The 288,358-nt window shown below is 42.2% G+C and overlaps 11 protein-coding genes across 14 annotated transcripts; 3 read left to right on the forward strand and 8 right to left on the reverse strand.

Moving 5' to 3' along the window:
• The first annotated feature begins 3,964 nt into the window (after window positions 1–3,964).
• On the forward strand, window positions 3,965–58,916 carry LOC124286083. Its single transcript, XM_046722408.1, has 2 exons — window positions 3,965–4,785; window positions 56,888–58,916. Exons 1-2 carry the CDS (start codon window positions 4,476–4,478, stop codon window positions 56,977–56,979), a joined length of 402 nt encoding a protein of 133 aa, XP_046578364.1. The 5' UTR covers window positions 3,965–4,475; the 3' UTR covers window positions 56,980–58,916.
• A 1,493-nt stretch (window positions 58,917–60,409) lies between these two features.
• LOC124286092 lies at window positions 60,410–64,694 on the reverse strand. The gene is made up of 3 exons (XM_046722418.1): window positions 64,488–64,694; window positions 62,706–62,883; window positions 60,410–61,020 (listed from the first exon to the last, which is right to left on the reverse strand). Exons 1-3 carry the CDS (start codon window positions 64,642–64,644, stop codon window positions 60,567–60,569), a joined length of 789 nt encoding a protein of 262 aa, XP_046578374.1. The 5' UTR covers window positions 64,645–64,694; the 3' UTR covers window positions 60,410–60,566.
• A 19,477-nt stretch (window positions 64,695–84,171) lies between these two features.
• On the reverse strand, window positions 84,172–95,098 carry LOC124286090. Of its 2 annotated transcripts, none has more exons than XM_046722415.1 (9): window positions 94,995–95,098; window positions 94,191–94,276; window positions 92,147–92,394; window positions 87,797–87,950; window positions 87,229–87,383; window positions 86,192–86,287; window positions 85,910–86,051; window positions 84,809–85,012; window positions 84,172–84,591 (listed from the first exon to the last, which is right to left on the reverse strand). In XM_046722415.1, exons 2-9 carry the CDS (start codon window positions 94,264–94,266, stop codon window positions 84,536–84,538), a joined length of 1,131 nt encoding a protein of 376 aa, XP_046578371.1. In that variant the 5' UTR covers window positions 94,267–94,276; window positions 94,995–95,098; the 3' UTR covers window positions 84,172–84,535. The 2 variants fall into 2 exon arrangements, with proteins under 2 accessions (XP_046578371.1, XP_046578372.1); XM_046722416.1 differs by having other exon boundaries at window positions 94,191–94,287; window positions 94,995–95,092.
• A 15,851-nt stretch (window positions 95,099–110,949) lies between these two features.
• Window positions 110,950–138,038, forward strand: LOC124286080 (forkhead box protein E4-like). Its single transcript, XM_046722405.1, is given in 3 exon segments — window positions 110,950–111,182; window positions 111,185–112,247; window positions 137,915–138,038. Coding segments are annotated over 3 exon segments (1,347 nt in total). The 5' UTR covers window positions 110,950–111,022.
• Window positions 138,039–154,893: 16,855 nt separating this feature from the next.
• LOC124286087 (alkali-sensitive linkage protein 1-like) lies at window positions 154,894–158,291 on the reverse strand. The gene is made up of 3 exons (XM_046722411.1): window positions 158,095–158,291; window positions 157,064–157,191; window positions 154,894–155,513 (listed from the first exon to the last, which is right to left on the reverse strand). The coding sequence occupies exons 2-3, from the start codon at window positions 157,108–157,110 to the stop codon at window positions 154,970–154,972; spliced, it is 591 nt and encodes a 196-aa protein (XP_046578367.1). The 5' UTR covers window positions 157,111–157,191; window positions 158,095–158,291; the 3' UTR covers window positions 154,894–154,969.
• Window positions 158,292–160,310: 2,019 nt separating this feature from the next.
• On the reverse strand, window positions 160,311–166,311 carry LOC124286088. The gene is made up of 8 exons (XM_046722412.1): window positions 166,227–166,311; window positions 165,230–165,267; window positions 164,553–164,583; window positions 163,442–163,616; window positions 162,498–162,651; window positions 161,922–162,136; window positions 161,027–161,172; window positions 160,311–160,505 (listed from the first exon to the last, which is right to left on the reverse strand). The coding sequence occupies exons 1-8, from the start codon at window positions 166,232–166,234 to the stop codon at window positions 160,355–160,357; spliced, it is 918 nt and encodes a 305-aa protein (XP_046578368.1). The 5' UTR covers window positions 166,235–166,311; the 3' UTR covers window positions 160,311–160,354.
• A 6,339-nt stretch (window positions 166,312–172,650) lies between these two features.
• LOC124286086 lies at window positions 172,651–178,638 on the reverse strand. The gene is made up of 8 exons (XM_046722410.1): window positions 178,528–178,638; window positions 178,129–178,166; window positions 175,364–175,394; window positions 174,918–175,089; window positions 174,133–174,286; window positions 173,514–173,725; window positions 173,010–173,155; window positions 172,651–172,882 (listed from the first exon to the last, which is right to left on the reverse strand). Exons 1-8 carry the CDS (start codon window positions 178,533–178,535, stop codon window positions 172,732–172,734), a joined length of 912 nt encoding a protein of 303 aa, XP_046578366.1. The 5' UTR covers window positions 178,536–178,638; the 3' UTR covers window positions 172,651–172,731.
• Window positions 178,639–184,974: 6,336 nt separating this feature from the next.
• LOC124286084 lies at window positions 184,975–191,276 on the reverse strand. The gene is made up of 8 exons (XM_046722409.1): window positions 191,263–191,276; window positions 190,687–190,724; window positions 189,653–189,683; window positions 188,896–189,067; window positions 186,692–186,845; window positions 186,067–186,278; window positions 185,351–185,496; window positions 184,975–185,208 (listed from the first exon to the last, which is right to left on the reverse strand). The coding sequence occupies exons 1-8, from the start codon at window positions 191,268–191,270 to the stop codon at window positions 185,058–185,060; spliced, it is 912 nt and encodes a 303-aa protein (XP_046578365.1). The 5' UTR covers window positions 191,271–191,276; the 3' UTR covers window positions 184,975–185,057.
• A 3,724-nt stretch (window positions 191,277–195,000) lies between these two features.
• LOC124286081 (tRNA-dihydrouridine(20a/20b) synthase [NAD(P)+]-like) lies at window positions 195,001–211,042 on the reverse strand. Its single transcript, XM_046722406.1, has 11 exons — window positions 210,961–211,042; window positions 208,189–208,438; window positions 207,401–207,522; window positions 200,389–200,464; window positions 198,992–199,033; window positions 197,749–197,889; window positions 197,273–197,522; window positions 196,825–196,935; window positions 196,650–196,732; window positions 196,223–196,274; window positions 195,001–195,299 (listed from the first exon to the last, which is right to left on the reverse strand). The coding sequence occupies exons 2-11, from the start codon at window positions 208,344–208,346 to the stop codon at window positions 195,135–195,137; spliced, it is 1,200 nt and encodes a 399-aa protein (XP_046578362.1). The 5' UTR covers window positions 208,347–208,438; window positions 210,961–211,042; the 3' UTR covers window positions 195,001–195,134.
• A 159-nt stretch (window positions 211,043–211,201) lies between these two features.
• LOC124286073 (conserved oligomeric Golgi complex subunit 5-like) lies at window positions 211,202–238,812 on the forward strand. Of its 2 annotated transcripts, XM_046722394.1 has the most exons (22): window positions 211,202–211,249; window positions 213,631–213,770; window positions 214,420–214,477; window positions 214,883–214,937; window positions 216,086–216,155; window positions 216,751–216,871; window positions 217,253–217,383; window positions 217,593–217,755; window positions 218,207–218,316; window positions 218,939–219,016; window positions 219,352–219,439; window positions 220,345–220,546; window positions 220,838–220,999; window positions 221,250–221,349; window positions 221,794–221,904; window positions 222,578–222,640; window positions 230,286–230,389; window positions 235,500–235,628; window positions 235,856–236,041; window positions 236,302–236,428; window positions 237,497–237,576; window positions 237,930–238,812. In XM_046722394.1, exons 1-22 carry the CDS (start codon window positions 211,213–211,215, stop codon window positions 238,048–238,050), a joined length of 2,436 nt encoding a protein of 811 aa, XP_046578350.1. In that variant the 5' UTR covers window positions 211,202–211,212; the 3' UTR covers window positions 238,051–238,812. The 2 variants fall into 2 exon arrangements, with proteins under 2 accessions (XP_046578350.1, XP_046578351.1); XM_046722395.1 differs by lacking the exons at window positions 211,202–211,249; window positions 213,631–213,770; window positions 214,420–214,477; window positions 214,883–214,937 and adding an exon at window positions 215,588–215,602.
• On the reverse strand, window positions 237,875–256,784 carry LOC124286074 (4-hydroxybenzoate polyprenyltransferase, mitochondrial-like). Of its 2 annotated transcripts, none has more exons than XM_046722396.1 (8): window positions 256,695–256,784; window positions 255,237–255,793; window positions 254,128–254,294; window positions 253,587–253,708; window positions 251,233–251,318; window positions 243,717–243,850; window positions 240,804–240,992; window positions 237,875–239,474 (listed from the first exon to the last, which is right to left on the reverse strand). In XM_046722396.1, exons 2-8 carry the CDS (start codon window positions 255,781–255,783, stop codon window positions 239,310–239,312), a joined length of 1,410 nt encoding a protein of 469 aa, XP_046578352.1. In that variant the 5' UTR covers window positions 255,784–255,793; window positions 256,695–256,784; the 3' UTR covers window positions 237,875–239,309. The 2 variants fall into 2 exon arrangements, with proteins under 2 accessions (XP_046578352.1, XP_046578353.1); XM_046722397.1 differs by lacking the exon at window positions 243,717–243,850 and adding an exon at window positions 246,095–246,225.
• Window positions 256,785–288,358: the final 31,574 nt, after the last annotated feature.

Below are 288,358 nucleotides of genomic sequence, written 5' to 3' on the forward strand. Positions count from 1 at the left end.
TTCGGGTTTTTGGTCCATGGACGTGTTTGGATGCAGTATGTGCTATATATAAGAAGCTCACACTTGTCTTGTATTTGAAATATTGATTCTAATCCGTATTCGCTTTTCCCCGTTGCCGACGTTTCACATATATCTGCGATCTGTGTTTGTTTTTGATGCGTTAAATACATGCCACTTTGCTTTCCCGTTAAGATATACTTTTTGTGCGTTAGCAGCAAGTGATTAGGTATATCTGACTGACATGAGGTTTGACTGTATAACCCAAAAACTGAAAGTAATCCACTGTCCTACCTGAATCGAGGGGAGCTATGACTTAGTACCTATCAACGTTTGCCCCTACATGTGTACTCAATGCAGATAATCAGTTTGGACTTCCAATTGTCCATTGTCAACCGTTTTCAAATACGACTACTTCTTTTGATACTTCTTCAACAACTTCCTCGTCTACAACAACAGCAATAACTACTACTACAGCCACTACTACTACTACTACTACTACTACTACTACTACTACTACTACTACTACTACTACTACTACTACGACTACTACTACCACCACTACTACTACTACCACACCATCACCACCACCACTACTACTACTACTACTACTACTACAATAACTACTACTACCACCACCACCACCACCACTACTACTTCTACTACTTCTACTACTACTACTACTACTGCTACAACAACTACTACTACCACCACCACCACCACCACTACTTCTACTACTACTACGACTACTACTACTACAACTACTGATGCTACTGATGCCGCTATTACTACTACTACTGCCGTATTGACAAATTGTCATTGTACGCAGTATAGCCATTACAACAGTGATGTCATTGTACACAGTATAGATATCACAGCGGTGACGTCATTGTACGCAGTATAGATATTACAACAGTGATGTCATTGTACACAGTATGGATATCACAGCGGTGACGTCATTGTACGCAGTATAGATATTATAACAGTGATGTCATTGTACACACTATAGCTATTACAGTAGTGATGTCATTGTACACAGTATAGCTATTACAGCGGTGACGTCATTGTACGCAGTATAGCTATTACAACAGTGGTGTCATTGTACACAGTATAGCTATTACAGCAGTGATGTCATTGTACACAGTATAGCTATTACAGTACGTCATTGTACACCAGTATAGATATTACAACAGTGATGTCATTGTACACAGTATAGATATTACAGTGGTGACGTCATTGTACGCAGTATAGCTATTACAACAGTGATGTCATTGTACACAGTATAGCTATTACAGCGGTGACGTCATTGTACGCAGTATAGCAACAGTGATGTCATTGTACACAGTATAGCTATTACAGCGGTGACGTCATTGTACGTAGTATAGCTATTACAACAGTGATGTCATTGTACACAGTATAGCTATTACAGTGGTGACGTCATTGTACGCAGTATAGCTATTACAACAGTGATGTCATTGTACACAGTATAGCTATATCAGTGGTGACGTCATTGTACGCAGTACAGCTATTACAACAGTGATGTCATTGTACACACTACAGCTATTACAGTGGTGACGTCATTGTACGCAGTATAGATATTACAACAGTGATGTCATTGTACACAGTATAGCTATTACAGTGGTGATGTCATTGTACGCAGTATAGCCATTACAACAGTGATGTCATTGTACACACTATAGCTATTACAGTAGTGATGTCATTGTACACAGTATAGCTTTTACAGCGGTGACGTCATTGTACGCAGTATAGCTACTACAACAGTGATGTCATTGTACGCAGTATAGATATTACAGTAGTGATGTCATTGTACACAATATAGCTTTTACAGCGGTGACGTCATTGCACACAGTATAGATATCACAGCGGTGACGTCAATGTACGCAGTATAGATATTACAACAGTGATGTCATTGTACACAGTATAGCTATTACAGTAGTGACGTCATTGTACACAGTATAGCTATTACAGAGGTGACGTCATTGTACGCAGTATAGCTATTACAACAGTGACGTCATTGTACACAGTATAGGTATTACATTAGTGACGTCATTGTACACAGTATAGATATACAGTGGTGATGTCATTGTACACAGTATAGATATTACAGTAGTGACGTCATTGTACGCAGTATAGCTATTACAGTAGTGACGTCATTGTACACACTATAGATATTACAGTGGTGATGCCATTGTACACAGTATAGCTTTTACAGTGGTGATGTCATTGTACACAGTATAGCTATATCAATGGTGATGTCATTGTACACAGTACGCAGCTATAGCTGGTGATTACAACACGCAGTATGTCATTGTAACAGTGATGTCATTGTACACAGTATAGGTATAGCCCATTTCTGGTGTCCCCCGCCGTGATATTGCTGGAATATTGCTAAAAGCGGCGTAAAACTAAACTCAGTCAGTCGGTCAGAGTAAAGGTATAACAGTAGTGACGTCATTGTACACACTATAGATATTACAGTGGTGATGTCATTGTACACAGTATAGCTATTACAGTAGTGACGTCATTGTACACAGTATAGATATAACAGTAGTGACGTCATTGTACACACTATAGATATTACAGTGGTGATGTCATTGTACACAGTATAGCTATTACAGTGGTGATGTCATTGTACACAGTATAGCTATTTCAACAGTGACGTCATTGTACACAGTATAGCTATTACAGAGGTGACTTTATTGTACACAGTATAGCTATTACAACAGTGACGTCATTGTACACAGTATAGCTATCACAGCGGTGACATCATTGTACACAGTATAGCTATTACAACAGTGATGTCATTGTACACAGTATAGCTATTACAGTGTTGATGTCATTGTACAGTGTATAATTATTACAGTAGTGACGTCATTGTACAGTGTAAAGCTATTACAGTAGTGACGTCATTGTACACACTATAGCTATTACAGTAGTGACGTCATTGTACACAGTATAGGTATTACATTAGTGACGTCATTGTACACAGTATAGCTATACAGCGGTGACGTCATTGTACACAGTATAGCTATTACAGTAGTGACGTCATTGTACAGTGTATAGCTATTACAGTAGTGACGTCATTGTACAGTGTATAGCTATTACAGTAGTGGCGTCATTGGACACAGTATAGCTATTACTGTGGTGACGTCATTGTACGCAGTATAGCTATTACAACAGTGATGTCATTGTACACAGTATAGCTATTACTGTGGTGACGTCATTGTACGCAGTATAGCTATTACAACAGTGATGTCATTGTACGCAGTATAGCCATTACAACAGTGATGTCATTGTACAGTGTATAGCTATTACAGTAGTGATGTCATTGTACACAGTATAGCTTTTACAGCGGTGACGTCATTGTACGCAGTACAGCTACTACAACATTGATGTCATTGTACGCAGTACAGTCATTGTACAGTGTATAGCTATTACAGTAGTGACGTCATTGTACACAGTATAGCTATTACAGTAGTGACGTCATTGTACACAGTATAGCTATTACAACAGTGATATGATTGTACATAGTATAGCTTTGAACCCGTGAAGGTCTGGGTTAGAATTGATCTTCAGTTACCATGCTTGTCGTAAGAGGCGACTAACGGGATCGTGTGGTCATGCTCGCTGACTGACACATGTCATCGTATCCCAATTGCGCAGATCGATGCTCATGCTGTTGATCACTGGATTGTCTGGTCCAGACTCAATTATTTGCAGACCACCGCCATACAGCTGGAATATTGCTGAGTGCGGCGTAAAACTAAACTCACCCACTCACTCACTCACTCAGTATAGGTTTGACGATGGTGATTTTGCAGTAAGAGCACGACTACATATCGACGCAGCTTTCACAACACAAAACAAACCTCGGTCCACACACACATTAGCATAGGAACACATGCACGACTGCTCGGTCCTGGGCCGCAACAAAATGCGCCCCGAATGCTTCCCCGTATAAACCACCCTCGATCAGACGGTCAGGCTGGCATGTTGTAGTTCTCTACCGGTCCACAGCATAACATCGAGGTGAGATTTTCTTACTGTATCGGATCAAAGCCGTTAAGCACTAAATACACACAGTGTGTAAGATGGTGTGAGTCGACGTCACGTTGATACAAAAACGTCTTCTCTATCGCACAGGGACCCTTTATCAGCAAGGGATTTGTTTAAGTGATACAAAACAACACGTGCAGTTTGTTGTTTCATGTGGGAAGGCTGATTCACATCCGGAGATATTAAGTTCGGTTTTATCGGAACAACAAGTAAATCTGCAGCCATGAAGGTTTATAACTTGTGTTTTTTGTGTTGGAGTTGTGTCATTGTGTTTAGTGACCTTCAGCTCTTCGTTCAGCACAAATGAAACGGTGTCGAACTCTACCGTGGACTCAGAAGTCAAGTCGGACTATGATGATGTTGTTGTGGAGGCTGGTGACGCCGCGGGAGACACGGGGGACATGACCCCCGAGGAGGTGAATGAGTTGACTCCCGAGGACGAGGACATGGAGACGCTGAAGATCGAGGAGCTGGGAGGACTGATTGACGCCAAGGACATGGTGGACAATGAAGAGGAGACGATAGAGGACATGGAGGTGGAGGACATTCCAGAGGACAAGGAGGACCTGAGGTTCGAACCCATTCCAATGCCCACGGACTTTGACAGTTATGACCGTGACGGGGATGGATTTATCGTGATGAAGGAGCTGATTGAGGTGACGGGGGCGTTTGAGAATGTAGCAGAAGCATTCAAAGCCTGTGATACCAATGGTGAGTTTCTTAGTCGTCCTTCTGTCTGATTCTGTCTTACATGGTTTACTCATTTCGTTCTAGACATACTTTGACTTTGCGGGAGACTGTGTTCGACATATAACTGTTCACAGCAGTACAGATGGGTACCCGGTAGCATGAGATGGTAATGTGATTGTTAAACGTCCAGCACTTGACAAGGAGTCTTGGGTTTTATACTCCCCATGGAGCTGAGAATAAAGTCGAACGCGCACTGATCCATTGTACGGGGGCCATGGTAGGGCTTTGAGCATACAGCGAGTGTATGGAGGCATCGCAATATAATTATTGCAATAATGATGATGATGATGATGATGATGACGATGATTTGACATGGAATTCGCTAATGTGAATTAAAACAACCCCAAACAACATCATACTTATTTTTTTCCCAGCAATTCCACACCATATGCATGTTCAAAGCGAGACAATGTTACATGTGCATTTATAGTCCACTTAATGCTTACACTAAATTTCGAGTGCTAAATAATTGTGTGCAAGATAGCAGACATTGTTAAACACACAGCACACAGTGTTGAACACATGGCACACAGTGTTAAGCACATGGCACATAGTGTTGAACACATTGTGTACAGTGTCAAACACATAGTGTACAGTGTTAAACACATGACACACAGTGTTAAACACATAGCACACATTGTTAAACATATGACATACACTGTTAACACATGGCACACAGTGTTAAACATACAACAGACAGTGTTAAACCACACAACACTGTGTTAAACAAAAAGCGCGCATCACTCTGGTCTTTTATGTTTCAGTGACGGACAAGATGAGATTCTTAACTGGATACATGAAAGCTTCTGATAAGTTTTAAATATATTCTAAATATGCACATTGGCGAGACAAGTCCCTCTTTGTTTACTATTACAACGAGAACACAGTCGGGGTGATTTAGGAATGTGTTGTTGTCGTACAGTGTCAACATTGCGTGCACCCATATCGAGTCAAGGGATATAGTTGTTCCGTCAGCCCTTAGATAACAGAGGGTCCTAGGCAACTACTGAGAGAGGGCTGCAGATGAAAGAACTTAATACATAATGAGATGAACAAAACTAGCAAAACCCCGATCTATCCAGGTTTCGTAAGCGTTGTTTACATATACACGTAGTATTGATGCTTATTACCTTACAACTCGTGGTATCTTAATTACTAGAAATTATCTTAGTATCAGAAGTTTATTTGGGATAAAGATAGGCTTGCTCTGTTATGTACTCAATGTACTTTTGCAGTGTGTGGCAGTGTACTGTGGCATTGTGTGACGTCAATGTACTATGGCTGTGTGTGACGTTCAATTACTGTGGCAGTGTACTGTGGCATTGTGTGACGTCAATGTACTATGGCTGTGTGTGACGTTCAATTACTGTGGCAGTGTACTGTGGCATTGTGTGACGTCAATGTACTATGGCTGTGTGACGTCAATGTACTATTGCAGTGTGTGACGTTAGTTTCATGTGACAGTCTGTTACGTTAATGTAATGTGGCATTGTGTGACGTCAATGTACTGTGGCAGTGTGTGACGTTAAAGTACTGTGGCAATCTGTTACGTTAGTTTCATGTGACAGTCTGTTACGTTAATGTAATGTGGCAGTGTGTGACGTCAATGTACTATTGCAGTGTGTGACGTTAAAGTACTGTGGCAATCTGTTACGTTAGTTTCATGTGACAGTTTGTTACGTTAATGTAATGTGGCAATGTGTGACATCCATGTTATGTGGAAGTGTGTGACGTCAATGTACTATTGCAGTGTGTGACGTTAAAGTACGGTGGCAGTCTGTTACGTTAGTTATAGTGACAGTTTGTTACGTTAATGTAATGTGGCAATGTGTGACGTCAATGTACTATTGCAGTGTGTGACGTCAATGTACTGGGACAGTGTGTGATGTTGGCAATATATTATTTTACATACAGACATGGGGCGGTCTGTAACGGGGTAGAATCTGTTCGTTTTGTGTATAATACGGCCATTTTACTTTACATATACACGGGGACACTCTGCTGTTATACTCCATCAATGCACATACTTAACCGCCATGTAAGATAATACACACGCACAATGCGAACTTTATATATTCTGCTAAGATCAACGTCATAGGCGTTACAGAAGCACGGGAGATGACACTTTTAATATTTCTTCACACCATGTTGCCCAAGTGTAAACATTTCTCGCCACGCTCTATTGTTTCCCTCGCAGCGTAACAACATTCCCCGGCGTCTTTCTATGCATATCGTGTGTGTAGTTGCTGGAGGGACCTGTCACAGGCTCCTGGAATATAGAGACAGGTATTGCATATAGTCCTACCTGAGTGTGTAGTTGTTGAAGGGACCTGTCACAGGCTCCTGGAATAGGGAGACAGGTATTGCATATAGTCCTACCTGAGTGTGTAGTTGTTGAAGGGACCTGTCACAGGCTCCTGGAATAGGGAGACAGGTATTACATATAGTCCTACCTGAGTGTGTAGTTGTTGGAGGGACCTGTCACAGGCTCCTGGAATAGGGAGACAGGTATTACAGATAGTCCTACCTGAGTGTGTAGTTGTTGGAGGGACCTGTCACAGACTCCTGGAATAGGGAGACAGGTATTGCATATAGTCCTACCTGAGTGTGTAGTTGTTGAAGGGACCTGTCACAGGCTCCTGGAATAGGGAGACAGGTATTGCATATAGTCCTACCTGAGTGTGTAGTTGTTGAAGGGACCTGTCACAATAGACTCCTGGAATAGGGAGACAGGTATGGCATATAGTCCTACCTGAGTGTGTAGTTGTTGAAGGGACCTGTCACAGGCTCCTGGAATAGGGAGACAGGTATTGCATATAGTCCTATCTGAGTGTGTAGTTGTTGAAGGGACCTGTCACAGGCTCCTGGAATAGGGAGACAGGTATTGCATATAGTCCTACCTGAGTGTGTAGTTGTTGAAGGGACCTGTCACAGGCTCCTGGAATAGGGAGACAGGTATTGCATATAGTCCTACCTGAGTGTGTAGTTGTTGGAGGGACCTGTCACAGACTCCTGGAATAGGGAGACAGGTATTGCATATAGTCCTACCTGAGTGTGTAGTTGTTGAAGGGACCTGTCACAGGCTCCTGGAATAGGGAGACAGGTATTGCATATAGTCCTACCTGAGTGTGTAGTTGTTGAAGGGACCTGTCACAGGCTCCTGGAATAGGGAGACAGGTATTGCATATAGTCCTACCTGAGTGTGTAGTTGTTGAAGGGACCTGTCACAGACTCCTGGAATAGGGAGACAGGTATTGCATATAGTCCTACCTGAGTGTGTAGTTGTTGAAGGGACCTGTCACAGACTCCTGGAATAGGGAGACAGGTATTACAGATAGTCCTCCCTCTCTGTTTGTCTCTGTCAGCTGTATATGGACGGGGCACATGGAGTTTGGGCTATAGAAAGGGTTGTTTAGTCGTAGGCGAGCGCTTCAGCTCTTGGTTAGTGTTACGGTTTTTTGAGTGGACCTCAAGCCTCTACAACCAGGGGGAGCTTTATTTGATGCTTGGTACTTTCCGTCTTTTGCATAACATCATTACGATGGTGAGTCTGTCACGCCGAAGACCCGGGTTCGATTCCCCACATAGGCACAATGTGTGAAGCCCATTTCTGGTGTCCCCCGCCGTAGTGTTGCTGGAATATTGCTAAAAGCGGCGTAAAACCAACTCACTCCTCCTTATGATGGGAGTTATATGAAACACAGACAGTGTGCTGCGGGATCCCAGTAGCACAGTAGTAGCAAGGAGGGAGGTTATTTACTCATCCCATACCAGCACTCAAAGAAATAGAACAACCAAAACACAGCCATGTCCACTCCCTCTCTCCCGCCCTGAACACAGGGCGTCTGACACCCGGGTAACAGCTATGTCCACTCCCCTCCTCCCGCCCTGAACACAGGGTGTCTGACACCCGGGTAACAGCCATGTCCACTCCCCCTCTCCCGCCCTGAACACAGGGCGTCTTCCACCCGGGTAACAGCCATGTCCACTCCCCCTCTCCCGCCCTGAACACAGGGTGTCTGCCACCAGGTAACAGCCATGTCCACTCCCTCTCTCGCACTGAACACAGGGCGTCTGACACCCGGGTAACAGCCATGCCCGCTCCCCCTCTCCGCCCTGAACACAGGGTGTCTGCCACCAGGTAACTGCCATGCCCCACCAGGTAACAGCCATGTCTCCCCCTCTCCGCCCTGAACACAGGGTGTCTGCCACCCGGGTAACAGCCATGTCCGCTCCCCTCTCCAACCCTGAACACAGGGTGTCTGACACCCGGGTAACAGCCATGTCCACTCCCCTCTCCCGCCCTGAACACAGGGTGTCTGACACCCGGGTAACAGCCATGTCCACTCCCTCTCTCCCGCCCTGAACACAGGGTGTCTGACACCCGGGTAACAGCCATGTCCACTCCCCCTCTCCCGCCCTGAACACAGGGTGTCTGACACCCGGGTAACAGCCATGTCCACTCCCCCTCTCCCGCCCTGAACACAGGGTGTCTGCCACCAGGTAACTGCCATGTCCACTCCCCCTCTCCCGCCCTGAACACAGCGTGTCTGCCACCCGGGTAACTGTGTAGAGTATAGCGTCACAATCACGTACCGCCCGATGCCTGGTCCAATTATACAGGTAGTCCAGCAGATAGGCACACCGTCAGGTGAGGAGAAAGGGGATAGCTTAATGGCTTCCAGCATCTCACTCATATCACACGTCAGCCATTATAGTCATGAAAACCATTTCATTATTAAAGGTTCGCCTGTTTGGGCCCCAGGGTATATGTTTATACGGGGTTTCTCATGGTATTCTGTTGCCTTACTGTGGGGAGTTTACGCCTTGTGATATCCTATATTACGCTCAACTAGTTATTTTCTCTTCGAAGTGAAATAGCACATGTCTCGTCAGACAAGATAATTCTGTTAGCGGGACACATGAGCATAAGGATATATTTCAGAAAAGAAATAGCTCGAGGGCTTTTTGATGTTCGGGTCATAAAAACTTTATTCTTGCAGACATGTTAGGCCGTGAATTCGAAAGATCGAAAAACACCGCCAAGAATATCGGCCGTGAGGTGGTAGACTAACACTACGTCCTACAAATATAGTATTGGTTACAAATTTATGTTTACAAAATATATAAGCAAATGATAACGGTGTTAGCATCTACACCGAAACGTCGCATCTACAGCAATAAAGAAATTGTCTAGCCATAACGTGTGTTCCTCTTCATCATCTTCATCATACCAGCTTCTATAGGCCACTTGAGGAAGCAATATAGACTTGCCAGCTTATGCACGACTTGCAGACAGAGCTGTGCTAGAGTATCTAACTAGTGCCAGCCTAGGGATTGCGTTTGTTTGAATATATAACGTTCCTATCAGAACAGTGGACAGCAGTGAACCATTAATAAAAACACACGAAATATGATCTCATTCATTAGAAACTTTTCTTTACATTTACCGCGGTTAAATGTGTAGACTGACATAGTCATTTGAAATTGGTTTGAGTTCGGGTCTACGGGAACAATACATCTAATCTTGGTGTATGAATAGTGAGAGCTTGGCAATGTGAAACACGAGAGAAGCTACAAATGTTCTCTACATAACAATGGCATCTGACGCATGTGCAGTGGACCCTCGTTAACCCGAGCAAAACGTGCGGATACACGGGGTTCAATGTCATGTGATGCATGAAACGAAGTGACATAATGGAACTACAAAGAGGCTTGAATATACAACTTCCTTTCAAGAATAAGACATGTCTTTATGAACGGTTGAGAATATGTGAACCGGGTATGTATGTATAACAGGGGGTAGCCTCGGTCAGTGGGCGGTCGTAGGCATTCTAGCACGGGTCAAGATAACACCTCTGTACTCAAGTGTAGTTCTGGACTATTACAACGGTAATTACTGTCCCCTGTAATACAGACGATGTCCCTGTTTCACATTCGTAAAGCAAAGAAGTTCCACGTCCAAGACAAAACTAATTCTGACACGGGGACACATAGTTTAGCCTCCCTTTAAACTCACACACCAAAGAGATTCAACATTACATTTTTTTAGCCTTCTTTGATACAACCACATATAGTCGCGAACACTTATACCCAATTAGTAGACGTTGTATGTAGGTATTTGAGGCCTTGTGCTTATCAAGAAGAATCCAATTTCAAAGTAAACTCTCTGAATTGCTTCAATTTGAAGTTGCTCGTTCAAAGGCCACATAAACACGGTATATGGCCGACTTAACAGAAAACAAACAGCGATAGGAAACAGAGTATTAAGCAAACAAGGCGTATCCCCACTACAATGTGTGTTTCACGTTTGAGATTCTGATATGCACTCTGAACCCTCCTCTTGCATACTGGGCACCTAACATAATGTATTGGCCATTAGCATTATTTCTGTACTAGGCAACGTGCTGCGGATTAAATTAAACTTCAAACGTGTTTTATTAGTCGGCATCAAAGCATCATGTGGGTTTGTTCTTTCCTTACATATAACAATGCTGGCGCCTTATTGCTGAGTGATGTGGCCTCAGGGAGTATGTAAACCCATGTCCGGCAGCAATCAGGTGGTATGTAACGGATTGGATCACTACCCACAAGACTCCTAATCTTTATCGAGGAAATATGTTTTCTTGAATACAAAATAGAATACACCGAAATAAATATGGCTGTTGATTTATCGAATATTTTTGAAGCAAGAAATATCCTGTTGGGGAAATCCCTCTTGCTTCAAACCTGATATGGAGTTTTGATCAACGTGTATATCGACATTGTGCTGGAGGTTGTACTATTCAGATGTAAACTACATACGTTAGGAGTATGTGTAACAATTAAACACACGATTATATGAGTTACAGCGTGTTGTTTATTGCATAGAGCGACGTTTCGGTGTAGATTCTAAAGCGGCGGTCATATCTTATGGACACGCACGTAGTTGACCGTAGTGGGGGATCAACGCAGTAGAGCATAGTAGACCCGTATTTGACCTTAGTTCAACGTAGGTAGACGTATTTGACCTTAGTTCAACGTAGTTAGACGTATTTGACCTTAGTTCAACGTAGTTAGACGTATTTGACCTTAGTTCAACGTAGTAAGACGTATTTGACCTTAGTTCAACGTAGTTAGACGTATTTGACCTTAGTTCAACGTAGTTAGACGTATTTGACCTTAGTTCAACGTAGTTAGACGTATTTGACCTCAGTTCAACGTAGTTAGACGTATTTGACCTCAGTTCAACGTAGTTAGACGTATTTAACCGTAGTTCAACGTAGATCACCGTAGTTATGACGGTACTTTGAACTTCAGCAAACCAATGATTTGGCCGTCGTTAGACCAAAAAATTCAACATGTTCCAAATATCTGTACGGTTAGCCTGAATGCCAAGACCCTACTGTACCGTTGTGTTGACCGTAGTACACCGTGGTAACATGGCTCTACGATCAAACTACGGTTTACTTCGTTAATCATTACGGCCTAGTTGATCGTAAAGATGTGACCACGCCTTTACATCGTTTTCAAGCTTCAAACGGCTTTAGCTAGGAAACGATGTAAGCATCTACATCGAAACGTCTCTATGCAATAAACAACAACTTGTTATCCATAACGTCGTATGCTCATCAACGTATAGAATACCAATTAAACAATTATGTATAACAATATTATTAATTTCAATACACAGGATATATCAACAGTTGTAATGGAGAATACGTATTTGCGACCGGAAGTCAGAACGTGACATGTCGACACCTGTCTGTTAACGCTGCATATCTACAGTACTTCCTTCCGGACCTCCGGTACTGGAGGTCCAACCAAAACACCGTCGTCTCATTACAAGGACTGATAAGAAACTGTATGTTACACTTGACAAACAAATACACGATAAAATGGAAGTACAAATAGATAGGATTACTATAAATACACATGTATATGTACGTTCTCTCTAAACGGCTCCTGACTGGTTCCAAGACCGGAACAGATCGATGACAAGGTAGAACGGCGCTTTAATTTTTTCCAGGTAATGAAAGAGTTAGGACTAGATACATTTTGAGAAACGAACCTGGGTGTCTGGTATACTGTTCGAACTCTTTATCCACTAGGCTACCATACTGCCCCAATAGTTTCATCATGTCCGCCATGCTCTCATCCTCAATAACCGCCGCCATAAAGCTGGAATATTGCTGAGTGCGGCGAAAAACTAAACTCACTCACTCACTCATCCTTAATAGATATGGGAACATAGTTCGGGTTATTATCATACACATCTCGAACTGAACACACATAGTGGCGATACTTTATTTGATTGGTTTTATTTTACATTCCGTTAAAATGAGTACTTCCTTTCTGAACAACTGTCATTTAGTAATTGTAACAGGCTCTTTTGTAAGTAGGAACAACTGTACTGTACTGTACTGTACCTGGCCGGTCGCAGTAATCTGAAACGGGTAAATAAACAAATACGGGTGATGGAAATGACCAGCTGACCGGTCAAAGTGACCACCCCGAATATACCCATAGGATATGGAGATAATGTATACATCTACAGTCACAAAGTATCGTTTACAACACTTGAACGTTCGCATACAATCTTGGCGTGACAGAAGTAATACACATAATGGGGTGGGGTGGGATTTTTGTTAATTTCCGCAATATGGGGAGGATGACGATTTTGAGTATATACTTACTCTTTCACCAGGTGTTGCACTTGTTGATAGGCAGTGCTGTTTCATCTACAGTGTGTTATATAAAATAAATATATATATATATATAGACACACACACCCCCACCCCCCAACCACACACACACACACGCGCGCACGCACACACACACGCGCACGCGCGCGCACACACACACACACGCGCGCGCGCGCGCGCGCGCACACACTTTCTATATATAGTCTCTCCGTAGAACAGTATGGTTCACGACAATGATGACTGGCAGCTCAACTTAAATGGTTAATTACTCTGCAGAATACTTTAAGGGCAATTGACCCGGTGTTAGATAATGACAAAAATGTACCAAAAAAAGGTTACGGCGTATATCTACTCTTTATCGACAGCAAAGAAATTTTGGATGAAGGCAAAAAAGTTAATTAGCTGGGGCATCTTTACGACATAGTTACTGTTTGAGGTAAGGTCCATAAAAACTAACTTCTCCTGCACGAACTAAAAAATGAAAGTATCTTTTGCAACATTGTTAATTACAAGTGGTGGTGAAGTAATTTGTCTACCAGGTGCGCGCCTGTATTCTTAGTAAACCCTGAAATTACAGAGAGGAAATGAACAGATGACATGTACACTGAACGGTATATACAGCTTTTTAATTTCCCGTGAAACCGGTATTAGGTTTAAGCTGGTAGTTTGTAAGTCACCGCTGACAATGGTATGTTGTATGTATGAGTGTTCGGTAAAGCCTGTACCCGTTGTCTCATCAAATGTCGTCATGCTGGAGCATGTTTCACACGGTCCAGTTACTGCAACATAAGTAGCATGAAGCATTCAATTGGTCAGCTGAACCTCAGGTCAAGTGTAATCAACACAAACAGACCAAAGAAATGTGCCATGTCCAAAGCCATTCATTGTATATACCATGAACATGTTTAATTCGTTAAGTAAACCTTAAGCAGAAATAACAACAGAATTAGTTCTGGGGCTTTGGACGACTGGACTTGTTGCTTTGGAGACACCCGCGAGCATCTGCATGGTACTAAGAAACCAAGACACAGCATCTGGGAAACTGGATTCGAACCCACGACCCCTGATTTCGGTCACACCTAGCGATGCAACTCTCTAGTGTGGAGTGCGTCATCGTTGTCGACTGGATTACCCGGGTTGTGTGTGAGGTTACGGGTTGAAGGTCAGTGATATACATCATCTTTCAAAACACAGCATCTTTGTAACAACCTATTCAAAGTAAGCCAACCTGACACCAGAAGTGTTGTATGACACGTGCTGTGTCCCTCTAAGCCTGCAACTCGAGGTCAATGACTCGCTTGAAGATTTTTCCCAGCGTGTCTCCAATGCCGGAAGTCCTCGTAGCACTGACTTCCGGTCTGTGGGACATAGTGTGACTTGTCGCATGCATCCAACTAAAATAGTCACGACAAGTCGATAGCATCTGATCTGAAAACGCGTCATGTTAATTAGCCAAAGGAAGGATGTCAACTAAAGCGGAGTATTTTCGTCGGAGGAATTTATTTGTTTGCGTCCTTCTCCCGCGCAGATGTGACCTATGTGTAACCTGCTTGGGAAGGGAAGGATTTGTACTCTTCCACAACACTGCGACCAGACGTACACTGCGTAGAGTTGTGATCATATTTCTGCACTTTCTCATTTCTCAGCACCGTGAGGGAAGGTTCTATTCCATTCTGATCCCTATCATCTCTAACAGTGTGCACTCTCGTGTCCCTGTATCACCACTGCGGAAAACTTACAGTTAACTTTATCAAAGTGAATCTACAATTATAAAAGACATGTAGAGCTAGCTATATATATATATGTCATTAAAAAGAGAGATATTTATTGTGAAGGAAACGTTTGTGCAGATAATATGTTGTCAGGTTGACTTAAACTGTATGGCCTTATCTTGCGATGCTGCCCTACACAATCTTCTCTCTCTCAACTATCATCATGTGGATACGTCATGTGGAAACATGTTTTGGTGAACATCAGAAATGCATTTTTTGTGTTGTCTCGCTCCAAGTGATACTGCTTCCCTTACTACCACTATTAATTACCACCATAACAACTGTTATAGTCTGCAACTATTACTGCAACTACAACTACAGATACTACAACTACGACTGCTATAGGTTACTACCGACCTTTTCTAAACCACTGCAGCTACACTGATACAGAAAATATTATATACATATGTATTACTTATTTTTGTGTGATAAAAACTTGTTTATTCCTAGAAAAGCCCATAAAGTTGATAAACCTTTTTTCCCATCCTGTGTTTACATCAATGCACAGAAATAGCTTCCTTTATACATGTGTGTATTTTCCAGAACATTAGGTACAGTATCCACACGACTGCCTCCCTTCACCCTCTACCTGCATGTCACTGTGACCCACACGACTGCCTCCCTTCACCCTCTACCTGCATGTCACTGTGACCCACACGACTGCCTCCCTTCACCCTCTACCTGAATGTCACTGTGACCCATCATACTCCATTACTCACACCCGCCGCAGTGAGGTCCGTCTAATCACATCACAGCAAGCATCAAACACATACCGTGCAGGTATTCCACGCTTATCTCGTGTATTGCATGTTCTGTTGTGCTATCAGCTACCGGGTACTTCTCGTTAAGTGGGGAACACTTCCAGGTGAGGGGCAACACTTCAAGGTGAGATATGACGTCATCAATCAAAGTGACGGAATGGAAGACTGTAAACACCACAGATCCCCGTGAATGCAAGCACTTAAGATAATACCACTTGCAGCTGAGCCACGTTTACAGCTGGCAGTACACAAATATGTTGTGTAATAAATGGAAAACTATTACTATTATATGAGTGAGTGAGTGAGTTTTACGCCGCTTTTTGCAACACTCCAGCAATATCACGGCAGGGGACACCAGAAATCGGCTTCACACATTATACCAATGTTGGGAATTGAACCCGGGTCTTCCGCATGACAAGAGAACGCTTTATCCACTAGACTACCCCACCACCCATATGCTCAAGGAAAGTAGGGGACACTCGTATTTAACTTGAAATTTATAAAATCGTTAGCTATTAGTTTCTGATAATTAGCTGCATCATGCTAATTAACGAATTAGAAACATTAGAAGCATGACCGTGGATGTTATGACACCAACGACCTCGGAGCACGAAGGGGTTAGATGAGAAATGTCAATGGCGACGTTTTGGGATCAGTAGAGAGTAAGTCCGCCACTCTTTGTACAGCATTCCTGTCTGGCGAACAAGAGAAATGTGACCGTGTGTTTGACCGTTTGAACGAAGTAAAAGCAGTTTTTCACTCTTGATTTCCAATTTCCGATGACTCCAACAGATGGATATGTATATAACCCCAAGGAACGGTGCTTTTTATTCTGGCAACCAGAATTAAGTAGAATCTGAATACAAGCTTGATTTAGTATCGCTATCAACATAAAATGTTTTTATAAATGGCAAACTTGTTGAATAGTTATCTTAAAACAATACACCACAGCTTCATATATCAAGAGAAAATAAACTTTATATATTTCCCCCTAACTGTATTTCACATGTTTAAAATCGTTCCTTGCTTAAATATACCTCGAGTTATAAACAATGAGAAGAAGGTTTACTAAAAAATATCATTAAGCTGCCCAATTATAAACAATATAAAGTTTAATGCCAAATGGGTTTCTATTATATCATCAAACACTTTGATTCAGCACATGTAAAGAATAGGTGCTTAAGAGATTCACTCTCTTGCAAAATTTACAAAGATAGTTTTCATTCTTAGTGCTAGCTTATAAATAAAGGAGTTGGTTACATGTATTCGAGAGATCATGATTCCTAGTAATAGTATCACTTATCAAACCAAATACAAAGCGTTTGTCTTAACATTGGTTCTGTAATAGCATACCTAGTTTTATACCATGGCTATCAGGACGTTCACATAGTGAACGGTATACTTCTTTTGCATCATGAAAGTACAAACTCCAGCATAACATATAGAAGAGAGCAGTGACTTACGAATTCACGTCATTATTTGACGGCAATCCTAGGTCGTTGAATGGAACAATGTTTAAATAGGTATAATCAATACGAATATTGAACAGTATGTGTCTTTTTGTAATTCTATTTTTTACCTGAATAGAAAAGAAAGAAGTGTACCATTTGGATTACATCAAGTTTAGATTGTCCCCGCGGGCACCCTGATATGTATGTAAATCATCAACCTATACAGATCGTAGACGCCTGACACCCTGGGTAAAAACCAAGGGGCGCTCATAGACCCGGGGTCGTGAACGGTTCGAACCTTGGGCCTAAACACACGACCACTGATACATGTGGGTAGATCCTGGTACTATGGTTCAACATATAGGTCTAAACACACGACCACTGATACATGTGTGTAGATCCTGGTACTATGGTTCAACATATAGGTCTAAACACACGACCACTGATACATGTGGGTAGATCCTGGTACTATGGTTCAACATATAGGTCTAAACACACGACCACTGATACATGTGTGTAGATCCTGGTACTGTGGTTCAACATATAGGTCTAAACACACGACCACTGATACATGTGGGTAGATCCTGGTACTGTGGTTCAACATATAGGTCTAAACACACGACCACTGATACATGTGGGTAGATCCTGGTACTATGGTTCAACATATAGGTCTAAACACACGACCACTGATACATGTGGGTAGATCCTGGTACTGTGGTTCAACATATAGGTCTAAACACACGACCACTGATACATGTGGGTAGATCCTGGTACTGTGGTTCAACATATAGGTCTAAACACACGACCACTGATACATGTGGGTAGATCCTGGTACTATGGTTCAACATATAGGTCTAAACACACCACTGATACATGTGGTAGGTAGATCCTGGTACTATGGTTCAGATATAGGCCCTGACACACGACCACTGATACATGTGGGTAGATCCTGGTACTATGGTTCAACATATAGAACTAAACACGACGACCACTGATACATGTAGGTAGATCCTGGTACTGTGGTTCAACATATAGGCCTAGACACACGACCACTGATACATGTGTGTAGATCTTGGTACTGTGGTTCAACATATGAGTCTAAACACGACCACTGATACATGTGGGTAGATCCTGGTACTGTGGTTCAACATATAGGTCTAGACACACGACCACTGATACATGTGGGTAGATCCTGGTACTATGGTTCAACATATAGGTCTAACACACGACCACTGATACATGTGTGTAGATCCTGGTACTGTGGTTCAACATATAGGTCTAAACACACGACCACTGATACATGTGTGTAGATCCTGGTACTATGGTTCAACATATAGGTCTAAACACACGACCACTGATACATGTGGGTAGATCCTGGTACTGTGGTTCAACATATAGGTCTAAACACGACCACTGATACATGTGTGTAGATCCTGGTACTATGGTTCAACATATAGGTCTAGACACACGACCACTGATACATGTGTGGTAGATCCTGGTACTATGGTTCAACATATAGGTCTAAACACACGACCCTGATACATGTGGGTAGATCCTGGTACTGTGGTTCAACATATAGGTCTAAACACGACCACTGATACATGTGGGTAGATCCTGGTACTATGGTTCAACATATAGGGTCTAAACACACGACCACTGATACATGTAGGTAGATCCTGGTACTATGGTTCAACATATAGGCCTAACGCACGACCACTGATACATGTGGGTAGATCCTGGTACTATGGTTCAACATATAGGTCTAAACACACGACCACTGATACATGTGTGGTAGATCCTGGTACTGTGGTTCAACATATAGGTCCTAGACACACGACCACTGATACATGTGTGTAGATCCTGGTACTGTGGTTCAACATATAGGTCTAAACACACGACCACTGATACATGTGGGTAGATCCTGGTACTGTGGTTCAACATATAGGTCTAAACACACGACCACTGATACATGTGGGTAGATCCTGGTACTGTGGTTCAACATATAGGTCTAAACACACGACCACTGATACATGTGTGTAGATCCTGGTACTGTGGTTCAACATATAGGCCTAAACACACGACCACTGATACATGTGTGTAGATCCTGGTACTGTGGTTCAACATATAGGTCTAAACGCGACCACTGATACATGTGTGTAGATCCTGGTACTATGGTTCAACATATAGGTCTAAACACACGACCACTGATACATGTGGGTAGATCCTGGTACTGTGGTTCAACATATAGGTCTAAACACGACCACTGATACATGTGTGTAGATCCTGGTACTGTGGTTCAACATATAGGTCTAACACACGACCACTGATACATGTGGGTAGATCCTGGTACTATGGTTCAACATATAGGTCTAAACACGACCACTGATACATGTGGGTAGATCCTGGTACTATGGTTCAACATATAGGCCTAAACACACGACCACTGATACATGTGGGTAGATCCTGGTACTGTGGTTCAACATATAGGTCTAAACACACGACCACTGATACATGTGGTGTAGATCCTGGTACTGTGGTTCAACATATAGGTCTAAACACACGACCACTGATACATGTGTGTAGATCCTGGTACTGTGGTTCAACATATAGGTCTAAACACACGACCACTGATACATGTGGGTAGATCCTGGTACTGTGGTTCAACATATAGGTCTAAACACACGACCACTGATACATGTGGGTAGATCCTGGTACTGTGGTTCAACATATAGGTCTAAACACGACCCCTGATACATGTGGGTAGATCCTGGTACTGTGGTTCAACATATAGGTCTAGACACGACCCCTGGTACATGTGTGTAGATCCTGGTACTATGGTTCAACATATAGGTCTAAACACACGACCACTGATACATGTGGGTAGATCCTGGTACTATGGTTCAACATATAGGTCTAAACACACGACCACTGATACATGTGTGTAGATCCTGGTACTGTGGTTCAACATATAGGTCTAAACACGACCACTGATACATGTGTGTAGATCCTGGTACTGTGGTTCAACATATAGGTCTAAACACGACCCTGATACGTATGTGGGTAGATCCTGGTACTATGGTTCAACATATAGGTCTAAACACACGACCACTGATACATGTGGGTAGATCCTGGTACTATGGTTCAACATATAGGTCTAAACACACGACCACTGATACATGTGTGTAGATCCTGGTACTGTGGTTCAACATATAGGTCTAAACACACGACCACTGATACATGTGGGTAGATCCTGGTACTGTGGTTCAACATATAGGCCTAGACACACGACCACTGATACATGTGGGTAGATCCTGGTACTGTGGTTCAACATATAGGTCTAAACACGACCACTGATACATGTGGGTAGATCCTGGTACTGTGGTTCAACATATAGGTCTAAACACGACCACTGATACATGTGTGTAGATCCTGGTACTGTGGTTCAACATATAGGTCTAAACACACGACCACTGATACATGTGGGTAGATCCTGGTACTGTGGTTCAACATATAGGTCCTAGACACACGACCACTGATACATGTGGGTAGATCCTGGTACTGTGGTTCAACATATAGGTCTAAACACACGACCCTGATACATGTGGGTAGATCCTGGTACTGTGGTTCAACATATAGGTCTAGACACACGACCCCTGATACATGTGTGTAGATCCTGGTACTATGGTTCAACATATAGGTCTAAACACACGACCACTGATACATGTGGGTAGATCCTGGTACTATGGTTCAACATATAGGTCTAAACACACGACCACTGATACATGTGTGTAGATCCTGGTACAACATATAGGTCTAAACACGACCACTGATACATGTGTGTAGATCCTGGTACTATGGTTCAACATATAGGTCTAAACACACGACCCCTGATACATGTGGGTAGATCCTGGTACTATGGTTCAACATATAGGTCTAAACACACGACCACTGATACATGTGGGTAGATCCTGGTACTATGGTACAACATATAGGTCTAAACACACGACCACTGATACATGTGTGTAGATCCTGGTACTGTGGTTCAACATATAGGTCTAAACACACGACCACTGATACATGTGTGTAGATCCTGGTACTGTGGTTCAACATATAGGCCTAGACACACGACCACTGATACATGTGTGTAGATCCTGGTACTGTGGTTCAACATATAGGTCTAAACACACGACCACTGATACATGTGTGTAGATCCTGGTACTATGGTTCAACATATAGGTCTAGACACACGACCACTGATACATGTGGGTAGATCCTGGTACTGTGGTTCAACATATAGGTCTAAACACACGACCACTGATACATGTGGGTAGATCCTGGTACTGTGGTTCAACATATAGGCCTAGACACACGACCACTGATACATGTGGGTAGATCCTGGTACTGTGGTTCAACATATAGGTCTAAACACACGACCACTGATACATGTGGGTAGATCCTGGTACTGTGGTTCAACATATAGGTCTAAACACACGACCACTGATACATGTGGGTAGATCCTGGTACTATGGTTCAACATATAGGTCTAAACACACGACCACTGATACATGTGGGTAGATCCTGGTACTGTGGTTCAACATATAGGTCTAAACACACGACCACTGATACATGTGTGTAGATCCTGGTACTGTGGTTCAACATATAGGTCTAAACACACGACCACTGATACATGTGGGTAGATCCTGGTACTGTGGTTCAACATATAGGCCCAGACGACACGACCACTGATACATATGGGTAGATCCTGGTACTGTGGTTCAACATATAGGTCTAAACACACGACCCCTGATACATGTGGGTAGATCCTGGTACTGTGGTTCAACATATAGGTCTAGACACACGACCCCTGGTACATGTGTGTAGATCCTGGTACTATGGTTCAACATATAGGTCTAAACACACGACCACTGATACATGTGGGTAGATCCTGGTACTATGGTTCAACATATAGGTCTAAACACACGACCACTGATACATGTGTGTAGATCCTGGTACTGTGGTTCAACATATAGGTCTAAACACACGACCACTGATACATGTGTGTAGATCCTGGTACTGTGGTTCAACATATAGGTCTAAACACACGACCACTGATACATGTGGGTAGATCCTGGTACTATGGTTCAACATATAGGTCTAAACACACGACCACTGATACATGTGGGTAGATCCTGGTACTATGGTTCAACATATAGGTCTAAACACACGACCACTGATACATGTGTGTAGATCCTGGTACTGTGGTTCAACATATAGGTCTAAACACACGACCACTGATACATGTGGGTAGATCCTGGTACTGTGGTTCAACATATAGGCCTAGACACACGACCACTGATACATGTGGGTAGATCCTGGTAATGTGGTTCAACATATAGGTCTAAACACTAGACCACTGATACATGTGGGTAGATCCTGGTACTGTGGTTCAACATATAGGTCTAAACACACGACCACTGATACATGTGTGTAGATCCTGGTACTGTGGTTCAACATATAGGTCTAAACACACGACCACTGATACATGTGGGTAGATCCTGGTACTGTGGTTCAACATATAGGCCTAAACACACGACCACTGATACATGTGGTAGATCCTGGTACTGTGGTTCAACATATAGGTCTAAACACACGACCCTGATACATGTGGGTAGATCCTGGTACTGTGGTTCAACATATAGGTCTAGACACACGACCCCTGGTACATGTGTGTAGATCCTGGTACTATGGTTCAACATATAGGTCTAAACACGACCACTGATACATGTGGGTAGATCCTGGTACTATGGTTCAACATATAGGTCTAAACACACGACCACTGATACATGTGTGTAGATCCTGGTACTGTGGTTCAACATATAGGTCTAAACACACGACCACTGATACATGTGTGTAGATCCTGGTACTGTGGTTCAACATATAGGTCTAAACACACGACCACTGATACATGTGGGTAGATCCTGGTACTATGGTTCAACATATAGGTCTAAACACACGACCACTGATACATGTGGGTAGATCCTGGTACTATGGTTCAACATATAGGTCTAAACACACGACCACTGATACATGTGTGTAGATCCTGGTACTGTGGTTCAACATATAGGTCTAAACACACGACCACTGATACATGTGGGTAGATCCTGGTACTGTGGTTCAACATATAGGTCTGTACACACGACCACTGATACATGTGGGTAGATCCTGGTACTGTGGTTCAACATATAGGTCTAGACACACGACCACTGATACATGTGGGTAGATCCTGGTACTATGGTACAACATATAGGTCTAAACACACGACCACTGATACATGTGTGTAGATCCTGGTACTATGGTTCAACATATAGGTCTAAACACACGACCACTGATACATGTGGGTAGATCCTGGTACTATGGTTCAACATATAGGTCTAAACACACGACCACTGATACATGTGTGTAGATCCTGGTACTATGGTTCAACATATAGGTCTAAACACACGACCACTGATACATGTGGGTAGATCCTGGTACTGTGGTTCAACATATAGGTCTAAACACACGACCACTGATACATGTGGGTAGATCCTGGTACTGTGGTTCAACATATAGGTCTAAACACACGACCACTGATACATGTGGGTAGATCCTGGTACTATGGTTCAACATATAGGTCTAAACACACGACCACTGATACATGTGTGTAGATCCTGGTACTATGGTTCAACATATAGGTCTAAACACACGACCACTGATACATGTGGGTAGATCCTGGTACTATGGTTCAACATATAGGTCTAAACACACGACCACTGATACATGTGTGTAGATCCTGGTACTGTGGTTCAACATATAGGTCTAAACACACGACCACTGATACATGTGGGTAGATCCTGGTACTATGGTTCAACATATAGGTCTAAACACACGACCACTGATACATGTGGGTAGATCCTGGTACTGTGGTTCAACATATAGGTCTAAACACACGACCACTGATACATGTGTGTAGATCCTGGTACTATGGTTCAACATATAGGTCTAGACACACGGCCACTGATACATGTGTGTAGATCCTGGTACTATGGTTCAACATATAGGTCTAAACACACGACCACTGATACATATGGGTAGATCCTGGTACTGTGGTTCAACATATAGGTCTAAACACACGACCACTGATACATGTGGGTAGATCCTGGTACTATGGTTCAACATATAGGTCTAAACACACGACCACTGATACATGTGGGTAGATCCTGGTACTATGGTTCAACATATAGGTCTAAACACACGACCACTGATACATGTGGGTAGATCCTGCTACTGTGGTTCAACATATAGGTCTAAACACACGACCACTGATACATGTGGGTAGATCCTGGTACTGTGGTTCAACATATAGGTCTAAACACACGACCACTGATACATGTGTGTAGATCCTGGTACTATGGTTCAACATATAGGCCTAGACACACGACCACTGATACATGTGGGTAGATCCTGGTACTGTGGTTCAACATATAGGTCTAAACACGACCACTGATACATGTGGGTAGATCCTGGTACTATGGTTCAACATATAGGTCTAGACACACGACCACTGATACATGTGTGTAGATCCTGGTACTGTGGTTCAACATATAGGTCTAAACACACGACCACTGATACATGTGGGTAGATCCTGGTACTATGGTTCAACATATAGGTCTAAACACACGACCACTGATACATGTGGGTAGATCCTGGTACTATGGTTCAACATATAGGTCTAAACACACGACCACTGATACATGTGTAGATCCTGGTACTGTGGTTTAACATATAGGCCTAAACACACGACCACTGATACATGTGGGTAGATCCTGGTACTATGGTTCAACATATAGGTCTAAACACACGACCACTGATACATGTGTGTAGATCCTGGTACTGTGGTTCAACATATAGGTCTAAACACACGACCACTGATACATGTGTGTAGATCCTGGTACTATGGTTCAACATATAGGTCTAAACACACGACCACTGATACATGTGTGTAGATCCTGGTACTGTGGTTCAACATATAGGCCTAGACACACGACCACTGATACATGTGTGTAGATCCTGGTACTGTGGTTCAACATATAGGTCTAAACACACGACCACTGATACATGTGGGTAGATCTTGGTACTGTGGTTCAACATATAGGTCTAAACACACGACCACTGATACATGTGTGTAGATCCTGGTACTATGGTTCAACATATAGGTCTAAACACACGACCACTGATACATGTGTGTAGATCCTGGTACTGTGGTTCAACATATAGGTCTAAACACACGACCACTGATACATGTGTGTAGATCCTGGTACTATGGTTCAACATATAGGCCTAAACACACGACCACTGATACATGTGTGTAGATCCTGGTACTATGGTTCAACATATAGGTCTAAACACACGACCACTGATACATGTGTGTAGATCCTGGTACTATGGTTCAACATATAGGTCTAAACACACGACCACTGATACATGTGGGTAGATCCTGGTACCATGGTTCAACATATAGGCCTAAACACACGACCACTGATACATGTGTGTAGATCCTGGTACTGTGGTTCAACATATAGGTCTAGACACACGACCACTGATACATGTGTGTAGATCCTGGTACTGTGGTTCAACATATAGGTCTAAACACACGACCACTGATACATGTGGGTAGATCCTGGTACTATGGTTCAACATATAGGTCTAAACACACGACCACTGATACATGTGTGTAGATCCTGGTACTGTGGTTCAACATATAGGTCTAAACACACGACCACTGATACATGTGTGTAGATCCTGGTACTGTGGTTCAACATATAGGTCTAAACACACGACCACTGATACATGTGGGTAGATCCTGGTACTGTGGTTCAACATATAGGCCTAGACACACGACCACTGATACATGTGGGTAGATCCTGGTACTGTGGTTCAACATATAGGTCTAAACACACGACCCCTGATACATGTGGGTAGATCCTGGTACTGTGGTTCAACATATAGGTCTAGACACACGACCCCTGATACATGTGTGTAGATCCTGGTACTATGGTTCAACATATAGGTCTAAACACACGACCACTGATACATGTGGGTAGATCCTGGTACTATGGTTCAACATATAGGTCTAAACACACGACCACTGATACATGTGTGTAGATCCTGGTACTGTGGTTCAACATATAGGTCCTAAACACACGACCACTGATACATGTGTGTGTAGATCCTGGTACTGTGGTTCAACATATAGGTCTAAACACACGACCCTGATACATGTGGGTAGATCCTGGTACTATGGTTCAACATATAGGTCTAAACACACGACCACTGATACATGTGGGTAGATCCTGGTACTATGGTTCAACATATAGGTCTAAACACACGACCACTGATACATGTGTGTAGATCCTGGTACTGTGGTTCAACATATAGGTCTAAACACACGACCACTGATACATGTGGGTAGATCCTGGTACTGTGGTTCAACATATAGGTCTGTACACACGACCACTGATACATGGGTAGATGCTGGTACTGTGGTTCAACATATAGGTCTAAACACACGACCACTGATACATGTGGGTAGATCCTGGTACTATGGTTCAACATATAGGTCTAAACACACGACCACTGATACATGTGTGTAGATCCTGGTACTATGGTTCAACATATAGGTCTAAACACACGACCACTGATACATGTGGGTAGATCCTGGTACTATGGTTCAACATATAGGTCTAAACACGACCACTGATACATGTGTAGATCCTGGTACTGGTAACTGTGGTTCAACATATAGGTCTAAACACACGACCACTGATACATGTGGGTAGATCCTGGTACTGTGGTTCAACATATAGGTCTGTACACACGACCACTGATACATGTGGGTAGATCCTGGTACTGTGGTTCAACATATAGGTCTAGACACACGACCACTGATACATGTGGGTAGATCCTGGTACTATGGTTCAACATATAGGTCTAAACACACGACCACTGATACATGTGTGTAGATCCTGGTACTATGGTTCAACATATAGGTCTAAACACACGACCACTGATACATGTGGGTAGATCCTGGTACTATGGTTTCCAACATATAGGTTCTAAACACACGACCAACCACGATACATGTGTGTAGATCCTGGTACTGTGGTTCAACATATAGGTCTAAAACACACGACCACTGATACATGTGGGTAGATCCTGGTACTATGGTTCAACATATAGGTCTAAACACACGACCACTGATACATGTGGGTAGATCCTGGTACTGTGGTTCAACATATAGGTCTAAACACACGACCACTGATACATGTGTTGTAGATCCTGGTAATGTGGTTCAACATATAGATCTCCAGACACACGGCCACTGATACATGTGTGTAGATCCTGGTACTATGGTTCAACATATAGGTTCTAAACACGACCACTGATACATATGGGTAGATCCTGGTACTGTGGTTCAACATATAGGTCTAAACACACGACCACTGATACATGTGGGTAGATCCTGGTACTATGGTTCAACATATTGGTCTAGACACACGACCACTGATACATGTGGGTAAATCCTGGTACTATGGTTCAACATATAGGCCTAGACACACGACCACTGATACATGTGGGTAGATCGTGCTACTGTGGTTCAACAGATAGGTCTAAACACACGACCACTGATACATGTGGGTAGATCCTGGTACTGTGGTTCAACATATAGGTCTAGACACACGACCACTGATACATGTGTGTAGATCCTGGTACTGTGGTTCAACATATAGGCCTAGACACACGACCACTGATACATGTGGGTAGATCGTGCTACTGTGGTTCAACATATAGGTCTAAACACACGACCACTGATACATGTGGGTAGATCCTGGTACTGTGGTTCAACATATAGGTCTAGACACACGACCACTGATACATGTGTGTAGATCCTGGTACTGTGGTTTAACATATAGGTCTAAACACACGACCACTGATACATGTGGGTAGATCCTGGTACTATGGTTCAACATATAGGTCTAAACACACGACCCCTGATACATGTGGGTAGATCGTGGTACTATGTTTCAACATATAGGTCTAAACACACGACCACTGATACATGTGGGTAGATCCTGGTACTATGGTTTAACATATAGGCCTAGACACGACCACTGATACATGTGTAAATCCTGGTACTATGGTTCAACATATAGGCCTAGACACACGACCACTGATACATGTGTGTAGATCCTGGTACTATGGTTCAACATATAGGTCTAAACACACGACCACTGATACATGTGTAGATCCTGGTACTGTGGTTTAACATATAGGCCTAGACACGACCACTGATACATGTGGGTAGATCCTGGTACTATGGTTCAACATATAGGTCTAAACACACGACCACTGATACATGATACGTAGATCTTGGTACTGTGGTTCAACATATAGGTCTAAACACGACCACTGATACATGTGTGTAGATCCTGGTAATGTGGTTCAACATATAGGTCTAAACACGACCACTGATATATGTGTGTAGATCCTGGTACTGTGGTTCAACATATAGGCCTAGACACGACCACTGATACATGTGTGTAGATCTTGGTACTGTGGTTCAACATATAGGTCTAAACACACGACCACTGATACGCATGTGGGTGAGATCTTGGTACTGTGGTTCAACATATAGGTCTAAACACACGACCACTGATACATGTGTGTAGATCCTGGTAATGTGGTTCAACATATAGGTCTAAACACACGACCACTGATACATGTGTGTAGATCCTGGTACTGTGGTTCAACATATAGGCCTAGACACACGACCACTGATACATGTGTGTAGATCCTGGTACTATGGTTCAACATATAGGCCTAGACACACGACCACTGATACATGTGTGTAGATCCTGGTACTGTGGTTCAACATATAGGTCTAAACTTGCACGACCACTGATACATGTGTGTAGATCCTGGTACTATGGTTCAACATATAGGTCTAAACACACGACCACTGATACGTGTGGGTAGATCCTGGTACCATGGTTCAACATATAGGCCCTAACACACGACCACTGATACATGTGTAGATCCTGGTACTGTGGTTCAACATATAGAGTCTAGACGCACGACCACTGATACATATAGATCCTGGTACTGTGGTTCAACATATAGGTCTAAACACACACGACCACTGATACATGTGGGTAGATCCTGGTACTGTGGTTCAACATATAGGTCCAAACACACGACCACTGATACATGTGGGTAGATCCTGGTAATGTGGTTCAACATATAGGTCTAAACACACGACCACTGATACATGTGTGTAGATCCTGGTACTGTGGTTCAACATATACAGGTTCTAAACACGACCACTGATACATGTGTGTAGATCCTGGTACTGTGGTTTAACATATGGGTCTAAACACGACCACTGATACATGTGGGTAGATCCTGGTACTATGGTTCAACATATGGGTCTAGACACGACCACTGATACATGTGTTGTAGATCCTGGTACTGTGGTTCAACATATGGAGTCTAAACACGACCACTGATACATGTGTGTAGATCCTGGTACTATGGTTCAACATATAGGTCTAAACACACGACCACTGATACATGTGGGTAGATCCTGATACTATGGTTCAACATATAGGCCTAAACACACGACCACTGATGCATGTAGGTAGATCCTGGTACTGTGGTTCAACATATAGGTCTAAACACACGACCACTGATACATGTGGGTAGATCCTGGTAATGTGGTTCAACATATAGGTCTAGACACGCGACCACTGATACATGTGTGGCAGATCCTGGTACTGTGGTTCAACATATAGGTCTAAACACGCACGACCACCGATACATGTGGTAGATCCTGGTAATGTGGTTCAACATATGAGTCTAGACGCGACCACTGATACATGTGGGTAGATCCTGGTACTGTGGTTCAACATATAGGCCTAGACACGCGACCACTGATACATGTGGGTAGATCCTGGTAATGTGGTTCAACATATAGGTCTAGACACACGACCACTGATACATGTGTGTAGATCCTGGTACTGTGGTTCAACATATAGGTCTAAACACACGACCACTGATACATGTGTGTAGATCCTGGTACTGTGGTTCAACATATAGGTCTAAACACACGACCACTGATACATGTGTGTAGATCCTGGTACTGTGGTTCAACATATAGGTCTAGACACACGACCACTGATACATGTGTGTAGATCCTGGTACTGTGGTTCAACATATAGGTCTAAACACACGACCACTGATACATGTGTGTAGATCCTGGTACTGTGGTTCAACATATAGGTCTAAACACACGACCACTGATACATGTGTGTAGATCCTGGTACTGTGGTTCAACATATAGGTCTAAACACACGACCACTGATACATGTGGGTAGATCCTGGTAATGTGGTTCAACATATAGGTCTAAACACACGACCACTGATACATGTGTGTAGATCCTGGTACTGTGGTTCAACATATAGGTCTAGACACACGACCACTGATACATGTGTGTAGATCCTGGTACTGTGGTTCAACATATAGGTCTAAACACACGACCACTGATACATGTGGGTAGATCCTGGTAATGTGGTTCAACATATAGGTCTAAACACACGACCCCTGATACATGTGGGTAGATCGTGGTACTATGTTTCAACATATAGGTCTAAACACACGACCACTGATACATGTGGGTAGATCCTGGTACTATGGTTTAACATATAGGCCTAGACACACGACCACTGATACATGTGTGTAGATCCTGGTACTATGGTTCAACATATAGGCCTAGACACACGACCACTGATACATGTGGGTAGATCCTGGTACTATGGTTCAACATATAGGCCTAGACACACGACCACTGATACATGTGTGTAGATTTTGGTACTGTGGTTCAACATATAGGTCTAAACACACGACCACTGATACATGTGGGTAGATCCTGGTACTGTGGTTCAACATATAGGCCTAGACACACGACCACTGATACATGTGGGTAGATCCTGGTACTATGGTTCAACATATAGGTCTAAACACACGACCACTGATACATGTGTGTAGATCTTGGTACTGTGGTTCAACATATAGGTCTAAACGCACGACCACTGATACGTATTATTGTAGATCCTGGTACTATGGTTCAACATATAGGTCTAAACACGACCACTGATACATGTGGGTAGATCCTGGTACTATGGTTCAACATATAGGCCTAGACACCACACGACCACTGATACATGTGTGTAGATCTTGGTACTGTGGTTCAACATATAGGTCTAAACACACGACCACTGATACATATGGGTAGATCTTGGTACTGTGGTTCAACATATAGGTCTAAACACACGACCACTGATACATGTGTGTAGATCCTGGTAATGTGGTTCAACATATAGGTCTAAACACACGACCACTGATACATGTGTGTAGATCCTGGTACTGTGGTTCAACATATAGGCCTAAACACACGACCACTGATACATGTGTGTAGATCCTGGTACTGTGGTTCAACATATAGGTCTAGAACACGACCACTGATACATGTGTGTAGATCCTGGTACTGTGGTTCAACATATAGGTCTAAACACACGACCAATGATACATGTGGGTAGATCCTGGTACTGTGGTTCAACATATAGGTCTAAACACGACCACTGATACGTAATGGGTAGATCCTGGTACTATGGTTCAACATATAGGTCTAAACACAGGACCCTGATACATAATGGGTAGATCCTGGTACTATGGTTCAACATATGGGCCTAGACACACGACCACTGATACATGTGGGTAGATCCTGGTACTGTGGTTCAACATATAGGTCTAAACACGACCACTGATACATGTGTGTAGATCCTGGTACTATGGTTCAACATATAGGTCTAAACACGACGACCACTGATACGTAATGGGTAGATCCTGGTACTATGGTTCAACATATAGGCCTAAACACACGACCACTGATACATGTGGGTAGATCCTGGTACTGTGGCTCAACATATAGGTCTAAACACACGACCACTGATACATGTGGGTAGATCCTGGTACTGTGGTTCAACATATAGGTCCAAACACACGACCACTGATACATGTGTGTAGATCCTGGTACTATGGTTCAACATATAGGTCTAAACACACGACCACTGATACATGTAGGTAGATCCTGGTACTGTGGTTCAACATATAGGTCTAAACACACGACCACTGATACATGTGTGTAGATCCTGGTACTATGGTTCAACATATAGGTCTAAACACACGACCACTGATACATGTGGGTAGATCCTGGTACTGTGGTTCAACATATAGGCCTAAACACACGACCACTGATACATGTGGGTAGATCCTGGTACTATGGTTCAACATATAGGTCTAAACACACGACCACTGATACATGTGGGTAGATCCTGGTACTATGGTTCAACATATAGGTCTAAACACACGACCACTGATATATGTGGGTAGATCCTGGTACTGTGGTTCAACATATAGGTCTAAACACACGACCCCTGATACATGTGTGTAGATCCTGGTACTATGGTTCAACATATAGGTCTAAACACACGACCACTGATACATGTGGGTAGATCCTGGTACTGTGGTTCAACATATAGGCCTAGACACACGACCACTGATACATGTGGGTAGATCCTGGTACTATGGTTCAACATATAGGTCTAAACACACGACCACTGATACATGTGTGTAGATCTTGGTACTGTGGTTCAACATATAGGTCTAAACACACGACCACTGATACATGTGTGTAGATCCTGGTAATGTGGTTCAACATATAGGTCTAAACACACGACCACTGATACATGTGTGTAGATCCTGGTACTGTGGTTCAACATATAGGCCTAGACACACGACCACTGATACATGTGTGTAGATCTTGGTACTGTGGTTCAACATATAGGTCTAAACACACGACCACTGATACATGTGTGTAGATCCTGGTAATGTGGTTCAACATATAGGTCTAAACACGACCACTGATACATGTGTGTAGATCCTGGTACTGTGGTTCAACATATAGGCCTAGACGCGACCACTGATACATATGTGTGTAGATCCTGGTACTATGGTTCAACATATAGGCCTAGACACACGACCACTGATACATGTGGGTAGATCCTGGTACTATGGTTCAAGATATAGGTCTAAACACACGACCACTGATACATGTGTGTAGATCTTGGTACTGTGGTTCAACATATAGGTCTAAACACGACCACTGATACATGTGTGTAGATCCTGGTAATGTGGTTCAACATATAGGTCTAAACACGACCACTGATACATGTGTGTAGATCCTGGTACTGTGGTTCAACATATAGGCCTAGACACACGACCACTGATACATGTGTGTAGATCTTGGTACTGTGGTTCAACATATAGGTCTAAACACACGACTACTGATACATGTGTGTAGATCTTGGTACTGTGGTTCAACATATAGGTCTAAACACACGACCACTGATACATGTGGGTAGATCCTGGTAATGTGGTTCAACATATAGGTCTAAACACACGACCACTGATACATGTGTGTAGATCCTGGTACTGTGGTTCAACATATAGGCCTAGACACACGACCACTGATACATGTGTGTAGATCCTGGTACTATGGTTCAACATATAGGCCTAGACACACGACCACTGATACATGTGTGTAGATCCTGGTACTGTGGTTCAACATATAGGTCTAAACACACGACCACTGATACATGTGTGTAGATCCTGGTACTATGGTTCAACATATAGGTCTAAACACACGACCACTGATACATGTGGGTAGATCCTGGTACTGTGGTTCAACATATAGGTCTAAACACACGACCACTGATACATGCGTGTAGATCCTGGTACTGTGGTTCAACATATAGGTCTAAACACACGACCACTGATACATGTGGGTAGATCCTGGTACTGTGGTTCAACATATAGGTCTAAACACACGACCACTGATACATGTGGGTAGATCCTGGTACTATGGTTCAACATATAGGCCTAAACACACGACCACTGATACATGTGGGTAGATCCTGGTACTATGGTTCAACATATAGGCCTAAACACACGACCACTGATACATGTGGGTAGATCCTGGTACTATGGTTCAACAGATAGGTCTAGACACACGACCACTGATACATGTGGGTAGATCCTGGTACTGTGGTTCAACATATAGGTCTAGACACACGACCACTGATACATGTGTGTAGTTCTTGGTACTATGGTTCAATATATAGGCCTAAACACACGACCACTGATACATGTAGGTAGATCCTGGTACTGTGGTTCAACATATAGGTCTAAACACACGACCACTGATACATGTGTGTAGATCCTGGTACTATGGTTCAACATATAGGCCTAGACACACGACCACTGATACATGTGGGTAGATCCTGGTACTATGGTTCAACATATAGGTCTAAACACACGACCACTGATACATGTGTGTAGATCTTGGTACTGTGGTTCAACATATAGGTCTAAACGCGACCACTGATACATGTGTGTAGATCCTGGTACTGTGGTTCAACATATAGGCCTAGACACACGACCACTGATACATGTTGTGTAGATCTTGGTACTGTGGTTCAACATATAGGTCTAAACACGACCACTGATACGTGTGTAGATCCTGGTAATGTGGTTCAACATATAGGTCTAAACACACGACCACTGATACATGTGTGTAGATCCTGGTACTGTGGTTCAACATATAGGCCTAAACACACGACCACTGATACATGTGTGTAGATCCTGGTACTATGGTTCAACATATAGGCCTAGACACACGACCACTGATACATGTGGGTAGATCCTGGTACTGTGGTTTAACATATAGGTCTAAACACACGACCACTGATACATGTGTGTAGATCTTGGTACTGTGGTTCAACATATAGGTCTAAACACACGACCACTGATACATGTGTGTAGATCCTGGTACTATGGTTCAACATATAGGTCTAAACACACGACCACTGATACATGTGTGTAGATCCTGGTACTATGGTGGTTCAACATATAGGTCTAAACACACGACCACTGATACATGTGTGTAGATCTTGGTACTGTGGTTCAACATATAGGTCTAAACACACGACCACTGATACATGTGGGTAGATCTTGGTACTGTGGTTCAACATATAGGTCTAAACACACGACCACTGATACATGTGTGTAGATCCTGGTAATGTGGTTCAACATATAGGTCTAAACACACGACCACTGATACATGTATTGTAGATCCTGGTACTGTGGTTCAACATATAGGCCTAGACGACCACTGATACATGTGTGTAGATCCTGGTACTATGGTTCAACATATAGGCCTAGACACACGACCACTGATACATGTGTGTAGATCCTGGTACTGTGGTTCAACATATAGGTCTAAACACACGACCACTGATACATGTGTGTAGATCCTGGTACTATGGTTCAACATATAGGTCTAAACACGACCACTGATACATGTGGGTAGATCCTGGTACTGGGTTCAACATATAGGTCTAAACACACGACCACTGATACATGCGTGTAGATCCTGGTACTGTGGTTCAACATATAGGTCTAGACACACGACCACTGATACATGTGGGTAGATCCTGGTACTGTGGTTCAACATATAGGTCTAAACACACGACCACTGATACATGTGGGTAGATCCTGGTACTATGGTTCAACATATAGGCCTAGACACACGACCACTGATACATGTGGGTAGATCCTGGTACTATGGTTCAACATATAGGCCTAGACACACGACCACTGATACATGTGGGTAGATCCTGGTACTATGGTTCAACAGATAGGTCTAGACACACGACCACTGATACATGTGGGTAGATCCTGGTACTGTGGTTCAACATATGAGTCTAAACACGACCACTGATACATGTGTGTGTAGATCTTGGTACTATGGTTCAACATATAGGCCTAAACACACGACCACTGATACATGTAGGTAGATCCTGGTACTGTGGTTCAACATATAGGTCTAAAAACACGACCACTGATACATGTGGGTAGATCTTGGTACTGTGGTTCAACATATAGGTCTAAACACACGACCACTGATACATGTGTGTAGATCCTGGTACTGTGGTTCAACATATAGGCCTAGACACACGACCACTGATACATGTGTGTAGATCCTGGTACTATGGTTCAACATATAGGTCTAGACACACGACCACTGATACATGTGTGTAGATCCTGGTACTGTGGTTCAACATATAGGTCTAAACACACGACCACTGATACATGTGTGTAGATCCTGGTACTATGGTTCAACATATAGGCCTAAACACACGACCACTGATACATGTGGGTAGATCCTGGTACTATGGTTCAACATATAGGCCTAGACACACGACCACTGATACATGTGTGTAGATCCTGGTACTGTGGTTCAACATATAGGTCTAGACACACGACCACTGATACATGTGTGTAGATCCTGGTACTATGGTTCAACATATAGGTCTAAACACACGACCCCTGATACATGTGGGTAGATCCTGGTACTGTGGTTCAACATATAGGTCTAAACACACGACCACTGATACATGTGGGTAGATCCTGGTACTATGGTTCAACATATAGGCCTAGAACACACGACCACTGATACATGTGGGTAGATCCTGGTACTATGGTTCAACATATAGGCCTAAACACACGACCACTGATACATGTGTGTAGATCCTGGTACTGTGGTTCAACATATAGGTCTAAACACACGACCACTGATACATGTGGGTAGATCCTGGTACTATGGTTCAACATATAGGCCTAGACACACGACCACTGATACATGTGGGTAGATCCTGGTACTATGGTTCAACATATAGGCCTAAACACCCGACCACTGATACATGTGGGTAGATCCTGGTACTATGGTTCAACATATAGGTCTAGACACACGACCACTGATACATGTGGGTAGATCCTGGTACTGTGGTTCAACATATAGGCCTAGACACACGACCACTGATACATGTGGGTAGATCCTGGTACTATTGTTCAACATATAGGTCTAAACACACGACCACTGATACATGTGGGTAGATCCTGGTACTGTGGTTCAACATATAGGTCTAAACACACGACCACTGATACATGTGTGTAGATCCTGGTACTGTGGTTCAACATATAGGTCTAAACACACGACCACTGATACATGTGTGTAGATCCTGGTACTGTGGTTCAACATATGGGTCTAAACACACGACCACTGATACATGTGGGTAGATCCTGGTACTGTGGTTCAACATATAGGTCTAAACACGACCACTGATACATGTGGGTAGATCCTGGTACTATGGTTCAACATATAGGTCTAGACACGACGACCCTGATACATGTGGGTAGATCCTGGTACTATGGTTCAAAATATAGGCCCTAGACACACGACCACTGATACATGTGTGTAGATCCTGGTACTGTGGTTCAACATATAGGTCTAAACACACGACCACTGATACATGTGTGTAGATCCTGGTACTATGGTTCAACATATAGGTCTAAACACGACCACTGATACATGTGGGTAGATCCTGGTACTATGGTTCAACATATAGGCCTAAACACACGACCACTGATACATGTGGGTAGATCCTGGTACTGTGGTTCAACATATAGGTCTAAACACACGACCCCTGATACATGTGGGTAGATCCTGGTACTATGGTTCAACATATAGGTCTAAACACACGACCACTGATAAATGTAGGTAGATCCTGGTACTGTGGTTCAACATATAGGTCTAAACACACGACCCCTGATACATGTGGGTAGATCCTGGTACTATGGTTCAACATATAGGCCTAGACACACGACCCCTGATACATGTGGGTAGATCCTGGTACTATGGTTCAACATATAGGCCTAGACACACGACCACTGATACATGTGTGTAGATCCTGGTACTATGGTTCAACATATAGGTCTAAACACACGACCACTGATACATGTGGGTAGATCCTGGTACTATGGTTCAACATATAGGCCTAGACACACGACCACTGATACATGTGGGTAGATCCTGGTACTGTGGTTCAACATATAGGTCTAAACACACGACCACTGATACATGTGTGTAGATCCTGGTACTGTGGTTCAACATATAGGTCTAAACACGACCACTGATACATGTGTGTAGATCCTGGTACTGTGGTTCAACATATAGGTCTAAACACACGACCCTGATACATGTGTGTAGATCCTGGTACTGTGGTTCAACATATAGGTCTAAACACACGACCACTGATACATGTGTGTAGATCCTGGTACTGTGGTTCAACATATAAGTCTAAACACACGACCACTGATACATGTAGGTAGATCCTGGTACTGTGGTTCAACATATAAGTCTAAACACGACCACTGATACATGTGGGTAGATCCTGGTACTGTGGTTCAACATATAGGCCTAGACACACGACCACTGATACATGTGGGTAGATCCTGGTACTATGGTTCAACATATAGGTCTAAACACACGACCACTGATACATGTAGGTAGATCCTGGTACTGTGATTCAACATATAGGCCTAAACACACGACCACTGATACATGTGTGTAGATCCTGGTACTATGGTTTAACATATAGGTCTAAACACACGACCACTGATACATGTGTGTAGATCCTGGTACTGTGGTTCAACATATAGGCCTAGACACACGACCACTGATACATGTGTGTAGATCCTGGTACTGTGGTACAACATATAAGTCTAAACACACGACCACTGATACATGTGTGTAGATCCTGGTACTGTGGTACAACATATAGGTCTAAACACACGACCACTGATACATGCGTGTAGATCCTGGTACTGTGGTACAACATATAAGTCTAAACACGACCACTGTAGATCCTGGTACTGTGGTACAACATATAAGTCTAAACACACGACCCCTGATACATGCGTGTAGATCCTGGTACTGTGGTTCAACATATAAGTCTAAACACACGACCACTGATACATGTGTGTAGATCCTGGTACTGTGGTTCAACATATAGGTCTAAACACACGACCACTGATACATGTGGGTAGATCCTGGTACTGTGGTTCAACATATAGGTCTAAACACACGACCACTGATACATGTGTGTAGATCCTGGTACTGTGGTTCAACATATAGGCCTAGACACACGACCACTGATACATGTGGGTAGATCCTGGTACTATGGTTCAACATATAGGTCTAAACACACGACCACTGATACATGTGGGTAGATCCTGGTACTGTGGTTCAACATATAGGTCTAAACACACGACCACTGATACATGTGGTAGATCCTGGTACTATGGTTCAACATATAGGTCTAAACACACGACCACTGATACATGTGGGTAGATCCTGGTACTATGGTTCAACATATAGGCCTAAACACACGACCCCTGATACATGTGGGTAGATCCTGGTACTGTGGTTCAACATATAGGCCTAAACACACGACCACTGATACATGTGGGTAGATCCTGGTAATGTGGTTCAACATATAGGTAAAGCATTGGGTAAAAACCTTCCTGTTCAAGAAGCACTATGACATCTAAATGGGCTCCTGTTGTAAATATGTATATGTCAGTTTCATGAGCAACCACTTGGTGATTGAATATAGAGCGCTATACAAATGGACTTATTATTATGAATTCATAGTTTCCAGTGAATGACCATATACATGGTATGTTACCCGTGGCCTCAGAGTGTGCCGTTGATAAAGAACCTTGCTCAATATATATATATATATATAATCATGTCTTCAAAGTATACATATTAGCTTAAAACATAACTTCAAAGATTTTGCAATGACTAAAGTTACGCTTCACATCTCTGTAGTTTTGAGTTATGCAATTTACCAACATGAAAGACATTGCTCAAGCACTAGCATAATCACAGTGCTGTAATTCCTTTGAAATGGTTTCTTCACCATATCCATTTAAGAAGTATGGAATCTGGTTTTTATGGCATGCACCAATTGAAGCCCATTGTTTTCCGTAAAGGAATGTGTCGTAAGAATGTAGCCAAATTGTTGGATAATACGTAAAGTGATTATTTTCTGTTGGGCGATCTTTAACGCCTACAGTGGAGCAACAAAGATAAGTAGGTGGCAGATGAAAAAATATCATATACATTTTGTTTTAATGCTTTTACCGCAACGAAAAAATAAACAGAACCTGTCCCCGGCATGTGTTCTCCCCATGTAATTATCTGGAACATATCTTGCATAGAAGAGCTTGCATGTGTGAATATAACATTGGTGTACAGAACAGGCGTTCCTTTCTTCATCTTTGAGGCCATATTAAGAAACAGAATATGTTACTTCTGACTTTGACGTGTATAATAGCTCTCCTTGGTATAGCTATCAATGGAGTCAAGACATCCACCAATCGAGCATTGTGTTCAGAATGAATATCTGTCGTAACTCAGATGATTAAGAATTCATGTTGGGAGTTAATGGGCAGTAAAGACCATTACTAATCAGACAGATGTCTTTGGTGCCGAATAGGGTTATGTGAACTCCCATGTCGACCATAACTTACTAGAATTGTTCGAATTTATTTCCAGTGTTGAATACAAATGAAAGCCAGGTCCTTTGAGAGCTTTAGTTAAGCACTGAAGGGATTATTCATTTCGTTGTACAACTTGTTTCTTCTTATTCCGATTTGCTGGAACTATTCCTGTGTAATAAGTTGTTTTGTACTGGTCGTATACATTGTCGAGTATTGTGTAGCATGAAACAGCTCACAGACTATCTGGGGCAGTGGGGCATACGTGGCCTAGAGGTCCAGCCGCGGACCAAGCTTCGACCAGTGGGTACAGCCTCAACACCCTTGCGGGACCTTAATTAGACGTCATGTTTGTCGTATTAGCTTATATTGGACAGGATCTGAAGGTCGGAGTCCGTCACTTGGCCCACTACGTGTAACGTGGATCGAGACTGTTGGTTCAGTTTATGGTTTGCCTGGTCCAAAATCAACATATACAGGCAGCCTTGATGTATCCTACAGGCCGCCTTGATGTAGCCTACAGGCCACCTTGATGTATCCTACAGGCCGCCTTGATGTATCCTACAGACCGCCTTGATGTATCCTACAGACCGTCTTGATGTATCCTACATGCCGCCTTGATGTATCCTACAGGCCGCCTTGATGTATCCTACAGGCCACCTTGATGTATCCTACAGGCCATCTTTGTGTAGCCTACAGCCCGCCTTAATGACGCTGGAATATATCTGACTGTGAAGTTACATACCACTCACTGACTTATTCGTCATGATGTATGTGTTGCATACCGAGTATTTGATAACGACGTCGTCACAACGGCCTTGGCGTACCGGCGTGGAAGACACCGCGCAATGTCTCCGCATGACGTCACAACGGCCAAGGCATACCGGCGTGGAAGCCCCGCACCATGTCTCCGTATGACGTCCCAACGACCTTGGCGTTCAACGCTGAGGTTCCGACGCCAAAGAAATAACGCAGATATCATCTGGCATGATTTCTTATAGCAGCAAATGCCAGCCATCCACAAAACGTACATTCTCCATTGTATGAACTCGTCTCCACATCTAGGTCTGCAGACAGCTGTATGTCGTGTCGGACACAATATCTACACAGTGGGTTAAATACTCTGATACAGAGGTTCACACAGTCATGGCTGCTGTTGGAGAATGTGCTATATATTCACTGCAATAGAAGCAATGGTGAGAGGGGATTCGCGGGATTTGTAGAAGCATATTGTAACGGGTTGGGCCTGGGAAACGTGGTTGACAGGATGTTTGCTGTCCCATCCCAACCGTCAGTTTTGACGAGATATATGCTATTAGATAAAAGGGGTTTAAAAGAAAATCAACGGCAAAGTTTACTTCTCGTTGTTATTTTGGTTAAAATGGTAAATTGCGGATGAGCAAACTGCAAGACGTAAACATTGCTAATTTAACGGTTTGTCAGTTATGACATTTTAGAAATATTATTTCTGTAATTCCTAGATTTGAATTAAATCCAAAAGAATAATTACTGTGCGCAGTATTTAATTGATGCACGGTAATTAGTATATATAAACTCTAATAAACGTCTAAGCTATAGTAAAATTTCCTAAAATCTCTCTCGGCCTAAAACCTACAATTATAGTATGACCAGAAATTATTGAGAATTTTAGGAATATGTTTAATTGGATTTTTAGTATAAACAACCTTGACCAGCTATCAAGTGCTTCGTTTCATTCAAGAGAGACAACTCCGTTAATCCTTTTTCATTAGTTTGTGAAGAGTTATCCCCCCTTTGCTTACTTGCTAGCAGACGACATTTTCAGTGATCCTCAGTATGGATGATTTAGAGAAGAGGAAGTTGATTTCAGAGTATTATAACAAGGACATCAGATCAGCTAAAGTGATTTCAAGTAGAACAGGCATCCCTTTGTCCACTGTTTATCGTGTTTTGAAAAATATTGCAAATGGATATGGCGTTGAGCACCAGGAAGACGCAGGTAGGTCCAGAAAATTGACTGTCGGTGACAGGAGGCGGCTTGGTATTCTTGTTTCTAAAAACAAACGGAGGAGTTTAGAAAACTTAAGACTGGATATGATTGATAGAGGAACTGTGGCTGTCTGTAAGGAGACAATTAGAACTGAGCTGCATGCAATGGATTGGCAGAAAAGTCGAGGAATTCCATCACCGATCATGAAACCTGAACAAAAGGAGCGAAGGTTGAACTGGTGCTTACAGCATAGAAATTTTAACTGGGACAATGTGATTTTCTCAGATGAAAGTTCTGTGTGGCTGTTTCCTAATACACTGAAATTCTGGACCAAACAAACTGAAAAACCTTTGTATCAGCGCCCAAAGTACAGTCCGAAATTTAACGTGTGGGGTGGCATATCTGTGTTAGGGGCAACGCCCCTCTGTGTATTTGAAGGGAATATGAAAAGTGAGCTGTACACAGATATTCTCGAGGGACATTTACTTCCATCTGCTCACGTATTCTATGGACATTTTTGGACAACCAGCCAAAACATCGTTCAAAGCATTCACAGGCCTGGTTTCGGACCCAAAATATGACATTATTAGATTGGCCAAGCTATAGCCCTGACCCAAGTCCAATAGAGAATGTTTGGGGACTTATGAAGGAAAGTGTCAATAAGAAAAATCTGACAAATATTGTTGAAATGAAAGAAGAGGTGGTCCGATATTGGGACAGCATGGACCACGACTTTATAACTTGTTTGATCAGTAGTATGCCCCGCCGCATTGAAGCCTGCATTGCTGCCCCTGGTGACTTGACAAAATACTAACTGTTCACCTGTCTTTGAATCTGGAGTTCTGTTCTGCTAATATTCACATTTAATACGTGAGTAATGAGTAAAAAAAAATTAAAAATTGCAGTCTTTAAATTCTCAATAATTTCTGGTTGTACTGTAACTACGTTTAGCCTGTTATGTCATAAACTGATTTTGAACGAGATTATGATATGTGACGTCATTCTACTTACGGAAATACGCAATGGCAGCAGACGCAGGGAAGAAAGCAATTAAACGACCACAAACCATGTCCAGGAACATGTCTGCGTAGGTATTTTGGAATATTCATTTATATTTTAGTAGATGTAACGCATAAAACAATCTCGGAATCGACATCATATTTTCAGATGACGTAAGCGCCTGTCGATCGTGGGATAATTCAAACCGATCTTAGGCGAACTATATCGGTTAAATACGATAATATACTAAATTGATCTTATAACTACAGTAAACACAGTGTTTTCACACAAGACGTGCATGTAATAATAAACAATCATGTCTCGAACAGTAATATAAGCACGAAAACGATATCGGGAACGTGCGCAAAAAAACAAAGCTCTCGATCGTTTACGAATGAGGCTGACTATCACTCGTATAACAAAAATGGCGATGGATATCAAGATGACATTGGAACAACTCCAACGACAGATCTCAAACACGTGTTATTAATCAGTTTGGTACTTTGACAGAGACAGATAGAATCTATAAATGAGGTTTCTTCATCTGCGTTGGGCCTCTTCAAGAGTATCATTTTATGTTTAGGGAATAAGTAATGCTTATTTTAGCGACATCGGCTACGGTGACTGGAAGCATCAACGACAGATGCCATACTGTATAGGTTTACAGTTTCTACCATGCTAGCTTATACTTAAACACTTTCTGTAATAAACGATAGACAGACAGACTAAGTTGGTTTACACCACTTTCATAACATCAAGGGCGGGGACATATGTAAATGTGTACCCATATGAGGTATCGAACCCGGGCTTTTGGCATGAAGAACGAACACGTTGTCCACAATGCTACCCCCGCCTAATAGAAGACGGGTGACTCATACATGATCATGGGTCATCTTTCAACAGGACAACATTTACCTGAAAAGGTTTTCATCCCTCAAAGTTTTGCAACTATTTAATTCCTGAAAATCGCACAGTCGAATCCACTGTTTTAACTTCCACCCGCTACTGCTCCTCGGTGTGTACTAAGCCTGAGGTTATTGTTTTTTTCTTCTTTAGGTAAAAAACAAACCATACGCATCAAAGGCTTCAGTTTCAGTGAACTGGTTGCTACAGTTAATGTTTATGTTAAGAGCAGGAAGTGCTGAGTTCAATCGTTCCGACACGTGGCACCAAGAGGGTGCCCTCCCTCTGTTACATCACTTGTCGATGTCGCGTCACTGCACTCTTTAACTGCGGGATGTCATCATGCATTGTTCCTTGCTCTATCGAGCTTGTCTACAAGGGTGATCAGTTTCACTAACACACAGGTAAATGACTTTCACATAGACATACCTAGCTCCGGGCGACTAGTTTTACCTTCGTTTACATTCTTTCCCCCGTCTATCATAAATATTGCTAAAATAAACTCACTTTCTTTCCAAGAAAAATGGGAAAAAGTCAATGTAGCTTACGCTCAATTGTCTTTGATGCCAATAGGGTAATGTACAACAGATGAAAAGATGCAACATTTCCGTTCAATCATTCTCATCAAGTTTTTTTTCAGCAGTGGTAAAATAGGAAAATTGAGATCGTATTACAGAATGGAATTTTAAACAATTTCTTGTTTAGTACAAAAAAGTGAACTTCACTGGATATACTGAGCGGCAAAAGAAACGCACATCTTTATCTCTAACTGTCCTGCCTTTGGAAGCGTCAAACGTAAAACTAATAAATTAGTTATGTTTTTTACCAGAATACCTTGCCGTCTTTCCAATTAAACGTTTATCCAAGCATCTGATACTGACCAATCTCCCCTCCTTTATGTTGAACTTTCTGGAGGCAAGGAACCTAATTTGGGCTTTCCCAGAATTCCCTGCCCTGGTGGATTTCTTCATCATGTGATTGAAGCAGTTTGTGGTTCAGGATTCCTGGGCAAAACACAGTTATATGCTGATGGTTGATAGTGACGTTCAGACAGCCCAAAGATGTGCATACTTAATCGTAATGTAACTACCGACTGGTTCTCGACAAGCGCAATGGGTTTGCGCAAACTAGACAGGAAGTAAATCCGTTGATTGGATGTCAGTAGTTCTGGACAGATACTACTCCCCTGACACCCGTCCAGACCATGTTCCGAACACCGCTGCATCAGTGCAATACCCGACATACTACGACATACGAGGCGAGGTATAGCGCCTCCAGGGTCGTCATAACTCAAACACATCGTCATATATTGAGAAACTCCTACGCTGAAATAGTTTTAATTGGCGCTGACAATTTCCGAGGCAATATGGCTTCCACACTCGTACAGGAACAGCCTTCCAGAATGTTGCTAAATGCTTGAAAGGGTTGAGTTACTTCCTGGTGACTGGCCCTGGTCGATCGTTTGAAGCAAAGAACTTGAGTGTGGTGTGGGCTTAGAGCCATTATCTTACACATAGATTTGACTATTCGGTATATCTCGTGGAGAGGATGGTGTCTCAGTGTCGTAGGTAGATCCGGTCGGAGGGCTTCTGTATTTTGATTCAGTCGAGGTAATCAAAAAATGTTTACTAACATCTGATTGTAGAAATGAAAAGAACTTATTATCATTTCAATGTGTGTTTAGCTTTGTGCTGGGTTGCGAGAGTGTTTCCTTTCAGTTTGTCTCGTCCTGTGTCTCCATGGAGACAAAGACTTTGTTGATAGTTTCTCTGCTAACTATGTAAATGTCACTCTTCCATACCACCACGTGACACCAAGCTGGATTATCAGGGGAAACAGCTAATCTTCTGATATCGACGTTCTCTTTCATTATATCTTAGACGAACATCTAGTCTTTGAAGTGAATATATTCTGTATTAAAACATTTCTCTATTTTTCCTTATAAAATAGCCAAGTGACTTTCTTCTGCAGTAATCTAGACTTCCAACTATCCCAGATCTGCTAGGACTGTGTATATTTGTTATAAGGTCTGCAGGCTGGAAGAAGAGACGTACAGATGCTAGTATAAAGTCTGTGAACGTCATTTAGAAGTGATACACATAGAGGCATGAATTCATGTCAATCAATCTTTATTCAGTACTTAAAAGGTCACAGGCCTATATTTATATACACAACATTTATTCTGAGCAGCAGAAGAGCATATGTCAAATATTTACAGATTACAAATATAAAACAGACAGGTAAGAATTTATGGAAGACAACTTCTTTATCTTCATCATTATTTCCCTGCTAAAGGAGTAGGAGTATACTCAGACACGTCGCTTTCCTCAACATATAGAAGTTGACGACTTCTTTGAGTGGCATTTTAGAAGTTGGAAGTTATATAGAACAAGTATATATGGATGACAACTTCTTTATTTCTAGAGCACTACTTCTATAGAAGTTGACATCCATAAATCCTGTCCTTTTCAGATGCTAGTACCTTTATAAAGCAGGCGATGTGCAGTGGGCATATTTTACAGATTAATACACTTAGGGAGTAACATGTAGAACTGGAACAACAATTGTAGGAGTGGAAATCTTTTACAGGCAGTATTTCAATGTCCATTGTGACGAGAACGGGGCGACGTTTGGACAGGGATAGCGATGCACTGGTACAAGGGATGTTTCTCCATCATTACATGTTCAATATCGGAATGAACAGTAAGCTTTCTGATGTTCATTGTATTAGTTACAATCAGTGGAATCGACACCCTTTACGCGCTTATAGAGGCTTGGGACTAACAGTCTCTGATATGTTTATTAGACATTTGACGGTCCAGCTAACTCATCTTCGCTTCAGCAGATCCGTTGATAGAGAGAAAGAAAACACAACAATCTTATCCAGCTCACTGTAGTAACAGGATATTGTCAACAAAGCCCGCTATATCGGTGCCCATCTCGGACAATGGTCACTGTTTGCCCATCAGGTGTACAAACTGTATGTTGATCCATTTGTTTCCGCCCGTGTTCACATGGGTGATCCAGGTTAACTGGTATCCTGACATTCAGTCAAGGGAGAAACTGCGGGCTTCAGCGGCGCAGCTGGGTATGTAAAGTGACAGTTTATTTTTGTATACACCTCGTCCACAGAGCGGACATAAAAGGGTGGAATTAGATGTGTCGGAAACTGACACGCTTGCCTTGATCCGGGTAAATCAATATTGTGTTTATAATCCACCCCCAGTAGATATCTTCATGAAGAGAATGCAAACTGATGAATAAACAAATTGTTGAGACTTGACCAAAGATATGTCAACCGTTTAACCTGGGTCAGACGGTCAAGTGAATGTAGAGTATGTTTATTGTGTAGTTGGATGGTCATTATCACCGCTCCCACCACCCAAAAGTATCTGGTCGACGCCCACGTCGTTTTACAGCCCCACGTCGAGATTCCTTTTAACCAAGGGCAGGTAACTCTAACCTTCAGTCTTCAAAAAGGAAACACAAACTACCCATGACAAACGCCACCTCTTGTGTCCACTCAGCTTGTATACGTTGGACGAGTATAACTTCCTGTTGGACTTGTTGAATGTGTGTGCGTGTGCATGTGCGTGCGCGAGGGCGCGTGTGTGTGTGTGCATGTGTGAGTGTTTCTGTGCGTGTTTGAGTTGTGTGTGGAGGAGGAGAGGAGGCAAAAATGTGTTAGCTATGTTTATGTCTGTGTTACAACTCTGACACACAACCAGTATGGACGGTTCCAATGCTTCCATGCCAAACTGCCATGTTCCAACTACTTCTTGCAAGCCAAAGGGCACCACGCATTTATCACGTGTTGTAACATTCATCACGTGTCGTCACATTCATCACACGTGTAGTCACATCCGTCACGTGTTGTCACATTCATAACTCGTGTCGTCACATTCATCACACATGTCGTCACATTCATCACGTGTCGTCACATTCATCAAGTGTCGTCACATTCATCACACGTGTCGTCACATTCATCACGTGTCGTCACATTCATCACACGTGTAGTCACACCCGTCACGTGTTGTCACATTCATCACACGTGTAGTCACATCCGTCACGTGTTGTCACATTCATAACTCGTGTCGTCACATTCATCACACATGTCGTCACATTCATCACGTGTCGTCACATTCATCAAGTGTCGTCACATTCATCACACGTGTCGTCACATTCATCACGTGTCGTCACATTCATCACACGTGTAGTCACACCCGTCACGTGTCGTCACATTCATCACACGTGTAGTCACATCCGTCACGTGTTGTCACATTCATAACTCGTGTCGTCACATTCATCACACATGTCGTCACATTCATCACGTGTCGTCACATTCATCAAGTGTCGTCACATTCATCACACGTGTCGTCACATTCATCACGTGTCGTCACATTCATCACACGTGTAGTCACACCCGTCACGTGTTGTCACATTCATCACACGTGTAGTCACATCCGTCACGTGTTGTCACATTCATCACACGTGTCACATTTATCACGTGTCGTCACATTCATCACGTGTCGTCACATTCATCTCTATGGACTATTAAAATACATCAAGTAATCCGGAGTTTCGAGCTAAGTAAAGTACCGATATGTCTTTAAGGATTCTGCGGACGCCACAAACTTCACATTCAAATGATTCAATGTTTCGTTTTATCACACACTATAGATAGTAAAATACGCGGTTTGGGCAGAATGAAGGACAGTGGATGGAAACCACGCCCCTCTGTAACACAACAACGGGCTTCGCTGTTGAGTATCTGTCGTATATTCGAACAATGGATACCAAGTGGGCAAGAACACCTCTTAAACAGTTTGAATAAGTATAAAGACGATGCCATGATTATAATGTCTGACCCCCTGTATCGTGTATCCTACCCCATTACGATCCCCCTTCTTACTCGCGCCATCACAATCTGCGCAGTGGGTAAGTGTGGCGTGGATTTGACCTCACTGTAGTCAGTCGTGTCCCGGAATATTTTAAACCAGCCGGGAGCGAGGACACTGATAGCTCTATAGTCATTTTATCCAATTTAATCGCCCTCATCCTAAAGCGCCCCTGTCAACTTTTAACCACAGATAAATACCCCATTCAATGAAGCGTTCAGGACGCGGTAGGGCCTCCCGAGGGGGAGAAGCGTAGAATGTACCCACACCGTCCTGATTGTAGATAGTCCACATATTTGGGTGGACAACCAACCTTGTTTCTGTTTCCACAAAATGTTTTGTCATCAGATCGAATCACAGGAAGTAGTGAAATCTGTGTAGAACCTCTTGACATGGAATTCCTGTGTCATCTTATGAACGAGATAATTCTCTTGAAGTGCTAGACAATATTGCACATAAACGTAAAGAATAGACTTGGGTACAAGTTGATTGAAGTTATTGATTCGGAGGCTGACATCCAGCGATAATTGAGATGAACGTGTTTTGACATTGTGTTGGGGATGGCTTGTGTGTCATAATAATCACAGCGTCAGTGGCTTGTGTAACCTAGTTCAATCTGTAGTTAAACCTTGACATTGAGCTGAGCCTCTACGCCACCTAATAACAGTGAGAACACCGCGCGATTGATCGCGATACTCCGTGATGATACCAGGCGAGACGCTGTAGGACATGCTGCAGGAAATGTTGTAGGAGGCGTTGTAGGAAATGCCGCAGGACATTTTGTAGTAGACGTTGTAGGACATGCTGCAGGACATGTTGTAGGAGGCGTTGTAGGAAATGCCGCAGGACATTTTGTAGGAGACGTTGTAGGACATGCTGCAGGACATGTTGTAGGAGGCGTTGTAGGAGATGCTGCAGGACATGTTATAGGGAGACGCGTTGCGTGCTGCAGGAAGGATGTGTGTAGGAGGCGTTGTAGGAGATGCTGCAGGACATGTTATAGGAGGCGTTGTAGGAAATGCTGCAGGACATGTTGTAGGAGGCGTTGTAGGACATGCTGTACGATATGCTTTGACGAAACGTTGTATGAGACGCTGTACAAGCGTCTGTAGGAGACGTACAAGAAGCTATAGAAGTTTAAGACTGAAAATAAATCATATGAGCACACATTCAACACATTCAACCATTGTCAGTACACTCAACCACTGACTATTGGACATGTCAGTACACTCAACCATTGACTATTGTTCATGCCAGATCACTCAACCTCTGACTATTGGCCATGTCAGTACACTCAACCATTGACTATTGTTCATGTCAGTACACTCAACCATTGACTATTGGACATGTCAGTACACTCAACCATTGACTATTGTTCATGTCAGTACACTCAACCATTGACTATTGTTCATGCCAGATCACTCAACCTCTGACTATTGGCCATGTCAGTACACTCAACCATTGACTATCGGACATGTCAGTACACTCAACCATTGACTATTGGACATGTCAGTACACTCAACCATTGACTATTGTTCATGTTAGTACACACAACCACTGACTATTGGACATGTCAGTACACTCAACCTCTGATTATTGGACATGTCAGTACACTCAACCACTGATTATTGGACATGTCAGTACACTCAACCATTGACTATTGGACATGTCAGTACACTCAACCACTGACTATTGGACATGTCAGTACACTCAACCACTGACTATTGGACATGTCAGTACACTCAACCTCTGACTATTGGACATGTCAGTACACTCAACCACTGACTATTAGACATGTCAGTACACTCAACCACTGACTATTGGACATGTCAGTACACTCAACCACTGACTATTGGACATGTCAGTACACTCAACCACTGACTATTGGACATGTCAGTACACTCAACCACTGACTATTGGACATGTCAGTACACTCAACCTCTGACTATTGGACATGTCAGTACACTCAACCACTGACTATTGGACATGTAAGTACCCTCAACCATTGACTATTGGACATGTTAGTACACTCAACCTCTGATTATTGGACATGTCAGTACACTCAACCACTGATTATTGGACATGTCAGTACACTCAACCACTGACTATTGGACATGTCAGTACACTCAACCATTGACTATTGGACATGTCAGTACACTCAACCACTGACTATTGGACATGTCAGTACACTCAACCATTGACTATTGGACATGTCAGTACACTCAGCCATTGACTATTGTTCATGTTAGTACACTCAACCACTGACTATTGGACATGTCAGTACACTCAACCTCTGACTATTGGACATGTCAGTACACTCAACCACTGACTATTGGACATGTAAGTACCCTCAACCATTGATTATTGGACATGTCAGTACACTCAACCACTGACTATTGGACATGTCAGTACACTCAACCACTGACTATTGGACATGTCAGTACACTCAACCACTGACTATTGGACATGTCAGTACACTCAACCACTGACTATTGGACATGTCAGTACACTCAACCACTGACTGTTGGACATGTCAGTACACTCAACCACTGACTATTGGACATGTCAGTACACTCAACCATTGACTATTGGACATGTCAGTAACAAAACCACTGACTGTTGGACATGTCAGTACACTCAACCACTGACTATTGGACATGTCAGTACACTCAACCATTGACTATTGTTCATGTTAGTACACTCAACCACTGACTATTGGACATGTCAGTACACTCAACCAATGACTATTGTTCATGCCAGTACACTCAACCATTGACTATTGTTCATGTCAGTAACACTCAACCACTGACTATTGTTCATGCAAGTACACTAAACCCTTTACTATTGTTCATGCCAGTACACTCAACCATTGACTATTTTTCGTGTCAGTACACTCAACCTCTGACTATTGTTCATGTTAGTACACTCAACCACTAACTATTGGACATGTCAGTACACTCAACCATTGACTATTGTTCATGTTAGTACACTTAACCATTGACTATTGGAGATGTCAGTACACTCAACCATTGACTATTGTTCATGTCAGTACACTCAACCATTGACTATTTTTCGTGTCAGTACACTCAACCTTTGACTATTGTTCATGCCAGTACACTCAACCATTGACTATTGTTCGTGTCAGTACACTCAACCATTGACTGTTGTTCATGTTAGTACACTCAACCATTGACTATTTTTCGTGTCAGTACACTCAACCACTGACTATTGGACATGTCAGTACACTCAACCATTGACTATTTTTCGTGTCAGTACACTCAACCTCTGACTATTGTTCTTGTCAGTACACTGAACCATTTACTATTTTTCATGTCAGTACACTCAACCATTGACTATTGTTCATGTCAGTACACTCAACCATTGACTATTTTTCGTGTCAGTACACTCAACCACTGACTATTGTTCATGTTCGTACTCTCAACCTCTGACTATTTTTCGTGTCAGTACACTCAACCATTGACTATTGTTCATGTTAGTACACTCAACCATTGACTAGTTTTCGTGTCAGTACACTCAACCATTGACTATTGTTCATGTCAGTACACTCAACCATTGACTATTGTTCATGTCAGTACACTCAACCATTGACTATTGGACATGTCAGTACACTCAACCACTGACTATTGTTCATGTCAGTACACTCAACCATTGACTATTGTTCATGTCAGTACACTCAACCTCTGACTATTGTTCATGTCAGTACACTCAACCTCTGACTATTGTTCTTGTCAGTACACTCAACCATTGACTATTGTTCATGTCAGTACACTCAACCATTGACTATTGTTGATGTCAGTACACTCAACCTCTGACTATTGTTCATGTCAGTACACTCAACCACTGACTATTGTTCTTGTCAGTACACACAACCTCTGACTATTGTTCATGTCAGTACACTCAACCTCTGACTATTGTTCATGTCAGTACACTCAACCATTGACTATTGTTCATGTCAGTACACTGAACCACTGACTATTGTTCTTGTCAGTACACACAACCTCTGACTATTGTTCATGTCAGTACACTCAACCTCTGACTATTGTTCATGTCAGTACACTCAACCATTGACTATTGTTCATGTCAGTACACTCAACCTCTGACTATTGTTCATGTCAGTACACTCAACCTCTGACTATTGTTCTTGTCAGTACACACAACCATTGACTATTGTTCATGTCAGTACACTCAACCATTGACTATTGGACATGTCAGTACACTCAACCTCTGACTATTGGACATGTCAGTACACTCAACCTCTGACTATTGTTCATGTTAGTACACTCAACCATTGACTATTGTTCATGTCAGTACACTCAACCTCTGACTATTGTTCATGTCAGTACACTCAACCATTGACTATTGTTCATGTCAGTACACTCAACCATTGACTATTGTTCATGTCAGTACACACAACCATTGACTATTGTTCATGTCAGTACACTCAACCACTGACTATTGTTCATGTCAGTACACACAACCATTGACTAATGTTCATGTCAGTACACTCAACCTCTGACTATTGTTCATGTCAGTACACTCAACCTCTGACTATTGTTCTTGTCAGTACACACAACCATTGACTATTGTTCATGTCAGTACACACAACCATTGACTATTGGACATGTCAGTACACTCAACCTCTGACTATTGTTCATGTTAGTACACTCAACCATTGACTATTGTTCATGTCAGTACACTCAACCATTGACTATTGGTCATGTCAGTACACTCAAATATTGACTATTGTTCATGTTAGTACACTCAACCATTGACTATTGTTGATGTCAGTACACTCAGCCTCTGACAATTGTTCATGTCAGTACACTCAACCATTGACTATTTTTCGTGTCAGTACACTCAACCATTGACTATTGTTCATGTTAGTACACTCAACCACTGACCATATATACTCAACCACTGACTTCAAGTCAGGTTAACAAACAATCTAATCTTTCACAATAAGACAAAATGTCAACAATGGGAGAATGAAAGGGATGATCATGTATGTGCTGCAGTCACAAGACCTAAGAAAGCAATGCTCTTTAAAACCGATCTGACTCCAAGCGTTTTGACATCAAATAAATAATTGTTGTTTTGTGCGCCTATTTTGCTGTTGATGACATCAGGGATCAGCGGGAATGACATGATTCATTTGAAATGCCACCTTGTAAGAAACCTGCTTCAAAAACTGCCCAGCAACTCAAAACCTGATGGCAGGCGTACCTCCTGTAACGATCAAAGAGATTATTACTTCCCCATCAGAGGTGAAATGTTGTGTAATAGATAATGTTTACCAACTGCTAACAATCTGTGTAATTTGAAATCCATTCGCTTAAGCGATTCACACATTTGCCTTAAACAAATCACATTTCTTGTGGAAAACATCAATCAATTCTTTCAACGTGAGCTGCGTTTACACATACATAAACACTTTGTGCTTCTGTTTATGTATTTTCCTTGTAAAGTGATAGGTCTTGTGCTGGGACGCTGTGAGGTTAACACACGGGGAATTTACGTCATGCATGAAATGTGCATAAACACGTTGATGACATGTTTTTAAAGGCATGACTTACAAACACCTCTAGCGTGATGTTCAAATATGTATATAGCATAACATGCGCGGTTAATTAGAGGTTTACGAGTACAGAATACCTGGGTACACTGGCAGGTTCTTGAACTGCAGACAGAGTGCGTGAGTTCATGTATAAGTGTGTATGTGCGTGCGAGCATGCGTGAATGCGTGCGTGCGATCGTGACGGCATGTTGCAATGTGATCGTAAGGACAGACAACGCGTTACAACAGTAACCCGACAACGTTCACTATTCACTGTTTGTCTACAGTAACGACCAAGTGGTGACACTGCCCTATCTCCTACTGCAGGTTAGAGCAAGATCTATTTGTTTATAAAAGTAGTTATTAAGCAGTAGCGCCTCCCGCCGTGCAGGGAGGATGGCACGCTGTCTGCCAGGCCATCAATTGTAACGTAGCAATTCTCACTTTATTCTGCTCCTATAAGCATGGAGTATTTCGGTATTAGAACAGGAATACCGACAAACCATGGATCAGAATCGATCACCACAACGCATACTTGTTGTAGTACGGGGGATGCTGCAAATGTCAGCTAATGGTGACGGAAAGTCCGATGTCTTAGGAGATAACACCAGTTGGGGTACCAAAGATCGGTGTCCTGGCCTAAAGTCGATACTCATGGTGATTCTGAAGTTCAAACACACGATCATGCTGCGACGTATGTCATGAAAACGATCGCATCATAACGCTGAGTACGTTCCTCCCGAGAACGTATTGAGGCACAGTGAAGGACATAAAATAGTTTCCCTGTAGATACCTTAGGGGGAACGTCTTTGAGGGTCCAGGATATTGTTCCAGTCGAATAATATCTGACGATATGGCTTTATGTAATATAACTGTTCTCCTCTGAATGCAGGAGCCTAACAATCCTTTCACCTACAACACACAAGATTCCAGTCAAATATAAATTGAACGTATTTAGGAACCGATTTCAAATTTAATATCCTCCTCTTCCCGTCCCGAATATCCTGTGGTCGGTGTTTACACACACGACCCAAAGATTAATCTACTGGGAGTCCTTGTCTTCATGTACCTCCTCCTGGAACTCGCTGTGCATAGATTCACAACCACTTAACGTCGGTAGCCAACCAGCCAGGATGGTATAGCAAGACTATTGCTAAATGGGGCGGTGGGGTAGCCTAGTGGTTACAGCGTTCGCTCGTTACGCCGAAGGCCCGGGTTCGATTCCCCACATGGGCACAATGTGTGAAGCCCATTCTTGGTGTCCCCTCCGTGATATTGCTGGAGTATTGCTAAAAGCGGCGTAAAACCCAACTCACTCAGTCACTATTGCTAAATTTGGCGAACACACTACTCGCTCATTTTTATTTCATTTATCTACGTCAGTACAACACCGACATTGGTCCAGTGTCAACCTATACATGTTTGTTCCAGGTGATGAGCGAATAGACCGGGCAGAGTTCAGGGACGCGCCGTGGGACTTGTCAGGGAAACGACCGGAAGTTGTGATCGAAGACATCAACTGACCTTGACATTGTGTTCTTTTGTCAAAATAATGTCACGTGACGATCTCACTGAGCGACACTGTGTGATTGGCGGGGTTTGCGACGACATTGCACGTGCACACGTGCTCTGGAGAGTGTGTCATAAGTGTATTGTGGACTATTTAAAGATTCAGTTCTTTACGCTTCCTAACCTGTTTGATGCAGACATTTTGTAGAACAAAACCCGCAATAAGAACAGACACAGGTACGAAGCAAGTGTTGGATTGTGTAGGGACAGGTTTGACTATACAGGCCATACCTTGGATCTATATTAAACTGGACTCACTGTCGGACGTTCTGTGATAGCCTGTTTTCGTCTGTTCTCGCTCTGGGTATGAATAAGTCATGTGTTACTGAAAATAGATCGATTAAACACGACTGGTCTATTTTCAGTTGGTTTGCAATTATTGACTTTTATTCAAGAATCAAAATATTTGTCAATATCGGCGTCTTCTAACATGAGAAGTGTACACAAAATGAATTTTATCGAACAATTGGCAACTTAAGATGAGATACCAAACTAAATCAAAACGAACATTAGTGAACCAGTTTTCTCTTTCTATTTGAAACGCACCAGCGTGAGGAATAACGTCTCCCCAGTTGGATACTGTGAGCTGTCTCACAGCTCCTCCCAGCCTCACGACGCTGGCCACGAACCGATGGCGTCTGTTCTCTTTGTGTCTCTGACAGTATAACTGTCCAGGGCAAGGTAATTATTTTGGACCCCTCATTGGGCGACCTGTGTGCATTTCCTCCTTGTCATGTTATCCTGTTTCGTAAAACATATGCAGGCTGTACTTTTCCCTTTCTTTTACACTCTCATTACCATAGAATAGTAATTACATAAAAGGCGATTCTTGTTTCTATGACAAAGTTGCAGTCGGTGTTCTGAGACTGCATATTTGGCTAAATCTGTGAATCTTTAGTCTTAGTATGCGCAGTGAAACAGCGTTTTTCTGTATGACCCGCAATACATATGATTAAGGTTTCCAGTGTTAATTAATATTCAATATACCGTACATTATTGCGCTTATTGACACTCGTTAATTCGGACAATATCACTGGGGTACAATACCGTCCGGATTAACGGGGTTTCACTGTAAATGGTTACAGCCCTGTTCTCACAGACCTGCTTGTTTGAACAGAGGAACGTTGTTTATCGTGAATGGTCATTCATCAGTAAAACTGTCCGGATAAGCAGGTCCCAAAGTAAAGGATACTCTTAGTAAAGTAATATTTGTGTAAATAGATGTTCCAAACGGTTTACGTCAACAGAGCGTGGTTTCGTGATATTATGAATATGTAGATGCACTGTCATAAAATAACTTATTACCTGATGATGGTGTATCTATGTAACGTATTACCTAATGATGGTGTATCTATGTAACCATGTAACTATCTATGTATCTGTGTGTCGTGTACAGTTTTCACGAACTGTTTATAAACATGCTGATATAGAGGTAATTTAAGTTATATTTTTAACTAATCATAAGAATGTAATCGATAGATCGCTTGAAACATCATATATAAACTCACAGCGCAAGTTCAGCGGGTAAATACACGTAGCTGCTCAACAGCTGCCTGGCTGTTTCGACGTAGCTGTTTCGCGTCTTCAAAGAAGCATATTTTATACATTAATGTGCAAACAATGCGACACGTACAACCTTTTTCATTTTTTTACACATACATCCCCTTTAAATAGAATCTATACAGCAAATCCATTTATACGGCACCAATCTCGCATTATCTTAATGTTGATATAATTATTATATAATGCTGCTTGCAAGTGGTTCCCATGTTCGTTGGTAAGGCAGAACTTGTTACATCTCTTACTACATTGTGACATGGGCACCGGTGAAGCTAGTCCTTCTTGAAGGTGTGATCTGTAGTTAGTTAAGAAATAAACATGTTTGATTTGTTTTCTTTGTTTGTTGTTTAACGCAGCACTCAGTAATATTCCAGCTATATGACGTCTTTCTGTAAATAGTCGACCAGACAATCCAGTGATCAACAGCATGAGCATCGATCTACGTTATTGGGCTACGATGACATGTGTCAGCCAAGTCAGTGAACCTGACCACCCGATCCCGTTATTCGCCTCTTACGACACACATAGGTTGCTGAAGACCAATTCTAACACAAATCTTCAGGGTATGTTGATTTGTAGTTACGTTACTTGTATGCTATGTAGTCATGTTGTCATTGACGTCACAGGAGCGGAGATAGTCGGAATCCCCGGTATATCCCCCCACCCCCTCCCCCCACTACAGCCTCGGGTCAGGACTTTCCGAAACGATGCAGATACGTCAACAACGTCGTATTCGAGGAGATGCTGGAACCTACGGCAATGTGTACAGGCGTTGGTACATCACTGTTTTGTGTAGTGTTATATGTGTGAATAATTAAGTAAACATAGTCTTGTATAAAGCTGCGGAACATCCGAGCAAACCCGATCGTAGAACCCGTCAAAGACTGCAATGTTTAGCCTCTCCACCCCCACCCAACAACAAACCTATACAAACAACACAACAACAGAAAATAATAGCCTAAATCGTATAGGTTCGGCTTGAAAATATGAAGGTGTATCAGTACTAACACTCTGCTACAGATATATATTATTTATTTAAATCAGTTCCGTACATATCTACAAACACGCAACATTCGCTTCATACAGACTACCCACACATTTCAAATAAACAATTCCTATACAATTGTCCATGGACGGTGCCCTGGCTGGAACATTTTGGCAAGAAACTGGACGTCTGGACTCTTTTGAACCATGTATATATGTATATTTGTAAACACAGCATGTCATTGTCGCCAAGGTTGTTACAATAGCAACGACCCTGGTGGCTAAGTGCGTGAAACAAAATGGAAACATAAGTTATAAAAATATCAAATCCAGTACACAGACTGTCCAATGGTGTGCAAGTGGTACTGAGAGCGCTGCATGTCGGTGAGGCACACCTTTTCAAAGAGGTGAATGACTGCATTACTATTTGTGTTCCTGTAATGAACTGTGGTAGATTGTCAATGCCAGAAGAATGCTTTGTCTCAAGACTCCGCCATCCTGTGCGTTTGGCATGGTATTCCATCATCGTGAAAGACGGCCGTTTCACCAAGATATCCTATGGTGCTTCGACCGTCGTTTATCGATATTAAATAATTGTGCAGTCGTTGCACTATGCTCACTTTGCGAGACGCCCTCTGGAATGTTATACCGCATTGTCTATCCACAGCTCACATTCTCCTATGGACCACCATATGTCCCCAAAATACACAGGTCTTGACTCCATCGACCTGATACCACCCTATATGATTCTGGATCATTAAATCCGGGTACTACGTATAGATACATAACATGTGTGATCACCAGGTCTGATACAGATCTATGACAGGTTTCACATCTGGAATGTTATACCGCATTGTCTATCCACAGCTCACATTCTCCTATGGACCACCCTATGTCCCCAAAATACACAGGTCTTGACTCCATCGACCTGATACCACCGTATATGATTCTGGATCATTAAATCCGGGTACTACGTATAGATACATAACATGTGTGATCACGAGGTCTGATACAGATCTATGACAGGTTTCACATCAAGCGTCTCCTCGCCACTGTACACTGTAACAGTTGGGGTGTGGAACTCTACCTCCGCCTCCGTCACGACCTGACACACTCTCAGCTTCACGCGACTGTGTAAATGTTTTGGCAGATTTCGGACGCTTTGGCCCATGCTGTAGAAGAATGACTCAATGTCGTCCATCTCCTGAGGAGCTGCCAACATCGGCTGGTGGTACACCTTTGTCGGCCTCTCTTCCGTGGCTTCATCCGGGTCCTGGGAGGAACACGATGGTCGGATATTGGTCTGATTACTTGCTCTGCTTCTTTTCCGACTCTGACGGGTTGTCTCCCCTTCCTCCTCCTGCGCCAGACCCTCCTGGTCTAGGTCTTCCTTGATGTCGTTGGTGGTTATTTCGAACTCTGTGTCGTCGGTTATAGTGCTGTCAGCTTTCCTGAGCAGAAAATCATTATAAAATACCAGACACATCTCCTACACAGATCCGTCCAGACACATCTCTTACACAGATCCGTCCAGACATCCCTAGATCCGTCCAGACATCTCCTACACAGATCCGTCCAGACACATCTCCTACACAGATCCGTCCAGACACATCTCCTACACAGATCCGTCCAGACACATCTCCTCCGTCCAGACATCTCTTACACAGATCCGTCCAGACACATCCCCTACACAGATCCGTCCAGACACATCCCCTACACAGATCCGTCCAGACACATCTCCTACACAGATCCGTCCAGACATATCTCCTACACAGATCCGTCCAGACACATCTCCTACACAGATCCGTCCAGACACATCTCCTACACAGATCCGTCCAGACACATCTCCTACACAGATCCGTCCAGACACATCTCCTACACAGATCCGTCCAGACACATCTCCTACACAGATCCGTCCAGACACATCTCCTACACAGATCCGTCCAGACACATCTCCTACACAGATCCGTCCAGACACATCTCCTACACAGATCCGTCCAGACACATCTCCTACACAGATCCGTCCAGACACATCTCCTACACAGATCCGTCCATCTCCTACACAGATCCGTCCAGACATCTCCTACACAGATCCGTCCAGACACATCTCTCTCTCCTACACAGATCCGTCCAGACATCATCTCCTACACAGATCCGTCCAGACACATCCCTACACAGATCCGTCCAGACACATCTCCTGGGGCATCTCTCAGATCCGTCCAGACACATCTCCTACACAGATCCGTCCAGACACATCTCTTACACAGATCTCCTACACAGTCCGTCCAGACACATCCTCTACACAGACACATCTCTCCGTCCAGACACATCTCTTACACAGATCCGTCCAGACATCCTCTTTACACAGATCCGTCCAGACACATCCGTCTCTCCTACACAGATCCGTCCAGACACATCTCCTACACAGATCCTTCCAGACACATCTCCTACACAGATCCGTCCAGACACATCTCCTACACAGATCCGTCCAGACATATCTCCTACACAGATCCGTCCAGACACATCTCCTACACAGATCCGTACAGGAGCCTGCCTCCTACTCAATCAGATAGTTGCAATTTGAGATAACTGACAAGTATCAATTCTATGCGTGAGATCAAATTCCAGGCCCGTGACTGGCAACTCCATGTCAATGAGTAGCTTTCTATGCCTTGTGGCTGAGAAAAACAAATCTTATATATCCAACCAACTCTTAAATATATTTTACTGGCATCAATCACGATACGCACCATGCCAATACTCCTTAAACCGAAAACACTCTGAAATGCCTTCTTAATAAGTCTGCGGGCGAATATAACGTTAATTTCTGGAACAGCTCCCGAGAGGGAACTCGATACACGGATCGTACATGTCTGCGGGCGATGTACACATTGTACCGATGTAGGGAATCGAACCCGAGTTTTCGGCGTGACGAGACTTTAACAACATCGCAAATGTATGTGGACAGTTGCGTCCCATGGACGTATGTGGATCCGCCGGTAGCGGGTTCGAATCTCCTATATATGATCATTAGTTTTCAGGAACCGTTTTTCTACATACTACTCATTTCGCTGACAGGCAGTGCTATACTTTGAGACAACACACCCATTCAACTCACTGACACAGGTCTACTCACTCTGGTTCTCGGAGGTTGAGGTAGGGGACGAGAAACGCCATTTCGTCAGTGTAGCGCCATCTGTTGACGCGGGTCTGCCGCACGAACTTGGTGCCAACTCTCCTAAACTGGGGTTTCTTCCGACGACTCTTCACGAAGGTGTCTCGAAGATTCTTCCAGCGCGCTCGACAGGCATCGACTACAACATAAACATGACTACATTTGTTTGTTTTTTAGTTCGTTGGCACATCACTATTCCAACTACTGTTATGGAAGACGGCCTTTAAATATTTGACTCTACTAAACAGTGGTTGTAACGTTTGAACGACGATCGATGTCCTCCTTATTGGACATACATGAGGTGAGGTGAGGTGAAATTGGGTATAACGTCGCGCTTGAGAATATTTCGCTCATATGACGACGTGCATGCGTGTGTATGTGTAGGTGCGGATGCTTGTACTAGCTCAGACTGAAGCTGGTTCTATAGTGCTAGCCCACTGAGATACCAAGCCGCAATGAAGCATGAATACCCCACTCAGACACATTATACTGACTCCGAGCCGACCAGTCCTACCCATTAATGCCGATCGCCAGGCAGGGACCAACAAGTACCATATTTTAACGTCTTTTGGTATGACGCGGTCAGGGATCGAACCCGCGACCTTCCGCTCTCCGTTGGACATACATGAACCGCTATCAGGCTAGTCGCTGAAGATTATACATAGCTCGGAATCTCCAAGGAGAAATGATCAAATAGAAATGACCCCCACCGGACAGGGCAGCAACACGAGTTGTACAGTGGCAGGATTTGGAGAAGGTCGTATTTTAGGCCGGATAGGTATTTGTGAAGAAACAATAAGTTCACCAGGGGCGTAGCTACCATTATATATGAAAGTTGTACAAACCCTAAAAACTATCTAAATAAAGCTTTGCAACCTATCGGGCTTACACGAAGAAAATGGCTTGCTACGCGCCTGTTCACGGTGAATATTTCTCATAAATGCAAATCAGAATAGGTATTTCGGTATATGGTCTCTATGTATTTGAATACAGGTTTACACCAGAGACCACAGGCCGGTATATGGTCTCCATTTACACGATAATGACTGGTATCAGAGACCACATAAGAAGATCTAATTATTAAATGGCCTCTGTCGGTAATTAGAATACATGTAAACGGCTTAAAAGTATACAGCCACCAGTCAAGGAATCAAACTATACACAATTTATTCTACAAAACAATGAAGTTCAGTATCTCAACCAACGGATAACTCGCTGCACATGTCAGCATACGACCCGGCTGGAGGGGATTCCCCGCTGAGGACACGCAAACACAGGTCACGTGACTCCCGTTCTCGCAATCCCCGCTCGGCGGTGTACATTGTAACCATGAGTGACCTGCTCCTTTCACACTTCTGATCGATAGGCGTTGCTAAGTCTTTTCATAGCCCTGTGAAATTCACGGTATTTTTTGAGACATGTGACATTTCCGCATTTACTTTTGTGCTTTGATGTAAAATGCAGCTGAGCTCACAAAAAGGCAGGACTGTATGTATCTGTCTTCTACGGAGTTCAACGTGGCTTCGTAATACAAGCACTGTCCGCTCGCCCAGCGATCACACTCAGGAGTAGGCTTATCAACTTGGTTTAAACATAATCTTGATTTACGTGCACACTATTTATGACCCGCTGCTGTGATGTGTTTGACAGCACGCGGGACATAGCAATCTTACTACTGACCCAATCAAACTACCAGTATGTTGTTTGGGCGCCTGTGTCACTGTGACCTAGGTCGCGTCTCACCTTCCAAGTTCAGACTGGCCGCGATCTCCGTCCATAGTTTTTCCTTGGCTTCGATATCGTTATAGCCCCAGGAGTTTTTATCGTAGAAGACTGGATGGTCCATAATTGCTCGGATGAGAGCCACGTCGAGCTGCCGCGGGTTGCCCATGTTTTTCATAAACTGCTACAGCTCGCTCCGTGATCGCGTGCCTCGTGTAGTCCGCCTCGTCACCGCGCACGCGCCGCGGACTTATCATTGGCTGATGGAAAAATAGGTCACTGCGCGGAAGAATTTCAGCTCGAGGGTGACACTGCGGTTTGTGTGTCAGCTGTGGATGTTGTTTCTATGCACATAGGTATTGTTGATAAATATATTAATTATTCTTTTCGGTAAAGAGTTCGCCCGTAACCCCCGTTTGAAATGTATTCTAATTATTAGGATTATTTCGAGGGTCTAGGGTTAGGTTTGGGGTTAGATTCTAGGGTTAGGTTTAGGCTTAGGGTTTAGGGTTAGGTATAGGCTGTTTATAAAAAAACCTCCTCATAGGCGTATATTCTTAGGCATATGATTATTACAAATAGTATGGGGGTTACGGGCGAAAATCTTTCCTTATTTTCATTTAGACATACATATTTGTTGTCTCACCAAAGGCATGTATGAAACTAGACACTGCTCTCCACCTGTCACTCTTTCCCAGCGAATAATAACGGAACCCAGTTTCAGGGTTTTCCAGTTTGATTGAAAACGTTTGAATAGTAAATAGCTGACATTGGCATTTTTATGGTGACTAATTGCTTAAAATAGCAACAACAGCTATAACATGAGCTGACAAAGTGGAAAGTGATGTGATAAAGACAAAAAGGAAGTATGACCGACCCCACTGTCGTCAGCTGGCAAGGCATGCATGTATATAACAACATAACACCCATGTATACTGTTACCATGACTACAGTGATGACAAATATACTCACTTATGACTTCACGCAGTGTAGGCTACTTCTGCCACTGAACTGAAATATACACTTATAAACAAACACAAATAGTGCTTGATAACGCCGTTGGCAGCTACACCGAAACGTCGTATCTAACGCAATGAACAGGACGTCAGTCCAAAATGTGATCTTCTTCGTCATACCAGCTTCTAAATGCCACTGGCGTTGGATGTAGTTCCACAGTATTAAGTGAATAATGATGAACATATAAAAGGTTAAAAAATGAAGCTGATAAAAAGAGAGAATTTGAAAAGTTAAAAGAACAGAGAATTATACATTTTATAGAACAATATACAGAATGGTAAAAAGTGGAATTATTGTATTATTGTTTTTGTTGCTAGATTGTTTGGTATAATTTTGTATGAATAAGATATTTAGTGAGTGGTTTAATTAATTTGGGGTTTGTTAGAATGTGCTTGAGATCAGAAGAGTTAGCATTATTGGATATGGCAAGTGATATACCCTAACCCTAACCCTAACCCTAACCCTAACCCTACATTTGGTGTTTGAACATTGTGAGAACACATTTGGAGAACCCAGTGATTGAGTAAGCCAGTCAACATTCTGATCAGTATTTCTGTACAAACGTGAAAACCATCTCGTTAGTGTATGGGACAAGTTCATTATATCAGTGGGTAAGACTAGGTTGTAATCACAGTCACGCCTGATTGATTTGTCTGACAACTGGGACGTCTGACTTTTGGGACGTCTAACTTTTGGGAGTAAACCGCGTGGTCGCGCTGTCCTGCAGTTTGTGTCCGACAACAGATGGATAGTCCCGCTATCCTGCAGCTTCGTTGTGTCCGACAACAGATGGATAGTCCCGCTATCCTGCAGCTTGTGTCAGACAATAGATGGACAGTCCCGCTATCCTGCAGCTTGTGTTCGACAATAGATGGATAGTCCCGCTATCCTGCGGCTTGTGTCCGACAACAGATGGATAGTCCCGCTATCCTGCAGCTTGTGTTCGACAACAGATGGATAGTTCCGCTATCCTGCAGCTTGTGTTCGACAATAGATGGACAGTCCCGATATTCTTCTGTTGGAGTCCCACAGTAAAAATAATAAACATAGAGACAGACGGGCAGACAGACAGATATAGTTCACTAAAAGTGTCACGTGAACGACTACATGAATTATAATACACAACAAAGCAAGGAGATATTCATTCCCCCAGCCAATAACGCTGATGAGGCACTATGATCTCTTTAGTAACGTTATGTATACATTTCGGTTTACAATAAGATATAATAAATAGTTAAACTGTTGTCTTCTAAACATGTTGTTTACAACAGATCATAAAACTAACTGATCTGACGACATTAAAATATATAATAGTTGCACATTGCTATTATCGTAAGTAAAAACTTTTCTCTCCGTTCATATCTTCACTTCCCAAAGTTATTATACAAAATGTACGTCGTGAGGTTAGTCATGAGGTTAAACAGAAGTACAGAGCGTTGAATGTTGGTCAGTCAGAATTCAGGCAGTACGCGAGTCAGTTTATACATTGCAAGTTCTCAAAAGATAAACACCAATAAATACCGATATCGATTGGCATGAATATACAAATGTATATGACGACATATTCTTGCAGAAGGTATGGTAGTGAGTATTGTTTGACGTCACAACCAGCAATATTCCAGCTGCATGGCGTATACAATCAGCTCTAGACAAACCAGCAATATTCCTGTTGCATGGCGTATACAATCAGCTCTAGACAAACCAGCAATATTCCTGCTGCATGGCGTATACAATCAGCTCTAGACAAACCAGCAATATTCCTGCTGCATGGCGTATACAATCAGCTCTAGACAAACCAGCAATATTCCAGCTGCATGGCGTATACAATCAGCTCTAGACAAACCAGCAATATTCCTGCTGCATGGCGTATACAATCAGCTCTAGACAAACCAGCAATATTCCAGCTGCATGGCGTATACAATCAGCTCTAGACAAACCAGCAATATTCCTGCTGCATGGCGTATACAATCAGCTCTAGACAAACCAGCAATATTCCAGCTGCATGGCGTATACAATCAGCTCTAGACAAACCAGCAATATTCCTGCTGCATGGCGTATACAATCAGCTCTAGACAAACCAGCAATATTCCTGCTGCATGGCGTATACAATCAGCTCTAGACAAACCAGCAATATTCCTGCTGCATGGCGTATGCAATCAGCTGTAGACAAACCAGCAATGTTCCTGCTGCATGGCGTATACAATCAGCTGTAGACAAACCAGCAATATTCCAGCTGCATGGCGTATACAATCAGCTCTAGACAAACCAGCAATATACCAGCTGCATGGCGTATACAATCAGCTCTAGACAAACCAGCAATATTCCTGCTGCATGGCGTATACAATCAGCTCTAGACAAACCAGCAATATTCCTGCTGCATGACGTATACAATCAGCTCTAGACAAACCAGCAATATTCCTGCTGCATGACGTATACAATCAGCTTTAGACAAACCAGCAATATTCCTGCTGCATGGCGTATACAATCAGCTGTAGACAAACCAGCAATATTCCTGCTGCATGGCGTATACAATCAGCTTTAGACAGACCAGCAATATTCCTGCTGCATGGCGTATACAATCAGCTCTAGACAAACCAGCAATATTCCTGCTGCATGGCGTATACAATCAGCTCTAGACAAACCAGCAATATTCCTGCTGCCTGGCGTATACAATCAGCTCTAGACAAACCAGCAATATTCCTGCTGCATGGCGTATACAATCAGCTCTAGACAAACCAGCAATATTCCTGCTGCATGGCGTATACAATCAGCTCTAGACAAACCAGCAATATTCCTGCTGCATGGCGTATACAATCAGCTCTAGACAAACCAGCAATATTCCTGCTGCATGGCGTATACAATCAGCTCTAGACAAACCAGCAATATTCCTGCTGCATGGCGTATACAATCAGCTCTAGACAAACCAGCAATATTCCTGCTGCATGGCGTATACAATCAGCTCTAGACAAACCAGCAATATTCCTGCTGCATGGCGTATACAATCAGCTCTAGACAAACCAGCAATATTCCTGCTGCATGGCGTATACAATCAGCTGTAGACAAACCAGCAATATTCCTGCTGCATGGCGTATACAATCAGCTCTAGACAAACCAGCAATATTCCTGCTGCATGGCGTATACAATCAGCTCTAGACAAACCAGCAATAATATCCTGCTGCATGGCGTATACAATCAGCTCTAGACAAACCAGCAATATTCCTGCTGCATGGCGTATACAATCAGCTCTAGACAAACCAGCAATATTCCTGCTGCATGGCGTATACAATCAGCTCTAGACAAACCAGCAATATTCCTGCTGCATGGCGTATACAATCAGCTCTAGACAAACCAGCAATATTCCTGCTGCATGGCGTATACAATCAGCTCTAGACAAACCAGCAATATTCCTGCTGCATGGCGTATACAATCAGCTCTAGACAAACCAGCAATATTCCTGCTGCATGGCGTATACAATCAGCTCTAGACAAACCAGCAATATTCCTGCTGCATGGCGTATACAATCAGCTCTAGACAAACCAGCAATATTCCTGCTGCCTGGCGTATACAATCAGCTCTAAAATCATCTCTAGACAAACCAGTCCCCGATCCTCTTCAACGGTTCCATGGTACCCCAAAAATTTAATGAGATCGATCACTCCTGAATTAATTTAGAGAAAAGAGATATATAAACACCTGTCAGTTTCTTAAGTGATTGTTCAGGAAGAGCGAGTGAGTATGGTTTTACGCCGCTGTTAGCAATATTCCCGCAATATCACGGCGGGGGACACTAGAAGTGGGCTTCACACATTGTACCCATGTGGGGAATCGAACCCGGGTCTTCAGCGTGACAAGCGGACTCTTTAACCACTAGGCTACCGCACCGCCCGTCCATACTCCAGGGTAAGGTGATAACGGTAATGGCTGCCCTGGTTACCGTATGTTAACAGTAACACTTGCTCCATCAGCTATAACGTTGACATTGACATTCACTCCACTTGCTCCATCAGCTATAAAGTTGGACAACCTTGGCCAGTACACCGGGCGGGTGACTTGAGACATCGCAGAGTTACCCACGCCACATGCTCAAGTCCGTCACACGAGAAGGAGGCTTATCACCGCTCCAGACGTTCTGCCTAGTTGGTCATGAAACAGGCACCTTAGACCCAGAGGATAGATTTGTCAAACTAAATGATGCAGAAAAGCGGATGCACTCTCAACGCTTTGTAGTGTTAAAATACATTCTTTGAACTTAGATGTGTGTTATTTCACGCCGACACACGCCGCTGACAACACAGTAAATCGGTTTTTTTGTGGGCATTTGATAATGCAAACATAATTTACTCTATATTCCGCTAAACCTCAAAATTGTTTACAAATTTAAAGGGCTAGTTTACAGCATGGACTGATTCCTAAAACTGCCCAGCAGAAAACCATTATTAATTTATAATGGAACCAAACTATTTTGTTGGTGGATGTTTTTGTGCTTTCTGTAGTTGTGTTATAAGCTAGTCGTACAACATCGGCGAGAATGCCTTCACTCCACATGTCGACGGAGACGTTAGACAACAGAAAACACCACCGTATCGTGCTGTCGTCACATCCACCGTATTTATGATCTCAGTTGTTTGTAAATGGCCTCCTCCAGCAGTGAACGCTCTGGAGGTTAAAGTAGAGAAACAGACCATCAGATAACGTGTCTTCACAGGACAAAGCGCTATTCTGTTTTTCAGGTATGCTTCTTCTGACTCTAATCTGAAAACAGTTTGTGTTTTATCGCGAATACCACATTCCTTAGTCATTTTAACACTGGATCAGGTTTTGTATGGTGTATCAGCCCCGCCTTGGCTTGTGTACTTCCTGTTCATGTAGATAGCAGTCAATCATGTGAACACGTGTTGTTAGGTCTAAGCAGGTGGTGTGTTATTTAACGCCGCACTCAGCAATATTTTGGCTATATGGCGGCGGTCTGTTATTAATCGAGGCTTGACCAGACATTCCGGTGATCATTTACTCTCTCACGTACTCTCATTCATTCACCCACCCACCAAGTCACTCATACACTCATTCACTTGCTCACTCCCAAACTCACTCACTTATTCACCAGCGCAGTCAGTCACTCACTCGCTGACGCAGCCATTCACTCATACGTTCAATCTCTTAATCTCTCAAGCACCCACCCACTCTATCGATCACCCACCAACCACTCATCCTCGCTTTACACTCTCACCCACACTCACCTCACAACCAACCAACTCACTCATACACTCACTCACCCACCAACTCACTCATACACTCGCTCACCCACCAACTCACTCATACACTCGCTCACCCACCAACTCAAACACTCTTTCACCAACCAACTCACTCATACACTCGCACACCAAACAACTCATACACTCACTCACCAACCAACTCACTCATACACTCACTCACCCACAAACCAACTCACTCATACCTCGCTCACCCACCAGCTCACTCATACACTCGCTCACCCACCAACTCACTCATACACTCACTCACCCACCAACTCACTCATACACTCCCTGCTCACCAACCAACTCACTCATACACTCTCGCTCACCAACCAACTCACTCATACACTCACTCACACCAACCAACTACACTCATACACTACTCATACTCACTCACCAACCAACTCACTCATACACTCACTCACCCACCAACTCACTCATACACTCACTCACCAACCAACTCACTCATACACTCACTCACCCACCAACTCACTCATACACTCGCTTACCCACCAACTCACTCATACACTCACTCACCAACCAACTCACTCATACACTCACTCACACTCATTCACTTGCTCACTCCCAAACCCACTCACTTATTCACCAGCGAAGTCAGTCACTCACTCACTGACGCAGCCATTCACTCATACGTTCAATCTCTTAATCTCTCAAACACCCACTCCCCACTCAAGCACCCACCCACTCAAACACTATCACCCACCAACTCACCCACCAACTCACTCACTCATACACTCACTCTGCTCACCCACCAACTCACTCATACACTCTCACTCCACCAACCACTCATACTCTCTCTCACCAACCAACTCTACTCATCACCTGCTCACCCACCAACTACATACACTTCTTTTCACTTCAACCAACTCACTCCTACACTCGCTCACTTACCAACACTCATACACTCTGCTCACCCCACCAACTAACTTCGCTCACCAACCAACTCACACATACACTCTCACCACCAACTCACTCCCTCATACACTCGCTCACCCACCAACCAACTCATACACTCGCTCACCAACATCACCCACCTCCATACACTGCCACCAACTCAACCAACCAACTCTCACACTCGCTCACCCACCAACTCACTCATACACTCACTCACCCACCAACCAACTCGCTCACTCATACACTCTGCTCACACCTCACCAACTCACTCATACACTCTCTCTCACCAACCAACTCCACTCATACACTCTCACCACCACTCTCACTCATACCCTCGCTCTCCAACTTATACACTCACTCACCAACTTACCTACCAACTCACTCTACTCTCGCTCACTCACCTCACCAACCAACTCACTCATATACTCATCTCACTCACCCACTCAACTAACTCATACACTCGCTCACCAACCAACTCACTCATACACTCGCTCACCCACCAACTCACTCATACACTCTCGCTCACCCACCAACTCACTCCTTACACTCGCTCACCCACCAACTCAACTCATACACTCGCTCACCCACCAACTCACTCATACACTCGCTCACCCACCAACTCACTCACTCACCCACCACTCACTCATCACCCACCAACTCACTCATACACTCATACACTCACTCACCAACCAACTCACTCATACACTCTGCTCACCCACCAACTCACTCATACACTCGCTCACCAACCAACTCACTCATACACTCTCGCTCACCCACCAACTCACTCATACACTCGCTCACCCACCAACTCATATACACTCGCTCACCCACATACACTCATACTCCTCACTCACCACCAACTCACTCATACACTCGCTCACCCAACCAACTCACTCATACCTCATACACTCACTCACCAACCAACTCACTCATACACTCGCTCACCCACCAACTCACTCATACACTCGCTCACCCACCAACTCACTCATACACTCGCTCACCAACCAACTCACTCATACACTCACTCACCAACCAACTCATTCATACACTCACTCACCAACCAACTCACTCATACACTCACTCACCCACCAACTCACTCATACACTCACTCACCAACCAACTCACTCATACCTCGCTCACCCACCAACTCACTCATACACTCACTCACCAACCAACTCACTCATACACTCGCTCACCAACCAACTCACTCATACACTAGCTCACCCACCAACTAACTCATACACTCGCTCACCAACCAACTAACTCATACACTCTCGCTCACCAACCAACTCACTCATACACTCGCTCACCCACCAACTCACTCATACACTCGCTCACCCACCAACTAACTCATACACTCGCTCACCCACCAACTCACTCATACACTCACTCACCCACCAACTCACTCATACACTCACTCACCCACCAACTCACTCATACACTCGCTCACCCACCAACTCACTCATACACTCGCTCTCACCCACCAACTAACTCATACACTCGCTCACAAACCAACTCACTCATACACTCACTCACCACCTCACTCCTCATACACTCGCTCACCCACCAACTCACTCATACACTCGCTCACCCACCAACTCACTCATACACTCGCTCACCCACCAACTCACTCATACACTCGCTCACCAACCAGCTCACTCATACACTCGCTCACCCACCCACTCATACACTCGCTCACCAACCAACTCACTCATTCACTTGCTCACCAACCAACTAACTCATACACTCGCTCACCCACCAACTCACTCAAAACACTTCGCTCACCCACTCATACACCTATCATTTATCTCGCTTTCTGATACTGTTACAAGATAAAGTCAAACGCCGTTTTGTCGAAGTTTAAGGAACTTGAGGTAAATACTTCGAGTTATACAACGGTCGGCAAGGAATATGCAGATGTCAAGCTTTTACTTCGAGACATCTAAGTTAGAGACAAGAGATTTTCTAAAGATGATGTATAGCGGACAACGGGGTGTGTCAATAACGTTGTCGTCCTGGTGCATTTAGCAGCATCATGAACTTATCATTAGACTTCTTAATTATTTGGGTACAATGTGTGAAGCCCAGGCCTGGTGTCCCCGCCGTGATATTGTTGGAAAACTGTTAAAAGCGGCGTAAAACTAAACTCTCTTACTCACTCTTAATGCTTCCCGGTCCATATATTTACCATCAAAGGTAGAATCAGGTTATTTGTAATTACTGGTATATGTGTTTAGCTGTTAACTTAGTACTGAATCATTTAACTTGTATGTAGAGCATCGTGTTGAAGTGAGCTGGTTCGTTTAAACACAAAGCTTTTTGATCTTGAAACACGTAGTAATCACATTCAAAATATACAATTTACGGTAATGAGCGACATATTAGGGTTATTTTACGAACGCTTCCTCAAATACGACGCTGTCAGGTTGGACACGTCTTCCACTGGGAAGCTCATCATATTTCTCTCTAAGGTCAGCCATCTGATGCTGCAGGAGGTAAATATACCGTGGCGAGAACACGGAGGCAGAACCTCGGAACAGAGAGAGGTGATGCTGGTTAACTGACAGAGAGGGGTTATGCTGGTGACTGACAGAGAGAGGTTATGCTGGTTAACTGACAGAGAGAGGGTATGCTGGTTAACTGACAGAGAGAGGTTATGCTGGTTAACTGACAGAGAGAGGTTATACTGGTTAACTGACAGAGAGAGGTTCTGCTGGTTAACTGACAGAGAGAGGTTCTGCTGGTTAACTGACAGAGAGAGGGTATGCTGGTTAACTGACACAGAGAGGTTGTGCTGGTGAACTGACAGAGAGAGGGTATGCTGGTTAACTGACAGAGAGAGGTTGCTGCTGATTAACTGACAGAGAGAGGTTATTCTAGTTGACTGACAGAGAGGGTATGCTGGTTAACTGACAGAGAGAGGTTATTCTGGTTAACTGACAGAGAGGGTATGCTGGTTAACTGTCAGAGAGAGGTTATGCTGGTTAACTGACAGAGAGAGGTTATTCTGGTTAACTGACACAGATAGGGTATGCTGGTTAACTGACAGAGAGAGGTTATTCTGGTTAACTGACAGAGAGGGTATGCTGGTTAACTGACAGAGAGAGGTTATTCTGGTTAACTGACAGAGAGGGTATGCTGGTTAACTGTCAGATAGAGGTTATGCTGGTTAACTGACAGAGAGAGGTTATTCTGGTTAACTGACACAGATAGGGTATGCTGGTTAACTGACAGAGAGAGGTTATGCTGGTTAACTGACAGAGAGGGTATGCTGGTTAACTGACAGATATAGGGTATGCTGGTTAACGCAGACAGTAACATTCCAGCTAACGCCACAGTCAGCAATAAAGCAAATACCAGACAATTCATGAACAGTGGTCTGCAGGAACTGTAGCCTACTAGTTGTGATATCAAAACAAAACCACTAAATCAGAATCTAATATTTGTTTAAATTTACCTTTTATTACCTTTACAATATTTTACATTCCTAACTTTCTATTACACTAAACCTCTGTCAAGCAATCTAACACCAAAATGGTTACCACTAACGAACTATCTCAAGGCGTGCTGCCTTATCAACATATCGAAACCAACTAACTACAACTTCACTTCGAACCCCACATGTGGCGAAAACGCATGCTTTTTGCATGCTCGAGCTTTCCGCGAAGTAAGTTGTTGTCAGGTGTGTTTTCGCGAACTGTTCGTATGTACACAAACTGAAACCTAATAACCTGTCTTGTTAACAGTAGTGAATAAATCAGTACAATGAATGAACAATACATTTGTGTGGACAATCCTTTTGTCCAGACAGTGACCGAAACCATGGATAATAATCTATCGATGACAGGTTGGCACCCCGACGTCGGCTTGTACTACAAACAGGGGACACAGGAGATCTTTTAGTTCCATAATTCTGGGATAGGACCGACATCAGACTAAGGAGTCTCTGTGTTTCCCGGTCTATCCTATCTTTGTGATTGAACAACCTGACATTGGTCCCCAGCAAGGGCTCCCTGTTGGGATTCCGGGTTGGGGTAGGTCCCTAGCAACCTGTGCTGCCTGCCTGATGGCACTCCGGGAGAGAAAAAGCCCGTAACAATATATTAGTGAGTACACCTATGTGGATCCTTTGCCACACTCAATGACGTAATAACCAGCTGGCGTGGATCATTGGCCACAACATCGATCACTGGATTGTCAGGTCCAACAATCAAACAAACAGTCCATGATCCAGTGTCTTATTATGATCTATTATATTGGGTGCACTGGATAACTGATACTGTATCTGACCCGTGAAGATCCGGGTTAGAATTGATCTTCATGCTTGTTGTAAGAGGCGACTAACGGGATCGGGTGGTCAGGCTCGCTGGCTTGGTTGACACATGTCATTGTATCCCACTTGCGTAGATCGATGCTCCTGCTGTTGATCACTGGATTGTCTGGTCCAGATCCGATTATTTACAGACCGCCGCCATATAGCTGGAATATTGCTGAATTCGGCGTAAAACTAAACTCACTCACTCACTGAAACTGTATCTATCATTTTCGACTTAGAAGAAGCATATGATACAACGTGGAAACATGGTATCTTAAAAGACTTAAATGAATTTCGATTGAGGGGATGATTACCTCAATTCATATCTCAGTTTTTAAACAACAGACAATTTCAAGTACGTGTGGGTTCCACATTGTCTGATTATTTCCACCAAGATCGGGTGTCCCTCAAGGCAGCATCCTGTCTGTCACACTTTTTAGCATCAAAATTAACAGCCTCACTAGCGTTTTAAACAGTTGTATTGATGGGTCACTTTTCGTGGATGATTTCAATATTTCATGTCGTGGTAAGAACATGCATGCAATAGAAAGGCAGCTATAACTCTGCCTTAACAAAATCCAAAAATGGACCAATGAAAGTGGTTTAAGTTTTCAAAATCCAAAACGAATTGTATTCACTTTTGTCGTAAATACAAACCACACAAGGATCCAGACCTATATTTAGATGGTACTCCCATCAAGGTAGTAGAAGAGGCCAAATTCCTGGGACTCATATTCGACCGTCACTTGACATTCTTACCACACATAAAATATTTGAAAACAAAGTGCCTGAAGGCTCTCGATTTGCTCAAAGTCGTTTCAAACACAGAGTGGGAAGGGGATCAGACTACCCTCCTTCACTAATACAGGTGATTGGTTCGCTCAATACTAGATTACGGCTCCATTATCTATGGTGGTGCCTGCAAAAGCAATTTAGAAATAAATTAGATTCTATCCACCAACAAGGCCCTAGGCTCTGTGTGGGAGCTTTTAGGACCTCCCAGGTAGACAGTCTATATGCGGAGGCCAACGGACCTTCCCTTGAATAGCGCCGCGTTAAACTTCCACTGCAGTATATCACTAAATTACGTTCAAATGAGTCAAATCCAGCATACAATTGTGTTTTCAACCCTCTCCATGAAAACCTGTTTCCTAATCTGCCAAACCTGGTTCCACCACTTGGAATTAGAATTCAACCACATATATCTGCAGCTAAAATTGTTCTCAATATCATAGCACCTTACCGACTTCTGTCTTAGCCACCGTGGCAGATGGTGAACCACAAGTCGATCTTACCCTCACCAAACTAAAATAGTCCGAAACAAATCCTTTGGTGTTACGACAGGAATACAACCAGCTACGTTCTAAGTATAACCCATAGATCTATTTTCATAGACGGATCCAAGGATGATGGCCACGTTGCCAGTGCTACAGTCATTGGATCCAAGACTGTCTCCTCTAGAATTCCCGATAATAGTTATAATATAACACTTATCTTGGAATGCAAGTTCGAGACAGGCTCCAGAATGCCCAAATTCAAGACAAACTTCGGGCCGAGTACAAATATCGCTTAAAGAAAATCTGGAGTTCAGAGCTAAATGCTCGAAACAAGGTCAAAGCCACCAACACTTTTGCTGTGCCAGTCCTTTCCTATTCCTTTGGAGTAGTTGATTGGACAAAACAAGACATCCAGAGTCTTGACCGCCTTACCAGAAGGATCATGTCTGATAACAGAGCCCACCACCCTCGTTCCTCTCTCAACCGTTTATATATGCCAATCGACTTCAGAATAGCAATGCCACCGACTCCTTCGCCTGGATGAAGTCGGCTGGTCTTAAATGTGAAACTGAGGGCTTCCTTTTTGCTGCTTAGGACCAGTCACTTCTCACTCGTAATCGCCAAAATGTGATTCTTAAAGAAAATATCAATATGAAATGTCGACTATGTAATGAATTTACAGAGACTGTCCAACATCTTGTCAGTGGATGCCCTTCTTTGGCACAAACAGCATCTTAAACGATATGATGGCATGGCTTGTTGCTTTTACTACCGTCTCCGCCATGTCTGTGGCTTTGACTCCGAGGTCCACCCATGGTACGACCCTGAACATGTCCAGGGCGTCATGGATAATGATGCTTTCAAACTGCTGTGGAATAGGCCCATATACAGCCTCAGAAGAATTCCTGCCAACAAACCTGATCTCGTCCTTTTTGATAAAGCCAATGAATTTATTTATATCATTGAATTTTCTGTTCCTTTTGACAGCCATGTGATTGGCAAGATTCAGGGAAAGAATGATAAATATGCAGACCTCGCCTTTGAAATATCTCGCTTGCATCCCAAGTACACTGTCGTCAGGCTCCCCATTGTTCTCGGTGCCCTTGGTTTGGTACCTCCTGATCTCTTGGCGCAGGTCAGGAGAGTGCCCGGGGTCTCCACCGGGAGCACAGCCCTTCTGACACTCTGGGGAATGCAGAAGGCTGCAGTGTTGGGGAGTGTACATATTCTCCAGAAAGTTCTTGGTGGGTTCGACTAGGCAGTGTTTCCATGGAGAAGTCCCACTCGCTGTCTGGGCTGCTGTAGAGGGGGTAGGGGCCCTGCGCTGACTGTGCCAGGATACCCCGAACCCTCTCTGCTGCATTTTCATCTTAATCTGTAAACATAATAATAATAGACTATTTATATAGCGCATATATCCATGTCCGTGGTTCAACTGGTAGCCAATGGAGTGATTGAAGACCAGGACTGATATGTTCATACTTCCCTGTTCGTGTGACAATGCGCGCAGCGGTGTTGTGAACTCGCTGCAAACGCTGTAGTTGAGATTTGGTGGCAATAGACTGTTGCAGTAGTCTAATTTCGAGACAACAAGATATAGTGTAAGAGTAGCTGCTGAGTTTCTAGCGAGGTATCGCCTGATATTTCTAATATTCCTGAGGGACGTGAAGGAGGCCTGCACAATATGAGAGATGTTATCATCGAGTGACAGATCTGCATCTATGATGACACCAAGGTCTCTGACTTTCTTAGAGAAAAACTGATAGACGATCTATCAAACTGGAAAGAACTGACCTCACACTGACTCCTGTGCTTGGCTTTCCCAACAAGAACACACTCAGTTTTAGCACTGTAGAGTTTTATCGTATTGCTGAACATCCATTGCTTCACCTCATCACAACACTGATCTTTGAGAGCAGTAGAAGATTGCACTGGGTCTGGAGGGGAAAATGTGTACACCTGAGCAAACGTCAGCATATTGGTGGCGGCCGAGCAGGTGCTTATCGATGATGGATCCCAGTTCCTTGCCAAAAAGGGAGAAAAGAACTGGTCCGAGGACCGACCCTTGGGGTACCCCACATGTGAGTTGGATCTTGGGTGAATATTGACCATTTATGACAACAGACTGATACCTGTCAGTTACTTAGGAGCGGTTCCCACAATCTGAAAGTCACTCCTGAGTCTGTCAATAAGTCGCTGATGATCAAGGTATCGAACGCCGAGCTAAGGTCTAGCAGCATCAAGAGACCAACCTTGTTATCATCGACGCCCAGCCTTCAGTCATTCAAGACCATGATCAAGGCAGTCCCTGTGCTATGGTAGGAGCGATAGGCAGATTGGAAGTTGTCCAAGAGATTGCGCTTGCACAGGTGTTCGGATACCCTTTCAGCCACAGCCCTTTCGATCAACTTTGAGACGAACGGGGATGACGCATCCTTACCCAAAAGACTAGACATCAGTTTGTAGGTGAGGTGAGGTGAAAGTGGGTTTAACGTCGTACTTGAGAATATTTCGCTCATATGACGACGTGCAAGCGTGTGTATGTGTATGTGCGGCTGCTTGTACTAGCCCAGACTTAAGCTGGTTTTTAATAGTGCTAGCCCACTGAGATACCACGCCGCAGTGAAGCATGAATACCCAACTCAGACACATTATACTGACTCCGAGCCGACCAGTCCTTGTTGTACCCATTAATGCCGAGCGCCAGGCAGGAACCAACAAGTACCATATTTTATCGTTTTTTGGTATGACGCAGTCGGGAATCGAACCCGCGACCTTCCGCTCTCCAGGCGGACGCTCTAACCACTACACCACGGAGGCGGTCTCAGTTTGTAGAGTGCTCTTGGGTCAGATATGCATGCCTCGAATTTGCCGTTTAGAGATGCATGTTTAGCATATGCAATGACGGTGGTAACCTGGTTCCTGGCAGCGCAATATATCTGCCTGTGGATTTCAAGGCGAGACCGTCTCCAAGCTCTCTGCTCTCTACGGCGTTTAGCCTTGGCAGCCACGACGTCCGCGGTAACAGGCCAGGATGACACAGGACGTTGAGGGACTAGCTTCTTCTTCAGAGGGGCGTGTTTATCCAGCACCTCATGGAGGACAGCTTTGACCTATATTAAACAACAGAACCATTCCAAAAACTTCATAGTTTTTACAGATTCATTATCTTGCCTTCAAGCACTTCCAAATGTTACTTCAAGTCACCCTATCATCCTGGACATTCTAGAACTTTACAACAATCTTTCTACTGGCCAATGTGACATCGTCCTCTGCTGGTTGCCGGGTCACGTCGGCATAGCAGGTAACACCAAGGCCGATGCTGCAGCTAAAGCAGCTCTTGACAAGCCCTTATCTCCACTGCTAATCCCGTACAGTGACTTCAAACCCACTAACAAAAGTTATGCAAAAAAGGTGGGACACCCAAGTAGGAAGAAATAAACTTCATGAACTGAAGCCAACAATTGGTTATACCTACTTGTGTTGTCAGTCAAGAGGTGATGAGGTAATTTTACCACGATGTATTGGCCACAGTCGGCTTACTCATGACTATCTGCTGAAAACGGATGTAGATGGACCTCTTGCGATGAAGTGTTCACCATCAAGCATATACTGCTTGACTGTGTGGAGTTTTCGACTGCAAGGGACTCGCATTATGAAGCGATAAATCTCAAACACCTGTTTTCACGAGTCAGCGGCCATCTCATTGTTAGCTACCAGAGGGAAGTCGACCTGTACCATAAACTGTAGCTATGTACTGTGAATAACGAATTGCCTGCTTTTGAATTTGGTGCTACGACATTTTCTGTTTTTAAATAATAATGTAATGAATATATATGTTTTCAAAATAAAACGCATCTGTACTTTGTACTCAAAATGTGTATGAATTCAGACTTGATATGGTCGCTATATGGCTGGAATAATGCCGATGTGACGTAAAACCAAACTCAACTCAACTGAGGTTGATTTGGGTCGCCAGGTCCTTTCTGTACTAAACACGCCAGGAAGCATTACACAAGCTGTGTGTGCTGTAGGCGTCATAAATCGCCTGAGGAAAATAAAACAGATGACATCACCGAGTGGCCTCACATGTAGTGGAGTGGCGGTACGATTGAGACATTATATTGTCTGTGCCTCCAAGAACATAGCATCTGTGATTAATGACTACATAAACCAGATCCGCCTTCTTCACCTGAAATACACAACAGGTGCACGTATATTCCCCAAGCAATAAACAACGGTTACCATTTTGTCGGCGCGAAAATAGAACGAATTAACTCCAAAAGAAACACCACGAAAAAGTACAAACACCAAATTGTTGAAACTACTACAAAGGTAATAACGTTGTGAGTAGTATACACTAGTCGGGGTTAAAACATTTTGATCAACTTGTCGCAATTTCATCAACTTTTCGCGATTTGTACAACTTGTCGCGATTTCAGCGGAAAACGGAAGCTACAGAATGTTAAAAGCAGCTGACGCTGATGTGGGTGTGTCGGTGTGTCAGCTGATGTGGGTGAGTCAGCTGATGTGGGTATGTCAAATGATGTGGGTGTTTCAGCTGATGTGGGTGTGTCAGCTGATGTGGGTGTGTCAGCTGATGTCGGTCTGTGTGTCAGCTGATGTCGGTCGGTGTATCAGCTGAAGTCGGTGTGTCAGCTGATGTCGGTGTATCAGCTGATGTCGGTGTGTCAGCTGATGTCGGTGTATCAGCTGATGTCGGTGTATCAGCTGAAGTCGGTGTGTCAGCTGATGTCGGTGTATCAGCTGATGTCGGTGTATCAGCTGATGTCGGTGTGGTCGGTGTATCAGCTGATGTCGGTGTATCAGCTGAAGTCGGTGTGTCAGCTGATGTCGGTGTATCAGCTGATGTCGGTGTATCAGCTGATGTCGGTGTATCAGCTGATGTCGGTGTGTCAGCTGAAGTCGGTGTGTCAGCTGATGTCGGTGTGTCAGCTGATGTCGGTGTGTCAGCTGATGTCGGTGTGTCAGCTGATGTCGGTGTGTCAGCTGATGTCGGTGTATCAGCTGATGTCGGTGTGTCAGCTGATGTCGGTGTATCAGCTGATGTCGGTGTGTCAGCTGATGTCGGTGTATCAGCTGATGTCGGTGTGTCAGCTGATGTCGGTGTGTCGGTCAGCTGATGTCGGTGTATCAGCTGATGTCGGTGTGTCAGCTGATGTCGGTGTATCAGTATCAGGTCGGTGTATCAGCTGATGTCGGTGTGGGGAATGAATCCGCTGATGCATGATAAGAAGACATTGAGTGAGTGTTTCATCATCAGACACTCGCCCTGGCCAAGCTGCGCGGTCGTCTGTAAATAATCGAGTGTGGGCAAGACAATCCATTGATTGATATCCTGAGAATCAATTGGGATACGATGGCATACGTCAACCACGACAGCAATCGTTAGTGGTCTCGTATGACACGCATGGATTACTGAAGGGCAGTTCTAACCCGAGAGTTCACTAATAGTAGTGCTTAAACGTGCAGGTGCGTGAAGATAGACACATCAGCTGGCATGTAAGGTGTATCAGTAAGTACGTTACAAGAAAAGGAACTCACAGTCTGAAACAAGCAATAACATTTAAATAGGAAAGCAGCTTCTGTGAGAAGATGGATTCGGAACCTGTGGAAAGTCTTTACTTGTTTCTTTAAGCAATAGTATTACCGTAAAGGATGGGCGGGTATCAAAATGACATGGTTCCAATACAGTGATATAGACTTGGTATGTAATAGACATCGACTGCAGTTAGCAGCGTGCCTCCAGTATAACGTGCTAGAACAGGTCAAGGGAGACAACTCTTTGGGGCGAGGCAGTTGCATTACTTGCATGATCTGTAGCATCCGTTGCTTATATCTTTGCAGATATTTTGAGGTCACTTTTTGAATATTGTTGCCTTTCATCGAGGGCAACGGTGCAGAATTTATTTTTTAATTAAATTTTATGTTATTGCATTAGATCACCTAATCTAATGTTTCAAATAGTTCGCCAGGATGACATACAGATTAAGCTGCATTGTCGGGCTCTTACCCTTTTCCATTACTGATGCCCAGTGAATATGACTACAAAGGCGCAGGAATGGTTATAGTCTCATCAAGTTTCAACTCCAGTTATCCGAAACGTTTTCAAACTGAAACGTTAAAAAACTATTTCACATGGAATCTGTATTGTTCCTATCGTTGCCATAGAACAGCGAGGTCCTTGGGTAAATGGTCTTCAGCAGCTTGTCGTAATTGGGGTGTAACGGATTTTTTTACCCGGCTTTTAGCAATATTCCAGCAATATAGCTCCGGGGGACACCAGAAAACGGCTTCACACATTGTAACCATGTGGGGAATCGAACCCGGGTCTTTGCCGTGATGCGAGAACGCTTTAGCCACTAGATTACCCCACCGCCCCTGGGTGTAGCAGGATCAGGTGGTCAGGCGTGATGGGTGATACATGTCATCGTATCTTAATTGTGTAAATCAATGTTCATGATGTCTGTCACTGGATTGTCTGCCTCAGGCTCGGATATTAACAGAGAATTGTCATACAGTTGAAATATTGCCGACAGTTGAACAACAAATGAGGAAAGACTTAAATATAAACCAACGTGTTTTGCAGTGAGAAAAAAACTCTAATAATTTAATTCAGGTCCCAAATAGCTTTTAAAGTCTAAAAAGTGTCATAGTTGGCCGGTCGCTGTTGAGTACCTTAGGCCCGACAGAATCATGTGACCATCGGTTCGATTCCCACCTTGGTCGTGATCAAGGTTGTTGCATGGTTTGTCATCTCTATACCTGAACCACTAAAGTTTGAAAAGGGGAATGGCGTTTCCTGCTCATATGTAGATTACTATCACTAAATGCTGGGTATAAACTTACATAGGCTCCCAGGTTATTTACATAAGAACCTTGGTAGAAAATGAAGGAAAAGAAACTGATTATGTATGAGATTTTTATCACAGATAATGTACATACAACCACGTTCCGAACTCTCTGTTACACGAGCATGCATCTACACTGTAAGTATATAAACAATTCCCAGTTTCTTAACAAAACATGATACACTATGTACACGTAAATATGGCGGCTATGCGTATTCGCAGACACGAGGACATACGCACAACAGCCGTGACTCGCCAGGATGGGAGTCCTCGCTCGATGTCCTCCTACCATCAGAATGTCCTACAATAGAACTACATACTACAGTATGGCGCTGTGTGGAACTTTATAACTGTCCGGTGCTGATTGAGCCCATCACTACATGGAATGACGTCTTCGTCAACGAACAATCTGAGTCGTCATTCAAAATGGTGGCGGCTCTGATTCGCCGGTGGTCACTGCTATGGCAACAGGATATTCTGAAAATCATGATGTTAAAATTATTCACTAAGTTGCGATATAAACATGTCACAAAGACGGCTTCTGTATTTTCAGACATATACAAGGTGATAATTTTACGATCTATGTCAGTGAAATGCCTTCCGAGAAGGTAGAAAATAACCAAATGAAGATCCCTAATGGTAATTAGATTTGCTGGAAGTAGTACTTTCCAGAGTCTTGATAATGTAAACTCACCGTTGCCGTAGTGAGCAGGTATGGGGTCCTTCCCGAATACGTCGCCGAACACCTTGAGTCTGCCGTAGGGGTACCTGGTGGCGATGCTGATGAAGGCAGCCATGAGGGCGAAGACGGTGTCGAAGGTGGCGATGACGACGGTGAGGGACTTGGCCGCCCTCATCACACTCAGCTCTGTCTTCTGACTCTCCATGGACTCCCAGACTGACAGACAGAACAGTGAGTATAACGCCTTACTTGAACAGTATGTCGAGGTATAATTTGCAAACCTGAAAGTGTTAACGTTCACTTATGAAGAGCGGTCTGTGGAGGTGGAGTGACTCGCAGTGACACGCAGTGGCAGCCACTACAAACTGACCCGCTGTAAACTGTCCAGTGCAGTTGACGGAGCGACTGAGTGGAATATAGAGTTAGCGCCCCTGGTTGTTTACAAACATTCTTGACGTTGAAGTTTCGGGGCACAATCAACCTCTATGGTGTACCTTTATAAAAGCAACTCCTATTCGGGTGTTTTTGACCTGACTTCTGCCTTGACTTGAATTGAATTCTTAAAAGCTTACAAGACTGTTCTGGATTTCAAGGTCTCAGACAAACACGTTTCAAGACATTGGACAGTAAGAAGTACAAAGAACCTTCTTGACATTCACATGAGTGGGCTGACAGTTACACGATAGGGTATGTTACTAATGCTGCTACACAGCCCCGGCAGTTACCGATTCCACAGACCCGGAACGTGATAGTAAAACATTGGATAACAACATCTCATAGACAAGGAGTTCGATGTGAATGCTGTTATATATTACAAAAGAGCCGCCATATAGCTGGAATATTGTTGAGTGTCGCGTAAAACTAAACTTACTCACTCACTACAAATGACCTTGAGGACCACCCCATTGTTCACTGGACACAGTATATGTTGTACTATGTAATATGTCGGGTGGGCTGACAGCGAAAGGTAAATCAGTCATGCCAGATTGACCAGTTTAGTGATATGAGAAAATAGGATGGTCCTCAACTTCTCGAGACTTGTATATTGTGACAGCCCCTTTCGGGTCAACCGTGTTTCAAAGCTACATGACATGACATGACATGACGACTCACATGGCATCAGCTTGCTGGCAACTGTGAGTTCAAAGTTGGCCACGCTGTGAGACTCGTTCCCCCTCTCCAGCTTTATAACGAGGACCTTATTGCTGGAACACACCTCCTTGGTAGACTCCTTCTTCGTCTTGCAGTCGTAGATCTGAACAAAACACAGTCAGTGTCATTAGCATGTATGAACGTTCATATATATATATCTGAACCAAATATCTCCATATTGTCAGTCATACACCATCGAGATTGTACAGGGAGAAGGATTAGAAAGGTTCCAGGTATACTCACCACCTTGGCCGGCCAGTGGTTCTTGTCCAGCTTACTGAGTGCCAGGCCCATATGGCATCCATAGCGAGGTTTGAATTTCTTCACAGTCACACACACCTGGAAACATGACGGTATACACTGTCTCACATTTCCTGCAATATCCTCATACAATGTGTCCTATTGCGTGAAATATACACATGGAAGAAGTATCGCGACACCTACATTCATATCATAATTATGGTCGTTTGTAGAATTATTTAAAACTCCGTGTGCACCATACATTGATTTTATATTTTTTACGTGATACCATCAAAGGCGAGCATCACGTGCAATAAGTATGTAAGTATTTTAAGCAAAGGTGTATTTTCACGAATATAATCTGCTGAGAAAGCGCATGTAATTCTGGATCAGTTTCAGCCCAATTTCACAGTATTTTATGTAATGAGTTTAGCGGTATAATCTTCTAAAATATTCATTTCCTCGCTGATTTCGTTCAAATTTGAAATATATGTTAATCATTTCATATAAAAACAATGTACGATTGCAAAAGTTTACATTATTATTTTTTAAATTTATTGTCCAAACAGTGATTCGAACCCCTGTGGCCTGAAATACAACAGTTCACTGTCTCTTTTTACCTGAGCTTTAGTCTTCAGTTTTCTGTTCCTACATTGGTGCTTGACAAAAATAATGCAATACTCCTGTGAAGACGTAAATAATTTGTTGTCTTTCTGTAAATTGTCTGTGACGTGATGGCAGGAACCATTCATGAATACACAATGCCAGAGAAAGTGGTCAAAATGTAACATATGATATATTTGGGATTACACTTTCTTAGTAAAGTACAGATTCTAGTACTTTTGTTGGGTTGAGTCCCATCCGGGATTCGAACTCACACCCTCAGTGTCAGGCACCTAAACGCCAGTACACAAAGTGAGCCGCCTAACCCGCTCAGCCTCCGCAGCTTCCTCGGTTACAACGATTTACAGGGTGGGTTATTTACAGGAAACATTGTAGCACCACAACCAAATTTAATTTGGATATTGATTACAACTTACCTGGCCATATTCTGCCTTGGATTGTGTAGTGAAGGTCATCTCACAGTCCTGTGGTGGTTGGTCAAATATCTGTACTTTGTGAGATTTCACAATGGCGGTCTCCGTCTCTCGAAGAGTGTAGCCCATGTTGCAGTCGGTGGCGGAACCCATGTTGTCTGTGGTCAATCAACATGTATTATTGAACCCATCGAGGACTGGCTTTTCATAAGGACAGACATATCGGTTAACATAACGGAAGGAAAACCAAACTCTACACACTGGACTGTTACTGGACACCTACTCTGCTCAGAGGGTTGCTCAGGTAATCGGCTAACCTCGGCAAACTCGGCTCATATATTCCATGGAATATTTCGGTGAGAAATTGGATTACATATTGGAAAAGGACTGAACTTGACCATCACTTGTTTGGATGGTTTCATGGACCACATACGGAGGAATCGCCCACTTTGAGCGTTTTGTTGTGAAATCGTGTAATATCACTACAACGTTGCTACCTGCGGTATTAAGTGGGAAGCGGAAAGAGCCGAGTGACGCAAAATGTGTGCAGGGGAGTGTATTCCATACTCACACTCTCTCTCGATTTTGTCCAGCGTCTTGTTCCTGACGTCCAACCCGAACTGAAAGCTGTCTCTCTTCCTTTCCCTCCCCTTCATCGTTATCTCCATCGTCAGCAAGTTTTTGTGTGTACACCACTCCCCCGTCGACTCTCCTCGCCTGTAGCGCTGTATAAATACGTCTATATTATAGAGCAATGTCCTGAGTAGTGGGTATTTCAACAAATATTCACCAGTGTTCAACTTTGTTTTGATGAGGATATACTATTTATGATTCTATACAAATATGTTTACAAGACGTATAAAGCTTCTGCGCAAGGGTAATGCTATTCTAGTGTCTATGCTGAACTACATATCTATTTACAATATGCTGTTTTTTATTCATATAGGGGCGGAGGGGAAGCCTAATGGTTAATGCGTTCGCTTGTAACGCCGGTCCTGGGTTCGATTCCCCTCATGAGTACATTATGTGAAGCCCACAGCCGTTATTTTTCTGGAATATTGCTGAAAGCCGTATCAAACCAACAACTCACATATTTTCTTAAAAGAATATGATAATGTATGCATGTGCGATCAATAAAGGAACGTGCACACCCATGTTTGATGATAAATTTATATCCAGTGGTGATGTTTTTGAGACGGGTATCCCAGACAATATCAAATCATATGTGAGGTGCACGTGATGTCTCAACTGAGTGAGTGAGTGAGTTAACATTTAACGAGATCAACTTGTCAACCAAATAGCGACGAGACCAAGTTCACGCATATGCAAATGCCAAAATATATACAAAGTTACATATATTTACATACATTTGAAGTCACAAGGAACATGGTCGATGCGACTTCAAACCCAATTTTCAAGTGCATACTATATTTAGTTATTGTACTTAAACGTTTAATATCCGCTCCATATTTTACACGATAAGCTGAGAACTTGGTTACAATGTTAAACATATCGTTTAGCATGGTGTAATTGAAGTTTAGGTGTTTTCATATGTAAAATAACTTCAGAGTATCACGTGTACGGGTGTGGTGCTGAGAGACTAAGGAGAATGGTAAGGGTGTATATGGGATTCGAACACATGCAACTCTGCAGAGGGAGGGTGCGCTCTAAACAACTAGGCCCCAAATTCCCTTCCAGTGGAGGATGCGGTAGTATAATGCTTTAACCCTACCCTACCATACAGTGAGTGGGAATACAGCTGGAGACAACTCCCCGTATCAATGTAACCTTCCGCCGAGAGTCGATTACTGGTATTTACATTTATATTACAAGTCTAATTACAAGGCATTACTGCGCGACCTCAAGAATTAAGGAGATATCGATTATTGGAAACATCAACACTGGGGCAGAGATGAAATCTCCGTTGTACACCAGCCATGGAAGAATAATGTTTTATTCCGAGACAAAAACGAAGCAAGGCGATTGGGAGGACAAGTGTTCCATTTGCTATAGTCGCTAACTGAGTGAGTGAGTGAGTGACTGGTTGAGTGAATGAGTTTAAACTTTAATACAAATAATATTAAAGCCCAGCTTTGGCTTGTGAGTGATATACGGTGGATTTAACAAGCGATTCACGTCGGATGAGTACTCGAGTGTCATGTGATATAGAGAATTTGATATCAGATATACACACGAGTTGATGAAAGTTACAAATTTTGCGGAGGATTATCATCCTTTAATCAACAAGTGTTGATATCATTCTTCATCAGATGTTATTATCAGTCAAAGGTATTAGTAAAAGAATGAATTTATCTGAACACAAAACTGCCATTAGGCTTGAGCAGTGATCTCAGTGAGGTCATGGCATTGTGACGTCATCACATTATGACATCATATCATTCTGACGTCATCAACTTTGCGACGTCATAGCATTGTCAGCTGTGTTCTTAGTGATGTCAAAGCATTGTGAGGCCATTAACTAATGATGTAACAGCATTATGACAATTCAATTGTTGCATTATCTATACTAGCCACATAAAGAAACTGTGCATTGTCAAAATATTATCCCAGTTGATAAGTACGATAACAATGTCAAAGGTACATATAAACTTTAATGGAGGGATCATGAAACCATAACAAGTCGGGAGAATTTCAATTGAAAAGTCAATCACAATGACGTCAGGAGTCCACAAGCGGGACAGGGGTCAAACGACCATGTCACAAGCTCAATAACGGGTATGTCTGCAAGGTCAAGGACGCTATCTGGCGGATGAGGAAGACGGCGTAGACGTCAATCCACTCGTCCCAAACATGCTGTATCGGGGAGAGATCCGGTGAATTTGCAGGCCAAGGCAGTAAGTCAACCTTGTGGTGTTGCAAGAAATCCATAGCAATCCTTGCCGTATGAGGGCGGGCATTGTCCTGTTGGAATGTTGACCCATGGCCATGACGTTGCAGAAAAGGAATTGCCACAGGTCGAAGAATCTGATCCCTGTAGCCCACACCAGTTAAGTTGCCCTGAACAATCACCAAAGGAGTTCTTTGGCGTGCTGTTATTCCACCCCAAATCATCACGGAATCACCACCAAAGCGATTCCTCTCCAAGACACAGGCCTGTGCATAACGTACTCCTACGCGTCTATAGGCACGTTGACGTCCATCACTATGGGAAATGTTAATCATCTGTAAAAACAACATTTCTCCACCAAAACAAGGGTCTGCGGACATGATTTCGGCACCACATTCGGCAAGCTTGTCGATGACGTTGTGTCAGGATAGGCCGTATGGCGGGACGTCGTGGTCTGATTCCGTGATGACGTAAACGTTGTCGAACTGTGTTGGGATGGATACAGTGAAGTCCTGGGATGTTTCGGGCAGTCATCACTGCAGTCTGAAACCTGTGGCGCAGATGGGTAACCCTTATCCATCTGTCCTGTCTTGGCGTTGTTACACGTGGACGTCCAGAACGGGGCCGATCGATGACGTCATTTGTGTTATGGTAGCGTCTCACCAGTGCAGAAATGGTGTTCCGGTGGCAATGGAAATGTGCAGCCACTTGTCGTTGAGACATTCCCCCACGGACCGTCCCAATGGCCTCATGACGTTGTGCAGACGTGAGCCTTGGCATGCTATGCGTTTCAATAGCCGTTTAATTTTTTGAACGATCGCAAGGGAAGGGGTTGAGCTTTCCTAAGTGACAGTATTGTGTGGCATTCATTTGCTCTGTTTCTCTTTCCCGGAATGCACGTGCAACAACGTATTGCACGTCTCAAGGACGAACCCACTGACGTCTCGGAACGTGGCACGTACATGCATGTTGGATACATGTCACTAATCCCTGAGTTTAAATCCTTATGTGTCTACACATGTTTGATAAATTTAGATTTTAAATTTTTGTATGCACAGTTTCTTAATGTGCCTAGTATACAATGTAGATGATAAATGGTTTATGTAGAGTGAGTGAGTAGGTTTGGATCAACACCGTTTTGAACAGTATTGTAGGTTTTTGTTGGCGTAAATGCCTCCAACTTTATAATCAGGCTGAATTTTCTCTCAGGTGAAATTCCTCTCTATATATACACTTAGAATATTCAAAATGACTTTCGGCCAATGATACCTAGTCTCTTTGTATTTTGGCAATTTCAAATGACCAATAAACATAGCTGTAGCAAATTAGGAACCATGTGACTATGTGGGTAATCCGAAATAATTGTTCCGCTTTAATGCGGAAATAGAGTTTTCTATAAATCTCCAATTAAAACACATTCTGTGATGTTACAGATAAAAAAAAGTTAATAAACGGATACACTTTCAATTCAAAACAATTGTACACGTATGACGAAGACCTTTGATATGAAATGTCATATATATACTGCGCACACACACACACACACACACACACACGCACACACTTTTTTTCCCTGAAAGTTTATTAAATAACCCGTGAAACTCGTGGAAACGGAAGAAAATTAGCTGTGCACCCCATCTTTCTGAGGGTTGTATCCGCCCCTGTATACTGAAGATGAGAGTACCGTATTTGTGATTCCAGTACCGATCTCTATTATTAGCAACTCTCTAATAGAGGGAGGTATAGTCATCATGATGCTCTAGAAATCCGCTTCACACACGCACGCAAGTACGCACGAACACACCAAAAAAAATGTTTCACAACATATAGTTTCAGGTTGGTTTAAAGTCCTCAGTGAAACAGAACGCTACAACTTTGATGACTCACAAGCTCGTGTCTGGTACTCACAGACCAATAATCACAATGGGGTCGAATCTTAGAGTCGAACCAGTAACTGACGGACCCTCGTACGTTAACTACTGGACTAATACATGCTCCACACACAGAGGGCGATCACCGAAGGGTACCATTCAGTGGTAACCAGTCTTATCAGAATGCTAACAGCCAACTTACCTTGTCCGGTCGGTAGGTAGTAGTTTTAAAGTCGATGGTGACATAAGGCAGCAGGTCCAGCTCATACACATTGATACATATGCCCTTGTCTTGCGTGGTCTCGAATGACACCTCACACCGTCCCCCTTTCGCGTCCCACCACGCGCCGCGGGCGGATCGAGCCGACGTGTTACCCTCCACAATGAAGTTCTGGGTGTAGTCCACCCGGTAGAGTCTGTTGTCACAGTCGTGGGTCAGGTCCAGCGTCACTGAAAGAGTGTGTGAGTTGATGAGTGAGGGGCTGGATGAGTGAGTGAGTGAGTGAGTGAAAGAATGGGTGGGTGGATGAGTCGGAAACTGAGCGAGTGTTTTGAGGTTAACGTCGCGTTTAAAGTCCTTGTAACACCATTACGAAGCTGTTTGGTGTGGAAAGGAGAGGCACAAGAGAATGCGTTAGTTGGTTCCTTGATGTTCGGTTGGTGAATGAGGTAGTGAGCATCCACAGCTACGGTGCACACAAACACACAACTCATAATCCAGGCGATTAAGAGATGTTCGTGGGTAAAGTTTGGTGCAACATTGTCTCACATGAATAGAATCAAGTGTCAGTTTTGAAACATCCAACATATTTATTCAATGACGGCCATCCAATCCATAAATAACATTATAGGACAATCATGTGTTTAGACAAAGCTGAAGATAGAACCCGGACAAGAGATGCAACGAGCGAGCACCATGTTATGAAGCTGTACTACACCGGAGGAGTGAGGGAGAGTGGGACTACCATTGACAAGGCATAGAACACCTGTATGTATTGTTCTAGCGTTACACTACGGTAAAGCCCCCCTTTACACATGATGGCGACCGCTCTGCCTTCCCTCTGCGTTCTGACAATTTTCCGACGCCACTGAACGCTCAAAGGAGTCACGACGAACGCAGAAAGAAGGCAGAGCCAACTCCAAGAACGGCTCAGCACACCACTGTAGTGGCGACTGTATTGAACATGCTCAAAACAAACGCAGAGTGGTCGCCGTCATGGTTGACTGATCACAGGACGCAGAGGGAAGGCAAAGCGAAGGCAGAGCCATCGCCGAGGTCGCAGAGTGAAGGCACAACGGTCGGCGAAAAGACGCCAAAAAAACCTTCGTAAACTGCGGCGTTGCCCCTGCCTTCTCTCTGCCTTCATTGTGCGTCCGTCGAACATCCATTGGCGTTCGTTGAGCATTCACTCTGCCTTCATTCAGCGACTAGAGCAACCCTTTGAAAAACCACGGCGTTCGCTCTTCCTTTACTCTGCCTCCCCTCTGCCCTTTCCAGATTACATATAAATAGGTCTTGTACTGCCGGCTGGCTCCATTCTCAGATAATTGTAGAATGACCCTTCATCGTCTAGACGCAGTTCTTGACGCATTAGTTGTAGTCCCCGAATTGAAACCGTCTGTGTTGCATCAACTATGGGCGGAACCACAGGGTTCTCAATCTTCTTCTTCTACGTCTATTTATCCTTCTATTTAAGATGGCAATGGCTATCTGGCTATTGAAAAACAATTCTTATTGACCTTGCAAACGCAGTTCATTGTTCATGCTTACTGAAGTCGTTATACGATGATTTCACTTAACCTGCTCGTATGAAACTACTGATAAAATGTCGTAGCCAGGTACTTATATACCTAGAGTATGCAGGTTGCCGAAAAGTCGCCACATAGCGCAGAGAGAAGGCAGAGCGAACGCCAGTGAATGCACAAGGAAGGCACAACGGTCGGCGAGAAGGCAGAAGCAACGCTGAACGGACGCCGTTATTTGCATATGATGGTACAGAGAAGGCAGAGGGGAGTCAGGGGGAAGGCAGAGAGAACGCCTAGGACGCTCAACGAACGCCACTGAAATGTCAAAAATTGGAAGCTTAGGTCGTACAAGGAAGACACAAGGGACGCCGGAGCATTTAAACAGAATCATAGGTTTGGCGACCGTTGTGCGTCCTGGTAATTTTTAGAACGCAGAGAGAAGGCAGAGAGGTCGCCGTCCTGTGTAGAAGGGGCCTAACACACCTGTATGCGGTACTCACCTGAGTTGTTTGCAGCACATGTGACGTCACGCCAGGATATGACGGCTACAACCACACAGACTAGATGCTTGAACATGTTCCTTGGTCTGAAATAGAACTGAATTAGAGATACAATCAATCCTGCGGACAAATACAACACAAGCAACGGAGGGGACAATGTACAACTATCTGACAGACACAATACAACACAAGCAACGGAGGGGACAATGTACAACTATCTGACAGACATAATACATACACCGGAGACACAAGTAGAACACATACAGGCTAAGGAAATATAAGTGACAGACAGAAAGAGTGAATGAGTTTAGTTTTACGCCGCTTTCAGCAATATTCCAACAAAATTGATTATGGATTGCTTGGCACCTCGATTGTCGGAATATATAAACACGGATTAAGGTCCCGTTTAAATCAACATAAAAAAACTTCAACTTTTACTGAACCGAAAGGGTATCTCCATGGAGATTGTTAAATGCCCAATTGTTGATATCAGATCTTGAGAAAGGAAAAAGTCGGGCCATGTTAGAGTGAATGAGTGAGTGAGTTTTGTCTACTCAGGTTTGAAACAGTATTTCAGTTATAATTTATCAGTTTCACATATTGATGAAACCCACAGTAGTGATGGGCTGACAAATACAGGAAACAGGACCAGGGAAGATGTTGGACTCTACTTACTCGTGAACACATACCGACGATATATATATTCAAACTATCTCGGAGTTAAAGAGTTCGATCATCATATTCCCATTGTATATACAGAAGAGTACTCCAAGACGATGCTTGAGAGAGAAAAGATGAACTTACCGGTACTTCCCAGGGCGAGAGAAGAGTTTTGTCGGGAGGTACCTTTCAGCGTTGTATCATCCCCCGGCCGAGTGCTGTGAGTGTCGGTGCCCCCATCAGGAGGAACTGTCTTCTGAGGCTGCACACGGGGGGTTCGTCCCGGGAATTTATGCTGTCAAATCCAGTGTTTGCTGATCAATGATTCTTGTGCCAACCCTCCTCCGACTGTGACTCGGCGATCATGTACTGGTGGGTGATAGTATGAATGTCGATCTGTTTTGGGTCAGGAGGAAAACAATTAGCAGAAAGCCCGTTGTATAATGTGTAACGCCACAGTGAGATGTTTTGTTATTTGACTCAACTCTAACAAGTATAAATTGTGCGGCCATTGCATATTGCCATACATCAGAAAGACAAGACGCACTCCTAACCTTAGCAGACATTTTATCCAACAGATCCACAGTATCACCATCAGTTGAAGGTCAACATTTAATGAGTGAGTGAGTGAGTGAGTGTTATTTAGGACCGTCTTCAAGACTTTATTCCAGCTATATAACAGAGGTGAACCCCAGAACTAGGCTTCCTATATTGTACCCATGTTGGGAATCGAACAGTTGTGTCCAGTGTGGCGACCGCTTTAACCACCAGGCTTCCCCGCGGATAACAGTAAATATGTGAATGATAAATGTTAGATGAAGTGGATCAAGTTGATCAAGACCAACGGATCCCGATGTAGCCAAGGGGCGGAATTCTTAACAATGAATTGGTCATGTTAAATATGTTAATACGGGAAAGTAAACCTTCATTTCAAATACAGGGACCCGTTTTTAAAAAGAGGAAAAGCGTTCCCAGCATTCACAATGAAAGGATGTCGCAAGAGCTGATAAACCGCGTTTACAATGTTCCAACAATAACACGGCAGGGGACACCAGAATTGGGTAGAACACATTATACCCATGTGGGGAATCGAACCCGGATCTTCGGCGTGACCAGACGACTCTTTAACCACTAGACTACCCCACCGCCCCTGGGCATCCGAGTATAAATGGACGATTTAAAATTTTGGTGATCATATTTAGATTGAGCGGATCGTCATTAACATCACCTGGTGGGTCTGGCGCGACCATATAGTCACGTGTACAGTCAAATGTCTACAGCTGCGACATTGTTCCTTGAGACGTTCAGAAACTCACTAACTCACAAAGTCGAAAACACGACACGATACCTTGTAGGATGCGTGCACATTCCCTATCAGCACATTGGATAGCCTACAAAGCAATTGGCCCACGTTCACATAAATTCAGTGACACGGGAATTACGATAATGATTGCTAATAATAACATAGTCCATTATAGAAAACATCGCCATCATTAAATTTCAAGTGACTTATAATCAAACGTAGTGATGGGAGATCGCGGATACACAATTCCATTGATTACCACTTGATTGTTGGAGAATATACCCCAGGGAGGGCCTGTGTGGACCCTCACAACAGGGAACCTTCGATAAGATCACTGGCTACATGAGGAATTACAAATTCCCCTAATCGATACTGTTGAAGACCTTATTTGTATTCAGTAATTCATGGCGATGTTGAGGTTAGTGTCAGGTTAGCAGAGAGACAATCGGTGCAGGGGTCGTTACGCCATGTGGGATCTAAGCTCGCTGTCATAGGGGAGGATATATTCATATCAATATCTCCAGGAGACGGAATTTTGGAATACTGTAGATGATAATGAAGAATTTTTCGGTGCTACTATTACAACAACACTACTACTACTACCACTACTACTACTACTGCTGCTGCTGCCACTATTGATGATGATACATGTACCAATATTACCCCGGTCCATGGATCGGTGTGTACTTGGTGAAAACAACTAAGTCTACTATTAGAACAACAACAACAACAACAACAACAACAACAACAACAACAACAACTACTACTACTACTACTACTACTACTACTACTACTACTACTACTACTACTACTACTACTACTACTACTATTGATAATGTCAGTATTACCCGATCGGTGTGCACTTGGTTTCCATTCTCAGCTTCCTTGGGATCATACACCCAAAGCTGCCTGTGACGCACTACGAGATTAACACTGACGTTATAATTTCACTCCACTGGGTACACACACATTCACTGCGATATATATGCTCCAGCTACCTCAAACACTCCGGACACAAGTAGAAGCATATACTGTAAGATTAGTTAACAGGCTGCACTTCTATATATTTAACTCAGTGAGCTATTAAATCAACAACATCATATATAGCATCTGAATAGAAGCAAACGTTTGAGATGATGCTTTTTTTTAAACGTGCTTGATGTCGAGGATGGCTTACAACGGCCGCATATTTCTCGTCCGTAAAATCTTGAAACATTAACTGGAAGCGCTTGTAAAATATTCAGAGAATCTCTCGGTAGATGTCGAACCTGCTCTGTTCTGAGGTCCTGCGACACAAGTTCTGCCTGGTCCGGTGTTTAATCACAATATCAAAACTCTGATTCTAACTGTGAAATCAATAATAAATGAAAAGCTTGGAATTACCACGTCTCGACTCACGGAGAGTGCATAGTGTCATGGAGTCACCCAGTGTCGTTAGTATCATGGAATCACCGAGTGTCATTAGTGTCCTGTGTAACGTGTCGAATTCCAAGTTGAAGAGGGGCGGCGGGGTAGCCTAGTGGTTAAGGCGTTCCGCTTGTCACGCTGAAGACCCGGGTTCGATTCCCCACATGGGTACAATGTGTGAAGCCCATTTCTGGTGTTGCAAACCCTGATGTTGCTGGAATATTGCTGGAATATTGCTAAAAGCGGCGCAAAACAATACGTGCATCAGAAATCTGTCCGTTAAAGAATGCGGTGTAATGTCTACAGAAAACACAATACATGTTATGCATTTAACAACTGTCGAAACTTATCTACGCTTATAAATGCAATACAAATTGCTGCAGACGAATTGCAGTGGTACTACCGAATGCAATGACAATAAAATAGAAAACACAGTGATTATAGCAATAAAAAACCATTGATGACTATATTCATCCGGCTGCAAGAGTGGCCACGCTTTCAAAACAGGCCCAGGATGAGAATCCGGGGTAAATGCGATCTTCATCCAACTGTTGGTCTTGATGTAATGGGAGATGACAGAGAGGTCAGCGTATTACCTTTAGATGACTAGGATTTCTCAGGAGGCACAGTGGTATATGAATATACAATATCTCCTTGAGTATCTTACATAGACACCTGGAGGTGTGTTTACTGTTATAACACCTGCACAGTAACGGTACAACATACCTTGAAGGCCTCTGCCCCATGTGATTCACGTAAACTCACGGCAATCCACGACCTTAGGAAGAACGGCGAGACTGACAGACAGACTTTATTTTATTATCAACGTGTGTGTTATATATATTACAGTAAATTATACAGTGACAGGAATTATAAAATTTACAAAACCAGAATTACGAGAAACTGTGTCCATAAAGAATATCTACAAGGATTTTTGAATACACAGTTGGTACGAGTGAGGGGCGGAGGGGTAGCCTAGTGGTTAGAGCGTTCGCTCCTCACGCCGACGGCCCGGGTTCGATTCCCCACATGGGTACAATTTGTGAAGCCCATATCTGGTATCCCCCGCCGAGATATTGCTGGAATATTGCTAAAATCGGCGTAAAACCATACTCAGTCAGTCAGTCAGTGGTACGAGTGAACAAGGATACTAATAAGAGTTCGCCGCACTCAGCAATATTCCAGCTACTAGTATATGGCGGCGGTCTGTAAATATTCGAGTCTGGACCAGACAATTCAGTGATCAACAGCATGAGCATCGATCTGCGCAACTGGGAACCGATGACATTTGTCAACCAAGTCAGCGAGCCTGACCACCCGATCCCTTTAGTCGCCTCTTGCAACTGGGTTGCTGAAGATCAATATTCTAACCCGGACCTTCACGGGTAGGATATTAATAAGAAAAATACCCTAGATTTATAGGAGAATCACAATAGGATATGAAAATACATTTTATTGGTAAAGGATCGATAGTTCTTAATCGATAGCAGCCAGACAATAATACATCACCGACGCCACACCGTAGAGCATCCTAGTTGTCGCCAGAGAGTTCGTCTTAAATTGGCTAGAGTACACTTGCGATAAAACTGTTTGATTGGAAGCCCTTTAAATGTTAGGAAACTGTCTAATGACATACCTCAGAATTAAAGAAGTAACAGTTCAACGTGGGATTAACCTATACATTAACACGGCGGCGTTAACTTAGAGATAAACTTGCTTGAAGGCGCATAACTGAATTTGAAATCCCGATTCAGTCGACGTGAGGTGAAATTGGGTATAACGTCGTGCTTGAGAATATTTCGCTCATATGACGACGTGCATGCGCATGTATGTGTATGTGTATGTGCGGATACTTGTACTAGCCCAGACTTAAGCTGGTTTTATAGTGCTAGCCCACTGAGATACCATGCCGCAGTGAAGCATGAATACCCCACTCAGACACATTATACTGACTCCGAGCCGACCAGTCCTTGTTGTACCCATTAATGCCGAGCGCCAGGCAGGAACCAACAAGTACCATATTTTAACGTCTTTTGGTATGACGCGGTCGGGGATCGAACCCGCGACCTTCCGCTCTCTGGGCGGACGCTCTAACCACTACACCACGGAGGCGGTCCCCGATTCAGCTTAACGGTACCAAGTCTAGAGGACCAGAGCTCTTCGTTTAATACAAGGCATGTTTACATTTTAGGTATTATGTGATGAGATATACCAGTGTTATGTATAGCTGGGTCAGTTTAGGCGTTAGGTCCTCAAGAAGATGGACATGTGATTCACAGTAAATACAAACACTAACGTGTACAGATGTACGAAAAACGTAGAATCCAACAGCAAGTACATGGTACAAAACAATATAACTGTATTCTAGCAATAATGCAATAAAATAAATTTATTTTAGTTAGTAATTTGAAAAGAAACCTGTTGAACTTATATTGCTATAATATCAAAATGATTGGCTGAGAAAATGCTTGAAGCTCATGCTGGCAATTCCTTTTCACGAACAGTTTATATGTCAACATATTCCAGAGCCAACTTTCGTTATACACAGACAACTTATATTAACGAATATTCAAATACACTGTCATGAACACCGTCATATATATGCTAAGGGAATAAGAAAATACGAGCTAATTCATAAGAGTGTTTTGTTTCTGTTTATATAGATTTAAATATTTACACAGAATAACAGATAAAACACACACACACACACACACAAATATATATGAACAGTATACAACCTTTATTACGTTTTTATGCTGGCTGTGTTATCGTGTGCGGGGGTCGGCGTTTCAAGTTACTCAAATTACGAATAAGACTCCTTTAGCCTTGGTGTCATGATACATTTACATGCATATTTGTGTGCTTATCTGAAAGTATACCAAACTGTCTGTGATTTAAAAGCAAACCGCACTGCAAACTCGCCACTGTCACCGTATGCAACAACAGAAACAACACCCTTGTCGGCTTCAACAACAACCTCGGTAGACTCTCACAGCACATACTGATCTCGTCACTGACTTCAAATACAATATAGTATCTTCCTTTAAGTGAGCTCTAGCAAAACTTTGTGACTCTTGATATGTTTGTGTACGAATTAGCTTATCGAAAACCGCAACACGTATATGAAATAGATCAAAGGAGAGCCGCCAGGTATCTCGCAGGTAAAATTGGAAGAGTATCTCAAATTTCCAAATACAAGTGTTTGTTAATGTGGGTAGAGTGCTGGGGGGTGGCCCCCCTATTTGAAGGGTGAGAGAAGGAAAGCGATCTAGACGGGCGGTGACAGTTGCCGAGAAGCAATCAATTACATCTTCGACAAAGTGTCTGGTGTATCTCGTCAAGAAACACGAACTTCCTTCCCATTACGTAATACATATTTCTGATGCATTATGTTATACTAAATTCAAAATTTCTAAAAACCACTGCTGTAGTACATGAAATACAATTATACATACTTCTTAGCATGTACAAAATTATAGCGTCTAACAGAAAAAAATACTACGTTTAATCATTGCTACCAATTGTATATGCACCTGATTAGGTATTTTAGACATACTTTTTTTGATCTCTTACACTATAAGGAGGCAACATTTTCTTAAATTGAAAATAGATTTGGAAACTTTGGAATAAGATATTTTGCAGATAATTTCTCTGTTGGAGAAAATCCCAACGTCTAAATGAAATAATGAAGAAGAAGAAGAAGAAGAAGAAGAAGAAGAAGAAGAAGAAGAAAGATGTATTTCGGTGTCACCTGCTCATACAAATACATTGCATAAATGGCATGATAAAACATATTACAAAATATAAAATATTGCACGTAAAACAGAAAGCCTATACAGGTCTATGAGACACAACAATACGTTGGTTCAAATTATAATGAAACATCTAGATCTCCCATAGCAATATAATTACAAAGTTGACATAGTCGTCTTCCTGGGAATGTTACACTCTACATCTAGATGTGGTGTCAGCGAAGACAGGAGTGACTTCGTCTAGCTTATGTTCCGTGAAGGAATACACTCTCAGACTGACAGCCATCGTCAGTCCTGTCATCGTTCAATAAACTGTGATTGTCATCTGGTTTATACAGATCCATGTTACCAGCTGGTAAAAGATGAAACAGATAGTCAGGAGCTTATAACGCGTGTCTCCACTGAGATGTTTTAAAACCACGTCTCATAACACACTAGACACACTTAACAGAACTGTGTATAATGCGATGTATCTTGAGGCCTCACGTGCACGTGGTAAGACTAATTGGGCATTTAAAATTAAGTCTTTGCTCTATACTTACGATATTAGATATATCTGGGAAGCCCAAAGTGTAGTTTACCTGTTCCTCTTCTGGCAGAATTTGAATTTTGATTAAAAGCCACTTATGAAAAGAATTGGCATTCCGCTCTGGTGAATAGTTCTAAGATGTGTGCGCATTCTCAATTTATAACTGTGTTCACTGTTGGACCATACTTATCATCACTACATCTTAATAAGTTTAGAATAGTTATGGCTCGGTTTTCTTTGTCGTTCTCATTCTTTAAACATCGAAACGGGAAGGTGTCGTAATATTCCTAGAAACCAAAGGGTTTGTAAAATGTGTACTAGCTGTAATATCGCACATAAATATCATTTTCTACTTGTATTTCGCTTACAGTAATCTTATATAATTAGAAAACAGTTTATACTACTCGAGTATTTTGTAAACCCTACAATCCATCAGTTTAACCTCTCATTGTCCAGTACTAACGTGGAACTAATGAAACGTGTTGCAATGTTTATACTATGTGTGTCTAGTAATATCGCAACTCTGTGGATCAATGTATGGCTACATGTACCATTGGGAAAAAATATATATAAACAACGAACAAATAACCTACATGTATATTATTATTATTTACATTTTTTCCAAAACAATTTGTTTCTTACGCCTTCGTAACAATTAAGTTGTAGAGTTCGAAATAGTGCTTATTAATACTCCATGATTACAGAGTCCGTGCAGGAGATGGAAGTAATCTATTGGCTCCTCCATTGGTGTTAACTCTGTAACACTGAGTGGACGAAGTCCGACATAACCAGACTGTAGAAAATGATGATTTATTTGGTACATTCGGGACCGATGTTTGTCAGTTCGTTCTAAACAGAAATCAAGATTACACATTATCCCGTTTTAACAGATTTTACAGTATGTACACTGGGCAGCCAGACTGTGTGAGTATTTCAGTATTTTCCATATGTGCGACAGTGTAATGACTGTTTGGTGTGTTTGCGCTGCTCCAATATATACCTGCACAATAAAGGCTGATATTCAGATGGTCACTGCCCGTATACCTGCACAATAAAGGCTGATATTCAGATGGTCACTGCCCGTATACCTGCACAATAAAGGCTGATATTCAGATGGTCACTGCCCGTATACCTGCACAATAAAGGCTGATATTCAGATGGTCACTGCCCGTATACCTGCACAATAAAGGCTGATATTCAGATGGTCACTGCCCGTATACCTGCACAATAAAGGCTGATATTCAGATGGTCACTGCCCGTATACCTGCACAATAAAGGCTGATATTCAGATGGTCACTGCCCGTATACCTGCACAATAAAGGCTGATATTCAGATGGTCACTGCCCCAAAGCTTAATTTGGGGAGGCGACAAATTATTTCACAAATGTCGTTCATAACATTTTCATTTCATTTCTGGCAGCCAGACTGTGTGAGTATTTCAGTATTTTCCATATGTGCGACAGTGTAATGACTGTTCGGTGTGTTTGCGCTGCTCCAATATATACCTGTACAATAAAGGCTGCCCGTATACCTGCACAATAAAGGCTGATATTCAGATGGTCACTGCCCCAAAGCTTAATTTGGGGAGGCGACAAATTATTTCACAAATGTCGTTCATTACACTTCCCGTATACCTGCACAATAAAGACTGGTATTCAGATGGTCACTGCCCCAAAGCTTAATTTGGGGATGCGACAAATTATTTCACCAATGTCGTTCATAACATTTTCATTCAAAATTAAATTTGAGAAATTATGTAAATAAAATGTCACAATTTGTCCACACGTGCATCTAAAGGTAAATTATTTTACTCGTTGCCCACTCCGCGTATTACAGTCAACAATGGTTATCAAACTGTTCCCACAAATTTCTCAACAGAAGTTTGCAACAACTGCTCTCTTTAGATAACTTCATATCACAGCGTACTTAAATTCTGATTACTCTTGATTCTCTCCAATCTTCATCCCACTTCCAGGCCGCTGTCTGATCTTCAATGACCCACAAGTGGCTTGCTTGCCCCTAAAATACCATGTTTAGCAAGTTGGCCATTAAAGTTTTTACCAAACTGTGATTAATTTTTCTGTAATCGGTCAAGTTTTCGCAAAACACATCAAGCAGTCTTTACCGCGAGAACCGGCGAGAAGAAATATGACGGCATGATTACGCATGGGCATTGTTTTATGAATGTGACATGGGAAATGGCCGGGCCGTCTCTGGGATTAGGTGATATTTTGAGCAATGTTTGTACCGTGTTTATAATTCTATACTTTAAGGCCCACCTGTAGTCACTCCAAGCGAGAAATGAACAAGGCGGTGACATTTTGAAATTGACAAGCTAGGCATGTGGCAGGATATGTATCTTAAACTTCAGGATGCATGTCATCGTTCGACATCTTATAGATTGTAACAAATCTTAGTCAGGTTGAGAATCTTTAATCATATCAACATATAGTTTTAAGGGGAACGTATTATTCTTTTGATTGGTTAGTTTCATCCGAACATCATTATGAGCTAGGGTGTCAATCTTTTGCCAACCTACAACCTAATACGTGTATGGATATGAAAGAAGGACTACTTGTACCCGGATAGGAACCGAACTCTATGTCATGGCGGACGAACGCTTTAACCTTAAGGCCACCCCTCTCCCACCCAGCACAAACCCAGACAACATTCGGGTCTGTACACAGGGGGAGTTGTATAGGAGGAATGCCACACCTATCAGTGACTGTAACACATGTTACATTTGGCATTACACTTTCTACAGATTTAGTACTTGCCGGGATTCGAACCCGCACACTCAGCCAGGCACGTTATTGCTAGTGCACAAAGTCTAACCCACCCAACTGATATGTGTAGGTGGCATAGCTCCCATTGCATAAAGCTATGAATACACTCTACCATTTAGAAAGTGTACTCCCAAATATAACGTAATGATTTCTAAATGGCAACGTCTAGTTGTAGCAACAGTGACTGCATGGTCAATAACGTCATCATTCTGTCCTTGCATTAAACTTTGATCATTCTGTCCTTGCATTAAACTTTGATCATTTTGTCCTTGCACTAAACTTTCATCATTCTGTCCTTGCACAAACTTTTTATCATTCCATCATTGCACATTTCTCTCAGTACCACTTGTCAAATATTTTAATTGTATTAGTAGCATTTTCTCAGTTTCAGTGGTTTTCCATAGGCGTTATAATTATTGTCCACAGATACGCCCTGACTGTAATGAAATGGATTCCATGGATTGGAGCCTTAAACCATTGCCACCATTCACCTTAGAATTTCAACAGTATATTCAAACCTCGAAACACCTCCATTGTACTGAAATCTCGTCATTAAACATATAAAAATACCTTGACATTCCAGCACCCTGTGAAAGTGGCCAAGTTAGTGGCAATTAGCTCCGTTCATACAGATTGTTTCAGGGTGTGTTGTGTGTAGAACCATATGTTAGTACAATAATGAATAGATTACAACGCAGTCCTTTGAGTAAACTTCGCTGTGGTACTCTTCCCCGAGAAAAAGAACTTGGTAGATTTTGTGTCCCAAAGACACCGCCGCACGATCGAATATGTAAGCTCTGCACCTGTAATATAGTTGACGATCAAACTCACTTTTTCGTAAGCTGTAATTTTATTCAGCTTATTTGAGCATGTAACTTTATGACCTGTGGAAGAAGCAACTTATTTGACCCATTATTTGTTAATATGTTCCGTCTCACCAGGCTATACTCATCGTGTAGAATGAGAAGTTTGTTAAACTCCGCACTGGTACCACTCATGTGTAAGCGCCAAAAGAAAAACTTTCCTTTTTGTAATACCATTATGTATGTTTACTGGGTGTGGGTATTGTGATGTTTTATGCATGTGGTCTTATCTTTTGTCTTAACTTTGTGTAACTTTACCTTTTTAAATGTTTTACTTCGTCTTTGATGTCTCATAGGCTGGGGAAACTCGTGAAGATCCGGGTTAGAATTGATCTTCAGCAACCCATGCTTGTCGTAAGAGGCGACTGACAGGATCGGGTGGTCAAGCTTGGTTGACACATGTCATTGTATCCCAACTGTGTATATCGATGCTCATGATGTTGATCACTGGATTATCTGGTCCAGACTCGATTATTTACAGTCCGGAGCCATATAGCTTGAATATTGGTGAGTGCGGCGTAAAACTAAACTCACTCATTTTAGCTGGGTGCCTGTAGAATGTACGCCAACTATCCTCTTCGTGACCTATATATGCAGCGCACGTGACATCCAAATTAAATAATCTTCTGCTTCCGTTTAAAACCTCTATATTCTACTACTGCACGAAAATCGTGATATTTCACCACTCTAATATAACCGTGTTGCCATTTCACAAAACACGTGACATTCAACCATTGCACTAAATATAAATTGTCAGCGCAAAAGAATATCCAGTCTGTACTATCCCCAGAAACAGATTCCGTTTGGTATGACGGGCTGGATAGCTGTGGATATAGTACGAATGGACCATGTCATATCACTTCTTTGATGGGCATTTTAAAAGTTGAGTTGATGAAGAATAATGACAATTATTATGGATATACAACTTCTTTTATTCTGTGGAGGCCACATTTCGACAACGACATTAGAACCTATGTCGAAACGTCGCCTCCACAGAATAAAACAAGTTGTATATCCATAATAATCGTCATTATTCTTCATGTCATATCAGTTAATGGGGTCAACTGGGGCCTTGTTTGGCCTGGAAATATCACATCCTTTCCAGTCGTCATTAATAATCGCAAATAGCTTCAAGATTCACGAAATCCGCAATCGATTCCGGTAATGAATCATGGACGCATTAGAAAGTTTAGTCGATACTGCTAATTCAAGTGTAAAGCTGATAACGAGGCGTATTTACTGAACCTGGTTTTCCAATAGGAAATCATCTCAGAGAACCCATTGTGAACGTTTCAGCTCTCTACATTTGAATGTTTTGAGGACTAAAAGTCCATCTATTAAACCCGTTGATTAGAAAGATGGTTATGATAGTGACATAGATGATACAGACAGGTGATACAAACAGATGATATAGACGGGTGATACAAACAAGTGATACAGAAGATGATACAGACAGTTGGTATGTTACAGACAAAGTTAATACAGACGTAACTAATAGAGACTGATGATAATAACGGGTGATGCAGCCCGATGGTACAAACAGATGATACAGACATAGACCTTATTGTTAAATACCTCATTGAGATTTAAAAGTGACAAAAACCAACATGCTTGTATCCGAAGTCGTTTCTGACGACAATGCCATATGCCTCAAATGTACCCGATAGATTGAAAGAAAGACAGAACATTTGTAAACATGATTTAAATGCACACATTAATACAGCAACGCTAAGTTCTTGATTTTGAATATATTGCCATTATGTACATAACAAATAGGTTTAATGAATGGAATAATGACACAATACGCTGACTAGTCACTATTTACATGAGTAATGAACACATAATCTCTGACAGATGGGCACGTAGGGTAACTCAGTGGTGCTCACTCTTTGCGACTTCATCAAAGACCCGGGATCGATTCTCAATTTAGATATCATGAGTGCATTCTAGTCTTGATGCTCCCTGTTGTGTTATGGAAATGTTTTAATAATTGCTTTCATTTCTGAAATAAATGGTATACCAGTCAATAGATTTTACTGTGCAGCAACGAACTAATATACTTGTTTATGAAACGTCATCATAAATGATTACCCTTGCTTGAACATTTGTGTTTTAGTCAACACCCAACAGGGTAAAACCGTTTCAACATAAAGATATTTCTTAACATATATCTATTATGTGTCGAAGCGCTGATTTCATCTCCGATGTTGCACATCGCTCATGTATATAATCACTTACTTTTAATCAACTCAAACTCGAAAATCCAATAAGTAAAACGGCATTATCTCTCTGTTTGTAAATTGTCCAATCAACACAGGCTTATTTTAATTAGAGTGCTATCTAACCAATCACCTACCGTCACAACACTGACGTTGTGTTTTGACGGCCGTTTGACTGACAGATTGTCTAATCTATAGCACGTCGTGATTGACAGGACAGGTGTGTTTTATCACAGGCGAGGTGCTAAGGTTGGATTCGGGATTAGATAATGAACGATACTGTTGGTTTTACGATACATCTCTGTAAAGAAAAGGAACTTTGTTATTATATACATGTTGAATGTGATTTTAAACTTGTGAGTTGAGTGATGATGCTCGCTGTTGATGTTAGAATTAACGAATGTGACGCATGGTTAGAACTGAATGAATATTACGACTGAGTTTTGGAAAGTCTGTATCAGAGAGAAGATACATAATGAAAAGGTCGGTTCGATTGCTAACCATTCTCCTTATACTTGCTCCACATCTGCAGCCCCTACTGTGTATGATTAACAGTGAAATCTGCCGTCCAATTTTTGTCTACTTTCGAGCTTAAATTATTTTTAAGGTCTTTTACAAATAACAATAAGGAATATAAGTCACGCAGATTCTAGAAACAATACTCAAAACACTAAAGTTTAAAAATAAAGTTTGAAATTATGCTTTTATACTCCCTTTCCTCTTTCAACTAAATGTTTTAAGAAAGAATATTGAATAAAAAACAAATAGAAAAAAGATTCGAGAAACTAGACGAGGGAGAGCTGGTCGCGTGTTCAGTGTAATGTCCCGGACCATCAGCTTCAGCATACCTATGTTCATAGCCAACATTAAAAACCCGTTTGTAAATGAAGTATTGTCTCAAAATGATGTACATAACAGTTTAAAAATATAGGTTTATTGTTTATGCATTATATGCTGTTTGACCAGACACACCTACTCAATGCATGGACTGTTCTTCTCCAGGAAGTGATCTCCGGTTGGTTCCAAGCATCTTAAAACAGCAATTGTGGAGAAAGCTTCGTATCAACAATACGAAACTATTTGCCGTGCAACTGCCTTTGAATCATGATCTCAACGACCCGACATGACCCTAGGGGTCAAAGGTGACTTGGTTACCGCGATCCCTTTCGTCTATTTCTTGTCATCAAGTTAGCGGCCCCGTCGCCTGGATCTGAGGGATGACAAGGTTCCGCCATGTATCCAACTGCATACATAGTGTTGTCTCTACCTGCAGGCTGACTAGTGGGGAACCTGCTACAGGTGTGGTTAACGCTGGTCATGGTGACCATCCCTACTGTATTACACACGTGATCAGGTTTATATTAGTTTCGAAATGGAACCATGAGATCTGGGTACGGTTTCGTACAAAAAATAAGAAAAAAAGGGTTCCGCTACAAAATGCCCCATCCATCACAAGCAAACATTCACTCTCTAAAATTAATTCACATTGTATTTCATTTTTCTTTCATATCAAGCGAAACTGCAAAAAAAAAAACTCTCGCTCGCTCACTAACTTGCTCCAGAAATGGGCTTCCCACGTTGTACCCATGTGGGGAATCGAACCCGGGTATTCGGCGTGACGAGCGAACGCTTTAACCACTTGGCTACCACCCCTTCATGGGCGTTAAAGGCAAACTAGGCATTATATTAAGGAAACCCAGACGGAAACGTAATGACATATAGGTGTGGGCCCGGGAACATTTCAATATTACCTATTCCTGGTACACATATCCTGTCTGTTACTGTATTAGAAACACAGAACTAATGTGTACCTGGATGCTTCTATGTAGAAGAACCTCTTGAGTCTCGGAAAAATACTTAAATCTTGTATAAAATACAAATAAAACTATGAAGGTTCATATAACTTTATATGTAGTTCAAATTGATTTATACACTACAGTAGGACGTTAGTAAGTGGACGACCAGGGTATAACACGCGTGTGTAGAGCATAACTGCATTGATAACCAACATGAATACAGAAACTGTATGTAAGTATAATATACTCGCTATTCACTGCTCTTGGTTGTTCACTATATAATAATGCACGTGTATAGCACCTAATTTCCAGCCGGTGGTTGTTCAGGGGTGCATCACAAAGTTTAAAATAAAATTGATTTGTTGAAGATATAGGTTTTCAAGTCACGGCGGAATGACTCAACGGGGTCCGCAGATTTGAGAGATGTTGGAAGGCTGTTCCACACAGCTGGAGCCACAAATGAAAAAGCATAGCAAGCTAACTTTTTCCTCGTAAAGGGTACGCAGAGCTGGGCCTAGATTTTGGAAGCTCTCTTAGCGCTAAGATATTCGTAAGTGCCATACATTAACATTAACTTATGAGTATCTTAGCGCTAAGAGAGCTTCGAAAATCTAGGCCCTGGAGTTGATCAGGAGGAGCGGAGTCTACGGCCAGGGAGCTAGGAAGTACTGATTTCACAATATAATTAACTAACTCGTTCCTGGATTAACCCGTGTGTCTGAATTCTCACCAGTGTTTAACGTTCCATACCGTGTCAACAAGACAGATATTACCACACATAGTCAACGCTGGGCTCAGGTCACACATAAACCAGTATGTATTGGATGTCGGCTGTCCAATAGAACAGTAGCACCGGTTGGAATATTGATATTGAATTATCAACAGATTATCTTCAAATGTACGCTAATTTACAATTTAAAAAACCTGTCAAACATTGAACATGACATCCAACGTGCAGTTCATTTTTCTTTCATTCAAGAAACTGTATGGTACACACAACTAAAACAACACTACTGTTATCGAATAATACCCAATTTCAACATACTCTATTAATCACCTTCCCCATACACCCCACGTGTTTTTGTTATGCTAGGCGTTAAGCGTTGAGCACTCTTATCTCGATATGTACCAAGTAATCTCTGTCACGCCCCCTTGCGGCCACCCCTTTAACTAAATCCAATGACGCTAGCTGTACGATAACAACAACCAATCAAAGTACGGCTCTTGCTTGCAGGAGAGGAACTGATTATAGCGACAACCAATCAGCAACCGCATTTCATTCAGGGTAGGGCCAACTTCTTACGGGTCGCCAAGTATTAGCTCTTAATGGCGACTCGGCTTGATAGGGCTTAATTACTGGAGATTGTCGGAGTTTGGCCATTGTGTATGAGTTTGTATCCCAAGAAAGTGCTTCACATATAGCGATTTCATAGCTCGGCGTTATTCAGTCACGAAGGAGGTCTGAGCCGTCTGTTTTTCAAACAGAGGAGAAAAACTTGTCGAGTTTTCCTCACAAGATGCAGAACTCTCCCTTTGAAGGTAACGGGTATCAGACGGGTCTCTATGGATCATCGCCCGGGTATGATGCGGGTACCATTAAGCTGCATCATGGACACTACCCAGAGACGGAATCGTGCTATGGAAATTACATGAATACTCCCAACACGTCGCCAAACTTCCTCCCCGAGAACCACCTACGTATGCAGAATCGACTTTCTTTCATTCCGGATTCGTGCCAAATTCCAGTCCTTCTTATTACAAGGTCCCAAACCGTCAGGTGGATTTGAATGGGTATGACATACAGAGAAATGACCAGGTGTTGATAAAACCCGAACTCCCGATCGGAAATGGATTGGACTTTGTTCAAAGGTACGACGTGGAGGAGCCGAAAGTTCTTCATGAGATGGACGCCACGGTGACAAAGCTAGAACATGACCCTGACCAATATAAAACAACCTACCAAAGTCTCACCGCGGAACAACATGATGGACAGACAGAAGAGCGACTTGCACAGATGAATAAAGAGGAACTGGTTGAAGAGAAGAAGGAGGAAGGCACGGTAGAGGCAACAGACAAGAACGACGAAGAAACGGGTAAAAATAATCCAGATGTTAAACCAACACTCTCCTATATCGCTCTCATAGCTAAATCAATACTGGAGTCCTCCCAGAAAAGACTGAATCTTGGTTCCATATATTCCTGGATTGAGAAGAACTACCCGTACTACCAGAACAAAGGTCAAGGTTGGAGGAACAGTGTCCGGCACAATTTGTCCCTCAATGACTGTTTCATCAAAGCAGGAAGGTGTGAGGACGGCAAAGGCAACTACTGGGCGATCCATCCTGCCAATATACAAGACTTCATGCGGGGGGACTTCAGGCAGAGGAGGAGGTCCAGGAGAAGAGGGAGGAAGAAGGAGGGAGAGTTTGGGATGTACCCCATGACTAATGGTTACCTGAGCACCCCACCAGCTACCCTGAATCCAGGGATGGGGTTCAACCACCCTGCAACCATCGGGTCCATATACTCTCCCTACACAGAAGCAGAGAGACGAGCGTACAAACTGGATGAAGCGTTGTTAAGGCAGAGTATGAACAATCCATTCATGAGATGGTACCACAATGGTAACTATGGAGGGTCGAACGGGACATCTTGCAATAGCGGCATGTATGGAACAGGCTCTGGGCAGTGGCAGGGTTACAGCGACAACACATCGCAGTCCATGTACCAGTCGTTCTCAAGGTATGTCAACAGTTACACAGGTACAACAACTAGCTCATGTAGGCATGTGTAGTAAAACGTCAATGTGTCTCATGTTATGAATACGACAAAAATATGGTAGAAACCAATATATTGGCAGTGACAAATCCATGAACTCTCACTAGGTGATGTAGCTTGATAGACATAATACCTAACTTAACACCCACAGGCAGCAATTTCAGCAAAATCCCAGCCATGTTAAAATGGATGATAAATATTTGGTGAGAAGTAGAGAAGTCAAATGTTTATGTGGTTCATTTCAGATCAGAACAAACCACATATTCGAATAAATAAAATAGTAAAACATAGTAAAACATAGATTATCAAACAATGTTGAACGTATTCAAAAGGAAATTATGTTTGGAGCTTTTGGTTTTCAATATTCAATAATTTATCATAATCAATGTGTTTTTGAATTATGCTATTGCAAATAAATTCAGCGATGATTTTTGTGATGACATTTGGCTTGATCTACATTACATTACCACAAACAGGACCCGACCTTCCAACTTGTATAGATATGTACAATGACAAAGGTAGAATACAGTGTGTTAGGAATGTATCCCGTTGACTGTTGTCTTGTTGCTGTGTCTTGTGGTATTTACACTCATTGACACGACCTGAATAAACAAATTACACGTTGGTGGGCAGTAACATTGAAATACTAACAATATTATGGAAATGAAGTATTTTTTCTAATTTTACCTGCGAAAAGATTATCTTATGATTATTATATACTAAAACAAAAGCTGGGGTAATTACAGTTCAGTGAGAATCAGGGCGATATTTGTGTTTATAACAACCATATTAAACGATCTGCGTGACTATATAAACATAAATATACCCATTACAACTATAAATAAACGTGAAAAGAAACTAATATATAGAAAATGGTCAAATAAAAATACGAAAGGATTATTCTTTCAGCTGATATAAACCATAACTGGACATATAAGTATTGTCCAATGGCCATATGAATAATATTGGAATTGGAATACACACATTTACAGTTACATTTAAAACTATTTGTGTTTAATATGTTCCATATTTCCCTTAGTTCGTTTAGGTGAAATAGTCAAAGAGGACAATATTAAAGTGCATGAGCGCCATCGAACCTCACAGCTTCGTAACTAAGACGGTACAAACATGAAGGTTTTCCCATGTTTCATGTTGACGTAGAAGCTAGTCATTCAGTTTGTTTCTCCACACCGCCAACGGTGACAATATGTATATACGTATAACGTTATATCATTTATATGCAAAATGTTTTATTTGATCTTGTTAGTTTTACCCAACAGTTGTACATTAGGTTTGGACAGATTTTGAAGTCCAAAACAATTCGGAAATTAAATACATTAATGTTCCACTATAAATGATCCACGGATTAAGATCAATATTTATCTACCTTCACACAAACAATTGAAAGTATCGTGAAAGCATTGTAATTATTACACATTGTTGCGTCATATCTGTTTACATCTACCACAATATGGTCTAAAACACAAACCAGTTATGGATCTTTGACTCTTAACAGGTCAGCATGGGTGTTGTAAAACATGATGTTAGTTGTAATGTCTGTTGTTAGACTATAGTAGTTTCTATACTGTCTACTTAACCAACCTCTGCGTGGTGGTTAAATGTTGTATTTTTCTAAATATCTCTAAACACACGCCTGCTACATTCTTCTGCAGAAAAATGACATTATTTTCTTATTGTTGATGCTGTGAAAATGTCTTGTTTGCATTTACAATTAGGCAACAAGGCAGTCAGATTGGATCATTAACATATTCAGACCCCTAGCCTTGTACGAATGTACTGTTATGTTGATGTTCTCCTTCAATAAGAAAACCAGCTGGACCCTCTTTATTACAAGATGCAAAGTCTCCCATCGTTGTATTCGATATTTGCGACAATATACTAGTAGGTTCAATGTGTACTTTCCTAACCTGGTCTGATGAAGCACAGTCTCCTGTTATTTGTTAGGGCCAAATGACATTGAGCCACGCCCAATACAGGACATGTTTGTACCGACATGCAATTGGAAATTTAACAGTTTCATGTGGTTTTGTTTTAAAATGAGGACATGCGTGTTTAGTACACGTGTATAGATTTACACCACACGCAGACATGGTGTGCTGTACATGGAAGGGTGGTGGTGGCGGGATTTACCTGAAACTTGTAGTAATTGCTGAAATGGATAATGATAGCTGAACCCACAGTACCTCCACGAACAGTTACATCTCCACGAGCCGGAATGTCTCACATCGGCAGACTCAGTGAAGACATTACATTGCAATACTGGAATATGAAAAAATATTTGAACAGAGTTTATAATGGTTTCCGATTGCACAGGAACAAATGAATGACATTTATCGTCAGATAGAACTATTTTTCTTCAGAAATATTTTTTTCGAAATATGTTACAGTAACATTGTATTACAAAACATCACATAATAATTTCACTAACGACCTTCCTTGTTCACTAATGGCAATACAATATCCAGTCTGATTCCGGTAATACATATGCTGTTGATGTAACACGGGTAGGGAAATGAAGAAGTATAACAACGATTAATACACAGCATTAATTGCTGTATTAGGCATCGATTATCTGCTTTATATGATCACGTTTTCAGCTAATAAGCTTTGATTTGTCTCACATGATGGACATTGGAGCTGAGTTGACCAAGGAAGCATATACTGACATGATTAGCATCACTTGCTCGCGATACATCCTAAATTCGTACACACATGTCGACATATGTCGTCCATACAATCGCGGAAGATATGACGTAAGCACATTGTGAAACAGACTTTTGGGTTATTCCGTATTCCTAATACCAATATCATTCCAATACGTAACAGACCATACCTTGCTACTGAGAGTTGGAATTTTGAGACGTAGAGAAGTGAAAACACACTATTATCGTGTGTGTGTTTTAGTCGGCACTAGGGGTACGTTCAGACTGATATATCATGTGTCTCACGTGTTGATTTGGAACATTTTAGATTATTTGTTTACACGAAAATCCAATACAGGATGAAAACAAAAGCTGGAAAATAGATCCCATCGTTACCGAAGTTCCACGTGCGAAGCTTTCTAAAAATAAGAGGGAATAACATTACTTGTTGCTATGGAACCTACATACAATGTGTGGTATTCAGTAATTGTAAATCAACACAAACACGCATTACATTACAGGACCCTAGTGCGCCACAGTCACAACCAAATCTGAGCTGAACTTCCACGTGAAAACAACCACGTTTTGTATTCTGAAAGAACACACACCTTTTGTGCATTCTGTTAGTTCTTCTAGTTTAACAAGTGCTAACACACATCGGATAATTGTATTTTCATGTAACATGTTTATCTCATGAGGCACCCTGACAAAAGTAATGTTTTAGTCACAAGCACGAGTGAAAATTTCAACTTTGTCATGTCATGTTTTGTGCACCACGTGCTTTCTAACAGACATACATGATCTCACTCTGACCTCACATTGATTTTAAAATCGTTGTCTGATTAAAGATAGTTCAGATATAAGCTGTGTACTGCATTATATACTTTATCGTCATACAGTTTTTGGAAAACGCAGAGGTGAACAGACATTTGGCCCCTAGACTTCCCTAAAATCTTTTCCCAAGTGCATTCGTTTTGCACTTGACTGGTGGGTACGAAATATTCATATACTCTCCATAAAAGTGTGTCTTTCGATGCCATATCTACATTTAAGATGTTGTTAGATCTGATGTTATGATATTGTTATTAGAGATACAAACTTGCTGAAATATTGTCGTCACTTTGACGAATATATTTACTGCAACTGTAGTCACGCCAGGACCATCCACAGTTCTGCATTGGAATGGAATCATGATTGAAACACAGATTGTCTTTTCATTCTGATGAGACTGCTGTTTTATTTATTGTTTATTATTGCACATATGTCTCTGGTTGTTTAATATGTAACGTGCAATTCACGTGATGCTCATGCAACATGTTTATCATATGTCTACTCCGAAATGAAACTATGTTGCCTTGTTGACTTTATAATCTGTAAGTTGATGGTAAGCTTCATCTTCAGACATTCTTCATTTTCACGGCACTTGACGTCATCATGACGTAATTATCGTCTGCTGCGATAGTGTCACACGCCATCTTTAAATCCCTGTCAGTGATAATTAGATGCCCGTTATCGGTTACGGACGATTTGGCCTTGACTGGAATTGAGCTTCAACTGTTGTTGAACACTCTTCTCGTCCCGTTAATAGCGAAAGGATCTCATATCTAATCAAGGAGTTAACTAAATTGGCCATGGCAGATTGGTAGCCACCTGTGGACACGCGCCATGTTCACTGTCTCGCGAAAGCAAAACGGACAATGTACACTGAGAGATAACAATATACTGAAAACCGAGAATGTCAATTTTCTGCTGATGTAGAATGAACAGCCATAAACGTGTTGTATACTTCTAGGAAATATCTTGCATAATAATCACTATTACCAACGGTACATTTCTTCAGTTACCATCTGATTATCATGTAGTTGCCGATATGCAAAACACAAGTTGTGTCAATTATCTTCACACCTCGTGTTATATGTGAATAAAACTGAATAAAACAATCGTAAAACAACACACATTTTATAGTTGTGTTTCATTGAAAATCTAATTCAAACGATAAAGTAACACTCGGCTATTAATAATGATCACAACGTCAACGCCAGGGAATAATCCGGTTATCTGCAGAAATTCCATTGGGGGAAAAGACAAACTAGTTATAAAAACACTGAACAGAAACAGATTCATTAATATTATATAAATATGACGTGTATCGTCCTCCAGAATTATACCAAAAATATTATGTTAATTATATATTATTCTTACAGATCCTTCAAAACTATTATGTGACAAATTCGAAGAATTGCGAGAATTCGTTTCGCATATTAAAGCAAGTAATATGCTTGCACCAAATTGTTGTTTGTTTGTCTTTAAGAACAGACAGATTAGATGTGTTGAGATTCCTCAGAATGAAGTGATTGTGATTTACCTGGCTAGATCAATTTTCATAGAATATAAAACCTGTGGTAAAACATTCTATTTATTTTATTCATGATATTCTGAGAAGGAATTTCTGTTATGGCCATGTGTGTAATAGTCTTTTAAATCATGAATAAATATCTGGATCATATGTCAGTTTAGTTTAAAATTAAACCGTGTTATGATAATATTCTTAAATGTATTGAAAATATATTATCTATAATCCTTCGGGTGTCATGTTTAAATTAATTCGTGTTTTCATAGATTCAAAGTAATTTTAATAAATTAAAAACACTTCGGTTTAATTTAGTACCTAAGTATGTCAGTTGTCTAGTAAACTAGTTTTAAGTTCAAAGATATATTACCGAAACCAAACGATTCTATGTCATACTAAAAAATGTAGTAAAAATCGGATTGCTAATGTAGTTACATTTAGATCGCCCATATTGTTAAAATATGATCGCCATCTACGGCACCTTTTTATGAGCATTTTCAACATATAATACAGTTATTTGAAATCTTGTCAGATATGCACGTCCTTAGCTCAGATATCACTGTTATAGCCATGAAAGCGCTAACTAATTATTAGTTTAACTGACATTGTATTTGCACATGTTTGATATTGATCTCTGTCAGGTGAGGATTGTACGTGGACCACCTGTTGTGTTTTGCCAATAAAATAGATGTAAACTAACTAAACTATTGTAATGAACTACACAGGTAAATTCTTAAGATATTGAGCATTGTAATAAATTCGGAAAGTGAAATAACGGATAAGTAAAACTTTATTCAATATATTAATTTATTAAGATATACGTATTATTTTTGTAATGAAATACTATTTAGCTCATTGCACAAGTATATTATATGTAGGTTTTAACTGCTTCGAATCTGTTTGTTCATGTGATATTGTCGATAATATAAATGATTTCTCTACACAATAGTAACAGCTTGTTTAGATAAGCACAGAGGCAAAAAACATATTTCCATAACTATGGAAAATCTTTGCCCAGAAAAAATTTACTTATACACATCCGACAGTATCATAAGCATGTGTTTATGAATATCGAAACTGACTGATTCGTGCATTTTATAAATAAACTTTCTATAAGCCAGATTATAACAGGGCTGTATATTTCCTTTACTGCATAATTATTGTTTAAGACAGTTTTGTTTAATATACTTCGATTGTCTACACTAATAATTTTGAGGGCAATATTTTAGGAAGCATGAATTGTCTGTTCCCCTGGAAGTCAACAAGCAAAATGAACGTAAACGTATCGGGGGTAATACAAAATATATATAATGTCTGGCGCCTCCTCATTTGTTGGCACATATCAAAAGCGTACCCTGTTTTTACAGGAATGGAAGAATTCAACACTTCTGACAATATGGTTCAAACTGAAGGCTGCAGTCTTAGATCGTCTTCATATATATATATTTGATGACTTCTTGGTGGGTTCTGCTAAACCGTGAACTTTTGCATTTCATATGATAGCTTTCGGAAGAAAAATGACGTTGCGCAGTATTTTATTTAGTGATTCAAGCCAAATTTGTTTATTTGTTACAAATATATACTTAAACTGTTCTTTTTAAATTAGTATTAACTAATATTTTCAAATTTATATTAATACACACATTTGTATGATATTTGCGCATGCATCAGACGTACATTATTTCCACTTGGACAGTAAGTTTGACAATGAGTAATGTTTAAATGATATTTGACAGGTTTTTAAAGTCGTGAAAAAAACCCTGATAGCGCATTTTATAAAGGGAATGTGGTGTCAACACTGATTTTCAGTTTACCCATATGTCTGGGCTACAAATAAACACTTCTTGTGCGCGTTATGTAACGGGCGCTTGTTCCTGGTATCCTGGCTTATTGGCTATTTTCATACTTATTGGCAATTCGTATACTTGCAACGGATATTTTGCATTTTCCTTTCCAATGAAGTATATTTAGGTGGATGATGAAGACAGAAAAAGGGTACATGGAGGCTAAACGTATTATTTCCTGGCAAGAATAAGTCTGTCGTCACTTATATATAATTAGACATGTGTGAATATATTTCAGCATTATGCTGTGTTATATGTTCTTAAAATATAATTCAATTTAATCACATATATATTCATATATATATATATATTCAAGAAAGATATAATCTAACATAGAACGTTAATGCAAAAGAATACACTTGACAATCATCGGAAAAAATAACATTTGGTATAAAGCAAAACAGCTGTTAAAACTAAGGAATGAATAGTACATATTCGCCGCTGAGTTGTTAACGTGTGTCGAATGATGTCACCGACACAGGGAGGGGGTGGGGGGTGGTGTGTGTGTGTTACATGTGTCTCAAATGTGTCCGTGTGTGTAAAGCTTGGCGAGTATGTGTTGGATGTGCTGGGTAACGTGGGCCGTTTGTTTAAAAAATACATCCAATATAGTCTAATTATGCACACCTACTATTTCCCGTAATGTTAATAGATGAAATGCACATTAAGCCAAATGTATAATTATATATAAGAAGTGATTGTATACAAGTTGAAGGAACATATATGTGCAAAGGTTACGTGAGTTTTCGGGTGTCGGGTGTCGGGTGTCGGGTGTCGGGTGTTCCAGTTCCGTAGAGTTACTACGAGCATGACACAATTAGTTTAGTCTGTATGGTATGTTCGCAAAAGAACAGCAAATTATACTTTTCTTGTACAGAGCGAACCACGTTGAATATGGAACGTAAAATAATAATTATTAAAGAAAGCGACAAAACCATTTTAATAATAAGACACGCTTAGGGTCCAGTTTAATATGCCAACTAGATTGGGAGTATGTGAATTTCTGTCAAATAATGCACTATTTACTTCAAACACTGCAGTCTCTGTGGTACATATTGTCATATTGGTTCACTTAACTGATGCTGGACATATCGCAAATATAATCGAAATTCGAAGGAAATATTGAATAACGGTAAATATATACACACTTTACATTTAGAATTACATTTTCTCACAGGAACACAGTTACTAATAATAGTTAATAAATTTACCGATGTCAAGTATGGAAAATATCTTGTTTTACTAATAATGCAGAATAAGTATTTCACATTTATTCTATACTGTCGGTTAAATAAATTGTTACTTGCAATGTGCTTGTACTTTGGTGATTAGTTAATATACAGTGGAAACCGCCTAAGTAAAGACCGCTTAACTAAACAGACCTGATAAGTAAACACTTTTCTTTGGTCCCGGCAAATTTCTTCATTAATTATCACTATTAGAGTCTGGTTAACTAAACTCGGATAAGTAAACAATACCGCTTAACTAAACGTCTCTCACGGTCCCTGGAAGTAAATTACTTAACAAAAGATACTGGATAAATAAATTAAATTATAAATTGTACTCGCTTGTGTCAAGTATGGGAAGTATAGATTAGATTGTGTTACAAACAAAGCAGAATAAAATGCTGATGTTCACATTTATTCTAAACTATCGGTTATAGAATTTGTTGTTTGTACTGTGTTAAATCTACCAAGACCCAGCCTAGAATCTGGGTGCAATGTGTGAAGCCCATTTCTGGTGTCCCCGTCGTGATATTGCTAGAATATTGCTAAAAGCGGCGTAAAACGTAACTCACTCACTCACTCTGGGTTGCAAGCTGAATGTGTTTTTAACGTTTTTCTTCATCTATAAGCGGCGGAATGTTTCGACTAATGATCGAGACTGGTTCTAGTCTCTGACGTTGACGTCTGATGTTTACATCCAATCATTTAATCAACATGACAGGCCATGATGCTTTCGAGCACATTGAATTTGTTTGAAGACATTTTACCAACAAACAGTGTGAGAAACATAATTTGACAAAGCTCATTAAACATACACAGCATTACAAACACAAATATGAAATACTAATAATGCTTAACAATTACAGGGGACACAAGATTTCAGGACAAAATTTAGTCATGAAGTACCTAACACAGGGTACCACACGTGTCGAGTGTTTAACATGCACGACACCAGCAGCAAACATTCAAAGACAAGGAAGTATACTTATATATCGGCTATTCAAAATATTATATTTGCTTAACTTTCATATACCATTCTACTGTTCACATATCATATTTACTGAAGTAAAACACTTTTTCTATGCTGCATTTTCCTAACAGAATTATGTTTTAACTAAAGCAGTTATCTGCGAATTAAGCTTATGGCATAAAACATCTAAGTAGCAAATGCCTACTTACGGGGCGAGTGCACATGTGACTAATTTGCATATATGTATCTAATTTGCATATATGTATGCAAATTAGATACATGTGCACTCGCCCCGTTAGTAGGCATTTGCCTCGCCGATTACCTGAGACTCGGTTGATATTTACCATATAAAAAACACACGTCATGAAATTTCTACTAATGAACTATTATGAATATTATATTTGCTAAACTTATGCTGTGGACTAATGTTAATATTACTGCCAGTTATCAGACTTCTATTTTATAAAGACCGTGGTGGCTGGGTAGGTTAGATCGCTGACTTTGTGTACTGGCGATAAGTGCCTGACTCTGGGAGTACGGGTTCAAATCTGAGAATGGACTAAATGATGATCAACCTGATAAGGGAATTCAGGTATCAAGGGACATGGGTACACATTAGTATAACGCACGGTATGTAGACTCGTCCAAACAGAGGTATAGCGATGTGTTGGGTGTGTCGAGTGTGGGGGCGTGGGGCGTAGGGCGTCAGGGCGTTGGACGGTAAATGATGATCAGTAGATAATGAAAGTTGATATGTCGCATGAAGATGTACATTTTTCTGTAACAACATATAATTTCGTCCAAAGAAGCTGTTAGCCTTTTGTCCCAAGAGGTATACGTTCTTGCTGACATTAGAACTGAATGTTACAAATGACCGATGGAATAGCAATCTGTAAGCATCCACAAAACGTCACATGTCCACATGGCATTATTCCATCAGTCTTCTCTGCGAGTATTGTCATAGCGGCAATGCAGGGTGAGAGAACCGAGACTGGAACCATGCTCTCCATGGACTCAAAGGCCATCATATATCTGGAATTCTAACTTCAGTCCAGGCCACTTACCCTATGTACATTAAAAATACAGATAAATCTTTCACATTGTATGTAAACTATTTTAGAAATGAATGTGTATGTCAATAGTATTGTTATTACATTTCCCACCACCCGAGCGGATGATAATGATTCGTTGTTTACTGTACACAACCCCACGGATATTAGCGATATATGTCTAGGCACACTGTACGACCAAGTGTCTGCCTTTGATCACTTGGAATTCTTTCCACTCGTAAACCCGCAGCTATCGTAAAACCTTGCGAGATATTTCGTGACTCCTTGGTGATAGTCCCCTACAACTGCTCTCAAGGAGGAGGGCCACTGGACAGGACCTCTTACGATCTCACGGGTTGAAGGACCCCAGGCTGGTTGATCAGATAAAGAAACAATTCTCAACACGTTCATCGCTGCGTGGCTTCTGAAGTCATCATGACTCTGAGAGAATTGGGAATTTATCGCATTCTCAGCATTTCTCCGTGATATAGAGCGGCCTCGGAATGCTTGTATTGTGGACAGTGTGTTGTGGTAGTTGTTAGCGTGTACTAAACTTTCAGTAAGTGAGGTACCGCTTTAAACAGGGTTCCGAAGTGAGGGGGGACAGTTGTTTACAATTTATGTAAAACTCGGTGTTGGGCTATGGTGTTCACAGACCAATGAGTGAGTGAGTGGGTATTGTTAAACGCGACTACTGCTGTCGAGATCATTTAAGGATCATAAATGGATCACATATGATTCGAACTCATCACCTTAGCACAATCCACTAAACCAATTTTGAATCCTTTCAATGTGGAAACAATATGGAAACATAATGACAAGTAGATCGGTTCATACTTCCAAGTGACTGACATATGACGTTGTGATATAGGTATTTATCGGTGTGTTTGTAGTGGTGGGTATTAGGACATTAGTGTGTACATGCAGTGCACACGGTGAAGAGACACGCCACTTTACAACGTTACACGCCCCACAACAGACGGCTGTTCTCGTTCACTGAGGCATGTGTGGCCGATAGTCACCTTAATATCTACTATTAACCCGCATAGTGATTGCTGGGACAGTTCAAAGTTCAACTGGAAAACAGATCGATAATAAACTTCGCCTGTTGACTTATGACAACACAGTCCGATCAAAACAAACAATCCGAAATGAATACCCCCGTCAGAGGCACTTGAAATGCTAAACGAGTGAGGCCAATTTGTGTAAGCGTTACGATCAGAAAGCATTCAGACGTCAATCATCAACGTCTTTGACGTTATGGTGGCGCTGAGACTGCACCTCCACGTAGAGGAAACTCAGAGGGGTAGATCCACCCTTATCATCATTATTATTATTGATCAAACATTGTGAGTCAGTGTGATGGATTGAAGGAGTACGGCGTGTCAGATTAACGTTGGAAGGATGGTCATACTGATGCAGGTCTTAGGCGTTTACTACCGTAGTGAAACCCACAGGTGAAACCCACTGGTGAAACCTATTGGTAAAACCCACGGGTGAAACACCATTACTGAAACCTATTGGTGAAACCCAAGTGTGGAACCGATTAGTGACACTTATTGGTGAAATCCACTTATATATGACTGACAAACAAAGAAGCATAATTGGTGATTCGAGTCCACGATCACTGGATCCTGATGTATATAAGGGACGCAACTCTGTAAGCTAATATCAGCATCACTTGTGTCCTTATTTAAAGAATTGATACCAGTTCCCGTAGGGATTCGAGGTTAGCTATGGTCTCAAGGAAGGTACCTAGGAGACGGCCAAGTGAATCGGGTGGGCAGGATCGGTGACGTGGTTGAGTGAGTGCCATGGAATACCAGTGGCTTTGATAGTTGCTCATACCGTCAGTCACTGGATTGTCTGGTCCAGGTATTCACAAACTGCCGTCTTAAAGCCGGACTGTTGTTGGGCGCGGCGTTAAACAATAGAGAAATGCAGACAGAAAGAAACATGTGTTGGTGATGTTTGGTTAGGTAAAACATTTCGTGAAATATAACAACACAATCCACAGTATTTGCAAATATAAACACACATTCTGTGAAGTGATCATTGGCCTGATAAGGGTGTTAGTCCCTACGCCGAAACGTGACACTCATTGCAATAAAGAAGTTGACTATCCATAGAACTTGGTTTTTCTTGATTATAATATCCAATCGGTATCTTGTTAACGTCCCATAATCTACCTGCTATGGTAAAGTGGAAAGATGAAAGAGACATCACGTATATAGAAGAAGAAAATGTTCTTAGTTCCAATATATAGCTAACCGCCGGGTAAATGAAAGTTTCGCCGAAGCACTGCAAACTTAAGGTCCAAAACACAACTATGACACCCACAAACCGAAACATGAGTCTCATTAACCAATTCAGACAATGACCTACTTTTCAGCCGATCCGACTTTTGTGAGTTGGTCACAAATTTCTGGACTGGTTATTGTACTAAGTTGCGCAATAGGACGGAACCCGGTCAGAAGGAAACGAGACTGTTGTGTAATCAATGTTTTGACTTGATCAACCACATCACCATTGACTCACCATTTCGGATATTGTTTTATTCTATTTGTTGTCTGTCAGTTTTAGCCACCAGCATACATGTTTGTGTGCTTCTTCTGAAATATTTTACGAAATACATTAATAAGAAATATATTGGACATAAATATACAGAAAAAACCAAAACAACTTTATACGTACACGCGTACGGTGGTATACACGGACAGTTCATGTTGGAGTCGGGTGTGCCTGTATATGAGGACATAACGGTATTTTATACAGGAAATGTAAATCAGGTGATACATATTTCATGACACTGAGATGATAGGATTGATTGAAGTTCCGGATGTGTCAATTACTGTCAAATATACGCAAGATTTCTTGATCAGGTTTAGAGTGAGTGAGTTTAGTTTTTACGCCGCACTCAGCAATATTCCAGCTATACGGCGGCGGTCTGTAAATAATCGAGTCTGGACCAGACAATCCAGTGATCAACAGCATGAGCATCGATCTGCGCAATTGGGAACCGATGACATGTGTCAACCAAGTCAGCGAGCCTGACCACCCGATCCCGTTAGTCGCCTCTTACGACAAGCATGGGTTACTGAAGATTAATATTCTAACCCGGACCTTCACGGGTACGAGCAGGTTTAGAACTCTTAGAACTCTTAGAAGCAAATTGTACATAGAAGATGTAAACATAACTATACTTGGTAAGAAAATGTCCCTTGAATATGGACGGAAGCCCTAGACCTGCAGTGCCACTGGTGTTTTAAATCATGTTGGTGCCTAGTATGTTGACTATTGCAGAATTTCTGTTCTAAGAAGGCATAATTGTAATTAATCGGCTGCATGACAGGATTTGACTGCATGATTGTTTGAATATAAATACGTGTGTATCTCTGTTTTCAGAAATACTAATATCGAATTATCACAGAACAATACGTTTTATAGAAGACTATGTAAGAATGGTCCCAGCACAAGCATTAGCGTTAAGTATTGTTTAAATGACCGAAGACTACTGCTTTCCTAGACATTATTGTAACCCCTGTACTTCGTGTCGACCTTTACGGTCATATATGCAGTTTTTCCCCTGTAATTGTAATTGTACGACAAATCCAGAGCCATATAACGTAAACAAGGAGATTAGACGCAGTTCGGCGGGAGCTAGCGCCATGCAGCTCTGCAGACTAGATACTTCTGATGATTAATTCAAACGCTTAAAGAACACTTGTTAAATGTTTCTTTACTTTTCCTTTCAGAAGCTACTCAACACCCACTCTAGTATAGGTGACCACGATCAAGGTGGATTCGATCTCAGAACAACTGCCTTTGATTTGGGTAAAGGACACGAGATCTCGAGGAGCGAGTTTACGTCTGCTGTCTTGTGACGTCACGGGGTCGTCTGCTTCTCCTGGCCTTACAGACATGGCGGCGCTTTTGATATACCCGATAAGCCTAAGAACGTCGAGGAAGGTTGAGGTGAGACATGAGGCCAGCTGATTCAAAAATGCCGAGAGGGGTCACTTGAATTGACGTGAACCTTACAAGCAACAAAAAGGGATTTGTTGGTCAGACTGGGTTCGCTTGAAAACGTCTGGTGTAATTAGCTTCTGTCGACGAACACCTAGTGGATGAATCCCGTTGGATGTTGAGCGTAGGCAGACTGTCAACTGTTCTCTCTGGAACAAGGTTATTTATCACCAGCACAGCGGTGTTTCTGATTCGTGGGAACTCGAGCAGTATATGTCGGCATACTTCGGCAGCTAAAGACCATACTCCGGCCACGGAATGTTCACATCGGACGACGATTGCTGGGTTTATTTTTGCAGATAGTTATCAAATAATTGAGAGACTATAGACTCCGACGGGAGATTATGTACGGCTGAATCTGTCAGATGGGCTGAGTTGTTCCCGGCTATCTAAGTCTACGGGGACACCTAGTTGAACACCACAGTGGATTTGTTTAACTAATGCTTTAGTGCTAATGAATGAACGGACCTGAACAATGCTAATTGTAGAATGATGTATTAAGTATATCCAACACTGTTTGACAAATTGTTAGTATGAACATGTGAATCACGAATAGACGTGACTAGGTTTGAGATGTAAGTGGTGCCTTTATTGTTGTTTTAATGAACAACTGCTATGAATATGAATAATGTATGTCAATATGAATATGTATGAATGATCTAGTAGACATTGGTGTCATAAAAAAATATGTTCTATGTTCATCCAAAGTAGGTAAATATACACAGGTACTAGGTATAATATTTAGATTTCTAGTTATCTTCTCATAAAGGAAGATGTGAATTAATAAATGTGCATTGGAAGCTCGCTATTCCAGACCGTTTAATCCTCACACCTCTTCACCTTGACCGTTACCTGTTGGAGCATCCATTAACCGGACGTATCTATTACGGACGGTATGATTCGGATTAACAGCTTCACTGTGTTTCCTGTTGACTTAACATGGTTTTAATGTATTTAAGCAGTGAGACTGTGATTTAGTAATGAATAATAATAACTGATCCAGTGTAGTACTAGAGAGGTGTAGAGAGGTGGATCTGAGTCGGAGGGCGCTGTTCAGATCAATCGAACACAATATACATTCCAGTTAAACGTCCTCATAAAAAGTTGATAGTATTTCACAATTAGTTGATATTAGGTGTTGAAAACGTATTTGGAGCAATAAATACACTATATGGTTCAATTCCGATCTCTCAGTCCAGACATGTCTCATTTGAAATATAACTCACAACCAACTTTTGATATATCGAACTTGGAAACATCTCGAAATATCAGTTGTCACGAACCGGACTCGAAAATCGATCAGCGACAATTTAATTTATTGTTCACGAAACGAACTATGTGAATAAATGAGCCTGGGTGTAAGATATTGTTTACAAAACCCTTTGAATGTCTTAATGGCCGGAGTTGAATGTGTAAACTGAATCTAGCATGTATGTCAGATATCATACGTTGTATATATGTACATATTTATCGGGAGTGGATGTATTTAATTTTAACCTATATATGTACATATTTCGAAATGTTTATATATGCATATGTTCACAATTGTATACCACAGAAATAAAATGTGTAAAGTTTCCGTCTTGTGTATGTTCTCTAGTTGAACATGTGAAGTTGCCTCGCCTGCTGGATCACCAGCAACAGCTACAACATCCGCTTCATAATTGTGAAATCACTAATCCATTTTACGAGTCTATCATCAACATTTGTTTATACATCAGTATCAAACAGCGACAACACCAGGTGTTGGCGAATACATAAGAGGGTCAAGTCCCACCACTGGCACCAGTCACAAACACATGCAAACACAGGTCAATTGTGCTCCAGAAACACGCCCACAGGAGCACATGGCACAAGTCAAGATAGGGACATGCATGACACCACACATCATTGTGAACCACATGTCAAGCACGAATTCTTTAGAAAGCTAATAGCTATTTAAAAACACATCACGAGAATCCAATTCGAACCATCCATTGTAGAGTTGATAAGTTCACCTATGTTTTATATAATTTAGGAAATCATCCTGTGTACGGAGAGGACGTTGAGTGAGCAAGAGAAGGATTGATGATTTTCCAGTAGGTTTCAAGCAAACAGATGTGGATGACACAACAATGCAGTTACTACAATCTATTCATTTTCTCTTCGGCAACAGGAACCATTTATGTTTGCAATACTACCTATTGTTGTATTACGTTTGATTTCATGGCTGCTGTCAACAAAGTGTAGCATTATACAACTCAACCCCCATGTGAAAAAATCATTCACTGAAATCTCCTAGTGGCTGTAGACAGTGTTCTAGTTTGAAGTATCAGAGAACAGCGCCATTATGTATGTGAGAAGAAAACAAAGCAACAAGCTGGCATAGATTTGGCGATATGTTTTGAGTGTGACAGAGGTCATAAAACAGACATTTAAACAATAAACAAACATATAGTTATGTGACAAACCACCTCTGACAATGTTTATAAAATTACATAAATACAGGCATTTGCAGTCCCTGTGTGATTCAAACTCGGACACCATCCTTGATCTTTAAGGTGTACAATTTTGGGCTATTTTCAGCACTGACAAGTACTGCACACTGTGTCTGAATTATAGACACCTCTGTTCACATATATACTACCCATCAAAAGTTTAGACTCACATAAAGCACTCACTATATGTTATGCATATATGTATGGTTACATCGAAGATGAATTTCTCCACTAACTTTGGGGAACCAGCTGCAAACTTTATGCAGATGAATTGCACGAGGATCATGCATTAAATTGCTAAAATGCATGTGCAAATATCGTGCATGTGAACAGCTGTGTTGTGGTGTAAAAGTTTTGTTAAAAATTCGCCAATTTTCACTCAGCTTCATCATTTTTTTAACCCATGACAATAATCTTTTCAACGTTACGTATTTGTTTTACAATACATCAGTTCATGTGTAAACAGTACCTTTAAACAGTATGGAAACTTTTGCAAATCTAGTTTAGAAGAGTTGACTTAAGTAAGTGGCTACATTTACACTAGTGAGTCTAAACTTTTGATGGGGAGTATACTTTATCTGTCTCGTAAGAAGGGAATTAATATTTCTTATTATACATTCGACTAACAGAACCAAATCAATCCCAGACTGATCTGATGTAATATATTTCGTGTTCCTCACTTGATATTGATAGAGGACATGTTTTCCCTGTTCATGAACACCTGGTGTCGTCCCTGGTTTTCTGAGTTCCACTTCTATATCACCTGTTAGGCCCAATGGAATTTGTTGTGATTCGACCTGGCTATTCTCTTGAGGGGAATAAAGTAAATCTACCTGCACGGACCGAGGGCTTGTATTGTCAGTGTAACGAGGGTAGTCCGAATTTAATAACAAATCTTGAATGTCCTTTTATGCCATTTAATATCATACATCTACTTAAAACAGTAAACGGAAATCGATATTACTATGAAACTCTTATACAAACTCAGTATTTGGAGAAACAGAGCTGGAACTTGATAGACAAAAATATAATATGATTCCAACAAAAATCAAATTTTTCCTTTATGCCATTTAATATCATATCTTACCAACAAATTCCTTACTTTTAAAATGGGATACGCAGACAGCAATTTATGTGGTTATTGTAATAATCACGTGAAACAGTTGATCATCTGTTTTTGTATAGCAACCACGTGAGTTCCATCTGGACACAATTTGAAAAATGGTTCAACCAGAAAGCCGATTTATCCATTAAACTTAACAAGAAAAATATATTTCCTGACTCTCTGCTACCAGATGTTGGACCAATGAATCTTTTATTAATTGTATGCAAACAATTTATTTAAAAAAAATAAAACATCTAAAAAACAATAAACTTTGAAATGATTCAGGAAGAACTCACATGCTTTTATTACTTTATGAAATACATAGCAAAAATGTATGGACATCTTAACTAATATGTAAATTCTGGTCACCTTTTGTTTATACAGACAATTATATATACATGTGCACCTATGTACAAATGCAACAAAAATAAAGAAATAAACCCAACGTTCACACTTTCACACTTTCACAAAATATTCTCTTGAGGGAAATATTTGAAATAAAAAGCAAAGAAACAGAGCTCCAAGTATCCCGTATTTATAGTATATGAGTGGCCCTGCGTGATGCACGTGGAGCACGTTAGTTGCCGCTGTAGCACGTGCACCATGCTCCGAGCTGATATTAACAACGTATGGTCGACGGACCTTACGCCATGGATGTATGCTTACCTTATTATTTAATTAAATGTGTATGAAGACACCGTAACCTGCTGTAACGCACCGTTTTACACCCACGCCTATGCGTGCGTGCGTGCGTGTGCGTGTGTGTGTGTGTGTGTGTGTGTGTGTGTGTGTGTGAACGTTTGGAGCATTTCAGAATTATGCAGATTTAAAAATATTTCACATGTGTGCCGTCATGTGTCTGAGGTCGTTAATTAGTTATCTTGAAGTCAATCCATGCGGGATCGACACGTGTTATGCTACAACATTTGAAATAGATCGCCTGTCAAAATAATGTAGTTCCGTCTATTCCAATGTAAATAAACTGATATGTTGGTTCAAGATCATGCATAACTGACAAACTGTGCACACCTGAAAATAACGGAGCGTTTAAACAACAGAAAATGATAATATCAAAACACATTTTACATTTATTTAACATTACATGATTTTCTAAATGCAAATTTATGTCTGTTAAAAATCTGAAATATCAAAATACATTTTACATTAATTTTGATTTGCCAGTATTTTCTAAATTCAAATTTAAGAATATATAATGAAACTGTTCACAAAACATTTTTCAAGAAGTCTGGTATACCAAATGACTTTATTATATTTTGCATAACTGATAGCAAATTATTCTCTAAATTTCACAAATGAATTACTTTTAGATATACATACAAACTTTAGGGCAAAGGAATGCATACATAGAATTTTTTTATAGATTTGAAATCTGAAAGAACGGTTGTTAAATTTTATCCTTCTTTTCTCCCTGAGTTTGTGATGGTTGCGTATTTCTGTACAAAAATATTGGTTCAGTGGAGACTGGAGTAGGTAATAAAGTACACCCCAACAATGTTTGAAACTTGGCACACTTGCGTGCCCAAAATAATATTTCCTTCATTTTCAACGATACCATGTGTAAGATATTCCCCCGCCGTAGTGTATTCCGCGAATAAAAATATTTCAAAGTTTTAATTAAATTATAATTGAAATATAATACCAAAGCCGTACAGTTCACCCAAATCTAGCATTTGGATAAAATATCGCTAGCGAATTATTCGCTAAGATATAGTTAACATATGATAAAATTAGCCCGTATAGTGTTTGTGTTCCTTAAATTATACGATTGTTTTGATAATTCCCTATTTGTCAATCAGTAATGTAAGTATTCTGTAAACAGAGTCTTAGTTGTGTCACACATGTGGGCGAGATGTAAACATCACATATATTTACAGTATGAGAAGTATTCCGTACAGCGTATATCCAGCAGTGAAACAGGCAGCGATTCCACTCGGACAGTGCGTCATTGTGTATTCTGATGTTGTTTTGCGCCGCACTCAGCAGTATTCATTTTATAAAACGACGGCTGTCCCAGACACATCAGTACTTGATGTTCGGTAACACCTGACGCTGTACTAGGTCCTGTCCCTAAAGGAATATCTGTATTTCTGAAAACAAATTCTATATGTTATATGTACATATGTTATTAAATCTATCATCATCTGCCAATACAAAAACGACATTTCATCCGACAGCTTCAATTCTGTCAGAGATTTGTAGAAATAATTATTATATATATTATTCCCATCAATATCTGGAAGACATGTATTTCATTTACACATTCTGCGTAGCCATTCATATAGATGTAAACAAGTTTTGCATTATCATAAGGAAACGACCCATTCAAACAAACTGACAACCATTAAAAGGAAACGACATATTTACACAAGTTGACCACTGTTAAAAGAAACATGGCAACGGAAATATAATGCTTTATATGTTTATTACTGATTCATCAATGATGGGTCAGATAAGTTCGGCATTGTAACACGTCATGTTTTAGAAGCATACAGACTAATGTGATCTTCCTGGCGGTCATCTGATTGTAGGAAGTATAACCTCTTAATTTGATGAAAATAAAAAATGGACCTTTAAAATATTAAAAAACACACACCCTTAACACCCCCCAAAAAACCAACAAAATCAACAAAAACCAACCAACAAACCAAAACAACAACATACCAAAACAAACAAGAAAAACACCCCAAACCAATACAAAAACAATCAAACAAAAATAAAACAAAAACAAACAAAACAAACCAAATAGAACAAAAAACAACCCCCCCAAAAAACCCAACCAACCAAACAAAAACCCAACAACCTAAAAAACAAACTTCATTTTAACATAATAGATAACAAATACAACTCCAAAGAGATGAGAACTAGCAGATTGAATTTGGGTGTAGTGTTTTGTTTCATATATACACATCAATATTCCAACTATATGTCAGCAGGTTCTAAAATATTTCTGTCTTGACGCGACAAACAAGTGATTGATATTCAGGGCAACGTCCTGGCTCTCAAACTTTAGTGACAGCAGTCGACCAAGTCACCAAGCGTGACCACACGCAGAGCATATTAAGTGAGTGAGTATGGGTTTACGCCGCAGTCAGCAATATTCCAGCAATGGAATGAGAAATGAGCTTCACACGTTGTACCCATGTGGGGATTCCAACCCGAGTCTGCGACGTGACAATATAATATTAAGTAGCATACGAGCTGATTAATTGGCTGTAATCTTGGTATCGTGGTAACAGCTACCTGGGAAGACTGCCCATGTTTAATTACTCCGTGAGTTATAAGATAAACATTGTAAACACATACATTTAAACGAAAAAAATGGTAACACAAACATTTAACATTATTGTAAACATATACATTTTAACAAAGAATTGGTAACACAAACATTTAAATACATCGTAAGCATATACATTTAAAACGCAGTATCTACAAGGGTACTAGAATCTGTACTTTACTAGAAAGTGTAATCCTAAATATAACATATGTTACATTTGACCACTATCTAAATGACATTGTGTAATCATACAGTATCTGCAGTCACGACAACCACAACATATTATCATATATTACTATTATGATACTGGCACCTTTATATTACTGATGCACCTGTTTATCGCACACAGACGCTGCTGCAGAGCCTACAACACTGCTTCATCGTGACAGCAGCAGGTGTACATACATTCCCACGCACACAGGAACTGATGACGTAATCGGATTATCAAATAGATCTTCAACGCGTGATTAATGAGTCTGGATGCAGCACTCGCGGCACTGCTTTCTGTTGGCGCCGACGAAAGTTTGGCGCACAAATATACGACAAACTTCTCCATCATTATAACATTTACCTCTCATCCAGATGACAGCGTCTTGGTGTAGATTCCCCCGAAACTACATAGAACCCGTACTTTGGATCCCTGACATTAGATGGGAATATATTACGCGTAATACCGTTCCTTGAGTCTCTTCATGGTAGCAATGACGGTAATTGTTTAAAATTTGACTGCATGTCACCCAGGTGTATTCGTTATCCCTGACATATAAAATTACGATGGTGGGATGATTGTTTAAAAGTGTTCGTTTACTGGATAAACATATTCAAAACAGAACACACATTGAATATATATTTTGCTGAATCACCCAGTAAACGTTTAAAATACGTACACTTGTGATTTAAAAAAATTGATAACAATTACCAATTGTAGAAATATTATTATACTTTTTTTTTATTCATTGTTTGGCTCTCCTCGTCAGATAAAAAGCGTGAAAACTGAAAAATATGCAGAAGATTAAGAAGTCAACGCCGAAACGTGGAGATATATGTTACAGATTGTTTATGTAAACCCGCAGATTACAGATGTCGACAAGATGTAAACTCTGTCTGCGATGGTCTAGCACGATGTGCCCCTGTAACCAACACAACCAATAAACCATCGCAAACCCCACAAACACGTTGATCAAGTTCAAGGAATGTCTCTCTTGTGTTGGAAATAAATAATACTTTAATGTGTGTTTTTAAAAAAATATACAACAATGTATGTTTTGATGTGATAAGTACTCTGAAATATTTTACCAGAAGGGTACCTAAATATTAAATCATTTATAGTTTTACAAATTAAAAATATCTTCAAAGGTATGCTAAGATATCCATAATAATTGGAGTGTTTTCATGATGCCAATTACTAAATTGTCCAGATTAGAATATTTCCAGACCGTCGCCATACAGTTGTAAGGTTGCGGCGTTAAACAAACACAAACCTATAATATAGTCGACACTGCTTTTAGCAGATATTTCTTACTGATGTGGAAAGGGTATGTCCCTTGTATTATACGTTATAAGTTCTAAAGAGCATTTTCTCATTGAATGACTATTTTGACTAGTTTGAGTAATAATGATGTTTTATGAGAGACGATCACAATAAATATAAAACATTTATGCAAGAGGATATCCAGTATATAAACATAAAAACAAACTATCTATGAGCTATTATAGATCACAGTGCTACACCTGGGGTGACGGATGAGCATGTCTTGATCTACGGGCACCACCAAACAATCTACACAAGAAACAGTAAGGACATCGAACGAGGCAGCGACATTTTGACCAGAATGTCTGTTAAATGAGCAATTCTCCATTAAACCTAAACCACCTGTCAGGGAAACTATTTTATAAATATCATGTTGTGAATTTCGAAGATGGTGGTGATTTATAACTCTGGTCCTAAGTTTCAATTTACTGTTGATTTCCAACTCGCAGTACATTCACGTCCACGCGTTTGTCATTCATATCCCATGTCACTAACTCATAGAATATAGTACTGATTAAATTGAGAGGGATTATATAACTTGAGATTTTTCCTAAATGCACCAATATGCCTGCATGAGTTGTTCTTTATACGCTGTAACCAGTATTTCAGTAACACCAAGAGGTACCAGCTCCATGTAGGGGGCAGCCTTAAATGATGAAGCTGGCAGACAATCACTACAACCAGAACTCACCCTATACCTGGCAGGGGCTTCAAGACCGTAGCAGTCACTGTCACATAGTGAAACCAATGACCAGTACTGATAGTTGTGAATAGAGAAACGATAAGTTAAGTGTAGGCTGCTTTAAAATACGACTGGGACTGAGTTATAAACGAAATATGAATTGTATTGTATATCGAATACATCTTTAGAATTTGCTCGACTCTGGCGGTTATCGAGGTTGAGAAACTTTCTACATTACATACAATCTTAAATCTCTGATGGAATCAATCACATGATATCAAAGACAATCTTTCAGCACTGAAAACTGTTGTCATGACGTATATCGACCAGGGGCCATATGTTATTCATCAACAGACTGAATATTATCATATTATCAGAACAAAACATCACAAAATCAGGGTTCTTGTCGCTTCCGCTGGTCTTCTTCAAGATCGACATGCATATCCCTGTCATTGTCTTACAAAGATATATAGCGTATATAAAGTCAGGAAACAACGAGGGACCCTTTCAGATATTTGTCTGATGATCGCAGCCCATTTCCACAACAAACTATATTTGCTGCCATCCTTTGATGAGATGGCGCAATGAGGTACGCTTGGATCGCTGAGAAGATATTGACGATGCACAGTTCCTGGTACAAGAGGAAAACACGACATGTACCTCCTGATAAAATAGTCATCGACAACACCTCTGCTTCAGTACACCTCTGTCACCCGTTTTCGCATACACAGTCATTGCAATAAATATTCGGTTGCTTCAAAAGCAAGTTATGATATGGCATTTGACCTTTAACCTTGACAAGACATAACATGGGGGTATCACTAGAATTACGCCAGCTACCTGTATATACGGCAAGTATAAAACCTATAAACAGGGTCATTTAAACTAATTTACCCAATACGCTGTTTAAAGACCCGGCAGTAGTAATCTAAGCTTGACAAAGAGGGTTTGTCCGTAGATAAAGAATGGAGTATTTCCCTGGTAAGATTGGCTGTTGACAAACCAGCGGCTCACCAGACACACATCTGTATACGGCAGATTAGGTTAATTAGGAAGGGTTGGTGAAGTAGGTGCAAACTAACAAGTCGAGATTCTAGGGTAGCTCTTGTGGTCAAGTTTGTATGTAGTTTTGGTGTTTTGTGTAAATGATGACGTTTGGGATGAGATATTTCAGAAACATAAACATGTTGCTCCACGGCAGAAAGACGCAAGTTTATGATACTTACATAAAATGCGGCAGAAACTGTGAAGATGTAGACCTGTTTTAGTCTGTACATCATCGTATCTTTCTACAGTGACAACAAAGGGAAGTTGTTCCTGGTCTGTCAGAAGTTTACGATCAAAGCTTTCATCGTATTAATGACATTGTATTAACGACAGACATTTCACTCACTGCCTTGTTACTGTATTGGCCAACCTGTATATGTTGCCTACAAGACTGGTGCAAAATGTATGTATGTATGTATGTATGTATGTATGTATGTATGTATGTATGTATGTATGTATGTATGTATGTATGTATGTATGTATGTATGTATGTATGTATGTATGTATGTGTGTGTGTATGTATGTATGTATGTATGTATGTATGTATGTATGTATGTATGTATGTATGTATGTATGTATGTATGTGTGTATGTATGTATGTATGTAGATGTATGTATGTAGATGTGTGTGTATGTATGTATGTATGTATGCGTGCGTGCGTGCGTGTGTGTGTGTGTATGTATGTATGTGTATATGATCAAGAGTGCAACAAAACAGTTGTTATATGTGGATGTTTCAAGTACTGCCTTGTCTTCAACTTTCCATACTTCCACAAGGTATTCATCATCTTTCCACGGTGTTCAGAAGGTGTTCTTAATCTTTCAGACTGTGGTCATGAACCTTCTTTCTCAAAGAGGTGTTCATTTGTCACCTAAAAAGCGTTAATTCTTACTCATGGTGTTCAGAGGGTGTTCATTTGTCATGTACACAGTGTTCACGTGGTGTTCATCATTCTTTCAAATCTTCCAATCACGCTTGTGTTATTACTTCCGGGATCACTAAAATTATAGAAAAAGATATAGAAATATATCCAGTTTATAACTATATCCAGTTTATAACTAATTTATATCCAGTTTATATCTTTCTATTACATTCACACGAGTACTGTATAAAGTGACATTTCAGTATGAATATTCAGCCTTGAGAAAGCACCAATCTAGACACCAATGTCGTATCACATCATGAAGTGAATGTTGACACAGGTATTAAGTAAAGGGTCCTGTCGTAAACAGGTTGCCGTTGCAAGCTGGACCAAATGACATAAGTAAATTCAACCATCGAGCAAATCGCTCCTTCAGTGGACGCCAGATACCACCAATCACTGACTAATACCGTTGCAATCCCTGTGTTTTTTCCTCTGTGATAGTTTTATCTATGACAGCAATGCTTGTGGCTTTAACGTCCATTATAGGGAGATTGGAACGCCCCCTTTCGCCAGCTTTGACTCTTGCCCGTCCCTCCCCGATAAGGACCAGCACCAGATAGAGTGAGCTGTGCGGGGAGTACAGTTACGGTTGGGGACGGGTGTTGTGTCTTTAGCGGGACTAACGAAGACTTAATACCGGGGATGGTATGTGATAATTTTAATTGACTCTGATACCAATCACTGAAGGTTTTGTTTTCTAACAATCGATAACAATAGATAGATACTTGTTGTTTGGCACAGGGTACATTAAAGCGATAGTTATGGGTTTACATGTTTGTTCTATTCGATAATAAAAGCGAACCATAACAACTGGTTACGAAACAACATGACCATGTGGTAGAATGTGAAAGTATAGATTTAATACAATTTTAAATGAAAATAACCAAACGCAATTTTATGAAAATTCTTTTTATTATTTATTTAATTCATGTCTTTCAAGATTGCTGTTTTAAAATAATATAATGAATAGTTTACATAGGACACTTATGATGTCCAGGGTGCGATGTACAGTGATACAAGTTGATCGAGATGCGTTCATTTTTATTATTATAACATGGTTTTTACACCATTTATTAGACATAGAATTTGTAATGATATTTTCACATTTGAAAAGTAAAAAATATAGATGCCCCGTCCTCGGTATCGAATGTCAATTATATAAGGTAATATAAAGTATTGTGTCTGGAATATTATCAAAACGTCAGTCGAGAAATATAGACAACACGACAAAACAGCCTGTACAAGTGCAAGTATTGCAGGAAGCATTCTGGTACTGCATAACAGATACAATCAATAGGAAGCCCAGCATAACACGATAACGTGCAGTGTATCTCAGCGAATGGAAAGTATCACCTATAAGTTAAATGTTTGTAAGGATAAAAAATGATAAAAGCCTTTCAGTATTCACATATATTCTTTTTTTTCAAGGTATGATATGTATACATTGAAGTTAGATATTTATATAAAAATATATGCCTTAATTTTTCTACAACCAGCCATGAAGACATAAATACCGTATGCTACTTATTGTTGACTTATAGTTTAAGGTAGCCCATGTGTTGTATCACATATTTAGGTTGAGAAAAAATGTAAATTGATAATGGGCATCTATTGATTTATTGATGTCCCTATAATTCGAAAATTTGCAGGTTGCGCATAATTCACTGTTATAATTTTACAATGTACTATTGGCCTCAGGGCCTCTTATCTAAATACAAATCTGTTTGTCATATATTTGGTGTTTCAATGCACAAAATAGTAACAATCATAATGCATTAAGAATTTAAATGCAGGTATATATATACATATATAACTTCTGTACATATGTTTACCTTAAATTAATGTAACAGGTCCTACCAGACCCTTGTCTTGTGTCTCGATTAACGGTAAGCAGTAGGGTTCCCAAGGTTTGTCACAATCGTATGATCGTGAGTTCCAATCTCGACTCTCCCTGACAATATTTGACATATCGGAATTTACGAATATAAAACATTTTCCATAATGAGAAATCTCTGGTAACAAGTCAACTGTAGGGTTTCGCTAACTCAGCAACATGCGCTTACGACTTACTGTCACATAGTGATGATAACAGAAGTTCTCCGAAAGATGAGCGTATCCCGCCCCACAGGTGGCACCCATTCTAAAATAATATAAGCAATGGAAAGTTATAATTACTCATCTCACATAAATACATGAACATATGAAACGATGACTTGTGGTCCCAAGTCTAACATAGGAATTAGGACATGAGTTTTGACAGTGATGAGTCAAATTTGGATATGAGGTGTTCAATATTGAAACTCTGATCAAACATCTTGAGGAGCAAGGGCCACACGGGGCTCTTTCAATATTGGTCGAATGGAACATTGTCCACTAAACACACAAAAAGCTGGAGTTTCTAGAATCATGTTCGACGTAATGTTGGAGAAAGTTGCCCGTTTGAAAGCTGAAACCATTCCTCTTTGGTATTTTTATCTCAATCTTTAAGCAGATATGTAAATATGAAACGATAGTTAAAGTGGCAGGTCATTGGTTGTTTGATCTTCATTGAAAGTCACCAGATCGTCAATATATCTGAAGCTTAAGTTAAACCCTTGTTTTGGATTCAAAAATCCGGCCTGCTTTACTATGGGCAAGATGACTGGGCTTCATATGAGAAAAACTAACAAGGACGTGTAATCCACCCTTAACAGTTTCCATTTATTATGTAGACAATTGACTGTACATACAGTCTGCACCAGTACACAGCCTGGAAGCAGATTTCTGCATGAATCCAAGTTATAAGGTATATTCTTTGACGACAGGGATATGGCTGTCGTCACGTATACGTATATCCGACTGAAAAGGTTATGACCAACAGTCATCCATGTCGACATGGTATCAAATTAAGAGGATGATGTTCTTTCTGTCCCATCGGTTAATGCGCTATTTAGTCATTGTCATGGTCCATCACTTTAGTGTCTGGCCTGGCTTTATCAGAAGCCACTTACGTCATATGGCTGGAGTCCGCCTCGTCAGGCTCTACAAACACTTACTTCTTTATTCAAATTGTTTGAGTGGCGAGTGTTCACATGCTCCCTCTTTTTGCGAACACCTCCTGTCATCGTAACATTTTCACAGACATTTTAGCTTGAAACTGAAGCCGTCCCGATACTATTTCGGTGGTGTTGGCATCTCGTATATATTTGACTCTGTTGTAAGGTTGACACTGGAGTTAAAAAGGGGGGAAATGTTTTAAGATCAACAAAGCATATTTTAATGCGATCACTAAGGTATATATAATACAGGATATGATTACAGATGCCCGAATTGTTTGGACCGCGGAAGGGATATTGTTGAAATATATCCGCAACCAACTCTATCAACGCAGTCCATCGGCCCAGAACCTTTCTGCCTTTTCTCGTATATCTGAAATGTTGTCCAAAGCGCCATTAAACCAAACTCATGTCTCTAAACCAGCAGACCTTCCCCTGTGGAATGACAAGTACGAGTACACACCGGGGTATATAATGTAAATTCAGAATCGTTTGTTTGTAATTACAGTAGGGAAAACGCGAATCATGTAGGGATCGTTTTGGGCCTGTGAACGACAAATTTAAAACAACAAGTGCTCTGATAGTTGTGCATATGGACATGTGAAGTTCCTGTCAATGTTGGACCCACGCCAAATATAGCTGCACCGAGTTTTTGGAGTAATCATATATGCTATGTTTAAACCGAAAACTAGTTGCAGTTGTATTTATATATATTTCTGAAGCAATCTGGATTGGGTAAACAAGCCAAACTCATGTAAACACCTCCTAATATCACACGTTACGAATTCATTACAAGGTAGTGTTGAACATGATGACTTTTGTACGAAGTGCACAGATGAAATACATGAAGCCAATAAACTGAAGTCAGCGGTGTCTGTGACATAGAAACATTATGCAGTTTCCCTTTCTATATGCATACACTTGAAAAGGCTCCCATCATTTGCTTTTGACAATGAAGTCGTGAACTGCCTGAAGGATGTCCATGTTTGTAGAACTACTCCCTGAACTGTTGCAGAACTTGTCACTGTTTTTATGTCATTCGCGGGTATGTGAAATGCATTGTCTTTCTGATATTGTCGTAGTTTTGACAAATGAAGGAAAAAATGAGTTGCGTCCTCAAACTGATACCCGCAAGTGCCATCTGGTATGTCTGACACATGGTGCCTAAACCTGGTTCGGTTTAAGTCGCTGCTGCACACCCAAGAGGGTGGTAGTGGACAATGTGGCCGAATCGAAAACTATCTTCTAAATCTTGGATATTATTAAATATATCAGAATGATAAATTAAAGATTTCAATTATTTCAATGAGCGGGCATTAGTTACTTCCTCAAGCAGATTATTCCACAGGGTAATCGGAACCAGAAAAAATTATTTTGCACAGGTTATAAGTTAGTTAGGTAAGTTAGGTTATAAATGCTATTATCGGAGACCTGACTTGGTATGGGATCGTAATATTCATGTGAAATGTCACATCTCATGTATATGTTTATGTTTTCATGAAGCACTCTTTAAAAATCTGAACAGGAAAGTATTTGATTCAGGCTAATTTTCTGAGGAGATTTGGGTACAAGTCCACAGACATAAAAATGTCACGAACTTGCAACTGAGGTTAAAACAAATTATCCTTTTCACTTAATTAAGTCACACTCCTGTACAACACCAGGTTCTAAACCGGCAACAGAGGGAGGTTTGTCATATATATATAGACATAAAATATCCAATAAGTAGAGAAGCTTCCATATTTCAGTATTGCGATAGAATGTCAATAAATGGTATTTAGTAGTGATACACATGAGGATGAACCTTCATGGAGTTATGGGCACGATGTTTCGGAGTATATTCCACCTGATGAACGAGTAAGAATGCACTCCGAAACATCCCTCATATTACAGAATTTGACATCCATAAATTTTCATCCTTCATATTTCGTAACTATTTTTTGTATATCTAGTTTCGTTCTTTAATCTGATTATGGTTGCGTAAAATAACAGAAACATGCAGTGTTTGTTTTTGTACGAGTAAAATCTTACATACCGGCTTGTCGTGGAAACAAGCGTGCGGGTAAATAATATGGGACGACATTCTCGGCTGAGGACTAATTAAGCATTAAAATGTCCTCCATCACTGCCACTGGGAGGCGGATGAAGCCAATCGGTCTGTACATTCGTTTCAAGTGTGAATATTGAGCCTAATTTGCTTGTTCTGGTTTCTCAGAAATGTTTGATGTTTATTTTGTTTCTGGACATCCTGATCTCATTTTAAATCAATATCGTCTACTAAATGAAATAAAACAACGCATTAAAGTTCTACAAAATATTATTGATTATTTTAAATATGGCAACAATAGAACATTCAATCAGATAAGGCAGCTATAAGGCGAAGTCCCACCTATCTCCTTTATGAAACACTTCCTAAGATAAACACGCCCCTTGAAAGTTTAATTTGCCGTGAAAGCATTTTGATCAATAATTGAAAAGGCAATTACTCCTTCACACGATTTTCTGTTTTTGGCCCTGAAACAAAAAGACTAAGATGAGAATTTTTGCAACTGTGATTAAGTAAATCAGAAATTAATTGCAAAATAGATAGCAGCATTTACCTTTTGTCAGATTCAAGTATTTTTGTAAACACCTTCTGATCCCGATTGCTCTCTAATTAACTGTCGTGGTCTTTGGTTTAACTGAACCGATATCAAGTTTGAGTTCCATTGTTTGACTATTCCTCGAATGTCGACAGGTAGCTGTTTCAAACACACGCGTGTCTTAGTCGGGAATCAAAGGTTAAAAAGGCAAATAACGACACGGCCAAACTGTGTACCTTTTGCAGACGTCTCACGTGTTCTCCATATGAACATTGCTCATTACTAGGCTCACGCTGTGACAGCAGGCATGAGGTAATATTGCTCTACACAAAAACTGGCCTGATATTATTTTAAATAAATCTGTTGATGTTAAACGTAGTGCGGCCTTGATTGGTAGCACGTTTCTGCCATTGATTACGTAACCAGTACATGAAAAATGCGATAAAGAAAAACCGGCTTTTAAAAATGTTTACAAAACGGAGGAAAAAGCATGCAGTATTAATTCATATCTAATGTGTAGACTACGTTTTGTGTTTTAACAAATGTCTTCACCACAACATGTGTTCGGACTCACCGGGATCAAGGGTTTTGTAATATTGTTAATAAAGCACTAATGATGTAGATAAATTTAATTAAAAAAAGGAATTTAAAAAAATACTATATAAAACGCATGTACAGAACGTAAAAACATGGTTTGGTTGTGATGTTAGCGACATTAACGAATGATGGCTATGAAGAAGTGTCTGCAGATTGAAATAGCTTTGAGATGATGACATGCACATGCTTAATATATTGACTTAATATATTTGTTGCGTATCTTCCATCCTGACAAGGAATTCATTCCTATGTTCTTCATGTTAGTCATACGAGTACGGTGGCTACAGCCATGTAGCTTACAAAGAATAATTGAACAACTGTTTAGCCTGACAGGTATGACTTAAAAAATAAGCGTTTGTAACGCCAGTTTGAGTATCCTTTTCCAGTTATCATTATGGTGTCGCAAGATTTTGGTAAACATTTCAAAGTTCCAGGTGTGTTAACGTCTTAACAAAAACGTCGACAACTCGTGGACCCTTGTCAAGGCTTTAAAACAACAACAGTTTCTAATAGAATAACATTACGTATTTGGAATGTCACGATTTTGATACTGGTTTCGCTAGTTTTAATTCAGAAACCATGCATTTGATATTCCACCGGGGAAGTGACGGGAACAAATATAGCATTTGTCAAATCGGGCAATTCTGTATATACTTTAAACCTCGCCAACAACTTGGTCCAATTCATTGGTTGTATGTATTGCATGAAGGCAAGAAAAGTTTATCGAACAATATTTATTATTTATCAACACAGTGATAAACACTTGTGTACAAGTGGTAAGGAAACCGAATGCTTCCTACTTATCTACATAGGAAATTAACAAATGTACAAAGGAAATAATTTGTTTGTCGGTTCATCAGCATTAAATGCCCAGTGATTAATAATAAAAAATATATTTATTTTTACCTGATGTTGATTGAAACGCCACTTCGGTCCTGGTGAAAATTGATATAGATTAAAAAATCATCTCTCTTGATATATCTCACCTGACTGATCACCAGCCCGACGTCACCCGTCCCACCCCCGTGCTTCCTGTTCATTGGTGTTGAATGTCAATGTAGATCAACATTTTACATCTTTCCGACACTGGTAAACATTTAACTATATTTCTGTTACATACCTGTGACTTTTTATCCTTCAGAAACATTTACATTAATACTTCTTAGAACGTGCTTTTAGATTTTTGTTACATATATTTTCCGATTGTAGAGTCTTGGACGTGAAACAACTAGAACTGAAGAAAAGATTTTTTCCGTAATCATAAGAAATTACTAATGAAAAACAATCCATTGTACTAAAAACAGAGTCCTTGTACTAAACACAGAGTCCTTGTACTAAACATAGAGTCCTTTGCACTAAAAGCCATATATATACTGTATATATATGGGTATTTGTATAACGATATAGTCCATCCCATCTACATGCTTGCTCAAAGCGCTTTGTTTTTTCCCTCGGTCATCGGATGTGAATCTCAACGGCACATCGTATTTTCAATCTCAACTCCCTGGGGATCATACAACTCTTGCAGCCACTAGGCGCACCGAGTTGATGTGGCTTACCCATCCTTACGAGGTACCCATTCACAGCTGGTGGACTGGGACACATAGTCACAGTACTTTGTCCAAGTTTACTGCACGTTGCTGTACCCGCAACTAGGTGTTTGCACGTATTCATGTGGCCACCATCTGGTAACGGATTTGTGGGTTCTTTTAAGTGCACAGGGTTGTGTACTGTACACTAGGGAGTTGTGACAACTCTGAAAGAATCTGCATTCCAAGGTTTTTTACACCCGGTCACAGGTGGGCTCGACCCCGGCACTTTAAACTAGCTGGATCACTAGCCTGGCGCCTTAGACAGCTCGCCCACCACTAACGAGTATTAAAAATGTAAGGAGTAGTGATGATACTAAGAGTTCGTGAAAATATGAGCGTATCCTGCTCCATCGGTAGGGCCCGTCATAAATACATGTTAAAGGCTAGTCAATGATCCATTTGAAAATCACGGAAACATATGACTGTCAAAATAGAGAATTGCACTTGACAACATTTTTGTCACTGATGCATCAATATTGGTAATGTTCCTCCATGTGTCTACCCCGAAACAACCATTTAATATGCTTTGCCGTGGCCATGAACACTATGACGCTTTACATCAACCTATGGGTGTTATGACGATCTTCGTGGAAAGGTCAGGCTCGATTGTGTTCCTGAAGCTGTGAACTGTAGTCACAAACAGTTGGGGTTTCTGGGATATCGTTCAAATACAGGGAAGGTTGACTGTTGAACCGGTCATCCCTCTAGTCATAAATTCTTGAGCAGATATTTTATCAATCTAAATTTTAATGCACAGACATAACCGATCTCTTCTCTCTGAGTGAGTAAATCAGAGATCAGCAGCGGAAGGAAATGGCTAGTTTATCGTTACTGATCGATGTCAGATTATCGATATATCTAAAATTAAGTTAAACTTCTTGTCAGGGAGAAAATCAAGTCAAACCAAACACAATATCGTATAATACGGCCAGCACAATATGAACAAGCCTGGTTCTGAGTGTTTCACACAGTGTGTCCTGCAAGTACCGAGGTTACCACACTGACCAGCTATGTTGCCGGTCACTTGACGATCGTTATCAACAAATTCCTGTTTGACCACTTGCTACTGAGTGATGACCCCTCCACCAAACATTACGTCGGCGACATGATTAAATCTTTAATTGCTTTTCTATTCCACTTACGAGCGATTTCGCACGGCCCTCAACTCAATTTGGCGACATGTAAATAAATGATTATCTTGATATGTTTTCCTGTCGTTGATTGCAGGGCGGAGTGATATGATACTTCAGGCGTGATGAGGTACCTACCTGTGATCCTGCCGCCACGGGGTTATCACTGTAAAACGAACTATCCTTTACGAAGACGATATTGCATTCGGTATCTTTGGAGCCAAATGTTATATTAAATTAGTTTTTTATTGAATCCCGAAAGAAAGTGGAAATCATGTGTTGCACAGAGTTAAAGCCAAAATTGTCTTTCCCTATGACAGTGAACCAGGGATAATGTAGCTGGTTTATGGTTCACCCATAATCAGTTTATTATGCATATTTCACTGTGCCTTTTGCCTTGGACCAAACCATCTGAACATATCACTCCAGTTCTTAAGCAGCTCCACTGGCTACCCATCCAGCACAGAATAATCTTCAAAACTCTCTGCTTTGTTTTCAAGGGTCTAACTGGCCAAGTGCCGCACTACATAACTGAACTGATTCAGCCTTACATCCCCGCGAGAACATTACGATCCAAATCCAAGTCTCTGCTTGTAATCCCTCCAGTGAGAACGTCCAGCTACGGGAAGAGAACCTTCAAGTATGCTGCCGCAAAGACATGGAACGAACTGCCTGAATGTTTGAAAAACTGTTCAAATCTACATGACTTCAAACGAAGTCTCAAAACTCATCTCTTCAGAATGTCATATCCAGATGACTAGTTTCATCTCAAGTGACTATGTTTTTAATTCTGTGCGCTTTGAGCATTTACTGTGAATGGAAATAGCGCGGTACAAATGAACTATAAATAATAAAATTAATAAAGATCTGTATGATATATTATTTAACAAAAAGATATGAAGTGCTAAAAATATATTCCGCATGTATATATACTTGTCACAGAAATGATCAAGAGAGGTGGCCCAATCACAGCCTTGGATGGCCGACATAGCCTAACACAATACTGATATTTTGAGCTATGTTTATAAACATCAAGTCTAATCTGGATGTCTTTCAGTATCAAATATTTTACAAACGTCGATTAAAGAAGCAAAGCACCCAGCGAAGCGATCAGAAACCAATCTAATTTAAGATAAAATATATTTAATTATACATTGGCAAAAGGTCCAACTGATGCAAATACATATTCACATATTCGTGGTGTCCATTTTTCTACAGGAAGAACTGACAAGTAAGGGAAACAATTGTTATTTTTCTTTTGTGCATTAAGGAGACTCTGGGCTGTGCAGGCCGGTATTACGTTCATTCTACCACCTCACTCATCACATCAACATTCCCTGACATGAAGCTGACATCCCTGGACATACAGTGAAGAGCCGGCACACCGTGGGATACAGGACTCCAGTAATCTGGACCCTCGATATTCCGGACGAGCACTGTCCCATCCGTCTACATAGGTAGCAGAGAACAGTATTCAATAACTTTGTTCGTATTTCGGGAAATGTGTTTATCAGAGAAATGTAACATTGCATGGAACTCACGAATACACACACAAAGACACGGACGCATACACACACGCTTACGCACGCACACAGAGAAGAGGGTTGGGTAGAGGGTTGTGGATTGGTTTCTGCATGGTCTATATTTCAACATATCACTTGTATCGACTACATGTGTTCAGTGAGTGTATGCTGAATGCAATCGTATCTCAATACAAAACACAACTTCTGAATTCTTAAAATTAATTCATAAACCTGTGTGGTTTTCTAGCGCCAGGGTTTACGCGAGGGTCTGGCAGCGTCCGTATCAACACACGACGTTAGTTGACTCATTCGTCATGTTGCGGCTGACATGTTGTGTTGGGACAATAAACACAGACAGTGATTCCCCCGCCTCTGATAGCACACTGAGTCATGTACACAGGGCATACCCGTGTTTAGTTCAGGGCGGTATATAACTGTCAATCAAAGCGAGGCACATATCACTTTAACCTGAAACCATTAGCAGGCATTATGGGGTGTTAACAGTGGAAAATCCAAATTTATATCCAATAGGTCAGATAAAAGACTGGACTTCGTGTTAAGTGGCTCTTTTGAATTTATGCTCTTGTAAAAGTATATCCACGCTAGAAGGCTGCCACACCACCAGTTATTTGGGGGTAATCAAGATTCAATCATTGAATTATTATCATGAAATATTCGCTTACTATTGTTGTCATGTCATTGACGGCACCAGGTACCTTAACCGGGGCTACAAAATTCATACGGTGCCTAGCGCCTGTTTTTATGTAAAATGTATTTAAAGAACAGTTGTTAAACTTCATTATGTCTATTAAAAAAATCACTGATTCCTGCAGTTTGTAAACGGTAACAATGGATGCTAAATGTTGGGTGAAAATATATTGGCTCAATGAAGACTTGCGTTAGGAGTCAATTGGCTACAAATTGACATCTACCATCTTATGTATTGTGCGAAGGAATGTTAAATCATTTTTAAATGTTTTGAATTAAAGTATATTTTGAACTCTATGCATAAGTACTCAACATCGCTGTAATAAGATATTGTCTTTTGCTTCTCAGTTTTTAACCAATTTTATATTACTTTAAAACACATGACAATAGATATTATTTATAATAACTTCAAACTAGAGGTGACACACTTAGTTTCGTAAATCTGGTACTTTATTTCAAGAAGGACTAATAGTTTGTACCTATCTGGATTTTATAAATTTATTATTTGTTCTTTTCGGTGTGAAACTGGGAAGATAAACATCACTAGTATCATACATGTCACATGTTGTTTTTTCACAAGGATATTTATGTTTAGTTCAGTGGGAATGGTTTATTGTTTTTTCACAAGGATAATGTTTAGTTCAGTGGGAATGGTTTATTGTTTTTTCACAGGGATAATGTTTTGTTCAGTGGGAATGGTTGATTGTTTTTTCACAAGGATATTTATGTTTAGTTCAGTGGGAATGGTTTCTTTTTGGTTGAGTCTCACTAACCATTCCCACATTCCGGTGCTAATGATCAGGGTCTGCCAAATTATCTGCACATCATGATATGGAAATTATATTTTATATAAACGCTAACTGTTTAAAACATAGCACATGGACATTATGCATGCTGTAGGTATGGTACCGCCACACTGCCACCAGGTATTAAATAACAGTAAATCCGTACCTCCTATTTGCAATGTCTGTGGCATAACATGTAGAGGCAAATACTCACCTTAAACTTGTTTTCCTTTCCTCCTAGATATTTCTGAAACATTACTGCAAAGTTATATACTGAATATAGTTCTATTGTGACCCGATAACAGCCGTGTGTGTTTCAGCTAATGATGTTCTGTTTTAAATTATAGGGGATGTCACAGAAGAACGATAACGTTAACTGCACTTGCATTGGTTTCTTCACACAGGTATGGGTCTAATGTTGGGAGCTAATTCTGGTTTACCCCACAGTGATGACACTGGAATACATGGTACTCTTTCGCTCCACCCTTAGTTCCCTCCCTCCCTCCCTCCCTCCCTCACTCACTGTAAAAACACTCTTAAAAATATAAACGGTTTGAGAGGTATTCTAGAAGTTGTAATTAATAGGAATGACAAGTCTTCAGTTTATCATCTATAACGATTTGTCATTCCTACAAAAACATATTACAACAAAAACAGTTTAAATAACACATCAAAGCTGTGAATAACACAATAACACAATAAAGCACAAAGCATGTAATAACTCAGTGAAACATAACACATGTAAATAGCACAATACTGTATTCATGGCTCTACGTTTATCTACTCGCTCGCTTTATCGTATTCTGCAGTTTTTGTTTCACATAATATCAGGTAATAAATACTCTTCGATATACTTACAGATAAATACGACTGCATAAACAGCTACACAGAGCTTACACACAGGAGCTGATTAATTTAAATCCAATCAGTTGAGATATTCAAAATAAGTACCGTTTGATAAATATACCGACTAGTCCTGTGTTTATAGAGGTTGTTGACTACACGTAAATAAACATGTTTGAACCATAGGGCGCCATAAAACAACAGCGGCACCCTACCTAACGCTGATGTCGAAACTCTTAGCACTACACGCGGCCAGATCGATGAGAAGGCACTCGGTGTGGGGACACTGTTGTGACAGGAAATGAGTCAAGAGTCAATCTGATCCTGCCACAGAGATTTGGAATCAAAGGTAGCACTCCATGAAATGCAATCCCTCTATCCCACTACCGACACCCTAGATCTTAGCGTAGATTCCTCCCCCGATCTGGGCGTAATCTCTTGAACTCACCGTCACATCCTTGTCATAATCGCCGCTTATACTTGTCATCTGTTGCCCTTATTGTTGGTTAATTGCTCATGAATCGATTTTTGTCGAATTATTCGTCATTAAATTGAAAGGTGTAAAATATTTTCGCACTGCAAGGCTGCTACTTTAGTTGTTGAGAAGGAAGGTTATGTAAACAGAAGGTTTTAGGTACTATTTTAATTTTTCTTTGAAACCCCTTCATGCCCCTCCATCAACTGAAATAGTCAGGTCAAAAACATGGGTTATTCTTTCTCTCTTCCTCATAAAACAGAATTTTGTCATAAAATAGATGCGGTACCAGATAATAATAATTATAATATTTTGCCTCTTAAATAGCGCTGAACTCAAGGAGATGCTCTAAGCGCATACAACAGGATGGACATCGTTACCTCGGATAACCCAAGCTGCCTGTGAGGCGCTGGAAGGTTAATAGTAATATGACTTATATCACCGGGTACCCATTTTCTGCTGGGTGAATAGAGGCAATTTTGAACAAACTCACTTGCCTAAGGTGTGACCACATAGGTCCTTCGTTGCACTCAGGAGTCAAGCTGCCAAACACGGTCACCCATCCAAAAACTCTCCGTGACCAACGTTGCTTAAGTTCACCTGAGTTGTGACTTGCGCTCCATGCACAAGACCACACGTCACCACGATATTTGAATGAGAAAAGGATAGCGCCAGCAAAACCTGACGTGATACTGGTGGTACATGTTTGCCGCTTGATGATATCCAGTAGCACGGGTATGGTGCTTGGAAAAACCTACAAACGAGTGTACTGCGCAACCAGCGGAATTTGTAATAGGCTAGGGGCCAGACTCATGCACCGGCTTTCGTCTGAAACGCGTTGAGAGTTACTTCCCCTTTCGAGCCTGAAGATCTGAAGAAGGAGGTGACAGAGAACGTCAAACGTTTTTATTTCATTAGTCTAAAGGATATAACTCTTGTAGTTTGAACTTTTACATATGATTAAAATGTATCATGTTGGATGCAAGCGTTGGTTGGACATTTTCAAACGATTTACCTTCACTTTAAGGAAGAAATATGAATACATGATTGAAGTATTTTTATTTAGATTCTGTGTACAAAATATTGGTAATGATAACCAGTACAATCTACCACATTTACCATTTCTTGGCAGGATGAAAAAATCCCACTCGCTCGTTGTGACGTATAAAGCGAAACTAGCGCCACCCCGTGGTGCCATCTTAACCTTTTCTCTCCCTTGCGCCCCCTAGCGGCGGACTGTGACAGGAGAAGCTGTGATGGTTAATCCGGCGTTCTGTAATCTCCGTAGGGATAAAGGAGGCGACAGGGGAGATTATCCCTGTCACAGCGCTCCTGCACCCGACAGCAGAGATTAGGGATTAGAGACGCGAGTTGTTGGACACGGGGTTGTGGTGAGTTGGCAGTGGAGGGCTGACGGGAACACAAGGGGAACCAGCACGTAGACATGCCGGTATACTAGATATGGTGCACGACACGGCACAAGTAACAATGTAGGGGAGTGAGCAAATAAAAACATATTGTCAAACGAATCTAGCTTGGCCCTACCAGACCGTTTAATGCTGGAAACACATCAGCCTTCAGCATTGTGAGTTCGTGTGTTCCTGTTATGTTGATATTCTACACCATGACGTCGTATAGTGTAAAGGATAGTGTGCTTACTTGTCAGGCATATGTGTGCCCAGATTTTAGGCTCATTATTTCCATTCGTCGATATTAATGTAATGTAACCAGTCAAGAGTAGTGTGGTAGCCAGTTCAGATACTAACAGATAAAAGTCGGATATTTTTACCCACCCATTCCAAACTGGTGCACACAAAGCGCTTAAACCGTAGGCTTGTGCAAAATTGTGCTTGAATTGTGTCTTGAATGAGTTCAGATTATTGTAGTTTCAGATGACAAATGGAAGAGACTTCCACAGAACAGGTTCGGCTTTCCGGAAATCGCTGTCGCTACAGGTCTTGGATGTTCTTGTAGCTTTGCTTGATCTGCTGACCGAAGGCTTGTAGATATTGATTACATGGTTCCGCGCAATGGGATCCACTTGGAGCCAATAGGGAGCCCTCAGGTGTGTGTAGCTGTGTGTGTTATAAGTCTGGCTTTCGACCTGTTAATGTTGCGACTGATTTGGTCGTTGTTTGTTTCTGTAATAGGTCAGCTTACAAACTGAGTTCACATGCTTTTCCATATTACCCCAGACTCCGACTTGACCACTTTAGTGTGACAATGTCCAGGTGTAGGAGAGCTATGTATCAGTGAAGCTGTCTGGAGCTGAGAATCAAGACGTTAGTGTGGCAATGGTGCAGGTGTAGGAGAGTTATGTTTGAGTGAAGCTGTCTGGAGCTGAGAATCAACACTTTAGTGTGGCAATGGTGCAGGTGTAGGAGAGCTATGTTTGAGTGAAGCTGTCTGGAGCTGAGAATCAACACTTTATTGTGGCAATGTCCAGGTGTAGGAGAGCTATGTTTGAGTGAAGCTGTCTGGAACTGAGAATCAACACTTAAATGTGGCAATGTCCGGTGTAGGAGAGCTATGTTTGAGTGAAGCTGTCTGGAGCTGAGAATCAACACTTTAGTGTGGCAATGTCCAGGTGTAGGAGAGCTATGTTTGAGTGAAGCTGTCTGGAGCTGAGAATCAACACTTTAGTGTGGCAATGTCCAGGTGTAGGAGAGCTATGTTTGAGTGAAGCTGTCTGGAGCTGAGAATCAACACTTTATTGTGGCAATGTCCAGGTGTAGGAGAGCTATGTTTGAGTGAAGCTGTCTGGAACTGAGAATCAACACTTTAGTGTGGCAATGTCCAGGTGTAGGAGAGTTATGTTTGAGTGAAGCTGTCTGGAGCTGAGAATCAACACTTTAGTGTGGCAATGTCCAGGTGTAGGAGAGCTATGTTTGAGTGAAGCTGTCTGGAAGTGAGAATCAACACTTTAGTGTGGCAATGTCCAGGTGTAGGAGAGCTATGTTTGAGTGAAGCTGTCTGGAACTGAGAATCAACACTTTAGTGTGGCAATGTCCAGGTGTAGGAGAGCTATGTTTCAGTGAAGCTGTCTGAACTGAGAATCAACACTTTAGTGAAATCAACACTGTAGTGTGGCAGTGTCCAGGTGTCCAGGTGTAGGAGAGCTATGTTTGAGTGAAGCTGTCTGGAACTGAGAATCAACACTTTATTGTGGCAATGTCCAGGTGTAGGAGAGCTATGTTTGAGTGAGTGAAGCTGTCTGGAGCTGAGAATCAACACTTTAGTGTGGCAATGTCCAGGTGTAGGAGAGCTATGTTTGAGTGAAGCTGTCTGGAGCTGAGAATCAACACTTTAGTGTGGCAATGTCCAGGTGTAGGAGAGCTATGTTTGAGTGAAGCTGTCTGGAGCTGAGAATCAACACTTTAGTGTGGCAATGTCCAGGTGTAGGAGAGCTATGTTTGAGTGAAGCTGTCTGGAAGTGAGAATCAACACTTTAGTGTGACAATGTCCAGGTGTAGGAGAGCTATGTTTGAGTGAAGCTGTCTGGAGCTGAGAATCAACACTTTAATGTGACAATGTCCAGGTGTAGGAGAGTTATGTTTGAGTGAAGCTGTCTGGAAGTGAGAATCAACACTTTAGTGTGGCAAGTGAGGTTTGGTAAGTGAGACTTCACATGATTGCAGTATCTCACACTCCATGCAAGACACGTTTATCAGGGTTATCATTGACATGAACAGTATACGCATCTTGTGTAGATTCGAACCCGACAAATTACTAACTAAATTCACTCATCTGCCTGCTGTTATGTAACACGAATGGATGACTTATGTTTATAGCAATAACGATAAATATTTAGAGACAAAATGGTTCTTTAGTCTTAGCTTAGGTGAAGGAAACCTTCGTTTAGTTGTAGTTTCCTTAATCAACACTTGGCAGTTTTATCTGAGGATTCGGATGACGGCGTAAACGTCGCTCCATTTCATCCCAGCGGTGTTCAGAGCGTGACAAAATCGGACACGTGTCCTGCCGTCATATAATATAGATTCATTCCACATGTTCATCTACAAAGCTTAGGAAGCCTCGAAATGAATCTCCCCATAAAGCGGTTATATTCCACTGTAGTGAGGCGAGTACCACGTAAGGAAAGCCTTGTAACCCAATGGTATAAGTACACGAAGAAAACCAAAACACGATGTTTTCTTGTGATGATTTATTAACAGACTGGCGATCTCATCCAGCTACAACTTCACAGTTACGATATGTGTCTGTTTCTAGATGAAGTTATTGTAGTAGTTGCCGAGAGTTGAGAGTCGGGCTGAGGTGAGGTCCAACAAGCTGTCCTGGGCTTTGGCTGCCCCCCCGCCGGCTACCCGACTGGCGTACCACGAATACCGCGCCACATAGTCAGCTCGCTCCAGGCGCGGCAACATTTCCTTCATGTAAGCAAGGGCATGGTCGACATTGTTGCTTGGACACGCAAATTCAGTCAGCCATATTGGTTTCTTAAAATTGTCCCAGAGTTCCTTCAGGAAGTTCATAGTGGTGTCAGCTGTGCACCAGTACGCATGCGTGGCAATGTAATCTACCCGGCATCCCTTGCACTGTTGGAAGAACTCGTGGTACCACTGTACGCCGTCCATTGTGCAGTGGTCCGAGTGGCACCTGATGGCGGCCGGACCCACCAGGAGTTGGTGCTGTCGGTCAGCTCTGGCCTGGATCACCTTCCATGCTGCCGCCGCCTCAGTCGGACTCAGGTTGGCCTGCTTCTTGTGGTTGGGCTCGTTGAAGCCGAGGACGTACTGACTTGTGTCGTTACTGAAAATACCCTTAGTTAATTATTGCAGTGAAAATGTAAATGTCGTTCTACACCACAGCCAGCATTATCAAAGAGAAATGTACTTCAAGAATCCGGATCAGACAAGGCAGTGAACAACAAACCACGGTACGGTGACATGCCGTCAGTGAGCCGATTCTCATGTTACTCGACACATGGTACATGGGACCTACTCTCGGACTCCGCACAGGGTTTATATTCAATATGGAAATGATTATTCAATATCTCAGTTTGGCGGTTCACCAAAGGCCTGCAATGTTCGTGGTAACAAAAAGTAATAATATACAGGTGGCTTGACGAATCGATGGTTTAAGCAGGCGATGAACTAAAAGAATTATAAGAGATATGTCAACATGCATATCACACATGATCTGTAATAAAACAACATCGGTGGGGTCATGTTACAAAGTCAGTGAAATGACTAAATATTAGCCAATAAATTTAGATGATTTATCACATAAAAGAGAATTTTCCAAGAAATGAACTCGGCATGCTAAAGGTTTCGACATTTTCGGATGCAAGGCTTATGACCAGAAGCGCTGTCGGGTTTCATGCGTCCTCCTATGAGATTTCACGTGGTATTGAAGAAGATCCAACTGATTTTGTGGAGCGATATATAACTACGGATGGTGACAGACTAAAATATATCCAGAGCTTTGGAAATATATACTGTCTCCTCTCAAGAAGAAAGCAACATCTGTTTCATCAGCTGGCAAGGTGGTGGCGTTAATATTCACTCTGGTTTCAACCTCATCTCAAACCTTAAGACAGGTCCGTCTGGCCAGCTATGTAGACCTCAGAGGGGATTATTGAGATTATCGGTAGTTCATTTGTGGTCGGAGAACTGCTGGCTGAACTGGGCCTAAGAATCGAGACAGTATTTCTTCCCACGGCTTTGACTGTAGCTAGTCTGTTGTTGATCATCCATAGTTATACATCGCTTAACTAAATCAGTTGGATCTTCAAATCCACGTAAAGTCTCACAGCAGAGCACATGAAACCTGAAAGCTCTTCTGGTAAGGAGTCATAAGCCTAGAAGGTTGTGGATCTCGGAGCGGATGTGAACCAACATCAGCAACTAACCCCATCATGGCAGTCCATCATGGACAGGCCGAGCTAGCACCGTACTTCTCCGACCACAGATTGATTACCGATAAGCGGTGGCAAACACATAACTATTTTGCAATCGTGAGAATATGCTTACCTGCAAGCAAATCGAGGACAACTGCGCCACAGCTCATATACTGATCAGGTGAGTAGATGGGTGAAAACAAACCATGGGGACCACTCATACATCGTCTATATATGTCAATGTGTATGTTTCGGGGTTTACTTTCTCCCAACTCTCTAAATCATGCCACCATTTTCCAATAAACAAACAGAAACTCAAAACTAAATATAAGTAGTGAATAAAGAATGACTGCAGGACAATTATCAAAGGCCGAGGCGCTGTGGTCCACATTATCACCAGTAAGAAGAAAGCATCGTATACATGCTGTTAAGGGGATACGATAGATGGAAATATACCAACTGGAAGTGTATAGGGTGGTCAATATTCTTCCTCCACCCCCACACCATGGGCACCCTCCTGGCAGGGTGATGTTGTGGGTGCAGTGACCCACCTTGGCGTGGTACCAGGGGGTCTGCTTCCAGTCATACCTGCAACACAGGGAGGGCAAACCAATATACATGTACAATATACAACACGGGGGTGCACGAGTCAAACTGAATCAAACCTTCAACACAGTAGTACACCACAGGGGTACACGAGTCAAACTGAATCACACCCTCAGTACAGAGTAACACTGCCTGCGATATGTACAATATACAACACAGGGGTACACGAGTCAAACTGAATCACACCCTCAGTACAGAGTAACACTGGCTGCGATATGTACAATATACAACACAGGGGTACACGAGTCAAACTGAATCACACCCTCAGTACAGTGGCAGATATGTACAACATACAACACAGGGGTACATTGTAGGACTACAAGCGACACTGACAGTTTATATATAAATGTTTATGGAAAGGTAATCAAGTTATACTTCTGACGTGCACGTCTTATGTTGAAACGTAAGATGCTTTTTGAAGAATTCCATCACACACCCATGGGCGAGAAATGTAGATTCTACAGACGCTTCATACAATCTAAGACATTACAGTGCTGTTTGGCCTCCGTAAAACATGCTTGTCATATGGATTGACCAAATGGTAGTCACTCTCGGTGACTTGATTGACTGTGTACCATCGCGTCCTGACAATGTGGATCGTTGGTTACAATATCAATCACTGGATTGTCTGGTCCAGTGCCGCCGTCATGCACGTGCGCGCAAGTATTAGAACTAATAAAAATTGCGTTTTTATACTGCCAGGCCACTAAAACGCCATACCGCAGTACAATATGGATACCCAACTCAGAAGTATTCTGACTGCAAGCCGCTCTCTCCTCGTTTTACTCCCTCAGCGTGTACGACATGTGGGTAAAATATAGCTATAAAAATCACACTTTACGTAGATGAAACCAGAACTGAAATAAACAAACAGTCTCGTCTCACCACCATGCTATGTTGGTGAAGGCGTCGGTGTCGCCGCATTGGTAGTTGGTCTTGGAGATGGCGGCCCCTTTCTTGTAGGAACCAGCGGCCAGACAGACCAGGCTGACCAAGACAAAAACTGCAAACCAGGTTGTCATTGTATTGCCACCAACACAAGAACAGCAGATAGCACGGACTGGAGAGTACACAGCTGGTGAGTGTTGTCAGATAGCATTTTGTCACGAACAAGACACAGTTAGCAAAAGGTTAAAACATGGCTCCCGTCAGTATCACGACATTCACTGGAAAAAGTAAACTATGGTTATGGCGAACTTAGTGGCCATTAATTGTAGCTCGTTATAACACAGTTTACTGTAGCATTACTCTTCGATAACAGAACAAAAGATACCGTTAGCACACCAACGCTTGCGTTGTAACGCAGTTTACTGTAGCATTACTCGTCGATAACAGAACAACAGGTACCGCTAGCACACCAACGCTTGCGTTATAACACAGTTTACTGTAGCATTACTCTTCGATAACAGAACAACAGGTACCGCTAGCACACCAACGCTTGCGTTATCACACAGTTTACTGTAGCATTACTCTTCGATAACAGAACAACAGATACCGTTAGCACACCAACTCTTGTGTTATAACACAGTTTACTGTAGCATTACTCTTCGATAACAGAACAACAGATACCGTTAGCACACCAACTCTTGTGTTATAACACAGTTTACTGTAGCATTACTGTAGCATTACTCTTCGATAACAGAACAACAGATACCGTTAGCACACCAACTCTTGTGTTATAACACAGTTCACTGTAGCATTACTCTTCGATAACAGAACAACAGATACCGTTAGCACACCAACTCTTGCGAGTGAGTGAATGCTGTTTTACGCAATCAGGGCAGATTGAATAACACCCAGTTAGGGCGAAGAGATGAAGTGTCCAGAAGCACGAGATCCACACAGCGGCACGAGATAACACAATCCGCCAACTCATACAATATACAATACATGTCACTGTGGGTATTTTGGAACGTAAGTTTTCAGTTTGGGTGGGTCACTGTCGGTGTACATGACATCCTGTGCAGCTGTTGCACATTTTCCAGTTTCATTATCTATATGTAACTGTCTGTTTGTGACAGTCTATTCAATGAAAATCTTTCAATATTTATGCCATGAAGCAGGGTTGGAAAGTTGCACCTACAGCCAAAGAACCTAACTCCGCCGTGTCCCTGTGCAATACATTATAACAAGGTTCGACAGCGCGCACGCACGCACGCACGCACGCACCCACACACACACACACACACACACACACACACACACACACACACACACACACACACACACACACACACACACACACGAACAAACATAAAGGTAAAAGGGTAAACATAACATTAGTATTTAGTAATTCTAGCTCATTGAAAAGTTATTAATCAATTCCCCAGTGCGATTTTTCAATATCTGAAACCTCAGATCCATTGTGTGAAACCAGTACAGCTTCTTCCTCATCCTGGGGCACCTCAGGATCGGATAACGTTTGGCCATCAGAAGGTCAGCACAGACGCTTGGTATCAACAAAAGTGGAAATGATTGAGCAATGTGTTGAAAGTGCGCCTCTTACCTCAAACAAGAATGCACAGGAACTTTAACGGATGTAAAGATCGCCTCATCATCAGGCGTGTAATTTTCCAAAAGTAACTGACCATCATCAAAGCTGTCTCGGACTGTCGGGCAGGCGAGTATTTTAAACACACTGGACAGGATATACTTGCAAGTAAGTTGTTACACATCTTCCAAAGACAAGGAAATTAACCGACTAAAGAAACCCAGGTACCCCCTTGCCGAACTGGGCATGTATTCAATCCAGACAATCCCTGATCTCTCTGCTAAACGGTTGGTCTGTTATTGTCATGCTTGATATTTTACACTAAAACAAAAGTTAGTTCTGATAACAAACTGAATAAGTTGGGAGAACGATTTGTTTGTTGAATACAGTCACACATGCCTTATTATATGAAATACATTTGTATGTCAATACTCGAACTGACATGCCTGTGAGTTTTATATCAGGTTGATGTATATTTGATATAAAGATATCCTGATGTGACATTCTGTGATTTTACTTTCAATTGTAATTTACGAATGAACAATTCGATTATTAAACACTGCTTCAGGACAAAATCACTTCGATCAGCAAGTATTAAACAAAATCACGATTAGTTTCCTGACATGTTTTATTTCAAGTTGTAAGAGTTGCGGGTCAATGTGTCTGGCATATCTTCAGGTGGCTGGCTATCTCTGGGTGGTTGTTGGTGTAAGCGTACGATAGAACCTCGAACATCTGGGGATCGTGCTGCTTCAGCCAAGCCCGCGCATGCGCCTCGGTGTCACAGTAGTAACCGTGGCCACACCTGAAACACAATTTGTGGAAAACATGACTTTTGATGAAAACTGCTTCCTCAATAGAGTGAAACCTTGGGAGGAAGAACAAAGATGAGATTAACCGAGGAACCAGGTTGGAGGAACAAATGTTTCCAGCGAACACATGGAACTTCTGTATTAAACATAGTAACATATATGCAGTAAGGTAATTTGTCAATCACGACGATTTACCTCTTGAACAGTAGCTGCGCCCGTACAGGAACGAGGTTTTACTGAAGTAAAGTTGAGTTACTACATGATTTGTGTTGAGCAAGACTACCGAGATGTTCAGTGACAAGTTGGCCTGCCTGTTGATGATGAATGTCAGAGTAACAGCTATCCTCATCAGGAGTAAAACACAATGTCTCAATTCCATACATGGCAAGGTCAAGATTTAGAGACCAAAACACGACAACCGAACAAGGAACACAGTCTCTCTGTGAACAAACTTGACTTAACGTGCTTTTGGAATTTTTTTCCAAAATTTCTAACTAAAAAGCATATTATTCACTGGTTCATGCCGGCTGCACTGGTCTGCTGGTTGACGTTGAAGAAGGCGGTAGACGCTTCCGCGAAGTATTCCTTGTAGTTGGTCATAGCATAGGCTGAGTGGGTCCACAGTCCTGCTGCCTTGGCGTGGTTGTAGGCAGCGACGACCTGGACGGGAGCAGATCTCACTTTAGTGTTAGCATTAACCACATCTATACCACTGTTCAATAGTCTTACCAATCTCATGTTACACATACTTCAAATATTGTAGACATAAGCGACAAAACCCTGTCTAAACTCTCTGCTATAAAAGCATAGTCGATTGTACAATTTTGACCATATCATGAGTATATATTTGTTATAGCTGTATTACAGCTGTATGATGTTGTTTGTAAACAATCCTGACCAGACAATCCAGTGATTGTCACCATGCGATACGATTACAGAGCATGTGTTTATGAATCCCTATGAAATAGTGATGATACCGGGTGTTCGCAAAAAAGTGAGCGTATCCTGCCCCACCGGTGGCAAAATCAGTTTGCACCCGCGCTTTATCCCAAACGTTCAAAGGATATGTTCGATTTTATTAAATAGGTTGTGGGTAGATTATTATTTGGTACTTCACTTCAGAGAAAAAACCCAAACAATTGCATTTTTTTAGGAGCTGCTATGGAAACGATATGTGATGTTACGATACTGCCGTGTACACTACTAATAAGAACAGTTGCTTGGTCAGTGCTAACGGACCGATTGACCCAAAATGGACGATGCCACGTGAGGTAACAACAGATATGTCGCTGGACAGGATAATACACCATGGAGTTGGGTCACCACTGACAACACCATGTGTAATATACGTGTTATCCATCGTCTTCTCGTGCATGGAACATACTTCAGATAGATTCCGAGGAACACACCTTGTGATTGTAGGTGGAATCGAGCCCATACTTCTGGACGCCATGACCGAACTCATGCACTAGGATGTTTTCTCTGTGATGGTGAGGGTCGCGGGCCGTGCACAGGACGTTGTCGTCCAGGATGAGGGCTCTTCCGCTCCCATCAACCCCGCCGAGGGACTCCCACTTCCGGCCGTCACTTGTACAGGTGTGGGCGCAGTGGCCAGCACACGTCCCTAGGACGTAAGTCAACACAAACTGCAATGGCTGGCGTACTGTGGTTCTACACGCGGGAGTCTCAGACACCAGAACCTATTAATGTCTCGGCTTAGCTCGTAATAATGATCACAGTCGTGTACAATTGAGTAATGTTTAATGTGTACAACCTCTGTACGTACTGTACGTCAAAAACAATGTAATCTATTGTCATCGAACTGGTTTGCTTATAGATATTTAAGGTTGATTGGTGAAGCCAGGTGTCCCCGTGAGAGATATTGATTGAGTGTAGCGAAAAGAGGAATAATATCCCGCTCACTCACACACATGTCCCAGGACTTTGAGCTAGTACGTGAAACATGTATATAGTCGACACGGTACCTTTGCAGTCCGGTGTATCTTTCAGATGATAGAACTCGGGGTAGATTGTGATCTTCTCTGCTTTTGTGAAGACGCCTACTGTGGATTTCTCAGCGAGCCCTGAGAACACCGCTGTTGGCATGTGACGAGACTGTAGGCTGACGACCAGAGCTGCCTGTAGCACAAAGAAGGGATGGAATACCAATGATGATGACAGTCTGCCATTTTGCATCACACAGTTGTATCATTAGGAGGATTCAGTGGTGAATAGGTCCCTGGTGGTCCAGGGTGAGGGCCGACAAGAGAGAGCCAGGACATCATGTGACCAGGTTAATTGTGTTCCATCGACTGCAACAGTGCCCATGTTAGTTCAGTCAATGTTTGGGTTGATTTGTTGTTTTACGCCGCACTCAGCAGCATTCAAGCTATATTTCGGCGATCTGCATATAATCAAATCTGGACCAGACAATCCAGTGATCAACAGCATGAGCATCGAACTACGCATTTGGGATACGATGACATGTGTCAACCAAGCCAGCGAGCCTGACCATCTGATCCCGTAAGTCGCCTTCACGACAAGCCTGGGTTGCTGAAGACCACTTCTCGCTCGGATCTTCACGGGTTTACTGTTTGGAGAGATTAGCAGGCGGCCATGATAGACCTGCATAGATGCTGATTGTTGTCTTCACACATTGACAAGTGACACGATTCCTGAAAAAAGCTTTTCCTGAGAATTCGTGTAATGATTTTATACAGGTACCACATGTCTAAATCTGAGAGCAGGTTGCTGATATATATATTCAGTGCCACCTCATGGTGAGGAGAACAATTACATGACCGCATATTTCCGTTGTCAGTGTGAGACATCTTGACTGACATATTATAGCAACTTTACATTACATGACCGCATATTTCCGCAATTTGCCGCACGCTAATATTGAGCTTGACATACACGTATCCCTTACCGCATATACTGCACTGTCCGGAGCATGCGGACTTCCTGCAATTTCTATCCAGTGACCCGATGATTGTTTCGAGTCCTTGATGACTCCACCTTGACCTACATACTTGACCTTGAACCCTGCCGGAAGTGCTAAGCGAGATGAGGGTAGACGCTCCAGAAACCTGTAGTCCTCAGGACTGAAGCATATTGTTTAAGACGTCAATCTGCTAAATAAACTACAAATAAATGTAGACTAGACGATTCAAAATACTATGATCCCCAGGGAGTTGAGATTGATAATACATTGTGCCGTTTGAGACTGACATCCAATGATCGAGGGAAAACGAAACAAATTCTGCTATAAATGCACCACCTCAGGAAACAAAATATGAAAGAAACAGTTTGTGTATTTGAGATAGGCAGAAGTCCGCTAGAATCAAAATTATATATTAAAGTATAACAGAGCATGAAAGAACAATTTGAAACTACAATCGCTTGTTAAAGTGACTCTCCCCTTCATGTTTTCTGAGGTGCTTGTTTTCGAGACACTACCCACCCCTCTTTCAGATGACGTAATCATAAGGGCATAACTTATTCAAATGTTGTCACTTATTCATACATGATGCCAAGGGTTCAAACTAAATACTGAATGGTCACACAAGTGTCAGCTCACACTATATTGTAAACAGTGCCAGCTTGAATATCTGGAACAATGCTTTTGAAAGACTAAAATGGGTGTGTCCTTAGAAAAACAGCCCCCGTCTAAATATAAATCAACCAATCCAACTCTTTCAATGTTGATTATGACGGGAAGTCATCCAACATATTTCACATCATACTATCTGAGGGCATACCATTATCCAAGAGGTACCATTTTCTGCAATTTTTAAAGAAATATTATACCCCAATATGTTGACTAATATCTCGTTAACCACATTACCCACATATGTGAAATTTTGGAAATGCCTTTGCTAATAATACCTTCAAAATAAAATGGAAGCTTTTCAAACATTGGACATCGGGGATATAATTAGGCTGACTACTTTGTAAACGTCCCTCGTATTTCAGTTTCGATTCTTGTGTTAGATATACTACTGCCATTCACTGTGATGAATTGCTAAGGTGTGTGTTACCTGAGCCTGGGTATGCCTTGTGCCAGAGTACCTGCAGGAGAATCACATTTAGTTAGGATTTCACAACCAATTATACAGTGTATGCTTAAATGTTTGGCACCAAAGGTCGTAATTTATTGGCATCAACCAAAATACCTCTGTATAAATTAAACTCACACAGTCTGTCCCATTCTAAAATTCAAATTGAGGCAAAATATAGATCGAGTTATGTTCAACATTCAAATTGGGGCTGTTGATTTCCCGTTTCAACAACGAACGTACCTGATATTTTCCTATGTTTTAAATATAAGTGCAAAGGAATTCCTGTCTTAGCTGTCCTAAAAAAACAGATTCCATTTGGTGTAAAGCGCAAATAATTGAGAAAAGAGTGTGAATATACCACCGCCCTTCCATTCACACATTTTGACGAATAGTGTAAATATGTACATCTCGACGCCTGACATGCGACGACGGCCTGTAAACAAACTTGTAATCGATGGCCTATGAACCAACTGGACAATCAAGTGATCGATGGCCTGTAAACCAACTGGACAATCAAGTGATCGATGGCCCAGACATATAGTTCCAACAGTTTAATATCCTTTAATCCATCTGACCATCAGATAGTGGTAATGTTCATATGTAACAGACCGACTTTTGTTAACACGAGGACAAAGTGAAGAGATGTGGGCCTTTACCAGCAATGGCGACCAAACCCACACTGACTACCAGCAACCTGCAACAGAAACAGAATCTATTATTACACTTATATTCAAACAACACTGTTTTAAAATGTATATTAACATGCAACAGTGAGAGTTATTTGTCTATTCAAACATAACGATGCCTTATATGTGTAATAAAGTATGATAGTGCTCTTATATGGATAGATAGATAGATATACTTATATGTACGAGTATAGTAAAGTTTTATAGATTTCTTACATATGTTTCAAAGTGTTCTTATACTGCAACAGGACGAACTGTATGTATTTACATAACAATGAAATTATTTTTGTGTTTTTCCCGATCATGTATTATAAGGGAACGCACATCTTAACAACCACGATTTTAATATGCTATTAATAAAAGTATACCAGAAATAGTTTGATTCCGAACTTTTTCACGATTTATATTATCTAATAATGTATTTGATAAACAACACACACGACCTTTAGTTTGCCTTAAGTTGAATTATTTTACATGGCAGTCTAAACTGTGATTAAACTGAACAGTTTTAGTGTTATGCACGGATGTACAGAGATAGTGTTATAAAGGTGTTATACAGAAATAATTTTATACGCAGGTAATTTTATAATGGAGTAATGTTATGCAAATATCCTGCAATACATACGAAATGTTTTGCAGGTGTAATGTTGTACAGAGGTAACGTTATACTGAGGTAACATTATACAGGGGTAGCCTTATACTGAGGTAACATTATGCAGGGGTAGCGTTATATTGAAGTAACATTATACACATGTAATGTTAACAAAGGTAATCTTACACTGAGGTAACGTCCTTCTGAAGATAATGTCACAGAGAGGTAATATTACTCTCAAAGACGTATACTGCGGCTATGAAAGGTATATGAAATTCACATAGACACAACGCTTGAGACTGTAAACATTGCAGATCATGGCACACAAACAAACAATCAGAATGTGAATAATGTATGCTTGAAAACAGTATTTACCATTCCATGCTGTACGGTGCTGTCTGAATATTGTAAAAATCGGCAGTGGTTCACGCACCTGTCACGTTACATGTTGATAACGAAAACGCTTTATATCCCAAGGCGAGCTGAATTCGACGTTCTGGTCATTTCGACGATTGCATTGCTCGCGCTATATCGGGTGAGTACGTGTACGATGAGTGTGCACAAACAGTTTCACTGGTAGGGCAGGTGCCAAGTCGCTGTCGTGAGAAGTTTTATTGACAATGGAAATCGGGAAGTAAAGTTATATAAAAAGCAAACAAACATCAATATTATTTACCCGAGATCGTTAATACCACTTTAGATGCAAAATAAGTTGCCTTTATAACAAAACATAGCAAGTGAAAATTCAGTAAGATCAGTCGTCTGCTGGTGACAGGCAGTATATAAATAGGAAGCCACGTGATCACAACACTCCCTCGCAGTGTGGAGCAAAAATTATGGCTCATCGTCGAAAACCCATACAAAATACCCGGATGTTACGAACGGCAACAGTTTCGCCGATTTTACGTTTTTGTCTTACATCGTCGAAAACCCCTGACACCGGGATATAGTATGACCAGAAATTATTGGGAATTTTAGGAATATGTTTAATTGGATTTCTAGTATAAACAACCTTGACCAGCTATCAAGTGCTTGGTTTCATTCAAGAGAGACAACTCCGTTAATCCTTTTTCATTAGTTTGTGAAGAGTTACCCCCCTTTGTTTACTTGCTAGCAGACGACATTTTCAGTGATCCTCAGTATGGATGATTTAGAGAAAAGGAAGTTGATTTCAGAGTATTATAACAAGGACATCAGATCAGCTAAAGTGATTTCAAGTAGAACAGGCATCCCTTTGTCCACTGTTAATCGTGTTTTGAAAAATATTGCAAATGGATATGGCATTGAGCACCAGGGAGGCGCAGGTAGGCCCAGAAAATTGATTGTCGGTGACAGGAGGCGGCTTGGTATTCTTGTTTCTAAAGACAAACGAAGGAGTTTAGAAAACTTATGGCTGGATATGATTGATAGAGGAACTGTGGCTCTCTGTAAGGAGACAATTAGAACTGAGTTGCATGCAATGGGTTGGCAGAAGAGTCGAGGAATTCCATCACCGATCATTAAACCTGAACAAATGGAGCGAAGGTTGAACTGGTGCTTACAGCATAGAAATTTTAACTGCGACAATGTGATTTTCTCAGATGAAAGTTCTGTGTGGCTGTTTCCTAATACACTGAAATTCTGGACCAAACAAACCGAAAAAGCTTTGTATCAGCGCCCAAAGTACAGTCCGAAATTTAACGTGTGGGGTGGCATATCTGTGTTAGGGGCAACGCCCCTCTGTGTATCTGAAGGGAATATGAACAGTGAGCGGTACACAGATATTCTCGAGGGTCATTTACTTCCATCTGTTCACGTGTTCTATGGAAATATGACATTATTAGATTTACCAAGCTATAGACCTGACCTAAATCCAATAGAAAATGTTTGGGGACTTATGAAGGAAAGTGTCAATAAAAAAAAATGACAAATATTGCTGAAATGAAAGAAGAGGTGGTCCGATATTGGGACAGCATGGACCACGACTTTCTAACTTCTTTTATCAGTAGTATGCCCCGCCGCATTGAAGCCTGCATTGCTGCCCATGGTGATTTGACAAAATACTAACTGTTCACCTGTCTTTGAATTTGGAGTTATGTTCTGCTAATATTCACATTTAATACGTGAGTAATGAGTAAAAAAAATAAAATAATTTACAATCTTAAATTCTCAATAATTTCTGGTTGTACTGTAGTTTCAAGAATAAGGCTTGCGGTGCGTGCGTGCGTGCGTGCGTGCGTGCGTGCGTGTGTTGTGATGTGATGGTTGTCTGAGGCCCATGCTGTCGGTCACTACTTTCCTCGACCAAGATTCGACAGCTGGAATACTGCTGATTGCTACGTGAAATTATATTCACCAGCTCGTGTTCACACAATAGAAGAAACTCCCCTTCAGGATTTGGCCGAGGGAGATCCGTGTGTATAACCATTGTAACCAACCATATGTACAAATTAATGTATACCGGAAACGGGCAGAGAGACAGTTGCTGTATTGATTTAGGCATCAATGTCCATGATGCAGGGCAGATTGCAGATCAGCAGCCTCGCCATTATGCTTGTGCAAAGGAATTCTAAATTAACAGTTCACTCTGACGTCTAAACAAGCTAAAACAGAGAATGTAGTCAATTTGCAACTTCGTTTATTGGCGAGTTTTGATAAGGACGGCAGTGTAATGTATATATATGTACACATTCACGGGAAGGTTGATGATCTGTCACACCATTTAGCATCAAAATTAACAGTATCACTAACGTTTTGAACAGTTGTGTTGATTGGTCACTTTTCGCGGATGATTTCAAATTCCCGGGACTTATATTTAACCTCCACTAAACATTCTTACCACACATAATATGTGCTTGAATGGTCTTGACTTGACTACAAGTCGTTTAAAATACTGAGTGGGGAGGCGCTTTGACAACCCTTCCTTACCTGTACAGGTCATTAAGTCGCTCTAAACTAGATTATGGCTCCGTTGTCTATGGTGGAGCCTGCAGAAATACTTCTGTTTGCCCACACTTGCAGATGGTAAACCACTGGTTGACCTTACTCTCACCAATCTTTAGAAAATCCTAAACAAATCATTTGGTTTTTCAACAGGAATACAATCAGTTACTCTCCAAATATGCTATTCATAATCGATTTTTCAGTCAGATTTAAGAACGATGGCAAAGTTGCCAGTGTCACAGCCATTGGTTCCAAGACTGTCTCCTCAAGAATCCCAGACAACAGTTCAAGTTTCATTTGCTGAATCCAAATCCATCTTTACGCCTTTGATTTATATCAAACAACAAAACCCTTGTAAAAAGTGCAACATGTCTCCTCGAGTCATCCTTTCATCCTGGACATTGTTGATAACAAATTTCAGATCATAGCGTAATTTCATTGTCGCTAAACTTTCATAGCTCTGTCAGAATGCCAATAATTAAGACTTGTCGAAAATTTAAAACTATTGACAAGGAAAAACTCAGCAATGACATAATGCTTTCTCCACTATTTTTGGACCCTCCATCAGACATCCACGAAAGGACTGAGCTGTATAATCAGACTCTTAAGGACATCTTAGACAGGCATGCTCCAGCCAAAACCAGACGTTTTCTCCAGAGGACAGACTGTCCGTGGTACACTGAAGACATCCACAGTGCCAAATGTGAAAGACGTCGAGCAGAACGAAAATGGCGTAGGTCAAAGCTTGAAATCGATCGGCAGATTTATAAATCTTATAGGAGCAAGGTCAATAAGATGATTAAACACTCCAAACGTCAATTTTGCAAAGAAGAAATTATGAAATTTTCAAGCAAGCCACGAAATCTTCATAATTTTATGAATACTCTCTTGAGCACAAATAGAGAATGTGTTCTCCCAGATTCAGATGATTTCTCTAAATTAGCAAATGACTTTAACAGCTATTTTGAATCCAAAGTCCGAAACATTAAAACTCTTTTTCATGGAAACAGTCCAGTCAAAAGACAAGGCACTCAGTCTGAGTTCACTGGAACAATCCTGTTCAAGTTTGAACCATTCTCGCAGCACGAAGTTAGACTTCTCATCAGATCATCAAACGTAACAACCTGTTTGAGTGACCCAATCCCAAGCAAAATGATTGTTGATCACATGACCTCTATGCTGCCCGTCATCACAGACATCATCAACAAGAGTCTATCGGAGGGTGTGTTTCCGCATAACATGAAGACTGCTATCATCAAACCACACATAAAACAAAAGAACCACGACTCAACGGTCCTTAAAAATTACCACCCGGTCTCTAACTTGCCCTACCTGTCCAAACTGATTGAACGAGCAGTTACGAAGAGACTCATGGATCATCTGTCTGAAAATAACATTCTGAGTAAATTCCAGTCTGCATATAGACCGCATCACTCAACCGAAACTCTGCTACTAAGAGTCGTGAATGACCTCAGATGGGCAGTTGACTCAGGCAATGCTGCATATTTGGTCCTACTAGATTTAAGTGCAGCATTTGATACTGTGGATCATGAGATACTGCTGCACATTCTGGAGCATCACGCCGGAATTCATGGTGTAGCCTTGACATGGTTTCAGTCCTATCTGACAGACAGGAGTCAACTTGTTTCAGTTGCAGATAAACTCTCCAGCAAGACCTTTCTCTCGTGTGGTGTACCTCAGGGCTCCGTCCTAGGTCCAGTCCTCTTTCTCATCTATACAAACCAGCTTCAATCCGTCATCGACAGCTTCAAAATCTCGAACTATTCGTATGCAGATGATACCCAACTCCTGAAGCCTTTCACACCTGCGTTACTATCACCAGCCGTCCAACAACTAGAACTCTGCACTGCCGGAATAAAATCATGGATGAACGGCCAAACACTAAAGCTCAATGATGAAAAAACTGAGGTTCTACTTGTTGGCAGAAAGCATCACCTAACTCATCTCAGAAATGAAGTCACAACTGGTTCAGCACAAGTGTCTACATCGAGACTTGTGAAAGACCTAGGAGTTCAGATTGACGCAGACCTTTCACTGCAGGAGCAAGTCAACAGAATATGCAAATCATGTTATTTTCATCTTAAAGCCATGGGAAACATCAGGAATTACATCACAGCGGAATGTGCCCACATCCTAGTGCTATCCAGACTAGACTACTGCAATGGACTGTTGATCGGCCTCAGCAAACACAATATCTCAAGACTACAGAAAGTACAGAATACAGCTGCAAGAATTATTTCTCGGAAGACTAAATCTGATCACATCTCTCCTGTTCTCAAATCCTTACATTGGTTGCCTATTCAACAGAGAATCGACTTCAAACTACTCTGCATCACTTTCCGCTGTCTCCACAATCAAGCTCCAGAATATCTCACCGAACTCATCACAGAATACATTCCATCAAGATCACTCCGGTCCCAGAATCAGCACATACTACAAGTTCCCAAATTCCACCTAGTTTCGTATGGGAAAAGGGCTTTCTCCTATGTTGCACCAACTCTTTGGAACTCTTTACCTTTAGAAATCAAACTATGTGAATCTCTCTCAACTTTCAAGTCAAAAGTTAAAACTCACCTGTTTCAAAGTGCCTATGATTGACTCTTTTACTCAATTCTTTTCAGCGCATTGAGCATTCATAAGTGTGTGGACATTTGCGCTTTATAAGTGACATTATTATTTATTATTATTATTTACAACGATCTTTCTGCTGGTCTCTGACATCGGCCTTTTGCTGGCTACCTGGCAGAGCAGGTATCACACAAGCCGATGCGGCATCTAAAATAGTTGTACAACCCGTTAGATATTCACTGCTCATCCCCTATAGGGATTTTCAAATCAAAAGATATACTCAACTATATCGGCTGAAAGCAGAGTATCTATTGTTATGAAGCGTTCATCGCCAGCACATTCTGGCCTACCAGTTGTCTGACTTCCATTTTTGGGGATTGCTTGATAACGATGTTAGTACCTACACCGAAACGACGCACTCACTGCTATAAAGAAGTTGACTATCCATAGAATCTGGTTTTCCTTCAATGTAAAGTGTATTACATATGGTATCTTCTGACTTGTATGAAATCACACAGCCAATGTAACATGGCTCAGTAGTATCAGCAGTATGGACCCCCGACCCCCACCCCTCTCTTGTCATGAGAATCGCCTAACGTGTGTGTATTATATAATTATGGGTTGATGTGTGTTTGTGTGTGTTTACCGCCTCAGATGACACACATCCTAGGACCATCAAAGTTCCTTGTCATCCATGTTTGTGGACGTAACTCGACGTTCCGGTGTTCAGCCTATCTCACTTTGAATTGTGCATCATCGTAACTCAACGTCCATGTTCCAGCCTTTAACCTCTGTTCATTGCTATAGCCGTGGGTTATACACATCAGGCTGGATAGTCCTGACCTATTGTGCTCAGAGACAAAGGCTAGTCATATAACGTAGGTGGACAAGCGTTGCCATGATACCACGTGACGTCAAGTTGTTCCCTGGTGTCACACAACTTTCCCACAAAGGCTTCAGATTACAAACATTTTGTCTCAATTGAAAAAGGCGAGAGATATCTCTGATACAGCACGAAACCAAATTTTAACTCACTGAAATAAAGTAAAGACGTTGTACATATCACTTATATCTATTTGCTGAGAAGTACGTGCACATATATACCTTGACTTTCACACCCTGAAACCACGTGACGTCATGTTGTCCACAAAGATTTTAAATCTTCACGTTCCACTAACATCAAAACAAAGGCTCCAGATGACAAACACTGTGTGATGACGTCAGGGTAATGTCAGTAATCGGGACACATTACACGAAGGTGAACAGTAACTCACTCAAACAAATAGCAAAAAGTACACATCCTCCAGGTTTATTGTCTGGTACAATCACAGAGAAACACGTGAACATATATACCTTGACATTCATACCACTAGCTCTTCTGGCACACGGCCAGATGGCTGGGGGTGTCTGGATGGTTGTTGGTGAAGACGTAGGTGAGCACGCCATACAGCTGGATGTCGTGTTTGTGGAGCCAGTTTCGAGCTGCGTTCTCGCTGGTGCAGTAATGGCCGCCTCCGCACCTGTGGTCAAACTTGAGGTCAGTACAACTGTCACGTGGGGCCGTTGGCGGCCATGTGATGCTGTGACACAGGACAGGACAGGAAAATCAAACCCCGTTCCGAAACCCCACCCAACTCACTCACTCACTTGTTCATGCCGGCGGCGCTGGATTCCTGGTTGACGTTGAAGTAGGCGGTGGCTCCCTCGGCGAAGTATTCCTCGTAGTTGGCCATAGCGTAGGCCGAGTGCACCCACAGGTTGGCGGACTTGGCGTGGTTGTAGGCGGCATTGATCTGCGGGTTACAAGAACACATCTGAGAAATTCGTTCGAGTGTCGTCTTGTCAAGCTATCAGGGCGCGTCAGATCTAAAGAGATGCAAGCCTCAGGCGTTTTACCATCCACATGGATGGATAGGGTCCTGGGCCCCGTTCCTCAAAGCGATTAATGTTAAAGTATTGGAGTTACAATAATGTTACCGCTAGGATCGCTTTGTGTTCATTTCTGCTCGCAATATGGGGCAGTAGATTTCAAGGCCGGGGTTCAAACCCATGCACAAACGGGGTGTGTGAAATGACCACTGGATCAGTCAGGTGGCTAGAGGAGGTTTGTTTCCATAGCAACATGTCTGGTTGTGGAAGAAAAATTAATACCTGTGCATAGTGCGTGGAGTCCAGGGCATGGTGGTGAATGGTGTGGGTGAACTCGTGGACCAGGATGTTCTCATGGTGATAATACGGGTCACGTGACGTACACATCACGTTGTCGTCAAGAATCACGGCCCTCGCTCCACCGGCTCCAGCAACGTTGGTCCACTTCCGGCCGTCAAACGTACAAGAAGCAGAGCAATGACCGGAACAGCTACCTGTAGTGTTCAAAGAAACAGCTGAGACAAAACGACGGTCAGTATATCAGAAGTCTCTAACTGCGAATGTCGGGAAAAACCAGACTGCACAGGTATCAACTTCTAGGACGGATTTCTGGTTCTGTTGTATTAATCGTTGTATTACTTCCCTTGGCCGTTTCAGCATCTTGTGATGACGTATGAAACGCAGAATCGTCCGGCGATTGGTCAGTGTTCACGTGGCATATCTATAAATACCACCAAAAGCGGCCTTGAAACAACTTGACTCACAGATCAATAAACCAGTTAAATATCGTGTATCTCGTGAAAATCATGTGTTTTAATTGAAATTCAAGACCAAAGGTACAATATTGACATAAGTCGTATTTGTATTACGTCAACTAATGGCATGTATTTAAAACGGTTACCACGACACTCAGGTGTGTCCTTCAATCTGTAGTACTCCGGGTAGATGGTGAGCCCCTCCGACCGTGTGAACACCCCCACAGACCCACCGGAGGAGAGCTTGGCGAATACAGCCGAGGGCATGTGGCGCGTCATTTTGCTCACAATCAGCGCCGCCTACGTTGAAGTTTATTCTATGTTAATATTTTGTGCACAATTTATCTGGTAGAGCAAACATTATATCTAAGTTGGGGATTTAGAACAAACGTTGTGTTTTAACTCAAACTGGTGTAAAATCAAACCTGTCAGCGCTTCCACCTAATTGTAAATCAATAGCGCCTAGTTTCAGACACAAGGTGCCATATGTCCTCATTGGTAGTATGACATACACCTAACAGTGCCCTGTAACAGACTCCTGGTCTGATATTACCTAATAGCGCCTAGTTTCAGACACAAGGTGCCATATGTCCTCATTGGTAGTATTACCTAACACCTAACAGTGCCCTGTAACAGACTCCTGGTCTGATATTACCTAATAGCGCCTACTTTTAGACACAAGGTGCCATATGCCGGGCCTCATTGGTAGTGTGACATACACCTAACAGTGCCCTGTAACAGACTCCAGGTCTAATATAACCTAATAGCGCCTAGTTTCAGACACAAGGTGCCATATGTCCTCATTGGTAGTATGACATACACCTAACAGTGCCCTGTAACAGACTCCATGTCTAATATTACCTGATAGCACCCAGTTTCAGACACAAGGTGCCTCGTTGTTCCCTAGTACAGACACCTGGTGTTTTATTACCTCATAGTGGCCAGTTTCGGTAGTTTTGGGGCTGGCGGCGACCTCCACCCAGTGTCCGGAGGACTTTGTGCTTCTGATAACCCCTCCGCTACCCACATATTTGTACTTGAAGCCCGCGGGGAGCGACGCTCTGGGGGACCCTAGGCGGCGTAGCGTCTCACGGTCTTCAGGGCTGTACAGGAAGATGAGCTGCTGTGAGACGATCATTATGACTGTAAAGTCGGTCTGTGGGCAGTCAGATCCAGTGATAGATGTCTGAACGTCGACTTCCATACACAAAGTACTCATTGAAAACATGGAGAGCATGGACAATGTATCATGTTATCCACATTTTAAGTCGATGTCGATGTTAGATCAGTACACACTTAGCTCACTCATGTCTTTCAGTTCATGCGTCCCATAATAAGTCGACAATAGATGGATGGACACTCATCGTTGGTACATACCTGAGCCGAGGAGAAGCGTCCCCAAACACACCTGTAGAAAGTAGAAATTGAATAAAGGAGCAATTCTCTGTTAGTCACTTACCAAACAGCGGCATCTGCCATCACCACTCCAATAAATATCAAAGTTTGCGTCACCACTCCAATAGATATCAACGTTTGACGTCACCAATCCAATAAATATCAACGTCTGCCGTCTCAACTCCAATAAATATCAACGTTTGACCAATCCAATAAATATCAACGTTTGACGTCACCGCCGTCTGCCGTACTCCAATAAATATCAACGTCTGCCGTCACCACTCCAATAAATATCAACGTCTGCCGTCACCACTCCAATAAATATCAACGTTTGACGTCACCGCTCCAGTAAATATCAACGTCTGCCGTCTCAACTCCAATAAATATCAACGTCTGCCGTCGGTACTCCAATAAATATCAACGTCTGCCGTCACCACTCCAATAAATATCAACGTCTGCCGTCACCACTCCAATAAATATCAACGTTTGTCGTCACCACTCCAATAAATATCAACGTTTGCCGTCACCACTCCAATAATTATCAACGTCTGCCGTCACCGTTCCAATAAATATCAACGTTTGACCTCACTGCTACAATAAATATCAAGGTTTGACCACTCCAATAAATGTTAACGTCTGCTGTCACCACTCCAATAAATATCAACGTCTGCCGCCACGGCTCCAATAAATATCGACGTTTGACGTCACCGCTCCAGTAAATATCAACGTCTGCCGTCTCAACTCCAATAAATATCAACGTCTGCCGTCGGTACTCCAATAAATATCAACGTCTGCCGTCACCACTCCAATAAATATCAACGTCTGCCATCACCACTCCAATAAATATCAACGTTTGTCGTCACCACTCCAATAAATATCAACGTCTGCCGTCACCGCTCCAATAAATATCAACGTTTGACATCACCGCTCCAATGAATATCAACGTTTGACGTCACCGTTCCAATAAATATCAACGTCTGCCGTCACCACTCCAATGAATATCAACGTTTGCCGTCACCACTCCAATAAATATTAACGTTTGACATCACCGCTCTAGTAAATATCAACCAATAAATATCAACGTCTGCCGTCTCAACTCCAATAAATATCAACGTCTGCCGTCGCCACTCCAATAAATATCAACGTCTGCCGTCACCACTCCAATAAATATCAACGTTTGCCGTCACCACTCCAATAATTATCAACGTCTGCCGTCACCGTTCCAATAAATATCAACGTTTGACCTCACTGCTACAATAAATATCAAGGTTTGACCACTCCAATAAATGTTAACGTCTGCTGTCACCACTCCAATAAATATCAACGTCTGCCGCCACGGCTCCAATAAATATCGACGTTTGACGTCACCGCTCCAGTAAATATCAACGTCTGCCGTCTCAACTCCAATAAATATCAACGTCTGCCGTCGGTACTCCAATAAATATCAACGTCTGCCGTCACCACTCCAATAAATATCAACGTCTGCCATCACCACTCCAATAAATATCAACGTTTGTCGTCACCACTCCAATAAATATCAACGTTTGCCGTCACCACTCTAATAGATATCAACGTTTGACGTCACCAATCCAATAAATATCAACGTCTGCCGTCACCGCTCCAATAAATATCAACGTTTGACATCACCGCTCCAATGAATATCAACGTTTGACGTCACCGTTCCAATAAATATCAACGTCTGCCGTCACCACTCCAATGAATATCAACGTTTGCCGTCACCACTCCAATAAATATTAACGTTTGACGTCACCGCTCCAGTAAATATCAACGTCTGCCGTCTCAACTCCAATAAATATCAACGTCTGCCGTCGGTACTCCAATAAATATCAACGTCTGGCGTCACCACTCCAATAAATATCAACGTTTGCCGTCACCACTCCAATAATTATCAACGTCTGCCGTCACCACTCCAATAAATATCAACGTTTGACCTCACTGCTAAATATCAACGTCTGCCGTCACCACTCCAATAAATATCAACGTTTGACGTCACCACTCCAATAAATATCAACGTCTGCCATCACTGCTCCAAAAAAGAGCAACGTCTGCCGTCACCTCTCCAATAAAGATCAACCTTTGCCGTCACGGCTGCACCAAATATGCACAAGGAACTTAGTTAAGCACCCTCGACATATCTCACGATTGAATGAGCCCCGATCTTAACCCTGGAGCATATCTGGGACATGATTGGTCGTCGTGTGCAACAAATGGATCCTCCCGTCCAGAACCTGGCCCAATTGGACGCTGCTTTACACGAGGAATGGCGTAGACTGCCCCTTCAGAGGATCAGGAGGCTGACAGGTGGTATGAGGAGGAGAGTGCTGGCTGCCATACAGTCACATGGAGGTTACACTCGGTATTGAGATTGAATCGTGTAAGGCACGCAAGATGACGTCTTGTATGTTCACATTCACCAATAAATTCAACATTAAACATTCCAGGACCATACTTGTGCAGACATGGATTGTATGAAAATCAGTGTTATTGTTTTTTAAGCTATAATCATCTTAAAATCAACATGGATTCCAATCATTTTGTCGTTATTTATGAGTCAAAGGATCATATGGGTAAGAAAACTCATGTTTTTCCATCGTGGTCACCACGAGAAGCTTAATGTACGTGTTGAAAACCTATCATTGCAAAAATACAAGGGTGCTTAATTAAGTTCTGTGTATATATTAGTGTACCGTCAGTAAAACTAAGCAAACAACTTCTGGAAGACATACCTGAGAAGCTAACTGCCAACACGGTGATCACAGCCAGCCTGAAACAAACAAGGATTCCAGACGGGTGTTTAGGATTTAGAACTAAACGTCCGTGATTCAATAATGAGGTAACGTACGGAGGTAACAGACTGATATGCTATCACGGCCATGCCACAAATATCGAAATTCACAAAGACATTAAGTTTACTTGAGATTGTAATCAATGATTCTTTCTTTCCGAGCGTTTCTTCGTAATTGTTCGGCGGAGTGCATATGTCTATCGCTGCCAGAAAGATGGGGATTGGCTGGGGAACAGTCGTAAGTAACACGCCTTAATGTCCATAGCTGAGGTGCATATATTACTACACACAAAATGTGAAATATTTTTCCGAAAAAGAATTGTTTGAAATGAATATTTACCATTCCATGCTGAACGATCCTGCCTGAATATTGTGACAATCAGCACTGGTTCACGCACATGACACGTCACATGCAGATAACGAGGCTGCGTTTTAATTACCAGAATTTATCTGGACTGAGGTGAATAGATAAATGTGTTAATATATGTATTAAAAAGTATCTAGATAAGTATCTATATGTGTGTGCGTGTGTGAGTATGTAAAATGTACAACATAGACACACTAAATAACTAAACACACGCACATATGTCTCCGAGGTGTACCAACTTGAATCCATGGTACTCCTTGTCATGTTGCTCTTAAAAAGTCCCAGCCGTTAGTGTCATCACTATATAAATCAATGTTACTATTTGATGGAACCATGGTGAGCGGAGATTTGTCTTCTATTGTTGCCACAGACTTGCTAGCTGTTATACACGTTCTACTGTATAACCCCCTCGTGAAGAACTACATATACTAAACGCCTGTCGTATCTGCCTACTGACGAGCAGGATGTGGTCAGGCTCGGTGACTGGAATGACTGTCGTCGTATGCGGGCGGTGTTGATCGCTGCTCATGCTGTCAGTCACTAGTTTCACGGATCAAGATTCGAAGTTGACAAGTCAATACAAATCACTGTAAAGGAATGACAATGGAAGGTCAAAACTGAATGGCTGTACAAATTCACCAAGCTACCACAGTGGTCAAGCTGCAAAATAGGCCTAGGATGAGAATCCAGGTTAAAGTGATCTTCAATGCTGGTCGTAAGGATATCTACATACGAAAACGCTGCCAGAACGTCTCCTAACTTTCTGTGTGATACAAGAGCTTTAAACACCAGTCTTGTCTCCGAGTCTAAATATAAACTCTTAAAAAAAGAAACGCACAGGCCAAAAATAAGGAAATTTTTAAACACGACAGAGTGTTCTGAGTGTCGCGCCGGCTGGTTGCACCTCAACTGAGCTCTCACATATTGTTCGATTTCATGAGAAAGAGGCAAGCTTCAGAGCACATATTTGGCAGAGTTGGGTATGAAGATGTTGTGATCACATTGGTGAAAACAGTTTTTCGAAATATCAACTTTAAGGTGGTTTATTTGTGAAAAAACACAACGTTTACAGGCATGGCTGGATTTGTGCTATTAACTCAGTCCAAGCTGATTGATCAGTTCACACACAGTGTATTGTTCAAGTCAGGCCCAAGCAGCCATCACTGATTGGAGAACAATAGCCATACCTGGATCATCAAGCCTACAGATTATTTCTCAATGGAGCACTTTCTTAGACTGTGCTTGTGTCTACTTTTCATGACATTAATAACATATTCTCCATCACTATGTTTATCTCTCAACAAAGGTAGATCAAATATAGTTTCAGCAGAAACTTTCCACACTCTGACAAGCCTGAACATCTGCAGTGTGAAGAAAACACGCCGGGGTCGGAGAAGCACAGAGAAGAATAACAGATGTGTGAACGGGAAAGATAAGATTTTCGCAAACTCTCAAACTTCTAGTATCGCCAGTACTTACAAAACTCATGACTTTAATATGTGTTTGATAAATGCCAGATCTGCGAAAACTAACGATCCAACAAATGACAAGGCCCTTGCACTCAGAAATCTGGTTCTGGACAACAAACTGGATATTTTAGCAATTACAGAGACATGGCTTCGCGATGTTGATTCTGATAATCTCGCAGTTGGTAAACTCACCCCTCCGAGGTACAAGTTTGTTCAAGTATCAAGGAAACACAAGCGTGGAGGCGGTGTTGGTATCGTCTACAGTGAAAGTTGCCAATCTCCATACTTCATTTGAACTTATACCACTACAATTCACATGTGACAACCAATGTTTGATTTAAACATATTTTATTCACAAATGTGAAAGGGATTGGGGACAAGTAATCCAACTTAAAATACCCGCTCCCTTAACCAATGTTTCAACATCATAGTGTTGTACAGACCGCCAAAACGTGGTACTTTCTTTGATGACTTTAGTACACTTCTTGATTCTCCGACAACAACACCCGGTAAGCTCTAAATATGTGGGGACTTTAATTACCACATTGACAAGACAAATGACAGAGATGCGCAGAAGCTGCTCAATATTCTGGAAGCTCATGGTCTAACTCAAGTTATACATGAGCCAACTCACTGTCAGGGACATATTCTAGACCTGGTGATTGTGCGTGAGAATGAACTGATGGTCAGTAACGTAAGATTTGATCATTCTGTAAGGTCTGATCACTACAGTGTCTTGTTCAATGTCAACATCTCAGTTGAAAGACGAACCAGAAAGAACATCTCATTTCGCAAGTGGAAGGACATTGATCTTCAAGAGTTTCAGCTAGATATGACAACATCTATTTCTAGCTTTTCAGATCTCTCCGCCAGTGAATATGTGTTACTCTGTATGACACTCAGCTCTGGAAACTTGCTGACCATCATGCTCCATTGAAGTCCTGTACTGTAACTCTTCATCCAGAATCATCCTGGTATAATGACGAAATTCGATCGGCTAAACGCCTGAGGCGTAAACTCGAGAAACAGTTTAGACACACCAAGTTAGCCATTCATAAGCAGATGCATGACAACAAGAGACATCATGTTCACTCTCTTATGGATACAACCAAGTCAAGCTATTTCAAAGCTGCACTGCAGGATGTGGATGGACAGAAGGACGTGTTCAGGATAGCTAACAGGCTTCTGTTTAAGGATAATTCCCTGTCTCTTCCATCTCATACATCCCTTGATCAATTAGTTGACAAGTTCTCAGACTTCTTTTCTCAGAAGATTTCCACAATCAGAGACTCACTATCACATGATGACCTTCCACACAGTGAGCCCCAACCAATAGCTGCATTTCCATGCCTATCCCATTACCGACCAGCAAAAGAAGCAGAGATTGTAAAACTTGTTTCTAAGTCACCGACAAAGTCATGTATTCTTGACCCTATTCCTACATGGCTTCTTAAGAACTCTCTGGATACCTTTGCCCCTATATTGACCTCTGTTGTCAATAAATCTCTTCAGGAAGGTATGATGCCGGATACATTGAAAAATGGAGTTGTAACTCCACTCCTGAAGAAGAAAAGTTTAGATCAAGAGCTCTTAAAAAATTATCGGCCAGTCACAAATTTACCATTCACCTCAAAATTGATTGAGCGTGTGGTCACAACAAGACTCAAGGAACACATGACCTAAAATGGGTGTTTCGAAGTCATGCAATCAGCATACCGGAATTTCCACTCCACGGAAACCGCACTCGTTAAAGTGCACAATGACATCCTGAGAGCCGTAGACAAAGATGGTGCTGCAGTATTGGTTCTACTTGATTTGAGTAGTGCCTTCGATACTATCGACCATACTATTCTGATGCATACACTTGAGACCAGGATGGGTATTAGAGGAACTGCTCTTCAGTGGTTTGAGTCATACATAGCAGATAGACATCAATCGGTGATCATTGATGGTCAGATCTCCAGTCCTAAGGATCCTGCTTATGGCGTGCCCCAGGGATCGGTTCTTGGACCTCTACTTTTCACTATTTATACTTCTCCTCTTGGTGATATCGTCAGATCCTTCAACCTTGGACTGCATTTATATGCTGACGACACTCAAATTTACATATCATTCAAACCCTTACTTTCCTCATCAGCTGTGTCTTCATTTCTCACCATTGAAGAGTGTGTCAGCTGCATCAAAAACTGGATGTCGTCACACTACCTCAAACTGAATGATGATAAAACTGAACTCATAGTTTTCCACCCTAAGCGTCTCCAACCCAGTATCTCGACTATGTCCAGCTGTTTTTAAATCAAATCTAAAGACGTGTCTCTTTGCTGAAGCACTTCAACTCTATGTGATATCTAGACCATCTTAGAGCCAAAGCGCCTTTGAGCGGTTTACGGATATTGGCGCTATACAAGTATTTGTATGTATGTATGTATGTATGTATGTATGTATGTATGTATGTATGTATGTATGTATGTATGTATGTATGTATGTATGTATGTATGTATGTATGTATGTATGTATGTATGTATGTATGTATGTATGTATGTATGTATGTATGTATGTATGTATGTATGTATGTATGTATGTATGTATGTATGTATGTATGTATGTATGTATGTATGTATGTAGATATATCGGAGTCAATCAATGTCGATATGATAATAATGAATGTTTTGAGAGTACATTACCACTTGCACTTCTTATGGCCATAGTTGTTTGTACAGTAATCGCTCTAGAAAGATGGTTGGTGCATGACGTGAAATTTGCAAGTGTGCGATTTTCATTTAAACAGAAACCAAAACGGCTAGAAACAAACACTAACAACTGTGTGATGCAAGATGATTGTCAAAATTAATGGTCTACAGTGATCTATCAACCTTCGACACACGGATGAACATATGCATTGTTGTCATTGTCAGCATTAATTCAGTTCACTCACTCACTGCACATGTGTGGACACAAGGGGGCGTTCAGGCCAGTACCTGGTTACACAACCCCTTGCAGCCGTCACTGCTCGACACCGATTGCACAAGTCGTCGGATTTCTGCTTGGCGAATTCTTCGCCATTCCTCCTGCAACGCGTCGTCACGTTCTGCAAGTGTCTGAGGACGATGGTGACGTTTACGGACGCGTCGATCAAGTTCGTCCTCCAGATGCTCGATCGGGTTCAGGTCAGGCGATTTGGAGTGAGTGAGTTTAGTGTTACGCCGCAATGTTCTAGCTATATGGCGGCGGTCTGTAAATAATCGAGTCTGGACCAGACAATCCAGTGATCAACAGCATGAGCATCGATCTGCGCAATTGAAAATCGATGACATGTGTCAGCCAAGTGGGCGAGCCTGACCACCCGATCCCTTAGTCGCCTCTCACGACAAGCATAGTCGCCTTTTGTGGCAAGCATGGGTTGCTGAGGACCTATTCTACCCCGGATCTTCACGGGTCAGGCGATTTGGAAGGCCAGGGAAGGACATTGACGTTTGTATTGGCGAGATAGCACCTGTTACACGAGCTTTGTGGAAACAGCTCCTCTGGCGGTTCAAAAGTGGGAGGAGGTGAGGTCGCAGGATTTGGTAGATGTAGCGATTTGCTGTAAGATTGAAACACCCGGATGAATCAGTCCTGAGCAGGAGTGGTCACTCTTGGTCTTCCACTTCTGGGACAATCTTGGGTCGAAATGATCGATGCCATAATCGAGATATGGTGCTGTGGTGGACGTTGAAGTGTCTTGCAACGGCAGACTGAGACTCCCCTGCTTCCAAACATCCAATGGCGATATTTCGCCATTTTCGGTCAGTAGCATTCAATCTTGGCACTTTATATCTTCGTTTACGCCGTAAATTTCGTAATGACATGATAAATTTGGTTTGACCTTTTATAGTCGATGTCTCTACTCATGTTTTCGATACATTGCACGTGCATTATGTGGAAAATCTTTAATGCATGCACTTTCATGTATCGTTTATATTTTTTTATGACAAACGTTTACAAACATATTTTCGGATGCTGTCAAAATATATCGAAATACAGCGTGAGCTACGGCTTATGTTGCATCGCAGTGGTTACGTCATCAACAACGGAGACAGTCGATCTGTATTTACACATTCCACGGAAGCTGTTGAGAGACGTTCGGTCTACACGTAAACCAACGATACATAAGCTAATGGTGTTAAAATACAGTCTGGATGAAGATTAACCATTCCATGATATCAGTATAGGTAGACTTTGTGAAAGTGAACTTGATTACAAAAGGACATGCAAGACATTATACCGATCAAGTTGACTTTCACAATTCGGGAAGTGTGTGTGCGCATGCGTGTGTAGTTACGTGTTGAGTCCCTAGTTGAAAGCAATGCGCGTGTGTGAATGTGTGTGAGAATGCGTGCATGGGTGGGTGCCTGGTGAAACCCATTAAGGTGTCTTGAAATGTGTGAGACCCACATTTAGTTAGTTGGAGCGAGGAATTCGAATACCTCGCGGAGGAAGCCATGACCAACATCACCGCCAACGAGGTATCCAACCCCGCACCAATCAGAAGCAGTCAAGTTGGACAGCACGGGATTGCATCGGCTGATGAGGACGCCATGCAAGTGATGATGTATCCTATTTGCAGCATGAAGGTCAAGGCTGTAAGCACGCCAGAGGCCCATGCAGTAATACTCGTATCTCTGCCACAATTACATGTCCAGAGACCGATTGTGTGATCGTGGGACCTACTAAGTTCCAAATGAATAACTTCTAAAATCTTGTGATCTCAATTTGAACTGTGCATTATCGTAACTCATCGGCCCTGAACCACGTGACGTCATGTTGTCCACAAAGATTTTAAATCTTCATGTTCCACTAACATCAAAACAAAGGCTGCGGATGACAAACACTATGTGATGACGTGAGGGTAATGTCAGTAATCGGGACACATTACACGAAGGTGAACAGTAACTCACTCCAACAAATAGCAAACGTTGTACACATCCTCCATGTTTATTGTCTGGTACAATCACAGAGAAACACGTGAACATATACACCTTGACCTTCCTACCACTAGCTCTTCTGGCACACGGCCAGATGGCTGGCGGTGTCTGGATGGTTGTTGGTGAAGACGTAGGTGAGCACGCCGTACAGCTGGATGTCGTGTTTGTAGAGCCAGTTTCGAGCTGCGTTCTCGCTGGTGCAGTAATGGCCGCCTCCGCACCTGTGGTCAAATTCAAGGTCAGTACACTTCAACAACTCAACTCCGTACTCACTCACTCACTCACATTTACCCACTCACTCATACGCTGAACCACTCCACCACCACCCACCACGCTCCCCACCCAACTCACTCACTCACTCACTTGTTCATGCCGGCGGCGCTGGCTTCCTGGTTGACGTTGAAGTAGGAGGTGGCTCCCTCGGCGAAGTATTCCTCGTAGTTGGCCATAGCGTAGGCCGAGTGCACCCACAGGTTGGCGGACTTGGCGTGGTTGTAGGCGGCATTGACCTGCGGGTTACAAGAATACATCTGAGGCCCTTAAGTGCTGGAAGTATGTGGTGGAGGGTATATGTAGTGGAGGTGTGTGGGGTTTGGGTGTTGGTGTGCGGGGCACGTGTAATGGGACCTTTGGGGATGGGTGCCAGGCTTTTTGGAAGAGATGATTTTCGTGAAAATATAATTTATCTAAAGATTGTGTTCGTTGAGCCAAGAATTGTTATTTTTTTGCTGAAGGATTAATTCATATGTTTAAAATACGTTTAAAGGTTGACGGCCGACTGGGTGATTCAGTTATTTTTCCCAGTAAAAAACTCATAAAAGCGAATTGTCCTATGAAAGGAATATTGTTTCCTTTCAGGTCGCAACTATTTATCGTTTTCAAAGGTACGAGAAATTCCTGCACCTATTCAAAAATATGGCATATACACTTATGAGATAATCATCCAGGGTATAGGTTCCGATAAATCTCCACTGGTGGAGAACCTATACCCTGGAGATAATCGAGGATGGGAAAACTGTAATTCTGCACGCAGGAAATATATCCACACTTCAATCTGAGGGACACACGGCCATCATTACCTGTGCATAGTGCGTGGAGTCCAGGGCATGGTGGTGAATGGTGTGGGTGAACTCGTGGACCAGGATGTTCTCATGGTGATTATACGGGTCACGTGACGTACACATCACGTTGTCGTCAAGAATCACGGCCCTCGCTCCACCGGCTCCAGCAACGTTGGTCCACTTGCGGCCGTCAAACGTACAGGAAGCAGAGCAATGACCGGAACAGCTACCTGAAGTGTTCAAAGAACAGATGAGGCAAAACGACGGTCAATATCTCAGAAGTCTCTAACTACGAATGTAAGGGAAATGACCGGTTTCGGATGACATTAGGCATTATGTTGATTCCCCTAGCCATGATGAAACAGAATCGTCCTGCGATCGTCAGTGTTGTGTCAGTGGGTTTCTCCAGTACGATAACACAGGGACGTTTATTACTATCTCCATCTGACATATGACATAAATATACCTCAAAGCGACCATAAAACAATATTACTCACTTACCCTGTAACAGATCAATAAAACCTAAAAATATCATGCATGCATAGTGTAACTGTTTTAACTGAATATAAGACGAAAAGTACAGCATTAACATAAGTCGTATATGTATTACGTCAACTAAATGACATGTATTTAAAACGGTTACCACGACACTCGGGTGTGTCCTTCAGTCTGTAGTACTCCGGGTAGATGCTGAGCCCCTCCGACCGTGTGAACACCCCCACAGACCCACCGGAGGAGAGCTTGGCGAATACAGCCGAGGGCATGTGGCGCGTCATTTTGCTCACAATCAGCGCCGCCTACGTAGAAATGTAAAATTCACATAAATACTATTTGGATAGTTTATAACGTAACAAAATAGTTGTTTGCTGTCGAAGATGTGGCATAATGTCACAGACACGTGGTGCTATATAGGGGAGACCGGGGGCAATTGTAACACGGGGCAATTGTAACATGGCTGATTACTCTAAAGGTTTTCGCTCAAGCATAGTGTAGGTGAGTAGAGTTACTTCCCTTTACTTTCCTTCAGTACACATCCAGGCGTTTTTCAGCTGCTCGCTTATGGCGAGATACAGTTGACGAAGAATCGTTTTTCACATAGGAAAGTAATATTTTCACAAAACGTAATGAAAGTTCCTAATTCAGTAAATGTTGTTTGGTATGAAATGAATTAACAAGTGTTAAATTGAGGTATTACGACATATTTTGAAGTAGAAATATTTGAGAAGCCCAAAGTTGTTAACCTGTGACGTCGCATGAAACATGGCTGCTACCATCGGGGGCAATTGTAACACTGTGTTACAATTGCCCGCCATGACATTTTCCCTTGTGTTATGACGATGAAGCAAATTATGATGAAGGTTTTATATTAGTTCTTTCCTAGTTTTATCATAGTAGAACAATTTCAGTGTTATGTTGATTGTATTAGCCCTCGGGTGAAAGTTTTTGGTGTTAGTCTTTGTATTATATTTTGGGCATACCAATACAAGAATGTTAAACCAAAAACATTTTAAATGTCGATGGCGATAAAGGTTTAATGTTAATCCATTTCCACCTCAATTGATCAAGATAACATCTTTCAACATTTCATTTTGATTGTATTTGGAAAATAAACAGATTGTTACATTTGAACCTTCTTTGTTACAATTGCCCCATCCACCTGTTACAATTGCCCCATGCTAGGGGTCAGTTGTAACACTTGGAGTCATTGCATTTGATACGTAATAACTTTGTAACGACATTATAGTGAACTTTAAATGACAATGAGGTTTAAAGCCAAGATGCCAATGTACTAGTTAGTACCGATTAACTTTGTGAGCGGTCGACTGGTATCGAATTACAAGAAGTTAAGTAAAAAGTGTCACAATTAACCCCGGTCTCCCCTAGTACCTCCTAGTGCAACATTTCAGGCAAAAGGTGCCATGGTACCCTTTGTGTCCCTTTTCAGACACATGGTGTGATATCTATGAGTTGAGTTGTGTTGAGTTGAGTTGAGTTGGGCTTTACGTCACATCGGCATTATTCCAGCCATATAGTGACGAGAACAAGTCTGCATTAATAATCATTGTAGGTACAGAGTCAAAATGAGTTTTATTTCAAAAACATTTATTCATTACATTGTCATTTAAAGACAGAAAAGGCATAACACTTAATTTAAAGTGATACCTATAAATAATATGGACCATTTTGCACATACAATAATGGCTGTCGGCATATTTCCATATTGACCACCTGGGCTGAAAATGCATGGAACATATGTTATATTTGGGATTACACTTTCTTAGTAAAGTACCGATTCTAGTACTTTTGGGTTGAGTCCCATCCGGGATTCGAACCCACACCCTCAGAGTCAGGCACCTAATCGCCAGCACACAAAGTCAGCCGCCTGGACCGCGCCTATGCATGTCAGCCATATCAGCCCCAGGGCCGAAATTCCATATCAGCCGTATTGCCCGCCTACCAAACTGGTACGGAATGAATACACGCAAACGGAGCCTAGTTTATATTAGGGTTACGTCCCTATGATAAAAGGGTTATGATGTGACAGGTTTCGTTTCACCGGTCATATCAGCCCGAGAATATCATATAAGCCTCAGGAGCATCCGGCCCTCGGGTTGATATAGCTGTCATGTAATAACCTTAATAGCACCCAGTTTTAGACACAAGGTGCCATATGTCCTCATTGGTAGTATGACATACACCTAACAGTGCCCTGTAACAGACTCCTGGTCTGATATTACCTAATAGTGCCCTGTAACAGACTCTATGTCTGATATTACCTAATAGCGCCCAGTTTCAGACACACGGTGTCTCGTTGTTCCCTAGTACAGACACCTGGTGCTTTATTACCTCATAGTGGCCAGTTTCGGTAGTTTTGGGGCTGGCGGCGACCTCCACCCAGTGTCCGGAGGACTTGGTGCTTCTGATTACCCCTCCGTTACCCACATATTTGTACTTGAAGCCCGCGGGGAGCGACGCTTTGGGGGACCCTAGGCGGAGTAGCGTCTCACGGTCTTCAGGGCTGATAGTGAAACAACATGAGTTTAGTGGCATTCAAGAACCCGTGGATCAAGAAATCAAGATTTCATGTAATTACAGAATTGTATCTGAAACATCCTGGTCGAAGAACGGGAAAATATTTCAATGAAATGAGCTGCTATGAGATGATCTCGTGACAGCGAGATCCAATAGTTGGTAGATGCTCTGGTCTGTGCTCAGGCAAATCTCTCTCTGCACGTTTACCTCCACAGACAGTGTACTCACTGAAAGCATGGAAACAATCAACAATATATCGTATCACATTCGATGTAAGATCAGTACACGCTCTGCTTGCACCAAATATGTAAAACCGATATTCATCATCTATCGCAAAAAGCTAAATCGCTGTGACGTGTTGCGACCTTCGGGAGGTGTCTCTAGTTTTGTCAGCACCGTGGATGTTTTAAAACCCTCCCACGTCAAGCAGGCCGGGGTAGAACTGACATCATGTTAGCTACGTGAATGTAAAATCCCTCACTCACGTCTTTTACCTTATGCATCCCATAGTAAAGACAGTCCTCGTAAGTGTGTCCCTATAGATGGGTGCACACTCATTGTAGGTACATACCTGAGCCGATGTGGAGCGTCGCCAAGGATACCTGTAACAAGTAGGAACTTATTTAGCGAGTCACCCACTGTTTATCACTCTACCAAACATCAACGTTTGTCGTCACTACTCCACCAAACATCAGCGTTTGTCGTCACCTCTCTACCAAACATCAACGTTGAATGTCACCTCTCTACCAAACGTCAACGTTTATAGTCTCCTCCCTACCAAACATCAACGTTGACTGTCACCTCTCTACCAAACATCAACGTTTACAGTCTCCTCCCTACCAAACATCAACGTTTACAATCACGATCCGGCGGTGGGGTAACCTAGTGGTTAAAGCGTTCGTCACACCGAAGACCCGGGTTTGATGTGCGGTCACAACCATACAAAAGTACTAGAATGGAAGTCGCGGTGGCTGAGCGGATTAGGCGTCTGACTTTGTGTGCTGGCGATTAGGTGCCTGACTCTGAGGGTGGGGGGCCGAATCCCGGATGGAAAGAAAGTGTAATCCCAGATATAACATATGTTACATCAACGTTGACTGTCACCTCTCTACCAAACTTCAACGTTGACAGTCAGCTCTCTACCAAACATCAACGCTGACAGTAACCTCTCTACCAAACATCAACGTTGACAGTCACCTCTCTACCAAACATCAATGCTTGCCGTCAACCCCCTACCAAACATTAATGTTTTTAGTCATCAATCATCCAAACATCGGCGTTTGGCGTCAACTCTCTACCAAACATCAACGTTTACAGTCACTATTCTACCAAACATTTTGACGTTTGGCGTCAACTCTCTACTAAACATTACGTTTACAGTCACCAATCAACCAAACATCTACGTTTACAGTCACCTCTCTACCAAATATCAGCATATGCTGTCACCTCTACCAAACATCGGTGTTTGTCGTCACCAGTCTACCAAATATCAACGCTTACAGTCAACACTCTACCAAACATCAACGTTTGACTGTCACCTCTCTACCAAACATCGGCGTTTGCCGTCACCACTCGTCGTCAATAAACGACTTCTGGAAGACATACCTGTGAAGGTAACTGCCAACACGGTGATGACTATCAGTCTGAAACAAACAAGGATTCCAGTAGCTGGTCAGGCTTGAGGACTTTCTGACTACTGTCGCTGAAGTCTGGTACAAAAAGGAAGGAGTTGTCGGGGCCTACTTGCGTTGTAGTCGGTGTTCCCGTTTCTGCACGTGTTTGGTACCCAAAAAGAGGTGTTCTGTGATTTTCACTGCCGCAGATGAAACGTCCAAACCAACAGGTTGTGTAAAAAGACCTAAAGTTCGCTATGTTTCGGTGCTTTCGGTGTTTGTGTAACATTTGTAGGTTTTGGGTAAAACAGATTTTCAAGTGTATTCTTTCTTTCGCCCGGCATTTCGTGCGCCAAATTATTCGAAAGTGAAGTGTATATGCCATATTTAAATAGAGATTATGGATAATTCCAAAAGACCACGAAACAAAATTATTAGATTTTGTCGGAAAGTCAACTAAGATTCCTCAATAAAGTTTTGTATGAGTGTATTTTGCTTTTGCACAAAGAATTATACATCATGGGAAAAGTACAGTCAAGAAAAATGTCCTTTATCTTCCAACACCTACCCAGTCATGGTCACTGTCCTACAGTCCAATCCCACTAACAGGCGCCAGCTGGGTTTATATTCTGAGAGAATGACAAGCGGTCATAGAAAGTAGGTCTCTCAGTATGGATAACCGACATGTGTTGATACAGACAAAAAATTATATTTGAATAATGATACAGTTTAAGTCCCAAACGGCTAGTGTTTGCTTGACATATACACTTTATAATGTTCTATTTCCGTGAAAGTCATTTCACATTAGAATACATATCACATTAGGCTGGACCTTATCTCACCCCAAGCTGTAATATGTTAAGATATTAATTAAATAGAGGGTTGGTCTATATTTCTCTCTGATGAAGGAGGTAGTCTGTACCTTATCACGCAATACATCAAATACACACAACTGACTGAAGTACACCTAGTTGTCAGACATATAAACATGTCAAACAGCTTCCATAACATCTGACCTCCCTTACGAAATGTCATGATTGCCTCCTAAGTGCTATTGCCTCCTAAGACATATTTGTCTCCCCATTGTTCTCGGTGCCTGCGGTATGGTGTCTCCTGCCTGACAATGGGAGAGTGTCTTGGTTTGCCACCAGGAACACAGCCCTTCTGACACTCTTGTAATGCAGAAGGCTACAGTTTTCGGGAGTCTAAAATTCAGGAAACGTTTTCGTGGCAGCGTTTCTTGGGAACAGTCCCATTCGCTGACTGGGCTGCATTCGTGTAAAGCGGGCAAGGGTGTTCGTTGTTGTCCTCGGGTATTGTCTACCGAGTCATGTGGCATGTTTATTCAATCTCTTAGCCTGTCTTAATCTTTTAGGGCGAGTACTCAAAATCCTGCTGTCGAGGAACCTGTTCTTGGAAGGGAGTAGGTTACGTTGCAGGGAGGAGATCCCGATTGTTCGTCCAAATTCACATCGAAAACATTTTTTTCAGTTTGGCACATCAAACTTCTTTGGCAGGCCATTTGAGTGTTAACAAAACCCATTTCGTTTGGCCTAATTTGCGGCATGATGTGACTGGACTTTCCAAAACCTGCCATGTGTGTCAGATGGTTGCAAACCTAATCCGAACGTCATTGAAACCCATCCCAGCATTTGAAGAACCTTCCAGCAGGCTCATCATGGGCTGTGTCGGTCCTTTGCCTCAAACGAATCAATTCATATGCTGTTGTTTGCTGTGAAGGAGTCAGTTCAAGATACCTTAGGTTGAGTCCTTTTACCTCATCTTTGACCATGCGGTTCGTGGACCATTTATATTTTTTTAGGAGCCGTGGCTTAATGATAGGTCTCAAATGAGTTTGTTGGACTTCGTTTCATCATTTAGGCTTTCGAAAGCTTGTGAAGTTGCTAGGGAAAGTTTAAAAGAATCCCAGGACAAGATAAAAGCACTATGACCAAAAATCTTAAGAGAGAAATATCAGTCGTGGAGATAAAGTGTTAGTGTTTTGCTGGGTCAACCTTTACATGTGGGTAACATGGGCCATATGTTACTGATAAGAACGTTAGGGATACTGACTGTGTTGTTCTAAAACCAAAACCGTCTTAAAAAGACACAGCTTTTGAATGTCAATATAATTAGAAAGTATCATAAAAGAAATGACTATGAGCCCACCGAGTGTGTTGCCAGGGTTGTTCCTGCAGCTGATGTATCTGATTGTGATACTGACGAAAGATTGACTTTGTAAAGTTTGATGATATTGTTGACTATGCTAGCCCTAAGGTACCATGGGAAAGGCAGAACCAGTATAATCTGCCTTGGAAGATTCAACTATCGCCTATTGAGGTACTGCGAGAGAAAGCAGTTAATAATTCAAGATGTTTCAGTTTAATTTCTTTATTAGCTTGAATTTCTAATTCTTTGGGGGCGGTGGGGTAGCCTTGTGGTTCGCTCGTCACGCCGGAGATCCGGGTTCGATTCCCCACATGGGCACATTATGTGAAGCCCATTTCTGGTGTCCCCCACCGTGATATTGCAGTATTGCTAAAAGCTGAGTCAAACTATACTCACTCGCTCTAATTCTTTGATCCGAAACTCTCTGTCATTTTTCAGCTTCTATTCCTGTAGGCAAACGCCATCCAAAATGTCTCCCTCAACCAGTAATGTGATCACAATTCTCTTGACACCTGACATACCAGCTTTGATGTCCAGTTTGTAATATTGGGTCTCTTGGTCCAGTTCAGACTTCTGAGCATAGAGGCTTGTTCCTTTGAAGAATGGTTTTCAAACATCTCTACACTAAACACCATATCGTTCACACAGTATAAAACAAATAAAAATTTAATCAAGACAAATTTGACAGTTAATTTTGTGATGATAATCACCCACAATCCTGGTCTTCTGATGACTTGAGATGTTATGTGAGATGAGAGGCAAGAGTTACTCCACTTATACCTCTCAAAGCAGAACATTCCGGAATAACTTCCTTGCAGGCCTTTCCAAATCATTCTATGTAAATGTATAAAAAGTAACCAGCACACCACTGTCCCTCACTGTATCAGTTGGTACAATGAATAACAGTTGAAAGATTGTTGCACAACCAATGTACACTGGCTCATCACAAAAGGAAAGTAGAGTTTTGTTCAATATTCCTGGCAGTCTGAGACTCAAACATTGGTCAGTAAAAAAGGATCTGTATGCTAAGCCGAAAACTACTCTGAATGATTAGGCACTATAATGGCTTGTATACTTTATTATTATGTTTTACAGATTAAAGATGAAAATGCAGCAGAGAGGGTTCGGGTGATCCTGGCACAGTCAGGCTGGTAAGGCTCATCATCAGCTCAGGGCCCTCGCCCCTCTACACGCAGCCCAGACAGCGAATGGGACTTCTCCCAGGAAACACTGCCAAGTCGAACCCTCAAAGAACTTTCCGGAGAATATGAAGGCTCCCCAACAGTGCCAGCCTTCTGCATTACCCAGAGTGTCAGAAGGGCTGTGCTCCCGGTGGAGAATTATTATTATTATTATTTGATATTTACATAGCCCACATATCCACGCACTAGTGTATGCTCAAGGCGCAGGTATTTTTTCCTCGATCACTGGATGTCAATCTCAACAGCACATCTTATTATCAATCTTCTTGTACAGAATTGTGAGAAAGATTTTTGTTCGTAAACAGGTCAAATTGCTGAGGATTGCACCAGCAATGACTTGGTACTGACATACCAAGGATCAGCATCTGGGATCCAAACCCTCATCCCGCACATACTGGCTGCACGATATGGAGGCTGAGTGAACCTGGACTGTTGGGCGGTTCACTATTGATGATCAAAAGAAAGAAGTCGGTAAGAATTCCCTTTAAGAATTTAATACCCCTTGCACACATAAAACATACAGTATACACATTGTCTTGTGAAAGTACGGGACAAATAATGTGGTAAAAGTTGATTATGATTATGAAATATATACAACAGAATGATCTTATCTCAGCTGCTTCAGCCAAACCACACATCCTGCCAGTCCAGAACTATACAATAAATAAAAACAAACCCTTCCCATAAACATAAGAAATCTATGCTACAAGCAGCGCATTGAAGGATCCATACTATATCATTATGATACTGTGTTAATGAATCACTATCAACCATGTGTCACGGTACATTATATACCAATATCAACCCCTAAAACATTACATCCAAACTGAGGACTCATTCACACACAAGCATTTAAAAATCTCTGATTCTAAACTCCTGGGGCTGCTAAATATCTTCCACACAATAACTGCTCATAATTTAATTCAAGGTCCACATCCTTGTTATAAGCCTAGGTCTTGTGTGAAAATTGTTGTGCACATTGGAGACTGATCAGGCTAGTTATCTATAACCATGAGTCTCCCCATAGTGGGCGTGTGGGACCACTGTTGTTGATGTCAGAAGCCCAGTGTCAGGAGATGCTGTAGTTGGTGTTGAGGTAGTCGAGGACACTGGACATGCTGGTGAGGGAGTTGAAGTACCGGCGCTCTGCCCGACACAGGTTTGGCTCCAGCATATACATGAGGTGGTGGTGGAAGTTGGAGAACGGCGCTCCGAGACTCAGACCTAGGTCCACCTACAAGGAGACACAGGGGAACTGTAGACCGGTGTGACTGTGTGGTTATGTGCAGTTAGGTGTGGGAGGAAAGGATGAAGTGATGCAGGTCTTAGAGAGTTATTACCTTGGTGAAACCGAAATGCATGGTTAGGTCATCTACAGGTATATATCTGGAGTGTTTCTCAACTCCAGCCTTAATCAGCAAGACAGCCGGAAGGTGACAAAACTAATAATATTTCAATAACTATAAAAGCACTTTTCACTTGTCGTGTAACATATCTTATGAAAATTTAAGATTTAGAACACTTTGTGAAGGTTTCTTCATTAAATTTATGATGTAGATCGTGTCACTTGGCTGCAGAAACAATTCTGAAAGAAATGTTAATGTAGAAAGATCAAAGCTGGCCTGTTTTGTGTTATGAGTGTGAAGGGTTGGAGCATTTTTATAACATGTCAGTGTGTGAATTACCACAGCAAAAATTGAGATAAGAAAACCTTTTAATATTTCACATGAAAATGACCAGCAGAAGATGCAAAACAGTGTTAAGAATATGGACAGCCTAAAGGCACTGACAAATCTAGAGTGAGTGAGTGAGTTTAGTTTTACACCACACTCTGCAATATTCCAGCTATATGGTGGCGGTCTATAAATAATCGAGACTGGACCAGACAATCCAGTGATCAACAGCATGAACATCGACTTATGCAACTGGGATCACGATGACATGTGTCAACCAAGTAGAGTGAGTCTGACCACCGGATCCTGTTAGTCACCTCTCATGACAAGCATGGGTTACTGAAGATCAATTCTAACCCGGATCTTCATGTGTGACAATGTAAAAGATGAGAAAATATCTCTGTGTGGGGCATTTGTGTTGCATTAACAGTGAAGGTGATGCATTGGCCATGTGTTTGTTATATTTGAGTCTTCATTAACCTACCCACTCATTCACACACATTGCAGGGGGTGAAGGTGGGTTATGCTGGTCACACCTGCAACATCATGCAACATCAGCAACATCATCACATCAACATCAACAGCATCAGCATCATCACATCAACATCAACATCATCAGCATCATCATCAACATCATCCGATGGCCAACTCACCATCCTCTCCTGTCTTATCACAGACATCAACTCACCATCCACTCCTGTCTTGGCACAGACATCAACTCACCATCCGCTCCTGTCTTGGCACAGACATCAACTCACCATCCGACAGACATCTCACCATCCACTCCTGTTATCATTTGTCTTGGCAGTCTTCCCAGAGTCTTGGCACAGACATCAACTCACCATCGGCTCCTGTCTTGGCACAGACATCAACTCACCATCCCTCCTGTCTTGGCACAGACATCAACTCACCATCCACTCCTGTCTTGGCACAGACATCGACTCAACATCCTCTCCTGTCTTGGCACAGACATCAACTCACCATCCACTCCTGTCTTGGCACAGACATCAACTCACCATCCACTCCTGTCTTGGCACAGACATCAACTCACCATCCTCTCCTGTCTTGGCACAGACATCAACTCACCATCCACTCCTGTCTTGGCACAGACATCAACTCAATCTCCTGTCTTGGCACAGACATCAACTCACCATCCTCCTGTCTTGGCACAGACATCAACTCACCATCCACTCCTGTCTTGGCACAGACATCAACTCACCATCCTCTCCTGTCTTGGCACAGACATCAACTCACCATCCTCTCCTGTCTTGGCACAGACATCAACTCACCATCCACTCCTGTCTTGGCACAGACATCAACTCACCATCCACTCCTGTCTTGGCACAGACATCAACTCAACATCCTCTCCTGTCTTGGCACAGACATCAACTCACCATCCACTCCTGTCTTGGCACAGACATCAATCTCAACTCACCATCCACTCCTGTCTTGGCACAGACATCAACTCACCATCCACTCCTGTCTTGGCACAGACATCAACTCACCATCCACTCCTGTCTTGGCACAGACATCAACTCACCATCCACTCCTGTCTTGGCACAGACATCAACTCACCATCCACTCCTGTCTTATCACAGACATCTGACACATCATCCATGGACTTGATGTCACCATTGGCAACCACTGGTACACTGACGCTATCCTTGATGACCTTGATGGCGTCGTAGTGGACAGGTTGGCAGCGTTCATGCTTGGTGCGACCGTGGACGGATATGAAGGAGGCGCCAGCCTTCTCCACCTTTTGACAAAGGTCAACTGTATCCCTGGGAACAAGGATGATCATACATTAACACTTACATCAGGAACTTACACCCCAGGCTGATCAGTAACCAGCAATGTCAGAAATGGTTTCAATGGTATACAAAACGTTCCATTACCCATCATTTGTTCTATGTATCGTCTAGAGGTTAGTCTTCATGTACACACAGTTGAACCCCATGTCTTGAATTTCAATGGGTATGAGTGTGGTACAACAAAAGCTGAAGTTACCTGATATCTTTATGTATTCGTATTTTCACTGATACTGTAAATTCTTCCTGAGGAACTCTGGCTCTCGCTTCCTTCACAATGTCACACATCAGCTCTGGTTTCTTGATGAGACAAGCTCCGTAGCCATCAGCCATTGCCCATCTGGAGATGTCAGGAGAGCGTGAACACATATAATGTTTGTAACAACATCTCAGGACTTTGAGTTGCTCCATCATCAGATGAAGTGGTTATCCATAGATGTTTCACATGTTAATGTTATACAGGATCTTACAAATCAACATCTGCCAGTGTTAGCACTACACGGTAGCCAGCAACTGAATGAGTGAGTGTTAAGGCTGTGTTATGTGGCAGTCAGAAATAGTCTTATCCATTCTTATGAACTAGTGTACAATAAAGTCTGGGACAGGCATCGGTTGCCAGCCCAAGTAGTGGTCAATGTCTCTCCAGCAGAACAAATACAATGACACCCGGGGGGCCAGGTCAAGCACTGTGACCACCTGAGCCTTGTTCTAGCCCCGTCTATGTCCAGCATGTGGTCCACTGGGGTCTGTTCAACAGCAAGTTATAGCAAACCAGTGGCTGACAGTGTGAACAGCGTTCGAAATAATCGCCAGCCGGGTACCATTATGGACCGGCGGTTTCAAATTTTGCAGGCCCTTGACCTTCAGTAAATTATCTGTCTTTTTCTTTTCAACTGAAACCTTTTCCATAATTATTTTTTTTAACATTCGCGAATCACCCATGATCCATCATGTTACGATAACTTACAGTTTCACTTCCTGGTATTTCAGCGCTTTCCACATAGGAATGTCAAACACCAGTCTTAAAGCAAACAAAAACCTCTCTCTGCGCCATTGGCTTCGTTAATTGATTTGGTGGAAACATTGTGAAACTGTGTAGTCTATTTTGTTTTTATTAGTTTGACTTTAACAAAAAGGGCCTGCAGATTTCATTCAGGGCCTGTAGATTTTAGAGCCGGCAGGCGGCAGCAGGCCCTGATGGCCAACTGGCAAATTAAAGTATTGCAAACACTGAGTGTGAACACAGACTCCTGTGATGCTGGATTGTACTGTGAAGAGGACTCAGGTTACAACTCTCTGACAGACCATGTTAGGAAAACATACATTTGTGAATCAAGTCATAATGTATGCCCATCTCATCCAGCTGGCAATAATACGTCTGTTACAGTCTTTGCCTTGAAAGTATAACAACATGAGGAACCGATGCCAGAAATCACACATACCTTTGAGGGCAGCCACAGTTGAGATCGACACCATCAGCATATCTGAAACAGCAACACAGGAAACAAAGAACATAAATAACAACGTGAATCTCCATGTCGGTACAGAACAATCCTTATAGCCCAAGGTAACCATGGTAACTGTTACTGTGTTCTTGTTTACCACACCTAGGTACCATTTGGACATTCTGACCCCAGCAAAGGTCAGCACACAGCACAAGACATGACACTAACCACTTCCCAAGTCTTGTATATCGTCATGACTACTGGTCCTGTGTACAAGCTGCGAAAAATGCCTTAAACATATTACAGCAATGATTAACTTTGTAGAATGAATGCAGTGTCAAATCAAAATGTCATCATGCCTTACAAATTCAAAATATAAACAATATCATAATAATCATCAGATATCAATAAAATTTGCCTCATTTGCAAAATGATTTCACCATGACTGTTAAATAATAGATTCTGATTGGTTGATTGCTATGAATGAGGCTGATCAATATGACTGCAAGGTGTCTGATTTTATGACTACCTCATCTCACACTCGCACAAGTTGTTACACTTTTGTAAGACTTGTATCCGTGATGATTGTTTGTTGTCTAACACAGCACAGAAATATTCAACTATATTGTGGTGGTCTGTAAACAGTTGAACCTGAACCAGACAATCCAGTGATCAACATCATGAGCATTGATCTATGCAATTGGGATGCAATGAAATGAATTGAAGATGGAAAGAGCTAATCAACTTCTACAAGGTTCAAAGGTTCAAACAGTCACCTTCCACTATCACATCAAAATCTTGCAAAATGTAACAACCAATCCATCTGCTTCATTCCAAATTTGTCAATCTTTTTAACAGTTTCAAATGATATTTGGAAAATCAGTATCACTACCAGGGCACAAGGCTCAGGCTGCAGGTGCAGACAGCATGCATATAGAGATTCAGACCTAAACAGCATCTAGTCATGAAGGCCCCTTTAAATGTGTGGCTGCATTTGGTGCCTGTACCATGCTGCACATCAACACTGAACTAGTGTTGTGAATTGGTTGAAATCTCACAACTGATAACTGGTTCATTACTGATGAGCAATCATCGAAACAAAATTGGTTCATTTTTCATATTTTCCTGTTCAGATTGTTATTGCAGTTAAGTGTAATGTGGTTCTCTGTTGGTTTTTGTTTCACTTAGAAACTGCACAAATTGCATTTGCAAAATTCACATCCCATGTAAAATGATGCAACTTGCTACTTGCTAACACTAAAACAGAAGTTCCCAAATCGTTTGTGTTCGATTATGAGAAAATGTGATTGATTGTTTGGTTGTTTGGTCACTGTATCCAATCTTTGATTATTTTAATCAATTAGAACACCACTACACTGAACACAAATACATACGGTGACACAATTTCTGCAGCATCAGCAAAATCTTTGGGTTTACTTGCAGCAAACTGTACAATCAGGGGTCGATCATCTGCAAAATACATTCAGTGAATCAGCTGATCAGACACCACCCTGGATGATCCTGGGAAATAATGTCTCCATTTTGACTGATACTCCAGACTCATCCACCATGATGGCCCAGTGCTGAGTCTGTGTCACACAACAGGACAATGTAAATATCTGCCCAGTCAACCCCACCCTAAACAGTGGGGGCCATTGGGTACGTTTCAGATAGTGTGGATGTATGAGGTAACATCACTTCTAAATCACAGCTATGGATGGAATGTGTCAAGTGTATTATCAGAGAAGAGTGGAGACATAATAACACACTGGCTAATTTAGGATGCCATGATATCATTCATGTTTAGAAACACGAACAATAATATTTTATTTTTATTTTTATTCCAGCAAAGAAGAAAGTAGATACAGTCACATTGGCAAGAACAGGTGTACCAGGTTGTTTGAAATACAAAGTTCAAGAACATGAAGAATGGCACAGTGTTTGCAAAGGGAAGTAACTCTAAGGTTTGTAAGCCAACAGTATACAAAATCAGAAGTAATTTATCTAATTAAAGTTTAAACTTTTTGAGAGTGGAGACCATTTTTTTTCAAATGCATTGTATTTGTTGTTCTTACATGCAATAATTGTTCCGAGACAATGTTTCAACATATGAATGGTTAAAAGGTTTGTAAGTGCCAGTTATAGCATCTGTTTGACAGTGACAGCAGTGAGCTATAATTAGAAACAAGAGTATGGGTCATGTGATGGGTCATGTGACTGGTCATGTGACGGGGAGTTGAGGCGAGGCGAGCCACGGGCAGGGGTGAGAGAGAGGTCGGCCGAAGCAAAAAGATGCTAACGTTCGGGCATAGGGCTACACGGTTTTCAACCGTATTACAGCGTAATTTAAAGGGTTTGCATAGGAAATATGAGTTGTAACTGTAATGGTCCTGAATAAAGAAGTGGAACAACGTCCTGCGTTTGTGGAACCTACAAGGTTATACATCTGGTATATATTAAAGTTAAATCAGTCAGACAATATCGTCTACCCAGTAGAAACTGCTACCCCTTGGCACACACTGTCACGCTTCCCCTCATCCATGATGCACTACTTCATGATAGCATCATATTACTATGAAGAGTGAGTGAGTTTAGTTTTACACCGCTTTTAGCAATAATGTAATTTTCTGAGTAAAATTGATATTTTATACTTATCCTGAATCATGTATTATTGCTTGTCTCCTTCCTTTCCCGAACGTTAGTGGAACACTTGTATCTCCTTTTTGAAGCTCCCTTTCAAAAAAACAGACGTAAAATCACTACTCACCACGAGTTATGTCCCTCTGGTTTTGGCGGGAAAACGGCGCCACCCGTCTTCCCACGCTTCACTCTCTCCGAATAGCTAGCCCGACACTTCGATTTACAGGGAAATCCAAAGTGCCTAGCGGGGAGGTTGGGAGGGCTTACCTCATGAGTCAGGAGTCAGGATAAGTATAAAATATCAATTTTACTCAGAAAATTACATATTTTTCCTTATCCTGACTCATGTATTATTGCTTGTAGAATCGATCGGTTCTGGTGGTGGGACAAGCCACTTCTGGATTCCAATTAGTGATTTATGTCTTGCATACCCCCCTATGGGAACTTCCTGGTAGCACTTCAATTTACTGCTAGGCTCTGCTGCTGCTGTAACCCTTTACTTCCAGCTTTCTCTGATGGGGGGACAACAATTGTTAACTTTTGGTCCTTGCTTCTGTTAACATTTTTATGTGGATTTTGCAACTCCATCTCTTGATGCAAGCATCAAGTGGAGAAGCGACCCTTTTCATGTCTGATGCGTCCTGACAAGTACTGGGTCTTATCACTTATGCTAGTCTGTCTTAGGCGTGCATATGGACTCTAAAGCTGTAACTCTCCTGAGTGTAGGCTTTTTGCAAAATCATGTGATAAAGGGGCGAGACTCGTCTCAGCGCCTTTGTGGAACTGTCAATTGTTGTGCTACAACAAGTGGGCGAAATGGTGAATGCCAGAGGCGTCCTCGGTGGCGATGTCTCTCAGGTAGTGGTTGGCAAACACCATGTCCGATTTCCAAGCAGCCCTCCATTATCGCCGCGTGATAGAGCAATTCCCATGTAGAGCGAGTGTTGGCCTTCCAGGCTCGAATTTCATGTGGATTGGAGGCTCTTGGAGGATCAAGTCCTGCTGCTTTGTAGGCCCGTAGTATGACAGTTCTCATCCATATTATTATTGTAGTCGCGGCGATCTCCGTCTGTGTCGGCTGTCGATATAGGAATGAAAAGAGCGGCTTTAATTTTTAGTCTCCTGGTCCTAGACCTTTGTAGGTAGACTTTCAATGCTCTTACTGGGCATAAGGATAGGTCCTGTGTATCCTGTGGCCCAAGGACTGATGATAGTGCTGGGATGTGGAATTGTCTGTCCGGTTGACCTGGCAGTTGATTCTTTGCTATAAAGTCCCATCTCAGTCCCATATGCCGCGATGTTTCGATTTTAGATCAAATCGTGTCCTCTCAAAGTCTAGAGCATGTATTTCCGACATCCTTGCCTTGCTGTTGCTAAGGGCTTATCAGGAATAGAGTTTTCTCGTCAAGAACTCAAAAGATGTCCTATCTAATGGTTCATAAGCATCACTGGTGAGATGCCGTAGAACTATGTTGAGGTCCCACGCCGGAGCTTTAAATCTCTGTTGTTGGTCCTCCAGTTTAAAGAGCGTAGTAAGGCCAGTAACTCTGGTACCTTAGTCAGTTTTACACTCGTCCTCGTAGTAATAACTGAGCTCAATGCCTCTAGGTATGTTGAAAGTGTTGACCCTTTTAACCGCTTCGTTTGTCTTAGGTGACAAAGAAAGTCCGCCATTTGAGGGTGTGTCGCTTTTATGGCTGTGAAGCCTGTTTCCAAAGCGTAGGTCTCGAAGCTTCGCCACTTGTTGTCGTACAAGTTGCGTGTTGACTTGCGTAAAGCTAGTGTGACCGCTTTAGCTGCCCTGGCGGAATATCCTCTCTTATTCAAGCACGCCTTGATACTCTCCACGTGTGTAGCCGGAACACCTCTGGGTTGCCGTGTGCTTGCTTTGTGTGTGGATGTACTAGCAAGTTAGATCCCACTCTGGTAGTTACAGTTGAGAGGTCCTAGTTCTTGTATGAGAATGGGGAACCACATTCGCTGGCCAGTAAAGCGATCAAAATCAGTTGCAGGTTCCTCGTCTGCATGATTTTCTGCAACACTTTCGGTATTAGAGCTGGTGGCGGGAGCAGCGTGAAAGCGTTTAGTCCTTCCCCAGAGATGCTTAGAGCATCTGTTGCCCTGTTACGTGGATCTGTCGACTTGAGGACTGAGTAGGCTCTGCCAACCGGTAGTAATAGTAATAGAGAGAGTAGTGCTTGAGATACAATGACTTGTATCTAGATCCAACGATCGTGAAACCCTTGCCATATCCGTGGGGAAGCGAAGCAATGTCCGACTCTGTGACTGCCATCGTTGTGAAGTCTATGTAAGGTAGACTGCCTGCGTAACCAAAAGTCCGTCAAGCGTATGTTGCTGCAATTCACCTGATGAACCGTCTTCAATGCTGACAGGGAAGGTCTCTAACCCGTGAAGACAGTCGAATCAATGTAGTTCCGTCTAACTGGACTGTAATTGAGGCCTTCCTCCCGCGTTGAAAGGTTGTTGTCACTTGTAAACAAATCCTGACATGTGAACTACGTCCGACTTCTGCGCAGGGCGTTGTCTCTCATTGACCAATCAAAATGAAGCATTGTGATTCCTTTAGCTTCCCGCGATGTGACGTCACCGGTGTAGCAGAAAAAAGATCCTTGTAGAATCTTGTGCAGTCGTTGATATGTTATCAACACTCGGTCTTGTCCGTAGCCTTCCGGAGTTACACGAGTGACCACGTGTATAGAGGGTTGAATGGTAAACGCGCGAAAGATTTCGCCGCGTAATACCGATGTAGGTATGCTGTTTTCCTGGCTGCTGTGACTGTTACTTCAGTCCTTAAGATAAGGCAGTCGTCCTTTTATACAGATGATCAGCTGAAGTCCACACCTCCTCAGCGCTGCCACCTGTAGACTGCATTCATCAATCTCAATGAAGTGTCGTAAAATACCCTTGTTGAAGGTCTGCGACGACTGCAGCTGTAGTGACGCATCTGAGAGTGTTGCGGCTTTTTGCGTTGAACAGTGGGATATTTGGAGACTGGAACTTTGTTGCCTTCCTGAAGGCTGCGTCAAAGTCCTCAGGTACGTCCGAGACCGGGTCAACTGGAGGTAAGGTGATTGTGTCTACATCATCGTCCTTCATTAGGTACGTGAATGCTTCATTCTCTTTGATTCCGCCATCGTCCTCTGTATCATGTCCAGTCGGATATGATCGTTGAGTATCCTCCCTGCATGGAGATCTGCGTGACAATCTGTGTGGAGATGTGGCGACCTACGTGGAGGTGAGCGTCTACGTGTCAGGGGTTGCCTTCGCGAAGGCAATATATTCCTATGTGGTGACATTCTTGATGATCTATCTGACGACCTTTGCGCAGGTGAGAGATTTTGTTGAGGGTCTCAGTCCTGAGACGTCTCTCTGTATCTTCTTGGAGGTGTAAGCCTCTCTATGATGTAGGTAGCCTGCGCGAAGGCTCTTCTTTTAGCTTCATCATCAAATGACGATCTATTTTGGTCAGATGAATGTCCCTTCCTTCGCGCAGGTTCGTTGACGTCGTGCAGGGTAGGTCTGCTCTTAGTCCTAGAGCTAGAACCTCTTGTAGATATCTCAGATGTACCACCGGTGCGGGGTCCTTCGTGCAGCATTGGTTGAGCATGAGAGGCGGCTGCCTAACCATCATGTAAGGTCGTGCGCGAAGCGCTTCTCTATCAGGTCCATCATCTGTTGGGAGAATTGCTGCATGAAGGTCCCGGGGTTGAATGTCTGCGATGACTGTAGAGATGACGCATCTGAGAGGGTAGTGATATGGTCCAGGGATGCAGCTGTACCTCATGGGTCCCTGCTGCCAGTGTAGAAGGTAACTCAGACTGCGTCCGATAATGTTGCTGGCGTTACCGTTGCTGAGGCCTGCGTCTTCTTCTTATGCAGTATCTCTGGGATGAGGATAGCCGGTTCTATGTACAAGCCTATTTCTTCCATCGGGACGATCTCGGCAGAGAAGGTCCTTGTAGTCTGTAAAGAGCTTCCAGTAGATCTCGTTGAAGCCTTAGGGGTGCAAGGCTTCTTCTGCGACGAAGATGGCCTCTTCTTCTTCGTATGGGTTGAGGAGTTGTCCGACGTAGAAGATCTTTTCTTCAACGTAATGGCGGACCTCATCCCACGCCCATCTTCTGAAGACGCCTCTGGCAGGTCACTTGGCAATGTATTCCTAAGTGGTGACTCCTGTGACAATCTTGTTGTTGACGCTGTTTGAAGATAATTCAGATGACCTTCGTGCAGGTGAGAGATTTTTGGTTGAGGGTCTGAGTCCCGAGACGTCTCTCTCGACCTTCTAGGTGGTGTAGGTTTCTTTCTCTGCGAAGTGGGTAGTCTGCGTGAAGGTTCTTCATTAGCCTCATCATCTGATGACGATCTCATTGGTTCTGAAGAGTGTGCCGTCCTGCGCGCAGGTTTGCTGACGTCATGTAGTGTAGATCTGCTCTTAGTCCTAGAGCTAGATTCTCTGGTGGGCGTCTCAGATGTATCATCAGTGTGGGGTCGTTCGTGCAGGTCTGGATCCTCTCTGAGGTTGATGACTTGAGCATGAGAGCCGCCTGGCTGTCCATCATGCGAGGCTCTTTCCTCTTGTGGCGCTTCTCCATCATCTCCATCAACTGTTGAGAGAATTGCTGCATAAAGGCCCCGGGGTTGAATGTCTACGACGATTGTAGAGATGTCGTATCTGAGATGGAAGTGATATGGTCCAGGGATCGCTGTGCCTCATGGATCTCTGCTGTCAGTGTAGAAGGTAACTCGGACTGCGTAGATAGGGCTGCTGACGTTACCGTTGCTGAGGCCTGCTTCCTTTTCTTATGCTGTATCTCTGGGATGATCAACAGCGGCTCATCATAAAGACCTCTCTCTTCCATCGGGACGATTTCGGCCGAAAAGGTCCTCGTAATCTGCGAAGAACTCCCCGTAGAGCTGGTTGAAGTCTTAGGGGTGTAAGGCTTCTTCTGCGTTGAAGATGGCCTCTTCTTCTTCGACTGGATGGACAGCTCTTAAGGGACTCAGCCCGTTTAGCCATGACTTGTAACAGCCGCCTGGATTTATCCTTAGCACGTTTCTAAGTACAGAGAAATAATAATTATTAAATTCAATTTTTGTTAGTTGCTGACATAATTTACAGCGAGAGCTGGAAGTACATACTGTTGTGCAACTAGGGCACAATAATGCGGGTCTGCAGCAGAGAACCAGTAATATCACTGTGGGGAACACCAGAAATGTGGGGAATCTAACCTAAGTTTTTAGACCCGTGGAATGCCGCTGCCGATCGAATCTAGCCCTACATAGGTGCTGTCAACGTGGCTGGAATTAATAAACGAATTTAAAAGGTGAGTTTTAAGCTGTCTTGGGTGATCCATGATTTTGGCTTGGAATGGCTTTTTAGCTTTTAGTGAGTAAAGTGGCATATAACTTTTGAAATAATGATCCTATTGTGACCATGTATAGCTCATTTTGTAGGGAAATCATCTCGCTTTCGATCAGTATGCCTCGACAGGGCCATAAAAATAGTTTATGTGGTGAAATCTAACTTTGATTGATTAGGGGGTGGTTCAGTCGTTACATCCCTTTCCTTTTATATAGTACTAGGGTTGGGTCTATATACCTATATGTCTTTCTAACGCTGTTTCTAAGCGTGACACACCCCTGTGACTAATTATAAACCCTACATCAAACTCATGCCGGTGTTAATTGAGAATTATTGAAAGAAAGGTTCTAAATGGTAAAATATCACTGGTTACTGAGACTTACGTTTACAGGTTGTAAAATCACTGTCCCTGGCTTTCTGTGATTGTATGAAACTGTCGGAGATGATCATCGGGGTGAAGGCGATATCACAGTCATACTTCCTGACCAGCAGCCGGAACGGGAGTCTGAGAACAGAGGAGGGTGCCACATCCATACACTGGTTATATAATACCTGTGATATCTCCTGAGGTGCACCTTGAGATGTTATGCAAATGGATTGGGATTTTCATGATTATGAACGTGATTCCATTATGCGTATGAATAGAATGGATGTACACAAAAATATGGTGCATCCTGAGAGACACCCAATAATATTCATTGTAACGATTTCTTGAGAAGTGAAAAAGCTCCAGTAATTAAAGAAAATACAAAATCTGACAGTGCAGTAGTTCATTGTTGTATAGGACCACCATATTTCCAGTAAAGACTATTGAAATCAATGTTTATTATATTCGTAATATGGATACAGTATACATCATGCAGTATCTTAGTGCCAGGCATCTACACTCAAAGGGATTTATGACTGAAGAAACATCTTAACTTTTGTATATTTCCATCAGTACAAAACACTGACTTTTTAATCGAGATAATAAAATAATGAAGACAAATCATTTTAGAATCCAGACTCAAAAACCTGTGCATAATACTGGGTGGGCAAGGTTCTGTCAGGAGTCAGCTGTTACAGTTTCCCATGTAGGGCTCCTCATATCCTCATATCTTCATCATATTGGCATGGACAACATACATGAAGTTTTAATGAAGTATGACTGAAATCAGGGAGAAATACTTACTTTGAGTATCTAACCATGGGTGCACACATCTTGATGACTTTCTTCTCAGAAAACAGTTCCAGTGGTTTCTTCCATGTAAATTCTGTTTCCAGACCAGCATGGCTACCAGAGTCACAACACAAGGTGACACCGGACATCTCCGCCCTCAGACGCTCCATACTGGGCGACTATTGTAGCTGTGGTTCTCTACAACATCTTCCTCATGTTCTCCATCACTCTCTCCTCAGGACATGCCTGGCATCTGCATCACCTGCATCAACACAAACATACATGGCTTCTTGAAGATATATATTTGTGTTACTGTCAAATAAACCATACACTGTACACCACTGTAATTAGTATTAGTATTAATAGTGACATTAGTATTTGCGTTAGTATTAGTACTAGTTATTAGTATATAGTGAATATAGTATTGGTATTAGCATTAGTATTAGTTATTAGTTTTAGTTATTAGTTAGTAGCTATTGATAGTAGTTAGCATTACGGGTGTGAAGGATTTTAATTAAGAGGTGATACTACACCTTAAATATTTTAACTTTGATATGCTTGGGTCAGTCACTTACCTATCACTTCCTTTTGTTTAAACCAGGGCAAATGTTCTGGTAGAGTGGCTGACCCTATTGTTCTTAGCTTGCATGCTTTTTAACCCTCACTTGCACCTTAGTCACTGGACAGACAAGTCACCAACAGACTGCAGCAAGTTTACTAATTTCAGTTACTTCACTACTGTCAAGGTATGTTTGTTTAATTAAATACATAAACATATAATGTGTATATCTTTTCATAAATAAGGTTATATAAACATTATGTTATGTATGCTAAATAAGGTAATTTGTACATTTGTGAGAGGTTTAGTAAATGGCAAAATCTCCTGGATAGGCAGGTATTTGAATGAGTATTTTGATTTATAAGTTTATGAAGCTTGTATCATGTATGTGTTGTGTATGTATGTGTATATATGATAGTATTAGGATGTTTGGTATTTTACTGTGTGCTATGCCAGATCTGTAAATATGTGCTTACAGTAATTCTGATTTGATGATAATATTTACGTGTGTAAGGATGTTGTGTAGGGAAGTTAGTTTTGAATTATTTCCACATTTGTAGGTATTTTCGGTGCCACTGTAGCCGTGACCATGTAGTTGTGGAAAACTGTAGTGTGACCTACACCTAGAGGCCATACTTCTGGTATGTTTGCATATTTTCATCACGTAAATATATACCATTATCTATTGATAACATTTTACACACAGTAAGATGTGTGTATATTTCATATATTCTATATTTACTACTACATATCTGGACAACTGTAATTCAGCTTGTTGTATCTTACTTGTCAGCATTGTGTAGTCAGATGCTTGACTGTGTTGCAAGGCCACTAATATAACACAATGCAGTAATTCTATATTTACCTACCGGTACTTTATTTAATGATGCATATGATGTACGTGTTACGGTGTTGTCCATACTTTTGTTTGCAAGCCAAATGAATTATGCTCGGATTATGTTTATTATCCTCATCATTGTTATTGTGTATTTCAGGGTGTAAAACAATTAACTAAACCCAGTCGTCGAATAAATCGAATCACACCCGTAGCCGTGTTGTTACCTTCATCAAGATGCACACTTAAAGCTGCTACAAAGATGTAATGCAAGTGGTCACAATAAACAGATCTGCTTGCTGATCAAGTTGTCCCACTGCCATGTATGGCAGATGGAACCCAAACTAAAGATTCTGTCATTCATGCAACTGAAACAGCAGGCAGAATAATCAGGGCTCTGGTGTATGTGGCAAGCAGCAATATTATCATACCAACACCAGCATGGTAATGTATGCTATATCAGCTGAATGGGAACAAGTACATATACAGTTTCAGTTTTGGGTTGTAGAATATGGGATCGTTTTCCGTTTAGGGTACAAGATACATTTTTGTATTTTGACTTTGTTCAGGGTACATTTCTATACACAGAAACGTACCTGGGGAACATATCTGTAGTACCTGTGCTGACAACGACCCCTCCTGCTCTAGGACCTTTGATGGAACACCTCGGATTTGCACAAACACTCACCAAATCGCCAGCACACAAAGCAAGGCGTCTAACTATTTTCCTGTTGGCACCATGTTGTACATACAAATTTTTATTACAATTGGAGAGAAATTATGAAAGTCAACTTCATAACTTTATTACCAGGAACACTACATTTTGGGTACATGCTTTGGGTTCCTTGCCTGGGTGGTGAATTTTAAGAAGCATACACCATTGCACATCTGAGAAACATAACCAAGAATATCATTCATTGGTGAAGGTGTAAGCTTATACCCTGAAATGTTGTTCCTCATAAAAACGTTGACATTCACAAATTCTCTCCCTTCCAAAAGTGTTCCATTTGTGAATGCTATTCGAAGACTTGTTACTTGAATGGTCAGAACAATGTTATTAACAGATTTTAACATTGTTCTGACCAACCATAGAATCGTGAAGACTACATAAGATTCGAATCGTAATGACATTCCACATAACAACTAGGAAGACTGGTCGACGATCATTTAATTGTTTTATTTTTCACCTGCTCTTGAAGTTGTACCATAAACCTGCGGACATCTGAGGCAAGTTGTCGCTGGTTGAAGATGTTCCCCGGCGATCAGCTGTGACTGAAGTGAAAGGTAGTTGTATTCCCTGTACCCAGAGGGAATCAAATCCTGGAGTACCTTCCGCACTTTATCTTACATTAATATGTGGGGCAAAAGTAAAGAAATGCAAATTCCATACCTGTGGGTTCAAAATATAACTGTTCAAATGTTTCTGCAATCGGTGAGAAAACCACATGGGTTTGTTTTCCTTTTTACCAACGTCCTTGACCTTTGTGCTAAATATAATAATTTTCAGGGAATTCATAAGAAATATTTATTTTACGGAATCCCCATATTGTTTTATACGACCGATTTTGAGCAAATATGTCATATATTTCATTGGTAAAGTAATTCGGCCAACTCCGGCTACATTCGGAATCACGGAAGTAAGATGGATGCCGACGTGGTACACTTGTTGGAGAGAGATGGTAAGTATCTTGACTATGAAGTAATTCCTCAATGATTCATCTTAAGTCGGTAACTGATTTAAAATGTCCTAGTCAAGGGGGTGTTTGCCAAAGTATTCTGAATATGGCAAGCGTAATTCATCTGGTATGGGCTGTCATGTTTGACAGAGATAGAGATAGTGTTTACATATTTTAGCAGATTTATCTCCCTTTACGGACATGTTCTAAAAATGAAGATTTACACTCTACAGCGTTTGGTGGTTATGAATCGAGTAAATTAGTTTGAAGCATACGTGTCAGTTCAAGGCTGGCGATTTATCAAGCCAAATAAACCAATATTCAGACTACTTAATGCAAGTTATGACCACGTCAGTTGAACATGGGCCTGTATTAATGTTGACATTGTTGTACTCATACAGAATACACATACATAAAAGGTACTGGCTACCGAACAGTTATGGCCACATTTTAGCGGTATTTCCAAAATTACTCCGCCGTTCGTTAAATTAATGAAACAGAATTAATTATGATGCTTAATTAGGCATTCACCGATGTGTCCAGCCCGTTCACTGCCGCCGATCATGATCATGTTTTTATATAACGCGGCGGAAGGGAATAATGGCAGTACAAATACAGTGGAAGCCCCCTAAACCGGCATTCATTGGGACCGGCAAAACATGCCGGTATAGAGGGCTTGCCGGTTTAGAGAACTTTTCAACCTGAGAATGATCTTCCCTATGCCGTAAAATATGACAGAGCAATGTTTTGCGATGATTACACAATGCCATTTATGTTACAATGTTTTGCGAGTAATAACCTTACTTCGCTTGTCAAAGCAAAGTATCTGATGTCTTTCAGCATATCAAGCAAGTATACAAGTGACACGTGTCACCCACCAATTTACCTCACCTACTTAGGCCTAATCCTTATCCATACTCAGGCGGTGGGGTAGCCTAGTGGTTAAAGCGTTGTCTCGTCATGCCAAAGACCCGGGTTCGAATCCCCACATGGGTACAATGTGTGAAGCCCATTTCTGGTGTCCCCCACCGTGATGTTGCTGGAATATTGCTAAAAGCGGCGTAAAACCAAACTCAGTCAGTCAGCTTATCCATACTCCTTTTATCAGCCAACACCAATGAGCCGATGGTAATCCACTGTGTTGTGTTGTTAATATACGTTCAGCCAATCAACAGGAGAGCCGAGATACCGGATGCCGGTTTAGAGAGTGTTATTTACTGAACAAACAGTCAATTGGGTGGTCTTTGTTGTGCCAAAATAAGGAATAAACTGACGCCGGATTAGAGGGTGTGTAAATGATCATAAATTAACTAGCTTATGCCGGGACCAAATTCTAGTGCCGATATTGAGAGCATGCCGGATTGGAGGGCTGTCGGTTTTGAGAGCTTCCACTGTAGATGTTTTCTCACAACTAACTATAACAGTTATCGCCATTCAGAATTTCTCATGCCATTCGTGAAATAATATATATTCATATCGTACAGTAACCTTGAATAATTGATTGTGTGACTATTTGAGTGTTTCTTTTACAGTAGATTGATAGGGAATGAAACAATTAATGACTTGTGACCTTAAGCTTGCTATTATATAGGTCGTAGGACATCCCCCCGACTAAGTTAAAAAAAATTATACGGTTGATAAATTTATCTATAATATTTCTCTTGCCGTGAAGAATTTTCTTTTGCTGTTCTTTATTGTTGTCAAATACCGTGGGGAAAAATACCGGAATTGTAATTGACCGGAATTGCGCATGTGTGATACTGATGTATTGGCGATAACTGTTACGCGGCGATAACTGTTGTCCAGCCAGTACACATATAGAATACCGGATACCTACCAGCCGTATTGTTTAGTGTCACGTCACCCTAACCCTAACCCTTACCCTAAACCTTACCCTAACCCTAAACAAAAGTAAACTCACATGCTTTCAAAGATGGCAGAAGGTATCCGGTATTCTGTAATCTTACCAAATCATCTTGCCTGCTATGACCACAAATCTAAAACAAATTAGTCCATCTATGTACAAAGTCTGTAATCACAAGGGCATTAAGGGATTTCTCCTTTATCCAGAAATTGAACCTGATGTATGGGAGTGTTTATATTTGGAATTTGGGAATATGTGGAGAATATGACATTTGCAGCAGATTAGGGGATTTGAGCCGTCTAGTGTACAAGTGACTCTCAAGCAAGAGAGATAACCAATGCCTGACTTTGCATGTCAATCACAGGAATCAGTTGCTAATTTCTGTATTTCATGATTTTCATTTGACTTGGCACTAATGTAAACTTTGCCAACAAGATGAAAATATGCATGGTTTAGTTAAATGCAGAAAACAAATATCAGCATGATAAGCATATATTGATGAATATTCTTGCTGCTCCAGATGTCTTCAAGAAGTTTCTGGAAGAGTCCTTTGATGTCAAGGCCCATGCTAACAGAGCCATACAAGGCCTTGCTATCTCAGAACAGCTGGGGAAGCTAGCTGAGGGAATCTCATTGTTAGACAAGGAAATACATTCACAGGTGAGGCAAAATACTTCTTTACAAGCAATCATAAGCATGAAAAGTAATGCAAGTGTGTAGGTATATAATACCAATTGCTTGTGCTGTTGATTAGTGGATTGTCTGACCCAGACTCGATTATTTACAGACCGCCGCCATATAGCTGGAATATTGCTGAGTGCGGCGTTAAACAACAAACCAACCAACATTAATATAATATGTGATTTAATTAACAATAGTTTCTGACAAAAGACATGCATATTTCAAAAACATTATGTGTTAGACATGTCTAATATTATCATGATTACAGAGTTACTAGAACACAACAGTTTTAATAACATTTCATAGCCAATACTTCTCACCAGACAATGAAATATTCTTATACGCCAAACCTAAAAAATGAATTCCATCCATCCATCTGAAGACATAGGCTGGATTGTTTTCAAATTTTGGGACCACATTCTGCATCTAAATGCAAATTTTTGTTTTGATGCATATTTTTTTAAGAATTGCAGCAATTTATAAATTTGAACTTAGAAAAGTTTGTTCAACCAATGATGTGAACTAATGATAACTAAAGGAAAGGTGAAGTGCAACGTTTACTTCTGATTTTTGAATTTTCGAGGCTAACTGTAGCTAATACTGAAGTGAGAGGAGTCACTGTTTTCAGATTGTGGAACACCATGAAGACCTGCTGTCACAGGCCACGAGTGTGGAAACCCTGGAAGGTAGGCATGTTCTCAGGATTTAATAAGCGAGGCTGTTCATATATGTTACAGTTATTCAGATATCTGAAGCAAAATTAATGTTATCATCTAGAGGTGGGCATGGGGTGTTTGTATTGTTATATAGGGTGAATGTAGCAATAGCTGTAATGTCAAGATGGTTGATCTATTGTTCTGTCGATCTGTTTCAAGTCTATATGGCTTACAAGTTAACATAAGCAATTTATCTCCCCATTTCTCATTGTAGGCTCCTATCTGATCTGTAGAACATCAACATCTATACCATATCCTAGGTCAATATACAATGTGCCAACTTGGTTCTAAATGTGACAACACAGTTGTTAATTTGATGACTCTGTTCTAAATGTGACAACTTGGTCCTAAGTGTGGCAACAACGTTGTTTGCAGGTGTTCTACAGATGATGCAGACTCGCACACAATCTCTCCTTGCAGCCATGGACAGGTGAGTCCGTCGTGTAAATATCACATAGTCTCCTTGCAGCCATGGACAGGTCATTCTCTTCCCACAGAGGTTACTCCTGTCATATCTTCCTACGTAACCTCTGTTCTAATACGGCCATATTTCCCGGTTCTCGTAAAATCCCCTAGCGGCAAAAGATCGCAAAACGAATTATCTCCCTTCTTTCTATCCAATCAGAACACGTGTCACATCGACTTAGATTCAACTTGACTAACACAAGCAAATGTGGGGCCACAAATATCCCCCATCTGCCGGGGACTTGTGTTGATGTTACACACAAGACGTTTAATGGCTAGCTTGTCCGTTGTCAACGAGGGCGATGGAGACGCCACTGATCCGCCATAACATGACTGAGTTCTGTCTAGAAGAAACGTTTGCACATCGCGCAGGGGAAGAGGTTTAGTTTTCTCGAAGCATACGGAAATTACCGAGGCCTTGCGAATGATCACTTTTGAAACAACGTCGCTGATTGCACAACTAAATCTGATTGCCTCCAATCACCAGTCTTGAACGCTCACACCATCAAAGGGCCGTATTAGAACAGAGGTTACGTAGGAAGATATGACAAGTAACCTCTGTGGGAAGAGAATGTGGACAGTTGAGTCCGTCGTGTAAATATCACATAGTCTCCTTGCAGCCATGGACAGGTGAGTCAGTCGTGTTAATATCACATAGTCTTGTAAATATGACACTGTCAGGTGAGAGAGGCCATGAAAATAGCACTATATCATCAAATCTTTGAGGGGCATTTAGAAGTGTAATGCATAAGATCCTCTGGATAAAGGACAAGTATACACCCCGAAACGTTGTGTTATTCACAATAAAGAAGTTGACATCCATAAGTCTTGCTTTTAACACTATGTCACATACATGACAAGTTTTGCATGGACCATGATATAGGTAACATATGTAAGGCTGTACTAATTGCTAAAACAGTGACAGATTATGCATTGTCACATGCTGTTTGCACAAGAGTAAACAGTCTGCAGTTTGTCAGACATAGAAAACAGTGGTTGATGGTGTACAATTCAGACCTAATTAGAAGACCCTTAAATTACAAAAATATGGTGTCCTTTTGATTCCAGTGGTTTATGAGACATGAGTTGGTCATATGCAGATTTACTTTTCAGAATCCGGACAAAGGTTTCGGAGCCATACAGCAAGATACTTGCCCGGACCACACAGCTCAGGCATTTACAGGTATGGGTTGGAGAGTATTATTAATAGTGAGCTTAGGCATTTACAGGTATGGGTTGGAGAGTATTATTAATACTGAGCTCAGGCATTTACAGGTATGGGTTGGAGAGTATTAATACTGAGCTCATACATTTACAGGTATGGGTTGGAGAGTATTGATACTGAGGAGAATACCAATGCTAATGACAGGCTGTGTTATTCATGTTCGTGAAATAGGTCACTTTTTTCAACACATTCACATTTTTAGATCAGGAGTGACTGGTGCTTTTCCTCATCTGGATGGGGACACAGGTGACTATGTTGTCACTCACTCACTCGCTCCTCATCTGGAGTTTCATCCTATTGTCCAGGTGCTGTGATTGAGATTGGGGTGATGAGGCTTGAGGTGTTGATTCAATAGCAGGCTAGGCATGATTCAACAGCAGGCTAGGCAACTGAAGTACTGGGTCAGACAACGCCAATCGTAGTTTACCATGTCATGATAGTTCTGGAATGATGCTGAAAGCCAAATAGAACTGAGCTATGTATGACTTGTCTCAGTTTGAAATTTCTTCCCACATTAAGCTGACATAACTGACTGACATACTGCCTCATGCAGGAGACGTGTGACCTGCTGCGGAGAATCATCCGAATCATGTACCTCAGCAGGCGCCTCCACACACAGCTGCAGGGTGGATCAAGGGAGATAACCAAGGCTGCACAGAGTCTCAATGAACTGGGTAGGATTTGTCACTACCAAGGATCTCTAGGGGTGCTGTTACAAGTGCAAAGTGTATCATAAACATATTGAACAACAGCTGAAAACAATTTGAGGCCTTGTATACGTTTTCTGAATACAACAGTTCTGTATTGGGTGTTTTTCAACAATATTTTTATTCTTGAATCCTGAAACCAGTTATTCAACCCCAGATCAAATGTATGACAAAGGGTCACAAATTATCTCAGCGTTTAAATACAATGATATCTTGGTGATCTGATTACTTCCAGACAACTTGGTCCAGTCTAACAGAACCCATTGTACAAGCAGAACAACCATGTGTCATTGAAATGATGAGAGATAGTTGACTAGTCAATGAAAGTCAGTTTTTATGTCTTTACAGACTATGTGTGCGAAGGTGTAGACCTGAGTGGTATTGAGGTGATTGAAACGGACCGGAGGTTCATCAAGCAGGCGAGGAAGGAGGTGGAGACACAGGCCCAGAAGATGCTGGAGCAGGGCATGGAGACGCAGGTAACACTTGACGCTCACTCACCTTTAACTCTTACCTTTCTCACACCTGTCTCTCTCCATTTACCTGTCCGGTATCACTCCAACGCCTCTCCCATGCTTGATTACAAGAGATGATTGTGGCAATGCTGTGGACACAGTTACTTTGCTGCTTATCACATTTCCAGTGTATTTTGTTCACCTATTTATACATCCACTGGTGTAATCCACAGAACCAAACCCAGGTGGCCACAGCCCTCCAGGTGTTCCACAACCTCACCAGTCTCCACACAGTGGTGGAGAAGGTCATCAATGGCTGTAAGGAGACATTACACGGCAGTGTGAGGAGTTCTATCAACGTACAGACCTTATCACATGCACAGGGTACCAGCAGAGGTTAGACTTGTGTATAATACATTCTCAAACATCTAGAGTAGCCTGGTAGATCCATGAACCTGAATGAAGGAGCAATCAGTATGTAAAGATGACAACTATACCATTTACTGGACATGGCTTACGCAGTGGTAACTGGCTAAGGCTGCAGGCTGTCGCTCCCGCTGCACCAATCTTACATGCCTCTTGGGCCCTTAGGGTTAGTTTGTGGGCTTGGGTAGGTTACCCTCTTGGATCCCCTTTACAATCCTGCAGGTTGCAACAGTAGCTAGGGTTATCTTGAGGTAGGGTATGGGTTAGCTATCACATATGACAAACTGAAATGTAAATTGGAGAAATGATGTAAGCATGTTTGCAGGGAGAATTATTGTTCCTGACTTAATCTAGCCTAGGGACTTCTATAGAATGTGTAGACACAACTGATCAGGATTGTACAACTCTGGACATACTGCAGGTCCTGGGAAAGCTGCTATGCCAGCGCCGGGCAACACTGCCGCCATGAGAGCCTCACTGTGGACCAACATGGAACAGCTGATGGACAGCATCTACGCCTCGTGCGCCCAGGTGAGTACAGGAGGGGAAGGGAGATAGAGAGAAAGGGGGAAGGGGACAAAGATCAACTGATGGACAGCATCTACGCCTCGTGTGCCCATGTATGAACAGGAATGGGAGTAAGGGAGATGGAGGTGGGGGGGTGGGTGCTGTCGGCAGCCTATGGATGGCATGTTATGCCTAGTGCCCTGGTATGTACAGGAGAGGGAGTAAGGGAGATGGAGGTGGGGGTGGGTGCTGTCGGCAGCCTATGGATGGCATGTTATGCCTAGTGCTCAGGTATGTACAGGAGAGGGAGTAAGGGAGATGGAGGTGGGGGTGGGTGCTGTCGGCAGCCTATGGATGGCATGTTATGCCTAGTGCCCAGGTATGTACAGGAGAGGGAGTAAGGGAGATGGAGGTGGGGGGTGGGTGCTGTCGGCAGCCTATGGATGGCACCTTATGCCTAGTGCTCAGGCGTGTACAGGAAGGTGATGTCAAAGGGTAACTGCTGGATGCATATATACTTTGTGTGCCATGGTGAGAGTTGACAAGCAGGTATAAAGATTTTGACCTGTTTATTCTTGGGTACAGATGCTGGTACCCTTATCAACCAAGTGTTGAGCTCATGTTATCTGGCCTGTTCTTTGTTCAGATTCAACATCTCCAGAAGGTGCTGGTGAAGAAGCGTGACCCAGTCACCCATGTGTGCTTCATCGAGGAGCTGGCCAAGGTAAGGATACTGGTAGCTGGGGATGAGGCGACCATGTTTGCATAACATCTTATTGGGGTTGGATGTGTTCATTCAGACGATAGGAGAGTAAAGATCTAAGATATGGATTGAACACTATTGAGCCTCAAACATTGAAATCCATATGACCTTTGAGGGGGTCACTAACATATACTTGACATACAAAAATAGGCCAACTGCCAATATTTATATCTGTGTTGACTGGTTTGTAGTTATGTTGACCCCGAGTAAATATTGGGTGTGTGCTTGACATAGTGTACTTCATAACTATACTAGCAACACAGAATACTCTGAAAAGAAAGTTTATGGTCTTGCAGCATCGTCACGGAGATGTGAACATTATGCAGGAGTTTTGGGAGAGTGTTACCAACATGTTAACTTCAGAGTTCAACGGTGCCGCAGAAAGTGAGTAATAGTACTACGACACAGATTTGCTGCCTCAGCCTTTGGAGGTCAGAGTCTTTGATTTATTGTGATGTGTGACATACCTGAACATGACATGTGACATACCTGAACATGACGTGTGACATGCCTGAGAATGGCGTATGACATGCCTGAGAATGGAGTATGACATACCTGAGAATGACATTGTGACATACCTGAACATGATGTGTGGCATGCCTGAGAATGGCGTATGACATGCCTGAGAATGGAGTATGACATACCAGAGAATGACATTGTGACATACCTGAACATGACGTGTGACATGCCTGAGAATGGCGTATGACATGCCTGAGAATGGAGTATGACATACCTGAGAATGACATTGTGACATGCCTGACATGCCGTGTGACATGCCTGAACATGACATGTGACGTGCCTGAACATGATGTGTTACATGCCTGAACGTGACGTGTCACATACCTGAACATGACGTGTGACGTGCCTGAACATGACGTGTGACATGCCTGAACATGATATATGACACACCTGAACACGATATGTGACATGCCTGAACATGACATGTGACATGCCTGAACATGGATTGTCACTTATCCTTTTGTTCACTGTTTGCCTGGTGATTTACACATCCATGTGATGCATCTGAGGACATGTCCATGGCCAACACTTGCAGCTCACATTCACATTCACATTCGCACCAAACATTTCTTCCAAACTATGTATCATATCAACATCACATCCCAATAACTTGATTATTGATGCAGAATACAATTTTCAAGCCAACCTCTCCTCCTGGAAAGTCTTTGGACATATTACTTTCAATTAGAGGATGTCCTTATAACCTATTGAGTAATACTTTTCTCAGATGTCATTAGATTACTCAAACAGATGTTTTCAATGTTCTCCAGCCTCCATGTTCCTGAAGCAAGCCTTTGAGGGTGAATATCCCAAACTGTTACGTCTGTACAATGATCTGTGGAAGCGACTCCACCAATTCAGCATCAATATGATGGTGACCCCGACCGCTGCCCCGGACGTCCCCTCTATTGATGACACCAAGGAAGTAGACTTCTTTGTGCAAACTGCAAGGAACAAGGAAAATGCTTACGAGTGAGTCTAAGTTCTCAAACCTGTTTGGTCTGTTACATAGTCCCATAGAGATTTCTTGTTCGAGTTCAACCCCAGTAAATTATACTGGGTTGTCAGAGGACCTGGTGGCCAGACTCACTGCCCTGGTTGAAATAGCATGTCCACATATCCATATTTGCTCCTTGATACAATCTCTTAAGTTATATATCATGCTACCGGATATGTCTTGAAGTCATTTCAGGTGGGTGCAGTCAGAATGCCTCATGAGCAGCTCTTGCCATGGTATGATAATGTCTTTGCATATTCTTTTAGCTCTGAGAAGGCACTGAGAGAAACTCTGTCCAACTTTGAGAATGCATACCTGTCCAAATCTCTGTCTCGGTTGTTCGACCCAATCAACTTGGTGTTCTCCAGTGGAACAGCCAACCCACCAACACACGAAGAGGTGGACAACATCGTTAAGACAATAACAAGGTAATGTATTGCTAGTACTGAGCCTTTGATAGATTGTGATTTGTGAAAACAAATTGGGGAGATTCAATTACAGCTTCAAATTAGACTAAACATGGAGGTTGTGTTCATTTCCAGAGCAGATCTTACAAAACCTATTATGAGACACATACACCCATCTATTGTTCAGCTGGAGTCCTTTGATACACATGACATGTATACCTGACAGGAGTTTATAACTGGAGATGATACTGATGACAATTTGTGTTGCCAGTGAGCTGAATGTGGCCAGTGTGGACGGGAAACTCAGCGTCACCGTGGCCAAGAACGTTGCCAAGACTGTGCAGCTGTTCTGTGTGAAGAGTGAACAGCTGGTAAGTAGTATTTCACAGCACAAGGTCAACTAGTACCATTGTCTAGACAGTGAAATAACAGCTGGTAAGTAGTATTTCACAGCACAAGGTCAACTATTACCGTTGTCTAGACAGTGAAATAACAGCTGGTAAGTAGTATTTCACAGCACAAGGTCAACTAGTACAGTGAAATAACAGCTGGTAAGTAGTATTTAGCACAAGGTCAAATAAGTACCGCTTGACAGTGAAATAACAGCTGGTAAGTAGTATTTCACAGCACAAGGTCAACTAGTACCGTTGTCTAGACAGTGAAATTTGGACAGTAAAGTAGAACTCGCTCTAACTAGATCTTTACAGAGTACTTTTAACCATTTAAAGTTATATCTGGCATCATAAAAGGAGGAAAAATTATAAAATACTCTGCAAGATGATATGTAGATGACAATTCTTCGCATCTTGCCATAGCTATCGACGGACGGCGAGGCTAGCCAGGTGATTGGAGCCCCGACAGCCGGACAGTCCCGGAACTCCTGCGTGGTAAACACTCTGTACCAGCTGCACCAGGCTGTCGTCAAGGTAACCCCCTTGTTCTGTGTTGTATGTATGAACAGGTGTCTGGAAAGGGTAATCACAGGCTGTCACAAGAGGCGGCTTCACTGATCCAGTGACTTGGCTGACTGCATGTTGTTGTATTCTGATGACATCGATGGTTGCTCATTATTCTCTGGCCAGCCCCAGTTATATGAAGACAGTTGTCATGTTGCTTATGTGGCAAGGCACCAAGGTATGATCTGAATCATATCACTTCACGCTGTGGGAAGCTAGCCTAGTTGTTAAAGTGAAATGGTACCTGGTTTCAGTTCCAACTTTATTGCTTACAGTCATCTTACTGAATAAAGTTGCAGTCAATGTGACTTGCTCTATCACTCATACATGTAATTTGATCTTGATTCAACCCGTGAAGATCCGGGTTAGAGGTGATCTTCAGTAACCCATGCTTGTCGTAAGAGGTGACTAATCGGATCAGGCTCGCTGACTTGGTTGACACATGTCATCATATCCCAATTGCATAAGTCAATGCTCATGCTGTTGATCACTGGATTTTCTGGTCCAGACTCAATTATTTTCAGACCCCCGCCATATAGCTGGAATAATGCTGAGTGCAGCATAAAGCAAAACTCACTCACTCACTAAATCTTGATTGACAATTTGAGCCTTAAAGTGTTAAAGTCATGGACAAACCTTCCAGGTGATGAGTGGAATGGATGCCTACCCAAAGGAAGCCATTAGCAGCATCGAGGCAGCATTACAGGTATGTCTGTCTTGTTATATCACATTAGTGATACTTCTTAAGGTCTACAGGTATAACTCATTATGTCACAGCTACAGCAGGACAGGTATATCTGGTTATAACACTACTACAGCAGGGCAGGTATATCTGGTTATGTCACAGCTACAGCAGGGCAGGTATATCTGGTTATGCCACAGCTACATCAGGACAGGTATATCTGGTTATAACACTACTACAGCAGGACAGGTATATCTCGTTATGCCACAGCTACAGCAGGACAGGTATATCTCGTTATGCCACAGCTACAGCAGGACAGGTATATCTGGTTATGTCACAGCTACAGCAGGACAGGTATATCTCGTTATGCAACAGCTACAGCAGGACAGGTATATCTCGTTATGCCACAGCTACAGCAGGACAGGTATATCTCGTTATGCCACAGCTACAGCAGGACAGGTATATCTCGTTATGCCACAGCTACAGCAGGACAGGTATATCTCGTTATGCCACAGCTACAGCAGGACGGGTATATCTGGTTATGTCACAGCTACAGCAGGACAGGTATATCTTGTTATAACACTACTACAGCAGGGTAGGTATATCTTGTTATAACACTACTACAGCAGGATAGGTATATCTGGTTATAACACTACTACAGCAGGGTAGGTATATCTTGTTATAACACTACTACAGCAGGGCAGGTACATCTCGTTATGCCACAGCTACAGCAGGACAGGTATATCTGGTTATAACACTACTACAGCAGGGCAGGTATATCTGGTTATGCCACAGCTACATCAGGACAGGTATATCTGGTTATAACACTACTACAGCAGGGCAGGTATATCTTGTTATAACACTACTACAGCAGGGCAGGTATATCTTGTTATGTCACAGCTACAGCAGGACAGGTATATCTGGTTATAACACTACTACAGCAGGGCAGGTATATCTTGTTATGCCACAGCTACATCAGGACAGGTATATCTGGTTATAACACTACTACAGCAGGGCAGGTATATCTTGTTATAACACTACTACAGCAGGGCAGGTATATCTTGTTATGTCACAGCTACAGCAGGACAGGTATATCTGGTTATAACACTACTACAGCAGGGCAGGTATATCTTGTTATGCCACAGCTACATCAGGACAGGTATATCTGGTAATAACACTACTAAAGCAGGGCAGGTATATCTTGTTATAACACTACTACAGCAGGGCAGGTACATCTCGTTATGTCACAGCTACAGCAGGACAGGTATATCTGGTTATAACACTACTACAGCAGGGCAGGTATATCTTGTTATGCCACAGCTACATCAGGACAGGTATATCTGGTTATAACACTACTACAGCAGGGCAGGTATATCTGGTTATGCCACAGCTACATCAGGACAGGTATATCTGGTTATAACACTACTACAGCAGGGCAGGTATATCTGGTTATAACACTACTACAGCAGGGCAGGTATATCTGGTTATGCCACAGCTACAGCAGGGACAGGTATATCTGGTTTATAACACTACTACAGCAGGGTAGGTATATCTAGTTATACCACAGCTACAGCAGGACAGGTATATCTCGTTATGCCACAGCTACAGCAGGACAGGTATATCTGGTTATAACACTACTACAGCAGGGCAGGTATATCTGGTTATGCCACTAGCTACAGCAGGACAGGTATATCTGGTTATAACACACTACTACAGCAGGGCAGGGCAGGTATATCTGGTTATAACACTACTACAGCAGGGCAGGTATATCTCGTTATGCCACAGCTACAGCAGGACAGGTATATCTGGTTATAACACTACTACAGCAGGGTAGGTATATCTCGTTATGCCACAGCTACAGCAGGACAGGTATATCTCGTTATGCCACAGCTACAGCAGGACAGGTATATCTGGTTATAACACTACTACAGCAGGGCAGGTATATCTGGTTATGCCACAGCTACAGCAGGACAGGTATATCTCGTTATGCCACAGCTACAGCAGGGCAGGTATATCTGGTTATGTCACAGCTACAGCAGGACAGGTATATCTGGTTATAACACTACTACAGCAGGGTAGGTATATCTCGTTATGCCACAGCTACAGCAGGACAGGTATATCTCGTATGCCACAGCTACAGCAGGACAGGTATATCTGGTTATAACACTACTACAGCAGAGCAGGTATATCTGGTTATAACACTACTACAGCAGGGCAGGTATATCTGGTTATAACACTACTACAGCAGGGTAGGTATATCTCGTTATGCCACAGCTACAGCAGGACAGGTATATCTCGTTATGCCACAGCTACAGCAGGACAGGTATGTCTGGTTATAACACTACTACAGCAGGGCAGGTATATCTGGTTATGCCACAGCTACAGCAGGACAGGTATATCTGGTTATAACACTACTACAGCAGGGTAGGTATATCTCGTTATGCCACAGCTACAGCAGGACAGGTATATCTCGTTATGCCACAGCTACAGCAGGACAGGTATATCTTGTTATGCCACAGCTACAGCAGGACAGGTATATCTTGTTATGCCACAGCTACAGCAGGACAGGTATATCTTGTTATGCCACAGCTACAGCAGGACAGGTATATCTTGTTATGCCACAGCTACAGCAGGACAGGTATATCTTGTTATTCCACAGCTACAGCAGGACAGGTATATCTTGTTATGTCACAGCTACAGCAGGACACGTATATCTCGTTATGCCACAGCTACAGCAGGACAGGTATATCTGGTTATGTCACAGCTTCAGCAGGACAGGTATATCTGGTTATAACACTACTACAGCAGGACAGGTATATCTGGTTATGCCACAGCTACAGCAGGACAGGTATATCTGGTTATAACACTACTACAGCAGGACAGGTATATCTTGTTATAACACTACTACAGCAGGGCAGGTATATCTTGTTATGTCACAGCTACAGCAGGACAGGTATATCTCGTTATGTCACAGCTACAGCAGGACAGGTATATCTCGTTATGTCACAGCTACAGCAGGACAGGTATATCTCGTTATGCCACAGCTACAGCAGGGCAGGTATATCTGGTTATGTCACAGCTACAGCAGGACAGGTATATCTGGTTATAACACTACTACAGCAGGACAGGTATATCTGGTTATGCCACAGCTACAGCAGGACAGGTATATCTTGTTATGCCACAGCTACAGCAGGACAGGTATATCTCGTTATGTCACAGCTACAGCAGGACAGGTATATCTCGTTATGCCACAGCTACAGCAGGGCAGGTATATCTGGTTATGTCACAGCTACAGCAGGACAGGTATATCTTGTTATAACACTACTACAGCAGGACAGGTATATCTGGTTATGCCACAGCTACAGCAGGACAGGTATATCTTGTTATGCCACAGCTACAGCAGGACAGGTATATCTCGTTATGTCACAGCTACAGCAGGACAGGTATATCTCGTTATGTCACAGCTACAGCAGGACAGGTATATCTCGTTATGCCACAGCTACAGCAGGGCAGGTATATCTGGTTATGTCACAGCTACAGCAGGACAGGTATATCTGGTTATAACACTACTACAGCAGGACAGGTATATCTGGTTATGCCACAGCTACAGCAGGACAGGTATATCTGGTTATAACACTACTACAGCAGGGCAGGTATATCTGGTTATAACACTACTACAGCAGGACAGGTATATCTTGTTATGCCACAGCTACAGCAGGACAGGTATATCTCGTTATGTCACAGCTACAGCAGGACAGGTATATCTCGTTATGTCACAGCTACAGCAGGACAGGTATATCTCGTTATGCCACGCTACAGCAGGGCAGGTATATCTGGTTATGTCACAGCTACAGCAGGACAGGTATATCTGGTTATAACACTACTACAGCAGGACAGGTATATCTGGTTATGCCACAGCTACAGCAGGACAGGTATATCTTGTTATGCCACAGCTACAGCAGGACAGGTATATCTCGTTATGTCACAGCTACAGCAGGACAGGTATATCTCGTTATGTCACAGCTACAGCAGGACAGGTATATCTCGCTTATGTCACAGCTACAGCAGGACAGGTATATCTCGTTATGCCACAGCTACAGCAGGGCAGGTATATCTGGTTATGTCACAGCTACAGCACAGGGACAGGTATATCTGGTTATGCCACAGCTACAGCAGGACAGGTATATCTGGTTATAACACTACTACAGCAGGACAGGTATATCTGGTTATGCCACAGCTACAGCAGGACAGGTATATCTGGTTATAACACTACTACAGCAGGACAGGTATATCTGGTTATGCCACAGCTACAGGACAGGTACAGGTATATCTGGTTATAACACTACTACAGCAGGGCAGGTATATCTCGTTATGTCACAGCTACAGCAGGACAGGTATATCTCGTTATGTCACAGCTACAGCAGGACAGGTATATCTCGTTATGTCACAGCTACAGCAGGACAGGTATATCTCGTTATGCCACAGCTACAGCAGGGCAGGTATATCTGGTTATGTCACAGCTACAGCAGGACAGGTATATCTGGTTATAACACTACTACAGCAGGACAGGTATATCTGGTTATGCCACAGCTACAGCAGGACAGGTATATCTTGTTATGCCACAGCTACAGCAGGACAGGTATATCTCGTTATGTCACAGCTACAGCAGGACAGGTATATCTCGTTATGTCACAGCTACAGCAGGACACGTATATCTCGTTATGCCACAGCTACAGCAGGGCAGGTACATCTGGTTATGTCACAGCTACAGCAGGACAGGTATATCTGGTTATAACACTACTACAGCAGGACAGGTATATCTGGTTATGCCACAGCTACAGCAGGACAGGTATATCTGGTTATAACACTACTACAGCAGGGCAGGTATATCTGGTTATAACACTACTACAGCAGGACAGGTATATCTCGTTATGTCACAGCTACATCAGGACAGGTATATCTTGTTATGCCACAGCTACAGCAGGACACGTATATCTCGTTATGCCACAGCTACATCAGGACAGGTATATCTCGTTATGTCACAGCTACAGCAGGACACGTGATATCCTCGTTATGCCACAGCTACAGCAGGGCAGGTACATCTGGTTATGTCACAGCTACAGCAGGACAGGTATATCTGGTTATAACACTACTACAGCAGGACAGGTATATCTCGTTATGTCACAGCTACACGGACAGGACAGGTATATCTGGTTATAACACTACTACAGCAGGGCAGGTATATCTGGTTATAACACTACTACAGCAGGGCAGGTATATCTCTTGGTTATGTCACAGCTACATCAGGACAGGTATATCTGGTTATAACACTACTACAGCAGGACAGGTATATCTTGTTATGTCACAGCTACGGCAGGACAGGTATATCTGGTTATAACACTACTACAGCAGGACAGGTATATCTGGTTATAACACTACTACAGCAGGACAGGTACATCTCGTTATGCCACAGCTACAGCAGGACAGGTATATCTTGTTATGCCACAGCTACAGCAGGACAGGTATATCTGGTTATGCCACAGCTACAGCAGGACAGGTATATCTGGTTATAACACTACTACAGCAGGGCAGGTATATCTGGTTATAACACTACTACAGCAGGGCAGGTATATCTCGTTATGCCACAGCTACAGCAGGACAGGTATATCTGGTTATAACACTACTACAGCAGGGTAGGTATATCTCGTTATGCCACAGCTACAGCAGGGCAGGTACATCTCGTTATGCCACAGCTACAGCAGGACAGGTATATCTAGTTGTAACACAGCTACAGCAGGACAGGTATATCTGGTTGTAACTAGAGCTGTGTATTGTGGCCTAAGTGGCGAGACGATATATCCCGATACTAGTTTAATGAGGCGAGACGATATATCATGAAAGTATTGGCAAGGAACCTGCGAGACGATTATCATCACGATACAGTGATGGCGATACGATACTTATCCCGATACTTTACAATCCTAAAAACAGGACATATATGATAGATAAAATGACCGAATCTATATTTGTTATTCAGCAGAGCATGTGTTACATTCACACACACTTAAAAGGCTGTTCATGTAATAAAGTTTCAGCATTTAATGCCTAAAGGTCACATGCAACGTAAAACACAACTTTGCAGATTCTGATACCTTTCGGTATGGACATACCGAAACAAATCGCCAAAAATGCAAATTCAACTTATAAAGTTGAAAAATAACGCGATGAAGAAAAACGCGCAAAATCGGAGTTCAAACGTTTCACTAGTTTTCCCCAGACTTCTCTGGGGAAAACGGGTTTCAACAGCTGGGCTGCGCTCATAGCACGTGCGCAAGTAAATAGGTTCACGCAGCTTGGAAGCGGGTTGTCAGGTGAATACTCCGTGAAGGCTTTGGTGTGAGCTATTTTCTAATGTTTTGTTGATATCTCACAGGCGCGAGCTTTTATATGTTATGACAGTAAATTAACTGTTTATATAATTTCATTTGTCTATTTCACCACACGTTCTTCTTACCGAGACACTTTCTCAGTTCGATACTTAAAAGCAATGTCATTATTTAGCGTTGACAGAATTTCTAACTGATATATAGATATGTCGTTGTCACAGACAAAACTCAATTTCTTGTTTTATTGACACCTGTGTGTGTGTCTGCCTGCCTGTCTGCTAATGACAATATTCTACACAACTGCGATCACTGACCACATGCAATTTGAACTTAACACCAATCAGGCTATACACCATAAACAAAATGTATTGATTTATGGCCCGAGTTCGGTCTCTGTCACATTATGTAATTACACAGACAGGTAGGTGTGATACTTGAACACATGACATGTTATGATGTGTGTTGATTGCAAAATGTTATACACAAAAAATGAGCATGTATTTACAAAACCCAACATCTCTATATATATATACACACAATTAGCCGTGAAGGCATCTACAAATGAACCAGCCGTTACACTTGAGTGCACACCCACCCGCTCTGACTGGGTTCGGTATCCCGCTGCTTCGCTTTCTTGGGAAGTAAACCCGAAGTACACAATTTTGCACTTTCGATTTGGCGATTGTACGCTTATAAATTTTGTTTATATATTTTTCATAACCAGCAATGTATATTATATGTCATGAATAAGGATAATTGTGTTTTAATTATGTTTGATTTTTGGTTGCATGTGACCTTTATAAAACATGTTTCAATTACTTAAAGACAAGTCTTTACAGTTCACAGAGATTGTTCACATGCTTTCACTGATACACTAACTCCTTTGTTCATGTAACAAAGATGGCAGACACAAACAAATTCCTTTTAGGTTCAGTTTGTTTTTAAAATTCAGAAAAATTTCAAAGAGACTCCTTTCCTATTACTTATGCATTACTCCCTACAACTTTAAGTAATATTTAAGTAGTATCGGGATATATCGTCTCTGGTGGCGATACATCGATGTATCATGGACCCTCGCGATATATATATCCTGATATATTGCCTAAACGTGTTTTGTATCGATGCACTCGTATCGCGTAGTTGACGATGCAAACATCGATACTATCGATGAATCGTTACACCACTAGTTGTAACACAGCTACAGCAGGACAGGTATATCTGGTTGTAACACTCTTGTATAACACTATGCTTCCTGGTGTTGTAGAAAGCTGCTGTTATTTCAGGGCGTCGTGGCTCTCATGGGTGCCGCCATCAACCCGCTGCTGTCTTCCATCTCAGATGCTCTGGAGGCTATCATCCTCACCATACACCAGGAAGACTTCTCAGGGTAGGTGGCACATCTGTCCTGGATATTCCGGGCTTGTGCTGCATGTTCTGAGACTCTTATCATTGTTCTCTACATATTGTCTTTACATTTCTGTAGCCCAGCCCCTAGTGTCAACCAGACTGAGGCTCAGCGTTCTCTGTATATTGACCTTTGTATTTCTGTCTTGTAGCCCTGCCACTAGTGACAACCAGGCTCAGTGTTCTCTGTATATTGACCTTTGTATTTCTGTCTTGTAGCCCAGCCCCTAGTGACAACCAGACTGAGGCTCAGTGTTCTCTATATATTGACCTTTGTATTTCTGTCTTGTAGCCCCACCCCTAGTGACAACCAGACTGAAGCTCAGTGTTCTCTATATATTGACCTTTGTATTTCTGTCTTGTAGCCCCGCCCCTAGTGACAACCAGGCTCAGTGTTCTCTGTATATCCACCTTTGTATTTCTGTCTTGTAGCCCCACCCCTAGTGTCAACCAGGCTCAGTGTTCTCTGTATATTGACCTTTGTATTTCTGTCTTGTAGCCCCGCCCCTAGTGACAACCAGGCTCAGTGTTCTCTGTATATTGACCTTTGTATTTCTGTCTTGTAGCCCCACCTAGTGACAACCAGGCTCAGTGTTCTCTGTATATTGACCTTTGTATTTCTGTCTTGTAGCCCCTACTCTAGTGACAACCAGGCTCAGTGTTCTCTGTATATTGACCTTTGTATTTCTGTCTTGTAGCCCTCCCCTAGTGACAACCAGGCTCAGTGTTCTCTGTATATTGACCTTTGTATTTCTGTCTTATAGCCCTCACTCTAGTGACAACCAGACTCAGTGTTCTCTGAATATTGACCTTTGTATTTCTTGTCTTGTAGCCCTCACTCCTAGTGACAACCAGACTCAGTGTTCTCTGAATATTGACCTTTGTATTTCTGTCTTGTAGCCCCACTCCTAGTGACAACCAGGCTCAGTGTTCTCTGTATATTGACCTTTGTATTTCTGTCTTGTAGCCCCTACTCTAGTGACAACCAGACTCAGTGTTCTCTGAATATTGACCTTTGTATTTCTGTCTTGTAGTCCCACTCTAGTGACAACCAGACTCAGTGTTCTCTGAATATTGACCTTTGTATTTCTATCTTGTAGCCCCACTCCTAGTGACAACCAGGCTCAGTGTTCTCTGTATATTGACCTTTGTATTTGTCTTGTAGCCCCAGCTCCTAGTGACAACCAGGCTCAGTGTTCTCTATATATTGACCTTTGTATTTCTGTCTTGTAGCCCCACTCTAGTGACAACCAGACTCAGTGTTCTCTCTGAATATTGACCTTTGTATTTCTGTCTTGTAGCCCCACCCCTAGTGACAACCAGGCTCAGTGTTCTCTGTATATTGACCTTTGTATTTCTGTCTTGTAGCCCCACCCTAGTGACAACCAGGCTCAGTGTTCTCTATATATTGACCTTTGTATTTCTTGTCTTGTAGCCCTCACTCCTAGTGACAACCAGGCTCAGTGTTCTCTGTATATTGACCTTTGTATTTCTGTCTTATAGCCCCGCCCCTAGTGACAACCAGGCTCAGTGTTCTCTGTATATCCACCTTTGTATTTCTGTCTTGTAGCCCCACCCCTAGTGTCAACCAGGCTCAGTGTTCTCTGTATATTGACCTTTGTATTTCTGTCTTGTAGCCCAAATTCCTAGTGACAACCAGGCTCAGTGTTCTCTGTATATTGACCTTTGTATTTCTGTCTTGTAGCCCCTACCCCTAGTGACAACCAGGCTCAGTGTTCTCTGTATATTGACCTTTGTATTTCTGTCTTGTAGCCCCTACTCCTAGTGACAACCAGGCTCAGTGTTCTCTGTATATTGACCTTTGTATTTCTGTCTTGTAGCCCCACCCCTAGTGACAACCAGGCTCAGTGTTCTCTGTATATTGACCTTTGTATTTCTGTCTTATAGCCCCACTTCTAGTGACAACCAGACTCAGTGTTCTCTGAATATTGACCTTTGTATTTCTGTCTTGTAGCCCCACTCTAGTGACAACCAGACTCAGTGTTCTCTGAATATTGACCTTTGTATTTCTGTCTTGTAGCCCCACCTCTAGTGACAACCAGGCTCAGTGTTCTCTGTATATTGACCTTTGTATTTCTGTCTTGTAGCCCCCCTCCTAGTGACAACCAGACTCAGTGTTCTCTGAATATTGACCTTTGTATTTCTGTCTTGTAGTCCCACTCTAGTGACAACCAGACTCAGTGTTCTCTGAATATTGACCTTTGTATTTCTGTCTTGTAGCCCCGCCCCTAGTGACAACCAGGCTCAGTGTTCTCTGTATATTGACCTTTGTATTTGTCTTGTAGCCCCACCCTAGTGACAACCAGGCTCAGTGTTCTCTATATATTGACCTTTGTATTTCTGTCTTGTAGCCCCACCCTAGTGACAACCAGACTCAGTGTTCTCTGAATATTGACCTTTGTATTTCTGTCTTGTAGTCCCGCCCCTAGTGACAACCAGACTCAGTGTTCTCTGAATATTGACCTTTGTATTTCTGTCTTGTAGCCCCTCACTCCTAGTGACAACCAGGCTCAGTGTTCTCTGTATATTGACCTTTGTATTTGTCTTGTAGCCCCTACTCTAGTGACAACCAGGCTCAGTGTTCTCTATATATTGACCTTTGTATTTCTGTCTTGTAGCCCTTCACCCTAGTGACAACCAGGCTCAGTGTTCTCTGAATATTGACCTTTGTATTTCTGTCTTGTAGCCCCGCTACTCTAGTGACAACCAGACTCAGTGTTCTCTGAATATTGACCTTTGTATTTCTGTCTTGTAGTCCCACCCTAGTGACAACCAGGCTCAGTGTTCTCTGAATATTGACCTTTGTATTTCTGTCTTGTAGCCCCACCCCTAGTGACAACCAGGCTCAGTGTTCTCTGTATATTGACCTTTGTATTTCTGTCTTGTAGCCCCACCCTTAGTGACAACCAGGCTCAGTGTTCTCTGTATATTGACCTTTGTATTTCTGTCTTGTAGCCCCGCCCCTAGTGACAACCAGGCTCAGTGTTCTCTGTATATTGACCTTTGTATTTCTGTCTTGTAGTCCCACCCTTAGTGACAACCAGGCTCAGTGTTCTCTGTATATTGACCTTTGTATTTCTGTCTTGTAGCCCCCACCCCTAGTGACAACCAGACTCAGTGTTCTCTCTGAATATTGACCTTTGTATTTCTGTCTTGTAGCCCCACCCTAGTGACAACCAGGCTCAGTGTTCTCTGAATATTGACCTTTGTATTTCTGTCTTGTAGCCCCACCCCTCTAGTGACAACCAGGCTCAGTGTTCTCTGTATATTGACCTTTGTATTTCTGTCTTGTAGCCCCACCCTAGTGACAACCAGGCTCAGTGTTCTCTGTATATTGACCTTTGTATTTCTGTCTTGTAGCCCCTACTCCTAGTGACAACCAGGCTCAGTGTTCTCTGTATATTGACCTTTGTATTTCTGTCTTGTAGCCCCACCCCTAGTGACAACCAGGCTCAGTGTTCTCTGTATATTGACCTTTGTATTTCTGTCTTGTAGCCCCACCCCTAGTGACAACCAGACTCAGTGTTCTCTGTATATTGACCTTTGTATTTCTGTCTTGTAGCCCCACCCCTAGTGACAACCAGACTCAGTGTTCTCTGTATATTGACCTTTGTATTTCTGTCTTGTAGCCCCACCCCTAGTGACAACCAGGCTCAGTGTTCTCTGTATATTGACCTTTGTATTTCTGTCTTGTAGCCCCACCCCTAGTGACAACCAGGCTCAGTGTTCTCTGTATATTGACCTTTGTATTTCTGTCTTGTAGCCCCGCCCCTAGTGACAACCAGACTGAGGCTCAGTGTTCTCTGTATATTGACCTTTGTATTTCTGTCTTGTAGCCCCGCCCCTAGTGACAACCGAGGCTCAGTGTTCTCTGTATATTGACCTTTGTATTTCTGTCTTGTAGCCCCACCCCTAGTGACAACCAGGCTCAGTGTTCTCTGTATATTGACCTTTGTATTTCTGTCTTGTAGCCCCACCCCTAGTGACAACCAGGCTCAGTGTTCTCTGTATATTGACCTTTGTATTTCTGTCTTGTAGCCCCTCACCCTGTGTAGTGACAACCAGGCTCAGTGTTCTCTGTATATTGACCTTTGTATATTTCTTGTAGCCCCCCCTAGTGACAACCAGCCCTCACTTGTAGCCCCTCCCTAGTGACAACCAGGCTCAGTATTGACCTTTGTATTTCTGTCTTGTAGCCCCACCCTAGTGACAACCAGGCTCAGTGTTCTCTGTATATTGACCTTTGTATTTCTGTCTTGTAGCCCCACTAGTGACAACCAGGCTCAGTGTTCTCTGTATATTGACCTTTGTATTTCTGTCTTGTAGCCCCACCCCTAGTGACAACCAGGCTCAGTGTTCTCTGTATATTGACCTTTGTATTTCTGTCTTGTAGCCCCACCCCTAGTGACAACCAGGCTCAGTGTTCTCTGTATATTGACCTTTGTATTTCTGTCTTGTAGCCCCACCCCTAGTGACAACCAGACTCAGTGTTCTCTGAATATTGACCTTTGTATTTCTGTCTTGTAGCCCCACCCCTAGTGACAACCAGACTCCAGGTTCTCAGTGTTCTCTGTATATTGACCTTTGTATTTCTGTCTTGTAGCCCCCACCCCTAGTGACAACCAGACTCAGTGTTCTCTGTATATTGACCTTTGTATTTCTGTCTTGTAGCCCCACCCTAGTGACAACCAGACTCAGTGTTCTCTGTATATTGACCTTTGTATTTCTGTCTTGTAGCCCCACCCCTAGTGACAACCAGACTCAGTGTTCTCTGTATATTGACCTTTGTATTTCTGTCTTGTAGCCCCGCCCCTAGTGACAACCAGACTCAGTGTTCTCTGTATATTGACCTTTGTATTTCTGTCTTGTAGCCCCACCCCTAGTGACAACCAGACTCAGTGTTCTCTGAATATTGACCTTTGTATTTCTGTCTTGTAGCCCCGCCCCTAGTGACAACCAGACTCAGTGTTCTCTGTATATTGACCTTTGTATTTCTGTCTTGTAGCCCCGCCCCTAGTGACAACCAGGCTCAGTGTTCTCTGTATATTGACCTTTGTATTTCTGTCTTGTAGCCCCGCCCCTAGTGACAACCAGACTGAGGCTCAGTGTTCCCTGTACATGCGGGAGCTGCAGGGCTTTGTGTTGCGATGTCAGTCGGACTACCTCTCTCAGTTCCGTTGTCGAGACTTCATCATGGACAGGTCAGTCAGAACAATGATGATAATCATAATTCCATCTTCAGAAACACTTTTTGTAATGTGGATCATGAATCAGGAGGCAAGATACTAGATAGTCAGTTATTGGGTTGAGTATTCCAGCCCCTTCATTGCCAACCATACTGTGAGAACCAGCCATTCTCTCTCATAAAAGTGATGGCTTCTAGACATACTAAACTTTGTCCAGTCAGTTGTTTTCATCTTCCATCCAGCATCCACCCTGTTGCCTGTCGGTGTGCAGACCTGTTCATCCGTCACGCCAGTCTCACGCGACCTCTTGGCGAGGGAGGCAAACTGCGACTTGCGGCTGACTTTGCACAAATGGAGCTAGCGATTTCCCCATTTTGCAGGAGAGTGTCGGACCTTGGCAAGGCATATAAACTACTCCGGTCTTTCAGGTAGGAAAACAGCCTTATATAGATCAATATTTACAAGTTGCCTGGCAACAAACAATCCTTCAGATCACCAGGGCCTTCAAGACAAGTGACCCATATTTAGCACACAGAAATCAAGCAACCTTATGTTGTGACTCTTTTTCTGTCATCCATGCAGTAGTCATGTCATCCATCTTTAATGATTACATGTGCGACATTTCCACTGAAACCACAGTAACTGTATGGATGATCCAGCTATTGTGAACATGTACTTGTCCTTGCAGACCACTGTTGTTCCAAACCAAGGAGCATATAGCACAGAGCCCAGCTCTCGGGGAAATAATCCCGTACAGCACAGCCATTCACTTCCTGTTTGCAAGGGCACCGCAGGAACTGAAATCTCCACATCAGGTAACTAATGTCATTCATGGGCAACGAATGTCATCTACAGGCAACCAATGACATTCACAAGCTACATTTAATATCTGTTTGTCCATTGGTCAGTCAGTAGTAGCCATAATGGTTCTCTTAGAGTATTATATGTAGACATAGAGTATGTAGCCCATCACATGTACAGACATTGTCAAAGCTAGTTCAAAGTTTCTGTGCCAATCTTACGTCAGTAATCTTTGTTGAAAGAAAATTTAATTAGAGCAATAAAAGAATTTCCTGCTTCCTATTCATATTGTAATTTGTGACTGTCTAAACTTTGGCTCAATCTTGTTTATTCCTGCCAAGACAGGTCTCCTCTTTCTCCCACTAAATGCAGTATTAATGGCAAAGATTGTTGCTTTTATGTTGACCTGACCAGTTCATCACGTGGTACCATGATATACAGTAGCTGGCATAAGACTTTGGCTGTGGTGTGAAACAACATTCACTCACATGAGTATGAATCGCATGAGGAGACAGTTTTGCATTAATGAATTAACCTGCACAAACTGAGTCCTTTGCTGTGGAGTGGCCAGCCTCCCGCACCTAACGGTTCTCACAACATATACATGTACCTCCTGTAGTATCCCACAATGCCGTGTTTCAGGCGTACAACTGGTCACTGAGTCGGTACTCCCTGTCGCTGGACGACCACCCCTAACAGTTCCCCCCTATATACATGTACACCCTGTAGTATCCCACAATGCCGTGTTTCAGGCGTCCGACTGGTCATTGAGCCGGTACTCCCAGTGGCTGGACGACCACCCCTAACAGTTCCCCCCTATATACATGTACACCCTGTAGTATCCCACAATGCCGTGTTTCAGGCGTCCAACTGGTCATTGAGTCGGTACTCCCTGTCGCTGGACGACCACCCCTAACAGTTCCCCCCTATATACATGTACACCCTGTAGTATCCCACAATGCCGTGTTTCAGGCGTCCGACTGGTCATTGAGCCGGTACTCCCAGTGGTTGGACGACCACCCCTAACAGTTCCCCCTCATATACATGTACACCCTGTAGTATCCCACAATGCCGTGTTTCAGGCGTCCGACTGGTCATTGAGCCGGTACTCCCAGTGGTTGGACGACCATCCTGATGAGGCAGACAGACTTAAGTTCATCAAGTAAGTAAGCAGTTGTGAGGGAAAATTTGATTGGAGTAATAGTAGAGCAGGAGCTATCCTTATGATTTGGAAAGTGAGTTGGGTTTTACACCTGTTTATCATCCCAAACTGACTTCCATTGGAAATATCACTTGGTTGAGATGAAAGCAGCAATTGCATCATAATGCTTTGCACAGGTCATTGTGACATCAACAGTTACCATTACATAACTGTCTACTAATCTCTGCCACTGAAGCTGGTTAGCTGTAGGTTTTATGCTCAAAACACGGATTATAAAAGTTTATAAACCGAAAATGCCTGGGTGTTCAACACTTTTATTGACTTGAGATATATGTGTTTACTTTACTTTCCAGGGGAGCATTGGAAGCCTACACCAAGCTTGTCCGACAGAGACAGAGTAAGGAGTACGCCCCCATCTACCCCGTAATGGTGGACTTGTTACAGCGAGGTCTGCAGCATGTGACCGGGTCGTGACACCGTCCTGCACACCATCAGATAGGGGCGTTGTGGGGATCATAGTGTGGGGTAATAGTCAGGATGTAGGTCTATGACAGGTGATAACTTAATCAGGGGCCATTGTCCTTTCTACAGGTGTGTGAGAAGGTATGGAGATGCTGTAATTGTGCTCTCCCTGTGGCACAGGACCATCCTGGCATATGGAGGGTGTTAACATGGAAATTGTTATGATATACTCAATGTCAATTTTCAAATTTTGAATTACCAGGTTGTTCCTTTTCATTGGTGTAATTGTTGCAAGTGTGGGGAGCAACCCTCATTATTGTCATGTACATTATGAGGCTGGCTGAGATATGTCCAGAACATTGACATCACAGTTCCATTACAGGATTTACCAACGTCTTTGTCAACATTGTGGTATTTTTAAACTGTAGAATCAGTGGAGACAGAATTAATGTATCAAAATTGTGTTTTCTTTTAATGCCACATCTTGGTACAATTGCTTGTACTTGCTTCATGAAGCTACAGGCTCCTGTATGTAAATGTCCCACAGGAAGCATATAGAAGTTGAAATATACTGCCAACACCATTCGTTTCTGTCAATGTAACGTTGACACAGTTGTTTCATGAATCATTTGTTGAGGCTGTCTGTATGTAAATATGTACAAATGACTTGGGCCACCATGTAGTGGCGACTATTTATCACTGTACAGTAGCATCTGGCTGTCCACACAGTGTACATCACCAGAGCAGAGGGAAATAAAATAATATTGACCAAAATATTCCTGTAACGTATGTTATATTTGGGATTACACTTTCTTAGTAAAGTACAGATTCTAGTACTTTTGGGGTTGAGTCCCATCCGGGATTCGAACCCACACCCTCAGAGTCAGGCACCTAAAAAGTACTAGACTCTGTTACATTTGATCACTTTCTAAATGGCATTGTGGATATATTGAATGTACAAAGTTTCATGAAAGAATACTTTGAACTTTTGGAGATATCGTCCAATTGAACACATATATGGGAACAGAGTCAAAGTTGTTGCTATGGAAATGAGGAATAAAAATGTAGGTGACATTTGACAAGTGTGTCGAAGAGCAGGACACCTTTGCTTTTTGGTTGTGTTGGGAGCATGGTCCATCAACATCAAGAAGTCTTCAATAAGAAATGGAGGACCTTGGAATAAATCTTTACATCCCGTCTTATATTGTTAATGTAATTAATGTACATCAACAAGGAACACAAAACATAGTGACATGGCTCCCAGCGGAATGTCACTGTGTTGTTTGAGGGCTAATGTCGGTCTTGTCGTGTTTAGCCATGTCTTCTCTGAGCAGCGTGCCACACATGATGGCCAGGAACATGATGATGCCAATCTGGGTGTTAGAGCGGAACTTGGCGGCGCAGTCGTCGGGGTTGTTGAGATCCACTGTGTACATCTGGAACACAGAAGGGGGCAGATGTAGTGTGTTTGGTGGGTGGTGAGTGAGTGAGTTGAAGGAGTAGAGAATTTGTGTCGTGTTGGTTGTGAGTGAGTTGAGTGGGTAGTGATTGAGTGAGTTGTGATTTGACAAGGAAGTAAGTGGGTGTGTGAGTGTTGCATGAGTAGTTTGTTTACTCAGCAATATTCCAGCTATGTGAAGCTAGTCTGTAAAGTCTGGACCAAATAATCCAGGGATTGACATCATGAGCACCAAGATACACACTTGGGATACCATGACGTGTCAACAAATTCAGATAGCCTGACCACCTGATCCATTTGGAGGCCTCTTAAGACAAGCATTGGTTGCTGAAGACCCATTCTAACCTGGATCTTGACGGATCACATGGGAGTGTGTGGCTGGGATTTTATGTCAGTATTTCAGACATACCATGTGACTACTGACTCTTGGAAGCGAAGTAGGTGAGTGTACATTTTCACAACTTCTGGTAAAGCTAGCACTATGTCCATATACACCTGTCAGTACTCGCCTCATGAGAGTGTCCACCCACACCTGTCAGTACTCACCTCGTGAGAGTGTCCACCCACACCTGTCAGTACTCACCTCGTGAGAGTGTCCACCCACACCTGTCAGTACTCACCTCGTGAGAGTGTCCACCCACACCTGTCAGTACTCACCTCGTGAGAGTGTCCACCCACACCTGTCAGTACTCACCTCGTGAGAGTGTCCACCCACACCTGTCAGTACTCACCTCGCGTGAGAGTGTCCACCCACACCTGTCAGTACTCACCTCTGTGAGAGTGTCCACCCACACCTGTCAGTACTCACCTCATGAGAGTGTCCACCCACACCTGTCAGTACTCACCTGTGAGTGTCCACCCACACCTGTCAGTGAGAGAGTGTCCACCCACACCTGTCAGTACTCACCTGGTGAGAGTGTCCACCCACACCTGTCAGTACTCACCTGTCAGTACTCACCTGGTGAGAGTGTCCACCCACACCTGTCAGTAGTGAGAGTGTCCACCCACACCTGTCAGTACTCACCTCGAGAGTGAGAGCCACACCACCCACACCTGTCAGTACTCACCTGGTGAGAGTGTCCACCTCACCTGGTGAGAGTGTCCACCCACACCTGTCAGTACTCAGCGTGTCCACCCACACCTGTCAGTACTCACCTGGTGAGAGTGTCCACCCACACCTGTCAGTGTCCACCCACACCTGTCAGTACTCCCTCACACCTGTCAGTACTCACCTCGTGAGAGTGTCCACCCACACCTGTCAGTACTCACCTGGTGAGAGTGTCCACCCACACCTGTCAGTACTCACCTGGTGAGTGAGATGAGCTGTGGTTGCTGCCACGCCCACATAGAAGGGCCAGGTCTGGTCACACAGGTAGCCGGACATACACAAGCCACTGATCATCAGACTGGAGAAGCCTGCCAGCCAGGGCTTGGTCTGATCCCCCAACTTCAGGGCCGTCGACTTTACGCCGATCAACATATCATCATACTTGTCCTATACACAGAGAACTTGAATTACATCAAGAATATCCAACAGCAATAGTCACACAACTTCACAATATTGAAAAGTGAACAATAAGTAATGTGATGCCTCAGTGACTTGTATCACATTAGGATAAAAAACAACACTGGCAATCTTAGAGAATTACTGATATAAATAATATATTTATGTAATTTACTTGTGCTGGGATATGTTAAAGAAATGAGGAGTATAATTGGGTTTGGAATAAAATGCAACAGAAACATGAGATGACATACAGCAAATCAAGCAATGTTCCTACCCTGACACCTGGATCTGCTGTTTACTAGATTATTAGCCATTAATTTCACTTTCAGTACTTATGGCCCTTACAAAAAATGCTGAGGAAGCAAAAGCAGCTGTACTGTCGGTTTCCACCCTGACAATATGGCCAGCTAGCACATGGCATAGGAGTGTAGACCCTCCCTGACAATATGGCCAGCTAGCAATAGGAGTGTAGACATATGGCCAGCTAGCAATGGCATAGGAGTGTAGACCTCACTGACACATGGCTTGGGAGGGGGGACAGGATGACAACACTTAAGGAAACACTACTACCAAGGAAACAATAATCTCTACCGGTAATTTGCAGCAAAACTATTCTTTTCAAAATGTGGCAATGTCAGGATGTGTCTTTTGTACCATGCCCTGCAAAGCTCGGTGTAAGCAATGCTAAGATGGGTGAACTAATCTAGTCATTCTAGAAAGCTTGCATCAAAGGAACTTGTCAACGAACATTTACATGTAGAATCTTAATGGAAATAACTCAAAGCATAAACAAAATGCATGCATAAATTGAGAAAAAGAGAATGCAACTGTTCTCCAAATAATGTCGGAATCTAACTTTTTGATTTAACTTGAGCTGTGCTGAGGTCTCTGTTGCCGTCATAATTCAGCAAGTTCTTATGTTATATTTGAGAGATTTTACTCATTTACATTTTGACAATAAGTGTTGGTACATGAACATCAGAAAAGAGGTTAGTTAACAATAAGTGGGTAACAGTGAAGCACACAATGGAGTTACAGACCCTTCCCAATCACTTTCACATCTTTGTCTTTCCCATGAGAATCGGACTATGCTACTTAGTTTGGTATTTCAGTTCTTGACATTGACTGTCTCTATTGTTCGCTGATGTTTGTTGTTTTAACGCTTCACTCAGCAATATTACAGCTAGTAGTCGTCTGTAATTCATTTACCCCAGACTTGACTATCCAGTGAATGAGTGAGTGAGTATGGTTTTATGCCACTTTCAGCAGTATTCCAGCAATATCACAGTAGGGGACACCAGAAATGGGCTTCACACATTGCACCCATGTGGGGAATTGAACTCTGGTCTTCAGCATGATGAGCGAATGCCTTAACCACAAGGCTACCCCTCCGCCCCTCCAGTGACTGCAGGTGTAGACCAAATAGCATGGGGATGCTGCTGAGAGACCATCATCATTTGCCTGCAAATCCGGGACCAGAAGATCCTGGTTATCTAAAGGACATAATCTTGCACACATTTTTAATTGTGTTGCCTCAGATGAATTATGATATGGTGTTAAAGCATTTGTTATTGTCTGAAAGAGGCAGTGTTATGATTATGAACTGGAAACAATATTAATTTGTACTTTCAATGTTTTGCATGCATGCAGAGATAATTTCTATTTTAGACTTCTATTACCTCCTCTTGTACGAGTCTCACTTCATATTATTGAAAACAAATGATTTTATCGCTGTTTTGTGTTGAGCAGTTCATGCAGAGGACAGAGAGCAGAGGAATTACAGCTGTCTCAGTATACGGGTAAAGACAGCCTTAGTGAAGTAGTGAAGGGTCTGTTTTAATCAACAGTGGGGTTAGTAGGGGTTACAGCAGAACAACTGGCCAGATGTTAACAGGAACATATTTAGTTGCCAGGGTTCCAGTCTACCAGATCTAGCGAGTCCCAACTGACTTCCACTGAATAAGGACAGAATGTCAGAAAAACAAACAGTTTTCCAGCATTATGAGACTCTGGCAGCTGTGTGGCTGCCTGTATATATTCTATCAACAGTTTGGGACTAATCGAGAATATAAATTCATCTGCCGTGCAGGGTTACAAATTTCTAATTTTAAGTAGTTCTCCAAAACTTGCTTGCTCAAGAGTGGCCATCTACCTAGGGACTGGTCATTAATTACAGGGTGGGTCAGGAGGCCTTTGATGCATTAATTCACTGTAAATAATGATGCTCCTGTAATGCTCGTCATTTTTTAAATGATTTCCCCATGTTCATGTTTTTAACAACCCCTTCTGAAAACACAAAATGTAAATGCACTGTATATTTCATCCTAAAATACCCCCTTTTTATGATCCTTCCCAAACTGTGCAATTTCCCTCTAATACTCATATTTCTTGTGACCCTGGACTCCCAGACCCCACCCCCCTAGGTAGGGGGAGGGGCATGAGTGAGAATAGTGTTAACATCGTATCATACTCTATACCATAACCCCCATGTTATGTAGCCATGACTACCCACTCTCCATAAAATAAATGGCCAGTCCCTAAATAATATTCAAACATATTACTTTTTATATTTTGCTGTGTCAGTTTTCACCCACCCACCCCATCTCTAATCACGTCACTTTTCCTGAATTAATGACTGACAACAGTCAGCACAAGCAGAGTTCTACTCCTCCCCATCACCCCCGGAAGAATGTTCCATGTACCAATACTCACTTGGTGAGCATAGATGGTGTCATATATTAGTGTCCATGCTATACCGCCCGCGTACATGGGCAATAAAACCGACCAATCGGTATAGCCCTTCACTGCTGACCACCCAAGCAGCACTCCGTAGTTGAACGTGAAACCTAGCAGGGATACCAAAATGATGTTCTGTGAAACTCGAAAACTATATTTACATTGAAGACAGGTAACATCCGTTCTGGTATCTTTACAAGAGAATACTTGACGATTTACTGTTCAGACCTACTTCCCAATCATATTATGAACGGACATCCTTATTTAGAATGCTACATAAACAAAAAGCTACAAAATATTTTTACCAAAATCATTTGTTTTAAAGAACATAAATTTCAGTGATCCATCAATGTGAAATTCCAAGTATTCTCTTGCAGGTAGAACCAAAGGGACATAACCCATATTATTATATGCAGACCAGTACAAAAGATGAAACTGCCTCTTCTAAATGTTGTTAAAAATTCATCTGAAACACAAACTGTAAATTCTGGGTAGAGATGAAGAAGTGTTAGTGACAAAGTCATACACAGGCTGTGCACAAATGTACATAAAACAAGAACCATCTATCTCCTAGTGATAATATTAGAAGGAGTCTGACTAGAGCTTGATGTTCTACCATCAATGCTCATGACGATTCACTGCCTAACTCTGACATGTTCTCTACACTAGCATTGACTGATACTCATAAGTTTCTGTTCATGAAATAATACAACAGAGGTGACTTCTACGGCTCCATGCAAATGACGCCCACTAATATAAATTTCACGTGCAGCTGAATCAGATCACCTGTTCTCTGACTGACCGATGGTCACATAACCATATTACAGTAATGACATCCCCACATAAAATGATAAAACAATGGATAATGCTTTGGATTTCCCAATGATTGAGTGAGTGTGAATTGTAATTGGACAAACTGATGCTACTGCTTTGACCACTCCCTGCAACTACGCCTACAGATGCAGCTGTATGTGTCAGCTGTTTCATGCTGATAGCATGACTATTTATATACAGATCTGAAAACACAGTAACCATGGTAACAATGGTAAAGTGCTGTAGACAGTTTTCCTGTATTTCCGATCTATTTGTACAGAATCATATATCTGGAATCACAAATATAGCAACAGAATGTTATGAGGAAACCCTTCCCACTGAAACAGGAGTTAATTATGTGCACATAGACGCAAAAACAAGCAGAAGATACAAGTGCAGAGAAAGGATGATAAAATGAATTCCTATGGTAACTATGGTTACATATCCCTTAATTTGTTCATTGTTAACATCATCAGCTATCTCCATGACTACTAGAAGCTACAATGTACCAGCAAGTCCCAGAATGTGTGCTGTGAGATTTACAGTGTACTATCACATCTCCAATAAAACCCTTGAAAACTGAAGCCAATATACATACCGTTAAAGTTAATGAAAACAACAGACCAATCTCATTCCTGCAACCCTTGGAATCAATTCAGATGCTCCGACCCTCTGCATGTATTTATGTTTTATTTGGCAATTTTTTCTACTGATTTCATGGAAATCATGTCAGAGAAGTTAAGTGTGTGAGCAGAGAAAATGCTATCAGTGGAAGGACTGGAGTGTGCTCTTGCATCTCTTTATCAGTCAACAGAGCTGTTGCCATATCTTAGTGTAAGTCAACCAACAAGCCAGTGGTTTCAGATTTCATACCATATTAATTTCATGATTTACAGAATACTAGTCTCTTCATGTTTTTCACAATTTTTTTGTTGAAAGGAAAGGATCCCGGATACGACACACAATCAAACCACTACCAAAGATACGTGGCGTCTGCAATCTGGGTTGAAAATGCATATACAATGAACAAAATCAGGGGATCAGTAACCATGACAACCCAGGGTGAGGAGCATGCAGGGGCCAGACAAGCAGACAGCAACATGCTCTGTGCACTAACTCCAGACCTTACAGTCTACTGTCCCTACGTACTGTCTAGATCGATATTTAAGTTTGGCAGATTCCATCCATTGATTCAGTCTGTTCCTGGGTGTGGCTTGAAGGTCTTTCAGAGTGTTTGGTAGAAGCAAAATGGGGGAAAACAAATCTAAAGACTCAACTTTTATTAAACATAAAGATAAAAATTCTATTCAAGCCCTAGTGCACGTTGACATGACTACGACACAAAAATATTTATCTGCTGCCAAAATGTTATTCTTGCCATATAGATGATAGATAAGAAGACAAAAAAATTATATATAAAATTTGTACTTAAAAAACCTATGAATATATGCAATAAATGAAATATTCTACTAAACATTCCGAAAGACCTTCCAACTCGGCCATGATGGAGACAACATTTATAAGTAGTGGTCTGCAAGTACCTGGTGCGAATAGATAGTGTCATAGAATACAGTGTACACAACGCAAGCCAGGTATAGCGGCACTATGGTTGGCTCCAGAGTGCTGCGGAGTGCCGACCAAGCCAGGAGGACACCCCAGTTTAACGTTACACCTGAAAACATACGACCATTCTCACACTTCATTCATTGTTTAAAATATGTAATTTTCTGACTAAAATTGATATCTTGTACTTATGCTGACTCATGCTAATTATGCTTGTCTCCTTCCTCTTGCAAATGATAGCGGAACACTTGAAATCCTTTGAAGTTCCCTTCTAAAAAAGCGGACGTAAAATCACTCACCCTCGAGTAGTCTCCCTTTCCTCCCTTTTGGCTCCCTTTTTGGTCACATGACCAGCCATGTTTGTCACTCTCTCCATATGTATGCCCGACACCCGGATTTACAGGGAAATCCAGAGTGCCATAAGAGGGGAGGTTGGGAGGGCTAACCTCATGAGTCATATATTTCCTTATCCTGACTTATGCTAATTATGCTTGCAGAATCCGTTAAAAACGGTGGTGGGTCAGGCCACGTTCTGGATTCACTAGTTGTTGATTTATGTTCTGTATTATAAACCACCACCACCACCACACACCACACACCCCCATGGGAACTTATGACATCACTGTTGAAGATTCTGTTCTTTCAACTTCTCTCTGATGAGTCTGGGGGGAACCACAACTTGTCAGATTTCTTACGAATCTTTTCCTGACATTATCGTGTGGATTTTAGATATACTAATATTCCATTAGTTATCTATTGCAACTCCATCTCTTGATGCGCGCATTAAGTGGAGATATGACCCTTCTTCATGTATGAGAATGTCCGATACAAGTACAGGGTCTATCACTCATGCTAGTCTGTCCTAGACATGTGCATGGACTTATAGCCATTGCTCTCCAGAGCATGGTTTTCACAAGTCACGTGATAAATGGGGTGAGATTTACTCAGCGCCTTTGTGGAACCGTTAGTTGTTGCGCTATAACAAGTGTCCCAAACTGGTGAATGCCTGAGACGTCTTCGGTGGCAATGTCTCTGAGGTAGTGGTTGGCAAACACTGTGTTCGATCTCCAAAAGCAGCCCTCCATTATAGTTGTAATCGAGCAGTTTCCATGCAGAGCAAGTGTTGACGCCAGGGGTCTGACTTAGTGTGGGTTGGAGGCTCGTGGAGGCTCAAGTCCTGCTGCTTTATAGGCCCTTAGTATAACGGCTCTCATCCAGATCGATATCGTTGTCCGTGAGACTTCCGTGGGCATCTCAGTGGATAAGGGGATGAATAGGCGCGCTTGAATTTTCATCTACTTGTTTTAGTTCTCTGTAGGTAGACTTTAAGTGCTCTGACTGGGCATAAGGATAGATCCTGTGTATCCTGTGGCCCAAGGACTGTAGAGTGTGATGGGATGTGGAACTGTCTGTCAGGCTGACCGGGCAGTTGGTTCTTGGCGATAAAATCCCATCTCAGTCCAAGATGTACGATGTCTTGATTCAAATCGCGTTCGTTCAAAGTCCAGAGCATGTATTTCTGACATCCGTGCAGCTGTTGCTAGGGCGATCAGGAACAGCGTTTTCTGAGTTAGTAGTTCAAAGGATGTCCGTTCTAGAGGCTCGTAGGCATCACTGGTGAGATGTTGTAGAACTATGTTGAGATCCCAGACAGGAGCCTTAATTTTCTTTTGTTGGTCTTCCAACTTGAACGAGCGTAGTAGTGCCAGAATCTCTGGTACTTTGGTCAGCTTGATACCTGTTTTCATGGTGATAACTGTACTGAGGGCAGCCAAGTAAGTTGAGAGTGTTGAACCTTTTAAGTGTCTCGTCTGTCGTAGATGACATAAGTATTCCGCCACTTGAGGATGTGTTGCTTTCACCGCTGTAAAGCCTTTCCTATTTGGATATTGTTCAAATCTCTGCCACTTGTCATCGTACAAGTTGTGAGTTGATCTGCGTAGAGCCAGTGTAACTGCTTTCGCTGCTCTGGCAGAGTACCCTCTGGTCTTCAGGCAAGCTTTAATATGCTCCACGCGTGTAGCTGGAACAGTGTCGGTTTCCGTGAGCTTGCTTGGTGTGTGGATGGACGAGTAGGTTCGACCACTCTGGTAGTTTCAGGGTTGGACTTCCGAGTTCTTGTATGAGGACAGGAAACCATACCCTCGCTGGCCAGTAGGGGGCGACCAACATCAGTTGCAAAGTAGTCGCCTGCCTGATTTTCTGTAGTCCTTGTGGTAGCAGTGCAGGAGGTGGAAACGTGTAAGCGTTGAGTCCTTCGAAATCATCGTTGTACATCTTGTAGGTAAACGCCTCATCTGTGTCCTTAGAAGGTGATGCTAAGTCCAAGCCATTGGCGATCCAGGAGTTAACTTCCGTATCGGAGAATATGCCTTCACCTTCTTCCTCTGATTTGGACATTTCTCGCTCTATGGATCCATGACGACTTGAGTCTCTAGGGGATGATCTGTATGATGAGCTTCACGCAGGCGAGCGATCCCGATGCGATCGTGTATCCTTTCTGGAGTCTTGAGAGGATTCTCTAGGTCTTCGTGAAGGTGGGTTTCTGGACGTAGCTTCCACTCTGTAGGAGTGCCTTCGCGCAGGTTCTCGATGGGCGTCAGAGTCCGATGGAGATGAAGACTCATATCTGCAACGTCTGTGGGGTTCAGGAGAACGCCTCGATTTCTTCCTGCGTGGAGACTTCTTAGCAGCAATCTCTGGAGTGTCTATGGCTGAACTGACGTTGGTAGCGGTGTCCAGACTCCTCACTTCAGATGGGGAAGACCATCGTGTCCGTGAGCCTTCGCGGAGGCTTCCCTCTTCATCCGGATGTGGTGGAGAGACTGTAGAACCTTTAGTCGTAGTCGTTGTAGAGGTCTTCATAGCTGCCTTCTCCTGAGCGAAGCGACGTTCCATCATTGACATCATCTGGTCTGTAAACTGTTGCATGAACAGTCCCGGGTTGAAGTTCTGCATTGTCTGAAAAGATTGCTGCATGGATGATGCATCTGTTTAAACGAAATGAAAACACATGTCAAACAACAGAAAATTAGATCAAATTTCAAACCGTAATGTAGAATATAATCCTAAAAACCGTATACAGTAATAATTTTTAATGTAAGGTCCGAAAATATAAAAGGATATGTGCCGTATAGGGACCCAGGTGCTCTCACAACCATCCTCAAGGGCGAAGAAGGAGAGAGTGACAAACATGGCTGGTCATGTGACCAAAAAAGGCACTAAAATGGAGGAAAGGGAGACTACTCGAGGGTGAGTGATTTTACGTCCGCTTTTTTAGAAGGGATCTTCAAGGGATTTCCACTATCACTCGCAAGAGGAAGGAGACAAGCATAATTAGCATGAGTCAGGATAAGAAAAAATATGTAATATCACACAAATATATACCACTGAGAGACTGTTCACACGTCTTATCCTGGAAGTAATCACCATAGTACCGACAGAGTGCCTTCGTAAATGTTTTCATGACATCATTTTCTTAATTTTTGCATGAAATGTTACTCTTAATGCTGTAAGTTATGTATTCATGGCCATTGCTGATTCAGTCAACAGACACATGAAAAGCATTTTGGGATACTGTCTTGGATGCAGAATTTGCTTTTCATTTCATGAAAATAAAGAATGTAATGCATCATGATGTAACCCCCTTCTAATAAATCATACAGAATTGATGTGATTGAAACGTTTCATTTATAATTTTAATCAATACATGTAACAATGCTTTATCAGTTAAACATTTTTCCAATTGTCAATTTGAATTTTGAACAGAGTGTTTGATCAATCTCTCCAACATTTGCATAGATTCAGTGGTTGATTTTGGCACTGATCTCTTCATTAGAAACATTAACTAGAAATGTAAGATCTTAAGTCATCATAAATTCCTGGGAGATGGACATTTGGTTTCTACTATGGATCTTCAAATAACAGTGCTCATTACGTAGCTTATGGTACGGAAGAATGCTTCTTATCAGCCTTCCTCACAATGTTCTTGTGAAGACCAAAAGTCATATGAAGCTGTCCTTACAATATTACTGCACTCTGTTTGAACTCCATGATTATGTACAATTTATATAGAACAAACCAACATATATAGTCATCAAATACATTTCCTACGAACATCGACTGAATACATTTCTCTCACTTCCATCTACACCTCCTTGTGAACTCACAGTCATTGTTCAACACAGCACAGCCCAGCACAATTAGCTGCACCTTGAGGTTAGTGCTATCAGCTAAGTGTGTTGGTCTACTCATGCAGTCTCGGAGGTGTGGCGGCACACTGGCGGCCCCCACTTGTCACATGTCCCAGCAGTCAGCTTTTAAACAAATGTCCGAACTCACTGACCTACTGTTGGCCCAGATTATATATTGCACATCAGCAAGTGTAGAAATCAGCAACATATCCCCCTGTCCAGTTTTGGGGGGTCACTTTTAGAAATGGGTGTTGACTATATTAATTCCGACTCTATTGTCTGACCAATAGGACATATGACTGGTGGGACATGTGTCTGACGGGAATATACTGGTACACTCTGCAGGTTGCCTAGTCTAGGACACCAGTAACCATGGTAACCTGTCACACCAGGAAAGCAGGGTTGAACACTCCAGAACTACTTGCACACAAACTGCTTCAACTACAACCACAATTTGAATGAGGTATATTTCATTTATGGTCAGTCCAATCAATTACATTTAAAACAAAATACACCCTCACATTAAAAAGCTGTCTACTGATGAATTCATCATTAAACAGTATCAATTTGTATATATTCATGTGTATTTGGTTCCATCTGGCAAAAACACTGTACTATAGTTCCATGGAAAGACATTAAAATGACTCTGGCTGGCCACTTGCAAACAAGCACCTCAAAACATCTAACATGTTTTTCTACCAACTCAATAGGCCAAACAAATTTGTCTTATTTAGGAAGTACTTGTGTAATACTAAACTCAGCAACGGAAAACACTACATACTTATAGCGACGTTTTTTAAAAATATATGTCATATGTCAATTCTCCAAGCATGTCCTCCATACATATCACTCAGTCACCAGTATGAATAATGTAACAGTAATACTACACTGGCTTAAGTTCTGTGAAGGCTGACAGCACTCACCTAGCATCAGCTGTGGCCAGTAGGTGTAGCGCTTGGCCAGTGGGTAGGTGATGACCAGACCCATGGACGCCGCCCCAAGAAGGATGCTGGGAAGGAGGAGTAAACAGGTGTACACGGGCAGTTAGCTTTAACTTGGCAGATTAAAACACATATACGTGTAAACATTCACCTCACCTGTACAACCAGAAATTATTGAGAATTAAAAGAAAGTAATTTCAAAAAAAAAAATTCACTCATTACTCATGTATTAAATGTGAATATTAGCAGAATATAACTCCAGATTTAAAGACAGGTGAACAGTTAGTATTTTGTCATGTCACCATGGGCAGCAATGCAGGCTTTAATGCGGCGGGGCATACTACTGATCAAAGAAGTTAGAAAGTCGTGGTCCATGCTGTCCCAATATCGAACCACCTCTTCTTTCATTTCAGCAATATTTGTCAGATTTTTCTTATTGACACTTTCCTTCATAAGTCCCCAAACATTTTCTATTGGATTTAGGTCAGGGCTATAGCTTGGCCAATCTAATAATGTCATATTTTGGGTCCGAAACCAGGCCTGTGAATGCTTTGAACGATGTTTTGGGTCGTTGTCCTGCTGGAAACTCCAAAAATTTCCATAGAACACGTGAGCAGATGGAAGTAAATGTCCCTCGAGAATATCTGTGTACCGCTCACTGTTCATATTCCCTTCAAATACACAGAGGGGCATTGTCCCTAACACAGATATGCCACCCCACATGTTAAATTTCGGACTGTACTTTGGGCGCTGATACAAAGGTTTTTCAGTTTGTTTGGTCCAGAATTTCAGTGTATTAGGAAACAGCCACACAGAACTTTCATCTGAGAAAATCACATTGTCCCAGTTAAAATTTCTATGCTGTAAGCACCAGTTCAACCTTCGCTCCTTTCGTTCAGGTTTCATGATCGGTGATGGAATTCCTCGACTTTTCTGCCAACCCATTGCATGCAGCTCAGTTCTAATTGTCTCCTTACAGACAGCCACAGTTCCTCTATCAATCATATCCAGCCTTAAGTTTTCAAATCTCCTTCGTTTGTTTTTAGAAACAAGAATACCAAGCCGCCTCCTGTCACCGACAGTCAATTTTCTGGGCCTACCTACGCCTCCCTGGTGCTCAATGCCATATCCATTTGCAATATTTTTCAAAACACGATAAACAGTGGACTAAAGGGATGCCTGTTCTACTTGAAATCACTTTAGCTGATCTGATGTCCTTGTTATAATACTCTGAAATCAACTTCCTCTTCTCTAAATCATCCATACTGGGGATCACTGAAAATGTCGTCTTCTAGCAAGTAAACAAAGGGGGATAACTCTTCACAAACTAATGAAAAAGGATTAACGGAGTTGTCTCTCTTGAATGAAACCAAGCACTTGATAGCTGGTCAAGGTTGTTTATACTAGAAATCCAATTAAACATATTCCTAAAATTCTCAATAATTTCTGGTCATACTATAGTATATATGTCTCAATGTGCACCCTACCTGTATGTGTCAAGTGTGAAACCCACATGTATGTGTCAGTGTGAAACCCACCTGTATGTGTCAGTGTAAAACCTACATGTATGTGTCAATGTGAAACCAACCTGTATGTGTCAATGTGAAACCTACCTGTATGTGTCAGTGTGAAACCCACCTGTATCTGTCAGTGTGAAACCCACCTGTATCTGTCAGTGTGAAACCTACCTGTAGGTGTCAATGTGAAACCCACCTAAATGTGTCTGTGTGAAACCTACCTGTAGGTGTCAATGTGAAACCCATCTGTATGTGTCAGTGTGAAAACCACCTGCATGTGTCAGTGTGAAACCTACCTGTATGTGTCAATGAGCACCCTACCTGTGTGTCAGTGTGAAACCAACCTGTATGTGTCAATGAGCACCCTACCTGTGTGTGTCAGTGTGAAACCCATATGTATGTGTCAGTGTGAAACCCACATGTATGTGTCAATGTGAAACCCACATGTATGTGTCAATGTGAAACCCACATGTATGTGTCAATGAGCACCCTACCTGTGTGTGTCAGTGTGAAACCCATATGTATGTGTCAGTGTGAAACCCACATGTATGTGTCAATGTGAAACCCACATGTATGTGTCAATGTGAAACCCACCTGTATCTGTCAGTGTGAAACCCTCCTGTATGTGTCAATGTGAAACCCACCTGTATCTGTCAGTGTGAAACCTACCTGTATGTGTCAATGTGAAACCCACCTGTATGTGTCAATGTGAAACCCACATGTATGTGTCAATGTGAAACCCACATGTATGTGTCAATGTGCACCCCACCTGTATGTGTCAGTGTGAAACCCACCTGTATGTGTCAATGTGAAACCCACCTGTATGTATTAAACTGTAGCAGTATACCAAGGGCAAGGCCAAGCTGAGTTCCAAGTAATGCCAACGCCTGGAACGAGCTTAGCTCCCCTGATGCCAAAGGGCGGGCCTTTGTTCTTTCAACCTGAAAATTGCTACTGAATGAGAATACATTTACATTCTCACATTACATTACAAATTATACATTATTGATCAAGTTTTCCTTTTCGCGGCTACCTGTGAACATTTTATCCAACAACGAAAACCGGGTCCTCGGGAAGTGCTTGTTAATTCTTAAACATCCTCCTCACAATCAACATTTATGGTAAATGTGACAAATGAGTCACTTCATTAATACATGGGTTGAGTCTAGTATTGATATTGTAAGCCTGGTATGAGAAGAAAGGTTTTATAATAATAAACTGACACATGACCTCATGTTGAAGCTCTGATTTGAACCCATCACCAGCAGATGCTGCCATGGGATTGTACATGGGCATTCATTAGAAGAACCTTCATATTGTCATAACTCTTTCTTTGAAAGAACAGGAGCATGCCACACACCATCTTGTCGAAGTCTTTGTCCCACATGTCGTTGATGATGCAGCCAGCACCCCTCATGAGAAAGGCCCCTGCACCGAACATTGCCAGGAAGTAGGGGTCAGGGAGAAAACCGGGGTCAGCAGCCATAGCAATGCTCCATGTGCACGGCCAGAATAGCAGGTACGTCCCTGGAGTGACATGACAAAACATGACCATTACGACAAGCAGGCACTTGTTCCAGTACAGGGGATGAGATAGGTACTGTACTTTTGTTATAGGTTAAACCATGTAGGTGTCCATGCCTGAGATGCTGTACAAGATAGCTCTCCAAATACTGAATCGAGAGAGCTATCTTGTACAGCATCACAGGCATGGCCAACTGAAGAAGCTGTCAGAGTTATTGCAAGTCTCCGTGGAAGAATGTCAATAATTTTCAGCTTCATGACGGTCAGCCTGTATACTATTGACTGGACAATGCAGTGATTAATATTGTGAACAACTATCCACTGATAACTGATGAAGTGACGTGTAATATATATTACTCATAAAGAACATACTAATCAATAGAACATCTCAATATACCTCACTTATTTTATCTATGTACCGCTACGCAAACTAAGATTTGACATTTTGGTGTGTACCAGTTAGTGGCGTTCCGATTAATTGAAATAATCGAAGATTGATCGCAGTGACCAAACGACCAAGCAATCAATCACATTTTCTCATAATTGAACATAAACGATTTTGGAACTACTGTTTTAGTCTTTGAAATACTTGACAATGGAACATATTGTTGAAGTTGTCAGTGCATGAAAACGTGTTTAATTCTTAGAAAACTCACTTCACTAACTGAAAAGCCATGACTGAGTATTTCTTGAAGACTCCGGGAAGTTTATGTTCATGATATATTAGTCATCACTTTAAAGTAGCAAGTTGCATCATGTTATACCTATCTGCAATAACAACCTGGATAGGAAAATCGGAAAAATGACGCAAACCAATTTTTTTCGATGATTGTTCGTTGGTAATGAAACAATCATCAATTGTGAGATTTCAACCAATTCCCAGCACTAATATATATTACTCATAAATAACATACTAATCAACAGAATGTGAACTACATGCCCTACCTATGGGTTTATCGAAGCGGATGAGTCTCAGGTAAGGTTGGACTGACTGTGGCGAGGACTCGAGGATGGAAGTGGTGAAGCTGATTGGACGTCTTGTATTGACCAATCCATGACGTGTATTCAGGAGTGGATGAGGCTGGAACACAGACTGTGGGCGGAGCAGTGAATGAAACGAGCGTGATGGAGGGGATGTTGATGTCTCTTGTCCCAGCGCTGGTGACCGAAACTTGGCTAGATGTATATCTGATCCATGCCCCGCTGGTAAACTGTTCTTCACATCTTGATAAGTAATTTGTCTTAATGGATGTTTTACATGTTCGAGATGCCTTGATATGTGAGAGTTACTAGTTGTGTGAACATTTCTGTAGGTTGGAATTTGCTGTTTCTTATCAAGATGTTTCCAGTGTTCAGTTTGTCCTTGTTGCGAGTCGGTATATCCCTGGCTGCTTGACCAGTGATAGCAGGTGCCCTGACCAGTGACAGGGAGGAGACAGGACAGTACCCTGGAGTGACCAGCCAGCAGTCTCCCAGCCAACGCAGACATCATGGCAGATTCTCTGCAACACATCAATGACACTGAATAATGCTGACTCAGCAATGATAATATAGCATGAGTGAGTGAAGAAATGTTGTAGACCAAATTTAGCAATATCCCAGCAATATCACAACAGTGAACACAATGGAATTCATACATTGTACCCATGTGGGGAATTGAGGAAAGAATTATTTACGTTCCCCCTGCATATTTTTGCGATGAGCAAACACTAGTCTATAGTTTATAGTTAAAAATTAGGTGGTGTGTTCGTAAGGAGCTCTTACCGGAATTGAACCCAGGCCTTCAGTGTGATGCTTTAAACACAAGGCTAAACCCCTACCACCACCACCCTCTCCAAGCTACTGCACCAGTAGTTGGAGTGAGTGAATCATATGCTTTTACCAACATTGAGCATTAGTTCGGATCTGTTGGCAGTCCATATATATACAATATGTTTGTTATTAAACAGCACACTCAGCAATATTTCGGCTGTATATATGTGGCCTGAAAATAGCTGGTTCTGGACTAGTTCAGCAAGCTAAACGTCGTGTATGCCTTGGCAGGAACACGACGTTTAGCTTGCTGAACTAGTTCTGGACCAGACAATCCAGTCACACGAACAACAAGGTCGAATCCTGATGATCATGGTATCAGGTTAGCAAATATGTTTGACTGCCAGATCCATTTCTTTCGTCAGTGCAAGTTCAAACAACTGTCACCGAATTATCAAGTTAATTATTACAAAGTTCCTGACGAAATATCAGTCGATCGAAAACAGGACAACCCTTACACAGTTGAGTAGACAGTATCGTATGTCCGATATGTGCATAACACTAAGTCACTGTTTGTTCAAATCATAACCTAATCATTACAACAACAACCTGTAACAAATATCGACCTTGCAAACGGTATGTTAAATATACCTGAGCGCGCTGTTTCAATTTCCGTACAGGCAAGGAAACTGAGGGCAACCTTGACCTGTTCAATAGAGTTATCTCCCTTGGACCAATTTATTCTTATCATCTTTGAAGGACTCACAAGGTCGTTTGTCTGCAAATACATTCACATTTGTATAAAACCAATTTATTTATTTTTTCACAGCACTGAAAACACTAAAAGACTCTAGTCTGATAGATCTAGCTGAAACACCATAAGTATCGGAGACCAATTCAGTGTCTTGTTTCTGAAAAACAATTGCACGTAAGATTATCGGCTGTAGGTGAATTCGTAGACCCAGAGACCATATAATAGATTATATGGTCTCTGGTAGACCAGACTGGTTCGTAGACGTGGAAATCCGGTGGATTCGTAGGCGGATTGAGTGGTGGATTCGTAGACGTTAGTAAAATGGGAAAAGTTCAACCTCAAATCTTACCGTGTCCCAGCTGCTGAGAGAGGTGTCTAAGTTAAATGGACCAATGGTCACTGAGTGACTGTGGTACATGCTTCCTTCCGTATCATCATTTGCGTGATAACGGTGTTATCTAACTACTACTGGGATACGTGCTTCCTTCCGTATCATCATTTGCGTGATAACGGTGTTATCTAACTACTACTGTGATACAGGTGTTATCTAACTACTACTGTGATACGTGCTTCCTTCCGTATCATCATTTGCGTGATAACGGTGTTATCTAACTACTACTGTGATACATGCTTCCTTCCTTATCATCATTTGCGTGACAACGGTGTTATCTAACTCATACTGTGATCACTCTTCAATCACACTTTTCTTGTCATTAGCTGCCCTTAGTTTCGTATCACTGAAAACACAGCATAACAACTTTGTTATACACAATCAAACAAAGTAAAAATCAAACTTAATATATATTATTATTCAATTATTAATACACGTCTACGAAATCACCGTCTACGAACCAGTCTGGGCTACGAATCCACCGCGTCTACGAACTGGTCTCTTTACGATTACACCTGTCAGAACATGTGACAATTTTACGGAAAATCGTGAGTTATTCATATATGTGGGTGTATTACTTCAATCTTTGAAGCATGTATTTCTCCAATATCGGGAAGTGAATTAGATTCCTTACTTTTGGCACTTAGTTTTTAGCGATTTAACTCGCCTGATCGAGTTTGTTAGACCAGGGAGACTATATAAGGTTGTAGAGTATCCCTGGTTAGACACATGATATTTGTTGTATCCTTTGACCTGACTAGAAATTTCAATTTTATAGGTTGTATAAAGTCAGTATGATATCTATAACAAATTTCTAACAGACTTCATACTTTTTGTTGTTGAAAATACAAAGAAATTGCAGTTTAATGTCGTAATTGTACTCCAAGACACCAGGAATCCACCATCGACTGACGTTTACCCATAGTTCTACTTCACCTTTGGCTGGACAGTTCTTGACAGCTTGGCGGTATTTCACTTTAGGTACAGAGGAAAATTAATATAATTTTAATTGCCAGAAGTTGTTCCTCCATTTTTCACCTAATAATACCTATATTTTCTATATGTTTTCATATGAAAAGGTGTTTAAACTTTATAAGCTATCGTTTTTATTAACTTCATTAAAATGGGTGTTTGCTTTGCAAACGTAACCAACTTCGCGAATTCCATTTTGTAACATCGGGAATTTATTGTCTTTCATTACGAACATAAGCTTCCTGTAAAATGTCAACTACGTGACCTGAAATTACGCGTTTTCGGCTTTTTGATTATGCAGTCAGAAAATGTGCTTGTTCTATATGCACATATGTATTGTATGCACAAAGGTCTTTAGTGCGTGAGGGAACCGCGTTGGTACACTGCACCACCACCACATCAGCATGTAAGCGGGGCATGTGCTTTATGGCTGCATTTGTCGTCTTGTGTACTTTGTAATAAACTCAGTTTCAGAATATGTTATGTTTATACTGGACCAATCTCATTCAATCCAGATATTTGTTCGCACTTTGCAAAAGAATTGTTTCCTGGTATTTAACGACATCATATCTTTTTATAAGAAATCTGTCCGCACTAACCACGCTTCCGATGTCAAAACTTTCATCGACTTGATAAATATTTATATATATCAGAAACTCTGACTCTCGGGGGATATCTAAGGCTTAATGTGCAGCGAGAAGTCTCAACAACCAGTTAATAGTCCTCGTCATGCATTACGCGATCCAGCTGGTTCTGGGGAGCCATCGGCAGTTCAATACAAGCGCTATATCGGAGGTACCACCTCCCATCCGTGTTGTGAGGACCATTCTTCCCCATCACACGGGCCAATTAAAGCTCTCCTCAGGCTGTATATCATTCCTGGTCAAGAACAACCATTTGCTCCGTGAGACATCCGTGCTGTAGTTTGTGACGCGTTATTTGAAGTAATTTATATTTCTTAACATATATTTCATATTTCATATCAGCATATGACATCACGACTCTATTACATACAGGACACTCTCTAAAAAAGAACAATTCCTAATAATTTTCACAAACAGAAGTCCTGAAACAATTCCCAAAATATGTCACCATCTTTACAACTTTAAATGAATTCTGTATATTACCATAGTCTCCTCATATATTATTTCCATGTCATTATACCACATGATTACTAAAAAATTGTTATAATGTACATCATTTATGTGTGAAGTGCATCTATATTTCTTGTACCTGCTGTGTTTATATTTGTAGTTTATAGAATATTCCCACCGTTTCTTCATGGAAAGCTATACAATAAATATCTTATCTTACAGGCTGCCGACATATTGCTGCTATATTTGCCGATTGCGACAAAACAACCCGACAAACACAACACGCTGTCCACACAAGCCCGCCCCGACACGAGCACTTCCTGCTGAACAAGAAGTACCAACTTCCCTGTGAATAACCTGAGGCACGACACTTACAGGCCTGACTTATGGACCACAAATATACACTGAGCCGTATTGTTTCAAACAGTTTTAAGGTCGTTTCAGTGCCACTTCTTGCTCCTTCATCAGTTGTATGCTGAATAACGTATACAGTTAATAGAATATGCATGGTGATATGGTTACATTATGTGCAAAGACGACCGTGTAACGAGCAAACCAATGGGATTAACGGGAGAAAATCGGAAGTAGAAAGACGGGGCTGCAGGCAAAAGCATCATGATAACAGCTGACTGTGGCACCCCGACAATAACAGTGCACGTATCATAATGTCCATTTCAGGCTATAAATGGGGTTTAAGGGCATTTGTGTGCGTCCTGAGCTGAACAATATGCCTCCGCTGCTGATAACATCTTGACCAGTTACGGAGTTACAGACCTAATTGTTATATACGAAAGGATAATTTACACATGCTCCACTCGCTAAATCTGTTTACAGCTGAACATGTTGAGCGGTGGTATAGATATACAATGACGACACACATGTAGGCCTCTACGTACGACTGTCGTGTGTCTGTGTTCAAGAATGTTGAGCGGTGGTATAGATATAGAATGACGACACACATGTAGGCCTCTACGTACGACTGTCGTGTGTCTGTGTTCAAGAATGTTGAGCGGTGGTATAGATATACAATGACGACACACATGTAGGCCTCTACGTACGACTGTCGTGTGTCTGTGTTCAAGAATGTTGAGCGGTGGTATAAATATACAATGACGACACACATGTATGCCTCTACGTACGACTGTCGTGTGTCTGTGTTCAAGAATGTTGAGCGGTGGTATAGATATACAATGACGACACACATGTAGGCCTCTACGTACGACTGTCGTGTGTCTGTGTTCAAGAATGTTGAGCGGTGGTATAAATATACAATGACGACACACATGTATGCCTCTACGTACGACTGTCGTGTGTCTGTGTTCAAGAATGTTGAGCGGTGGTATAAATATAGAATGACGACACACATTCTACGTACGACTGTCGCGTGCGTGTTCAAGAATGTTGAGCGGTGGTATAATATACAATGCACACATGTAGGCCTCTACGTACGACTGTCGTGTGTCTGTGTTCAAGAATGTTGAGCGGTGGTATAGATATACAATGACGACACACATGTAGGCCTCTACGTACGACTGTCGTGTGTCTGTGTTCAAGAATGTTGAGCGGTGGTATAGATATAGAATGACGACATACATTATGCCTCTACGTACGACTGTCGTGTGTCTGTGTTCAAGAATGTTGAGCGGTGGTATAGATATAGAATGACGACATAAATTATGCCTCTACGTACGACTGTCGTGTGTCTGTGTTCAAGAATGTTGAGCGGTGGTATAGATAAACAATGACGACACACATGTAGGCCTCTACGTACGACTGTCGTGTGTCTGTGTTCAAGAATGTTGAGCGGTGGTATAGATATAGAATGACGACACACATGTAGGCCTCTACGTACGACTGTCGTGTGTCTGTGTTCAAGAATGTTGAGCGGTGGTATAGATAAACAATGACGACACACATGTAGGCCTCTACGTACGACTGTCGTGTGTCTGTGTTCAAGAATGTTGAGCGGTGGTATAGATATAGAATGACGACACACATGTAGGCCTCTACGTACGACTGTCGTGTGTCTGTGTTCAAGAATGGTAGAGTAGGCTTGCAGTACTATCGCCCTAATATGGTATAGCGTACAAGAACATGGCTTCAGTGGTTGACACCATGAGCACCGATCTGGACAGTATCTCACAATCAACCAGGTCACACAACCACCCTGGCCTCATAAGACAACCATATCGGTCCCAGAATCCAAGCGGGGGTATAAACATGTAAGTAATAAGTACACGCACATGTGGAACCTGACCCAGATATGTGTGGGCACGAGCTGGAGGTCGACAGCACTTGTCGCGGAGACTTGATCGAGTGGCCAGGTCCTGGTTGGTCAGGTCCTGATTGGTCAGGTCCGGTGACCTGGCTGACACAGCTTGCCTCCGTGCCCCAGTAGGCTTGTTTGACTGGTCAAGAGTCAAGTATTCCACAGACGCGATACACATGGAACATTGCTGCGGCCCCACAACGACTCACTCTCCATTGTCAACGAGCGTAGTGCATCATCACGTGACCGAACCCACCGCCATTGGTGCACGGTGGTCACAATGGTAAACTTTAATAGCCATGTTTAAAATTGACGACAATATAGACCCCGGTAATCCGGATTCCCGTCTAACCCGCACAATCACGGTTTGGAATTTATTTTCCCGACGATATCACTGGAGACGGCTCTGTCCGGATTGCCGAGGTTTTTGTGGACATACAGTTAACTGGACGAGTCACTGGTAAATGTTCCACAACGTAATTTCGTGAGAAATTATGACTTGTGTGCACAAAGTCATGGCGTTGTAAAACATATTGATTATCTGATCAATAGCTTGACGTATTCGCTAATGTCTCTCACAGGATCTCCGTTTGAAATGTTGCTCTGGATTTAACTTTAACCCTAAGTGATGTTCTCATAATTAAGATAGAGTACAATTTAACGCATGCGCGTCAGTGAACCCGAGAACGAGCGAGGAATCATGGGAAATAAATAGACATCTAAAGGCTTTCAGACATCGGGACTCTGCGCTGTTGTCTGTTTAAGAGGAATGCCTATTTTAGACAACGTTTAAACCTTTGAAGCGTAAATGTACGTAATTACGATTCCCTTAAAAGGATATTTTAAAATATGGATCTTTTTTTTCAAATGGCATCTGACGTATGATGTGCAAACGTAAAAAGAGCACGAATTCCGGGACACCACTTCACACTGTAAGACCCTTGCACTTCGCATGCAGGAATTTGACATTTGAGACTACCAAAATAGGCTGCTGACTTTGGTGAATGTCTAACTCAGTCACTCTGACCTAACAACTGTGTTGATTACTCGATGTGGGCCAGGGCCCATTCTAACAACGCTGGCCCTTAACACGTATTTATTTGTACATCGCAACAAGCATGCATCGCAACACTTCGAGTACTCAATCGGGGCGTCAGTGCTGACATGTCTTTCCCGAAATAAGGATCTATATGTGTTCAACAAGAACCTTCCCACAAGTTGGTCCCCTCTCGAGTAGGTCGCTGCCATACAGGAGGTATTAAGTGGGGAATCTTTTATTGCATCTTCGTCTGATTGTGATTCGATTATTAGAAGGAAACTTCAAGTCAAGTGTGATATTCCTCCAGACAATTGGTGCCAGGACTATACATTTATCTGCTTGAACTCAAACAATAACATTGATCACTGTCTGAAAAGCCGAGTCAGACAAAGTTGACGCTTGCACTTGATTGGATGAAAATGGTGTTCTGCGATTTTGATTGGATGGCGAGATGGGCGACCGCAAGTCGATATAATCGTTACGTTTGTTAGCTTACCCTACTGATAATTCGTGTATCAGAAAGTGGTTTTAAAAGATTAGATTGATTGCGCTTGGCTGTGGGATGCGTGTGTTATTGGGGGTTCTGTAGCAGCGTGTGTGATTCAGCACCCCTCAGCCGTGTAACGCGGAGACAGCGGTCGTGGGTTGTATCAGCTTCTGCAATTGACTTAAGAGCGCTTGGTTCATTAACATTATAAAATATTGCATCCCATGCAAATGTCAAACAGTTAACATCTCCGTGGGAATTGTTCCTTTTATTTATTTATTTTGTCTGGTCTTCATTACAGATGAGCTGTTTTGTCAAGCGGTTTATACTTAAAGTTTACATCATCGAACATTTTCCTGAAACCAATGCTTCACACATCTGAGCACATTATTGTGTTGGTGAGCCCTTAACTGTAAACCTGCTGAGTACCCAAGTGTAATATCACGTAGTCCTGCTCTCAGACATTATCTCCCCTTGTGTTTATACCGGGAACGTGGTTACCTCCTCTTCATCTTTCCTTTTGACGTATGTCGTGCCTGTGTCAGGTAACTCGTGGACAACAGTTGATAAAACGAAACATCGGTTCACCTCAGACCACACTTTCAAAACACGGACTCACCTGACATTACACTCACAAAACCCCAGTTCACATTAGATCCCTATTTGAATTCTAAAAAGTTCACTTCAGACCAAATGTACAAGACATCTTTTCACCTCAGATCACACTTACAAAAGATGTTAGATCAAAAACAGCTGTTGAACTCAGATCACACTTACAGAACATTCTTCCTACCCTTTCAGGCAGCACTCAATCGACACTCAAGTTCTTCAACCTTTATTCCAGAACATCAAAGGTTGTTACTGGATTTCCTTCGCCCACAGGCGGCCAGGAACTGGTATCGACTTTCAATCGATCTATTCAGTGAATTTATATATTTCAAAGACTCATTGCAGTGACATTAGCTTCGTTGTAATCCGGCCTTGGCAAATGTGTAATCCTGCTTTCATCTCCATGACAGTAGGTCCGGACAAGCGACAGGCACCCACAGTGACGGATTACACGCCAAGTGCCGGATTGTAGAGGCGAATGAATGTTGTTTTACGCCACAGCAGCAAAATACATGCTCTCTCACAATGGCATGGCTTGTTTGTTGTTTAACGCCGCACTCAGTAATATTCCAGCTTTACGTCGGCGGCATATAAATAAACGAGTTTGGACCAGACAATCCAGTGATCAACAGCATGAACATCGATCTACACAATCGGGATAGGTGACATGTGTCAACCAAGTCAACGAGCCTGACCACCCGATCCCGTTAGTCGCCTCTTACGACAAGCATGTGTTACTGAACTCTAAGTAAAACCACATACACGACTAAACTATATATTTCACAGTCCCTGAACCTTATTATCATAACTTCCGCTGAGCCCTTACTGCAATGTCACTATATGGCTGGAAAAATGCCGATGTGACGTAAAGCTCAACTCAACTCAACTCAACCTTACTGCAATGTTATAATCTACATGCATATTGAAGCAAGTTTAGATTTTCCTCATCGGGGCTCCCTCTTAAGTCAAATGTGGCTGCTTGTTTTTACCAACATGCGTATAACGACTAAATGAGTTTATTTGTTAGATATATTCCAGCAACATCACGGCTAGGGGCACCAGAAATTGGCTTCACACATATTATCCATGTAGGGAAACGAACCCGGGTCTTAGGCGTGACGAGCGAACGCTTTAACCACTAGGCTACCCCACCGCGAGGCATATAACAAACTTCAGTTAGTGGTTCCTCAGAATTAGTTACATCCCCAGTTAATTGTAGTCGCGGTGATGAGGGTAATACAGAGCCTGAAGCTGTGTAAAATCTAGACTTGATGTTACATTAATATTGTTAGAGTAGGGACTGGGTGGGAAATAATATGGTTCGGGGACCGCGAGGCCGACTAAATGGCACACTGCACCACTTGCTAGCGTCGCATGGTTCCTCCTTAGGTCATAGTGAATGACCTCTAGTAAAGTGCCCCAACAGACGTCGCCCCGAGCAACACCAACCGAGCGCTAGCCCGTCTAGTAATTGTGAGAACTTAATTACAAGGGGCGGTCAATACTCCCGCCACCATTGCCAGTTCTCGCAGCCAACCCATTGTCTCATCTGTAATTAAACGACTTTCTATAATAGTACCGGACTAATTGTATAGTGAGCCGAATCAAACACATGGGAATCAAACCTAATCTAATCTTCTGGAATCTATTTTAGTAGCATTCAGTTGTACTTCTGATGTGAGACATGTCTGAGTGAGAAGCTGGCAATCAGGGTTGTAAGACAAAGTCAGATGGACATGTACACTTATTTCATAACTTAAGTTTATAATTTGTTTGTTGGCTGTCTGACGCCATAGTCAATATTATCCCAAATATGCCACAGAGATCAGTTCATGATCGAGACTACTCCTCGCGAACCAGTGAACAACCATTATGCCGTCGGAGTGCGATTGAATCAAATCAAGTCATGGAGCCTGAGTATATTGCACAGTTACCACCCAGGACTAGTGTATATTGCACAGTTACCACTCAGGACTAGTGTATATTGCACAGTTACCACTCAGGACTAGTGTATATTGCACAGTTACCACTCAGGACTAGTGTATATTGCACAGTTACCACCCAGGACTAGTGTATATTGCACAGTTACCACTCAGGACTAGTGTATATTGCACAGTTACCACTCAGGACTAGTGTATATTGCACAGTTACCACCCAGGACTAGTGTATATTGCACAGTTACCACCCAGGACTAGTGTATATTGCACAGTTACCACCAGGACTAGTGTAGGACTAGTGTATATTGCACAGTTACCACTCAGGACTATATTGCACAGTGTATATATGGCACAGTTACCACTCAGGACTAGTGTATATTGCACAGTTACCACCCAGGACTAGTGTAGTATGGCACAGTTACCACCACAGGACTAGTGACTACAGTTACCACCCAGGACTAGTGTATATTACACAGTTACCACTCAGGACTAGTGTATATGGCACAGTTACCAGTGTATATTGCACAGTTACCACCCAGGACTAGTGTATATTGCACAGTTACCACTCAGGACTAGTGTATATTGCACAGTTACCACCCAGGACTAGTGTATATTGCACAGTTACCACCTAGGGACTAGTGTATAGTGTATACACAGTTACCACTCAGGACTAGTGTATATTGCACAGTTACCACTCAGGACTAGTGTATATTGCACAGTTACCACTCCAGGACTAGTGTATATTGCACAGTTACCACTCAGGACTAGTGTATATTGCACAGTTACCACTTCAGGACTAGTGTATATTGCACAGTTACCACTCAGGACTAGTGTATATTGCACAGTTACCACTCAGGACTAGTGTATATTGCACAGTTACCACTCAGGACTAGTGTATATTGCACAGTTACCACTCAGGACTAGTGTATATTGCACAGTTACCACTCAGGACTAGTGTATATTGCACAGTTACCACTCAGGACTAGTGTATATTTACCACAGTTACTAGTGTATATTGCACAGTTACCACTCAGACTAGTGTATATTGGACACAGCACCAGTTACCACTCAGGACTAGTGTATATTACACACACAGTCACCACTCAGTTACCACTCAGGACTAGTGTATATTGCACAGTTACCACCCAGGACTAGTGTATATTGCACAGTTACCACTCAGGACTAGTGTATATGGCACAGGACTAGTGTTATTGCACAGTTACCACAGGACTAGTGTATATTGCACAGTTACCACTCAGGACTAGTGTGTATATGGCACAGTTACCACTCAGGACTAGTGTATATGGCACAGTTACCACCCAGGACTAGTGTATATTGCACAGTTACCACCAGGACTAGTGTATATTGCACAGTTACCACTCCAGGACTAGTGTATATGGCACAGTTACCACCCAGGACTAGTGTATATTGCACAGTTACCACTCAGGACTAGTGTATATTGCACAGTTACCACTCAGGACTAGTGTATATTGCACAGTTACCACCCAGGACTAGTGTATATTGCACAGTTACCATTCAGGACTAGTGTATATTGCACAGTTACCACTCAGGACTAGTGTATATTGCACAGTTACCACTCAGGACTAGTGTATATGGCACAGTTACCACTCAGGACTAGTGTATATTGCACAGTTACCACTCAGGACTAGTGTATATGTGCACAGTTACCACTCAGGACTAGTGTATATTGCACAGTTACCACTCAGGACTAGTGTATATTGCACAGTTACCACCCAGGACTAGTGTATATTGCACAGTTACCACTCAGGACTAGTGTATATGGCACAGTTACCACCCAGGACTAGTGTATATTGCACAGTTACCACTCAGGACTAGTGTATATGGCACAGTTACCACCCAGGACTAGTGTATATTGCACAGTTACCACTCAGGACTAGTGTATATTGCACAGTTACCACTCAGGACTAGTGTATATTGCACAGTTACCACCCAGGACTAGTATATATTGCACAGTTACTAGACTAGTGTATATTGCATTACCACACAGTTATATTGCACAGTTACCACTCAGGACTAGTGTATATTGCACAGTTACCACTCAGGACTAGTGTATATTGCACAGTTACCACTCAGGACTAGTGTATATTGCACAGTTACCACTCAGGACTAGTGTATATTGCACAGTTACCACTCATGTGTGTAGATTACACAACACTCAGGTGTGCATATTGCACAGTTAGCACTCAGGACTAGTGTATATTGCACAGTTAACACTCAGGACTAGTGTATACTGCAGTTACCACTCAGGACTAGTGTATATGGCACAGTTACCACTCAGGACTAGTGTATATTGCACAGTTACCACTCATGTGTGTAGATTACACAACACTCAGGTGTGCATATTGCGCAGTTAGCACTCAGGACTAGTGTATATTGCACAGTTAACACTCAGGTGTGCATATTGTACAGTTAGCACTCAGATGTATAGATTGCCCAGCGAACGCATATGGTAACTTTGAAGGTAAGGTAAACCTTGAATACGTGATAACTTGTGACTTAACATTACCAATATAGTTTATCACCTAACCTCAGGGCCAACAACCTGCCAACTTCGTATTACATGGCACACAGCCTGTCTGGCGATCATATCCTCTTCGAATGGCCGAGCGTTAAACTTCACTTCCACATATGACCGGAAGTTGACATGAAACAATGGATGCGACCGGAAGTTGGCCCGACTCACTACTTGTTACTGGACTTTAACTCTCAGGTCTTTATCGGGATGCATGAGCTCTACATGATGCACACGGAGCATGGGTTGACCAGTTGTCCAAGGGCTGCAATACGCCGGGCTGCCCTGGTGTGGGCTTGACAAGATGTTATCTTGGGTTCGAATAAATTGTTCACTGTGGCGATATATCCAGGTTTGTAAGAGTAACACCATTGATCGCAATGGTATTAAACTATTTAAGTGTCGCTTTACATAAGTGACCAGAACTGTATGTGAGAGGGAACTGACCTTCAGGTCGACCTGTACGTTTACAACTGATACTGTTTTTCATCCGACAAGTATGCCTTCAGATCAGCCCATGTATTGCATCTATAGGTCACCATGGAGCCACCTCATCCTCCGCTTCCATATGCACCGACACTGTTTTCATTACAACATAACGGTATGTAATCTTCGCGGCTTCAGAGATCGGGCTGAAATTGATTCCGAGCCGATCCCAATATTTCACTCATATTTAATGACAGCCACAGTCAATCAATGAAAAACTAACGTATAAAAATTGAAAACATCATGTCAAAATTTAAAAGTGTTCACGCAATATCCTGATTGAGATGGTAGTTACTTTTTAAAACTATGAAAAAAGATATAATAATAATATCCCGCCGGATATTCAGAAGATATCCGCGGAAGCTCATTTAAAAATAACTCCCGAACTAATTTCCTGTTCTTGTTTGTATTTCTACGCCGGCGGATGAATTGCTTGAAGTCAGACCCATGCAAGACCTCACAGGACATCATTGGATCATGGACCTGGCGAACGTATTTATCACCATGGACAACAAAATTTAGAGGGAATCTGTTGGTTTTTCGCACTTTTTTCTCCCTAACAAATCATGAAGAAGTTTACCGAGTCTCTTGCACCGCCCTCTGACGGTCGATATACGGGCAGACGAACATTTCAACGTGATGTCACAGCGGTTGTAGTTCGGTGTCACCACGACCCGCACTGTTGGACCGGTATCCTGTGACACGACCACTCAGGCTGGGTCAATATTATGTTATTTTGAAGGTCATGTTGTTGATTTTCTGAAAATATAGCTTGTTTTGGACGGGAAGGCACAAGCAGACTCTCGCTTTGTGGAGACGCCGTCGTGACAAATGTTGGAAAAATGTAAGACTGAGGTTTACTTCCATTCACAAGTTGGTGTCACTAATCCGGATGTTGTAGGCAGGCCTCCACATGACACGATGTGCTCTACTTTCGTCAACTGAAAAAAATAAAATAAATAAAAAACCACACTTGGCCTCCAGGTCATGTTATGAGAGTGTTCGATGCCCTGGGTTGTGGACATAGACAGTCTATTCTGACAGATTTCTGAAGGCAGTGCACATGCACCTGTTAACAAACAAAAAATAGAATTTTTCCTCTTGCATTGATTTTCTGAACCACACTAGTGTCAGTTTAGTTTACTGTCAATTTAGTTAGAGACAAACCCTCCCGAAAGAGACAGACAAGTACATCGCGTGTCGGCAACAGTAGAGAATTGATTTTACGGAATTCCAGCGGAAATACTCTTCCGGTCACTGCAATGGGTTAAATTTATTCCTTTCTGAAATGTCAGTTTGGTATCATCGTTTGAAGTTGACTGACACAAAGTTAATTCCAGATATTGTGCTTTAGTCTATCTCATTTTTAAATTTTCCTTAATGGCTAATGGAACTGTACGATGAAACAAAGCTGGTATCGTGGGAAAGTTACTTCCAGAGCTGACTTTAGAGACGACCTCCTCGATTGTCTCATAACATCATCTCAGGTGATTAAAACTTACAGCATCTCGGCCGTATCGGAGATTGTAATTAATGTGGATGCATACAGACACGAAGGGCAGTCCAATTGGCCATTCGCTATCCTTTTAATTTATTAACCTCGTTATTTTAATAAGAAAGTAATTGTTTTATGTCCAAAATCTTTAAAGGTTATATTTGTACGAGTCTATCCAGTCGATGAGCATTTTGTTATATAAATTAAGGTAGCACAAATAGCGCGAGAATATAGAATCTAATTAACAAATATAGTCCCTGATAAGATTCCTGATTGATCAATGAAAGACGGACTGTAAACAGAACAGTCAATCAATATTTAGAAAAAATATATATCATGAAGATATTGAAAAAATTACCGCGATGAATCCAGTATCAAATTAAAGAGAAGACTATTGGCAACAGACTAATTTTAGGGTTATTGCCTTGGGAAATAAATGGGTTATTTAATCCTGACAAAAGTTGCTAAGGACACTGGGACAATCTGCTACGTCTCTAAGATAAGCTGAAGACCATCATAAGTGTACATAAATATTTCTTTCACTATGTACAGTTCACTGCTCTCTACGAGTTTGAATTAATAATACAATTGGACATAACTTTTGATTTCTTCGTGTCAATATTGAAACTGTAGCTCTGGGTAATACTTTTAGAAGTTAACATGACCTTGCAGCTGTTTCGAATTGATGAGGGAAATGCATTAAAGTAGAGAGGTCTTCACTGCTCCAGCTGATTGTTGAGGGGGGAGTCCAACCACTGCACAAACAGTGGCGAGAACGTGGCGGAAGCATCACTGAGAATGTCATCGTTCTTCCTCAGAGTGTAGCAGCGTATATACCCAGAGTTCCTTGCGGCCAACCGCGTGCCAGTCCATTCATCAAATTACATGTTTTTTATTATATAGTTTTATTAAAAGCTTTGACATTTAGATAAAAATATGTTATAATTAAGTGTCATTGAGTATCTTAAAACGTTAAAAACTAATTCCATTTGAGTACTTATCCTTAGTTTAAATTGGTTGTACGGCAGCACGTGTTGTCGTCCAAGTCGCATGTGTATCGCCGTGTTGTTCGAGGTTGTAGTTGCATGTCTATATAATTATGCATGCAAAAACAACATGTGAAATGCACTGAAAGTCCTCCGTTTAATCGGGTGAAATCTTATATCAGAATGAGCGCGAGTGTTTACAATCAAGAGGAAAGTCCCGTGACAAGCAAATTAGCTTGTTAAAGTGCTGCAATGCTAAGCCATTACGGAGCTGGGGTTGTGCAGCCAAAGTTGGAGTGCGATCTCTTTGACATTGAGTCAGCTTGCATAGTCTCCGGAGAATATTGGAATATCATATGTCAAAACAACGCGGTTCCTGTAACTATTTCTAAAAGCCATATGCCTAGTACCTGTTGCGCCAAGGTAACACGTGTCACATATGCCAACCAGTACAAACCGGTCGAACTTTCACGCAAATAACGCGAGATATGTTTGGCACATGGCGAGATCTCATCAAAGGCGCTTCAGATAATCCCTTGTTTACCAGAATCTCACAATGACTCCAAGTCTCGCGTCAAATAGAACACGGTCTGCACAAAACGTAGAATTGACGTCAGTGGAAAGGGAAACAACTCTTACCTTGGATGAATATTGGTAAAACTGTTCAATGTCACGACGTGTCTGTGTTTGTAGTAAAGTTAACGAGGCACTGCTTGTAATGACGTTAACGAAAAGGTGGATGACAGAAGTAGGTTGTATGATGGGAACAGGTTTCCTCTCTCACTCAGAACTCCAACATGTGGGCTAATACGTTTCTAATCACACCCACTTGTGTCAGCGGGCTCGTAGAATACGGTGACGGGAGGGGTCTCCTTAAATATCGAGGCAGAAAAGGCATAGGTAACATAGATACAGGTGGGTATATATCCAGGTAGGTGGTATGAGAAGATACAGATACAGGTGGGTATATATCCAGGTAGGTGGGTGGTATGAGAAGATACAGATACAGGTGGGTATATATCCAGGTAGGTGGGAGGTATGAGAAGATACAGATACAGGTGGGTATATATCCAGGTAGGTGGGTGATATGAGAAGATACAGATACAGGTGGGTATATATCCAGGTAGGTGGTATGAGAAGATACAGATACAGGTGGGTATACATCCAGGTAGGTGGGTGATATGAGAATTTATTACCCACGTGGTCAACGTATGGGTAGTTGCATATTAATCTCGTACGTCACACGAGTGTCGTATCGCATTGACCTGTGTCGTAACGACTTGACCTGAAATTCTAACGATTTGATTGGATAACCGATGACCTCTCAATTAGGTCACATTCTGACGTCACTATTTTTTCATTCATAACAAACACGTGAATTCATTCATTCTACAAATTAAATGCATTGTGGGAATGTAAACATTGCGAACGTTGCCGTGTCGCTGTTTAATTGTGAGTCGAACTGAGACATTAGATCTGTCAAAAAACATAAACGCAATGTTTCCACCAGTGATGTTAGCCGAATGAAGCAACTGGAAACCAAGAAACGAGGTGCAACGGAGTAGTTTACTGTAGGAGGCTGTACGAGGCGATGACAACTGACATGCATCGTGACGTCGGTTACCATGGCAGTGACTTCATTAGTGTGACGGCATGCAAATATTGTACTACAGTACAAAACTCTTCCGCAACCTCTTTATGAAACCGGTTTCGGTTTGAAACCAAAAACATAACAAAAAATACGCTATTTTGTCAATTTAAATGCATGTAAGACGTGGGTAATAAATAAAATACCACACTCGGTCTCATTACATACGAATTATACGAAACTCGTGACCTTCCTATGTTATCTGACCTCGCTTTCGCTCGGTCAGATACTATAGGAAGGACACTCGTTTCGTATAATTCGTATGTAATAAGCCCTCGTGAAGTATTCTCTATCTACAGATACATATATCCAGGTAGGTGGATGATATGAGAAGATACAGATACAGGTGGCTATATATCGATGTACGTGGGTGGTATGAGAAGATACAGATACAGGTTGGTATATATCCAGGTAGGTGGGTGGTATGAGACGATACAGATACAGGTGGGTATATATCTAGGTAGGTGGGTGGTATGAGAAGATACAGATACAGGTGGGTATATATCCAGGTAGGTGGGTGGTATGAGAAGATACAGATACAGGTGGGTATATATCCAGGTAGGTGGGTGGTATGAGAAGATACAGATACAGGTGGGTATATATCCAGGTGGGTGGGTGGTATGAGAAGATACAGATACAGGTGGGTATATATCCAGGTAGGTGGGTGGTATGAGGGAAGATACAGATACGAGGTGGGTATATATCTAGGTAGGTGTGGTATGAGAAGATACAGATACAGGTGGGTATATATCCAGGTAGGTGGGTGGTATGAGAATATACAGATACAGGTGGGTATATATCTAGGTAGGTGGGTGGTATGAGAAGATACAGATACAGGTGGGTATATATCCAGGTAGGTGGGTGGTATGAGAATATACAGATACAGGTGGGTATATATCCTGGTAGGTGGGTAGTGAGGAAGATGAGAAGATACAGATACACAGATACGATTTGGGTATATATCCTGGTAGGTGGGTGTAGTATGAGAAGGAGAAAGACACAGACACAGGAAGGAGAAGACACAGACACAAGGAGACACATCCCAGGAGACAAGGAAGACACACAACCCAGGCACAGACAGAGGAAGACACAGACACACAGGAACACACAGATCCCAGGAGACAACACAGACATCCAGGATCCCACATGGAGAACACAGAGATCCCAAGACAAGGACAGACACAGGACCCAGGAAGACAAACATCCAGGTGGACATCCAGGTAGTGAGACACAGACACCAAGGAGACGACACACAGGAGAGGACCAAAGGAGAAGACATCCAGGACCCATGGAATGAAGACACAGACACAGAATCCAAGGAGGAGAAGACAACAGACACCCAGGTGGATGGAAGACAGACATTCAGGTGGAGACACGAGACCCAGTGGAAGGACACAGATATGATCCAGACACAGACACCCAGGTGGACATGGAGACAGAGACCCAGACAGGTGACATCCAGGAAGGAAAAGACACAGACACCCAAGGACAAGACACACACAGACCCAGGAAGACAGAGACCCAGGACCCAAGAGACCCAGGAAGGAGACAGGACCATGAGATCCAGGCACAGACCCAGGAACACACAGACACAGCACACAGACAGGTGGCATGGAGAAACAAGGAAAACAGAACACAGAAGACACAGACACACACCCAGGAACAGGAAAAGACAGATATAGTGGAATGAGACCCAGGAGAACACACAGACACACACAGACAGGAGAAGACACAGGAGACCCAGACACAGAGACCACAGACACACAATCCCAGACACAGGACCAGACACAGAGACCCAGGTGGCTGAGAAGACACAGACAGACATCCCAGGTGGCAGGAGAAGACACAGACACAGACATCCAGGAAGAAGGAAGACACAGACAAATGACATCCAGGTAGTGGACATGGACAAGACAGATAAAAATATAACAAAAAGGAAGACAAAGGTGGTATAACCAGGTGGTGAGACAGACACAGGTATATATATATAGACGAAGAAAAGGAGAAGATAGAGACAAGAGACCAGGTGGAAGGAGGAATATACAGATATAGTGGCATGGAAGGAGAATATACAGAAGAGACCAGGAAGATGGAAGGAGACAGATAAGAGACCAGGAAGATACAGGAAGGAGAATGGAGACCAGGAGACATATAGACAGGCATTCAGGAAAGGATAGAGCCCATGTGGTGAGATAAAGGGAGGAAAGGAGAATGGAAGGGTGGATATGGAGGAAGATAGGAGACCAGGTGAGAATAGAGACCAGATGGATGGATGGAGAAGGACATATGGATGGAGACCAGGAAGAGACCAGGGTGGACAGGAAGAGGTGGAAGGAGGAAGACAGGTGGCCCAGGACATTGGGCACATAATCCCAATGGTCACAGACACACCCCATGTGGTGGAAGGAGGCCACAGACCCAGACAAGGACCCAGACCCCAGGAAGACACAGAGACCAGACAGACACCCAGTGGAGACACGAGCATGGAGACATCCAGGACCCAAGACACATCCACAGGAGACCCAGGAGACCCAGGACACATCCAGACAGACAGGACCCAGGGACAGAGAAGACACAGACAAGCATGAGACCAAGGTGGTGGAGACGAGAGACACAGACACACAGGTGAGAAGACAAGGACCCAGGAAGGAGAACACACAGAGACCCAGGAGACACAGAGAGACAGGAAGAGACAAGGAGACCCAGAGACCCAGGAGAAGACACAGACAGGCATAACCCAGGACAAGAGACCCAGAAGACACAGAGACATCCAGGCAGTGACACAGAGACACAGACACAGGAGACCACAAGGAGACGACAGACACACAGACATCCAGGAAGACACACACACCAGACAAGGTGAGGACCCAGACAGGAGACACACAGACCCAGGAAGACAGAGACCCAGGTGAGACACGAGACCCAGGAGACACACAGCACAGGAAGACACAGACAGAGACATCCACACAGACATGAGAGACCCCAGAGAAGACACAGATCCCAGGACAGAGACCCAGTGAAGACACAGACCCAGGAACACAGACACACAGAGACCCACAGACGGAGACAAGAACAGCACAGGACAAGACAGAGACCCAGACACAGACACAGACACACAAGGAAGACAAGACACACAGAGACACAAGACACAGATCCCAGGAACACACAGACGACAGTGACACATCCCAGACACGAGACCCAGGAACACAGACATCCACAGAGAGAACACATGGAGGAGACAGACAGACACAGACACAGACACAGGACCCAGGAAGACACAGACACAGAGACATGGAGATGACACACATCAAGGTACAGAGACACCAGGAGAAGACACAGACCCAGGAAGAAGAGAGACACACAGACACCCAGGACACAGGAAGACACAGAGACCCAGGAACAGAGACACGAGAAGACACAGAGACCACGACACAGACACAAGGACCCAGGAAGACACAGACACCAGGACAAAGACAGACACAGAATCACATCCAGGTAGAGAAGAAGCACAGACCGAGACCCAGACACAGACACACACACATGGAGACCCAGGACATGAGACACACAGACACACACATGGAACACACAGACACAGGACACAGACACAGGAGACATCCCACACACATCCAGAGACACCCCAGACACAGACACAAGAGAGAGGACACGAGACCAGAGGAAGACAGAGACAGGAGATCCCAGGAACACAGACAACTGACACATGGACCCAGACACACAGACAAGGAAGATCACAGGAGACCCAGGAAGACAAGGACACCGACAACCGACACACACACATAAGACCAGGAAGACACAGAGACCCCATGAAAATGAGAACAGATATCCAGGAAACCAGGATATGAGACGAGACACAGGTATAGGACACTGAGCCGAGCCACATGGCCAAGGATAGATAAACACACAGACAGGAAGGAGACCAGAAATATGGACACACAGGTATCCAGGAAAGGAGGAAGACAGAGGAAGGAGAATGGAGAGACCAGGAAGGACAGTCTTAGATATAGGGTATATATCCAGGTAGGTGGGTGGTATGAGAAGATACAGATACAGGTGGTATATATCCAGGTAGGTGGGTGGTATGAGAATATACAGATTTAGGTGGGTATATATCCAGGTAGGTGGGCGGTATGAGCATATACAGATATAGGTGGGTATATATCCAGGTAGGTGGGTGGTGTGAGATACAGATAAAGGTGGGTATATATCCAGGTAGGTGGGTGGTATGAGAAGATACAGATACAGGTGGGTATATATCCAGGTGGGTTGGTGGTATGAGAAGATACAGATATAGGTGGGTATATATCCAGGTAGGTGGGTGGTATGAGAATATACAGATAAAGGTGGGGATATATCCAGGTAGGTGGGTGATATGAGAAGATACAGGTGGTATATATCCAGGTTGGTGGGTGATTTGAGAATATACAGATACAGGTGGGTATATATCCAGACTGGTGGATGGATGATATGAGAAGATACAGATAGAGTAGGTATATATATCCAGATAGGTGCATGGGTGATATGATGCGATACAGATATAGGTGGGTATATATCCAGGTAGGTGGGTGGTATGAGAAGATAGAGATACAGGTTGTTATATATCCAGGTAGGTGGGTGATATGAGAAGATACAGGTGGTTTATATCCAGGTAGGTGGGTGGTATGAGAAGATAGAGATACAGGTGGGTATATATCCAGGTAGGTGGGTGGTATGAGAAGATACAGATACAGGTGGGTATATATCCAGTCAGGTGGGTGATATGAGAAGATACAGATACAGGTGGGTATATATCCAGGTAGGTGGGTGGTATGGGAAATATACAGGTGGGTATACAACTGGGGTATATGATATCCAGGTAGGTGGGTGGTATGAGAAGATACAGATACAGGTGGGTATATATTCACTTAGGTGGGTGGTATGAGAAGATAGAGATACAGGTGGGTATATATCCAGGTAGATGGGTGGTATGAGAAGATAAAGATACAGGTGGGTATATATCCAGGTAGGTGGGTGGTATGAGAATATACAGATACAGGTGTGTATATATCCAGGTAGGTGGGTGGTATGAGAAGATAGAGATACAGGTGGGTGTATATCCATGGAGTTGGGTGGTATGAGAAGATAGAGATACAGGTGGGTATATATCCAGGTAGATGGGTGGTATGAGAAGATACAGATATAGGTGGGTATATATCCTGGTAGGTGGGTGGTATAAGAATATATATATACATGTGGGTATGTATCCAGGTAGGTGGGTGGTATGAGAAGATACAGATACATGTGGGTATATATCCAGGTGGGTTGGTGGTATGAGAAGATACAGATATAGGTGGGTATATATCCAGGTAGGTGGGTGGTATGAGAAGATACAGATACAGGTGGGTATATATCCAGGTAGGTGGGTGGTATGAGAAGATACAGATATAGGTCGGTATATATCCAGGTAGGTGGGTGGTATGAGAATATACAGATATAGGTTGGTATATATCCAGGTAGGTGGGTGGTATGAGAAGATACAGATATAGGTGGGTATATATCCAGGTAGGTGGGTGGTATGAGAAGATACAGATACAGGTGGGTATATATCCAGGTAGGTGGGTGGTATGAGAAGATACAGATACAGGTGGGTATATATCCAGGTAGGTGGGTGGTATGAGAAGATACAGATATAGGTGGGTATATATCCAGGTAGGTGGGTGGTATGAGAATATACAGATACAGGTGGGTATATATCCAGGTAGGTGGGTGGTATGAGAAGATACATATATAGGTGGGTATATATCCAGGTAGGTGGGTGGTATGAGAATATACAGATACAGGTGGGTATATATCCAGGTAGGTGGGTGGTATGAGACGATACAGATACAGGTGGGTATATATCCAGGTAGGTGGGTGGTATGAGAAGATACAGATACAGGTGGGTATATATCCAGGTAGGTGGGTGGTATGAGAAGATACAGATACAGGTGGGTATATATCCAGGTAGGTGGGTGGTATGAGAAGATGAGATACAGGTGGGTATATATCCAGGTAGGTGGGTGGTATGAGAAGATACATATATAGGTGGGTATATATCCATGTAGGTGGGTGGTATGAGACGATACAGATACAGGTGGTTATATATCCAGGTAGGTGGGTGGTATGAGAAGATAGAGATACAGGTGGGTATATATCCAGGTAGGTGGGTGGTATGAGAAGATACAGATACAGGTGGGTATATATCCAGGTAGGTGGGTGGTATGAGAAGATAGAGATACAGGTGGGTATATATCCAGGTAGGTGGGTGGTATGAGAAGATACAGATACAGGTGGGTATATGTCATAGGAAGGGGGAGAGGATCGCACACTGTATGTTTGGATAATGTTAAAGTTCCAGCATTCAAATGATGACTTATTTCACAGATATTCTGTACACAAAACTTGTTTAAAAAACTACCACAATATGCACAACGCAGTCAGTTCAGAGCAATACAAGAACAGCTCGGCCAGGAATCGGCACACACTGAGCTGCTCTCTGACGTAACACATACGGTTTATCGATATGAAATGGCTCTGCAAATCACACAGGTTGTGCCAAAACAAACCAGACCCTATGTTGAATCTCGCCCGTTGACGTCACCGCCCAGGGCCTGGCGTTATTTCGGTGCAGCGAAACATATTGGAGGGATTCAAAGGAGTGTCTGCCAGTGATATTGACAAGTGACGGTATGCAGGTATCCATACGCTTGTAGCCCCCCTTCCACACACACGGAAGGATGTTCTGGGCAAAGCTGTGGGTTTGTTTGGGCGTTGCCCTCATTTCGAGGCAGGCTGAATGAAAAGGACACCTTGCTAACACTGAAGCATACTTGTGTTCTTAGCACTAGCATGTAGTCCCGAAAGAGAACACACACTCACACACGCACACACGCACGCGCACACAGAGGTACAGGCACACACACGCACACTGGCACACAAGCACGCACACACAGAAACATACAGTTCCAACTACTGTGGTTAGAACAAACCCGCCCACTAACGTCACCCCCATTGACGTCCTGCACACCTCCTGTTGACGAGGACGTGGTTGCGGATATATGTGCAGCGCCTGCGCCGTCAGCTGGCACCTGAACATGATCTTGTCTAATGTTTCCATCGAAATAAAACAAAGTCAGCGAATGTCCGTCAGTATTGATTTGTGTGTCACAATCCGAGTACCAGGTGCATTAGTGGCTTCCTATAAGCACAGCAGATTTTGAAGGAAAATAAGTGTTCTGTTTCTGCAAATACATTCTGTATAGATCGTGTATACTGTACGCATGATTCATCTGGTAGTATTGCGGTTTAGCTTTCAGTTAGACGTTTAGTTAAAACTGTCACGTCAACTACCTACTCCGCCAGATGTCTGCCCGAGATGTCTCCAGAGTAGACTAACCCCAAGTCTCTGAAAATATATAATTTTGATTGTAACAAACAAACACATTTAAATTGAAAAGGAGCCCCAGGGAGACCAGAGATTCAGAACCTGAGGAAATCTAGACTTGCTTCATTTAGGGCTTTTGCATTGCAGAGAGGGCTTGGCAGTAGGGGAAATGATATGGTTCAGGGACCGTGAGACAGACTATCTCAAGATATTCAAGGGTCCCTCTGGAATCTGCGTTATCGAGTTTCACTGAATGCACAGGACTTCGAGTTAACGGATACTAACTGAAGGTTCGTGACCAATATTCACTGAATATGTGACTTCGAATTCACGAGTATAGGTGAATGTTGCTGAATATATATATGGCCATAGGATAAATATATACATTTAGAAGCCATTTGGCGCTTATTGCAGTTTGAAACTATTTTCAGTATTTGTTTAAAAAACGAGACTATGGGCATGACACAAAAACCACAACACTTGAGAATTCACCTTGCTTCAATCACACTAATAGCTGATCTCTGTAGGTGACATCGGAAGCCGTGTTGGAATGACTGTTAACCACGTGACATAAAGACTTGATGAAAACCTTGAAAATAGATTGCCCCAATGATCCTGATTACACGTGCTTATAAACCCACACAGTTTGGAGATCTTCCCCATGGTAGGTCAGTCCTGCAGTATGTCAATCACCTGTTACCACCTTCGGTGACTTCGAATCCCGAATCCTCACGGGGCTGGTGTTGGTGTCACCGAAGATGTCAAATCACTTTCTACCTTAACGGGGTCACCATGGAGACCAGAACTTGTTATAAGAACTTGTTATAAGACCCGACTTCAGAAGATGACGTGGTTTGGCTCCGTGAGGCCATGTCGTGTTGATCGTCACTGTTCACCAGGACCAGATTCTATATTTGCCAGCTTCCACTCACTCACTTTTACGGAGGCAATTGCTATTAATGAACCGTTATTTGTACCACTTGATGCCGCACTTCAGTTAGACAGGTACATAGTGCCATAAGGCCATGTGGATAGTACTTACCTCGTGTGTATTCGTGTGTAACGGTATCAGCCGAGTTGGCCCGAGTGGCCCCGATGTGTTGTGTGGGCAACTGAATAAGCTGTTGGTCTCCAATCAACTACTCATGTGGAGATATGAATGACAACTGGGGTGTATGTCAGTAGCAAGAGGTTCTGCACAAAACATGTTACTGAAATAGTTCCTCTGCTACTTCATGAAAATAGCAGCAGCTCAGAAAGACTACGTTTCGGTCCAGCTAACCAATTTTACCTCTTTCCACCTCTGTATGCATTTCAATGGTAAAGCCGCAGGCGGCGGCATCATTGAATTACAAGTATAAAGGACTTGACAGCTATTTAATTCAAAAGCAGGAATTGTTATGAAGTAATCACAAAGAAACGTGTTCCCATCTTCTTTAGAGCGGCATTCAATATATTTTGATGGGTGTCCGTGTTTGGAAGCTTGACTCCTGAGAGTTTCTTGGACTTCAGTCCTGTGCCCGCAACAAAGCACATGTGATATGTTTGGTCTCACCTTAGGCAAGTGAGTTCATTCAAAATTGCCACTGTTCACCCAGCAGAAAAATTGGTACCCGGTGGGATAGGTCATGTGAATATAACCTTCTAGCACCTCACAGGCAGCTTGGGTTATCCGGGGTTATAATAATCAGGTTGTTTGGACACTTCGAGCATGCATTACGCGTATAGAAATGCGCAAATGGACTATTATTATTGTTATTATAATAGGACTCATTACTCGGGACCACCTCCACCCTGGTGTCCCCGTCATTACTCAGGACTACCTTCACCACCTTCACCCTGGTGTCCCCGTCATTACTCAGGACCACCTTCACCCTGGTGTCCCCGTCATTTGGACCACCACTTCCACCCTGGTGTCCCCAATACATTACCATGGGCTGATATAGGTGATTCCTATATTTTCTGATCCCCGTCATTACTCTGGACCACCTCCACCAATGGTGTCCCCGTCAAACTTCTGTTTTTCTACACTTCTCTAGGGCACTGTTTTAAGAAGCTATTCTGCTTCACTCTAAAATGGTGTCCTACGAATAGTCATTACACAGGACCACCTTCACTGAGCCACAGGAAGATCTCTGTCATTTAAAGCAGGAATTGTTTTACTGATAAGGTATTCTTGCTTCCACCTTCACTGATCTCCCATTCTATAACATTGTCCATTACATTTCTATGGACCTTGGTGTTCCCTTCAGAAGCAGAATCATTTCGCAGGGCCACCTTCACCATTGTGTCTGATTCACCATCTGAGTCTTTCGCGTATTTGTCAGTACAGATCAGTTGTACCACCTTCACCATGGTGTCCGAGTCATTACTGTAACAGGACCACCTTCAGCCAGCTTCACGGGGATGCCATGGTAGGCATTATCTACTATATGCAGTCATCAGCGATCACTCAGGGTAGTGCAGAAGCCTATTTTGTCGTTTCACTGATATCCATCAGCTAAGCTGCTAAGGCCCATGGTGTCATTGTTTTTAAGATCACCCTGATCTCCCAGTCATTACTCAGGACCACCTTTACCCTGATCTCCTGTCATTACTCAGGACCACCTTCACCATGGTGTCCCAGTCCTATTCAGGACCACCTTCACCAAGGTGTCCCAGTCATTACACAGGACCACCTTCACTGATCTCCCCGTCATTACACAGGACCACCTTCACTGATCTCCCCGTCATTACACAGGACCACCTTCACACTGATCTCCCCATCATTACTCAGGACTACCATTCTGGTGTACCCACCTTTCACCTTGGTGTCCCCGTCATTACTCAGGACCACCTTCACACTGATCTCCCAGTCATTTCTCAGGACCACCTTCACCTTGGTGTCCCAGTCATTACTGAGGACCACCTTCACCATGGTGTCCCCCTCATTACTCAGGACCACCTTCACTGATCTCCCCGTCATTACACAGGACCACCTTCACACTGATCTCCCCACCATTACTCAGGACTACCTTCACAATGGTGTACACGTCCTTTTACTCGGGGCCACTTTCACCATGGTGTCCCAGTCATTACTTAGGAAAACCTTCACTGATCTCCCCGTCATTATTCAGGACCATCTTCACCCTGGTGTCCCCGTCATTTCGCAGGGCCACCTTCACCATGGTGTCCCAGTGATTACTCAGGACCACCTTCACCTTGGTGTCCCAGTCATTACACAAGACCACCTGCACCCTGGTGTCCCCGTCATTACTAAGGACCACCTTCACCCTGGTGTCCCCGTCATTAGGACCACCTTCACACTGATCTCCCCGTCATTACTCAGGACTACCTTCACCCTAGTGTCCCCGTCATTACTGAGGATCACCATTGTGACCGACTCATTACTCAGGACCACCTTCACCATGGTGTCCGAGTCATTACTCGGGACCACCTTCACCATTGTGTCCCAGTCATTACTGAGGATCACCTTTGTGTCCCCGTCATTACTTAGGACCACCTTTACCCTGATATCACCGTCATTATTCAGGACCACCTTCACCTTGGTGTCCCAGCCATTACTCAGGACCACCTCCACACTGATCTCACCGTCTTTACTTAGGACCACCTTCACCATGGTGTCCCAGTCATTACTCAGGACGACCTTCACCATGGTATCCCCGTCATTACTCAGGACCACCTTCACACTGATCTCCCAGTCATTACTCAGGACCCCCTTCACCATGGTGTCCCAGTCATTACTCAGGGCCACCTTCACCTTGGTGTCCCAGTCATTACTCAGGACCACCTTCACACTGATCTCCCAGTCATTTCTCAGGACCACCTTCACCTTGGTGTCCCAGTCATTACTGAGGACCACCTTCACCATGGTGTCCGAGTCATTACTCAGGACCACCTTCACACTGATCTTCCAATCATTTCTCAGGACCACCTTCACCTTGGTGTCCCAGTCATTACTCAGGACCACCTTCACCATGGTGTCCCAGTCATTACTGAGGACCACCTTCACCTTGGTGTCCCCGTCATTACTCAGGACCACCTTCACACTGATCTCCCAGTCATTACTCAGGACCACCTTCACCATTGTGTCCAAGTCATTACTGAGGACCACCTTCACCTTGTCGTCCCCGTCATTACTCAGGACCACCTTCACCCTGGTGTCCCAGTCATTACTGAGGACCACCTTCACTATGGTGTCCCCGTCATTACTCAGGACCACCTTCACACTGATCTCCCAGTCATTACTCAGGACCACCTTCACCCTGGTGTCCCAGTCATTACTGAGGACCACCTTCACCATGGTGTCCCAGTCATTACTCAGGACCACCTTCACACTGATCTCCCAGTCATTACTCAGGACCACCTTCACCATGGTGTCCCAGTCATTACTCAGGACCACCTTTACCCTGATCTCCCCGTCTTTACTCAGGACCACCTTCACACTGATCTCCCAGTCATTACTCAGGGCCACCTTCATCATGGTGTCCCAGTCATTTCTCAGGGCCACCTTCACCATGGTGTCCCAGTCATTACTCAGGGCCACCTCCACCCTGGTGTCCCAGTCATTACACAGGACAACCTCCACACTGGTGTTTCAGTCATTACTCAGGACAACCGTCACCCTGATGTCCCAGTCATTGCTTAGGACCACCTTCGCCATGGTGTCACCGTCATTACTCAGGGCCAACTCCACCCTGGTGTCCCAGTCACCATGGCCCGTCATTACTCAGGACCATCTTCACCTTGGTGTCACCGTCATTACACAGGACCACCTTCACCATGGCCCGTCATTACTCAGGACCACCTTCACCATGGCCCGTCATTACTCAGGACCACCTCCACCCTGGTGTCCCTGTCATTACACAGGACCACCTTTACCCTGATCTCCCAGTCATTACTCAGGACCATCTTTACCCTGATCTCCCCGTCATTACTCAGGACCCCCTTCACCATGGTGTCCCCGTCATTACTCAGGACCATCTTCATCTTGGTGTCCCAGTCTACTCAGGACCACCTTCACCATGGCCCGTCATTACTCAGGACCACCTCCACCCTGGTGTCCCAGTCATTACTCAGGACCACCTTTACCCTGATCTCCCAGTCATTACTCAGGACCATCTTTACCCTGGTGTCCCCGTCATTACTCAGGACCACCTTCACCATGGTGTCCCAGTCATTACTCAGGACCACCTTTACCCTGATCTCCCCGTCATTACTCAGGACCACCTTCACCATGGTCCCGTCATTACTCAGGACCACCTTCACCATGGTGTCCCAGTCCTTATTCAGGACCACCTTCACCAAGGTGTCCCAGTCATTACACAGGACCACCTTCACTGATCTCCCCGTCATTACTCAGGACCACCTTCACCATGGTGTCCCAGTCCTTATTCAGGACCACCTTCACCAAGGTGTCCCAGTCATTACACAAGACCACCTTCACTGATCTCCCCGTCTTTACTCAGGACCACCTTCACCTTGGTGTCGCAGTCATTACTGAGGACCACCTTCACCATGGTGTCCCAGTCATTACTCAGGACCACCTTCACCTTGGTGTCGCAGTCATTACACAAGACCACCTTCACCATGGTGTCCCCGTCATTACTCAGGACCACCTTCACACTGATCTCCCCGTCTTTACTCAGGACCACCTTCACCTTGGTGTCCCAGTCATTACTCAGGACCATCTTCACCTTGGTGTCCCCGTCATTACTAAGGACCACCTTCACACTGATCTCCCCGTCTTTACTCAGGACCACCTTCACCATGGTGTCCCCTTCATTACTCAGGACCATCTTCAACTTGGTGTCCCCGTCATTACTCAGGACCACCTCCACCCTTCAGCATTATTCAGAACACTATCTACCTGGAGTATTCAAACTGGAGAAGCAAAAAGCTGAATAAGCTAAAGATAACATGATCCACTCACTCACGTCAGCTGGGGATAGATATTACAGAAAGTGAGTGACGTTCAATCAGCTTCATTATGTCACTGTCTGCAACCTGAACGCACAGCTCACAGACAATAGCAGTACTACATCTATATCCATATACTCAGATGCAAGTCACGTGCACGTATTGCACCTCCAGCACGTGACATGTATGATGTGCATATCAACCGGTCCGTGCTTCCAGTCGACCTAGTTTTAGGCACGTCCTTCTAGTATTCTAGTCTTCAGGACCAGTCATCCAGACTTGTTACAATAGAATACTTATCTTTGAGATGTTTGCACCTTTCGAAATAGCACGCGCCACTGCACATTTAAGATCTCGGTGGAATCCTGGCAATCTAATAATGTGTTTATTATGCACTACCTCGCGCTGTGACACTGTACTCTTGGTGACAGTGACGGGTGACTGGTGAGAGGGTTGGACTCGGTGCAGTCAGCAGTTCAGTCAGTAAACAGGGTAAACAAATAACATGACGTTCATTGTGGAACGGTTTCACGTTGAACATATTATAACATCATTGTTGTCACTGGAAAGTGTTTTTCCCTATGAACACACAATGCCTTTTAAAAAGCGGGCAAATGCAAGATGTGGGTACATTTGGGTTTACACTTCCTCATTAAAGTACAGATTCTTGAACGTTTTGGATTAACAATCCGGAATCCGAACACACTCTCAGAACGACGCACCTAACAAAGCACTCAAAGTCAAAGGCTTCCAAGTGTAATATTAACAACCTGTTTGGATTTGTCTTAAAAATATGAACTGTCTTATAAAGTGCGTGAATGATTGAGTCAAGTTTGACGCATCTTCGAACAGTATTTTCAGTGTATCAAGTGAGTATGATTTTACGCCGCTTTCAGTTGTATTCCAGCAATACGACAACGGGGTATCAACTTGTCTTATTACATGTCCTCTGGCATCCCATACAAGAACTATATGCCGATGCATTTGCTTTATCCGTTTGCTCTTCTAAATCTTAATTGTCCATAGTGGGGTCACAGTTTAGTTTGAGTTGATTTTATGTTTTCTGATCATTGTGAAAATGACTTCTAATTAAAACGGTATACATCGAGAGATTTTAATATTTTTTACAATGACACTGCCAACATGGAAATTCTTAGACCAACAAGAAACCTTCTGTGTTTTATTCTATATTAGAGCACATGTTAGCTGGCAAGGTGCTTGTATCGACACAGTCGCGTGTCATGCATCAGATGCTGCCAACATTCTGCTCCACATACATCAGTGACAGAGATGATGTCGCAGCGACTGAAATACGAGAACATCCACAGCACCGCATGGCGATTAGGAAAATATTTTCTAATGGAGGGGAAAAAATGATTGCCCTGACATTTCAGTGTATTAACTACAATGAGTTGTGCAACATCAGCACGTATTATATTCAGCGTTTAGTAGGCGGCGAGGTAGCCGAGCGGTTTGCCATGCGAAGGCACGGTTATGTTTCCCTACAATTATACAGTGGAGGAATCCCAATCTTAATGTCTGTCATTGTGGTTAAGTGCATGTTGTATAAGGCCGCACTGGTAATATTTCAGCCATGACTGTCATGGCAGGCCTGCAAAAGACTTGACCAGGAGAACCAGTGACCGATAGCGAGAGCAACAGACCATGTTAATGACGTATAGTGACTTGCAGTCATCCTCTTTAACTGGCCTTTGCTGTAAGCATACTATACTTGGGACCTGTTTCTTTCCCGGAATTCCTACTGGGGTCCTAATCGTGATATTGTTGCCACGTTACCGTGTCGACGTACAACCTTTCTCTGTCTCTGTTTATATACCAAATACCTGTCAGGTATCATTGACGTATCGCCATTTAGTATAGAAGTAGCAGTACCTTCAGCTACAAACACGACGTTTCTTACAAATACTGCGCCTCAACTGAACGTGGCATTTATTATGTTTCCTTCGTTTTCTCAGTCTCTGTTTATATACCAAATACCTGTTAGGTTTCATTGACGTATGGCCATTTAGTACAGAAGTAGCGGTACCTACAGCTACAAACACGACGTTTCCTACAAATACCCACCATCAACTTAACGAGGCATTATTCATGTTTGATTCAGCATAAACATGTTTGAATATAACTAGCTTTCCTTGATGTCAGAAGTAACAATTGAATACCAAACGCTAGGGAACAAATCTGTATGTGATTATTTACAGCTTAACATATAAATCTGAAAACAGAGGAACCATATCTCC

This window comes from Haliotis rubra, unplaced genomic scaffold, assembly GCF_003918875.1.
Source record: "Haliotis rubra isolate DU_JTF1 unplaced genomic scaffold, ASM391887v1 Scf375, whole genome shotgun sequence".
NCBI lineage: Eukaryota > Metazoa > Mollusca > Gastropoda > Lepetellida > Haliotidae > Haliotis > Haliotis rubra.

What these genes read in the sequence shown, in the direction of transcription:
- LOC124286083 (XM_046722408.1), top strand. Translation starts at nt 4,476, where the DNA reads ATGACCCCCGAGGAGGTGAATGAGTTGACTCCCGAGGACGAGGACATG. An exon ending in CAAAGCCTGTGATACCAATG is followed by an intron (nt 4,786 to 56,887) that starts GTGAGTTTCTTA and finishes TGTTTGTTCCAG; the next exon opens with GTGATGAGCGAATAGACCGG.
- LOC124286086 (XM_046722410.1), bottom strand. An exon ending in CCGAAACTGGCCACTATGAG is followed by an intron (nt 174,287 to 174,917) that starts GTAATAAAACAC and finishes ACTTCAACGTAG; the next exon opens with GCGGCGCTGATTGTGAGCAA. An exon ending in ACTCCACGCACTATGCACAG is followed by an intron (nt 173,156 to 173,513) that starts GTATTAATTTTT and finishes TGTAACCCGCAG; the next exon opens with ATCAATGCCGCCTACAACCA.
- LOC124286087 (XM_046722411.1), bottom strand. Translation starts at nt 157,110, where the DNA reads ATGGTGTGGGGGTGGAGGAAGAATATTGACCACCCTATACACTTCCA. An exon ending in GACCACCCTATACACTTCCA is followed by an intron (nt 155,514 to 157,063) that starts GTTGGTATATTT and finishes GGGTATTTTCAG; the next exon opens with TAACGACACAAGTCAGTACG.
- LOC124286088 (XM_046722412.1), bottom strand. An exon ending in GGGTTTGGTCGCCATTGCTG is followed by an intron (nt 164,584 to 165,229) that starts GTAAAGGCCCAC and finishes ATTCTCCTGCAG; the next exon opens with GTACTCTGGCACAAGGCATA. An exon ending in CGGACAGTGCAGTATATGCG is followed by an intron (nt 162,652 to 163,441) that starts GTAAGGGATACG and finishes TTTGTGCTACAG; the next exon opens with GCAGCTCTGGTCGTCAGCCT.
- LOC124286074 (XM_046722396.1), bottom strand. Translation starts at nt 255,783, where the DNA reads ATGATGTCTGCGTTGGCTGGGAGACTGCTGGCTGGTCACTCCAGGGTA. An exon ending in CCGCTTCGATAAACCCATAG is followed by an intron (nt 254,295 to 255,236) that starts GTAGGGCATGTA and finishes ATGTCACTCCAG; the next exon opens with GGACGTACCTGCTATTCTGG. An exon ending in CAGCTCATCTCACTCACCAG is followed by an intron (nt 239,475 to 240,803) that starts GTGAGTACTGAC and finishes TCTGTGTTCCAG; the next exon opens with ATGTACACAGTGGATCTCAA.
- LOC124286092 (XM_046722418.1), bottom strand. Translation starts at nt 64,644, where the DNA reads ATGAAAAACATGGGCAACCCGCGGCAGCTCGACGTGGCTCTCATCCGA. An exon ending in GGCCAGTCTGAACTTGGAAG is followed by an intron (nt 62,884 to 64,487) that starts GTGAGACGCGAC and finishes TTTATGTTGTAG; the next exon opens with TCGATGCCTGTCGAGCGCGC. An exon ending in CTCAACCTCCGAGAACCAGA is followed by an intron (nt 61,021 to 62,705) that starts GTGAGTAGACCT and finishes TTTTCTGCTCAG; the next exon opens with GAAAGCTGACAGCACTATAA.
- LOC124286084 (XM_046722409.1), bottom strand. An exon ending in GACGCTCCACATCGGCTCAG is followed by an intron (nt 189,068 to 189,652) that starts GTATGTACCTAC and finishes TTTCACTATCAG; the next exon opens with CCCTGAAGACCGTGAGACGC. An exon ending in CCGAAACTGGCCACTATGAG is followed by an intron (nt 186,846 to 188,895) that starts GTAATAAAGCAC and finishes ATTTCTACGTAG; the next exon opens with GCGGCGCTGATTGTGAGCAA.
- LOC124286090 (XM_046722415.1), bottom strand. Translation starts at nt 94,266, where the DNA reads ATGTTCAAGCATCTAGTCTGTGTGGTTGTAGCCGTCATATCCTGGCGT. An exon ending in CTACCTACCGACCGGACAAG is followed by an intron (nt 87,951 to 92,146) that starts GTAAGTTGGCTG and finishes GTATTTATACAG; the next exon opens with CGCTACAGGCGAGGAGAGTC. An exon ending in ACCACTGGCCGGCCAAGGTG is followed by an intron (nt 86,052 to 86,191) that starts GTGAGTATACCT and finishes TGTTTTGTTCAG; the next exon opens with ATCTACGACTGCAAGACGAA.
- LOC124286081 (XM_046722406.1), bottom strand. Translation starts at nt 208,346, where the DNA reads ATGGAGCGTCTGAGGGCGGAGATGTCCGGTGTCACCTTGTGTTGTGAC. An exon ending in TGCCAAGACAGGAGTGGATG is followed by an intron (nt 196,733 to 196,824) that starts GTGAGTTGATGT and finishes GTCTGTGCCAAG; the next exon opens with ACAGGAGTGGATGGTGAGTT. An exon ending in CAATGTGTGTGAATGAGTGG is followed by an intron (nt 195,300 to 196,222) that starts GTAGGTTAATGA and finishes GTCTCCTTGTAG; the next exon opens with GTGGACCTAGGTCTGAGTCT.
- LOC124286073 (XM_046722394.1), top strand. Translation starts at nt 211,213, where the DNA reads ATGGATGCCGACGTGGTACACTTGTTGGAGAGAGATG. An exon ending in AAACTACTCCGGTCTTTCAG is followed by an intron (nt 236,042 to 236,301) that starts GTAGGAAAACAG and finishes TTGTCCTTGCAG; the next exon opens with ACCACTGTTGTTCCAAACCA. An exon ending in AACTGAAATCTCCACATCAG is followed by an intron (nt 236,429 to 237,496) that starts GTAACTAATGTC and finishes GCCGTGTTTCAG; the next exon opens with GCGTCCGACTGGTCATTGAG.